Here is a 288,358-nt window from a genome sequence, read left to right as displayed (position 1 = left end):
TAGTCAAAGTTTAACTTGAGTATTTCTGATGATAAATACAGAAGACTATCATGCACAGATTGCTAGATTTGCAATTGACTGCGGTGCCAAAAACCTTTAATTAGTACGCTCAAATATACTATACTATTTATAAACAAACTGTAGATTATAATTTTCTAAAAATATATCTATCCAATTACTTTCATTTACCTTAGATTACGTCAACTGGTTCTACGTTGATTCAAACACAGTGACCTGGTTAATATCAAAGGTATAATCTTTGATCAACAGAGGCACTTATATATGTCAAAGATCTATCACCACGAGACCATACAACGTTATTAGAATTTTCGATTACACGTTCGTAAACATTGTAATTCTAGAAAACCATTTTCGCTTAAAATGTATCTACAATTTCATCAAATGGAACTTTCGTTCTTAGAGATTTTCAATTTCAGACCGAGTTTAATCGTTGGCGGCGTAGTGAAATGCAAATAACTGCATCTAATTAAAACCGAGCGAACTGGCTCCGTTAATACGAGCATTATTTACTTTAATGGTTGAGTGCTAATTCTATTGAGTTGCAGTGGAAAATCTTTCGAACCGCGTTACCGCGATATTATTCCAAGCGATGCTAAGGTTTGAGTAGTCGATTACCAATTAGTTCCAGGAATCGTGACGAAGTTAACTCGTGTCGGAAGACATTGTTTTATTTTTCGTGTAATTCATAAGCTGAATACTTATCTAGTAACTGCAGGCACATGATACATAACATCTTACTTCCCAAGGTTGGTGGCGCATTGGCGAAGTAAGGAATGGTTAATATTTCTCTCTCAGCTCAAATGTCCTAAAATCCACAACAGCGCGATTTTTAAGACACTTTCTGCCTCGCACAACCACTCTGTGGAACCAGCTTTCGCCGGCGGTTTTTCCGAACCGATACGACTTAGGAACCTTCAAGAAAAGAGCGTACTCTTTCCTGAAAGGCCGGCAACGCACCTGCAAGCCCCCCGGTGTTGCAGATGTCCATGGGCGGTGGTAGTCACTTTCCATCAGGTGAGCCTCCTGCTCGTTTGCCACCTCTAATATAAAAAAAAAAAAAAAAAATGTATATGGGCGGTGGTGACCACTGTACATCTGGTGGCCCATTTGCCAATCCGCCTACCTATATCAAATATATATATATATATCAAACATAGTCCCTCGCCGCGTCTGTCTGTATTACAAAAAACTACCGAATTGATTGTTATACGATTTTCATCAGGACAGACTGATGATGATGATTGTTTAGGATGTTGGAAAAATCATGCTGAATTAGAGATTAAATGGCGTGCGTAAATTGCGCGAGGCCTTAGAGTAATATATATTTTTCTGTACACCCTAAACGTTTATGCAGACCCTGATTCGACCTGTGGAATGAGTCGGGACAGGTGGTACAATACTAATTGTATTATACGACTTGTAACCAAAATCAAGATAGGATTACGTAATTATTTAAGATGTATTTTGTAATAGCTGAAACCGTGACATCACTCGAGTGGAATTAAGTTTGTAACGTAAACCGTCCAAGACCTTACATACATTGCTCCTTGCTATCCCTCATCTCCAACTAGGAGGTCCTTTAAGGGTTAAAAAGTAGCATATCTCCGTCCTTAGGGTTCAAGTTGCTTCGTACTTTTCATAATACTGGTTCAGTGATTTAACTGTAAAAGCGTAACAGACATACAGGGATATAGTTATTGTTGTTTTTTTAAGTTACTCAACATCCACGTGCTCATAGTTTCCCGTGATTTTTTTCAATTTTTAGTTTTATTTAGGTGTGGTGGTTTAGAAATTTTACTTATTTACTAAACATCAGCAGATACGAGTAGTAACTGGAATTGGATGTCGTCGTCTTTCTTGAAGGACGTGGCCAACACCTACGGTTTTTTTTTAATATTATATATTATTAATATATTTCTAGATGTGGGTTATATTTACTTTAATTTATTTTACTTTGTTCTATATACATTATCTTTCAACTTTTAGCAGACATAGATTTTAATAACATATAAATATCAGTAGAATTATAGATCGTATACTAGAAAGCTTTATGTACCTAAAGCGCTATGATACAGTTGCACATTACAACACTATAAACAGAAGTTCCCAGTTCCCAGGACATGGTACGTTACTGGTATGCCCCGAGCTTCCACAACACTTTAATTTAATTTCACTGTAAAATTATTTTAAGTGTGTTGTTTTATCTGTAGTGTTCGATTTTGAGTGTGTATATATTAAAACGAAATTAGTGCCTCTGTGTTATCACTATAGGCTGGGTCACATTGTTGAGACATCTCTATTTAAATTTCCAAATTACGACGCCATTTTTTGATTGGAATCAAGTTATTTTTCGAACTCTCCCTCTTTTTCTCTTTCTCTTTGTATTGTACATGGTTCTATATATTACAATTATTTAAACTTATTTTTTTAATTCGCAATTTTTTATAACAATTTCAAGGATGGGCTAATTTTACAAACCTATATTTTAAACGGTATTTAAAACGGGATATTTACCATGTTTTTATTTTTATTTGGTGGAGCTCGATATTTCGACATTATCTACGAATATCTTGTTCACTTGTTAAAAAACATGGTAAATATCCCGTTTTAAATACTGTTAGTAATAAAAATAACCATGTTAACTTAAAATCTTATATTTTAAACATTTCAATTCCATTAAAAATATACAAATACCACCTACTGTGGTATAAAAATGTACGTGAAAGTTACATTCAGTGTAAACATAACCTCTATTAATTTTATAACGTATAGTCATTATAAAACATGCATGAATTCCCATTTTGCGCTACTCAACAAAAACCTACAGACGCCGTGCAATCGACTTTCAACTGTAACACTTAAGTAATAGAGTTTCGATTGAAAATATTTAATAATTTACGAATCTATTTTAATTAAGCCGATGCCGCGTATTTCTTTACATGTAATAAATTACTAACCGTAAAATGTATGTGTCAATTAATATTTACACTTGGTCTTGTTTGACGTACACTCACAAGAGGCAGATGGAACGCTTGGAACATTAAAGTACTGCAACAAAAGCGAATACAAATACCAAGTGGAGCGAAATGACGCGTCTTTTTGTCAGTAGATACGTCAAAAGTGCTGTCACTTTATTAATAATTAATTATTCTATAGATTTCCCTCTTGTTTTATTAACGATCTCAGACCTCTTTATTATGACTTAAAGTAAATAACAGTAGTATTTATGAGTTACACGCAAACATACAGCATACTTTGAATAGTACAGTTGTATATGAAAATTGTCTTCATCCCAGTATTTTATGAACTATGTGTTTATCAATTAAATATATATCTGAAATTGAGTTTTGGACAAGCATTTGTTCATATACAATTTTGATGATGATAATTGGTTTTCGTGGAAAAAGCGTGGAGTTATTACTTGTAGACTCCCAGGCGGGATAAATTAAATATTTACGTATTTAATTGAATTTCACTAACATAACTTTGTATTTTAAATGTTGCGAAAGAGTAACTCCTGATTTTCTTGCCGGTTCTTCTCGGTAGAATGTGCATTCCGAACCGATGGCAGCTTAACTTGAAACAGTTTTGTAAAATGACTATTCAAAAGTGCTTGTAAAAGTCTACTTTAATAAAATATATTTAGATTTTGGTATAAATTGTATAAACAAATCCAATCTTTTTATTTATTATAATGGATAGGTAGACTAGCAAATGGGCTACCTTATGGCAAGTGGTCAACATCGCCCATACACATTGGTCCAGCTCATAACCTTACATCGCCAGTGCACCACCAAGTCTGGGAACTGAGAAGTCTATAAACGGATTAGAAAATAATAATTATGGTAGAATAGGTGATGAGTTCTTCTGTAGGTACCTCATCCAATGCTGGTTCTCGGTTCTCTACCTTCCATCCTCCAATGTATTTTCCGATACGAGGTCTCTACTCAAGGACTCGTCTACTTTCACGACCTCCGCTGCTTCGACATTTAAGTGGCTGTGGAAGCCATTTTTGCTAACTTTGCAAGCTATATAGTAAATCAATTTTTTTCGACTCCATATATTTATTAAGGTTAAAATTTGAAACGACTTAATATAAGTAATAAGTGTGTCGCTGAAGCAAAAATTTTCTAACACTAGGATGTTAAGTTTGTATTTTAATTATATTTCGGGGTATGCTGAATAAATTTAAAGACATTAACTTGGTAGAAGGGCTTTGTACACTTAATATTTTTGTGTTTTTGTTTGAAGTATTAGTGAGCCAGTGTAACTACTGGTACAAGGGACATATTAACATATATTACTTATTATTAGTTACCAAGGTTAAGGGCGCAATGACAATGCAAAGAATGGTTATTTATTTTACAGCTCAAATGTCTATGGAAAGTGGTGACCATCAGGATATTTTACTGCACCACCATATTGCCGTCTTCCATACACATTATTCTTCTAACCCAAAGGTTGTCTGGAAGAAATGGCTTATAAGCCATAAGACCGCCTTTCGCTTGGCCAATTTTGTTTTAAAGAAAATATACTTTGTATCTTTACTTATATTTGGTGTGCAATAAAGAGTTAAATAAATAAATAAATATTTTCCCGTGCAAAATAAACACATTTAGTGGATTAGTGTGATAGAATAATAACTAAATTAAGACAGTAGAGAGACCAAATAATGAAACATAATGAAAATTCACGGTTAGTTTAACTCACTTGAAAACGGACAAACTATCTTCGTCCCGGTGTACAGTGAAGAGATCCTCAAGGAACGCTCTTCAGCTGAAACAAATGTCAATATCGCTGTGATTTTGACGCAAATCTCTTGACGTTACTTATCATATCAAATCGACGGAAGTCAAAGTGCTTCGGAATATAAAAAAGTCATAGTTTTCCTTACAATACCCTTTGTGTGTCCCGATCTATTATTATTGTCAAGGCGAATGCTTTTCGGATGTTGTATATCTTAATTTCGTTTTTTTATTGAATCAGTTTGTCGATACATAGTCGTACAGGCTAAGATATTTGCTTCTAAATGTGTCGCGTGAATATACAGACGTGTGTTACGTGCGTGTGTGTTTACGTAAGATACGTTCTAAGTGCAAAATGTGTTTAATAAAAAAAAGTCTAGGAGAGGTTTATTAGTGATGCTTAACTAACAAAACAGCAATACGAATATACATAAAAATTATACTAGAATATTCAGTGCGTTTCGGAGGAAGTTTTAGTATATTATATATTTATACATAAATATATAAATTTTTTGTGTATATGTCACTGGAGTCCTAAAGGGCTGGACCGATTTTGAAATATTTTTGTAAGCTCTTGAGTGATAGTCAAAGTCAAAGTCAAAAATCTTTATTCAATATAGAAGTGTTTACACTTGCTTATTGATAGTCAAAAATCTACCACCGGTTCGGAATTTAACACCTCGGACCTGAGAAGAACCGGCGAAAGAAACTCAGCGGGATATTTTTTTTTTTTCCATTTTGCATGTACAATAATAATTATATTTTAGCTATTTGAAACAGCCTGGAGGCGATCATTTTATTCCCAAGGTGTGCAGTCAACTAAAAAGTCATTAGTATTGTAATATCCTTTAGCACACAAACGCTCTTTAACGATTTAGTATTAGTATTAATAATACTTGAGCCAGAGACTACCTCTGTTGTCTTAAAATTCAATTTAAATTACTTTTATCAGTGTTAATAAAAATTAAATTATTATTTTTATTATACATATGATCCTCGGTAACATTAGACATTTACCAATTTGTCTTCTGGATTTTATTGGTAGGTACATAGTACCCTCTGTCAACTTAAATCTATATATGAATTTATTAATGTCAAATAACATAAAATCATTGCTACAATGTCGGGTCAAATTGTATAAACATACATTTAAGTCATAAATATGTAAATTCTGTGCATCTGTTAAGGCATGTGAATATGGAAATGTACTAATTATAAATTTGCATTTCTTTTGATTTTGAATTTCACATAATAATTTTATATCCTTAATTAGATTATTTTTGTTCAGAGACAAGCTGTCTCCATGCATCAATCAATACAACTATATTATTGGAATCCAGATGCATAGAACTTATCTTATTCATTTGGTACTGATAGGTTGCCCCGGGTGAGCGTGTGTTGAATATATTTTTTATCTCACTTTTTAGTATTGAGCGAAAGCCCTGACCTAACTTGTCAGATACTACTATAATATTTTTAACATTTTTATTTATATTTATTTCTATACCCCAGTTTATTGTGGTCGTGGAACCCTGGTGAACATTGACTCAACTTGATAGGTTGAGACACTGTGTTAATATTAGTATTAGCAGAGGCCAACTCATTTTCTTGAGTATGCAAACAGTTAGACGTGGATTCCTTTAACAAGGATTCAAATTTTTCCAAGTTTGAGGCGCATAGCTTAAGAAGCTGCATGTATATATTCCTCTATTTGTTTTTGAACCAAAACATATTTTTTATTCACAAATTCTAAGGATCTCTGGAGGCTAGAAATTTCTAGTTGCAGATGTTCAATATTATTGTAAATATCAGATTGGTTCCAGGATTTTTTTACAAAATGAATTAAATTCTTATTTCACATACGAAGTCGGGACGAACAGCTAGTGTAGGATTGTATAAAAAAAATACACTTCATTTTGCAACGTGATACTAATAAAAGAGCGAACGAGGTCACGGGTTGAAGCGAGTTACTGAAATAAAATAGGCTTTGTATTGAGACTGTCTCATGTAACCAGAACGCAATTTCCCTTGAGGTGTATAAATATTTCTATAAAAACGTATATTTCAACGAGTATCTGATGTTATTGCGGTTACGGTTTTGATGATGAAATCACATTTAAAATACATTAAATTATATAAAATCAACTATATATTTTTTAAAACGTTAACAGATGAATAAGGTTTTATATATATCTGTAACATATAATGGAACATACAAATATACGTACAAGTGATGATCTTCTAACCGTTTTTGCTTACGGCAGCAATTGACAAACGAAGCTAGGGATCTATGTATGACGTAATATTATTGAGCACAATTCTGTGTGCAAACTCAAGTGTCCTCTTAGCACACAGCCATGTAGGCGGCAAATGTGAGACGAATGGAAAAAGTTCAGGAGCAGGACTTCACGAGAGTGCACAAACTACCAAGTCTCCGAGCTGCTCCTCAGAATATCTCGAGAGTCCCGACATTCATGTTATTGGATGGACCTGGGTTTAAATCTAAGGTTAAGCAGGAAACCAATGAGATATTTAGAATTGTCTACCATATAATCTAACTACTACATGACGAGGCACTCGAAATGCTCAACATACTCGCATAGAGACAGAATAGACAGAAAGAAAAGTTTATTCAGTACACGGCTCAAATGAAAAATAAGAAAGAACATAACGGACAAAAATATAAAATTAAATAAAGTATACACTTTTTTTTTTTTTTTTTTTTTTTTCTCGCTGGAAGAACGCGTTACGCGCTTCCCCCACGTGATGGAAGGTGGGGGGGTGTGTGGGACTCCCCGGAGCCCTGGACGCCGAGTGCGCCCAGGTACGCCGGGTTTACCCACTAAAAAACCAGCGGTACCCTCTCCGTCTTTCGGTGGGCGCCACGGGATCGCTTGCGCATGCTACCGTGACGCCCTGACGGTCGGCCCGCCTATGCGGGCCTCCAACACCTAGAGGGGGTTCTCGGGGTACTGAGACCCCCCCTAGTCCCCGCGACGCCTATTGAGGCGGGGGGAGAAGGTGCGCGTAGCGCTTAAATAAAGTATACACTACGCAACCTTAAAAAAAACAACTATGCAAAAAATAAAAAAGATATATGATAAATAATGAAAGCAATTGTGTCCTAAACAGTACTATTCAGCTTCCAAGTCGAGTTCCGAAACCCAACGCTGATTTTCATTGATATCCTATGTAGCAGTGACGGGTTCTGACAATCTATGTTAATATTTAATATAACTAAACGTAAAGTTATTATTATATATGACGGAGTAGCTTATCTCAGCTAGTTTTTAAAAAAAAACATGACGTCAACAAAGAATGTCAAGGTTTGGATCAATCCTCGAAGGTAGGAAATCAAACTCAGGAAATGTTTTTCTTTGATTTATTCCAAGCTGAGGAGATCCGATCGCTTCGACGGCTCAAACAAGTCTCCATACCGGCGGGCGCTCGGTCTTTTATAACAAAAATGAGTGTGGGAACTATTCACTCAATATAACAACTATTTATGGACGGTAAAATATTTCAGACTAATTAAACATCTCAAAATTCACTAAATATTATTAATTTAACAATCGAACAGTTTCGAATTATTAAAATAATTAAAATAAACATTTTCGGGCATGTGTGTCTCTTAAATACGTGGTTTCCCGCCGACATATACTAATAATAATATTTTAAATAAGCTAAGAATCTCAATCTCCGTGTCATTCTTTAACAATTAATATACATTTAATTACATTTACATAATATTATTATATCTTATTGCAATATGAAACAACGTCTGCACAAATTATTGTCCCGCTGTGTGACCATCTGAAGCAAGCTTATCCGCTGACTTAAGTTGATATTCCTAGGTATTCCAATAGATTAAATTTTTACGCTCTAGTAATTCGATCATTGTATTTCATAAAACTACCATCAAGTTTTCCATCTTCTTCGCAACTTTTAGCCGCTGTGATCTTTACATCATTTTAACAAATGTAGTTATGTAAAAACGGTTTCTATATCGAACGAATCGTTATTTTATAAAAGTAACCCATCGTTTTTGAGTAACAAGTCCATTCTATAAATGTTTAAAATTTCACAATGTAATTTACATTTTTTTTTGGGTTTCGCCTGTCTAAGTCACTTCTCTTGCATCTATATTGTCATTTTGAAAATGTCTTCTCTTATAATAAACTAAAAGCTTCGTTAATCAAAGCTGCTTTTTTATTTTATTACATCAATAAATTTTAACGTCACTCAAACGCGGCTTCGAAACTTGAGAGATGATTTGTAGGCTATTCTAACATTAGCCTTGGTTTGACTTTTACAATACAAATACAATTATCGCTCTGCTTTCAGTCACAGATTTCCATCAAGGGGATAATTTGTACATGGACCTTCTTAAAAAACAAAATGTTTTAATATCTATAGTTTTAGATGTAATATCTAACATCTATTACATATTTAATGTTTAGAAGCCTGGAGAAAATTCCTTGTTTCGAAAATGACGCAAAGCTGTTGGATTTGTTGAACTATAATTTGTCCCTCGAGGTTGTCTATAAGACTCTCTTGGGAATGTCTCGTGGCCGTTATCAGTCGGGAGAATATCATCACAAACGACTGAAATGGCGACAATTACGACGTACTAGTTCCCTAACGGGTTCGCATGAAATATGCATGTATGTTGAAAAGCTTACAACAAAGGGTTACCATAAAAAATATTTTTTTATTACATATCATTCCTTATTACTATGCAGTATCTGATTGTGTCAGTAAATAGGGTAAATTTCTGAGACATAATTTGAAGGAGCAACTAAAGAATAGTACTAATTTATGAAGTATAATATTAAAGTCAACAATCAAGGGTGCTTAGTGTTTGGTCATCATAATTTTAGACCTCTTTGAAGAATTAAAATGATAAAAGAGATATACGTACATAAAATCTTATTTTATATACAAAACCAGCATTCTGGTTTAGCACGGGTGGAATCTTCATAAAACTTACAAACTGACAAGGAAAAATATCATTTTTTTTTGTGCCAGGAACTTTTTCGGATAAACGCCAAAATAGTCTACAAAGTTTCATTATAATCGGATGAATGGTTTAAAAACGCATACGAGAACAAACATCAAATATTTTTTCTTATTTTGTAGATAAAATAAAAATATTTGCTTTGAATGTTTTTTAAAGATGTAATTCAAAAGTGTCATTAACAAATTGATACCTAGAAATTCCTGCAAGCAACACGTATATGACTTAAATAATACGTCGTGTGAACTAAATCGAGGTCAAAGAGACGAGTCACGAGGCTTGTGAAGTTCATCAGCCTTCATTAAGTGACCCTTTTCTATTGGGAATAATTGGAAAAGTTACGGGTAATGTTCTACAGCTGTGATATTTTAGGGTTGTGTAATGGCTCATTTGATCAGTTAATGCAATGTTCCTTTATAATCTTTTGTAATTATAAATTTAAATCTGGATATGAAATTGGTTTTTGCAAGTGAAGTAAGGTGAACATCTGAAAAAGTCCCACTGTTAGGTTAATATCTATTTTCCTTTTGGGGATAATGTTTTTGGAGCATATTCCATCATACTGCTCCGACATACACGTGTGGCAGGCTTTTATCCTTCCGATACACGTAAATTTAACGGGTAAATCTCAGTGGTGCTTACCCTGTTTTGACCCACAATCTTCGAATAATATTCACGTGTTATAACAGCGGGTCAATTGTTGCATATACAGTCTGACTTATATACTAATCAAAATTGTACAGGATTTGGTCAAGAAAATTTCTATTATATCAGTGGTATTTTTTTTCCGCAGCTTATAACTCTTGAATTCTTTTGGATCTTAATAGATATATTAGAATATTGTTTTTTTATTTCGCAGGTTACAGAAGGGGGAATAAATCTGGCAAAAATCGCCATGCCTAGATAAGGCTATATGCCTCCTTTGTCACGCGAGATTTCCTTCTCATTCTATATATATTTGTCTCTTTCTATTATATACGGTTTTGTATAATATTATTTTTTGTATTTTTTTAATTCATGAGATTTTTAATAATAATTTTATTTCTGGACAATCATAAATTCTAAAAGGTTGTTAATTTATTCCATTGTATCTGTTCTTAAATATAATATATTTGTTCTAATAGGGTGTTCCACGATACACCTCTTTTTTATTATTGGTCCTGAAAACACAGATACATATGAAATAATCTTTATAGCTGTATTGAGTGCACCTTACAATTCTATATCTTGTAAAATAACCTGAAATCAATTATGTGATCAGCATTAAACGAACTAGTTATATCTGCTAACAGAAGCTGATTGAAACTACGTTAGGAATTATTGTTAAGGTAACCTAGGGTATAAACACCAACGCCAGAAGCCAACAGCCAATAACGATGGCCAATATCTAATACGAAATGCCAATAGCATTAGCCAATATAATATAATATAATTGGTATTGACCAAGCTGAGATCTCAGAGACTGAAATACATAAATACATAATAAATATTGTTCTAAGATCTATTGGGAAATAGGTAATCACTCTATTGATAATATACTTGATTAATTAATAAGAATATGAGATGAATAAAAAATACATTAAGAAGGTCTCTTGCCACCGTCGATAATATTGTTCTTATTGAGCCCCGTGGAATTAGTCGTGATGATGATGATCAAGAGATTGATCGACTGACAAAGAACCCTGGGAACGAGTACAGCGTTGACACGCTGGTCTCGTCTCATATCAAAGAAAAAGAGCCGCAGCCGCCACGAAAAAAGGTGAAGCGAATCTATGATTCAAATATCTGTATCTTATTCCAAATTATGTCTTTGTATCCTTTGCAGTTGAAAAGCTTGGACCTTGGCCTTATTCTCTACTGGTGACAGGAGAGTTAGTTTTTTTATCAGAGGATCGGAATTGCGATTCAATGAGGAAATGCTGGATTCTTGCCAATATACAACGCGGTAATGATTTGTACAGTAACTATTTTTAATTCTCTACCATAAAATAGTATGATATTACGTCACTAAAACCCTCACAAAACGCGCATTTATGCATTTATGGCATAAATTTTATGTACATTAGCTTCGTTTTTTTTTTCTAGTTAGGCATTAAGAAAAGACTCCTCATTTATTTGTGTAGCTTTATATTTTGTGGAACAAGAAAATAGTACAGAAAATTGTAGTACAGGAGTTGTCTCATCGCTAATTAGCTGTTTTCGAGGTAACATAATTGAAGGAGATGTTTTAACACCAGAAAGATAGCAAAATACTCTTACCAAGAAAGAGGGCTAGGGGTCAAATAATAATGTATTTAATGTATGCAATGAGCATTTGATTGCAAGTTTGTTTGTGATCTTTAGAAAAGGCGGGATTATCATTCAAACATTAATTTGTTGCGTAATAATATAAATTTTAATAACTAGAACTTTTATATTAATTTATTTACGATTTTGACAAAGGTATATTTTTGATTGATTGCATTGTCCACATAATGGTTTTTTGCAAATATCACACATTTTATTGGATTTATTCTTACAATTAGAAGTAGAACAGTGGCGTTTTTTTCTAGTAGCTACGGCTGACTGCCTCGGTATTGCTGATTGTATTGAACCAATGGTAGAAGAGTCCTCCGACATATTGCTGAGTTCTAAAGCTAGCTGGAGTATAAAATCTCTTCTACGTACTTTGTTGTTTGTTACTTCTTGATACAAAATCCATGCATTTATAACAGCAAGGTCTAAAATATTATAAAAAACTTGTACTGGCCATCTTCTCGATGCTGCTTTGACGATCTTCTGGCCATTTGGTCAACAACATCAACACCATAATTAGTAGAGTTATAAAATGTAACGGTCACAGGTTTTTTCTTCATGGTACTTTCATCCACTTGAATATTATCTATATAATATGCAGTGTGCTGAGTAATAATACATTTTTTGATTTTTTCGCTTGATAAACGGTCAATGAACATTGGTCATCGTCTGTCTTCAAAACAATTGTTTCATATAAATTTAATTTTAGATTTTTGGCGTACGGAGGAATGTCACGTCTTCCTTTGTTTACTGTGCCTACTATTGTAGTTTGCTTGGAAAGTAAGTTTTTAGCCAGCGAAACAGATGTGAAGAAATTGTCAGTGGTGACATTTCTTCCTTTTTTGAGAAATGGTTCTACGAGTTTCATAACAACATGTTCACCGAGACTCTGACTTGCTAAACGAGTTTCATCTTTACCTAAATAAGGCGAAGCATTCAGTAGGTATTTGGAATGCTTGTCGACACACAACCAAAATTTGATTCCGAATTTATCTGGCTTATTAGACATGTACTGAATAAAGGCACATCTGACTTTAGTGGCAAATAATTGTTCGTCAACAGTCAGATTTTCACCTGGCATACAAGTAATACAGTTGTCTATAAAACGATTCCAAACCTCTGAAATGAGTGCAAACTTGTCAGTTTGCAATCTTGAAGATCTTTCAGATCGTAAATCGAATCTAATATATCTCATTATCTCTTTGAATCGATCCCTTGACATTGTTTTAGAAAAAAAAGCTATGCCCCAAGTTTTGTTTCACAAATCATTTACGGAAATATTTTATGCGTCATAGGCACCTCTAGCATATAAAATTGAGATGAATTTTTCGAGTTCTTCTAATGTAATCGACCAATTTGAATGACCAAGTACGCGCTGAGCTTCAGCATCGTGCACTTTTTTATATGACGCAGAATATTTTCATCCAATAAAAGTTTCCAGGCAGTAATAAACTTTTCGCCAATTTGCCTTCGTGCATACGGAGTCGGACCAGAGTGTTCAGTCAAAATATTGTGCTCGTCGACCTACTTGACCAAGCTCAGTTCCAGAGATTTTTTCCACAATGCACCTGACGACACCATACTGTTATCATCCGCATTATCCGTTGCTTGCATTTCGCGAATCCCACGCACTTGCCTCCTTCGTCCTCTTCCCCTAAATGAACGTTGACGTTGTACAGTAGCTGAAAAGACAACGACAAATATTTAAATGTAATTGTATAATATATCAAATCATCTACGTTGGTAATTCTAGTAATCGATAGTTGCAAATATTCTTATCGAATAAGTAAAGAAAAGAGATAATAATTACCTAGCGGCATGTTGTCATTTGAGTCGTCACTGCTTGAAGAACTCGTTTCGGATGGAATTATCTCTTCTTCTGAATCGCATTTACTTTCCAGATCTTCACCCTCACCGTCTGACTGATCCTCAGGCAATGATTGTAACGATTATAATATTTGATGGTCGCTCAGCCTAGACATTGTAAAATAACTAAATAGCACTGTTTGCTCCACGAAAGTAACAGTTGATATGATTCTATACAATTAGTTTCACATGTAACATCCACAGCTATAAACGAATAATGTAAATATTACGACCTACCTTCGAATGGATACTGTTTATCTTAATAAATGCCGCTTGGGTCAAATGAACCGGCGCCGTCTTTGTAGGTAAATGTTATGTTTATTTAATTCATATAACAATAACATCAACAGTACATTGAAATATAAATTTCTTTCATTAAAAGTCACGGGAGGACGTAGCACCAAAACTAATAGTTTCGAAATTATCGAACGATAAACTTCAAAATGGGTCAAAAGACCCCTGCCCGTCTTTCTAGTGTTAAAGAAAACGCTGGCGTAATTGACTTACATACAATTTATAAAGAAAAACTTATACAACATAAAATAAATATAAAAATATCTGTTGATAATAAACTAACATCATATTTAGTTTTGAAAGTAATTTTAAAAGTAAATCAACAGTCTGTACAAGTCCCACTGTTCGGTCTCACTTTGAGCAGAAGGTTTGAAGCTAATTCCACAAGCTATGTGGGTCGGTAGATACACATGTAGCCATCATGTGTGAATTAATAAATTAGACAAACGCAGGTTTCCTCATGAAGTTATCCTTCACCCCTGAATCATAAATAAAATTGAGTACATGGAATTTCAGTTCGGCTGGGTTTTAACCCTCAGCCATCGGTTAAGATACACGCGTTCTAACCACTGGGCCATCTCAATAAAAGTAATTTGGACGAACTCCATTTAGTTAAATTTTGAGTAATATTTTTTTAGATTAGTTCCTTTATTCCATGGTACTGCTGTAAATTTTATGTTACATCTACACAGACAACGATTTGTCCGTCAGTTATTCTGCAAACTCAACGATTCCAGTTTCGCATTCATTTTAAATAGTTGAAGTTTTTAAATTGCAATATATTTTTTAATTTTTCGTTTAATGTTGTTTTAGTTCACTTTTTGTATAACTTCCGAACCGATATGATTAAAACAGTATTCCCGTTGCTTTCAAATATTTATAATACTGTACTGAGTACTGTAACTAAGTATTTTCGCTTTTCCTAGGGAGGTTATTTACAATTTTTGCATAAATATATATTCAGTTTTTAATCTGTAGCATGACTTATTTTGTCATTATGTTTTAAAAGGGTTCTAAAGGCCGCTGTTTTTTATTAAAAAATACGTCACGGGACAGCCGGTAGAGATGAAACATCAAAATTAATGGTTATTGAAAGAATTTGTAATTAAAGGAGACCAATAAATAAAATCGTAGAGTAACTTCAATGTCGTTAATAAAATTAATGGCCATACCAACTAAGTACACGCGTCACATCACACAGAGCGACCGAGAAATGACGCCATATTAAGAGACGGTCATACCGTTTGCCGTTACGGCACACGGTCTTAAATAATATTCTATACGACAAATGATCAGAAAATATTATTCAAAATTTGTAGAAGATATAATAAGCACATATTACTTTTAAGAACAGAGCATATTCAATTAATTTCTTAAAGGCCGACAGCGTACCATCCGATGTCAAAAGTGTGGACTTTCACTGGTCCACATTCCACCAGGAGACCCTCCTGCTTGTTTGCCATCTATGCCGTATAAAATAAACGTTGGGTTAAGTTTTCCATTTATTCATGATGTATTTCAACGTTACTTAACGTTCTTGAATATTTCAAATTTATCAACAATATAAAAAAAAAACATCCAGTGGCCCCGCAAAATGCGAACACACCCTGTGCTGCGGGTATCGAAATATACCAGTTACTAATGAGTACCTCAATATCCAATAATAAAACTAAATAACAATAAATATTCTATAGTTTAAATAACTGTGTTTTAGATTATGATTTTTCAATTCGTTCTTAAATTAGCTTAGCTGTGAATTTCGGTACAAGTGGTATTAATGAAACTGCTCAACCACAGGCTTATTTCACACTCGTTACGTTCGGGGTTAACGCGTTTAATTTTCTGCATGATACATAACTGGATTAAATTATGGAGTTTTACATTTAAAATGTAAAACTTCTCCCGGACCGGCTCTTGACCGGTTTCCGACCCTTCAATGTTTGCTTTGACCTGCATGATTTAACTTTGTTCTTTGAAGGCGTCGGTCATGAAATTCTTGAATATCCTGTATATTTTGAATATTTTAAGTGGGTGTGGCTCTCCCAGGTGGCTCTTTCACTTGAAATTACAAGGATTAATAAAAAATGCTCAAAGGAGTCTTGCGGTTACTAAAAACCGAAGTAACGTGATTCGATTTTTGAAATTTATATTTTCGTGTCTGCATAGGCCTTGTTAATTTCGAACGAATAACACAATTTCGGTAGTAAGTAATAAATTCTGGTAATGTTTATTGTTTAAAGATTTCCAACAAAGTACGAGTACATTACATCGTGCAATAATATTTAAATATGCTTCTTCAATTGCAGGAGACCACTCCAAGAACCAATAAATTAAAACAAAATTAACTTGGGAACTACAAAAAAGTACTAACGTTATACACTATAAATATTAGTTATATCAATAAAAAACACAAACTACTATTCTATTTGGAAAAAAGTCGTATCTTAGTGTAACATTCGTTTGCTCGTCCAAACTACATTTTTAAATATAACACTAATGGTCTGGCTTATTCAGACAAATAAAGAAGAAAACAGAGTCATTGTTATATTTATTTATTAATTTAGTTTGGATGTATTCCTGTAAGCCAGTAATATATATTATATGCCAATTAAGCCAATTGCCAATTAAGGATAAGTGGGCGTATATTCAAACGATTATCTATAAATTCAGTAAGTTTTTAATTAAAAAAAACAGTTGCACAGATAAATTTACAATAGTCATCAATATAATTTCGTTAATATATCATATTCACAAACATACATAAATCGCTGAATCTACTATAAAAGAATAAAGATAATGTCGGAAATTAGCGATTTGTCGTATACGCGGTGCGCGGGAAATCTTGAATGTAACCGTTGATACGAGATGAGCGCTTAGAGCGCCTTTTCACTACCAAACACTCGTTTCCGACCAGTATAAATAAACAAGATGGCGCACCATGCAACGTAATATATAGACACTTCATAAATATTTTAAAATGATTTTCAGAACTGTAAATGACTTATCACTTGGTGGTAGTGCTTTGTACAAGTCCGCCTGGGTTGATACCACTCACTAACGCCAAATAGCAATACTCAGAATTATTTTGATCCAATTCCAAAAGGGTAACTGATCCTGTGTAACAGGTTCAAGGGACATATCATATCATCTTAGCAGTTCCAAAGGTTGGTGCATTGGCGATGTAAGAAGTGGTTAATATTTCTTACAGCGTATATCTATTGGCAGTGGTGATCAGATCAGGTGGCTCATTTATCCTTTACTAAATATATCATTTATCAATACTATAAAAAACTTGTCCGTCTCTTGAACAGTTAAATTTCGTAATTTTGAAGGCGCACTGATATAGAGGAGAATGTACCTATACAGTCAATTAGAATTAATTTATTAAATACATATGTAATCAAGTCTGACCAATGTTTGACCTTGTCATCAGTGATGTGTTAACAATCATGTAACCCAAGACATCGTGACCTCGTGTCTATATTTATTGATCTGGTAACTCAATATTATACGTATTATACGTACGTTGTAAGGATTTTTGTTTCTTGGTTTGTTTATGGAAAATCCCCTATTCAGATTTATATGGAACATCTACAATATTCCAGCTAATAGTTTTAGGTTAGACATATGTGTTATTGGATATTTTTTTTGGGAATATTTTAATATGCTTACGTTGTTGGAGAATAAATTGTCGGTCAACTAAACTGAATTTTAACAGATACAAAAAAAAATCGTGTTAGAGATTCGTTCAAGGTCATATGAATCTGTGTCAATTTACTAAATTGAATTTTAACAGGTACAAAAAAAAAACATGTTAGAGATTCGTTCAAGGTCATATGAATCTGTATCAATTTACAGTAACCACTTTTGTTTATAAACAAGTAATAGCAACTGTAAAACTGTTCTTTCTGTAAAAGTTTCTTGCCGCGTAAAATAATTTCGTTTCATAACATATCAATTTAAATGTAAATAAATAAAGTTGCATGATGTGTTACCAATTTTGAAAAAATCGGTTGGTGACTATTTATATGTCGGGAATCAGGATAAAATCTTCAATCTTCGCTTAAGATTCAATCTTATAACCACTGCATCAAGATCTTGCACTTGTGAGTTTATCGAAACGTATCCTCTCTTTTTATATACTAGAACTATCGACTGTTATACAATATTGCAAGACCTTGCATATGTATTTCTAGAGCTGAATTGTTTAGTTAACAGTACACGGTTGTAAATTCCGAGAACGTAGGTTCCGATTTGGGTCGGACCATTGGAGCTTTTTCTAAATAATTCTTAGTAGCAGTTCCAATATGACACTGATCGTGTCTCGGGAAACATATTAAGCCGTTAGCTCTGTACCCATTCTCTTCGTGATCGCGTCGGCTTAGAGGGAATACGGTGCACCTGTGTTTCTGTGAATACTTGCGAACTGTTATATTCCCTGCGTTGTTAGTTAGTGTCTGAGATTTGCGGCTCTGGTTGGGTAATCCGCTGAGACACTGTTATTTATATTGCTTATAAATTTATTGATAGCAGTTTAAAGTTAGTAATAATAGTTTGTATCCAATGTATCGAATACGAAACTCGAATAATATTCGTTGGAACAAAGAAAGTCCCACTGAGTTTCTTTCGCTGGTTATTTTAAGACATATCTTTCAGAACGAGTATAAATTTTTGCACAAGCAATGAGTGAGTGTTATATTCTATCAAAAATATGCATATACTAGTTTTGGCCCGCGGCTTCGCCAGTTTGTTATAAGTAGGGATGACGGTCGCAGGTATTAGCTATAAAGAACCTTTGCTCATGCCATGTTCCATCAAATACGGTTCAGTGACTTAGCCGTGAAAGCGTAAGAGATAGAGTTATATTTAGTCCATTGAAATGTTACATTGACTGAACATTTTTTAGAGGACGCTATTTTATTTGTGAGACATGTAGGGGGTGTCAATATCACCTTAACCCCAAGTTTGTGGATTTGCCGCCATTGTCCCCCGCCCGCCATCTTGAAAAAAGGGTTGGAAACATATTTTAACCATATCTCCGAAACTGTTCATTGTACGGAAAATTTGTGAAGACATAATTTGTAGTAAATCGTTGTGGCTACAATTATGTGACTTTTTACCATAAACTTAAAATTTAAAAAGTTATAAGCAAAAATGTGAGAAAATTTGCTTAAAAATTTTCTTTTTTGCTTAATAACTTTTTTCTGTTCATTTTAGCACAAAATTAGATTAAAACAAATTTATAGAGCATGTTTTTCTGAAAATTTTGTTCTTTAAATTTTTCATTTTGGTCAATTTTAAACGCTATTACAGCGCTCCAAAGTCGACCAGGTTCATCAATGCTCATAATAACTTAGCCAAAACATTATGTTTAACTTACTTTTATGATCTCTAGTTTTGAATTTTACAAGCATTCTTCGAGCATATTAAATTATATTACCTAGTTTTCAATCGACAGATGCAACTCTGTCGAAGTGCGGCCGATAAAAAGAGATTATTTTTATAATCCGATTAAAATACGTAAAATATTATTCGTCGTTGAGCACGAGATTAATAAGTACATGAAAACTCTTAAAAAAATCGTAACCTTCTGTCAGGTACTTGGGACTCTGGGGTGGGGTGTGGCATTCCCCATTGGGTTATGTGGGGTACTTACCCACGAAAACCACAGTGATGGCCGCCTTCGGTACGGATTCGAGAGATTACGGGTTCGTGTAAATATAACGAGTGCTGCGCTCGTAGATCAGTGGAAGTTTTCTGAGGGGGTGAAGATGATCGTCCCTCGCACTCTCCGCTAGTGCGAAGGAAGCACGTGGCCATAGCCGATGGCGTCCATATCGGGGCCGTCATGTTTCAATATTTGGGTCATCTCGGCGAATAAAGTTAAATATTTTTTAAATGGCACGGATTTTGCTAATAGCCTGTTAACTGTACAATATTAACATATCACGTATACAAATACACTAACGAACGTGTACACATAGAAAATTTAAATAATCATCATAAATGCCCATTGGTATATTTCAATTAATAATTATATATTGAAATTCATCCAATTAAAATTTTGTCTAAAATAATAAAAACCAGACGGCAAGACGTGACTTTATAAAAGTTATATTTATTTGACAACGACATCTCAAAACAAGTATTGTTTAAATCGAAGACACTATTGAATGTACGAAGTTCCGGCTGTATATCAAAGTTTTAGATTGGCTTTTTCACGCTTCAACAAGTCTAAGCGACCTGAGCTAAGTTTTGGAAAATACAAAGCGATAGACGTAGCCATCATATTGACAGTAACTCAACTTACCCTATAAAGTTAACAATGTGGAAATAAAGCTTTTACTCGCCCGTAATAGTATGCGTTTACTTAACGCGAAGGCTGGTCTGGGTTGTAATCATCTACTCATAATTTATTCTACAGCCAAACAGCAATTCTTAGTATTATTCTGTTCCGGTTCAAAGGGTGAGTCAGCCAGGGTAACTACGGGCGCCATGAGATAAAAAAGACATAGTTCCAAAGGCTGGTGGGAGATTGGCGATGTAAGGAATTGTTAAAACTTCTTAGGGCGTCTATGTCTTCGAACGATCGTGACCCCTTTATTTCAAAATCCAATTTAAAATTGTTTTACTACTCGTTTTGACATTATCAGTGCTCCGTCATAATCATTTCATTAGGAGGCATAATTAATAATTAGTTTGGTAGACCCTCTGCGTTTTGAGCAATACTTCCATTATTTGTTCCTGTGATTTCTGCAAACCAAGCCGTAAAGTTCTACTTTCAATATGACGATTTTTGGGAGTACATCCCACTTCGACCTTGAAATTTCCTCTCTACAAAAACATTGTAGAACGCTTTTGGGGTGCTTTTTATGAGTTTTGCGAAGTCTATGTACATGGCTTCTGTATCATCGTGACGGTGGCGAAGTCAGCGTATATCCTTCAGGGAATACCTGTTGATTCGTTTTAGAATAAAGATCATAACATAAATAATATACAATGTTTTTTGCTGGTTGATATTTTGTGACCATTTGTCGCTGGATCTAAGACTGGATCTAAGATCTGCTTCCCCTTTGCCTGTAAATACATTAGCTTTCCAATCAGACACATAGATCGAAGTATCACTCTCTGAAGAAATAGTAATTTTATATGGATCCGGTCAAATCCCATGTTGTGAGTCATAAGCACGTTCAAATATTAGTACTCTGTAGAAATTCAACATTTTATCCCAAAAGTTACTCGACGGACTTTGATCAACTTCTCGTGTACCAAATAAATAGTAAAAAGCCAATAGGTCACTTTTTGTTTGTAGTAGAATCTTATATTTTTATTAAAATAAGTCGTTTCTGTTGAATAGCATCTGTGTGTGTAACTTTCCAAATTAAAAAAAAAAAGTTTTGGGCTGCCTAGCGACAGTAACTCCTAGAAGAAGGTTAAGGCTTAATTGGAAGGGTAAATAGGATATACTAGCAAGTCTCCAAGAAAAAATGAGATCGCACTGCAACGAAGAAGGTCGGTAGGAGACCGCGTTGGTAGGAGAGGGAGTCTGCTTGTAGCACTAGGAGTTTAACCAACGTTGCTCTGGGTATATACCTAATAAAAAAAACTGGTCTGCGCGATTCAAATACGATATATATATTACTATTGTACACTAATAAATATTTTAAGATACTAATATGTTTCTACATAAGGACATTAAGTAAAATGTTCTGAATGATTATTTGGGCGATAATTTTTAACCGATCGAACATAGAATTGTCTCCAAATAATATTATATTTCTAATGAGATGAAAATTGGTCATCTGTCTAAAACCATCCCTTATTATGATATGGAAACTATTTCATGTTGTAGTAACTCGTTGTGTATGTGTAAATGAGCTTATCTATCTGTACACAATTTCATATTAAAGAGCCTTTCAAATCTCATGAATAGGACCATCACGCTTCTCTTAAGCCCTCTATGAAAAAGTTATATGCCGCGCCCTGAAACCGCAGCTGTGTTACCCAAGTTATGATATATTATATTTTTTATATAAAAAATAAACAACGTTGATACTTAAGTAGACCATGTGTGGTGTTTTGCCTTAAAAGTATTTAATTAATGGACAATAAATTAATTCAAAAGGCTTTTTCAAAAAATAATAATTAGGAAGTTCTTTATTGTAACGTGTGTTCGTTAGAAGTTAAGTGTATTGTTAGGCCTTCGTATCATTAACCTTGTTTTGGGTACCATTAACCTTGAGAGGTACATCGAAATGATGTCCTAGAAAATTTTAAAAAGGTCTATGTGTCTTTTGACATACACTCTAAATAACTATTTTTATCTCTTACAGATTAGGATATAGGTGATGATTTTTTTGAATATATTAGTTATTTTATGTATTCAAAATATATTAAAACTGCCTGAAAACTTTAAAAGATATCATCAATTTTAAATAAATTGCAACTAAAAAGGTCGTTCACTGCGATACGGGTCGGGTCGCATTTTTGTTGTAACAGTAAAATATTTGACAACGGCCGTTAAAATTTGAATCTATAAATCGTGCATACATTTGGATCTATATTTACCTCTAAGGTTTCGAACGATACTAGAACGAATTTCTATATTATTCATATTTCATATACTTTCATATCAATCTACATTCCGGTGGTGCTTTACTTAATATAGTTTGTTAAATGACGATACAAAAGTGCTTGTAGAAGCCTACTTGAATAAAGTATATTTTGAGTTGATTTGATTTGATAGACATCCTAATATTTTCTTGCTAAACGCACTTATTTTTCTCATTAATAAGCTGCATCCGTACGAAACTGGGGCGCGTTGCTAGTAATAATCGAAAAGAATAAACAATATATTTTGATTGAACAAAAGATTATTTTCAGCATTAATCACTACCAAAATAAACAACGTATACATTTTTCAGTCAATAAATACACTTTAAAATAAAATAACATCCTGTATTTAAATATTTTATCAGCTGCAGTTTTTATTTTTGTAATTCACGCTTGTCACGTCGATAGTCTTAATTTAAGGGGGGGGGGGGAAACTACTAAAAGAACTTAAAAAATAATGTTATAAACCTAGATCTTCTTCAAAATGCGCTTTATTTTTTATATAAGTTTTTTCACTTTAAAAATACGTCTCTTCATGTATTGTTATAGATTTTCTTATTTAATTTTATGATTTAATACTCGACAAAGAGATTGCCTCGTTGGTTTATTGGCTAGCTTATGAGGAGTGCTCTATCAGACCACGTGCGAAGCTCAGTTTGTTATGTTCTATATCAACACAATCTCGCAGCTTCTCTGATCGTGGTTTTTGAGATTCCTAACCAGGGGTCCAAGTACCTTTGTGAAGGTATCTCATGCAAGAAAAAAAGTTTATGAGGCGACAGTTCTTGAGAACCTGAATTCAAACTCCGGATATCAAAATAGTTATTGAGTTTTGCCGTTGAGACTTTCTCGGTTGCAGTGTTTGGAACTAAGCAGTGTTTACTTTTCCGCTTTGGCGAGTACTTAAAGTCACTTATTTTATAGCTAAGATAATCGGTTGTGGAACATATCCAACATTTAAGCTAGTAAAATCAATCACTGTACCACCTAGATGTCTGAAAATCCACACAGCGTTTGTCTGCCTCGCAGCGCCAGCGGTTTTTCTGAACCGATGCTGACTTAGGATCATTAAAAAAAGAGCCTATATATTTCTTAAAAGCCGACAACGCACTTGCAAGGCCCCCGGATATTGCAGATGTCCACGGGCGTCAGCTGTTCGTTTACCACCTATATCACAAAAAAATCAATCAATGCTTTATATCAGAGGTTTTAAGTGTAATTGAAATATAAAAAGCAAAGGAACGCGGAAAACGGTGAATATAAATTAAAAAAAAAACATAGATTCTAGTTGCAATAATTCTTCCGTAAAGATTAGCAGAAAAAGTTCGTCGTTCTGTCTCTGTCCTCAAGTTATAGGGCTTTTTTATCGTTTACCTGAATTACACTTTGGAGGATCCATTAGATAAAGTTAAGGAATAGGGTTAAGAAGTAAGAATAAGCTTATAACGCCAAGTTTGCGACTCCGCAAAGTCAATAAATTATTCTTGGGACAAGGGCTATATATATAGTAACAAAGTAACAAAAGCGAATAAAAATTAAATGCGAATGTGTGTAGAACATTTTGTTTATTATTTGATTAATATTATGTATATTCACAGTAGCATTGATCACTTTGATAAAATCACTTATAACCATTGTATGTGCACCAGAAGTAAGAATAAGCTTAGAACGCCAAGTTTCCGACTCCGCAAAGTCAATAAATCATTCTTGGGGCAAGGTATCCGCTTTTATAATAAAATTCCGCAGACATTTTTAACTTTGCCGTTTCATAGATTCAAGTCAATTGTAAAAAATACATTGGTAAATAAGACATATTATTCGATACAAGATTATATTGATGATAAAAAAGCGTGGAGTTAATGCTTGTTGACTTCCAGGCAGGAGACATAACATACATATATAATTGTATTTAACTAACATGACTGTATTTGTAGAAGTTCAAAAAGAGTAACTACTGAGTTTCTTGCCGGTTCTTCTCGGTAAAATCTACATTCCGAACCGGTGGTAGCTTTACTTTAAATAGTTTGTTGAATGACGATTCAAAAGTGCTTGTAAAAGCCTACTTGAGTAAAGTATATTTTGATTTTGTTATAAAATCAATAAGTAATTAATATTACGGGGAATTCGTATCCGCTTTTGCTCCATCTGCCTCGTTGTAATGTTACTTAGGGCAGTTCCAACATCAATTTATATATACGAGATATTATATGTTCTTTTTTCTTTTACTGCGTACGGACTGTAAACTTTACGTGCTCAGATACGGCATCAACGTCTTAATTCGTTCCCTTTGTGTTGTCTCTTAGAGTATTTCTTCAGAGGCATATTTTTCGTAATACGAGTGTGGTGTCGTAATATGTCTTGTGTTTTATGCGAGCAATACCATTAGTAGCATACGAATGTACTGCAATTGTGGAAACTACGAGTGATTTAGTTGGGAAAGTTCGGACTGGAGTTCATGTTCATTTCAAAATTGTTGATTATAATCCTATGTACTATTTAATTTCACCTACAATTTACAAGTCACCTTCACCTTCACTTTACCGCCGTCATAAATGTATTCTGTCAGACAATGAAATACTTTCTGATATTCGATATATTTTAATCAAAAATTGTCAAAAAACCCGCTGAGTTTCTTTCACCGGTTTTTCTCAGGTGAGGGTATTTTGTTTTCCGAACCGGTACCAGTGATAAATTCGACAATGAATGCTTCTTTATTTAATAAAATATTTTTATTTGGTTGATTTGAAAAAATATTTATATTTCTGCGATTAAATTCGTCAGGTTTTGAATCGATAATGATCACTTCCCAATACATAAAAAATATTAAAAATATTTGGCAATACAATAAAATTTTAATTCTACCTAAGACAGTCAAATGGGTCAAATGAAAATAGTCACAACTGCCCGTAAACTTTGGTGCTATAATATCCATTAAATATCCATAACATCATCAAAGCCAAGCCACCAATCTTGTGAACTATTCTTAGTTCATCAGCTATGCCTCGTGTACCTGTAGTTACCGTATACCTAAAACTTCAAACCGGAACACAACCATACTAACTGTTGCTGTTAGGTAGAGTATATAATATAACTTTAAAATATGACTCAACAATATAAACAGTATATACAGACAATAGCGCAACGGTTTACGGGCCTAGCGATGTAAAAATTCGTAGGATCGATCCTGACCCCTCGGGCTGTTGTCGTCCCCACTCCTAACACAAGTGATAAGCTTAAAAGGAGGGGTAAGCAGGAATATTAGTAATTACTTCATTTATTATAATATACTTATGGGGCATTGCTATTATACTTTTAAAAAATCCATTTTATAGATTGTATTATAATTGCTAGATCTTGTTGTTTATAAGTAAATATGGTCAATATTCAAGCGAGGTAGTTTTAAAAGGCCTTTTGTCATTTTAGTCTATTCGGTATGGAGCGATAAATAGTTCCATTTTGCTTACAGCTCAAGGCGATGCTTTGTGAATATTAAGGGTGTAATATTCGCTTGTTTCTTTCCGCTTATGTGTAGTTTACTTTTAGCATCTTGTGAAAGCGTGTGGTGTAATGTACTGGCCAAACCATTTTAAGACATGCTCTTATTTTGATATCATGCTTTAGATTTTTCTGTATTGAAAATGTCGTGTGAAAAATCTAATGGATTCAGTTTCACTTTTTGTGTTATGGGAGATGGTTGTGGGTAACTAGTTCGTTATATTAATTAACAAATCAACTGAACCTGCTATTTAATTTGCTTGAAATTTACAAAAAGTTTATATTATATAATTGTTTGCTAAACAAACCTTTATAACCAATTTAACTTCTTTCGAGAGTGACCTCGTAGTAAATTTCATCAAAATCTATTCAAAGGATTTATATATACAATCGAATGGAAACCAGCGTGCGGTATGCTGACCAGAACCATCTGAAGTGGATCAGCTTGATGGAGAAAGCTCCACATTGCTGTTCTTAACAGAAAAGGTGTTTTAAAAATGTATATTTACATGATCTTGTAAAGTATGTATTTTTATTTGTAGTCGAACGAATTAGAAATGTAGTTCTCTGTAAACTTGACATAATGATCGTTAAGTAAAAAGTAAGTTAATTAAGCCAGTAAATATCTCACTGCTTGGTAAACGGCTCTTCTTCTCTTCAAAAGAAGGCTTGGAGTTTTTTCTACGCGCTGCTACTGGACTGGTGGACGAATGTGAAAGAATTTATTCCAGAACATGCAACCTCCATGCGGTCAGCCTTTTTCATTATTATAATGTGTGTATAATATTAATAGACGTCGGCTGTTAAAACATTATTTATATTTTTTGGCTTAATATAAAAATTTACATTAATAAAATGTTTTTATTAACAATTTGGTAAAAAATTGATTAAAATGTTTAAGAGTTGAATGAAAAAAAAAAAAACATTTTCCGTTATATTTTTTTTAGAAAAACCAACAGTAAATACTACTATAAGTTTTTATTTACTAATAAGTGGTCGTTAACTTTGATTGTAAGCTGCTGTACATGACATTTTTCTTATAAAATTTGAATTGTCAAAATTCTCTGTAATTGTTTCTTGAATAAAATATACTTTAACTAGCTATCCGTCCCCGTGTCCCATTAGAGTTTAAAATAAGGATGTATAAAACGTTTATATTGAAACACAAACGTACGAATTAAATATCTGTTTTATTTTCGGCATGTAATTTCGTAGGCGTCCATACGTAGAACAACTGACGTAATCTTCATCAATCATTATATTTCAGACAATTTACGCAAAAACACAATTAATTATGGCCATATACCTTCCTTATGAATGACTCTGTCCATTGGTGAAAACCGTACAAAAAACCTGTTCGTTAGTTTTTGCGATAGCCTTTAAATAAACAGAGGGTCGCAGTGGAGTTTATTGAATACGTAGTGATCTTGCGAACAATTCAATCGCGTGTGACTTGGACCAAGACTAAAAGAGCCCACTGAGTGTATTCGGGGCCATATGCTCACTTTTTTTAGCATTGCTTCGGACAGTCGTCCTCATTCCCCACAACTGTATGTAGATTGTTCGTACATACAGTTTTGTTCTCGACGTAAAATGAGGTAAAATTAACATAATGTGATGTTTTATTTTCAAAACGAATTGGAAGGAATATTTGTTGTATAATATGAAATCGAATTATATTTCGGTATTCTATACCAATATTTATTTAAGTTACGCGCAACACACACTCCCGAATCGTTTTTGTGCGAAAATATTATATGAATAAAGGTATTCCGTAAGATGAAATTCGAAACTCACCGCAGAATACGATCGTGAAATGATAACATGTGATATGCAATAATGGCTAAAATCATTATAAAATATAGATAGGATACACGTATAACAATGGCGTATAATCGTTTTATCATGTACTCGGTGGTAAGCCTTTGTGCACGTCCATTCGGGTAGGTACCACTCATCAGATATTCTACCACCAAGAGAGACTAGAGGCACAAGGGACATAATATCTAAGTTTCCAAGTGGTGCATTTCTTACGCACGGATTTTTTTTCCTATGCTAATGTATTTGAGTAGTGCTGGCCACTTACCATCAGATGCCCTTTTGTCAGTCCACCTTTCTAAGCAAGGAAAAAAATATCTTGGGTCGTTTTTAAACATTTCACGAGTGAGGTACGAAGCGAATTACATAATCGCACTGCGGTTCAATGTTTGTAATGTGGATATTGTTTATAAATTCAATAGGAATAGTTATAAAATGAAATCAAATCCAAATATCCAAATCCGATATTGCTTATCACTATTGTATGGAAATCATACGGATTAAGTTTGAAGTAAAACTAAAACCGGTTCTGTGGGTAAATTCTTCAGATAAATGCCATGCAGGAATTGAGCAGTAAACAATTAAATTCTCAAATAACGGGCGTAGTTTTGATCATATATAAATGATTCTACTGCGTAATAAGCATTATTTCTTATTCATATTTTTCAGAGGAATGTTACATCCTGTAAATTTCTCGCAGCTCGGCTAAGACCTCCTCTCCTTTAAGGAAAAGGGTTGGAGCTAATTCCACCAGGATGCTCCTGTGGCAGAATTTCGATGCGATAAGACACATCCAGGACAAGATACAGGCACAGTTTAAATAGTTTGTTAAACGACGATTCAAAAGTGCTTGTAAAATCCTACTTGAATAAAGTATATTTTGATTTTGATTGTTTCCTTACAATGGTTGTTCTTCACTAAGCACGGGTTGAATTATAAACACATAAAAATTCAGTGGTGCTTGCCTAGATTGACGCAATCCACGCAAACCTCGGTTAAGATGCAGATGTTCCACTGGGCCAGCTCGGTTCTCTGTTATTCCAAACATCATATTAAAATGTATTTATGCAAAACGCTGAATCTTTTATAAGCCAATTTTGTTACAATATTAGCTTTTCCTTATTTAAAATAGGTAGGCAGTATGACACATTTGTCACACCTGAGACACCTGATGATAATGGTGGGCTGATGACCATGGCGGGCTCGTAGATATAGGCATTGTAAGAAATATTAACCATCATTTGCATCGTCAATGCGCAACTTATCTTGGGAACTAATATGTAATATCCCCTGTGCCTTTAACTGGGTCACTCACCTTTCAAATTGCAACTTAAAAATACTAAGTATGGCTATTTGCTTTTCTTGGTAATCTGGAAATTTTATCATACAAATTATACTTTAGTATTCGAAGTATTTTGTTTTCATTATTCATTAATAATTTGTTACTGTTTTTATATCTTTATATGTACAAGACCGCTTCGATATTTTAAAATACTAAAATATACCGGTGACTTTTGAAAGTTCTTAATTTACCTGCAAAGGTAACGGTCGATAAAAAACAGTGTTAGAAAGAGATAGCATAAATTATGTTTATATTTTAAAGCAATGACAAACATACCTCTTACTTAAACGCATAATCTTCTTACTTCCAGGTCAGAGCTTCTCAAACTACGAATCGCTTAACCCCTCGAGAATACGAAAAATGAAGTGAAACATCCAAATAAAATGATTAATTTAACGGCTTCCGTTAGAATTGTACAAAAGTTTTCAAATGAAAAAACTTTGAGAATTTGTGACTTTGGTCATTCAGGTTACATAATTATTATAAGCTAAGTTTTCCCATATTTTGTATTTATTTCCATATAAAATCGTTTCAAAGCATTAATTTCGAGAGAATGTTAATAAAAAGGTCCTATTATTATAAGTTTTTTGATAAATTAACACCAGAAAAGTTGTTTTAAAAAAATATATTTAACTGAAAAATTGCTCGTTCGTTTATATTGTATTTTCGATATTTATATTGTATTTGCAATGTATGCGCATTGCTTTATTTATTTATCCAAAATAAATATAAGGTTGTTATATTTTTCATCATTATCAGAAGACAATAATCCACTGATGGAAATTGACCTTTCTACTTCCAATCGAGTTCAGCCCCTTTCTCTCGGCCCACTGATTGGAGCCTTATACTGCTTTTGCCGATCGGTCGGTCTCAACTCCAGGAATTGTTTGCTCCAGTGCCCATCGGTCCTTCGACAACCGGGAACCAGCCCACTTCCACTTTAATCTGCTTATTATACAACCTTTGCTGGAAGGTCGCGTCGTTTGGAAGTACGCTGAGCGACTCTGAATTCTTGGACTACTTCCGCAATTAGTGTCCTCGTTTCGGCACTATATGCCGTGGCAGTTAAAATGCATTAGTTGAAAACTTTCAAATATTGCGTTATGGGCTAAGTAAGAAGTAAGACTTGACGAAGATTCCCAAATACTGCCCATCCGAAGCAAATTATTTTATCAGCTTCCTTGTCAATTGTAACTTGTAAGTTGTTACTGCCAATGTACGTATTTCTCCAAAAATAATTGTACCTAATTTATCAACAGCTCCGAGAGGTTTCCGTCTGTTGTATAATAGTGCCGGCACGACATGTTTGTTGAACATGACCTGGTCTTTTCCAAGTTAACACCCAGGTGGACAAATCGGGAAGACAAGAATGCGGCTGTAGTTTTTCAAGAGGGTTTTGTTAGCCTTTTTGAAGAACATTACCGCCTCAACTCTACTTTTGAATCGATTATCGTCAGTGGTTCTGTTGATTGCTGCTCCGATGATCCAATACCGCGGCTATTGGAGCATCAGAGACCGAGTCGCGTCAGCTTTTTAATAGTTTTGTTTAAGCCCAGTATTTAATAGTGTAACGGGTTGTTTGTTTATACTATTGGTTCCCATCATAGTGAATTAAAAAAAAGAGGAGGGGCTTATTCCATCACTATTTCTTCCTATGCAACACACATTGGAAGAAATCGTGGTGAAATGTTGAATAAAATATAAATAATTTTTTAAGTTTACATGAAACCACATCAAGCATGTTAAATATTGACTAAACTGGATTTAACCAAAATAAAATATTACATCGTGGTACTTAATTAATTAACATGGAAATTAGAAAAAAAGTAAATTATGGTTATATAACCATATAAATAACACGAGTAACGTGTTTGCAATGTTTGTACGTATATGTTATATTAGAGTCTGTGATCAGATAGCATATTATGAAAGGGGTCGGTAAAAGTAGCCAAGCGAGTTGTTTAGACGAAGTTGGCGATAGGGTACCGACCTCTGACACAATAAAAGGTTTCCCCTTTTTTAATTATAAGCTGTGAATAATCTGAAATATGCGGTCCGTAAAGTTTGAGTATCTGTGACTTTACTCTCAAAAAACGGTAGCATGATTCAACATATTGATATAGTTTGTTTTTCCGGCTAGATAAGTAGCACAAAAGAATGAATGTTGAATTATTTTTTGTGTTGTATCCTTCCGGTTTCAGCCATTGACCCAATTTAGTATTTTTTTTTTTATGATATCGGTAGGCGGACGAGCAAATATAAATATAACACAATGAGTTAGAAAATCTATCAACTTTCGCCTCGAAAGCCATTGTCCTGTAGTGCAATATCTATAAGACGTTGCATTTTATACAATTAATGTTTGATATGAATATGGTAGGCTCCTTAATATGACTATTTATAAAAAAAAAATGCGCGTCATTGATTAATACGTATGAGAGGTCTAGCACATGTATAAATAAATTACGACTTTGTTAGGACTTTTGTATCGTATTGTTTTTAAGTCAGTTTTATCGTCACCTAGACATTTAAAAAAAAAAACAGTTTTTATATGTTTGAAAGTTAAATTATTTGGACGAAAAACGGACTCTTTAAAACAATGCGATACAAAAGACCAAACAGCGTCACTCAGGTAAGCCTACGATATAGTTTAAAAAAAAACCTATTTCAATACAATAGGCAGTAAAAAAGTTGAGTGCGTTTTTCTGAAACCATACTAGCATTTTGAATGTGTCTGGAAAGGGTCTGAAGAGGTCTCTGGGGATACATGCTTGGTTGAATAGATTTAAATGCCTGCTTTGCAAATATAAACTCAGATACGTTAAAGTAAAGTATATTTTAACTTGGTCAATTTTGTATTCGTTAATTCAATATTGAAATATTCAGACAGTTGACCCTAAGCGTAAATTTATTTGTAACAAATATTTTTACGCGTATTGCGTGACAGTCAAACAAACAGCTTTACAGTATGAGCATATTTTTTTATATTAAAGATACCCGGACCTTGATTATATCCAGAATTTTTTATCCTTTAAGATACCTGCACTCACCTGCAAAAATATGTGATGCTACCGATATTTATATATAGATATTTCGCCATATGTGCCCTGTCACTTTCATAACGGTATGAATGACGGAATACGGATTCCGTCCTAGGTTTTACGGGGATGGATAGAGTTAACTCGCTACCCCTGTACTTCTCGCAAGAGAATATGGCAAGACGCTGTCCTGGCTGACGTCTTATACAGATAATGCGTGTCCACTTCCATGACATCAAATCAAAAATGATACATTTGCGATCTTGACTTAGACGATACCTATACAAATTTAATATTTCAGGCTTAGCTGAAAGAGATTTAATATGTTAATAATTACTGGTAGAAGTGGTCTGCTAGTAAAGTGCAGCTAATAAAACAGTTTTTGATATTTGACATTGTATAGACGTTTTGTTAGAGATATATCACTACATAGTATAAAACAAAGTCGTTTCCTGCTGACTGTCTGTCTCTATGTTACCTTTGATGTTTAAAACTACGCAATATATTTTGATAAGGTTTTTTTAATAGATAGAGTAATTCAAGAGGAAGGTTTATACATATGTATATAACAATAGAGAAACATTTAGAGGTTTCTAATGTGATGTCGTAAATAAACACATTTTTTGCACTTACATTGCAAACGCTGGCTTAACCCTACGAGATAGATCAAAATAATGGACTACAGTATTGTACACTTCAAAATGTCTAAAAATAAATTTCCGCTATGGCATATGTGAATGTTTTATAATTTTTTATCTTTTACTTTTTACGAGAAATAATGATTTATTAACGAATCGATTTTAAACGATACAGAATTAATCCTTATCCAATTAAGTACCTTAAATACATAGTTCGTTTCAAATACATCAATATGGTCGCGTATCAATTGTATATTTTTAGTATCAGCATTGAAACTGTGCGAAGCCGGGGTGGGTCGCTAGTAACTTATAAAATCAGTTATAGTACGAAATTAAACGATTAAATTTGAAACTAATACGTAACTTCATATTTATTGAAGTAGGCTCTTCAATATTTGGAATAGTCATTTAACGGTCTATTATAATGTTTTCAATTAAACATGAGTCACCCATTTTACTACCCATTTTAGACGGTAAACCTTTATGCTAGCTCTACATCAATGATTACCACGAAATCTAAATGTGTATTGCTGTATTGCGACGAGTCAGGCTAATTATAATCATGTAGCATTTAGATCGATTCGTTGATAAAGTATTAATGGCGTATATAGTGATCTATGGGGTAAGATGACTCCAATAATCGAAGCGTATTTGCTCGTCTACCGAAGCTTCAGAAAAAAATGTTGTTTAATTTGCTGTTTCTTTTCAGGTTTAACGTATTTTTTGATCAGATTATGTTTTGATAATTTGTTGTTTCATTTTTATGTCTATGTTGCTCTGTCTAATATCATAATAATTTTTTTATGTGAATTTTGAATTTTATGTATTTTTTTAATTTCTTTACTTAAGTATGAACCAAATAGATCTAGAGTTTTCTAGTTTTTATTCAACGAAGACGTTTTTTGTAAAAATTTTTTGGTTAACTGTAGTACTGCGATCGGCTTTTTATTTTCAGATCGACAATCGCAACTACAGCCAAGGAAGATCGATCTTACTGGTAGTTAGTCTATCGCTACATTGATTCGGAATTATCTAGAATTCTAGATCTAAACCTGTGGGTAGAGCGTCTATGAAGTATCTTTGTTGCAGCTATCTCTTTTGGTCGTGGCCACGACCAAGAGATAGCTGCAACAAATAGATAGTAGCTTTGTAGATAATTTGACATTAATACTATCTGCTTGTCACCGCCTAGTATTGAAAGGGCTTAAGAATTGTCTCAACTAAAATGCTTCTGATTTCATATGGGAATTTCTTACGTTAACAAAATAAACAGCTCATAATAGAACTCAAAGTTATAATATTCATCAAGTTTTTATATATATTTATTGTGCTGGACTTAACATTTTAAATATTTTGTTATTATTCTATTTATTTATCTGGGATACAATACTGTATTACTTTAAAAGCAATCGGTGACACGGATCCAAAAAGTTTCAAATAAAAATATATTTATTAAAACTATAGAGTCATGATCTTTCATATTACATCGAATATACAAGCTGCAGGTAAAAGTATAATGTTTAATGCAGATACTCTTAAAGCAAATATTATTTCTTAATCAGCATATATTGAAACAAAACTTTTCAATGTTGTTTAAACGCAATTAGCATATGCGGTCATGTACTAAATACATCTAAGGTTGTTTGAAACACTTCGCTCATTCCGTAACTTGTTTATTATAATAACCATAATCGACTATCGTTAGAACACAGCTGCGCTCATGTGCATATTATTTCTTATATTTATCAGTTCTTCTCGGTAGAATCTACTTTCCAAAACGGTCCCAGCTTTGCATTTATTTCAACACTGCAACGATTCAAAAGTACTTTATGACCCTATGTGAATAAATCGTAGTTTGAATTTTTTATTTATATTTTAATGGGTATTTACTACATTCGACTTTATTGGTGGTGGGACTTTGTGCAGGTCTAGTTAATCTATTAATATATCTTAAAGGTTAATCTATTGAAAACTTAAATTTGTTTTGTTGTTTTGAATGTTGAGTAAGCTAGTGTAATTACAAACCTGTGATTCGCTCATCTGCCTTTTGTTATATGGTCTGAGTTACAGATACGTATGTCTTATAGCGCTGTGTCTAATATAGTGTCAATAAATACCACCATATAGAAATACTATCCTCGTTTGTGTTCCTATTACCCAAAAGTTTACGAATTACTATTATTTTGCTTTGTATATGAATCTTGTGTAATTATTATAAACATTTATCGACTATATTTTTTCTAAAGAAAAAAATTTAGTGAGTGTCGTTGTTTTAAAATAATTCATGATATAACTTCTACCTGTAAAACTAATTCCATACGATGCGATTATATATTTATTTAGGTACAAAAAATCACTATGTGTTTACTTAAAATTTGACCTTGAAATATTACTCCCCTCACGCTCAAATTATTATTTTTAATTATTTAAAAAAAAAACATCTATATTTATCGCACTATAATTTAAATGTTACATCCAAAAGCTAGCGAAGTACCTGCAAAGGTCATTTACATAAATACCAAATACTTAAAGAACATACATACCTCGGATTTAGTTAACATTGATATAGAAGGCCCAAGCTATTCCTCGAATGACCCTTTAATCCCAAGGCGCTTGGTGTGAATAAATTTTCTACTGAGAATATGGAATCAGAGCCCTTACTGGAACTAGTTGATTTATTTAAAGCCGTTGAAACCCTTCCATTTTGATCAGGGTTTGAAGTTAGTATAATAGATGAGAGTTCCATGACGATGCTAAGGTAGACTTTAGTTATGGTTATAGATTATGATGGGATTTGCTTTTCAGATATTACGTCTGATATTTGTAAACATATAAGCAAAAATAATAAATACACACGTAATTTATTTAGCTTATTATTAATTAACCTCCTTGGGGTTATAAGATATATTTTCCTAAACGTTCAATTTCTTGCATTGTCGTCCTGACCGAATTCGGCAACGGTGGACAATCTTAAGGGAGACCAGCAAATTACGTAGGACATATTATTATAGTGCATAAGTATATATACTCACAGGTGTACTATATGTTCAATGACTCTCTGATGGGATGGCAAATCCAAAACGACCGGAAAGAGTTCAGGCTCAGGACTAACGACGGTACGTGCTCCACGAGTAACGAATCTAGAATCTAGAAATTGGACTTATGTACACTCCGTACATAATTCTAATTTCTAGACTAAGATGTCAGTAAGATCTTTCGATAGAAAAGCCGATATTTTTTATCGGCCCGACCTGGGTTATGACCAAGACCTCGGTATATGCTGTCTCATATCTAGGTACTAGAACGGCATTTTACATTGAAGTTTGATATCCTGAAGTAAGAGGTAATTTACGTTAGTATAGATTTCGATCTTGTTTGAGGATAGCACTCTATGCAAACCTGTCTGCCTGGGTAGCCACCATTAACCATTTATTCGGCAGCTAAAAAACAATGCTTTATAAGGCATTGTTTCAAATTAAATCCCTTGGTTGTTATCCCATCGACAGTATAAAAACTTTTTGAACTTCGCCAGTCGTTAAACGAATTTTGCCTAAGCCAACCAACCAACCAACAACAAGGGATATCCCTGTTCTTCCTATAAAGTGAATATGGGAATGGGTTCCCATATTCACTGGTATTCACCAAAAAGATTATTTTTTATTTCATTTCAATAAATGCAAATATCAAACGTCAATTGTGTGATTTTTAATTTTTGCAGTATCATTGAGTGAAGGGACCACTTAGCATCAGGTAGTCCATCAGCTCATCTGTCATCGAAAATACATTAAATAAATATGTAGAATTCATTTGTTTTAATGATTCCAGTGTCGATATGATCAATGATAATTAACGTCAATGATTTCACTTGTCAATAATGTTCGTGTATTGTATCGCGTCAACAATAGCTTTGTTTCTATTTTGTTATTCTTTGTATTGTATTGGATTGGATGAAGGTTTTTAGTGTCGGTCGCTTTTTTTTTTGCTTTTGTGTGAGATAATTGAGTTCAAATTAGTGTTGCTTTGTATAAATAAGGTTGAATTATCCCGATGAATGTCATACGATTTTCTAAGGACCTATTTCGGCTAAGTTGGATGTACTCAATGGAGTCTCTTAAACTCTTATCATTCAATTAGACGGGAAATCCAACAGGACCTATAAGGGTGCAGGCACGGTTTTACGGAAGTTTTCAAGGAACGAGATTGTAACTCTGACAATTTTCAGACTTCGGTCTGCTGCTATAAATACCTACCCGGCTTTCACGTCTACTCTCTTGGAATCTGCAAGAATTGCTATATTTTCTTAGATAAATTTCGTCATCTACTGGAATGGCTGTTTAAGTTATGAACAATAATAACGTAACGTTGATACTTAAACACTTATAAATCAAATTAAATTCTACCATGATGTATTATATTAGAATATAAATTCGCGTTACTGGTTCGTGGACTATGTACACCAAGATATAGTTCCATTGTATCTTTTCCGGCTTCGTTATCCTCTACTAGGATTGAACTAGAAGCGCATACTAGTAGAAATGTGATCGATCGTTTTACTTAAATATGAATTATTGTTTACGTAATTTTTAACGGTAAAATAATTCTGAAATAAACGCTCAAAACTATGGTAATGTTAAAAACTGTTTTATTTCATCACATACGTTTTAATTAAAACAATCCTATTAAACTTCTATTTGTCAATTATATACCAAACTGAATACAATATCATCACTTTAAATTCCTCTATTCACTATAACTATGAACAGATTAAGACAAGATTATATAAATGGTCCAACTTTTAAGCATAAGTGTATATTAATTGTAATCTAAGAACTTTAACAATGTATCTTCAAACTCTAAACCCAGGAGGAAAGCCATGAGTTATCACGGTCTTTTATCTTCTTCCAACAAATAAGACTTCATATAATACAATAAGTTTATATGTATTTATATATGTAAATCTGGTGTATTGTAAGGTGGTAGGGCATTGTACACGCCTGTACACACAATATGCAGTATTGTTGTATTGTGGTTTGGATTGTGATTGAGACAGTGCAAGTACAGGCACAAGGGACATAACATCTTAGTTTCCAATGTTGGTCGCGTATTGGCGATGTAAACAATGTTTGATATTTCTTATAACGCCACTATCTGGATTTCGATACTGTTTGACTTATCAATGTGCAATACCATGTTATGATATAGCTATTAGCACAGTTCTTGAATAATATACCTTTATGTATAATATAACTACTCCACGTAAGTATTTACATTCACTATAATATAACTTAAAAAGTTCCGATAGCAGTTAACGTTAAAAACGCAATATTTTCGCAAATATATAATGAGTATTAGATCATTAGATTATTCAAATTAACCTATGATATTGCACTTGTGTTATGGAAAATCAGAAGTAACGACGGTACCACAAACACCCAGACCCAAGGCAACATAGAAAACTAATGAACTTTTTCTACATCGACTCGGCCGGGAATCGAACCCGAGACCTCGGAGTGGCGTACCCATGAAAACCGGTGTACACACTACTCGACCACGGAGGTCGTCAACATGACGATGTCTGTAAGAATTTGTTAGTATTATGTAAGTATGTATGTTAATATAGTCACCCATTTTAAAGCTAGACAGGACGGCAATCGCGTTGAATCGAAGAGGCACACACACACACATCACATTGATAAGTTCCTAACTCCGAGCTAGAAAAGATAATTCCTTTCCAATAAAATCGAAAAACATTTATTTGCTGAATCTGGAATCACATAATCTACCAACGTATACAATAAACATTAGAACAACAAGGCAGTCAAGGATAAATATTTAACTATAACGACATTACGACACAATACATTTCAATACACACGGACGTTATTTCAATAACCATCAATTGTTTGGAAGCCCGCCAATTGAAAAGGTTTGCGCTATGTTATAAAATATTATTCAGTAATATTTTGAGGAATATGAAATAGTTGTAGCGACTGCAATACATGCACGGATATTGTTTGTGTGACGGAAAAATAAAGACCTATAGAATACAAGAGAATTTCAATTTTTCTTTCTGCTATTATAATAATTGTCTGAATAATAGATAGTTGAATTTCGGTAATGTAACCCAGTTTAACACAGACAAGCCATGTAAGAGACACAAGTGTATATGTTACAACCCGGTAGAAATAGATGGTTCTGATTGTAAATGTCACATTCCTCATCGAGGTAATTTAGGTCAACAGCATCAAATAAATAAAAAATAAAAACGATCAAATAAAATTATAGTTTCGATACTGATTGACTGATCACTATGAAGTGCCATGCAATGCCTTTTTGACATAGTTCTTGATTAATATAACACTTCTCCATTTAATTGCTTAAATTCACTTAAAATTTACTTTCCTATAACATTTAACGTTCCAAACGCCATTTTTTCGAAAATCTATAATGATACAATAAATTATTCAAACTAACCTACGATATTGCACCAATTCAGGTCAAATGTTGTTTATTGGGCATCTGTCCTCTTATGATTGGTATCGGCTACATGACAATGTCACATTGATAACTTCCTAACTCCGGGCGCTACCTTAGTTTGCCGTAAATCACGAGTGTATAATTTTCAAGATCAAGTGTAACACGAACTGACCAATTCCAAGTTGTCACTAACATTTGTTGGAGGTAGTGACATAACTTTGACATTGACAGACTACGGTGGCAGCCTAAGGTTTCGCTACTGAAAGATGCTTTTCGAAGTAGGCGATTCTAGAGTGAAAACCGCGGATGTGCAAGCCGTAGGGTGCCTTCCAGATAGGTGGACTTATAGAAGTTGGTAGGTATAAATAAATCGGATAAACATGGGGGAGGTGGAAAATCAAGATCTTCACCACGATGAGAGATGACTATATACAGCAGTGGACCGGGGTTCAAACTAACTAATATAACTGGCAATACCAGGTTTTTTGGAACAAAGTTCTTTCACGCGGCCTACAGTAGAGTGAACCGGCAGAAATCGTTATGAAGGAAAAAGCGTTATGTCATCTCCACGCGACCTTCCCTGTCTTTCTCATTATATCTGTCTCTTTCTATCTAAAATATATATACGGCTTAGTTTAACCATTTTTTTTATTGTTATAATTCATTTAATAATTTTTAAAAACAATTTTATTTCGTATTATTTAATTTTGATATTGAAACGCTGTTAATGTTTTTATGTTTGATGTTTAATACATAATCTATCTGTATCTGCACAAGGGACATAGGCATGGAAGGAATGGACAAAAATTTTTTTGTTAACGAGTACCTTACCCCAGAAAACAAGCAGCTACTTAGAGCAGCTAAAACTTTAGCTCATAAAAAAGCGTACAAGTTTGTCTGGGTCAGAAATTGTAGCATTTTTTTAAGGAAAAATGAAGAATCACCGGCGCTGAATATACGTTTCGAAAAAGACCTACAGAAGATAGAGTAATCTATGACAGGCTGTCATTGAAATATTGTATAATTATTGAGTTGTTTGAATACGCTTCAGGATTTTTGATGGACCTTATCTTTTTTTGTAAATATTCACAACATTCTCACTCAAAACACAAAAATTGAAATATTTCAAATTCCGGAAATGCACAAATAAACAAGATGCTATATGACACACACTTCAGCTTGTAATTCCAAATCGCATTTATCATACAGCAAACAATCATCACGTAAACATCGATCTGTCTTTAATAGATAAAATTTTACGCGTTGTGTCCTATTTTTTCTTTATACTTTTTAATAATATGAGTTGTGCATCGCGCACATCTTTATATATGGATTTGAACAATATTACGGTACTCACCATGCACATCTTCAGGTGCTAATCCTTTAAGTATATTATACCAAAACGTACGAGGTCTACGCACTAAGACAGACGAAATTAGACATAATATCTTAAGTCATAATTTTGACTTAATTTTGATAACAGAATCATGGCTTACAGATAGTATATACGACCGCGAAATCTGCGATAATAGGTATGATGTTCTACGATGCGACCGAAACCATGAAACATCCAAGAAAAAAAAGGGCGGAGGCGTACTTATTTGTGCCCTCAAAAAATTGCGAATCCAACATCGATGTGAATGGACTTGCCATGGTGCAGAATCCTTATGGGTGACTATACCTGCTGAATCTCTGAAATAAGAAAATAATATGTTCGTCATTGCAAAGTTATGTCGATCAGAAAAATTTAATCTGTCAAAAAGATCAAGCTATCTTGTACAGGGTTTCAAATTTTACGACGATTTCTTGTTAGTATCTCATTCTTTGGATGTAAAAGTCAGGTCTCATCTAAATTTCAGTCGAAGGCTTTTATTGCCTTTAATCCTCTGTTTAGAAAATACGTGACGACAATAAATTTGCGTGTCTCGTACAAACTTTGAAGACATATAATGAAAGTTATTTTTTATTCTGTTCTGGAAACCCATTTATTTTTATGGAGAAAGTGTTTTCAGGAATCCGTTATTATCATTAGGATTTTAGAGTAAGGTTTACTTACTTTGTATCAATATTAATACTAAGAATTTGTATGATAAGTCGAAATGTGTTACAAAAGCTATTTCATAACATTAAGAGTATCAAACCTATTCAAAGTCAAAGTCAAAAATCTTTATTCAATATAGAAGTGTTTACACTTGCTTATTGATAGACAAAAATCTACCACCGGTTCGGAATTTAACACCTCGGATCTGAGAAGAACCGGCGAAAGAAACTCAGCGGGATATTTTTTTTTTTTCCATTTTGCGTGTACAATAATAATTATATTTTAGCTATTTGAAACAGCCTGGAGGCGATCATTTCATTCCCAAGGTGTGCAGTCAACTAAAAAGTCATTAGTATTGTAATATCCTTTAGCACACAAACGCTCTTTAACGATTCTTTTGTATTTTATAATTGAATAATTTTGAACGTTTTCTGGGATCTTGTTGTAAAAACGTATACATTGCCCCAAAAAGAGTTATTAACCCTTTGTAATCGGGTACTTGGAGTAACAAGTTTATTCTTGTTCCTAGTGTTAATATAACGTACGTCACAATTTCTGGGAAAATCATTTATGTTTTTTTTTTGGCGTACATACATAACATAATCAAAAACAAATTGAGAAGCGAAAGTCATTACTTTAATTTCTTTAAATTTACCTCTTAACGAATCTTTTGGGCCCAGGTTATAAATTGCGCGAATACCCCTTTTCTGCAGTACAAAAATGGTAATAATGTCAGCTGCATTACCCCAGAGTAGGATGCCATACGACATTATACTGTGGAAATAACTGAAATACAGAAGGCGAGCCGTATCCACATCAGTCAAAAGTCTAATTTTTTTTACCGCATAGACTGCAGAGCTGAGTCTATTCGCCAATTTATTTATATGGGGGCCCCCATATAAATAAATTTGAGCTTAGAGTCTATTGTCATACCAAGGAACTCTGTTGATTCTAAAACATCTAAGGCTTCCCCGTTTAAAAGTACAGTCGTTTTGACACATCTTACATTGGGAGTAGTGAATTTAATACATTTTGTTTTTTTACTATTTAACATTAAATTATTAACACTAAACCAATGTACTATTTCAGAGAGGGCATTGTTCACATCGTCATATATTGAAATACGTCTTTTTATTTTCAAAATTAAAGAAGTATCATCAGCAAACAATACTATCTCGAGTTTATCACCTAGGAGATGTGGCAGGTCATTTATATAAACAAGGAAGAGAAATGGTCCAAGAATTGATCCTCGAGGGACCCCCACAGTAACTGGAGACCCGGGAGATCTCTTTCCATTTACATCAACCCTCTGAATCCGATTGCTCAGATACGAAATCAGAAGACTGAGTGCAGTGTCCCTAATTCCATATTGACGTAGCTTCCTGACCAAAGTTTCGTGTTGCACACAATCAAAGGCATTAGATAAATCACAAAATATCCCTAAGGCATCCTGTGACTCCTCCCAGGCCTTATAAATATTTTTAACGAGCTCAATACCAGCGTCAGTTGTCGAGCGACCTCTTGTAAATCCAAATTGTTTCTTGTGTAGCAACTTGTTATTGTTATAATGTACTAGCATTTGATTACAGATTCAGTACAATATCAAATTAACAAAATTATTAACACGTATATGGTTTCCGTCAAGAAGCCATATGTACTTAAATCTGCTGACTTCTTAAGTGGAACAATAATACTAAGCGGATTTCTTCACTTTGCTTTGTATAAGTAGGTCACAATATTATAGATATAATCTTTACCATCTGAAAACATTTCTATGCCGTGGTTAATGTAAAAATGGGGAGCTCATGAACCTGCTGCTGACTAAAAGCTTACTTTTAAGGCGAAGGCTCGGAAATATAATATAACCACGCTTCTCCACCATGTAGCGTATTCTTCGGAGATTATGCACAGAAAGTACATGATGTAATACCTCATGTTACCAACAGGTAACAAGGAACTGTAAGAATATCACCCCCACGTCATATGATATACCACATATTCGCATGAAATATTTTGCTTCTCATTTTTCATGAGTTTGACTGTGCTTCTAAGTGGAATTTCCGGTATCTAAGTTTCCTGAGCGATATAATTCGGATATCTTCAAGGCAAAAGTAAGTAATTATTTATAGATGAGCTCGTTTTATCTTAGGCTGCATCTGTATCATCAGTTACAAGTGTTCGAGAGTATGTCTATAAGTAAATACTTGTACAATATTTTTTCGCAGTTCGCAACTCGGTCTGAACGACAAATCCATCATCATCATTATTGCTTTACAAACCAAAGTAACTATAAAATTATAATTAATTTATTCTGCAAGAGCGCTTAAAAGTGGTGTCGTCAAATGACTTTAAAACCAAGTAATTTCAACGGCAAGCTATCACAAGTTCAGAATGAAAATTAAATCGATAAGACCCGGTAATAGGTTTGGCTGTCGGTTTCCCAGTCTTATTTTGGCACTTTGATCTCTCGTAGAATACAAATTTGCATTCAAAAGTTCAATTATAATTAAATTTAAATATCCAATTGAAATGAGTTGCTTAATGATGTGGAATTAAAGCGGATAATTAATGATAGCAATGAATGATATTTCAAGGGGACTGGGATGAGTTTATATTGTCTTATGAAATGGCGATATTGAAATTGAAAAGATTTTCTCAGATATAAGCCTGTGATTGAATTGCGATTGATAATAGATGATTTATTGGAGAACATGACATAGCATCAAATAAAAACAATCTCAGTCAGATACGTGGTAGGGTTTTAGCAAGTCTGTCTAGAAAGGCACCGCCCTCTATCTCATATATTCTCACAGCAATAATTTTATTCTTGTAGTTACTCACGGGGCATACCATCTTAGTTCCCAAGGTTGATGGTGCATTGGTGATATAAGGAATGGTTAATATTTCTTTAACCAATGTCTATAGGCAATAGTGATCACTTAGCATCAGGAGGTTCATTAGTCAGCCTACCTGTGACATATAAAAAAATATCTTCTGCTATTTATGCCTTCAAGGGGTCAGACTAAGCGAAACCTGTTTCTGAGAACATCAATTTATTTTATAAAGGGATAGTAACAATGGCTTTCAGAGATAATTAATAATTCCGGTACACAGATTTGGAAGTCTTAACTTTTCTTTTGGGTATGATCAAGCTTCAAATATTTGAAAATATCTCATTGTATAAAGTTCTTCAAATGTTTTTAGCGCGGTTGCATTGTTATGAAAATTATTATACAAATATAAAAGCTTACAACCAATTATTTTTAAGAAATATCGTTTATTAAGGGCCTATTACGAGGCAGGGCTGGCCCCAGGACTAACTTAATTGTATTTTTTAACATTCGTATATTATTTAAGTGGTGGAAAGGAGTACTGGTCTTCTTGGTAGAATTTACATTCCGAACCAGTGATAGCTTAACATTTGTAATAATATAATTGTGAAATAACGCCCATTTGAATATTTTTTATTTTATTTTGAGTAGTATTGCGAAAATAAAACCGCGTGATACTTTTTTATGTGACAGATCATACTTGTAATCATACGCGTTTTCCGGCGCAATTTGAAATTTACGCTGCAAAAAATAAACTTTAATTTAGCAGTGGAGTCTTAGTTGAATTGTTTATGTTGAAAATACTGATTGGTTTTTATGAAAATTTACAGGGTCAACATTTTGTTTCTAAGAGTAGCAAAATAGATTCATCTAATCAAGTAGTTTTTTTTTATTTGCCTCTTGACACCAGTTAAGTAGCTGGAAAAGTAAGCTAATAGCGCGTAAATAGTCCACTGCTGGGCTAAGGTTTTCTCACATTTTTGAGGACAACGTTTTGGTCTTGGACCTAGAAGATTGTCATCTGCAACGTGCAGATTTTCTCCCAACGTTTTCCTTCACTACCGAACACGAGATGACTTATAAACACAAATTAAGCGCATAAAAATTCAGCGGTGCTTGCCTGGGTTTCATTCAGAATCATCAATTAATATTCAAGTCTTCTAGCTACGGATTTGTGACTTTTCAGTTGTGATGGCTTGGTTAAATTAAATTCTTATAAAGTTTTTCAAATTTCCACCTGACACATATTCAGGGCTCAGTGATCATGTTTTCCTTCACCATTATGAGATTGTTGCTCGGATTCGAACCAGCATTCTTCGGCTAATCGCATGTATTAATACCTGAACTACCTCAATCCTAATTTTTAACAAAACTAAAACTAGTTTAAAAGTTCAAAATTAACATCAAGGTTCAGGAGTCGGAATGGTAATGTTATTTAATTTTAAAGGTACTTAACACTATAACAGCTTACTCAAACTATCTTACTAAGCTCAAAAGCTCTCGGAATGTAAGTTTCAATTTTAAGTAAGTAAAAGCACGGAAACACCTGTTATGCGTATTATGGAATAAGGGCTATCTTTCAATGTTATTTGTCGTGACCGCGTTTTAGATAAGTGGCTTAATATAAGTTAGCTTACTTGTGCGATAAATCAGTGCGGTTTCATTTAAAATAATAAAACGAAGATATGCAGGTAATTTACTTACGGGTTTATTTAAGGTGGGGTTTGTTCTATTTAATCTTCGTTTGTTGGCGTATTTTTGGGGTAGAGAGTGGTTAAAATATGTTACGTTGCCGGTAATGACGGTCCATTGGCTAGCTTGCTTTCGTAAGATAATTAAAAAAACAGCCTTTTTTGTCGTTAATTTTAACTACTAGTAATATTTTAGAGAAATGTAGAGGTTCCGTAAGTAGAAACTCAGTCACCACAGATAACGAACATGAAATGTCACAATGTGATATCCGACTATATAAATTATTAAATTTATAGGATTAAAGATTCGAGTATGGCGTCGTCAGTCAGTTGTCAACATTTCACGAGTGACGTATAAAGTGGATTCTTACAGAATCGGACCAGTGATCAATAAAAAGTAATATTTATTGATAGGTAAATCTGCTACAAAACTTGCGATTTTTTTCATAAAGTCGAAATTAGTTATCGCCTGCGGCTTCCCTCGTATTTTAGAAATCAGGTGTTAGGTATACACATAGCCTTTTATCTTCCTTGGGGTTCAAGTTAGCTCAATACCAAATTTCATTTAATTCAACTCAGTGTTTTGGCCGTGAAAGTGTAACAAACAGACAGACAATATTTCGTATTTATAATATAAATATAGATAATAAGTATATAGCTACATGGTATCTTTGACAATTATTCTTAATATTATTATTCATGTTACAGTTAAAATAGTGTTACTTTTGACATCCATGTCATGTTGCTTTTGTTTTACTGTTTGCCTGCAACTTGAAAGAGATCGCTTTTAGCGATTACGCAGTCTTGCACGCTTTCAACGAATTGATTATTCTGTACTATTACGATTTCTTTGTATAAACGAGTATGCAGTTATTTTAAAAAGAAAGAAATATCACACAGTTAGTTAGTATATCTTACAATGTCAAAGACATTGAGATGTTATATCCCTCGTGTCTACTTACACTGGCTCAACACTAAGAATTACTATTTGGCGCTAAAATATATGATACAAAGCCCTAACACCAAGTAATTCATATTTCCATATTACCGATTTTTATCCACGGTCATTCATCTTTTTCTCATGACCCTGATATGGTGTGACATGGTGTTTCGGTATAAACAAAATATATAATCATGGTCAAAATTCGAATAGCGACAGCGGATAATCTCAATGAATACCTATTAAGTAAATCCTTGTGCACAAACAGGTTCACTTCCTATTCCCTCATTCTTTTTCTTTCTCAGACAGAATTTTGGTGAGACCGAAAATAGATCGAGCACCGGACGAATACCTTACGTAGTTTTTGAGGTGGGGGAGCGTAGAACTATCAGCTATATATTTTCGGACTGCAGAGTATTGCTTGACGGACAACTTAAAACTTAAATTGGTCCCATTCTGAATGCGAGCATAAAACCTCATGATTTTCAAAGGACGCCTTCAAAACGTAGCCGGCGTCCAGGGGATAATGTGGATTGGGTTATTCTTATCCCCTAAAACAACTGTGTGCGCGGCATAGATCTGCACCTGAATCATATATTTTTTAATTATTTTATATGACTTTTCCATGGCATTTTCCGTGCGGGTGCTTCCATTCGGTAATTTTTTTAATTTTTATTTTTAAAGGAAGACGAAATTCATTACAATCTCAGTCATGACTTCCTCGCATTTGGTGGAATTCGCCTCAGGGCCGAAACCGCACAAATATAAACAGGCATAGAACAGAGTGAACGACCTTATAAAAAAAACTGGTGATTGTGTCTCCCTCATCTCATTCTATAACCAAAATGGGTATCAAGGGACTAATACTGCGAAAATAACTCCATGCACGCATATTTTTAAACGAATGTCACCAGACAATCTGCTCCAAATACAAACGTTAAATTTAAACATTTACTCGTCTCTCTGTGCGCTGTCAATTATTAAATGTTTTATATGTACATCCGTTTATTCCCTGAAGAAATGACGATGGAATTCTTTATTTATAGCGAAATTTGTGGTTACGACGGTTTTGTTTTGCGTTTGTAGATATTTAATAATGTTCGTGCAACCTTATATCCATTAGATCTCGTAAAAGCATAAATATTAAGTTATATTTTTAACCGTTGTAACTTTTTCACATATATTTTATATATATTAGTTATTTTGTGCATGTTTTTTATTACCAGGCTGCATCAGCATTTAAGTTTAAGGATTATTCTTTTATGATCGATATAGATATATGTATATGGATTTAGAAACCGGTTCGGACATAAACACCTCGGACTTAAGAAGAGCCGAGATCGCCCAGTGGTTAGAATGCGTGCATCTTAACCGATGATTTCGGGTTCAAACCCAGGCAGGCACCACTGAATTTTCATGTGCTTAATTTGTGTTTATAATTCATCTCGTGCTCGGCGGTGAAGTTCAACGAAATTCTGTCACACGTGTATTCACCAACCCGCATTGGAGCATCGTGGTGAAATATGCTCCAAACCTAAAGAAAATAGCGTACTCCTTACTTAAAGGCCGAAAATGCAGCGGGACTGGGAATATTTACAGGCTGCTTATGTAATTTGATATTACGAATCAACAAGTAACAAATACCTTGCCCTAAAAAGGATTTATTGATTTTGCGAGGGCGGGAACTTGGCGTTATAAGCCTACATCCTTACGTCTCGTGTTTAAACAATAATTATCACTGATTCTATCAAAGTGATCAATGTTACTGTTAATATACATAATATTGTTTTAATTATATTGTGACGCATCTGTAAGTATCTCTACTTTATTAAAAACATCCTGAAGGTAGTTTCTCATTGTACCTTAGATATAAATATGGCATTGCAAATTAACTGTACACGTTTTTAAAATTTACAATTATGTAGTATATTGTTTTTAGATATGTCATAAGGTTAAGCCAGCGTTAATCATGCGACGATATCAAAACTGTTTGGATGAAACATTGTCGTAGTTCAGCCATATACAAAACATATTTATCCTCTTTAGAAAACCGTATCGAAATCCGTTTACAAATTAGAAAAGTACAGATACAGACAGAGTTTTTTATTTATACAGTGTTTTAAACTTAGATTAAAATTATAATAATAAAATTACAATTATAATGGAAGCAGTAATATTTTTTGGCTTACAAGTAATTTAGAAATTGTTCAAAATGTCCGCCTTTATTGTCAATACACACGCACACCTTTATAAAGATCGTGAAGAAAGTGATTCGTCTAGACGTTTCACTTCAATAAAAGCGTTTAGTTTTTCTTATTTTAACATATTTTCTATATTATCTGGTTCACGAACATAAACCGTGATAGTATCGTTGCTCCAGTGGTAGTTTAACGTGGTCGGATGGAAAAATTGATGGGGTTTTCCCATTGAGAAAATTTTTAACAACTCGAAGACTGGAATTTGTCAGCGTTTACAATCCCGCGCCTTGGAAAGCACGTAAATCCGTTCTATGTCTGATCACATACAGATCGCGTCAGATTTGGCGGCCGATCATGATGGTCCACGAGTCAAGGAAAACAGTATTTATCCACTATTGGGCACTATAATATAGCTAATAATACATACACGTACATAAGAGTATCGTTGATACGTCACCGTCGATGCGTACATCACGAATATGACGATAACGACTGTTTTTTTTTCCCTCCAAAATTAATAAAATATCTAAAGAAACAAAATGTATAAAGGCATTGGCAAGATAAAAAAAATGAGTAAATCTAAATTTAAAATAGGTAGGCGGGCCGGCTAATGCACCACGTGATGTTAAGTGGTCACCACCGTAGACATAGGCTCAGTTAGAAATATTATTCATCCCCTATTACTACTTCGCCAATGCACCACCAAGCTTGGGGAACTAAGATATCCCTTGGGCCTGTAGTTATACTGGTTTACTCAACCTTCAAACCGGAATACGACAATACCAAGTTTTGCTGCTTGGTGGTGGAATATTTGATGAGTGGATGGTACCTACCCAGACGGGCTTGCACAAAGCTCTACCACCAACTTTTTTTGGGGTAAATTTTTTAACGTGTTTATTCAACATAAGCGTGTTTAGTAACAATGGAATATGACACATTTTTGTTGTTGATTTTATAATAGTTTTGTATTAATACCACATTCAACTTTAGCAAGTCACAAAGGTCGATAAATAAAATGATATAAAATTTAAGTGTCATCGTTTTAACAAATAATCAAGGATAAACTCGAAATAATACATAAATATGTTCCCCGAGCTGACGTTGGAGGTCGACTCTGAAAGACCAGCCATGCAAATGCAGGTGTGCTCCTTTCCACACTTTTACATTATCCAATTACACGGGAATCCAAGACGACAAGTGAGAGATTGCAGAATCTTTTAGGCTATAAGTCTTTTCCGAGGCTCGCGATACAACTAAGGATCCAGGATACAACTAAGAATTTCTTTACCGATTAACTATATATGGTCAGGATTTAATATGTAAACTCATGTCCTGTAACCATATATGCTAGACCAACTAACAAGTAACTGAAATCACACATATTTTACAATAAATACAAAAGATGAGAAATTTTAAAAGCAAAAAAGTCCAGTCTTGTCTCACTTGGTTTTCGACCGCGGCTTTTTTATATCATATAGTTAGACGGACGAACAATTAAGCTGCCTGATGGTAAGTGGTCACCATCGCCCATAGATATTAGCGCTGTTAAAAATATTAACCATTCCCTAGATCGCCAATGTGCACCAACATTGAGAACTAAGATATTATGTCCCTTGATCCTGTAGTTACACTGGCTCACTCACCCTTCAAACGGGGACACAATTAGTATTGCTGCTAGGCGGTAAAACATGATGAGAAGGTGGTACCAAAGAGTATTAAGCGTTAAGTTTTAGGTACTCTATATTTTTCTCAACCCACGTGTAGCAGAATATCACGTGTAGCGGAGTTAACACGTGAAAGCGTAACAAATATGCAAACTAATTTTCATATGTTTATACATACATTCGGTAGAAATAGACTATTAAAAGATTACAACCTCATTCTTTAAAATTACCTTTTGAACTGTAAATACGTACAAGGGCATAATGGAGAAAATATAATAAGGATAAAAATAGTTCTGATGCACGTCACGCTGTCGTGATACGAAGGCGTAAAATAGTTCAAACATGGCGGAAAATTTCAAACGGGCGTACCCACACTTATTTTATATGAAAGTTGGCAAAAGAAAAACAAATGAGGCCTACGGTAAAAAGGTTTTTCGTGCGGAATTTTCTTTCATAAAAACGATTTATTCGTGATACAATGCAGTTACGGTTGCTGAACGCAGGGTAATTTAATAAAATATATTTTTTGGAAATGAATCGTTATACAACATTTCTAGATTATAAAAGGATTATGTTTTAATTCTATCTGTATAATGTAACATATTAATAATATAGGGCAGATCTCAGATTTACTTGGTGGTAGGGCTTTGTGCAAGCCCGTCTGGGTAGGTACCATCAGATATTTTACCGCCAAATATCAGTACTCTATATTGTTGTCTCCCGGCTAGAAGGGTGAGTGAGCCAGTGTACTCACAGGCACAAGGGACATAACATCTTAGTTTCCAAGATTGGTGGCGCATAGGTGATGCAAGGAATGGTTAATATTTCTTACAGCGCCTTTGTCTATGGGCGGTGGTGACCACTTACCATCAGGTGGCTCATATGCTCGTCCGCCAACCTACCTATTACTGTGCAATATTCAATCAGCATGATGGTTTCAACATTAAAATTCTGAATAAGCATTTAATTTAATTGGTCTTTATGCAAGCTTTACTTGAAGATACATTAACAGTTTAACTTTGAAAGTTTACCTATTAATAACTTTTAATCGTATGTGTTAAACTCATCGCTACGACCACCGCGTATATAATTTAGAATTTATATTTAGAACATCATCATCCTCCTGCCCTTATCCCAATTTTACTTGGGATCGGCGCAGCATGTCTTCTTCTTCCATACTTCTCTGTCGGACGTCATCTCACAAGTAACATTCTTTCTAACCATATCGTCTTTCACACAATCCATCCATCGTTTCTTGGGTCGTCCCCTACCTCTATATCCATCCACATCCATTCTCAAAACCTTTCTCACAACATGGTTCTCATTCCTCCGCATAACATGCCCATACCAAGACAGCCGGTTTCCAGATAGCTTCTCGGTTACCGGTGCCACTTTCAAACTTCCTCTTATGTACTCATTCCTTACTCTATCCATTCGCGTAACACCACACATTCCTCTCAGCATTCTCATCTCCGCCACATGCAATTGTCTTTCAGTCATCCCTTTTATAGCCCAACACTCTGATCCATATAGAACAGCAGGTTTGACCATGGTCTTATATATCTTCCCTTTAAGTTTAAGGGGAATACGGGGGTCACAAATTGTTCCCGTAACCTGCCGCCATTTCATCCACCCTGTGTTAATCCTGTGCTTCACCGTTCGATCTATTTCGCCATCGCCATCGGCTCTAAGTCCTTACCTCTTCCTGCTAATTATGGACGCTCTAACGGCGGACATACAGGAGGAGGCACCCTGGTGCATGCTTTTTGCCGACGACATTGTACTGGTTGGTTAAGATGGACCTGAGATCCAGAGCACATTGGAAGATTGGCAACAGAAACTGGAGAATGTTGGCTTGAAAATCACTAGAACGAAGACTGAATACATGTTCTGCGATTTCGGCGGTCTCTCCGGTCCTGAAGCCATAGCGCTTGATGGCGTGGCCCTTCCAGTCTGCTCCGACTTCCGGTAACGCGGTTCACTCATTCAAGGCTATCGCTATCAGTCTATCATTCACTCTTTTTACATCCACCACACATTCTTTCAACGTACTATCTAAAACTATACCCACACCATTCCTCTTGCCATCACTTCCACAATAGAATAATTTATATCCTTCTCCTATTTCCCTAGCCCTTGCACCCTTCCACTTTGTCTCTTGCAGGCACGCTGCATTTATCGGTCGCCTTTTTAAAACATCTGCTAGCTCTCTTCCTCTTCCAGACATCGTTCCTACAGTCCAACTTGCACACATCAATCTTAACTGTCTCACACTTCGAGCTCGCTTCTTACGTCGCACCCGCCCGTTCCGGTGCGACAACCCTTGTCCATTTCCCACAGGAGCCGGGTGCTGCCCCTGCGCGTCGCCTGTGGGGTACGCCCTAGCCCTATCACTCGTATGGTTTTTACTGTCCATGATGCTAAGGGTTTTGGCTTAAATTTTACGGTCGGCCGCCTGCCTGACACCAACCCTCCTTGGGAATGCTGTCGTGGTGGTTTACCCGCCACCGTGCGGGTAGCCCAAAGTGCAGGTGATATGCATGGGCCTTAAATATTTATATATATTATATATTTAGAACCTTATCTTTATTTAAGTTAAGTTGATTATAAATTATGTTTCAATGTTATTTAATATCGTGATGTGATTTTCACTCTACCGTCTACCAACATTAATTATTATTTGAATTTTGTATAAATGGCGATGTATTTACAATGAACGATTATAATTATTGTTGAACTTGTTACAATTATTACTGAAATTGTTTATAAGAATACAATTATTTCGTTATCCTTGCCCAACTTCCGTTTCATATGTTAAAAACATTAGGTGCATAGATAATGAAAAATGTGGACTCTGTTTTTGTTGATTTCTATACAGGATAGGTATATAATTTTATTTGGAATAACTAGAGGATTTCTTGACTTGGAATTCCGTAGTTTTAGCTATAATTTAATCACCTAACATGCCGATTCTATAATGTTTATAATCATCTTCTCTGAAAACGAATGTTAACATTTTATGGTTGCTAGGGTTTATGTACAATGATGACGACTCCTGATCAGATAGCCCATTCTCCCGACTGCTTTTCTGTATGACACAAGAGTGATTTGATAGCAGTAATATAGCATATAAATTAAAATCTTTAAAGCTTAAGATTTCCTGAGAGTAATATTTCTTATTGTTGTGTTTTGGTTAAAAGGGTGTGCTGTTATTTATCGTATCACGTCATAAACTGAATAAAATTTATTGTGACATGGTTCTATCGTGAGTTTAAACTGATGTGTGCTAGTGACTATGAACCACGAGACGGACCAATTTACAGTTTGCCTACTTACATATTTTGAATAAAGAAGTTCACTGGTTTGTGAAACCATGTGTATTGCAAAACAGTACAAGTTTATTCCACAATATGAAAGTTGTGGTCCGTTGTCTCATCTCCCGAGGCAATATCTTGTCCAAGCCGAAGCTCCGTTCTCGTTGATTGTAGGATTACTGCTAAGGCCCCTTTTATAATATCATACCGTTGACAATGTTCTGGTTATGATTGACGGATGAATAAGATCGTTTTGCGTTTATACAAAGGTGATTAACATTATTGTTGTCGAAATTATTTTTGTAATGTTGTTAATTAACTGTTTATAATGTGAGTTTTGGAGTGGAAATCTCTTGATGAGGGTAGAATTTAATTTAAGTGAATGTTACGTTACCGTGAAGCTTATTGTCGCGAAATGGTTTCTCTTCCCAAACATTGGTAAAATATAATAATATTTATTAGCTACAGGTGATTCTTTGTTTTAAAATAGCACTGAGTATTATATACTTTCTATTTTGAATTCTAGAACTTTCGATAATATTATTTTATGAATTATATATATTTTTTAATATATAATTTACAATATAAAATTAAACACAACATTTGAACTAATAGAAGTAGTTGTATAGTTACTAATAGCAACTAGTGGAATAATAATAAATCCAAAATATAACTCCTACGGTGGTCACTTTCCATCAGGTGAAACTCGTGGCTCGTTGCCCCCTGTTACACCGAGATAATGCCCCTTATCTTGTACCAATATAAATATTTTATTAACAAAAATGTTTAATGCACGTCATAATATCACGACATTTCACGATCAAGTCCATATTAATACGTGAATAGCATACGCAATATCAATGGAATACCTCTCATCCATCTTACGCGGCAATATATCGTTCTGATGACTGAATGATCGATGTTCAGGCGTCGCTCGTTCGAATTTATTTATAAATAACTGGTTTTATCGGATTTGTGCCTGGTTTTAGTATAAAATAGTACCTTTGTCATACTCTGGCTCTCAAAAGACTATGCCGGGATATGTGAACGTCACGAGACACCCGGTAGATATGAAACATAAAATTTATGGGTTAATACCCATAATTTATAGTTAAAGAAATTCCATAAATATAAAGTAAATAAAATAAAATAACAAACGAATTGTATAGTATATACGCGCCACGCACGTCATTAACGCAATTTACCGTCACGACATACGCTCGGTAATTCGGCCTTCCCTCAAGGCGCGCCAATCAATGTTTCACGCCAAAAAATTACGTTGATCCGTAGTTTTGTTGCTGTTTTTTTATGTCTCATAAGTGACTGGACTGATAAAGGGGCTATCTGATGGTAAGTGGTCACCACTGCTCATAGACTTTGGTGCTGTAAGATATATTAGACATTTCTCATATCACCAATACGCCACCAAATTTGGGAGTAAGTACATAATAACTTAGCTAGGTATTTTGTAATTTCTCTGGCTCACTTAGCCTTCTAACCGGAATACAACAATTATAGGTATTAATGTTTGGCTGTAAAATAACTAATGAGTAGGTGGAACCTACCTAGACGGTAGTACCTAGGCGCTTCCACCAAGTGAACCCGAAATAAGTCCAAGCTAACGTACACACTTTTAGTTAGTAGTGTAGTTACGTTAAGTCCTACTACTGTTTAAAGGTCTAACCTCTTGATGAGAAGGTTTGGGACTTATTACACCTTGCTGTCCTAATCCCAGTTAGTGGATACACACTTTTGCGTTCTCATATAAAAATAATAGAAATATCCCGTTCATAAACGCTTGGATGAAATTGTTATTGTTATGTTACTAAACTATACGTTAGCGAGCAAAAATAATCCACTAATTAATTTAAACGGACGTTCAGTCTGTGGAGGTTTGATAATAAAAATAAAAATGGTTGAACATTTAAATATAGAATATTATAATTATTACATTACTAATGCTTAGTTAATTATAAAACCTGTGATGTGATTAGCAGCTCGCTTTCTTCTGTGACGATTTATAGTAAGCCAATGTAACTATAGACCCAAGGGATATTACATCTCAGTATCCCAAGGATGCCGGTGCATTGGCGATGCAAATTTTTAATATTTCTTATCCAATATGTATGGGCATTTGTACTACAGATGGCTCATATGCGCTTCCGCCTACATGTTTAATAAACCAATATACCAAGTATTCCCAAGGCTGGTGGCGCATTGGCGATGTCAGTTTGCAGTGGTTACCATTTACCATAAGTGCTCATCCTACTTATATTATAAAAAATGAAGTATTAAGCAATTAACATTTAAATATAGGTTATTACGATTATGCGGTAAAACGCTCACATACGACCATAAATACTTAACTTATGCAAACGAAGCTTGAAAAAGGAATTTTAAAACATTCCGCGATGTTTTAATATCGCTTCCGTTGCAGAGAACGAAATAATATCCAGCTCACGCCTAGGTATTACACGATGACCTAGTTAAACTCACGTAAAAAAATCTTACTGAGAATGAAAGTAAATTTTGAAGGTATTATATAATTTAGTTGCTATAATAGGTTGAGGTTTTAATAGCGACAGCGAGCGATATCTTTAAAGCGTTAAATTTATTAATTTATTTTTAATCACACTGTATATTAAAATGTTTTTTTTTTATTATTGTTTCAATTTACTGTTATTTTAGATATTTATTCATTAATTTTATAATACGTTTGGAATCTAATTTATATAAGTTTTTATGAATTCAGTAGAGTCGTTTACTTGGAGTAGAGCATTGAGCAAGTCCAGATATCATATAGTCTATCACCAACCAATAATACTCAGTATTGTGTTCCGGTTTGAACGGTGAGTGAGCTAGTTTAACTACAAGGAAAATAACATCTTTGTTCCCGAAATTAGTGGAGTATTGGCGATGTATTAAATGGTTTAATTTTTTTACAGCGCCAAGGCCTAGTGGCTTTCTTGACCGTTTATGATCAGGTGACAAATTGTCCGTCAATCTACCTATATCATAAAAAAAGACCAACTCTACCTTTAGTGCAAATGTATTTTGTTGTGTAAAAATTTAAGAATATAAATCCGTATATATTATAAGATTCAAGAAGCAACTGGTGGATTTAAGATTACAACGCTATCGAATCTGTTTCAGAACGACGATTTCGGTGAATTCAGCATAATAGTATTCCTACAGGGACTTATTCGCATCGCCTTTTTTCGAAGATATACTTTTATTGACTTCTTTTGTGTTAAAAAACTTGTTAGAGAGTTTCAATTATCAAAATATTATATAAATTTATCAAATGTAATCGCTAAATGATACATGAATATTAATTGATATAATGTAATATCAATTATCTTCGTAATAATTATATTAATAGCACTTGAACTTCAATTATAATTCTGTCACGTAATGTGACCGCCAACGACAAGTTGACTATAAAACCAATGATTATCTGTTTGCTTTTTTCAGTGAGTATTTATCAGTATGAGTATTGTTGTGTTCCCGTTTGGAGATTGAGCGAGTCAGTGTAAATACATACAGTTCCCAAAATTGGTGCGCATAAGCGATGTAAGGAATGGTTAATATTTCTTACAGCGCTAATGTCTATAGGCAATGGTGACGGTATTTACTCGTACGCCTAACTATATCATAAATAAAAAGTATAGTAAGTAAATAATAGGAATAAATAATATCCTATAACTATAACTCTTTTTCCTATTTTAACGCAAACCGCAGTTCTATAAAGATTTTAAATATCGTTCTACAAGTTTTACTGATGTTAAAAGTTTAACAAAAGTCATTAAAAATACTATATCTAAATATTACTTAATATAAATTCATTATAGATACTTAACAAGCACAAAATAGATTATACTTTATATCCATCGTTTATAGCTTCCATTCTAGCCGTATCCTTAAGTTGGATGAGCTCTGTTTTATCTTATTTATTTTTATGAGCCGTGTTGAAGGTTTCAGCTCTCGGGTCAGACCGGTGCTTTATGTACACTACAAACTTTATACTGAAAGATATTCAGTGGGTATCATTACTTGATGCAAATTAAAATAGTTCAAAGGTTTATGCTTTTTTAAGCGATACGCTTAAAACGTAATTACAGCATTAACGTAACTAGCTGACAAGTTAAATTAAATATTTAGCTTAGCGTTTGATTTAAAAAGGTTTGTTAATATTTGTATTTAATAACATGTGTATGATGTATAAATTTGTAGTATATTTTCTCATAACTATTTAAATAAGTTTTAATTTGTGAATGGGCTTTATGCAAGACTAGTACCCATACATAACATTTGCACGACCCAATTGCAATTGTAAGTAATGTTGTGTTCCGGCTTAAATGGTAAATAATGCAATGTTGTCTACAAAGGACATCTTAGATGGTTAATATTTCATACATTTCCGAAGTCTATGAGAGGTAACCACTTTCCATCAATTTACAGTCTGCCTACCTATTTTAATGATTATTAAAATATAAAGTGTTAACTCGATACCGCCAATAAAAAATATCTCGATATGAGATATTATTTATTGGCCTTTACTCTGTCGCTTGGAGTTAATACTGAGATTCAGCCAGGGAAAGGAAAACAGACACGCAAGTAATTGCCTTTAGTGCGTCATTTGTTAGGAATCCATGAATGATTTAAATATTACGCACTTACACGATTTTTTCTTGTTTTTATTTCTTTTAATGTTTGATAAATCTACCCCTTGGGTTACATTTTTACTTTAATTTTACTTACATTAAGTTTTAAACACAAAACAGCTATTTACTTTTAGGGACTAGACGCAATAGGTAATTAATTGTTATACGGCGTCCACTGTCCCAGAAAGTGTGAAGTATCTTCAAGTTGTATTGATTCAGGAGCCTCGTTTCCGTTAGAGCGGTATTTTTTGTTGTATAAGGTACTGATTAACGGCGATCCTAGCGTCAGTAGTCGTTAGGATTTTGGCGTTAACTTGTGACGTAACTAGGTTGGATTTAGAGTCATGTTGTCTTGATACCATCCATACTAAATATAATAATAATGGTTAGAGCAACTTAGCCCTGATTGTTTTTTTCGACGTAATCAAATCAAAATATACTTTATTCAAGTAGATTTTAAAAGCATATTTGAATCGTCATTTTACAGAATTGTTTTAAACGTAAGGCTACCAGTTAGAGAAGAATCAGCAAGACACTCAATAGTCATTTTTTTTCTAAAATTTGAAATACGAAGTTATGTATATTTGTATTCCTTATAATCGTATGGATTATTGAAGATATGTTTAGCCTTTTATATATTTTTATACACAGGACATATCTCTCGGTAACTTTTTTCAAATATACTCTGGCCATTAAAGTGTCCACGATATAATCCGACATTGAGTAGCTACGACGGATTTTTGTGAATTTTCCTCAAACGTACTATCCGAGGAAAACACAAGTTTTTATTTAAGCTTAAATAAACGTCCACTAAAGTAAATAGTATTTACTTAGTAGCAGATTTTAGCTGCGTTGCCAAACATTAAAAATTCAAAGTCATTATTGAAACAGTATAAGCAGCATAAGGTTTTATATTAGTTAAAAATATAGACATTTAACACACGAACACATGAAAATATATATTTTTTGGTATGTCAATATTTCGACAAATATAAGATATAATTGTGTAATAATTGAATAAAATAACACTTCGTTAGCAGATTGTACGAACAATCAGATCCGATTGGGAGATCTTCAGGATATTGAGGCTTATAAATATTTCATTTAGACACGTCGGCCAATAATCCGGTTTGTACGTGACAAATTTTGACGTGACATTAAATAATGATTGTCCTCCTGACTGAATTCCGTAACCACGGCAATTCTCAAAGGAGATTAGTGAACTGTACGGCATATATTATACTGGACAAGTGTGTGCGGAAAACAAAGGGCCACCCTATGCTTTCGGGACGGCAAAATCTACTCGAGCGTAAATATAATCAAATCAAATCAAATCAAATCAAATCAAATCAAAATATACTTTATTCAAGTAGGCTTTTACAAGAGCTTTTGAATCGTCATTTAACAAACTATTTAAAGTAAAGCTACCACCGGTTCGGAATGTAGATTCTACCGAGAAGAACCGGCAAGAAACTTAGTAGTTACTTTTTTTCAACATCTATAAATACAGTCATGTTAGTTAAATACAATTATATATGTATGTTATGTCTCCTGCCTGGAAGTCAACGAGCATTAACTCCAAGCTTTTTTATCATCTATATAATCTTGTATCGAATAACATGCCTTCTTTACCAAAGTATTTTTTACAAATGACTTGAATCTATGAAACGGCAAAGTTAAAAATGTCTGCGGAGTTTTATTATAGAAGCGGATACCTTGCCCCAAGAATGATTTATTGACTTTGCGGAGTCGGAAACTTGGCATTCTAAGCTTATCCTTACTTCTCGTGCACATACAATGATTATCACTGATCTTTATCAAAGTGATCAACGCTACTGTGAATATACATAATATTGTTGTAAATATACTGTGACGCAACAGTGAGTATTCCTACTTTGTTAAAAACATCCCGAAGACAGTCTCTAGCTCCAAGATTATAAATAGACCGGATTGCTCTCTTTTGTAAAATAAAAACAGATTCAATATCTGCAGCATTACCCCACAGTAATATGCCATATGACATAATACCGTGAAAATAACCAAAATACGCTAGACGAGCGGTATCAATATCAGTTAGTTGTCTAACTTTTCTAACCGCGTATGCTGCGGAGCTGAGTCTTCCTGTCAGGGATGATAAATGAGGACTCCACTGAAGTTTGGAATCCAATGCTATTCCCAAAAAAACCGTAGTATCGGCTACATCAAGACGGCCACCATTTAAAGATATATTATAATTTTGCTTTCTAACATTGGGTACCCTACCCAAACTACATATTTTGTTTTTTGAGTATTCAAAACTAAATTATTTACTGATATGAATATTTTATAAATAAATCGTAAATTCAAAATTGATTAGTGTTGTATTAAAGTAAATCTAGTCGGTCGCCCGCGATTCAAAAGATTTTTTAGAAATATCGAAACCTATGACAGGTTTTGTTTTGATTTAATTCAATTGTAAGCCACATCATCCAGATTTTGCGCCAAAATGATGAAACCTTATTTAATTTTTTTTCTTATACAGCCGTAACACCGCTCTCTAAACGGCCGGTATATTTTTTCCGCTCTCTAAAATTAATTCTTTGTTAAATTGTAACAATTTAGTTAATAGTAATTAAGAATCTTCTTTTCCTTTTCAAAATGAGATCATAAACGATTTTTTTATGTGCAGCTATCGTCCCATAATCAATAGGACAAACTTAGCTTACGTTATTAATATATAAGAAGATTATTTAAATCTGTATAACATCATGATCTGTATAATATAAGACCTGAATCAAGTGTTTGACTTTTAGTGTGGTGTGCCTATTTTCCTTTTCTTTGTAGCCAAAAATGTATTGCTATAGAGTATATCTTTCCACAATGCTTATCCTTATAATCTCATCGAATCTTCCTTGTAAAATGTAACCGACTTCCAATGATCCTCTAAATGCTATAATTCTTACAGACAATTAAGCGTAATTATCACCTTTTAAAAATTATGATCATAATATATGGTGAGTTTTGAATTTGTCTTATTCTGTGAGACTATGGAATATTGATTCAGTATTAAGGAATTTCAGGTCTAATATTATATATCTTCTGTAATATCGAAAGATCCATGAAGATATTGAAACGATGAATTAGGGAGGAACGGTTCGGTATTATATACGAATTTAATAAGACGTCATAAAGGCTGTCAAAGCGTGTATTATTTACAAAGCTTATACGCACTTCAGATAAAACATTGCGGTAAATGTGGTATTCATTTTTATAAAGGTTTTATAAAGGTTATCCTCGCTGTTTCTCTATTGATATTACTCAAAAATGCTTTCAAATAACCTACAGTAAATCTATTGAAAATTTTAAATAATGATAAAACCCAGTCATTAATATGGTGTTCTCCTGGTATATATTATATAACGGTTATTTGAAACGGAGATTCTGCGACTGTGAAGGAGAAAAAGAGATGAAGTCTCATCATCATCATCCTCCTGCCCTTATCCCAATTTTACTTGGGGTCGGCGCAGCATGTCTTCTTCTTCCATACTTCTCTGTCGGACGTCATCTCACAAGTAACATTCTTTCTAACCATACCGTCTTTCACACAATCCATCCATCGTTTCTTGGGTCGTCCCCTACCTCTATATCCATCCACATCCATTCTCAAAACCTTTCTCACAACATGGTCCTCATTCCTCCGCATAACATGCCCATACCAAGACAGCCGGTTTCCAGATAGCTTCTCGGTTACCGGTGCCACTTTCAAACTTCCTCTTATGTACTCATTCCTTACTCTATCCATTCGCGTAACACCACACATTCCTCTCAGCATTCTCATCTCCGCCACATGCAATTGTCTTTCAGTCATCCCTTTTATAGCCCAACACTCTGATCCATATAGAACAGCAGGTCTGACCATGGTCTTATAGATCTTCCCTTTAAGTTTAAGGGGAATACGGGGGTCACAAATTGTTCCCGTAACCTGCCGCCATTTCATCCACCCTGTGTTAATCCTGTGCTTCTCCGTTCGATTCGTTCTCTCATTATTTTTAAATGCGCAATTATACTTTTTTTATGAGATAGGTAGGTTGACGAGCAAATGGGGCACCTTGTGGTAAGTGAACACTGCATAGACAATGGCGCTTTAAGAAATAGCTATCCCTCACATCACCAATGCGGCACCAACCTTGGGCACTAAGATGTTATGTCCCTTGTGCCTGTTGTTCTGGCTCACTGATCCAAGACATCAGAACACAACAATACTGAGTATTGTTGTTTAACGGTAGAATATCTGATGAGTGGGTGGTACCTACTCAGATGGGCTTGCACAAAGCCTTACAAAGGCCTCTAAGTGTCCACGAATTTCATTTTATTTTACGAAGTTTTAGATTTATTTTCAATTGTAAAAATAGCTTGAATTTTCACGTGATAACTTGTGATCGTAAATATTACATTATTGTTATTTAGACATTTTTTTAAAGTTTTTCAATTATAATATTAAATTAAGTCCACCTGTCTTTTAACACCATTTTTATACTGATAAATAATCAATGAACACCGAACTCAATAAACTTATACTAACCTGATCCGATGATTGAACTCAGGAAATCGATGCAATGACTAAAATATTCCATTCTAGCTTAAGTTCAGTAACCAGCAAGTTCTGTACTTAAACGCATATTATTGTGAGCGTGTAAGTGTAATTACAAAAAACTTGAGACGAGGATTGCGTCTCAAGATTCCTTCAAAGTCGTCTCGAGATCTGTGGTCATGAAGGTTGTTATCTGTGTCTGCAGGTGGTTATAAAATACTTTTATATACATACATATAAAAGTAGAGTATACCTATATATATTATTTTATTTCATATTTACTCCAAGAGTTTGTTTACGTTACATTAATTTCTCATTTCAGTACAAGTATTAAGAAACTAGGACTAAAACAGGATAAAAAAATCGTGAAAAATAATAATAAAACATAAAATGAGATGTCTTATTGAAAGACAATGATGAAAAGAAATAATCTTGTTCTTCCTTAGGTCGGGACATTCGCTGTCGTACGATAACCTTACTAATCTTTCATGACAGTGAAATGTGTAGACAAACATAGAAGGCAAACATACAAACATTCGTATTCTATTATTAAGAACAAGCGTCCGTCGCGGTTTCGCTCGCTATTTAGCGGTTAGTCGTCAGGTGACAGGCATAACATTATCTGTTATAAGTTATGCACTCTCTTATTACATTTCCGTTCCGATGTTATTAATTTTGAAAAACCGGCCCAGTGCGAGTCGGACTCGTGCACGAAGGGTTCCGTACCATAGGTAAACAACTGTAGGTATACACATAATAATAATAAATAGGCAAAACATGGCGGTTTTATGGGAGACCCCTTTAAATATTTATTTTATCTTAATGTTATTATTTATTATTAAAGCAAAAATACAACTGAGTATTTTGTGAATATTTCAAGTGCCTACCTGTTGCCATTGTTGATATCGAGCGAAAAAGGTAAAAAAAATCGCGTTTGTTGTATGGGAGCACCTTAAATATTTATTTTATTTTATTTTTAGTATTTGTTGTTATAGCGGGAACAGAAATACATAATTTATGAAAGTTTCAACAGTCTAGCTATCGCGGTTCTTGAGATATAGCCTGGTGACGGTCAGACGGACGGAGAGACAGCGAAGTCTTAGTAATAGGGTCCCGTTTTTACTCTTTGGGCACGGAACCCTAAAAATCGACACATTCTATCCATCCATACTAAAATAAAACTATTTTATTAACTGCCAGAGCCTACATTATAGCCCGCCTGTCGTTCCTCCATTAGTTAAACTCGGTCATGGCGCGAAGACAATATTTGCGCCGTTCTTAATATTTATAATAAATTACTTACTAAATTTTAATGACGTCAATTTGATACATGGCCCAGGTGAAGTTGGAACTGGTTGCTATCTATACTAATATTATAAATACGAAAGTATCTCTGTCTGCTTATCTTTGGCTTTTTTACGGCCAAACCACTGTAACGAATTTGATGAAATTTGGTATGACGGAAGTGTCGCCTTCCTACTTTTTGTACTTAAACCTACCTTTTTTATGTATTTTTTTCTTTTTTTATGGTGTAGGTGGCAAACAAACAGGAGGCGTAAAAGAGTTTGGAAAAACCGGTGAAAGATGGTTCCAAAGAGTGTTTGTGAGTGAGGCAGATGTGAGTGAATGCCATAAAACTTGCGCTGTTGTGAATAATCGGACAACTAGTTAGTGCGGATGAAACCTCGAATTCTGACGCGATGTCCAAACGCGAAATTGAGCAGCCAGGATTAATCCGTACAGTTCCTCTTTTACCTTTCAATCAAAATCAAAATATACTTTATTCAAGTTGGCTTTTATAAGCACTTTTGAATCGTTATTTAAGTAAAGCTATCACCGGTTCGGAATGTAGATTCTACCGAGAAGAACCGGCAAGAAACTCAGTAGTTACTCTTTTTCAACATCTAAAAATAGTCATGTTAGTTAAATACAATTGTAAAGTATTCCGATATTAGCTGTGGCAGCAATAGGGATGTTCTCAAATCGTGGAGATATGACAAATTGTGACTTTTTATCGGTTAACGCGCTTGTGTCGTTTTGGAGTTGAATTGGACTAGGTTCAATCGGCCCCAGTCTGATACTTTGCTTAACAACGACTTCATTTCATCTATTATTTCGTGACGTTTTCCCTATTAGTTCGGCCAGTGAATAAGGTGTCGGTATGTAGATACGGTATTATCGGCTGCATAACAATAAATGCTGCTGATTTACAACAATTCGTGGATATGCAGAAGAAACAGAGTAGGTCATAGCACACATTCTTATGGAACACCAGAAATGACAAATTTTAAAGTCAGAGCATGCACTGTCGACAACAACGTTGATAATCTGCCAAATGGTGATCCAGTTACATAATTTTGAAAGAAACGCTTTGTGCCACACTCGATCGAAAGATTTCGCTATGTCCAAATTGGCTGTTGATGCCTCCATCTTGGACTCAACTACTTTTGCCCATCTGTGTCAGTGGTCGGCCATACGTGGTCGAAGCTGCTGGTAAAACACAGTTAGAAATAAACTTAAAATATGGCAGTATTTACCACTATAGAGCTGTGTTAAAAAAATCTCTCATAAAATATACTGCATACAAAAAACTCCATTTTTTAAATTAGTCATTCTTAAAAATGTCACGTTCGTTTAAAATTGTTCGAGATATAAAAAAAAAAACACTTTTGCGAAATATAAACGTCGACGAATAATAATAACAAATTCAATGATATTGATTTGTTTCTATTGTCATTAAAAGAAATAAAATCTAAAATTAATTATGAACTTAAATACAATTAACTTTATTTATTACTCATTTGATAGAAATTTGGTCGTGTTACGTATTAATTAATTTCATATTTATTTTGTTTTTAATTACCATTTTAGTCATTACTTTATTAATGATCTGCTTTATTACGAATTATGGTTTTTTTATTGGCGAAGACCTGATTAGTTTGTGATTTTATTCTTATTAAATTTTATATCTTGGTTATTATTTTAACTGTTTGTCTAAATAAATATAATTTAAGTAACCTCATATCGAAACAGTCCAATATTCATAGTGATAGGTAAGCAGACCGGAAAATTGGCCACCTGATGTTAAGCCACCGCCCATAGTCATTGGCGCTGTTAAAAATATTAACCATATTAACCTTACTACGTCAATGAGCTACTAACCTTGGGAGCTAAGATGTAATGTACCTTGTGCCTAATGTTACACTGACTCACTCACCCTTTAAACTGGAACACAACAATACCAAGTATAGCTGCATGGCGGCAGAATATCTGATGAGTTGGTGGTACCTACCCAGACGGGTTTTCACAAAACCCTGCGACCAATGTTACATAATTATTTAGCGGTCTTTTTTATCTGTAGGTAAGCCATTGTAATTTCTGGTCATATTACTCTGATCTCATGGTTGATAGTCTCTTTTACTTGTGACACGATTTCTATGGATTTGAGCACAGACCACGTATGAAATAAAAAAAAAAATCTTTAAAACCGATACGTGCTATACAATAGATCCTTTAAACTTTTGCTATAAGCCAGAGTATCCCAGTACACGCTCATCAAAATTCTCTATGTAGATTCTATCTGAGAACTTACACGGCATACAAAATGACCCCAAGAATCGACTATGTGACTAATGGGTACATTTTTCACGAAGATAGAATTCGTGGACCTCGAGATGTGTAAATTTGATTTATAGCGGACATTTTTTTATTTATCTTTTCATTTATATGATAAAATTGTGACAGGATCGTGTCTGTGTACAAGGTCTAAAAAAGGGTTGCGATAAATATTACTTTTGATATATTTTTTTGTAGTATAGGTGGTGGGCAAATGGCATATCTGATGGTAAGTGGCCACAACCGCTCATAGACATTAGCACTGTATGAAATATTAAAAATGCCATTCATCGCCAATGCGCCACCAACCTTGGTAACTAAGATGCTATGGCATCAACAAGAGCCATCTTGTGCCTGTAATTTTACTGTCTTACTTACCTTTCAAACTGGAACACAACAATACCCAGTATTTCTTATGTACCAGATGAGTATCAACCCTTATACAAGGCTTGTACAAAGCCCTTATAAAATATTTGTATCTAGACATTATGATGATACTTCTAGGACCAATTTTTACCACGACTCCATTCTTAAGTATTTGTGCAAGCACACGTGAATCCTCGATTCCCTTACTGTCATAACCCGATGGTACCACAAATTAAACACGACTAGAGTTCAGACACAAGACTGAAAAGGGAATGAAAACAGTTCCAAGGTTCAGACTCTGTAATGGTGAGTCGCAAGATTTATCTAGGTTATAATGACTAGCATTACGTGCTAGCTCCTAGGCCATCGAGGTAGTCGAAAACTAAAACTATAATAAGATCTTAATAAATTTCCATTCCAAAATTCGAAGTTGAGAAACACATTCATATAACACTTTTGGCAAGACGCACAAGGAATATTAATCAACGGTTGTTATTCACGAAAGAACCTTCTTGCAGGAAGTTAAAGTTTCCGACTTATGAATATCATCAAGAGACCATCGGTTCAGTTAGTTTGATATAGTTTTTAGTTTTAATGTAGGATTGTATCTATAGAAATATTTTTGAGTTATTTTAAGTTATCTAGTAAAAGTAAAGTTAATTTTTTGGAATAAAATAAAATAACTTATTTGGTGTCAATTTGCTATAAGATATAAAATATAAGTGAACATTAAAAATGTATATCAACTTGTAAAAATAATTTTGAATTTGTTAGACGACCTTCTTTTAGTTACCATTGTAAGCGCGTCAATAGTCTTCATGTTAATAATAATATATGTATATAAAAGCTCACCGCCATATATGTAAATAATGCTAGTTGTCGGCCGCGGCTTGGCTCGCGTTTTAGGTGTCAGTTGTCATGTGTTGGGCAAAAAAGTAGACTATGTCCTTCCTTGGAGTTCAAGTTTGCTTCATACCAAATTTCGTCAAATTCGGTTCATTGGTTTGGCCGTGAAAGAGCGACAGACAGACAGACAGAGTTACTTTCACATTTATAATATTTGTATAAATTATATTTATTTTTTATTTATATATTAGTAGCGTTTTATTTTAACGTTATAATATATATTTTAACTCGATATATTTTGGTTGAATTGAATACTAATCGTATTTTTGTACGAGATGTTTGACATGAAAATTATCTCCAGTCCAAACTGGTGTACTTTCAACTGGAGATATTGTTAGCTTCCACAAAGTCACTCGCTGTTTTCGCAATTGCAATACACATGCATGTTGCTAATGGCATTGCTCGCATAAAACACAGGGATGTTACGTCATAACACCTTTATTGCGTAAAATATGCCTCTGTAAGAAAAAATCTAAAAGGGAACGAATTAAGACGTTGATGCCGTATCAGCAAATTATTATCCGTACGCGTTAAAGAGTAAGTATATATTTATACCAATGGATATTGTAACGAGTATATCTGTTTAATTCGGTACTATTTGACCGATTGCTATGAAAGTTGGTCGGTAATAAATTTTATACGCAAGGTCTTTAAACTATCCACTACGTAATTACTCGCATATAGTATGGCGCAAGATCAACTTTACGATTCCAAGCGTTCACCATGACAAATAATTAATTAATTGGTATATAGAGGGTTATTGTTAATTCGACTTCCCGTTAGGAGGTGATAGGGGTGACTATTTGCGATAATTTTAACCCCATATGCATGATGCAAAAGTGAACCATTTTTGAGTTATCGCGTTTTTTAGATTTTTTCAAAATAAGTCAAAAATGCAAATTCAAAAATTTATTTAAAAAAGGAGTCCGGACTTAACGCTGGTTGATTTCTATATTTGGGGTCACATGAAATCCCTAGTTTATGACGTCTAGCCTGTGTCATCCGCGGAAGAAATCAAAATAAGAATTATGAACGCTTCAAATACAATGCGGAATAATTTGATTAGTTTGATAGTTAAGTCACAACTTAGAAAAAGAATGCCACTTTGCGTTCGCAATAGGGGAGTCACTTCGAGCAAGAACTAGGCTAAATTACAAAATATCTTAATTGTAACTTAGCTACTGAATTGTTTATGAATCTAAATTTTATTTTAAATTTGTATATAGTAAGTAAATTAAGTAAATAAGTAAGTTTTTTTACATTTGTTATTTTATTAAATCAATTTTGTGGGAATTTTAAAGAAATATAAATTCGAATACGAATTTTCACAAGCGTCCTTTCTGATCATTTTATTTCGGTTGCTTTGAAATAAATTCCTAGTTTTTATACATTTTCGGAAAGCTAAGTAAACGATTATGTTTTTAAAATAATCTGCAGAACAAGTTTCAGAATGACTTTTTTTGTTTTTCAGGCATAATTGATGGAAAAAAAAAACACATTGAAATAATATCGTTTTCCGTCTCGCATTTTTAAATTTGGACCGATAATTATTGTTTAAATATTGAAAAATATCCAGTGTTTAATCGTTTTTATAAATCAGAAGAAAAAAGTAGATTTTAATCGAAACTTTTTTTAAAATAAATTTTTGAAGTTGCATTTTTGACTTATTTTGAAAATATCTAAAAAACGCGATAACTCAAAAATGGTTCACTTTTGCATCATGCATACGGGAGTTAAAATTATCGCAAATAGTCACCCCTATCACCTCCTAACGGGAATACGTCGAATTACCACTAGCCCTGTATACACAGCTAGACCAATGAAGTCTTAGAATTAAAATTTTGTAATTGTTCAGAATTTCAGTATTTGTGAATTTTTGTTTAAGTTTCTGTATCTCAACAATTTGTATAAAAGTAAAAAAAACTAAAAAGTAAAGAATGTGTATCCATTTTCTATATTCAGCCGTATTATGTGAGAATAGTCATATCTGTTTATATCCTAATATAAGCAGAGATGTCTATTTTCAGATAATAATCTTCAAATAATTAGTAGCTCAATATTATCTTCGATTACGTCATACTTATTAATGATGTTTTATGAAAGCCTTCTTTATAATGGCCAATTTTTTCTCCTAAGGTTTCCTACGCTTACATTCAGCAATTTTTAGCATCTCGTTAGATGCCTTCTGTTCAAGGCTTTGTGTCAATATACTAACTTACTTACGTAACTAACGTACTTTTGACCTTGATACTAACTCCGTCGATTCTGCTATATTGATAAATTGAATGGTACCTAATTATGTAAAAGTTGATTTTTTAATCCAAAATCCTATTCCTACATAACTTTACGATTAATTAAAAGGATAAACAGACATTCGCTAAAACGGTATCTGTTTATTACTATGAAAAAAAACAGCAACTTGCACGATCTGCTGATCTAGACAACGTGCATTAACGATAACTTAACCACGATAGATAGGTTGCTTCGAGAGATAGCAGAGCTACAGCGTTGAGTGCTCTGAGGAATTATTCTCCCTAATTCATGTTTCCCTTTCCTTCACAAGTCTACAAGGTCTGGCTCTCGATAACACTACCTAACTGTGACATCAATTCCATCGCGGACGAACTAATTTCCCAATTATTGTCTTTGACGCACCGCCAAAATATTCTCTACAAGACACGTGTTCCCCTTCTTAAAACCTGGATTGAAAAACGATGCGTGAAGAGGGATCTTACGGGCCGGCGTGGCGAGGGCGAATGGTGCCGTTCATTCTCACTGACTGTTTCACTCCACTATCACTTACCAGCAGCTGGAGTGGAGTCATATTATGCCTACCCGGTTAATATAAAAAAGATAGCCCATTTGCCAATCTGCCTACTTATATGCCTTAATCGTTTCGAAATGATTCAATTCATCAATTGATCACGTAATGAATGGAATAAAGAGACTCTGATGAAATAAGTCCCAAATCTTCTCCTCAATGTGAGAGGAGGTCTTAACCTAGCACTGGAATATTTACAGATAAATATTAATTTTTTTACAAACGAAATCGACAATCGTGACCTTGTTAATCATTATTTGTGACTTTGTCCGCAGGCATTGCTATAAATTAAGTCAATTTCGAGCGGAAATTTCAGTCTCGTGTCTAGTTTTCATTTGCCATCTATAATATTCCCCTTATAATTTATCTTGGAAACTACAACTACCACGCAGTGATAATATTATATTTCATATTATTGGATTAATGGAGCTATTGCACAGGTCTGGCAAATATTTCTTTAAAATATTTTAAAATCAAAATAATAGTATTCATTCAAGTAGGCTCCTTTAAGAACTTTTAAATTGTTATGATACTGGCTTAAATTGAATGCAACTGAAGTAAATGAGAGATCCTGTCTACTGCTATAGTCCTTGTCTCCTTTGCTCTCGTCCTCGAGAGGAGTCTTGGGAAGAAAATTTGGAGCATGTTTCATCATGCTACTCCATTACGAGTGCAGATGTGTGTATTCTTCACGATATTTGGCTTCACTTCAAATGGTTTAAATGTTTATATAGCGCTAATTTCTATCAAAATGTAGCCTATTCACCTTCCGCCTAACGCCATAAAAAAGGCAAAGTAAGATCTTAGAATTAAATGAAATCAAAGAAGATCCTCAAACATTATTTGTACAATCAAGGAGGCTATTCCAAAAGGGTTTAATTAAATAAAAATCAAGTAGCTTTTTTTCTCTTAATCTGCTTTTTTCCTGTTTGAAATTCCCAAAAGTAAAATCAACTTTCAATTTCAACTGAAATGCTTTTATCTTTTATTTTAAATCCCAATTTATGTTGATTGCTGGAATTTATTAATAGTTCTCTCTTGCGATTTCTGTACCCTGATGAATTTACTGCAATGCATTCGGTGATGTTATCTTAATAATCTGAATCTAAAGTATGTATTCCAAGAATTGTGTCTGAGATGGTATTGTAGAGAGGACCGCTGAGTTTTCATGTAATTGACAGTAAAGAAAAACGATGTGATGAACTTTCTTTCTTGTGTCACCGAAGTCTTATGGAGCAGCGTGGTGGAATCATCTTCAAACTATTTTGAAGGATATGAGATCTTTATCTAGTAATGGGACACATTTTGTACATACATACATATATTTTTAATAATAAACACGCTTATACGTTCCCTGATGAGCTAAGTACAAGCGATAGTCACTCACCATTAGATGAGCCTCCTTCTAGTTAGCCTCATATGCCACAACAAAAAAATTAACTCGTCGATAACTTACCTAGTTTCAATAACAGTAGTGATTTCTCCTTTAAAATCAAATTTAAAAAATATATTTATTTGCATAAAACATTTAAGTATATATTAGCCTTCCGATTTCTGCTTTTTTACGAGCAGACGCTCGTAAAACATTCATTCTCTATCGCTGAGACTTGACGCTCTTGGTTCAAGTTTTCTTGACGAAGTTGAATAAATTTTTTAGTAATTAAAATCAATAGTAATCCCACCCGACAAATGTGCAAGAATGGTTCGTGTAAAATATAATAATCAAAAAGTATAAACTTGGAATGTTATACAAAATGGAATATCATTTAAAACAAAATTATCTAAATCAATTTTTATTAATGGTAACATTATACAAAAACGTTGATTTTCGGCAGGATTATATTCGTTGTAAATAAAATTGTTATTTTTCTTTCGACTGAAACGAATCCTGTCGAGTCTGAAACTGACAGCTAACTTCGGATTGTATTTGACCTCAAAATATCGAACTGATTAACTTTACATAAAACTACAAAGGTTTTATTCATTTTCGTTACGGTATCATTAAAGCGTTGGCAACTTAATGTATTTGTAAATTAATTATCTGTAGGTATGGGAATTGGGTATGTGGTGATTAATTTGTCTTTTTTTTTTAATTTAGAATATTTGTACTATGAACAAAATGTCTATAGAGCGGATCATTATTAAATATATTATATCAGCAAAAACCCACCTTACATTGACATGCCAGTACAAGTGTAAAGTCTTAGTTTTTAATATTAAACCGGTCTAATTATAGTTTAATTAAAAACATATTAATCTAAATTAACTTTGTTCAATTTATAAATAAACTTCAATTAGATAGAATAGAATTAGAGATACATTAAATATGTCATTGACCTTGCTCGATTGCGCGTTACAGACAAATATGCTGCGCGAAAATCTCACACTAACCTTATGACCTGTATTTGCGGAGAAAAATGTCACAGGTCTGTTTGTGATTTTTAAGTGGCAGAGGGTTGGAACGCGATTCGCAATCAATTACGTTAATAATATCTAATTGATGGTCTGCAAAAATAAGGCGAAGGTTCCCTTTAGTATTTTGTTACTTAATATTTTTTCGTAAATAAATAAATCTTGTGATAGATAGCTTGGGAAAAAAAAAGAAAAATCAGAGGGAAATAAATATGCGGAGGCATATTTTATGTATTTATTTCTATTACTAATAATTGCTTTTTTTTTTTTGAAGTAGAGCTAATGCTTTATCTAATTCAGGTTAGTCGAAACTGGATGTCATGTGATGTAGTTATTATTAACTTTTTCCGAGAAAAAGGAATAAATGTAACTCAAATGAAGCCGTTTTACGTGTTCGTGTGTGTGATAAGTCACTTTATACCTATTGACTCCCACCACATAAAGATCGAGATCGAGAGAAAGAAGTCAATTTCCAATTGAATATTGATGATTTAAAATTCAAGCATTAGAGGTATATTTTACTTGGTGGTAGGGCTTTATACGAGCCCGTCTGGATAGGTACCACCCATTCATCAGAAATTCTATCGCCAAACAGTAGTACTCAGTATTGTTGTGTTTCGGTTTGAAGGGAGACGGACAGTATAACTACAGCCACAAGGGACATAACATCTTAGTTCCCAATGGTTGGCGCATTGGTGATGTAATGAATGGTTAATATTTCTTACAGCGCCATTATTTATGGGCGGTGGTGACCACTTACCATTAGGTGGCAGGTTGTTATGAGTAAGTTGGATTTATGTTGATATTGTAGCACTAGAATTAGAATGGACAAAGAGAGTGACTCATATAACCTCCCCACTTCATGGGCAGGAAATGCATAAATGGGACTTCCAGCAATTGGCATTAAAAATATGTCATCATCATCATGTCAAAAAAACATTGATAAATATATATTAGGCATATTACTCAATACAAGATTATATTAATGATAAAATGTGTGGACTTAGCAATTTTAGATATTTAGGCAGGATATATAAAAAAATCGTTGTACTTTACTGACACACTCTGTAATTAAAATCGTGGAAAAGAGTAACTATTGAGTTCCGTGCCGGTTCTTCTCGGTAGAATCTACTTTCCAAACCGGTTGTTGCTTTAAATTTAATTCAACACATGACGATTCAAAAGTGCTTTCATGAGCCCACTTGAATAAAGGATATTTAGATTTTGAGTTAAGCAAAATCACATAAATAATTTCATACTGGTTTTTACAGTTTTTTATTTTATCTAATATTATAAATGTGAAAGGGTTTGTTTGTTTGTCTTTTATGTCTTATCTAAAATGAAAAGGATACAGAGTGCCAAAGACCTGACTTTCCACCCACACGTGGCCGCAGCCTATGACAAAGATTATTTGAAACATTGTATTTCATTTGGAATTTATTTAACAAATTTAATTTTGTTTCAGATTGGACGTTCGACACACGTGTTTGCATCTGACAAGGGTATGCGCAATGTATTTACCCTACTTCAACGCTCTTGAAATAAAGCACTACTAACCAAAATATATTCAAATATGGGCAGTTTTTTTGATTCCTGTAATAGGTATGAATGTTCAGTCAGAGTTGAATAGAGAATACGAGATTTTTAATTCAAATCAATCAATAGTCTTAATTCTCAGCTTACTCTACTAATATTATAATATTATTTTACAACCTGGAAATTTCGTTTCTTAAACTAAATCATAATAATGACACAAAAAACACATTACTTACATTGAAATTACATTAATAAATACAATAATCAACGTAATAACTAAACAAACCCTTATGTATATCGGCTGACCGACTTCGTTTACGGCGGCCTCAAGGGATTTCAGGGACAAGGGACGCACATCGGATTAGGATAACGTCGGAAAGGTTGAAGTGCTATGCAAAGCACGTGATCTTCGTCCGTCGACAATGTCGCACGCTGAGGACTTAAAAATCCAGTTTCGCTTCTCTGTTTGAACTTAAGACTGAAGTACACGAAAAGGGTCATATTGGGTTTTGTTGAATTTTTTGCTTATTTCTCATTTTATTGCTCATAAGTATGGATAATGAAAGTTCAGTACATTTTTATAAAAAAAAAAAAACAATAAATAAAAATAAATTGAATAACAAAGTATCAGAAAAATATGCAGTTACTTGATGTTATTTGAAACGGCGCAGTACCAACTGTTTTACGTGCTTGGAAAACAAACACGGCAGTATACAGACTCCCAGTGACTTTTATTGCCCTTAATGTGGTCTGTACCCAGAGCCTTGGGATCTGCGGCCTTATCTATACAGCCACTAGACCAAGGAGGCTGTCGATGAAAAGCCTGTTTTAGGTATAATATATATTTAAAGAAAAAAAAACATACATATATAACAACAAGAACTGCAGGTGGTCTATTAAATCTGATATACTTACTTGATATTGTTACTCGAAGGCAAGGTCACACACCAGCGTTGCAGAACTACCGATAGTTTGACTATCGATAGTTGACCTCGAAAACTATTTAGGATATCGATAGTATCGCTAGCTCTCTGTAAGCAATACTATCGATAGTATCGATAGTTTTGGACTATCGATAGTTTAGGTTAAAAGTAATGGGTTTTGCAATACTTTTGATAGTATTGACACGTGACAATACTATCAATAGACTATGAATACTATTGCTAACATCTTAACTATCGATAGTCTATCGATAGTGGACTATCGATATGCAACACTAGTCACAACTGCTCATAGGAGTTTTCACCTTAAAAAAATACCTATTACTTACATCGTTAATGTGGTTCAAAACAAAGAAACCAAGATGTCACTTGTGCCTCTAGCTGCACTGGCTCACTCACCCTTCAAGCCGGAATACAATAATAACAATTATTTGTGTTTATCTATAAAAGATGAATGCTCTTACTGACTTTTCACAGAGGCGTGACTTATCTCCGAATTCTCCACACAAACTCTTAGTATATCTCTTATAGTTTGCCTTTGAGGAAAGTTCAAGTTAAGTTATAAGTTAATCCATGGGTTAGAAGTTGGAATCTTTGTGTGAAGCGTAACTTAATAATTGTATTACATTAACTTATTATAAGTTACAGGCAAATGATCAATTAAAGAGGGTATTATTTAATCAAGGAGTTTATTACATTTGCCAATAGTTACTATAATACATAAACCATGATGGCCCAGTGGTATGAACTTGTGCATCGCGATTGAAGGTTGCGGGTTCAGACCCAGGTACGTAACATTGAGTTTTCACGGGCTCTATGTGTATTTTTAATTCATCATATCTGCGGTCAAGGAAAATATTGTGAATTGCACAGGCGTGGGATGAATTATTGGATGTAAATTTTTTAAAAGTTGAAAGTTATAGATCAATCAAAATATACCTTATTCAAATGGGCATAAGAACCATCGAAACAAAATTTTAAAAGGTTATATTAAATTCAATATTAGCTATTTACGACGTCGATGTACCACCGACCATGACGTTATGTCACTCATAATTCAAACCAATTCACAACAATTCTACGTATAGCTGTTAAAATATTTGGTGCCTATCCAGATCCAGCAAAAAGTCCATAAAAATTAACAAATACAATTTCCATTTTATGATATATCAAAACTTTGTTAACACGTTAAGGGGCTAGACAGAAACGAATCAAATTATAATAAACATATCCAAGGGCAAGTTTGTTTATCATAAATGTTGTACAGTTTGTCGCGTCATGTCTCATGAGAACATTACAGTTAGTAATTTTAACCACTTTGAGTAGAAGAGACATACGGCTCTTTGATGTCGGCGTCGTTATAACAAGATACCGTACTGTCTTTGTATTTACAAGATGTGTTGAAAGCATAACACTGAGAAGTATGACCCAGTGGTTTGAACGCGTGCATTTTAACCGATGATTTCGGGTTCAAACCCAGCCAGGCACACTGAATTTTCATGGGCTTCATTTGTATTTTTAATTCATCTCGTGCTCGGCGGTGAAGGAAAACATCGTAAGGAAACCTGCATGTGTCTAATTTCAACGAAATTCTGCCACATGTGTATTCCGACAACCCGCATTGGAGCAGCGTGGTGAAATATGCTCTAAAACTTGCTCCGTCTGAACCGGAAGTACCGTTTCCATAATTCTCTACCAGCACACGTGCTCCTCTCCTCTTTTAGGCATCTTGCCGGCCGACATGGCGAGGGCGACTAGTACAGTTCATTCTCTCTGACTGTACTGGCCGTCTTCGTGTTTGGACTTCACTGCCACTTACCACCAGTTGGAGTGGTATGACTCCAATTTGTATGAGCCAGAACCTCAAACGTCAAGGGATTCATTGGAAAGCATAAATTATTCTCTTTATTTAACTCAGTAAATACAATATATACCTTTTATAGATATTTTTTAAATTATCATTTACTGTTCGATGTGTGCGAATTTTTTAAGTTGCTTAGCTTAAGCTTTTGACGCAATAACTTTTTTTTTTTTCAATTAAACATGTAATTTTCGATTAATCTAACTTAAATCATATGAGCGCCTTGAACGTAAGTAATGACGTTTAAGTATTCTCTAATAAATCGCAAATCCGATCTCGAGACGAAGAATGACCCTCCTATCTCCAGTGGACGATCGCGATCAAATAATAAATCTCTTCTGATGTGTAATGAACTTTACAAATTTAACCGCAGTTAAAAAAAAAAAGATTTTGATTTGACTAATTTAAGTTTTTTTTTTTCATTAAAGACAGACTTGTTTAATAAGAATTACTAATTAAATAGTTGATTCATTTCTTTAGTCGACACACAAATATTTAAATTATGAAATTACAAACATGTATTTGATGTAACGCATACACAATAACAAAATGAATTACGCTTATCGTCTACTGTAAGCGTAATTCAGTTTATTTCCTACAAACATTGTATTAAATATTTGGTAATAAATTAGGTTACTATACTATGGATAGCTATTATTAAAAAATACTTTAAAATGAAATGGAACGAGAGAGGATTTTGAAAAACTGTTACAATAAAAGAGCGTGATCATTGTTTTAATGTTTTGCACTTAGCACGTTTGTCTTCTAGACCGATATTTCATTCAACATGAAAGTGGATTTTATAGCACTCCGTAGCTATACAAGACAAAGTAATAGATACCATAAACACGACTTTGATATACCAAAATCTTGATAAGGCGTCTGCTTCAGAGACAACGGCTTGAAGGAGAAATTTCCGTTCCTTGATAAATGTCAGGTTTGGGCAAATTTCGATTTAGTTTGAACTTTGAATTCGCTGATATTAATATTGGTATATCATGTACGTTTTGGGTTAGATTTAAGTCTTTAGATGGCGAGATGCAAATCCCTGTAAATGAGGATTATTTCTTTTCGTCTTTTCTATTGGTTTTAAAGTTATTTTAAGATTTAATTAAATTTAAATCAAATCTCATCGAATACTTCCAACGTCTTTATTGAATACTATAAACCCAAATTCGCTTTCACTCAAGAATAAAGTTGTTTTCGAACAGGGAAAAAACATTTAGAATTGGATCATTAGTTCGGGAGACAAACAAAATAAAATTACCTCTTTATAATATTGGTAAAAATAGTCGAATTACCCATTTGAACAGCCTGGCACGCCATCACGTAGATTTTGAAAATTAAAACTATATCAAGTATAAAATTTAACATATACGTGACTGGTAAAATATATAGATTTTCTAAATAACATCACACTTCTATTGGAATTATATGTTAATATGAAGGCGGTCTTCTCATATCTACATATATCATGAGGCAAAACGTTTGCAGTGAAAACGGTTTCAGTTTAGCCCTGTACGAACACATAACGCGACAAGAACGCGTGAGAAATGGCAAAAGCGAATTCATTCCCCATGGAATACCTAAAAGCGGCTTATTCTGATTTTCCACCTTTATTGAAACCGGTTAGCTCTGAAGTTAGAGTAACCCGTTTACACAATGTGACAGAAATTACGCTGGAAGGTAGCTGTATAGAGCTATTAAAGTGTCACGTCTAGCGCAGTACTGTGTTGCCTTTAAAATTGGCCATTCATTGCCGGGAGCTGTCTGACGAACGTGGAGGTAGAATTAGGCAAAAGAATTTGTGATTCAAAGTCCACATCTTGTTTTTTTGTTTACATGTTGTAAACAAAATGTAAATAAAACAAATACTCGTTACTTGTACATAATCTCTGTTCAATAAATATTATGTAAGAGCCGAGATGGCCCAGTGGTTAGAACGCGTGCATCTTAACCGATGATTTCGGGTTCAAACCCAGGCAGGCACCACTGAATTTACATGTGCTTAATTTGTTTATAATTCATCTCGTGCTCGGCAGTGAAGGAAAACATCGTGAGGAAACCTGCATGTGTCTAATTTCAACGAAATTCTGCCACATGTGTATTCCACTAACCCGCATTGGAGCAGCGTGGTGGAATATGCTCCATACCTTCTCCTCAACGGAAGAGGAGGCCTTAGCCCAGCAGTGGGAAATTTACAGGCTGATTATGTTATATGTAAATATTATGTACACGTTCATCGATATAATATTTTCTCATCGCGTCACAACATTGTTTAGCTATTCATCTGCTGAACAGCATTTGTACTCAGAGCCGTGCATTTATTATAATTATTATTTATTGATGGCATAGGTTGGCGGACGAGCATATGGACCACCTGATAGTAAGTGGTCACCACCCCCATAGACAATGGCGCTGTAAGAAATATTAATCATTCCTTACATCCTTGGGAACTAAGATGTTATATACCTTGTACCGCTCACCCTTCAAACCGAAACACAACAATAATAAGTACTTTTCATAACGGTAGTATATCTGATGAGTGGGTGGTACCTACCCAGACGGGCTTGCACAAAGCCCTACCACCGAGTACATTAATTGTATTCGCAAATAAAATAATAAACTAAATTTATTTCAGAAATTTTCATATTTATTTTGTGATAAAAATATCGAAAAGGTTACACGTGTAATTAGTTGTCACCGTGACCTGATCCGATTGCGTGATGAGCTGTCAGCGTAGCAATAATACAATTTCGTTGTGAAACTTTTATTACATGGCATTTTCCATTTAGACGCTGATACTGCTTTTGTAATTATGTATGTAAAGAAATAGTATCTTTTTTATGTATAAACTCAAGTTTGAATTTGAGGGCAAAGTTCGGTTATGCAAATTGATTAAAGAAAATCAGATGTATTAACTACTGAAATACTTAATATTCTTTCCGTTTCTTCTCAGTAGAGTCTATCATTTCGAACCGGTGACAACTTAAAATTAGATTTAATCAATTTATTTCAATTTAGCCGATTCAATTAAAATATGATTTTATTTAGATTTTTGTGATTTTGTTCTGAGTTTGCTACAAGCTTCAATTTTTTTTTTTTATCAAATCAAATCAATTTTATGCAAGTAAACTTCACAACGAAGTATTTTTGAACCGTCGATATTAAAAAACTACCACCGTTTCGGAAAGCAGCCTCCAGAGAGAAGAAACGGCAAGAAACTCGCATAGTTGCTCTTTTCAAATAAACAGATTTACAATGCTGTTTTTTTTACAAAAAATAAATCTTTAATAATACTCTTATATATAATACTCTTTTAATGAATAATAAGACTTATTTATTAATTTAGTCTTAATAAACTTTTTAAATTTCGTAAATGGTAAATTGTTTACATTTCCCGGTATCTTATTATATATGCGTATACCATTGCCCAAAAACGTTCTCTGTACCGTATGCAAACGGAAAGTAGGGGTTACAAGTTTATTCTTATTTCTTGTATTAATAGTATGTATATCAGCTTTTAGTCACCTTCACAACTATGGGGAAAAAAATTATATTATTATAAAACAAGAAAAATATTCAAAATAGCGCTATATATTACAAAGAGGATTACCCACAAAAAGTTTTAGAGAAGAAAAAACAGCTGCAACCAGAACTATTAAAATATAAAGCAGAAGGCAAAAAAGCAATAATTAAATACGATAAAATAATACTTTTAAACTATCATATCCCCAATAAAATCCCTAGTAGCAGACAACAAACAAAGAAACGCAACCTAGAAATTTCCCCAAAGCAAGACGGAACAACTGTCCAAAACCAAGCTTCAAAAAAGAATAAAATCACTGCCTTTATAAAACAAAGAAATGATTCTGAACATTTCACCAATACAAAAACTCCTACACCCAGCTCCTAGCAATTAAAGGGCCCTCTACCACTCAAATACTCAACACGGTTGGTTACCGCGGGGGAGAAGAAAGAAATAGATTCTTCTCTTGACCACAACCCTTCAAAACAACAACAAGACGCTTTAAAGAATAAGAAAAATGAAATTGATCTCCTCATCGGCACATACAATGTAAGAACTCTGGCAAGTACGGCAAAACTCATCGAACTTATGAACGCCCTCAACAATGTTAAATACGATATCATCGGATTGTCAGAAATGAGAAGAGTCGGATATGGCATAGACGAATACGACGATTTCATGTTATGTTACAACGGACAGACAAAGGGAAGATATGGAGTTGGCTTCATCATAAAAAAGTACCTGAAATCTTATATCAAAAGCTTCATAGGTTTGTCCGACCGAGTAGCACTGTTAGATATAGATATAAACGATACACCAATCACTATTATCCAAGTATACGCACCCACAGAAGAGTCTGAAGAAACAGAAATCAAATCATTTTACGATACTTTACATAGAGCTCATGAAAACTCAAGTAAAAATATAATAGTTATGGGCGACTTCAACGCAAAATTAGGACAAAGGGGTACCAAAGGAAACGAACTTCTTGGACTTTTCGGATTAGGAAAAAGAAGTCCTAGAAGACAATTGTTAATACAATACGCTCAAGAATACAATTTATCCATTATGAATATTTTTTATAAGAAAAAGTTTAGTCAAAAATGGACGTGGAAGTCACCAGATCAGAAAACCATGAATGAAATAGATTACATTCTTTCAAATTTTCCAAACAAATTCAAAGATGTACATGTTTTGAATCAGATCAAGTTCCCATCGGACCACAGAATGGTCAGATCAAAAATGTCTCTTAAACAAATGAAAAGAAGCCGAGTAAAGTACAAATGCCCTACATATACCCTAAAAAATCAAAACGAACAACAACTTAGAAGAAATAACTAGAAGGATAAACATGACATGGCAAAAATACTGGGTTAACAAAGAGATAATGAAAGGAGACATGCAGCTTTCTGTGAACAAGAAAGTAATAGACAGTAGCATTCTTCCCTGTCTAACATATGGCTCAAAAACCTGGACGTATACGAAACAGGCAAGGGAAAAAATTAGAATATGTCAAGCCGCCATGGAACGATCCATATTAGGTATACGAAAGAAAGATAAAATACGCCACACCAAGATAAGACAAAAAACAAAACAAATAGATTTCTTAATTCACTCCATGCAACTAAAATGGAAATGGGCAGGTCATATAGCCAGAACAACGGACACTCGATGGGTGAAGCGTGTCGTCGTCCTATGGAAAGGACCAAAGGGAAAAAGGAAAAAAAAAAGCCGCCCTTGTAGAAAATGGACCGACGACATCAAAGATACAGCAGGAGACAAATGGCAATCAAAGGCGGAAAATAGAAAACAATGGACAAAGTTGGAGGAGGTCTTCACCCGCAGGGGGTTTCTCATCTCATAAATGTAATAAAAATAAGAATATTATAATAAAAAAAAAAAAACAAAAATAATGTTAATTAAAAATATAACTTACATACAAATACTGTAAATATATATATATATATATATATATATATATATATATGTATATGTATATGTATATATATTACTGTAATTGAAAATGAGAAAATAAAAAGGCTTATTTATTATTGTATCAGCTTTTATGGAATACTTTTGTATATTCTTCTCTATAAACATTATATTATCATAAATATATTGTGAAGCAGCCGTTAATACACCTATTTCTTTAAATTTTTCGCGTAATGATGTCCTAGAGCTAATATTATAAATAGTTCGGATAGCTCTTTTCTGCAGATTAAATACTATTTCAATATCTGCTGCATTCAACATAACAACATTCCATATGACATGAGACTGTGAAAATTACTAAAATAAACTAGTCTAGCAGTACTTATGTCCGTGAGTTTTCTTATTGTTTTTATTGCATAAATGGCACTACTTAGTTTCCCTGCTAGGGCATACAAATGGTATCTTTCCTTATCTTTTCCCAGTATTGGAATACTGTTTCCGAAAGTTCATTAAAGAGCAAAGAGACTTTTATTATTCATCCTTGATTTTTATCGCTTTTAAAAATGTATTAATTAGTTAAACAAAAGAATCATCTCGATTTTTGAAGTATCCACTACCCTTTTCAACAATTTCTGTCCATAAATAACAGAAGGCTCCTCAACCACTTAGTGAATGAGTTACTTTTAATACTTACCCAAACTTTTTAAGAGCCCTTAATAAATTCATGAAACTGGAAAGTTCTCAAACGTTGGCCAATTTTGAATTTTTTAAGGCTAGCCGACTTCCAAGGTTAATGCCAACTTTGTAAATTTGAGGACCAACTTTTCAGAATTGATTCAATTGTTGGAATCTGATGTTTTTTGTTTGGAGTGAGTAATTTTACAAGCAAAGAAAAACAGATGCTAATGAAGTAAATTTTTGCTTTTGTTCAACATTTTTTACGGACTTCATTTTTATTCATATTTAACGTTTGATGTAAATCTACTAATGACCCCGGCTTATTTAGTAGAACACTCTGATTTTGATCGACGCTCAGACTTATAAATAAAAAAATACTGACGAGGGAATTCCTCTTGCAGTAAATGAATTAAATTATTGAGGGAACCGCTTGGTTGAGGAAGTTCAAAGGAACGGTTATCGATTTTGTTCCGTAACACTTTACGCAGAAGAAGCGTTACTTAATATAATAGTAATTGTTGCAATGTAAATTCACCCTCGCCATCGAGGGAGGTCTGAGCCCAGTTTTCCAGGGAAGTTCTGAAACATCACACCACTTTATTGTGAGTTCGCTGGCTGATGACGAACTGTTACTTACTTATTCCATATAGAAAGTTAAGTTTTTTCAACGCTAGATCTTCTTGTAAAATTTTCCTTTATTAAATTGAACTAATTAATTAATTTCTAGAAAATATTTGATAAGGAAAAAAGATGTTAGTTGCTGTTAGTAATTATCGTCACATTTATAAAACTCTTAAAAAAAAAAACTTTATTGTAATTCTTCTTCCTAACTTGTTAAATCCTACTCAGTCCCTGTAAGGGATTTTAGGCCTTAAATTATTTCAACATTAAGAATGTTATTCCTATCTATTTAAATGTTACCGAATTACATAACCTAAAATACGACTTACGTAATCAGAAACCAGGGCTTACCTCAAGGGATTAACAATTGTCATTGATTAAGTGCTTTGACGTTATAATCCTGAGATATTTCACTCAAAGGGCGTCTGAATAGAAACCAATTAGTAATTTATATTACCTACCAATTACTATACCACTCCTTGGTAGTGACGCAAAGCCAAGATAAGGTATCACTACAAAACTCCATTCGTTTTAAATATCAAATTACACTATTAAAATACGTCATCACAACTGGATATATTTATATATCCACGGCATGATACTAAGCATGATTATAGGTCTCAACGAACAATATTATTGCTTCGCCCTCGCCAAGAATAAGATATCCTAGTTTTGCTAAGTCATCGTTTCCATTCAAGAACAAATACTAATGCTTCGAACGTACGACCGTACTGGAAAATATTATAAGGAATTCTTTGAGATTAATCCTGCCTCTTGTGTTACTAATCTCAAAGTGATCGAGTATGGTAGAATGCCAAATGTTCTAAAAATGAGTGCAAGTAATTCCTCGCAATAGAACATTTACTAATAACGACGTCTAATTTCTAAAGATTAAATTTTATTTTATTTAAATCACAGTTCTATTGCATTTACAATGGATTGATAAAAGAAAACTAACTTTCCACTTACACAGATCGAAGTGCGAATTCCTAACATAAATTTAGACGACAATTAGCCCCAATTTATCTCCAGATCAAGTCGCCTTATATATTCGACCATTACAGCACCGAACAACTTTGTTCTTATCTAAATAATCACTATACATTCGAATGCTGTTCCAGCTTTGAAATACCAATGTTTTATACCCACAACAATGTCTCAGTAAAAGCTTTCACACCTTTGGATTTAACTTAATTATATTTGTAACATATTCATTAAATGAGGACTTCATTCTTCTTCGATTCATCTTTACTGATTTATTTTTTGCCACGGTTGTCTATCAAAATGACTAACCAACTTTTGGTAGACTGGTGCAGATGACTAAACTGGTGCTCATATGCAGTCTTATAATTTGTTGTTTTTTTTTATGGAATGATAGGCGAACTACATTTAGGCTCATCTGATGGAAAGTTACTACTACCACCCATGCACAGCAAAAAACCGTGGGTACGTGGCTGCGTGAGGCAGAGAATGACTGAAAAATCGCGTTGTTTTGGAATCCAAGAAAATTCTGGACAATCTTTTGGGCCGATGATTTCACGTGTTTCTCAAGACGTAGAAATAACCTAAGGTTGTCACTGACACTTTTTTTGATAAAAAACCTCATTTTTAATAAGGGACGTTCTGTACGTGAATAGGAACGGATCTTTTATATTTCTTACATACTCAATATCTCTGGGCAGGGCAGCCACTTACCAACAAGTGGCAACTTACCATCATAAAAAAAACATGCTGTGTTTATGTGAAACAATTATTGAAATGTATATGCATGAAAAACATAGAGTATTTATTTTAAATGATTAATATCGATGTCAATATTTTATTGTTATTTTTAATTGAAATTCTGTTTTAGAATTCGATGTGTTTTTCGTTCAAGATTAAAAAATGCAATCCTTTTAAAGCATTATTCAGTTGTGATGGTATTTTTATTGTTTCGGAGCGTTTAACATATTTGTACAAAGCGAGCAAGATAAATATTTTATTTACTATAAAAAGGTTACATAAATAAACACGAAAAACTATTTTATAATTAAACTGAATGTATCGTAAGTTTGTAAATAAACCGTTATTTTTTTACAAGCTACGTACTGATAGTATCAGTACTGTATTGTGGTATGGTTGAGTTCTATGCCACGCTAGAATAAGTCTATATGTTTTTTATGAAACATTACTCCGATCAAGTGATCTTTGATTTCAATCTCGGATTATTCTAGCAATGTAATTACTTTGCCATCGTTTTAATTACAGAGTATGTCAATGAAGTACAATTAAATTATAATAAATAGTTATTATCAGTTTATCTTACATAGAACATGCTATCGCAGACTCCTCTGTAGGATTGTTTAAGACCTGAGATTTAGAATATTGTTTTAATATATGCTAGTTTAACCAGCGATAGCCAGGACATACATCATCATAGTTCATACATTTCTTATAAATTATACATACAAACATTTCTTGTATATTCGTTCTTTTTATTTATGAAAACCGTATCATAAACCGCTTAGTAGTTTTAAGGAAGAAAACGGATATAAAGGCATAACATAAATTATATTCAAATATTCAAAATTATATTCTTATATTCAATTATCAAATATTCCATATTAATAATAGTACATTTATTATTATTATTTTGAAATACTAATAAAAACGATACGACTATTGTTTCAAAATGAAAAGTGTTTATAAAAATTCTCAGTAAACGTTAAAAGAATATAAACTCTGAAGATTCCTTGAAGAATAAATATTTATTACAACATTAAAACGTCTCAACGTCCATTATTTTCCAATTTGCGACAACCGACCGACGCTAGCCTTCACTTAATTTTGTTCTAGATAAAGGCATTGCAATTTATAAGTAACTTTTTGTTAAAGAATTTACTAGTAGCCTTGTATCTATTTTAAATTCAATACATTAAAACGTGTCTTTAGTATATTCAGTACTAGTTGCGCTTTTGTATATTTTATAATACTTACATTAAATTACATTAGCAGCCCGTAAATGTCCCACTGCTGGGCTAAGGCCTCCTCTCCCTTTGAGGAGAAGGTTTGAAGCATATTCCACCACGCTGTTCCAATGCGGATTGGTGGAATACATATGTGGCAGAATTTCCTCACGATGTTTTCCTTCACCGCCGAGCACGAGATGAATTATAAACACAAAAGCACATGAAAATTCAGTGGTGCCTGGCTGGTTTTGAACCCAAAATCATCGGTTAATTATTTATTATTATTATTTTATAATAAGTTAAATTTATTTTATACGTCACACTTGGAGTCACATGAAGGAAATTAAGACGAGTTTCATCTTAGACTCAAAAACTTTACGTAAGCCCGTTTTTTGCGTTTTAATCTAGTGTCGTAATATTTAATATTGTTGTGTTCCGGTTTAAAGAGTGAGTGTGCCGGTATTATTACAGGTATCCTACAAGGGACATACAGTCTTAGTTCCCCAGGGATAGGTGATGTTTTGTAAAGTGCCATTGTCTATAGCGGTGGTGACCACTTACCATCAAGCGACCAATTAACTCGTCCATTTACATATATATGCCAATAAGAGTGTAAATAGAAAAACAAACCGTAAACAATAAATCTAAATCTTTCGTTCATTATACAAACATTGCATTTTATGCCTGCATGTAATGTTGCATATCAATAGTCTATCGATAGTTAAGGTGTTAACTATAGTATCGATAGTATCGATAACTCCCCATGAGCAACACTATTGATAGTATCGATAATAACGATAGTTTTGTACTATCGAGAGCCAGGTATTTTTGAGTAGTATTACTTTCTCAAAATAAGTTATTTATTTAGCCAGGTCGTTACCTTATATTTTAATAAGTTTAATTAAATTTGCGCCAGTGAAGAGTATAAGAATTAATACATTTGGTACTTTTTTTTCGAATTAGGAAAAAAGTATTAAAGTATACCTTCAAGTTTATAAATTCTGTGTGAAGTGTAAAATTTACATAATTACATACGAACGTCGATGTCCAGAGACGCCTTTCAAAAAAATATCAATATTCAATGATAAATCAGAGCCTCTATTCAAGAAACATTGACGAGAACTTTCACTTTGTTCTCAAAATTCATTCACTGACTATCGATAGTCGAAAATTATCGATACTATCTTAGTATTGCCGTTGCCAATAGTATTGCTTGCAGAAATCTATCGATACTATCGATATTCGATAGTCAAATTATCGATAGTTCTGCAACACAGCCTGCATGTAATCATCCCAACGCTTAAGGTCTCATTTTAATTTAAAGGGAATGTTGATTAACCATGTTATTATCCGACAAAGTTAACATGCTTTTTAACCGACTTCAAAAAGGAGGAGTAAGGTGGAGTCTGTGTTTTTTTAGATGATGAAGAAAACAACCTATTGGTCTTGGGAACTCAATTATTACTTTTTTTTTCTTTTCCTGAATGTTGTAGTGCTCTTGGCCCTCCTGGCCTTTACAGCGTTACCGGACTTTGGGGCGAGTGCAAGACTCAGCCTTGAAATTGAACCCTTTCGAGCTCTAGAGTGACGTTCGTCTTGAGGATGTCTCCTATGAAATCGCACCTCGGCTCAGCACGTAGTCGGTGGGGTGAAATTATTACTTATAGTATTAATTTAAGACAATAATAGCGCGATTTAAAGTACTATTAACGCCATCTTTTGATAACAAAAAACACTAATTGTTCACGATGTCCATTACCGCTGAGAATGATGAATGATAATCAAGCCCCGAATACTTAACATTTTTATGGTAATACATAAAACTATTTCGTAGATATAAATAACAATCTTATATTTTCTAAAGTAGTATATGATTTTCGAAATCGAAAAGCCAACGGTGTAATTTGGCTTCAATAACGAATGAGCCAGTGTTGCGAGCCGAATCAAATACCGATTGGTTTCACCTCATTTCATTCGTTCAGATCTCGGTCAATTGAATGATCCGGCGTTTACGCTTGGGAGGCTGACGTGCAATTTTTACAACTAGGACATGTTACTCAGACGAGCGTTGGCAATAGTGGACAGCGTTTACAGATAACTTTAATAAATATATTTAAGCAGACTCTTACAAGTCACTTAATATATTTTTTTTTTTTGATGAAAATTGGCATGAAGCAAGTTTGAACTTTAAAATGGACATTGTTTATGCCTAACCTTTGACAATCAACTCCAAAACACACACGCCGCGACAACTAGTCCAAAAAATAAAAAAAAAATCCACGCTTGAATGTGACTTCTAATAATGTTAAATAATTATATGCTTTTATTTCTTAACTGTAAATTTATTTAATATTAAGGAACAATTGCGTTGTACGGGATATTATAAAAGTAATGACTTTTTCGATCAATACATCACTCGTGAATTGTTGACAGCGGACTTATGGTGACACGCCATTTTAACAATGTAGCATTTCACATTCTGATATTACACGCTCGTGTTGTGAGGTGAGTTTCGAGGTTCGTCAATACCTATACAGCTTAAAAAAATATAAGAATTCTTTCGCTGGTTCTTCTGATTCTTTCCGAACTGATGTTAGGTCTTTCACAATCTAAATATAACTGTAACGGTTCTATATATTCATAATTCTTTGGAAGAGTTTAGTGACATACACGTAGCGTATCACTAAACTGTTGCTAAACGGCTCTACCAATTTTAATGAAAATTGTTGTATATTTGACTAGGTGTTTTGTATGTACCATATTATAGGCGAACGGTCAAACTAGTCTAAGGGTAAGTGACCTCCGTTCATAGACATGGGCGCTGTAAGAAATTTCAACCATTCCTTACATAACCAATGCTTGTTGCACTGGTTTAGTTTCCAATGTTTTATTATTATTGTCAAATGTAAATGTAAGGATTATTATTATAGTGAATATAAATTCTAAACAAAATAGAAGCTTCTGGCTTACAGCCCTGATATATAATGTATACGAATAAATTACTACGGAATATTTATAAATATTTAAAGTTAATTGGTTAATTAATTATCCATAATGTGATTAATTAATAATATGAATGTGCGTTATAAATAATTTATGACATATTTATTAATATGGTTGGTCTTTTTTTCCAGTTGACTTTATAATAGTAGACGTTTTCAATTCATACTTGGTGTTAGAACTTCTTAAAGCCCTTCTATTTATGTACTACCCTACAGTGATATTTAGTATTGTTGTGTTTCGATTTGAACAGTGGTAAAATACATGGCATCTTAAGATATGTTAGAAATGACTAACATATCTTACAGCACAAATGTCTATGGTAGTGCGACTTACAAGTGTGTTATTAGCCTTATGTCAAACAATTTTATTTAAAAAATATATTTATATATATTTTATGTATGTTTTCGTATAATTTGTATTTCTTTTATATTGAATATTGTTAAGTTTCAATCAGTTTTTAATGTATCTCCTTCCCTTAATTAATCCGTTATGAAAATAGTTCCTTTGCTCCATATCCTCCTTATTTAGCGTCTGCACTGCAGGCTTGTTGATGTGTATGCGGCAAAATATGCTCCAAGACCCAAAGGTCTTAAGTACTGCATCTGAACTCGAAACCTCAATAACGTTATGGTACAAGGGCTTGATTTGTGAAAGTCACAGGTCAGATTCTGAATCAATATATGAATATGAATATTTGTTACATCAACTTTTGATGCTTAAGGTTTAGTTGTAGGAAAAAAAATAGAATTTGTTTGATAAATGCCTTGCTGGTGTCATTAAAAAATTCATATCAAGATAGTAAAGCTCAGTTCCTATCATCCACGTGAAACTCAGCGATACTCGGTCGTATTTCAACACATTATTTTTAGTTGAGGATATCATTTTTCATACACTAAGACATGATCTGCCCATACTTGGATTGTAACTTTTATGAAATAAATTAAAACATTACTTATTTATTTTTTAGTCTGACTTAAGTACTCGAAGGCGTTTAATGGGCGAATAGACGTTTTTCTGATAGATATTTGTGTTGATGTGGAAGTCATGTTGATTATTGTTATTATGGTTGCCACGGGCAACAACAATCCCTTGAATAGACTAACCAGAAATAATAATATTTCTTACACAAACATCTGAGTTTTAGTATCGATCATCATACAATATAAACAATATTAAAACCGACAAAATAAACAAAATCATATCTATAGAATAAATAGATATTTATTGAATACCTGGAGATCTAGTTTCCAATTGGTTGAAACTTGGAAATTTATAAATTATTCATTAAGGCTGTTACTCGAGGTTCCTGCGCGTGGACTGTAGTTCCAGAAATGAATGTAAACAGAAAAAGAAAAACATTGTTTATTGATCAATCTATTAACATGAATGAATGAAACAATAGCCAATTTAATTCGAAATTCGAATTTCATTGACATAACAGCTTTTTGCTATTAAATGTCCTCGTTTTCTGGAATAACGACCAAAAAAAAAAACAATTCTTATATCAAAAATCTGGGTTTTAGATGAAATGAGTTCTCCAATGGTTGCGCAGTGATTAATACACGTGAATCTTATCTAAAGATTCCGTGTTGAAACTCGGGTTAAATCACTAAATTATTATGAGAATTGTTTTGACATGTAATATTAGATTATTTTTTTAAGTCGAGAGAAAACTATTGAGTGTCCATTTCGATAAGATTCTGCCACATCTGTATCCACCAACCCACAGAGGGTGGAATAAGTTTCAACTATTCTCGTCAAATGTAGATGACCCCTTTTAGTTTTTTATTAAAATGTCTTCTAACGTAATATATGGGTTTTCTATAGACGCCTTACCTTAGTTTTTTAATTGCAGGTTAAAAAAACGAAATGCCGTTAATTTGCGATAAAACTTTCAGCAATTATGACATAGTTTATCTTAATAACGTAATGGTAAGGAACACAATTTTCTTGATATAAAACAGTTTACAGGCTTAATTATACAGAGCGTAATAATCATCAGAATCGACCTTAGAACTTTGGTTTTACTAAAAGTGGCATAGTTCGTTAAACGTTAAATAAACCTAAGTAAATGTCTGTTTTGTCCAAGCACATTGACTAAAAGATTCAATTCACAGTGCTTCATAGGACTGATGCCCTGAGTTCAATAATCGGGTAGATAAAAGTTTTGTGGACATATTTTCTTTTATGATATAGATATAGAAAAAGAGTTACTACTGAGTTTCTTGCCGGTTCTTCTCGATAGAATCTATATTCCGAACAGGTGGTAGCTTTATTAAAAATAGTTTGTTAAATGACGATTCAAAAGTGCTTGCAAAAGCCTACTTGAATAAAGTATATTTTGATTTTGATTTTAATCGGAAGGGAAAATGGGCTAATTGATACGACCACCCATAGACATTGGCGCCGGAAGAAATATTCACTATTTCTTACATTGCTAATTCTCCACCGACCTTGGGAGCTGAGATGTTATGTTATCTGTACCTGCGGTTATACTGGCTCACTCACGCTTCAAATCGGAACATATTAATACTAAATATCACACTATTTTGGGGAAGAATATCTGATGATTAGCTTTAACAAAATTACGAATCAAAGTCTGCTAATTAATTTATTCAAGATCTTATCATGTGTTAACTGGTTTGATTCGGTTTTGCACAGACCTTTAAATTAGTAACGTATTGGATTGGACTAATAAATACATTTTAATTAAACGTTGATGGAATTTCCGATATATTTTTTATTCTATGGCCTTAAAAAATAATAGGCTGGCCTGCCATTGGTCTGGTGTGACGTGTACGTTTTGTTCTAATTAGCCCGACCTCTAGGAGCCAATTAAATTCGTACGCAGGTGTGGCCGTGTATATATTATAATGTTATACAATTTTTATTTGCTTGAATACTTTTTACTTAAGAACTCTGTGTAAAATAATAAACAGTGGAATTTATATAAATTGTTTTTTTTTTTTTATATTAGTATGATAGCTTTCTTTCGGAACCGATACTAATATCATCTCTGAAGTGTGAAGTATAAGGATACCTGCGACTAAAGCAAAGACTCTGTGTCACTGTGCACAGCTAAGCAATTTAACGTAATTGAATACTGCATTTTATAGGCTGTGGTAATGTGTCACTGGTCATTCGAGTAGACGACCTCCGTGGTCGAATAGTGTGTACACCGGTTTTAATGGGTACGCCACTCTGAGGTCCCGGGTTCGATTCCCGGCCGAGTCGATGTAGAAAAAGTTCATTAGTTTTCTATGTTGTCTTGGGCCTGGGTGTATGTGGTACCGTCGTTACTTCTGATTTTCCATAACAGAAGTGCTTTAGCTACTTACATTGGAATCAGAGTTATGTATGTGATGTTGTCCAAAACATATTTATTTATTTATTCTTACCGGTGGCATTTTGTTACAAACGACTGTAATCTATTTTATATGTATAAATTGCGAGCAGATATAAAAACATAATTATGCTGAAAGTAATTACAATACTTTAAGTGGAATTTAAATGGGAATGTTATAATATTTACAACGCTCGTATTCTGATGCAAAGCAATTACGTATAATAATTACGTCGAGAGTAGATTATCAAAAATATTTTGACTAATATCTGAACCCAATCTCAATCGCTTCTTTACAATTCTTCCATACTTAATTAATAATTATTTTGTCCATGGTAAAGTTGTTTTAGTCCCATTGGCACAACTAAAAGCCATTTAACAAATAATTAAATTGCTGAAGTTTAAATTGTATATATCATCGTAACATTGTAAATGCCGTTAGATTATTATCTAACTCGCGAAATTATTAACCGTGGAAAGATTGTGAACTGTGATTCAACTTACAATAATACGTATAAAATTTTTGTCCTACTGTAAAAATCAAACACTGTAAAAATCGTTAGAATATTAAATATTACTCTGTTAAATGATTATTTAATAAACAAGTACGTGCTTTCCCAACTAAAGGTCGCTAGTCGGAATTCCTTAACAGTAAACGACGCCGATTAAAATGGTTCAACCAAATAAAAAAAACTTCTTAGGTTTTATATTAAAGTAACAGCCTGTATAGCTATTTCTGTGCTACAATTCTATTACACAACAGAAAAATATTCGAAACATCCCTCTTGCTATTACATTGCAATGGAATAAGCTTCTCAGAATTCCTTTCGATAAATAACGCCTCTTGATGTTTTCCTTCACCGCCGAACATGAATTGAATTTTTAATACCCTTTAAAGTGGTACTTGGTGGAATTTGATCGTTACAACATCCTGTTAAGAGGCGCATATCCGATTCAATGTATTGAAACTTGATGATATAAGTAGAAAAGCTAAGCACTAAGAAGTATAATTCACTTTTATTATGGTAAATGGAATATCAATGAGTTCAAACATGTTCACAGTTAAGGAGCAGAACTTGAAGCATAACACTGTCGTGTATATGCGCCCCTATGCTTTGGTGTTTAAACATGTGTGATATTAAAATTGACGCAAGCAAGTTCACTCAGATTTCCTTGACTCTCAAGCACAATTATATTTAGAAATTAAATTTTAACAAATGCAAGTAGGTAATCACTTCTATTAGTTTTTTACAAATCGCTTTTTTTTTTTTAATATTCTAATTTTGTATCATTGATTACTGATCCAATTGCATAGGTACGAACTCTCAAATCTTAACTCAAGATTGCAGTTTAAAGAAGAACAAGGACAATTGAATCTGCTCGCTGGTCAAGGAAAAACCAAGTGAAAACATGCTAAATATGTAACCATCGAGTTTCAATTGAACCGCGTGGTAAAATATGATCCAAAGTTATAAGATGCCTTAAACCAGCTGGTGCAAATTTACTGTATTTTTTTCTTATAATTTATTATTTATATTTCAAAATCAAAATAAAAAAAAAATCCTCATTCAAATAGGCTCATAAAAGCATTTGAATCGTCATGTAGAATTAATTGTAAAACTATCACTCGTTTAGAAAGTACAATTAAATGTATATTACATATCCTAACTAGAAGTTAACAAATACTAAATCCACGCTTTTTTGTTATGAATATTGTATTTGATTAAATATTGTAAAACTTTATAAAGTGAGCCGAGATGGCCCAGTGGTTAGAACGCGTGCATCTTAACCGATGATTTCGGGTTCAAACCCAGGCAGACCACTGAATTTACATGTGCTTAATTTGTTTATAATTCATCTCGTGCTCGGCGGTGAAGGAAAACATCATGAGGAAACCTGCATGTGTCTAATTTCAACGAAATTCTGCCACATGTGTATTCCACCAACCCGCATTGGAGCAGCGTGGTGGAATATGCTCCATACCTTCTCCTCAACGGGCCTTAGCCCAGCAGTGGGAAATTTACAGGCTGATTATGTATGTTTATGTTTATAAAGTATCACTTCATAAGTTCAGATAGGTAAAAATGTATCTAAAGTATTATACGGTCAGATTCAAAAATAGATCGATTATCTTCATCGTGTAACATTCTGTTTTGAAGATACCTACATTCTTTATTTTGATGGGTTATTAAAATTGTACTGCTATTACTTAGTATTCACAAACATGATACCACGACCTTGGCAGGCAATTTAAAATACATACAATATAATGTATAAAACTACCACCATTTATGTAGATTCTACCGAAAAGAACTGACAGGAATCTGAATATTACTCTTGTTCATCTATTTAAATCGATATGTTAATTTAAAAAAAAATGAAATTGAATTGAAAAATGGCGAACATAAGACGCCTTTTTATTATCTAGCTTATGTTTTACTGGCAATCTTAATTACGCAGGCGATTTCCGTCTCAAGCTGTGCAGAAAAATAAAACTCATTTGCTACACAATCTTTTAAATAACTTCTCACATTTCGTAGCAGACTTTAAGACACGATCAATCATCGAGTCGATTCGATATATATAAAGATTTATTTATTGATAATACAAAACTGTATACATATAATTGCAGGACATGGTTGTCCTAATTCGACATTACAGCACATTTAACAATATTTAAAATAAGTCTACGTTATATATGATAATTATAGTCCAAGTGGCTACAGTTGTGAGTTCACTCAGGCTGCAATAAAACAAATCTACCCTGTTGGCTATGACGTTGGGGGTACGCAACGTATATAATATAATATATAAGATAAAATATGTATAAAAAGTTTTCAATCCCATGCACATTTTCATTTTCTTAATTTTTCGAAAATTAAATAACTAAAAAAATATATTATTTTTATAAGTTTAATAAAGAGCAATGTGTACTGGTGATGTGTCCTTCGCTTAAATCTAAACGGCTACCTGACGGCATGTGGCCACCGACCATAGACTTTGGCACGGCAAGATATATTAACAATATCGCCGTAAATACGAAACAAACCTTGGGTATTAATGTGATAAGTAGGTACTTACCCAAATGGGCGCTAACAAAGCCCTGCTACCAAATCTATAAAAAAGGTTACCATTCTCATGTACCTACGTAGATTTATACGTAATGACAATAACTGTGTTCATCAATCGTAAAAGTTTAACAGGACGCATAAATAATTTAACATTATAAATTGTTTTCCGCTCCGCTCGTAACTCACACCGAACCCTGAGCACTAGTATTTGTAAAACGTCACATTCGAGCCGCAGTTCAGATTGACTTTCATGAACTTTTCCAGCGAGTGATATACGGATCATTTGATATCAGCTCAAGGTGCAAGTTTACATTTCAAAGTTTGCATCGAAACACTTTTCACGATATTTCAAGAAAAATCAACATCATTTTATCGTTGTAAGTTGATTGTTGATATGAATTATTTTAATCTGGTATTGAACGAAATATTATTCTTTACGAGACTAAATATGATAAAAAAAAAATTAGTAAGAAGGAAGAATAGAGCTTCTCGAAGGTTTTTCAGCTCTTTGCATTTTTATGCTCTATGATGATAGGAAACATTATCAGAAAACTTACTTCTTCTACCAAATTTTTATGCACGAATCCAGCTGTGTATTAGAATAAGCTGCTAATATTCTCTGTATCAAAATAAACTCCTTTGACGGCATTAAAAACATGATGATAACTTATGGATCGATTACATCAGACTTAAATAGCTGTACTATTCGTGGCATGTTGCATCACAGCGCGATAAGTACATTCCTACAAGAGATCGCTCTTATAGGCACCTGCAACGTGTATGGTAAAATATTCAAAACCGGATAATTTCGAGCCCGGCTCGCGCACTAAGGGTTCCGTATCACGATTCAAGGTCAACGGGAAGTACCCTAAGTAAGTAAGTTTTAATTACCTTCATAAATGTATGGGAAAAACGACTTAAACGGCCATAAATTATGATTGCGTAGACGTAGAGGTTTGATTTTTTCACGTCTTACTGCCAACTTGGTATTAATTTCAACTTTATACCTTTACGAGTTCCTGAGGAAAAGAATCTTGACCTAAATAAAGACAGGCGGACGCCGAAGACATCTTATAGCCTTTTTCCTGTCTCGGTACGAAACCCTGAAAATTCTATTGTATCGCAATACGATGTCGCCTGTCGATTTTTTACGATATCGTAACACGATACGACGTCGTGACGTGTCACGATGCGACTTATTTTCCCGGGTACGTGTTTCGGCCCTAAGAGACGAATATTTGCATAGTTTGTTCGCCTCAGCTTTTTTCGCAGCGGCTACGACTTTTAACAACGGCTACGACCTTGGGAATGAAATGATCGCCTCCAGACTGCTTCAAATAACTAAAATATAATTATCATTGTACATAATAATGGTTAAAAAATAAATAAATATATATCCCGCTGAGTTTCTTTCGCCGGTTCTTCTCAGGTCCGAGGTGCTAAATTCCGAACCGGTGGTAGATTTTTGACAATCAATAAGCAAGTGTAAACACTTCTATATTGAACAAAGATTTTTGACTTTTGACTTTGACTAACATTGTTTTCCCGATATGTAACAATGAAAAATGTGTCAACGTATGGCAACACAAGAGTCCCTCACCGTTCCCAGGGCTCCATACCAATTTATTTTTACTTAGAGCTAAATAAGTACTCAATTAATAATAACCAGCTTACACTATAAAGGAAATATTTTGATAAAACATTTTCATACACTTTATTCAATTTGTTCTTGGTAAATAATTTCATGAAGGAATATCTAGTTTAAATTAAAGCTCGCAATAACGCTCCAAGTTTAGACAACCACGTCGTATTATAGTTCGTATAAGATATTATTTTAAACTCTGTTCCAGATTCTAAGCTGATAGAACTAAATCTAAAATGTTATATAATAATTTAGTTAGACATTATATATATTAATGTTGAAATTAGATTCCTTCATCATAATCGGCTTGCTTCATTTCAAATTCCTCATTTAACAACTCATTCCATTTTTTAACCAATGTTTTTTTTTTAAATGGAGGTTCTTTTTTCATCTGCATTATAATTATTTATATTTAAAAATAATAATAATACTAGCTATGCCACAAATTACAAATTAATTAAGGAATTACTAATATTCCTATTCACCCCTCCTTTTAAGCTTATCACTTGTGTTAGGAGTGGGAACGACAATAGCCCAAGGGGTCAGGATGGATCCTGCGACTCTTTACATCGTTAGGCGGCCCATAAACCATTTATTTGTTTTATTTAAAATACTTTATTGCACAACACAGGAATACATAATATAAATACAAAACATTAAATAAATAGTGCGCAAAGGCGGTCTTATCGCTTATAGCGATCTCTCACAGACAACCTTTGGTGATGGAAGCTTGGAACGAAAACAGGTGAGTGCAGAAATAGATAAAGAGACGAGATAAAAACTATAATATAAAAATATTTATTCTAATGTATAATAATAAACCACACATATTACACACATAATAATATAGTATATGATTATAGACTATCAATATTATATAATAATAATAATAAAGCCCTCTTTATTTCCTTAACATACATAGAAAAGCAAAAAAAAATACATAAGAATACATACATTTCTTAGGCCTCCTCACTGTACTTAGTATTGACTAAGTATTGTTGTTTAGCGGTAGAATATCTGTTGTGTGGGATCTACCCAGACGGTTTGTAAGAGGCTTTTGTGAAAGACGTACCCCTAAGTACATATGTATGTGCCATAGCATTACATACCAAGTCCATATTACGAGTATATATATGTATGTTTGCGTATAGATAATGAATGAATTAAATAATTAATTACTGCTATTTATGAGTAGATTTTGATGACACTGATGACTTGATGATTGTTCAAGATGTTTTTTTTTTATTACTTTATTAATAACTAACGCTTATTGAGAGAATTGATGTTTTATGTCAATATAAAGAAAAAATAGAAATACATATATAGTATACTCAGATACTAATTTTCATTTATTTTAGTTAAATGCTGATTCCCTGCAAATACGTTCAGTATTTTTTGAAGACAGCTAAAAATTTAAAGACAAGAAGTCCGAGTGGTACGAAATAGTATGTATCTACAGTTTTTTATCATACATATTAACAAAAAAAATAAATGAGAAATGCGACGTATTGCCGAGGAATTGATATACGATATGAATATTTTCGAACATTCCATTTAGTTAAGCCTCAATATCTGCCAGCGAATTCAGATAACTTGTTTTTACCGTTTTAAATATTGAAATAAGCATATTTTTAATTATAAGCGGAACAGTTTGTTAAATATCTCCCCGGAAAATCGAAATTATGACGGAGTAATGCAAGCAGGAATCGCATACTATATTCGTAATTTCAATTTGTACATATTAACGGAAAATTATAAAATACGCCATTGTATACAATTTTTTAATATGCACTTTTCCTCGGAAAACTATTAATTGCCTTAATATCAATCAAAGGAAAATTATTATATTCTTCAAAATGGCGCCCAAGTCAAATAAATGAAAACGATTTTAGCATCATTATCAAATCAGCACTCGGAATACTATTAATAGGAAAATCATATATCTCACCAGAAATGTGTTTATTAGCCTATAAAATATAATTTAATACATATCCCAGAAGGCTCGGAAGGATGGGTTTCATCCAATTCTGACAACATAGATATTTATTTAAGTCCGTAATATTAATAATTGATATGTCAATAAACGTAATTATATTAATTGAAAACAAATCTAATTCATGGTGATTTCTTCGTATTATAATACTCGTGACATTCCGTAATTCCCAGTATCAAATTGAAATTTTCCAAGCGCATGATTTAGCCGTATTGATTAACACATTTACCTCTTCACTCTAAAATTCTAGAACTAAACTATTTTACGGCAATGTGTACAACGCTACCCACTTTATCTATTAAACTGGAATGAAGTTGTTTGAACATGATCGTGTAGTGTTCTGTACACAGCCGGCGAATTTAATATTAAATTTCTATAATAATGTACTTTATTTCACACGAAGAGAAAATGAGGATTGCTTAGTGGATGAAACATTTGAATCGTAACTTAAGATCGCAACGTCGAACCCGGATATATAAAATTGATATGATTTGCTTTTTTAGATTTCATTTTATAGACGATGAAGGAAAACAATTTTGAGAAACACACCGGAGCTGCGTGGAATAAGCTCAAAGCCTTATCCCCAATTGTAGAGGAGACCTTAACTCAATAGTGGGACTTTAACATGTTGATACTTAGAATATTTTTTAATAAATGTCGTAAAATATTATACACTGACCATCCTAGAGCACAGCCTTAAGACATCTATACATAAACGCGACATCAGAGTCGCCGAGGCTGTGCTCTCTCCGAATGAGCACGGGCCCGCTGGATTGCAGTAATAAGGATTAAAAAAAAAAAAGTCACCATATACAGTATTTTTATATATTATTTATTATGGTCTATTTATATATTATTTTAAATTAAAAAAAAAATGTCGGTGTGGGCCACGTCTTCCAAGAAGACGACAAGCTCGAAGTCCAGCGAAGATCTGCTGATGTTCAGTAAAAATATAAAATAACGCCAAAATTTATAAAAATAAAATGTAAAAAAAGGCACGGGCAACTGTGAGCCCGTGGATGTTGTAAAGTAAATAAAAAAATATATATATTATATACTAATATTTAATAATACTAGCTAGCAGTGCTGACTTTGGTCGGGTCGAATAAGGGTCTACATAGAAAATATAATTCTTATTGGCTTAAGCCTTGCACGTCAGTTGAGCTCGGAGTTGTCATTATTTTTCCGACAACATCAACAATGGTCGACATATTTCGCAATTTACACAAAACCTATAATGAATTATACACTAAAACTTTAATTTTGAATCGGTCAGTTTATAAGCGAGAACCGTATAAAGTCCTAGTGGCTATTAGGCCTATTCAGACAGACAAACAGATGTGGGAGGGGACTTTATATGTAGTGTTATTGTAACGATTCTGTAACCTTCGCTTACTATAATATTTAAATATTTTAAAAGATTTATATTCGTACTCCTTTTAAATAATTCCATTTAATTTCCTACAAAGCATTTTAAATATTGGAAACTCTACAAAGGGAAAAATAAGTTACATAAAATAACATAGAAAACATTTCCGTTTCGATCACACGAACCTAATTAGAAAGGGACAAAAGATGTAACAATATGGCCTTTACGCTACAATCTTTGCAGGCGCAAAAGAAGTAAATGAATCCCTAGACAATGTTGGTAATTTGCACCATATGCCGGGAAATAGTTCCAACAAGCTGTTTCATGTATGCAGCCTTACCCACACATGTGCAATTTACATGGTAATGTGTGTAGTATTGTTCCGTCTCTGATCAATGTTTGAATTGCGTTTATCTGTATCGTATTCAATGAGTTGAAACTGTGGGTAGAATTGTATATTATTATACTTTCTTAAATAGTATAGAGCCGAGATGGCCCAGTGGTTAGAACGCGTGCATCTTAACCGATGATTTCGGGTTCAAACCCAGGCAGGCACCACTGAATTTAAATGTGCTTAATTTGTTTATAATTCATCTCGTGCTCGGCGGTGAAGGAAAACATCGTGAGGAAACCTACATGTGTCTAATTTCAACGAAATTCTGCCACATGTGTATTCCACCAACCTGCATTGGAGCAGCGTGGTGGAATATGCTCCATACCTTCTCCTCAACGGGAGAGGAGGCCTTAGCCCAGCAGTGGGAAATTTACAGGCTGATTATGTTATGTTTATGTTAAATAGTATATGGAATTGTAATGATTTGAAAATGTTCCATTGTAATACAGCCTGGTATTAAAATTAAAAATAAGGTTCACTAAATGCAATGAAACGCAAAAAAAAAATGTAATTTATTGATTGGTAACTTGGTGAGTGATGCTGTATTCTGCGTTAACGGTTGCGAATTCGATGTCATAGTGTTTTTTTGAGTGAGCCTCATCTGATGGTACGTGTCTACCACCGTCCATTGACATCTGTAACTCGAAGCTTGCAAGGCCCTTTTATATTTACTTGAAGGTAGGATATCATAAACGAAGTCAGGAAAAATTGCTGCCGAAGTTAGTTCCACATAAGTGAGATAAAAAATGTTCCCATTTTGATTCATTATTGATAAGACTCTATTATTTTAAGTAGAACGAGTAACCCTCCAAATAATTTATAAATTGCTAAAATATTTGTTTGGTTTTATTATTTGTTGGTTGTGTTATAAAGTCTAATCAAATAAAAACTAAGCTCTAAAGCGGAGCAAGAGCGTGAGATAGCAATATAATAATATCTCATAATCAATCAACTTTCACAATAATGAAAGAAAAACGACCGCTTCTGAAGGCTTTTCGATGTCAAGATTAACGAATTAACGAATCATGACCGATCCAATCAATACTTGCCTTCAATAATTCTTGAATAGCAAGTAAGCTGTTATTAATTCAATTTTTGAAACTTGTTAATGTTTCTCGTTGACCGAAAAGTATTGTTTAATACTAGACTGTGGACTGTGTCGTGAAAAACTAGTTTTATAATGTTGTTCTGATTGATTTCGTTTATGAAGGCCAATTTCAAGGGAGACCTGTCAGTCAAATAGTTCATATTTTAGTGCAAAGTGTGTGCACAAACACAGATGTGCTCAGTATTACTCACTCATTATCCGATGGGATGCTGGAACCGACACGATTCGAAAGAGTTCAGGCGTAAGACCAACGGCTTTACATGATTTTCGAGGCAAGGAACACACTTCCGATCTGGGTAGTTACTGGGAATTTATCAAACAAAAAAAAACCCAATAATCTATGTTAGACACCACACTACAATAACGAATCAGATATTGGATATATAAGAACTGTATCGAAACCACTGTATCTTGAACGATTGTAGTTATATAAGTATTTATTGAAATAAAATAAAATATTTATTATATACTATAAATAGCAAGATATTTTCAATGCCTGGCATTTGTCATCTACTTATAACCCTGTTTTAAGTTAGAGCACTGCCTCTATAACATGTTTTGCGCATTTGCCAACCCTTGAGAATAGCTGCCAATGACGAAATCAGACGCGAAGATATAATCATCGGGGAAAAAAAATACAAAAAAGCACGCGAATTCAGACAGACATTTTATCCACTTCACATAACTTACATTTTTTTTTAAATTACATTAGCAGCCTGTGAATTTCTCACTGCTGGGCTAAGGCCTCCTCTCCCTTTGAGGAGAGGAGGAGGAAGGAGGAGAGGAGGAACATATTCCACCACGCTGCTCCAATGCGTGTTGGTGGAATACACATGTGGCAGAATTTCGTTGAAATTAAACACATGCAGTTTTCCTCACGATATTTTCCTTCACCGCCGAGCACGAGGTGAATTATAAACACAAATTAAGCACATGAAAATTCAGTGTTGCCTTCCTGGGTTCCAACCCGAAATCATCGATTAAGATGCACGCGGTTTAACCACTGGGCCATCTCGGCTCTAACATAACTTAATATATATGGGACGTCAAATCTGATATGTATGTAGAAAAAAATTGGCACAGGACTAATGGCTGCACTTCCAACTAATAAGAATTTATCGACGGACGAATCCAATCAGTTAAATGAATAATGTGTTTATTACTGAAGTCGGGATTGGTGTGGCTTGCCAGTATAGTAATTGGTGGTAGGGCTTTCTGCTAGGCCGTTTGGGTAGGTACCATCCACTTATCATATATTCAATCGCTTGTATTCCGGTTTGAAGAGTGAGTGAGCCAGTGTAACAACAGTTATAAGGGACATAATATATCTTCGCTGCCAATGCGAAATTGAAAAATAGAGTGATGAGTCAGTACTCTAGTTTAAAATTCTTAATTTGTATACAAATATTAATACAGAGAATGAAAGAGAGAAGAATGAGACAGAATATGATTTTTCTTCTAAATATTCATACTAAAACTTCAATAGTTTCAGAAATTCTGAACATCTTTGTGATTGACTTACGAAATAAATTTGCATATTTTGTAAATAAGTTACCGATATAGCAGGAACTTCAGACAAAACATTATATATTTATTTTACAGTTTTAAACGTATCAGCAATAAACTGTATACGAAAAATTATAATGAGAACTTAGTAATAGAGGCATGATTATTTGCGTGAAGAGATTGTGACTTTGGCGATGTAAGGAATGGCTATTTTCGTACAGCGCCATTCTCTATTGGCGAAGGTAACTTACCAAAAGGTAGCCCATTTACGCGTCATATTTCCGCCATATATTCCTATATCTTAATAAAATCGTAAAAATATCGTTGAGGATCTAACTAGCCCTTTCTAATGTCCTTTAAAATGTAATAATTTTGTTCTTTTTGATATCTGTATACAACAAAATATGGGTTTGATTAATTCCCTGAAATAAATGTTATTTACACGTAGTCATACAAAATCTTAATAAAAACATATTGTTAAAATCCAGATACATCCTCAGTCTAGACACGAATATGTATTCTGATTAACCTTTATCCATTAATATTGGTATTTTCAGGAGTATGAGATTACCTTTTTATTTTTTATAACAGGAAACCGGACGGAATAAAAACTTGGAGCTATTTTTAACTATTACATTTACATTTAAAAAAAAAAAGTATTACCTTTCGCCAGTTGTTTGGCCGTACTGGAGGGGGGGGGGGGTGTTAGGTTAGTCGTTACTTTATGTGTAAAAAAGTAACCTATGTTTTTCTTTAGGGTACAAGCTTGCTTTATATTAAAATTGTGATGAATTCGGTTAACTGGTTCAGCTGCATGACAGACGGAGACAGTTACGTTCGCATTTATAATATAAATATAGGTGATTACACAAGCTAGAGCGAGTCTCTTGGCACTAAGACTTATCTAATATAAGCTTAACTTTGCCAACAATAGCACTAAAGTGATTACAAGCGATTCACCAATGTAAAGTATTCTTTGGTACTAGCTTAATTGCTAATCCCGTAAGACATTTGACTGGAACTAACATTTTCTTACCTAATACTAATTTATACATTTGAAATAGGATCACAAAAAATAATTATGCTTCGTAATTTTCGTTGTTTTGGCAGCTTACGCCGCCCACGCTAAATATTTGACCTCTACACCCGGAGCAATAATTAAACTATTTTCTGACATATTATGCACAAATGCATATAATTAAAGAAGTATTTATTTTAAATCAAAATAATATTTTAAAAAAATGTTACTGCACAAATCATAACCGCGTGGAGAATGCTGCTGGCAAGAATGCTAGCAGTATTTCCTCATTGAATCACCAAGCAAAAGGGAAACCAGACCTGTCGTAAGAAAGACAATAAGTTATTATTAATAAGAAGTGTATATTAATCTTAGATAAATATCATCGTTTTTTTTTTTAATTAATATCCAATTTCAATATAATAATTTGTGATTCCGGCTAAAGAAAGCATACCGACGATAAATTAATTCATATTTATATTCGATGACACGACTTTCTAGTAGAAGCCACGGCGCGTCTGTATTGCTATTAATATATTTACCAAAAACGATAGCATTCTGCGAACATAAGTTTAGGTTTTAAAATATTAAACGATTGATTATATATATGGATGTTTAAAGTAATGTCCATTTTTCATTTTTACTGTAACATTATTCATGTGGGTTACAAAATATGTCACCTGAAGCTTTGCTTCACCAATTTAAGTTGCTCGAATATTCGTAATACCTAAGCGTGTCAAATTTTCGTGGATTATATTTTGTAATTATGAAAATATCTAGTAATGAGTATCCGGAAATTTTATCAAGGCTTTTAAAGTAAACGTCACACACAATACAATGTTGGTATATATACACGTGGTCCAAACTCAATCTCAAAACTTGAGAACCTTCAAGAAAAGAGCTTATATATATCTTAATTTATATTTACTTATATTTTCATAGGCGGTGGTAGTCGCTTTCCACCAGGAGAACCTCCTGCACGTTTGCAACCTACAGCATGAAAAAACTTGGTAGAATTTCATCCGATATATGCAGATTTCCTCGTATCGTATTATTATAATTATCAATTATCAATATCAAATTGCAGCAAAATGATTAAATATTTTTAATAACAAGTTGCAAATTAAAAATACGGATACAAATATTGAAATAAAACACCCTTTCCATTTAAGCAGCTTAGCTAGATTCAACAGATTAACGACCTCATAAAAAAAAAAACACTCAAACAAATACTTATAAAATATGAACCTCAAATTTTTGCTTTGAAATCACTTTAATAAATTTAATAATGAGAGGAATGATTTATTTTATAGAAGGTCAATTAGTTATCTTAAACCAAGATCGCGGGTTCAAACCCGGGTAAGCACTACGGAATTTTCATGTGCTTATTTATGTTTATTAACGAGAGGACGTTAGTAAACCTGAATATGTTGGCTAAAAATTGTGTCACCAACATGCATTAGTATCGTGGAATAAGCATCATACCGTCTTCTCAAAACTAGAGACTTTAGTTGAGCGTCGGGACATAAACAGTTGTTACTTTTCTATAATTTACTCTTATTTTATACCAGAAATTACAGACATTTTAAAACACAAATAATTATAATATACTTATAATACGACATTTACGCAATGTATATATATTTTTTATAAAATAGGTAAGGTAGTATAAAATAGGTAAGTGGGACAGTAAATAGGCTACCTGATGGTAAGTGGTCACCACCACCCATAGGTATTGGTGTTGCTAGATATTTACTATACCTTTTGCGAATGGGCTACCGACTTTGGGGACTGTAATTAGAATATTATATCATTTGTGAATGTAATTACACTCACTCTGACTCACTTACTCTTCAAAACTGGAGTATTGCTGTTGGATGGTAGAATATATGATGACTGGGTGGTAACTCTTCAAACTGGCATGCACAAAGCCCATCAATTAAACACCATCCTCTTTAAGACAGAAAATAATTTCAACTTCGATTGAATATTTCCAAATGAAATAAAAACATGACCTAAATAATGATGCAATTCCCACATATTCAATATCATATTAAACAGGTGTGTTTATCATATATTTTAATGCATATACATAATATATCGGTTTTATCAAGATCAACTGAACCGATTCAAATTTGCTACGGTATTTAGAGCGTCCCTTACTGAAGCGTAGCTGGATCGTAGATAGACGTAGAGGTTGCAGCTACACCATTTGTACATTACAAATAACCTGTGGTAGAATATATATTAAATACATTTAAATATATAAAATGATATGTTTGAGATGTCATTTTGGAATAGCTTCACCTGACTAGGTACATTTATAACAAATTATACAGCCAAATTGAAATACCTAGCATTACCGTATTTTGGTTTGTAGAGTAAATGGCCCGTGTGCTACAGGCACAAGGAACATAACATCATAGATATTAAATGCTTAATATCGGTGGTGACCACTTACCATCGAGTGCTCCATTTGCTAATATGTGTACCAACTACAACATTTTAATTAATACCAGCTATAGGAAAAGTAGAATTTTAAAGAAATATTGCACTTTATCGAATCATTATTTTTTTTAAAATAAAAGTAACTTCTTCATCTACAGATTTATTAATAAATATCTTATTTTTATTTTAGTACAGTCAGCATAAAACATACTAGTATAGATGAGACTGTTAATAAAATATATATATACATATATACCCCTTACCGGAAGTGGCGGAAACGATGGAGGCCTATGAAAGGTTTTGCTATTTGCGTTTAGTAAACATCTTTATCAATTATAAATTTCACTATTCTATAAAAAAATGGGTCTTCAATTTTTATTTTAGTATTGTAGATTTCAAAATGGTTTTTCTGATGGTAAGTGGTCACCTCCACTGATTCACTGGTATTGGTGCTATATAAGATGTACAACTACATCTTATCCTGCCACTGACCAAGAGCTTTAAGACAAAATAGACCTTTTGCCTGTAATTATTCTAACTCGCTCTTCAAATTGCTACATAACAAAACGTCCAGTTTATCTATTTGATGGTTGAATTATTACGATTTTATCTGCTCATTTTGTCAACTTCTAATTTACAGTAACATCCTGTATATGTCCGCATGCTGAAGTAATTCCTTCTCTCTTTTTTAACGATCCAAACCTCATCAATGATGGACTTTACAGTTCACCTAGTACGGATGGTAATATTCATCGAACTTGAGTTGCTTAACATTGTTATATATGTATATTAATTTCTAATAACTTATACATATATTTTTCTACTGTATAACTTGTATAATAATTCTAATATGTTATTTTTGTAAATATTAGTATTAAGCTAATTTATAAATGGATTAAAATAAATAAATACTTTTGATTGGTCCAATTTTCATAAGAACTATTCTGTTTCGTGATGATGTTTTCCACTGAGGATGAGATGAATTATAAATGCAAATTAAGCACATTAAATTGGTTGTTGTTTATTTGGTCGTAGGGCTTTGTGCCGTTTGGGAACCATCAAATACAGAGCAGTACTCCGTATTGTTGTTTTCCAGTTGGAAGGGTCAGTAAGCCAGTGTAACGACAGGCACAAAGGACGTAACATCTAATTTCCCAAGGTTGTTGGTGCATTGGCTTTGTAAGGATTGGTTAATATTTCTTTTTCCATTGTCTATGTACGATGGTGACCACTTACCGTCAAGTGGCCCATTCGCTCGTCCGCTTACCTATGTCATAAAAAAGTAAATGTCGCATATTGTATTTGGTGATGCATACATCTCTCGCTGCTGACGGTATCTGCTTTCGGTATTTTGTTTGCTTAAACCTGTATATGTATTTTTCTCTGTTGTTTTGAAATGTTTACTCAATTCGGTAGATAGATTATTTATATTGAACATTTTTATACAAATGAGAATAGTTAAATAAGCTTTGTGTATTTTTTTTATTTCGTGTTCCTTACATCACTGATATGTAAGATTTTAAATTAACATGGTTATTTTTATTACTAACGGTATTTAAAACGGGATATTTACCATGTTTTTTATTTTTATTTGGTGGAGCTCGATATTTCGACATTATCTACGAATGGCTTGTTCACGAGAACAACTTTTTACAAGCTCAATTTGAGACTGCCAGAAAAAATTAAAATAGAGTGACAAATATTTATATAATGTGTCAATGTTTTAATTTGTGCTAGCCCATCTGGGTAGGTACCACCCACTCATCAGATATTCTACCGCCAATCATCAGTACTCAATATTTTTGTGGTCCGGTTTGAAGGGACATAACAACAGTCCCCAAGGTTGGTAGCACATTGGCGATGTAAGGAATGGCTAATATTTCTTTCAGCGCCCATTGATCACACAGCGGTGACCACTGACAATCAGGCGTCCTCTTTGCACGTCCGCCTACCTACACCATAAAAAAAAAAAAAAACATGCTGCATTAGGAACAGTGACAAACATAATATACGTATACAGAACGTATCGTATCGTCAAGTGAAGCAAATAGCAGAAAGTATGTGTATTCACAAAGCCAATGTCTCTTCAAGGCAAGGTATGCGCATCGCTAATAAGGTTCCGCATATATATTATAGGATATTTACTTAATTAATAGAAAGGCTCAACGATTAAACGGGGATAATTACTAGCATTTATGCGACCTTTCCTCACGGTCATGATTTGTAGACTAGCCATTTTTATTTTTACTTGTATATAGTCCACTATGTAAATAAGTAATAATTATACGCATTATATGATTAAATGCGTGTAATATAATATAATATGATATTTTTATACCGTCTGTTTGTTCCTGAATAGTCTGATCAACCGATGGTTTTAGTTAGTCGAAACTCATATAAAGTTGTATGGAATCAGTTTCAGTTGTATAATATAATATTATGTATTACAGATCTGAGAGCCGAGATGGCCCAGTGGTTAGAACGCGTGCATCTTAACCGATGATTTCGGGTTCAAACCCAGGCAGGCACCACCGAATTTTGATGTGCCTAATTTGTGTTTATAATTCATCTCGTGCTCGGCGGTGAAGGAAAACATCGTGAGGAAACCTGCATGTGTCTAATTTCAACGAAATTCTGCCACATGTGTATTCCATCAACCCGCATTGGAGCAGTGTGGTGGAATATGCTCCATACCTTCTCCTCAACGGGAGAGGAGGCTTTAGCCCAGCAGTGGGAAATTTACAGGCTGATTATGTTAAGTATGTATGTTATTACAGATCTATACTCGTATTATGAATACGAAAGTAACTCTGTCTGCTTATTTGTTGCTCTTTCATGGCCAAACTACTGAATCGAATTTGATGAAATTTTGATATGAAGCAAGCTTGAAATCCGAGGCAGGGGTTGGCTTTTTTGTGCCAACACGTGACAACCAACTGCTAAAACGCAAGCGAAGTATGAAATAAATAGTAAATACACAATCACTTATGAATTAGATTATATAAATATCAAGTAAAATCAAATAAAAAAATCTTTCGTTCATTCCTTTTTTGGTTCAAATCGTAATTTTACATGTAATTTAATAAATATTTTAATACAAAAATTGTTTTTTTTTACTTTAAAAATCATGACTGCGTGGTATGGTTAGAAAAGATTAGTATGAACCTACATTATGTTACGAGTTGGGTCTGTGTATCTTAACCGAAGGTAATGAATTCTAATCCGGTTATGACCTTTAAGTTTTAAGTTATGACGATTTATTCATTAGGAAGCTCAGTGAGTTTTGTGGAATTTTTCACATCCTTACATACCTTTACAACAGTTATTTCTTTGGCAACCACGCAACCGTCACAAACATTGACAGTGAAAAATCAGGAACAATCAAAGTGAGCTCAGACCATACTCAATCATTATTTCAAGACGAATCAACACTTGACGCTTCTCTAACCAGCGTCGTATTAAGGACCCGTCGCTACAAAGCCGCCTCGACGACATATATAATGTTTTGCATGAAGTTTTGCCGCCAATATTTCCAAAGCGCTGCAAATCAGTGTCGCAGTAGACACTTTAATATTACTTTAACGGAATTTGTAATATTCGGTAGTATAAAATTTGGGTTCACATCTAAACTGGTACTGTATTTAAAGTAAAACTTTAATCACATATTTTATAGATTAAGCGTGTCTTTAAGAACTAACTTATATTAAAAACCATCGATTTCTTCCTATGGTCTATATTTAAGATAAATTAATCGATGCTGCAAGACAAACTATTACGAACAAGTGCGCGCAAACACTTTTGCATTTCTGACATAACGTGGAAGATTTCACGTGCAGCACCAACGGCTTGACATGCTTCTTAAGGGAATGTAATTTTTTTTTATTATAATGTAATAACATCCACGGACTCACAGTTGCCCATGCCTTTTTTACATTCTACTTTAAGACATTGGCGTTAGAATATAAATACAACATACTTCTATAGATATGTTTTCTTTAGCCTGACTCGAGATTTGCTTCCATAACACGGGATAGAGCCGAGATGGCCCAGTGGTTAGAACGCGTGCATCTTAACCGATGATTTCGGGTTCAAATCCAGGCAGGCACCACTGAATTTACATGTGCTTAATTTGTTTATAATTCATCTCGTGCTCGGCGGTGAAGGAAAACATCGTGAGGAAACCTGCATGTGTCTAATTTCAACGAAATTCTGCCACATGTGTATTCCACCAACCCGCATTGGAGCAGCGTGGTGGAATATGCTCCATACCTTCTCCTCAATGGGAGAGGAGGCCTTAGCTCAGCAGTGGGAAATTTACAGGCTGATTATGTTATGTTTATGTTAACACGGGATTGGAGACTTATAATATGATACTCAACGAGGCTGTCAAATTTATATTATTTACTACTTTTAATGTAAAACGAAAGCATGTTACTTGTACATAAAGATTTAGTTAATTATATGGCAATTCCGTGACAAGTTGGAATAAATAAATCCCGAACAAGCAATAAATAAAAATGAGACAGCATTACGGGTAACCCTGACTCGCAGTCAGGTCTAGCCGGCGTTTATGGATAATATTATAATATACTGCTATTGAGGAATTGATTTAAAGAAAAAAAAATGTATATTTTTATCGCACTAACTCTGATTATAAAACCAAAGGCAGATGGAGCGCACGGAATATTACAATGAAGTAACAATTACAAATATAGAGTCAAAAGCAAATGCAATTTTATTTTAGTGCGAAACGACGATTCTTTCTGTGAATGCTTCAATAATTCATCATTGAAGTGTCAGCACTTTGATGTCCTAAATAATTATGGTCAATGTCGCATACAACTGACATTACACGATCGTGCTCGGCGTTGAATGTTGAATTTGTTCTTACAGAATAGCTCTACATTATTTAAAAATATCTCGATATATATTTTAATAAATAAATAAATATTGGACAACATCACATACATTACTCTGATCCCAATGTAAGTAGCTGAAGCACTTGTGTTATGGAAATCAGAAGTAACGATGGTACCACAAACATCCAGACCCAAGACAACATAGAAAACTAATGAACTTTTTCTACATCAACTCGGTCGGGAATCGAAGCCGGGACCTCGGAGTTGCATACCCATGAAAACAGACTCGACCACAGAGGTTGTTTGTATAATTTATATTTGTTTATATATACCAAAGTAAAGAAAATGTATTGCAGCGCCATCTAGTCGATATTAACAACAAAATAGGTAGTATATACTGTTAGTATAAAAAAAATCTCCATTAAAAAAAAGACATAATACATTTTCTTACTCCTATTGTGAATGGTCAACCTGTGTCTAAGTCTATTAATCTGAAACAGATATACACGCACACAAAGAAACAAAATTAATATAAAACATATCAAAATGTATACTCGTCCCTTTAATAACTTTGAAGGTGAACGTATAAACAAATCTTCGGAATTAAATCCAGCGCTTAAAGCGCTGCGTTCCATTTCATTTTACATTCGATGTAACAAAACCACAACCTCTATTATTGTATTCCGGGTTGAAACCCGGCTTTCATTTATTTATAGCTAGCCGCTGTTTGCAGCTTCACTCGCTTCATACATTTTATATGTTTTTTCTTAAGCTAAAGTTACCCATAGTTCATTAGTGTACTATCAAAATGAAAATCAAAGTATTGTTTATTCCAGTATACTTTTGGTTATTTTTGATCATCATATGATAAGAAACAATTGAATGTATAACTATCAGATGTTCGGAATCGGAATTCTAAATACTGTTTTCTCGATAACTCAATCATATATATTTTAATTGTCAACTCTATACGTATAATTAAAGTTATATGTCCTGTATAGAAATCAACGAATTCAATAGAGAATCAACGGTATTTTTTTAATGGTTGTTCTAGTTCAAATCTAAGTGTTGTACTAGTTTGTTTGACGAGTAATTAAATAGGAGCTAGTGACAATGAGATGTCTTATTGTTTTATTATATAATATCTTAAGCGATGATTGTGGGACAGAGATAGAGCATGCACAAGTCTATTTTTGTGAGAGCACACGCAGGTTCTTACTCTATTCCTTCTTTATGATGAAGATGTGTGACAATCTGATACTATCAAAGAAAGATCTGGAGCAGTCGAGGACAGTTTTTTAAATAGACCTGATAAGAACTGATACATGATATCTGAATTGATATCTATTAAAATAAATTTCAATTAAAGAAAATCAATAAATAAACATAGACTTTATATAATAAATTAAATGTCATACGTACGTCAGCCTTTCACCAACTCGCATTTGGAGCAGCGTGGTGGAATATGCTCCAAACCCTCTCCTCAAAGGGAGAGGAGGCCTTAGCCCAGCAGTGGGAAATTTACAGGCTGTTAATGTTAACGTACCAATGACCAACGTTGCTACGCCACTTTGATCGTGAATCTTATAAGTTCTATGATTTTAAAAGTCAATGTCATACTGACATTTTAAACATACCTCTACTGAAGTACTTGATATATTTATATTTATTTCATTCAAATGCTTTTGTATTTCTTTTTGTTTAATTTCTGTGCCTTGCTTTTGAAAGAGACAGATGTCTTAGTGATAAGGCCGTCTTTTGTACATTCTGTAATCAAAGTTTCATTGCTGTACGATAAAGATTTTGTATTTATAAAACTCAAGATTGAGTTATTCATCGAGTTTCAAACTTGAACTCACAGAACACCAGTTACAATGAATTCCAACTAAGTTTAACTCCAAAAGTCACTTCAGTTCGTCATTATCATTAGTGCCAGCTGTTGAAAAAAAACCACTATAGTATAATTTGATCTTGGAAGTCGGAGAATTCTTACTTTTTATTATTTGAAGTCTGAAAATTTAATAAGCTGTCCACTTAAAACTTTTTTCTTTTAAATTGTAAATTGACCTAAAGCAATTAATTTCGTAATTATCTTTTATTTCGTGGATAATTTTAATTTAGCTTTGAGATATTATTGTTATACATTATTATGATATATTAGTATTATTTATTTATGTTATTATTTACTCGTATGTTATATAACTACTCGTCCGACTCTGGAATTGATATAGAGTTAAATAAAATACATTCATTTAAAAAATCTATCACCGGGAAAAATAAACGATTCGGGCCTGAGAAGAACCGGCGAAAGAAACTCAGCAGGATTATTTTATGATATATTTTAGAATAATAGGTTTCATACAATAATAAAAATGAAATAGACTGGAGACGATCATTTAATTCTCAAGGTGTGCAATCAACAAAAGCCATTACTTTTGTAAGGTCTTGAATAATAAATATATCAATAACAACATACATTTATGAATAATAATCTTTTTGTATTTATTTTTATTAAATTTCAATTTGTTATCCAATTTATTAATCATATAATTTATAAATAATTGAACGAGCTTGAATAATTGAGAAACCACGACCCTTGTTATTTAGTTCCGTGATATCAAGCGCCGTTCATTGAGCTCTTCTGATCTTTTCCACAATACAAAATCACTTTTAATCACGCTGTAGATCATTAAAAGCAATGTGCAAGAGTTGTATTAATGAAAATTCTTTTGTATTAAAAGAGTCTGCTTTGACATTGGAAATTCCATCAACTCTTTTCACCACTAATGTCACAAAGAACTGAATTCAGTACAAATCACTGAACGCTCTCACAAAACAATGGAATAATATTTTTATCGTAATAATATATTATAACACTTTTGAATTTATCTGGAATAAAAGGTAGGGTACGGTAGACCTTTCCAAGGATTTCTATGAAAAAAATGAGCCGATCCGATATTCTATATCTATGTGAATGAAAAATAAATTGAAAAATATTCATTATTAGTATATTTAGAGCTTATTCACTGGACAATCTCAGCACTCAGACAAGTCGAGCTTTAAAAATATATAATAAATATTTCATATTTAAGTCAAGAAAATAATTGTTTGTAATAAATTCTACAGATTAAATGGCAGTCCATATAACGTAGATGTATATTTTTAATATGCTGCGTTGCATTCTCCAGGATACCGGAAAATGGTATTTGGGAAGATCGTACGGTTGTTCGTACAATGAATTTTTACATTAAAAATCATTTAGCAAATTATTTGAGAATTTCAGCATCAGATTTTGTAGTTTAAGTTGAAAACTTTGCAAGAATTTTACAAGCATAAAGGCAATAACTCGATGGCATATGAGACGGCGCGCTTGCGATGCTAAACTCCTACATCCGATTCTCAGCCCTTGAATTTTGGGTAAAAAATATAAGTGCTCATAATTTTCGAAAACCGATATTGCTGTTATTTATTTTGACGCAAATTTCGTTTGCGTTACGATAATTGAAGGAACGTGCAACGGTCCTACAGGGAAGCTCGTGTCATTGTGTATCATGCTAGCCATTTATTTTTAAATTTACACAGAAATGGCGCAACACTTACTTACACACCTGCCACTTAGACCTTTTTTTAAATTGACGGCACTTAAAGGCCAGACGGCCAGAAATATAAACGCAAGTTTCCAACAACAATTATACAAAACTCAATTGAAATCCGTGTTGTTGTTGCTTATATACATATATATCAAAAAGCCTATTGCCCTATATTCTAGAGGATAATATATTTCTGTGCCAAATTTCATACAGATACGATAAACCGTTTTGACGTGAATGAGCAATAAACATCAATACACCCAAACTTCCGCTTTTATAATATAATTAAGATACATTTTAAAAATATTCCTGAATTTCTTACACCATTGGCTTCTTTCAAGGATTCAAAATTACTTTAAAAAAGTGTAGATCTATAATAATAGTTTGTTTTCATTTGTTTTGTCGCAACAAGCAATAATACTAAAACTAGAAAAGATCCACTTTTATGATTGTGTGATTACAGCCGGCATTTATTTTAGATGTTAACAGTAAACGATGAGACAAAGGCGAACTGAGCATGCACTCAGACGATACTCCACACATGTTGCCCTCTGGAGATTGGGAGGATTACTGTGGAAAGACGTTTTGTTAAAACTCATTTGAGGTTGGAATTACCAGTTCATTTGTTGGGAATGGGTTCTGAATTGTAAGAGCGTATAATTATTTCCTTTTATTATATTCTTTAAAAATCTATGTTTATAATTAATGTTGTGCTTAGGCGTGAAAAAACATAGCGAGGAAGGAGGTGTTGAATGAAAATCTAGCAACTTGATAAACTCAACTCCTAAGCCTATGGTACATTGATACAAAAATATTTCAACCATTCCTTTCATCACCAGTACACCACCAACATTAGGAAATAAGATATAATCCCTTGTGCCTGTAATTACAGTAGCTTACATTTCAAACTGGAACATTTTGATTGACATTGATAACTGGTTTAGTTAAACTAAGTATTGTTACTTGGCGGTATAATATATGGTGATACTTACTCCGTCGGGTTTGCAAAAAGTTCCACCAAGTCTTGGTAAAACCTGAAGCAGAAACGAGTAAAATGGTATTGTTACCGTCAAGTCAGAGCGTATTTATTTATTCATTTAGCATTTAATACGTGCGGGAAAAAAATCAAAAGATAAGATAAATAAAATCCTCTAATATATCTTACTAGGTTTTAAAGACACATTATTTCCATAAACAGTAGGACCCCAAGGTTCTTCTCTTTTTACAAATAAAAATTCGTGATGCTAATCCTTCAAATATATTTGAAATAAAATTAAATACATTACTCTTAAATTTAAAAAAAAAGCAAATAAAGTACAAAATTTAATGTCATTGCTGTTAATCTATGAGGAGTTCTTTCACCTGGAGCCAATTCTAGGTATAGGTAACCATAAAAATCCATTGTCATCAGAATTGAACCAGCATCTAAAATTTCAATTCCATGGGATTAGAGACAGGTTTTAATTCAGCTTCTAAGATTCGACCAAACTAAATACTGTGCAAGTTGAATAGGAGTTTGTAAAAAATATTTCAGATTTAATTTCCCCATGAATTCCCACTTTTTTTGGCATAACCCATACATGCTCTTTTCCCTTTTCTCTGAAATAGATAACACATTATCTAATAAAACACTCAAAAAGGACAATACATCGCTTGACAATACTAAAAGCTAAAATTCTCCATTTTATCTCAAGAGACTATTATTTTCTTAAATTCTATTTCACGGTTTTGATGTCTAATTCTATGTCTCTAGCCGTTCGCCTTTGTTCACACGAAGTACGATTATAATGGTATGACCAATTTAACTTGACTCCTATGATGTTTCAGAGATGCTTCGTTGGTGTAGTTCTTAGCTGATATCGTTACTAAGGTCTCAGGTTTAAAAAACGTATTTGATAACATGATAAAAGGTATTCGATAACAAATTCTTTAAGCAGCAGGGATTTATGAACTTAGGGCAATTAATTATGCAATCAAAATAAAAAAATTGATTTACGGCTTTGTTTCATCTCTGCGTAATGTTTGAGTTAATTTCAAATTTAATCAAGTGCTATGTGTATAAATATTTTTAATACTGTTTTAATATTTTTAGAAACATCGAACTCTAATGTTTTTGGTTTGTTAATAATGCCCATAAAATTTGCAAGCTCAAGGGTCGAAAACTAAGTCTCCAATTAAAGTAGTTTACTTAATTTAGTATTATCAATCATTTTGTGTATTGGTCAAGGTCTGTAAACATTTATAAACATAAAATTTGGCAACTTTTTCAGAGAAAACGTACCTCATGCCGAACCTTATTCGGCCACTTGTTCATAATTTTTTTTCCGTTTGTTTATAAGTGGTTCAAATAAAAAAACATTTTACAAGCGAAAATTAATCTGAATAAAGAACATTACAACGCAAGAAATAAAATACTTTCAAGAAGATAATCAAAAATCTCAAATGGCAAAACTCGTAAATGCTCAATCAAATAAAAAAACAAATGTAATCAAAAAGTATTGCTTCAAAACATTTTATATTATTCAATATTAATGTATGCAAGATTAAAATATTCGACTAATTTACTGTTGTTCTGCTTCCGTTCCTAATTACATGTAAACAATCCGAATTGAAATTTCTACGGAATAAATTAGGGACGATTACCGAATTTTCTGGCGACATTGGACAGGTAAATGAAACTGGAATTAATGTCGCAAATTTTAAACTTTTCTAATTTGTATTCTGTTTGTGTTTAGATTCTTTGCTTTTAAGGGATCCTACACTTTTGCCAAACTACTGATTGTACTTTTTATAAATAGATGAAATTCGAAAACTGTCATGGCCCAATTAATACAACATCCAAAGCTCGAGTATGTTTAGAAGATATTCACTGCGTCTAGAAAAGTAAATAGATTACTGGGATTAGTGCAAGTACTTCATTTATAATATAGCTTTTTGGTATATTATTATAATTTATAATTGGCCGGTAAATTTACAACGCTAATTTTAATGAAATAACGTATATACCCATATTTTTAATTTTCTTTTCTTTTATTTTTCTCTTTGATCTTCTAAAGGCTGTGCTGGATTTTAATTGAGAGCTATGATGTGTAGAGCAGTTAGTGGAGCCTTAAAATCATATGTTGAAAAGAAAACAGTTAAAACTCTTTTTTTATGACAATTTATTAACTAAACTTCGTAGAAGTAGATGGATTTTTATGACATGCTGAAATGGAAGTCCATTACGGTAGTTTCCGGCCAATTTTGAGCTAAAAATCGAAAAGTATCCGAGGCTTTTTAGCTGTCGATGTAATTCGGGTAGTTACACAATTTCATTCATAGATTTATTGTCGCCTTTTATGTGTTTAAAATATAATAGAGGCGTAACGAAAAAAAAAAAAATTCTTCCAAAAATGCCTGTATTAATAAGTAAAATAAACTATAATAATAAAATATTCTAATAAGTTTTTCATAAAACTAAGTGAATAATATTATTTAAAGTATAAACGTGGGATTTTGTTTCGTTCGTATCAAATATTTAAATTAAATCTTAATTTGGAATAAGCCTCATTATTCGATATTTGTTAAGGTTAAAGCGCCGCTTAAATGAAAACAAGAAGTGCGGATATTCCATTCTTACCAAGGCTCCATTGAGTGTATTAAAAAAAATAGATCATTGTCAGCATTTAAATTACACACAAAAATTACACTCGTACCACTCATAACATATTTTACCATCAAACAACAACAATTAATATTTTTGTGTTTTGTTTTGAAGGGACATTTAATAATATGACACTTAGTTCCCAAGGTTGAGGGCGCATTGGTAACGTAACGGATGGTTAATATTTTTTTATCCAATATCTATGCGCGCTGTCGAGAAAAAAAAAAAAAAAAATAAAATAACCGCAGTAATTCCTTCTGTTTGGAATTCGGCTGACAAAATACGTAAATGACGTACGTGAATCTCGTGCGCAACGGTGATACATCGCGAGGAAACCTGCATGTGTTTAATTTCAATGAAATTCTGAAACAAGATTATCAACCAACCCGCATTGAGGCAGCGTGGTAGAATAAGGTCCAAACCTTCTCCTCAGAAGGAGAGACCAGGCTGTTACTTACTAAATTCATATTAATAGCTTAAATCAAGGTTTTATGCCCTTAATACCTCACAAACTCATGTGATATCTCTAGCAAGTTTCTAGCTTCAGATAAATAGGCCTAAATATTTCTCATTAAATTACCTAATAATTTTTATACATCAAAGAAGATGTTATAATTATCTTTACGGATTTATTAAATTTGAAGCATTATATTAAGTTTTACCATAGAACAATAAATTTGCTAGAAAGCCTATAATTTACTCGTGGCAGGTCCTGGTAGGGCGCCAAAATAGTAAGACCCAAGATGTCTGGAAAGTCTTTAGGCGCATGACCAGTGGCTTAACGCGCTTTCTGCGGCACTAATTTTTGGTCTTTCCATAAACATTGAGATTTACATTAGCAGCCGGTAAATTTCCCACTGCTGGGCAAAGGCCTCCTTTCCCTTTGAGGAGAAGGTTTGGAGCATATTCCACCAGGCTGGTCCAATGCGGGTTGGTTGAATACACATGTGGCAGAATTTCGTTGAAATTAGACACATGCAGGTTTCCTCACGATGTTTTCCTTCACCGTCGAGCATGAGATGAATTATAAACACAAATTAAACACGTTAAAATTCAGCGGTGCCTGCCTGGGTTTGAACCCGAAATCATCGGTTAAGATGCACGCGTTCTGACCATTGGGCCATCTCGGCTCATTTACTGACTGGGATTTAAAGAAGAATAAATGAATGCTTACGACTTCTTACATGATTACACACCTTGGAAATGAGACGATCGCCTCTAGGTGGTTAAACAGTGGTTAAACATGAATAATTGCATTGTAAATAGAATTATCGTTTCAAAAATAGTTCTGGGTTGCTTTCGCCGGTTCTTCTGAGGTATTTCTGTTGAGAGGTTTTTTGAAATTCAATAAGTGAGTAACATGCGTCTATATTGTGAAAAGTGATTTTTGTCTTTGACTTTCGACGCGAAAATGTTACAATAACTTCCAAGCCTTTCGTACTTCTCGAACGAAGGAACACAATTACATATGTTTTCATTACGTATTCCATGTTTAATCGTATCGACGCTTTTGTACATTCACGCGCGTAATGAAGGAAATCAAAGGGGCTGAAGTCGTTCGCGTGAAATAAAGCAGAATTAAAAGTTGACGTCTGAGTTACCGAGTCTTTATTATTTTCGATGATACGCCATTTTGATACGTGTATTCTATACATTTTAAAAGAATTATATTCAAAGTCGCATACCATATTCTGACGTATCACGTTCGTGAGTGAGTTTCGAGTTTCTTCTTACAGAATATATTAAATGAAGTATTCTATGTTTAATTTCAATAATTGTATTAATTTATAACATAAATCCGTTTCATTAGAGTTATCCAAAACAATCAGCGCTAGCGTGTAAACCAGCGCTTTACAGACCGCAACGGATTGTTATCAACAAGACACAATGACGTCAGAAGTCAGATGTTACTAATATTCTGGGATAGTTGAACATCACTCATGCAAAATTCATCCATTAATCGTGACGTAATTTGGTTCCGTATTTTATGAAACAAAGCCAATTTTACTACGAAGTAGTTTATTATTTTGGGCGTACAGTATAATAATTTACTATGTTAAATTACTGCAAATATTCCACTACTGGGCACAGGTATTCTGCTCAATGAGATTTGGAGGGTATTACACAAGTACTTCGTAATCTGCTTTAGTATTTTTGTGTTATAAAAGGCATAGCATATAAGAAGTACCAAAAAATATACTTTTTACTTATTCGTCTTTTTAATATTCGTGTTAATCCAAGCACGAGTCACGTAACATCTTAGTTCCCATTGGTGTTTCAAGGGATGGATAATATTTCTCCCAGCGTCAATTAAGATTTAGTACTCATATTAATAGAGATTGAACGCGTACATCTTAATCGATGATTTAGGGTTCAAACTCAGGCAAGCACCACTGAATTGTCATGTGCTTAATTTGTGTTTATAATTCATCTCGTGCTCGGCAGTGAAGGAAAACATCCCGAAGAAACTTGCATGTGTCTGATTTCAATGAAATTCTGTCACATGTATATTCCACTAACCCGCATCAAAGGGAGAGGACGCCTTAGCCCAGCAGTGGGAAATTTACAGGCTGTTAATGTAATGTAATGTAAAAAAATCTCATATTCATAGATTGTCACTGATCAGAAACACTGCGGAATCTTTCACAAATAAGGCGTCCACAGCACTACTCCGAACAGTATACACTTAACCCTATTTAAGCTAAGGTGTCAAAAGACCTTCAGTCTAATTTATGACTTTTTTGTCTGAAGTACCAAATCAACATCAGAATCTCAAGGAGGTTTAGCTTCACGCAGAAGAGCGTCTTACGAGAGCTTAAAAATAAAAAAGAGTACCTATTCAGTACATATTTTCATATAACAAGTTTCAACCCGCGGCTTCGCCTGCGTGAAGGGGGAAATTGAGGATCATGTTAGAGATTTTAGAGTTTCATTCAGATCTGTTCAACCGTTTTGTCGTGATTAGAGTGACAACCATGTATTCATCCAAACTTTCGTATTTATTTATTTTTAAAAACTAAATACTTGTAAAAAACAATATATATAGATTATCTTTTGTATTATCAAACTAAATATTGAACATTTTTTTATATCAAACCAAAATCAACCCTATAACTAACCCACGAAGGTGTTAAAATCGTCAAACGTTCATAGTTTTATTTTTATTACGGTACCCTAAAAAAGAAATATTGATATTTTATAGCTAGATTCTATCTAGTTTTAATATGCACATAGCTTGTTACGTGGGGACGGGCGTGTGATACTTTTATCCAGGTCGTAGAATACCGTCGGGAATATTTAAATGGAACGCTATAAACGCGTACGCGTGTGAAACCATCGAATGTACGTTATGTGTGATATGCTCCTCTAATTAATAATGTGAAGTCGAATACTTTACGTGGAATTTTGACGTGACGTTGCGATTACTCAATTAGTCCTATTGACAATGTTACCTTTCAAACGTTCTATTTTCAAAAATATCTACGATTTCAGATATTTTAAATTGTATAGCAAGTATGTTTCTGTATGTGTGTGTGTTTGTTTACAAAGACAACCAATAGTGGAACTGGCCGTGCAACGTGTCTTGTAAGATCCGTTCAGACGAGGTATTTGAGTTTGAGTTTGAGTTTATATGATATGTTATATCGTTATTCAACTTTACACCTTATTTATTTCGATATAGAGTTCAATTTAAATTACACAGTATATTATTTGCTAAAATATTGTAAATATTCTATTTAAAAAGATTTCTGAACACGTATTGCGATGTAGACGCGCAATATTGATTAAACATTACGTTTTATACACGACTGCTTGCGAAAGACGATTCAAGGATTTTTTGGCGTCTCAACACTTACAATTTACTTTATAGGACTAGCAGACTATGAGCTATGTCCCGTAGTTTTACCCGCGCAAAATATAAAAAAAAAAATGTAAAATTAATAACATAGTTTTGACGTTAACTTTTTTTCATAATATATGTAGTCGGACAACAATTGGGCCACCTGATGGTACGTCCAGTCTGTAAGAAACAGCGCCATTGTCTGTGGGCAGTATATTAACTATTTATTAGCGCGATTCTGCCAATGTGCCACCAATCTTGGGAACTCAGATGTTATGATTCCATGAGTCTGTAGTTACAGTGGCTCGCTCACCCTTCAAACCGGAACACAACAATACTGAGTACTGCTGTTTGGCGGTATAATATTTGATGAGTGATTGGTACCTACCCAAGCCGGGATTACGTTACCACATCATCACTTTGGTTACAACTTACAATCAACTTATATAACCAACCACCACTAATATAACATAAAAAAAGATGTTACCTCATAATTTTGTCAATGCTTAAAGTTTTTCTCTTATCACTTTATATAATTGTTGAATCATAATTATTATTACGAAATAATTACACAAAGATAGCGGTAATTAAGGTTTTTATGAATTTAATCCTATTATTAATTTTTTATCACTGTGACACAGATAGTCAAATTTAAGTTCGGCATGACTTCTTCCAACTGGCTTATCCTCTCCACCAATATAAAACACCTGAAATCCGAACAAAGCGCCAACTAGCAGAACCCAACAACGTACAAACTCACGTGAAATGATCGGAGGAATTATGTATGTAACAAAAAATAATATGACACAGATTTATCGTAGTTCTAATAATCCTATTCGTCTTTGACAACAGATTTTTCAGAACGGAAATTTCAAAATGTTAATTCCTCATCCGTCTGAACGTAAAAACAATAGAAATCAGATATTAGATCAGCGCCAGAAAAGCCGTTCAAAGTAATCATATTACAGTTAGCATATTTAAATAACCCACGCCGTTAGCGCTCCCCTTCTGAATATATTAGACACCAGTAAATATATGATAATCATGTTCGGGTGGAATTGATCATTAGTTTAATTTAATGGCACGGAAAGAAACGATTCTAGGGAATGGAATTCGATTCCGCTTTGAAACGTTCTCTTATTTAGGAAAGGTGTTCATTTAATTGTTTTTAACCGACTTCGTAAAGAGCGTGGTTATGTCAAATGATTTCCATACAAACTAGAGTACACGATCTATTTTGTTGATTCTCTTACTAAGGTAATCTATTGTTTTAGGATGTTAGGTAGTAAGATAATATATATTATACAAAGACTTATATATGTATACGTGTAATATTGATTTTTATTTTTGATGATGTTAGATTAAAACTAGGTTTAAACTTCTCTTGAAGAGAGACTGTGAGTTTATTCTAGTCGCATTAGAGAGTTGATGGACATACTTACGTCTCATCCGACATACACAGTTTTTCTTGGGCACAAAATCATTTCAAACCCCATAAAATGCATTAAAATGAAGTGGTGAAGTGAAACCTGCATGTGTCTAATTTCAACGAAATTCTGCCACATGTGTATTCCACCAACCCGCATTGGAGCAGCGTGGTGGAATATGCTCCATACCTTCTCCTCAACGGGAGAGGAGGCCTTAACCCAGCAGTGGGAAATTTACAGGCTGATTAAGTTATGTTATGATTATGGTGCTAACAGGGCTCAAGGCGTCAATATCCGATTTCACGTATTCTAACTATTTGACCATAATACATACATACATAATACATACATACATACATAACCAACATAATGATTCATATAAAATAGGAATGCTCATTCTTGTAATGAAGAATAGGGTAACTAGACTGTCCTGAATACAGTCATACTTTTTATATTTTCCGATTGCAAAATTATATGAATATAAGCGGCGTTTTAACTTGCCTTTCATTTATCAGGTTCTAATTTTGAAAAAACAAAACAGCCGTTACGTCATTTTGATACGTGTATTCTGACGTTTCACGCTCGTGTTGCGGTGAGCTTCTTCTTACCTGTGTATATTATACGTGTAAAATAACTAGCATTCATAGCAATAATTTTATCAAATATAAATATCAATTAAAACAAACCAAAGTTCAACAACCCAATCAGCTAAAATGAAAAATCCCATTTGGATCGTTACCTATCCGTCTCTAATGGACGTAATTCAAACATACGTAGCAAGGCAAATACAATGGTCTAATGAAATCTACAATTACGGTCCTTTATCGAGTCCACACATTGTTCCAAGTCAATTACGTACAATCATCCATTGGGAAGTAAAAATATATACCCTTTCTACAGCGCTACGGTACGCCTACGAGTAGCGTTAGAAGAAAAATTTTACATTTATATATTTTTTTTTACATTTGTTGAACTAAGCGCTTTAACTTGCTTTATTTCATTATCTTTATAATACTGTGTCGTGGATTTTTCATAACTATATCGATTTCCACGGATCGACGTAATCGACAAACACTATCACAATAATAACTAATATGCTCAAAATATTTATTTCATATATAATATAATATAACTATGCACCGAAATCATTCAAAGATAGAATAAAAGTGCATACAATAAATCTTCAAATTAGGTAGAGAGATACCTAATATCTCTTATAATGTCTTTTATAACATTTTTTAACTGAATATTTTTTTTATGTTGACCGTACCTGAATGCGGTGCGGTTAAGCTTACCGATCTGCTTGCTTAAGCTATTGTTAATTTTCGGATTCTATCGTAGAAAGATACTATTTGAAAAGCGTTTAAGCTTATCGAATATTACATTTTTGAAACGAGATTTGTGGTAACATCTCTTTATATGTATAAATCTTTTGAACTGAACTCCTAAACGTTGTAATTTATTCTGATGAAGGTTTTTACATATATTTGAAAGGATTCGGGAATAGGTATGTGGTGTTGCATTCTTAAATGTAATTCTCATTTCACCCGGACGTTGTAGGGAAGCATTTTATAAATAGCTAACTAGCTGCTTGTCCCGACTTTGTTTGTCTATTTTACATATTACGCATAAATGATTTTTGCGAAACTTTACCCGTTTACGCATTGCATGCAAAGGAAAGCTCTCAAAAGGAATTATTTTCCTCCGTTTTGGGCACATTTTTCATCTATACTTCGCTCCTATTAGGTTTAGGATTGTGTGTAATATTTATATTAATCTTTTCTCGATAAATAGGCTACCTGAAACTTAAATATTCTGTCAAATGGAGCCTTAGTTCCTGATATTAGCGAGCTTAAACAGACAAACTTTTCAACTTTATAATTATTACATAGTATAAAACAAAGTCGCTTACCACTGTCTGTCCCTAGATCTTTAAAATCGAAAAATTGTACAATACATGCACGAATGAAACACTGATAATTTTAGTGGTTTCTAAAGTGATGTCGTAAATAAACACATTTATGGCACTTACGTTGCAAACACTGGCTGGCCTTACGAGTATGAATCAATATACTTTTTTTTATACAAATCGAATTATGTCAAATATAGAAAATGAAAGGTTTAACAAGTAACAGAATTATAAATATGTAAAAAAGTTTTATATTAAACAAACAGGAATAAAGTCAGACCAGAAATTCCAGCTTGTATAAAACGTAACACAAAGTTTTAATAAGAAAACTGTAATTAACGCCTATTTACGACTCAGTATTTAATACTTGCTACAAACTTAACGGAAACTTAGAAATTTGTTTAAATTACAAAGATTATTTAAATACAGTTTTTAATTAAATGATATAAGAATAATATATTTTAAAGATAAAAAAGAAATGGGTTTAACAAAATATGTCATATAACAAGATAGCAAAGTTATTTTAAACATTTATTAAAAAACATATTAATGACTCAAATCAATGAGAGCCGAGATGGCCCAGTGGTTAGAACGCGTGCATCTTAACCGATGATTTCAGGTTCAAACCCACGCAGGCACCACAGAATTTTCATGTGTTTAATTTGTGTTTATAATTCATCTCGTGCTCGGCGGTGAAGGAAAACATCGTGAGGAAATCTGCATGTGTCTAATTTCAACGAAATTCTGCCACATGTGTATTCAACCAAACCGCATTGGAGCGGCGTGGTGTTATATGCTCCAAAACCTTCTCCTCAAAGGGAGAGGAGGCCTTAGCCCAGCAGTGAAAGAAATTTACAGGCTGCTAATGTATGTATGTATGACTCAAATTAATTCCACGTACATCCACGCTCTAATAAGCATGTGCCAATTTTCAAAAAAGTTGAAAGGAAACCTAAGCAAGGTATTGCTTAGGATATTTATCCACCGTGAATTTCCTTTGTACGTGATTTTACGTGATACTTGTAATTTGTAGATGTAATTAATTTGCAATTATTTGGGATTTATAGTTATGTAATGTATGTTATTATTAACATTTTAAACTATCAATACGGAACCAACCCAAGAGTGTAAGATTATTATACCCTTCTACTTGTTTTTGTAGTTTTTGCTTAATACGTAAATACTAAAACAGCACCAGATTTTGATGAATTTAACTCACGATTGTCTGGTTAACAAATTAAATAGGTATCAGTAGTCCTTTTTTTTTGTTATATTTTTATGTGGATAATGCATACGTTTTAATTTATATATCATATTAAATCTATTTATACGTTTATTATTATACGTTAAATTTATCTGCCTTAAGGTCAAGAAGAGATTGCGCATTAGCCGTAAGTCCTTATTTAATGTTATATATTTTATCTGTTTAACTGTTGCTGTTTCTCTTGGTGTCCAATAAAGTAGTTTAATATTATCAAAAGAAAAATAGCTTATAGAATCTAAACAAGAAGGGAATTAACTTTTACTATGGTTTATTTTCACTATATCATAAATATGTATGAATTCATTAAAATTTCATTGATTTTTGTTGTTGTTTGATGTTCAAGTTTCTGTTAACATTCAAAACATTGGTAACTGTGATTGATTTCGATACTCAAACAAAGGCGAAATTGAAAAATGATATACATATATACCTAATATTGTTTCTGGTACTATATTTTCTTTTATTAATTATGTCTGGCAAACCTATTTGGATAATACAATACAAGAAATACTTTGTATCGCTTTGTTATAGTTTGAAGGTTCACACGGTACATAATGACTTAGTTACCATGTTCGGTGGTTTTTTTTATCAATTTGTCAGATATTTTTGTCATATGTATCAGAGAGTTGGGGTACCCTATTTAACTATTATACAGTAGACTCCCCGTAAACCGGTCCCGGGCTAATCCGGCACCCCCTGTAATCCGACATGTCTATTATTATTAAATATTTTTTTTGCATGATTTAGCAGTTAACGCGTTTTTGTTTTGATTCGGATTGCATTGTTTGAATTTGACTATATGTGATAGCTATCACTTTTTTATACTTTAGAGTATAACATATAGAGTCTTATCATTGGATTTGTAATTTGTCGGATTACAATGTACTTTTTTGTAAAAAAATCCGTACTATTGGGGGTCTTACTCTTAGGCAGTAGGGTATTCTATTCGATTGTCCGACACTGCCCGGCAAAACGTTTGTCGGATTACTGGGGGTCCACTGTATTATGTATTTTTTGTCAAATTTTTTGTTTAAATTTCAATAAAATTCTGCCACATGTGTACCAACCAGCACTGGAGAAGCGTCGAATAAGATCCAAAAGCTCCAACCTTCTCCTCAAAGGGAGAGGAGATCTTAGCACAGAAATAGTAAATATCAAGCTAAAAAGCTGTGAAAAAATTTGCGTATAAAATTGCTATTTTTTATATTTTATCACTGTAATAATATTAAAGGACGAATATATAACATACTACGCATACATAAGAGTAGGGATGGGGGAGATGTGACGTCTACGTTAGCGTTATATCGTTTGTCGTTACGTCGTGTAAGTATACTACCGAAGTGAACCCATGGATATTTGACATCAAAATATTATGACGTGAGTTACGGAACCCTAATCCCACGAATGTGCTGACGTACCAAATTGATGGAAGCCTCCCAGGCGACATCAATTTGACATTTCAACGCCCCAGTGTTTTAATTTCTGATTTTATTAATTGTAACATTATTTTAATCACTCTTTATTCCCACTTCGAGTAAAGCAGTCGTTAGTTATAAAACAATTATCGTATTAATATAATATTAATAAATAATTGATAATTTTTCGATCTCCCGACCGCTGCAAACGTAATTCTGGTATTTAGTTGAAGATTGTATTGCATGTTACTTTTAAAAATAGATCTTGATTGAAATGAGTATACCTCAAGTAAATGTAGACGTTTGAGATGTAATTCTGCTCTGTCATTGTGCTGATATTTATTGTATCACCAGTTGGTTCGCTTAGAGAGAAAGAAAGAAAAATGAAGAACGTTAAAATGAAATTAAATACAAGTTTTGTTTTGTTTTATTCTGACTATAAGTACATCAGCTGTTACTTAAATACTTTGACACACAAATAAACTTCTGTAATAATTTGTTTTAAAATTTTTAAAAAGAGGTGAGTCTTTGGATTCCGTTTTGGAACGAAGTTACTCTCACTTTGTATTATTTAACTAAATAACTTACTATAATATAAATCAACAATGTTTGAGAAGAAATAAAATGATAAGAAATAAAATTCTCTCATTGATTTAATGCTACAAATTGTATGATTACAAGTAGCGCACTGTAATGGTCAATTTTTTTTATATACACCGGGTAGGCTTATCTTTCCATTCCACCTGATGGTGAGTGGTAGTGGAGTCCGAGAGCGACGACAGCCAGTACAGTCAGGTAGAATGAAATGAATTATCCAGGACCCCGAGTTTCCGTGAGGCTGTTTTGATAACTCGATATAATACACTGGCTGTACGCTGGCTGACCTCAACTGTAGTAACAATCCAGGCGGATGATTAACACTCTACCACCAGATAAGCAGATGGTCGCTCAGATATCCCTTAGTCAATTATTTCTCAATGATGTAATGTTACAAGCTGTATGATTACGTAAAGCTTATGTCTATCCAACTGATGTAACGTTACAAACTCAGTTCATCGTACTAACTTATGTAATGCTTGAATCGGAACTGTCACAACTTATTTGAATGATGTATATGTTTATTTTCCTTGCCCTTGTTCGTACTATTCAAGTTTTCCATTACTTAAACTTTGGATTTTGTTGTAATTTCGGCGACATCTGAGTGAGATCGGATTATGTTTACAAATTAAAGAAACATTGCAACGCAAGTCGTGCGTTACGTTAATAGAATCAATTTATAGTAAGATACTAGTGACCCGACCCGGCTTCGCACGGGTGCAATGCTGATAGACTTTTTTAAGGTGTACAATGGTGCAGTACATTATTTTGATTTATCTCGTAAGGTTCAGCCAGCGTTTGCAATGGAAGCGCAACAAAATTATGTTTATTTACGACATCACATTAGAAACCTAAAAGATGCTAGAATTATTAAAAAAACCGCATCAAAATCCGTTGCGTAGTTTTAAATATCTAGGCATACATAAGAACAGACAGCGACTTTGTTTTATATTATATAGTGATGTATCCCTATTTTTATCTCGAAGATTAATATATCTAAGGAATAAATTAAAATAACAAGTCTTTCAAATACATATTCAACTCTGAACTCTTCACACGTACAAAAAAAAGAATTTATGTTTTTCGCGTTTCATTGTTCGTATTACGTCTTCACGGCTGACGTGCTCAATGACTGGTTTTTCTGCTTTCATCATTCGAAGGTTACAAAGGTTACAAAACATATCATACGCTATGTAAGTTTGTTTCTAAGAACATATAATATGACAGAAGTGGCATGTCTTAAAATAGCAATGCATTCTTATATTGACTTAACTATTATTATACTTTATGTTTGGATACTTATGATTGCCTTTTATTGAATTTATTAGATTGAGTTTCGATTCGCTATAAAGATTGCTTATTCGGGTTTTATAAGATCATAAAGGAACCCCAAAATTAGGTTGTAATTTTTTTTCTGACACAAATAGTAATAAATCATCCGCCTGCCCTTATCCCAATTTTACTTGGGGTCGGCGCAGCATGTCTTCTTCTTCCATACTTCTCTGTCGGACGTCATCTCACAAGTAACATTCTTTCTAACCATACCGTCTTTCACACAATCCATCCATCGTTTTTTGGGTCGTCCCCTACCTCTATATCCATCCACATCCATTCTCAAAACCTTTCTCACGACATGGTCCTCATTCCTCCGCATAACATGCCCGTACCACGACAGCCGGTTTTTCTTTAGTAATAAATATTGTTCCTTACTAAAATCATATTTTTTGGATAAAGATGCTTGGATTTAAGCTGGCGTCCCAACACAGGACTGATCAAGTTCAACTATGTTGAATACACATTGGTAATCAAGTTTGTTCTAAAAGTGCAACTATTCGAGTTTATCGCTGTTTTTTATCACTAGAAGCTTTGCGAAAAGGAGGTAGAGTTGAAATATTGACGATTTAAAAATGCTCTATTGTATACTTTAATTCAATAAAATGCATTTGGTTTGTATTTTAGTTTCAGATTAGTTACCGAGAATATTGTATTCGCTTTTGTTGCTTCACTATAATCTTCCGCGCACTCCATCTGCCTTTTGCTTTATAATATCAAATTCTAGTTAGTGCGGTGTACTATTTCTGGAGGTATAGCTGTTCTATGTCTCGTCTGGCGACTGGAGAGGCTGGGTTCGTGATTATGCTGTCATCCTTAATTCATATGCATTTATGCATATGTGGTAACATATAAGACATACTTTATATAAAATAGCGGAATAAAAATCTAGACATCAATATTTATATTTGTACCCACGCAGTTGTGTACTATAAAATGTTCCTTAAATGGGTCTCTTGAAAACGACCGTTGTGACCGTTATCAATTGATGACGTCACAAAATTCTTTAACTGTCACATTTTTTTGTCTGTATTTTGTAAAAAAATATAAAAACTATTTCTACTATACAAAATTTATATCATTCAATCAATGTATGCTTTATTCAAGTTGGTTGTATTTATATATATGTTTATGTACACTTTGAATCATGCTAATGAAGAGATGGCTGATATATTACTTATACTATTATTATAAATGCGAAAGTTTGTCTGTCTGTCTATTGTGCTTTCACGACTGTAATATATGTAGTTAAGTGAAGAGTTTACGTGTGTGCGTGTGGCTGCGTCCCCGCCGGTGCAACGCCTCGATTAAAGCAGTGTGTAACTAGCCTCGTGGTTTAACTGACGCAATCCTACTCCTTAACATATATAACAGTGGCGACGAGGATGGGATTCGAACCCACGCGTGCAAAGCACATTGGACCAAATCGAATTTGGTAAAATTTGGTATGAAGCAAACTTGAACTCAAAGGAACATCGGGTATTTTTTATGATATAGCTACGCGGAGCAAATGGGCCACCTGTTGGTAAGCGGTCACCACTCGCCATTAACAATGGTGCTATAAGAAATATTAACAATCCTTATACCGCCAATACGCCTCCAACCTTGGGAACTAAGATGCTATGCGCCTTGTGGCTGTAGTTACACTGGCTCACTCACCCTTCAAACCGGAACATAGCAATACTGCTGTTTGGCGGTAGAATATCTGATGATTGGGTAGTACCTACCCAGACAGCTTGCACAAAGCCATACCACCAAATAATACTACCACTTACAATTTTATTTAGTGGTCTATCGCGAGCGAAGCCGCGTGCGACAACTCAACCGCCACCCGGCCGTATCCCTTTTACCATTGTGTACAAAAGAAAAAAATAAAATATAAACGTACAACTACTGGAAAAGTAGATTCGATTAAGAACAATCAAAAAATGTTTCCGAATTTACCAAAATTGGAATCCTAACAGAGGAAATTAAAAAAATAATTGTACAAAAATCAAATACTAAGTTATAATGTCATAACTTAAGCCGTATTATGAGCTTAAAGACAACAACAAAGTTGCTATTAACCTTATTAAGTATTTTCCTCATATAAAAGCTGTATTTCTTTTCTCATTCGATAATTGCGGCAAGCGATTAAATTCCTAATCAAGATCTTATATAAAATTGTTTTAAACTAGACCAGATCTCATGAATTATCTAGTTCAGGAGCTAGGGCTATATTGTACAGGGCAAACTAGCTTTTCCTCTATAATATATATAAAAATAATAACAACCTGTAAATTTAACACTGCTTGGTTAAGGCATCCTCTCACTTTGACGTTAGGAGCATATTCAACCACGTTTCCAATTCGGGTTAGTGGGGGTTGAGGCTTTTCCTCTACCGTTATCTTAATAATACAATAAAAATAGCTCTTATAACCATCGAGGTACCTGCTCTTATTGAGACCCGTGAAATAAGTCGTTATTGCAAGGCACCTGATGGAGATTGGTTCTCTGGGAACAGGGCCAGTTCCTAGTTTGGGACGCACTGTTAACAAAATTGGTATCCTCTCGTACCAGGGAAACAAGAAGAGCTGGAGTCGCCACGGAATAATCTGAAGCGAATAAATGATTTGAATATTTGTGTCTTGCTCCAACTTATGCCATTGGCCTATTTGTATTTGAAACACTTGGACATTGAAGTAATAGTATTTTATATACCATTTCGGCTAAGTGGTTAGAACGCGTGCATCTTAACCGATGATTTCAGGTTGAAACCCAGACAGGCACCACTGAATTTTCATGAGCTTAATTTGTGTATATAATTCATCTCGTGCTTAGCGGTGAAGGAAAACATCGTGAGGAAACCTGCATGTGTCTAATTTCAACGAAATTCTGCCACATGTGTATTCCACCAACCCGAATTGGAGCAGCGTGGTGGAATATGTTCCAAACCTTCTCCTCACAGGGAGAGGAGGCCTTAGCCCAGCAGTGGGAAATTTACAGGCGGCTAATGTAATATACTAGGAGTGTCATTATGGCGAGTGTTAAGAAGGATCTTCTGAGATGACGTTGATAAATAAAATTAAAACGCATTTCAAATATTCTCTCTTTGAATATATAATTATGCACACGCTGTATATTAGTTGATTATTATTTCAGAGACATGATATTGCATCAAATTACGTGAGCTGGAATGGAATGCAGTGAATAAACATATTGTTGGAAACATCCCGAATTTAACGAGTGAAGTTGTACTCACGGCGGCTCGTTACTAATTTCATACTATTGAATATTTGTCAGGAGCGACGGGACGACGAGCGGCACTTTGAATTTACACGTGGTGCTGCTCGGACGTATTTTATTATTTATAATTTAAGCTTATTTTCGTGTTTTTGATTCGAATATATTCGTTAAATTGTACGTATGATGGTTTTAATTTAAATATAGATAATTATAACTGTTGATGATTGTAAGAGTAATTTTGTTTTTTTTTTTTTTTTTATATCTCCTCATTAAAGTAAAATCGTTTTATTTGATGACTAGTATCATATGAAATGGTAAATCACTAAGATAGCGATGACGTCAAATTAACACATTGGCAGATCAAAAATAAATTTCATCAACATAATAGAAACACTTTAAAGGTACAGTAAGGGTTTTAGTATTTTTTATAAATCAAAAATGTACCGGCTAAAATAGAGGTAATATATTGTTATTTATCTTCTAAATTACAAATTACAATTACAAACGATCTTAGTATAAGAATTTAAGAACGATCTTTAATAAATACAGAAAAAATCCAATTAATGTATTTATATAGATAAAGTTATTAAATAAAATTTATTCATTAACAAAGACGCGCCCCTCCACGTTTAATCAATATATTTTTAATAAAATCAACAAATAAAATATAATTCGTATTTTTACTAACTTTACTCTGAGATATCTTACGCACATTAAAATATCTTGTAAACACGAATATCACTCACTCGTACTATTTCACGTCTATAACAATGAAACGCCTTCGCCTCAATCTATAAACTACATGGAATTATTTAGTTCATAGAACGTGTTGTTCTTAACAGGTTCGGGATATTTGTTTATCAATAATTGTTATTAAAAAAATCATGCAGAGTAATAAATTGTGAGGAAACCTACACGTTACGGATGACATTCTGATACAAGTATAAATCAAAATCAAAATAAAACTATACTTTATTCAAGTAGGCTTTTACAAGCACTTTTGAATCATCATTTAAAAAACTATTTAAAGTCAAGCTAACACCGGTTCGGAATGTAGATTCTACCGAGAAGAACCGGCAAGAAACTCAGTAGTTACTCTTTTTCAACATCTAAAAATACAGTCATGTTAGTTAAATAAAATTATATATGTATGTTATGTCTCCTGCCTGGAAGTCAACAAGCATTAACTCCACGCTTTTTTTCATCAATATAATCTTGTATCGAATAATATGCCTTATTTACCAATGTATTTTTTACAATTGACTTGAATCTATGAAACGGCAAAGTTAAAAATGTCTGCGGAATTTTATTATAGAAGCGGATACCTTGCCCCAAGAATGATTTATTGACTTTGCGGAGTCGGAAACTTGGCGTTCTAAGCTTATCCTTACTTCTCGTGCACATACAATGATTATCACTGATTTTGTCAAAGTAATCAATGTTACTGTTAAAATACATAATATTGTTGTAAATATATTGTGACGCAACAGTGAGTATTCCTACTTTGTTAAAAACATCCCGAAGAGAGTCTCTAGCTCCAAGATTATGAATAGACCGGATTGCTCTCTTTTGTAAAATAAAAACAGATCCAATATCTGCAGCCTATGCAAATATGTCATATGGCATATTACTGTGAAGATAACTAAAATATATATTAACTCTCATCAAATATGAAGCAATATCGCTTTGAATTTATTTATTTGTTGGTAATCTAATAGCGTTATGGAAGGAATTCGTACAGACAGAGTAATATTACTAATTTTGAATTCATAAATATATATAAAAACGCTATACTTTCGTTTCTCTGATATAGCCCTACCGAAATTCGTTTAGGGCTACAGAATTGCACTCTAGGGGTCGAACGGAATTATGTTTCAAGTTCATTTGCGGTACTCAAGCCCTGATATATTGCGCTCCTGATATGATAAGATATGAAAATCATTGTTTAAAATTAATTGGATTCTGAGCTTAATTTAAAAGCAGTTCTGACTACGTTAATTTGATTTTTGTATAATTATCAGTTTAATATATTAACGGATTTAATTTATTATCTTAGTATAATGAAAACTAGATAATGGACGGTTTATGTTTGTATCATTATTGTAAGAGCCACACACACGCAAGCGAACACATTGATATAAAAACCTGAGTTTGCATGTCCAAACGCACGCGCTTTATTTGTTTTTATTTCATGCTCATTTCGTGATTTAAGGAAAGGCTACTTTTCTACGGAGTCAATGATGGCCTTGGTTACAATTTACCATCCCACTGGCCAGTTCGACTAACAACGTCATAAAAAATGAATAAATGATATTATATTCGTTATGTATTATGTATTAAATGATAGACACGATGAAATAAATTAATAAAGTTTGAGAATAATGAAATTTCACAAAAGAAAATAGTCAGTGAAAATCTCGTCTGTATTAAAATAAAAAATAATTTTAAATTATGTTTCATTGAATCGTGTGAAATAGAAAGGGACAGAGAGAAAGATACAGAGACGGAAACACCGCCTGGATGGGCCATAACGCACTTTTCTTACGTGACGATTTCTGCTAGTTCACTTTACTAAAAAGTTTGGTGGTAAAGGAAAAAATCGCGAGGAAACCTGTGTGTGTCGTATCAAAATATTCCATATCCGTGGAACGCTGAACAGCGCTTCTTTAGGACTCCATGTCCATATTGATTTATTGCCAGCGTTTACCATCACTACTGCGTATGAGATCCACTGAAAGCTATTATACAAATTTTAACTTATGTAAGGCGTGGACTTAAAATATGTCATGGATTTTTGATGAGTTCTAGTTCTTGGTGGTAGGGCTTTGTGCAAGCCCGTCTGGGTAGGTACCATCCATTCATCAGATATTCTACCGCCAAGCAGCAGTACTCAGTATGGTTGTGTTCCGGTTTGTAGGGTGAGTGAGTCAGTGTAACTGCAGGCACAAGGGACATAACATCTTGGTTTCCAAGGTTGGTGGCGCATTCGTGATGTAAGGAATGGTTAATATTTCTTACAGCGCCATTGTCTATGGGCGGTGACCACTTACCATCTGGTGGCCCATTTGCTCGGCTGCCTACCGATATCATAAAAAAAAGAGTTTTGGATCTGTTTTATTTCTCTTGGAACTTGCAGTGTTACCAGATATAAATCTATATAAAAAATAAAAAGCGTGGTGTTAGTGTTCGTTGAAATCCATAAAGGATAAATAATACTTGATTTATATTTAATTAACTTTCTAAATATAATAGACGCTTCGTTCTGTGATCCATTGACTACATATTAATTTTGTGTATTGAAATTTTATAATTAAGAAGGTTGTTCTAAGAAATATAACGCTCATACTACGTTACGTTATATATTCATTAAACATTTGAAACTTGACTTTTACTTTGATTTTTTCTTCCCAAAACAAATGAAAGAAGAACTAATTAAAAAATACAACCATAAAAAAAGTCAAAATATTATTATATTAAAGTAGGCTTTTAGAAGCACTTTTGAATCGTCATTTAACAAACTATATTGAGTGAAGCGGCCACCGGTTCGGAATGTAGATTCTACTGAGAAGAACCGGCAATAGTTACTCTTTTTCAATATTTAAAAATACAGTCATGTTAGTTAAATACAATTATGTATGTATTAACTTCACGCTTTTTTATCATCTGTATAATCTTGTATTGAATAATATGCCTTCTTTACGAATAGCCAATGACTATGAATTTTGCACTTTTTGTTTTAGTTTTTGATTGCGTTTGGGTTGATGTAAGGATACGAATGTTTTCTGTAATTTTTCACCGTTTATCCTTCCGACTTACCTTTTTTCGTTGTTCGGCGCGATCGTGGGGCCCTCCGTCCTGCGTCCGCTGACACCTCACACTTCCGGATCGGCTTCTCCGTTCCGGAGATATCCGTCTAAAACCGGAAATTTGTACCTCCCACCCACCTTGTTATATATATAAAACAGGGAGGCTAAAAATAGGACAAAAATTTTTTTTCGGCTAATTCGATAGTCCGGGCTCTGAGGATCACATATGATGCCTTAGAGCCACCCTGACTCACGTACTTCCTGAGGGAAGCCGCTTTGAGCACCCAGCTGCTTCAGCGGACTAAAGAATGGACACAGACATGAAAACGTCGGACGCCTCGGTCCGGTTAGACGACGACGTCGAATCTGACTCGGGCTCCGATACGGCGAGACCCGCTGCCGACTGCCGCGGCAAGAATAAGAAGAACGGGATCAGCCGCGCAAGGGCTGAGCTGAACGAAAAAGAGGAGGAAGCGAGGGAGCTCGCCTTCGAGATGTCGCTTCGCAGCCGGGCGTTTAAGAAGAATCCCCCGGTGGTGCAATCTCCTGAAGAGCCGACCCCTGCCGGCCCGGCCCGTCCCAACCCGGCGGATCTCAACGCCGATGAATTGCGCGCGGAGGCTGGTCGTAGTGCGACCTAAATTTAAAGAAGGCCAGCAAGACGGCCCCATCAGCGGCACAATAGCCAACCGCAGGCCCTTCATGTGCTCCGGTGCCAGTCCTTCAACTCCTCCTGCGCCTGGTCGGGGAAGTCTTTCCCCATCCAGGCGAGCATGTCCCTCCGCAGATGGCCCCCCGCTCCGTGATTCAAGACGCAGTGGCACCACCACTGATCACAAAGCGGGAGATGGAGATGGCCCTCGGCCGCTTGAGGGCCAAGAACACTGCGCCGGGTCCGGATGGGGTTCCAGGGCGTGTTCTGTGCGACGCCCTGGAATTCCTGGGAGCAAGGCTTCGGGAGCTGTTCGACAAATGTCTGTGCAGCGGGCAGTTTCCGAAGCCTTGGAAAGAAGGGAAATTGGTCCTGTTGCCGAAGGAAGGTCGGCCGTTGGCTTCTCCTTCGGCATACAGGTCAATAGTCCTGCTGAACGAGACAAGCAAACTCTTCGGGAAGGTCCTCGCAGTCCGTCTCATTCAGCACCTCGAGGAGGTCGGTCCGGGTCTCTCAGAGGCTCAGTACGGGTCCAGGGCGGGCCGGTCGACGGTCGACGCCCTGGACGCCCTGAAGACTCGGACGACGGAAGCGGTGGCCCGGAGGCAAGTCGTCCTGGCGGTGTCGCTCGACGTGGCGAACGCCTTCAGCAGTCTCCCTTTCGAGACTATACGGGAGGCACTCCGATACCATGGGGTGCCGACCTATCTCAGGAGGCTGCTGGAAGCGTACCTCCAGGACAGGGAGGTCCTCTAGGCGGGGGTCGATGGGAGGTTGGTCCGGCGTCGGGTAGGCTGCGGCGTTCCACAGGGGTCGGTTCTCGGCCCAATTCTGTGGAACGTCGGTTTCGACTGGCTCCTGCGAGCTCCCGTCCTTCCTGGGATGGGGGTGTTGTGTTACACTGACGACACCCTCATCACGACGACTGGACGGGACTTTCAACAAAAAAACAGCAATATTTAGAATTGTTGCTCTGGTTTGAAGAGACAGTGAGTTTGTTTGAGTCCCAAAGATTGGCGGTGCATAGGCGTTGTAAGGAATGGTTAATATTCAGCACAGCGCCATTGTATATCGGCGGTGGTGGCCGCTAATCACCAGCAGACCCATTTGCCTGCCTGTCTTTCAATGTCATAAAAAAGCAACATGTTAAATTGCATAAGAAAATGTAATAAACGCATAAAACAAATTGCATTCGCCTATATTAGGTTAGTTATTGATTTTATTTTTACTTTTTTATATCAAATAATAGTACGGGTGTTTGTTATTTCAAATGAGGCAATAACTGTGTAGGTTTTAATAGTTTTAATCGTTGTAATGTTTTTTTTGGTACGCCTCCAACACTATAGTTGGAACAAACAAAAGGAATGAACGCGAAAAAATATACTGAAAAACGAAAAGTAAAAATGAATATATGATTTTTTTATACTTTTATAGGGTTTTCAGAGGTTTTTTATACAATTTGAATGAAAAGTATGTATATATATATATATTTATGAATATTTTTACAAACATTATAACTAAAACTAATGACATTAACCTTGGGAACTATGGTGTTATGTCCTGGAGTTACACTGGCTCACTGACCTTTCATTCCGGAACCTTTATTATATGACGAGTGGATAGTAACTACTCCCCCTAAACATATTGTTTATTTGAATTAGGATTAATGTTGTGCCACAAATGAATTGAATTAAAATTATCGTAAAGATATATAAGTATATAGATTCCTATAGACTAGTTACCTGTTTGACTTTGTCCGGGTGATACATGAATTTTATTAACGTCCCGATTACTACTTATCAGATTAAAAACAAAGCATTAACTTTCTCAAATACACAAAAAAAAAACACTACAACTGTCCAACTGCTTAGGAAGAGTTCAGTTACAGACACACGTATAATATATTAAATAAATAAATAAATATTGGACAACATCACATACATTACTCTGATCCCAATGTAAGTAGCTAAAGCACTTGTGTTATGGACATATATATATGTAGTCATTTAGAAGGTTTTCGAATCGTATATACATATAGATCTGTTATATATTTAGTAGCATTCGTTTTGAAAGAGCCTGCGGGCGTAGACAAAGTAACACGATTTCGTTTGTAGAAAATGTATGGAAATCAAATACGAATCCGTTGTGTAACGTGATCAACAATGGGAGTTGAAAATGACGTCCAAAAACGACTCTTTTAATGAGGCAAATCTCATCAACGTTGTCTTCTGAAGGGCTTAAATAGACAAATTACAATTTCCTTATTCAAGTAGGCGTTTACGAGCACTTTTGAATCGTCATTTAACAAACTATATTAAAGTTAAGTTAAGTTAAAGTAAAGGTTAGAACACAAGAATCGTAACTAAAGATTGTGGGCTTAAAGGCATGCTTCTTGGAGAAATTTGACATAGGTGACGTAGGTAATTGGTATAAGCTTTCCTCTGTGACGCTAGAGAGGTTCAGAGAGTGTATGCGAGATCAGTCTCGCCCTCGAAACCTCTGTGATTCGTGTCAAGGACGGCCATCGCAACGATTTTAGATGGCAACGGTACTTTTATAATTGGCCGTAGTAGCACTATAATATTTTTTTCATTACATATATAATTGTGTATATTATTAAGAGCCGTGATGGCTCTGTGGTCAGAACGCGTGCCTTTTAACCGATCATTGCGGGTTCGAACCCAAGCAAGCACCACTTCATTTTTATGTGCTTAATTTGTGTTTATAATTCATCTCATGCTCGGCGGTGCAGAAAAACATCGTGAGGAAATCTACATGTCTAATTTCAACAAATTTCTGTTTATCCACCAAGCCGCTTTGGTGCAGCGTGGTGGAATAACCTCAAAACCTTCTTCTCAAAGGGAGATAGGGTCGTAGCCCAGCAGTGTCAAATTTACAGGATGTTACTTTACTGTATTATATAAATATGTATGTATCTATGTATATCTGTTTAGTATTTTGTATTCATAACGAAAGAGACTAGTGACGGAAGCAAGATTTACGAAAAATATTTTTCCTTTAAATATTATAAGTTTCCAAAGTTTCCGACATATTTTTTTCTCGAATAAATTTAAGCACGGTTTGTTACTTAAGCTCGCTTAAGTAAGTTTGTTCTTATCACAAGGACAATGAACTGTGAATTGTTATTTAGCGTGTTCGTAATAATTGTTAAGTTTCACAACAGTCAAACGCCTTTTCAAGCGCCATTTAAGTATTGCCAGAAGAATAAAATTGACATATTTTCTATACAAAAATTTACAAATTGTCGTACATTAACTAAATTATATCCAGGCCTTAATTGGATTTAAAAAAATGAACAAGTTGTTTTTTACAGGTTAACTTAAAACAATTTTCTCAACAGGAAATAACTTTGAGGCAAAAAAATGCGTTTAAATTATTACTGTCAACTTGATTCGGTTTCACGAAAGTTAAATTAAGACAGCTTGAGATTTTTTTCGATAAAAGTTCGCGGAAGATTTCAAGATCGTCCCTGGATACCACAAAACAACAAGAAAAAAACGTATGATAACGCAGATGATTTTTCGAATTTGATAAATTATAATTTGTCTTTCGGAAATCATTGCAATTATTCTGAATTTGATACACACCTACATACGAATTATATACATACGTGTGTGTATAATTTGTTATTGTGTTTGTAGGTGTAGGTTATTTGGTGATAAATAATCACGATAGAGTTTAGACGGGCATATTGACCACCCGATGGTGAGTTGTCACCACCGCCATAGACATTGGCGCTGTAAGAAATATTAACCATTCCTTAAATCACACCATGGCGTCACCAACCTTGAGATATAAGATGTTATATCCTTTATGCCTGTAGTTACACTGGCTTACCTTTCAAACCAGAACATAATTATACTAATTATTGCTGTTTAACGGTAGAATATCTGATGAGTAGGTGGAACCTACGCAGACGGGTTTACACAAAGCCTTCTCACCAATTTTTAATTTTGTGTTAAGTTAATTTAGTACACACTTTGATCGTACTTCCAATAATAATTAAAAAAAAACTGCAAACATATTTTATTGATATAAATCTGAGGGGCTTAATATGTATCTATTAAGTGCTTATAATTGAGATAAAAGTGTGGACGTATACAACACAGTGAGCAAATACTCTTTCACTATTTGATTGCAAATCCTCTATATTTCAAAAGCTTAGATTTTTATTTACTTTCATCATAATTCAATCAACACCAACAATAAATTCAGTACAATTACATACGTAACTTCAGCGGAGATAGCTTTGTTGTTAGAAGACAAGGCCTTCGACTCTTCTATAGGTAGGCGAACAAGCTAATGGGCCACCTGATGATGATGATGAAGAAATATTTACTTCTATTCTTCTATTTTCCTTACTACACCAATGTGCCAGCAACCTTGGGAACTAAAATGGTATGATACTCACCCTTCAACCCAGAACACAACAATACTGGGTACTGTTGATTGGCGGTAGAATATCTAATTAGTGGGTGGTACCTACTAAGCTCGTTCATACTCGTTGGTGAAGGAAAAGGTTGTTAGGAAACTAACAAATGCTGTAAAAAAAATTGCCATATGTAACCAATGCGGGTGGCATTCGAGAAGCGTGGATTGGTGGAATAATGTCCAAGCTATGTCCTCAAAAAAGGCCTTAAATCAGTTTTGATACATTTACATTATGTTACTTTAATATGGTATGGTGTTAAATAAATATGGACCTACCTAATTCCTAGATTAGGGGAATTTTTGTGTGGTATACGAAAAAATAGTCGTCCATACCTGGAATAGAAGCAACGCCATTCTATCATTACAATTTAATCACTTTGTCACCGCTTGTCTCAGTCAAAGGGTACCATTGATAATCAGCGTTGTCTCTAACATAACATAACATAACATAATCAGCCTGTAAATTTCCCACTGCTAGGCTAAGGCCTCCTCTCCCGTTGAGGAGAAGGTATGGAGCATATTCCACCACGCTGCTCCAATGCGGGTTGGTGGAATACACATGTGGCAGAATTTCGCTGAAATTAGACACATGCAGGTTTCCTCACGATGTTTTCCTTCACCGCCGAGCACGAAATGAATTATAAACAAATTAAGCACATGTAAATTCAGTGGTGCCTGCCTGGGTTTGAACCCGAAATCATCGGTTAAGATGCACGCGTTCTAACCACTCGGCCATCTCGGCTCTCTTGTCTCTGTCATCTTGTCTCTAAGCCAACGTAAAATCTGAATGGTTTACCTTCACAGTACACATCACAGTTACAGACATCGCAACGAAATAAGATTGCATTTAACACGTATAATATACCTACTTTTTTAAATTTTAATCAATAGGTTTTCCTTCTTTTTGTTTTCTTATACTTCAGGGTTTTTTTTTTCGTACTTATGTTAACTTTGTCTGCACTGATTGTTTTTCTTCTCTAATGAATCTAATGAAAATCTATTTATAATAAAATATACCCGTGCAGTCGAAACAAATCTATTTCAATTAAAAAATACCTTTTTTTATTCAAATTCAATCGACTATTATAAATATTTAACCCAAATAAATGCGGGATATCAATTAATTTAGACAATCTGACATTTCAAATACATTAAGCTTTCATTCGAACAGATATCAATTTTCGATTTTAGAAATCTCTATCGTTGTTAACGACATTGTGCTCTTATATGTTTTGGTTTGGAAAAAAATTAGTAGAATTAATGGACCACTACATATACTTGCAGGTCCTATTATGGACGTTGTGAGAAATAAATATATTTTATTTATAAAACTTGCTGTTTTCCTTGTGAACTCATTCGGAATGGTAAAAATAAAATGGCCTACATTGATCACCTATCAATCAGTCAAGCCAACATTTTAGTTCGTCACTATAGAGATTCTATATTGACTGCGATTGGCGATGTATTTAGTTTGGATCCATATTATTTATTTAATATTATAAATGCGAATGTAACTCTGTCTGTCTGTCTGTCTCGCTTTCACGCCAAAACTACTGGACCGATTTATACTAAATTTGGTACACAAATAGTCTAGAGCCTGAGAAAGGACATAGGCTACTTTTTATTTGGAAAAAGGTGCAGTAAAGGGTTGAAAAGGGGGATGAAAGGGGGGATAAAAGGTTATAAGCTGTTGAAAGTATTGTAATTTTTAGAACTAGAAGCATAAAACTTATATTTTAGTCTGTACACTTATAAACTAACATATCATGACACCCACTAAGGAGCGAATTTTGGAAATTCTACCCCTAAAGGGGTGAAATAAGGGTTGAACGTTTGTATGCAAGTCCGTAATTTTTTAAATTAAAAACCTGAAACTTTATGTTTGGGATACTGATTAAAAAGGAGTAGATATTTATTTATTCTACCGATTAAAAATGAGTTGATTCGCATTTAAGCGTTTCTGAATATTCTACCCTAAGGGCTGAAATACACACCAATGTGGTATACAAAGAGGTCTAACATTAACGTAATATTTTAAGTTAATTTGTAAATAAATTCATGTTCTACGCGAGCAAAGCCACGGGTAACAGCTAGTACATAATAATTGTTTACAATATAATGACGTCACTAAAGAACTCGATCATGTCATGAATGTTACAGTGAATTCAATGAGAAAATAAACCTATCCTCATTTCTTATTTAGCTACGCCACTGTTTACTAAGCGCTTGAAGCGAACCGTTAGGCCGTATGCATTTTAATTAAATCGTCGTAACTTTTTTCATAATCTAAAGAACTTCGATGCTCCGTGACTCTGTTTCGTATATTTTAATGATTTTCATGTAAAATCTTTGCCATCGTTATTTAGCACGGTTAATTTATGTATTTTATATTAGTTAAATGGTATATTTTCCAGTATTTAAACATTAACAAATAAAGCATATTATTCAAAATAAGCTTATCTTTTTATAGATTAGATAGAAGATAGATACATATGATTATCTATCTATCTTCTATTATCTATCTTCTTCTCCACCACCCACTCATGACCCACCCACTCATCAGACATACTAGCGCCAAATAACAGTACTCTGTATTTTTGTGTTCCGGTTAGAAGGGTGAGTGAGCCAGTGTAATCACAGGCACAAGAGACATAATATCTGAGTTCCCGAGGTTGGTGGCGCATAGGTGATGTAAGGAATGTTTAATATTTCTTACAGCGCCTTTGTCTATGGGCAGTGGTGACTACTTACCATCAGGTGGCCCATATGCTCGTCCACCAACGAATGCCATAAAAACAAACAAAAACAAAAAAAAATATAGGTGATAAAAAAGCGTAGAGCTAATACTTGTTGACTTTCAGGCAGGATATATTATACATATATACACTTGTAGTTAACTAATACAACTTTGTATTTTAAATATTGGAAAAGAGCAACTACTGAGTCCTTTGCCAGTTTTTCTCAGTATAATCTACATTTCGAACCCGTGGTAAAATACAACTATCTGAGCCTTGTATACAATTGCTGGGTAGCATTTGGATATATACGTCATATTTCTTAATCGTCGATCCCAAAATCTTTAATCACTGTGACCTCCCTGTAATGATTTACGATGCCTTAACGTGGACACTCACCGTAAGACTGGTCCACAAATTTAATGTCACTCAGCGAACAATAGAACGCGCGATGCTTTGAGTCTCTCTGGTAGATAGAATGCAAAATGAGGACATACGCTAGTAAACTAAAGTCACTGATATCGCGCGAAGAATTAGCTCGTTGATGTAGAAGTATTCTGGTCATGTCTCCATTTCGTCGTCTTGATTTCCGATGGAGCCAACACGTGCTAGAGTAGAGACCAGGCTTAGGAAAATACATATAGTGTAGAATGCTTAACTTTACTATATTGTGAACTAGTCTTGTATTTATGTCATCATCATCCCCCTGCCCTTATCCCAATTTACTTGGGGTCCGCGCAGCATGTCTTCTCCTTCCATACTACCCTTCGACGTCATCTCACAAGTAACATTATTTCCAGCCATATCAACTTTCACACAATCCGTCCATCTTTTCATTGGTCGTCCCCTTCCTCTATCCATCCACGTTCATGCTCAAGACCTTCCTCACAATATGTTCCTCATTCCTCCGCATAACATACGCCATACCATGATAGCTGCCTTCCACATAACTCGGCTATTGGTGCTACTTTCAAACTTTCATACGCGTTAAACCACACATTCCTCTCATCATTCTCATCTCCTCTACACGCATAATACATAATACCTTTTGTGGCCCAACACTCTGATACATACAGGACAGCAGGTCTGACCATGGTCTTATAAGTCCCTTTAGTTTAAGGGGAAAACTAAGTACTTGGTCTTGTATTTATGTAAAAATTATTATTCTCGTATTAAGTAAGTATTCAGTAAGAATAATATGTAACATCACAATCATCCCGGAAAATATCAACTACTTCTAAACCAAACAAAATAAGACTTAGTTTCTTATTAAAATATATAAATAAAATGGCCCCGTGGTTAGAACGTGAGCATCTTAACCGATGATTCAAACCCAGGCAAGCACCACTGAGTTTTCATGTGCTTATTTTGTGTTTATAATTCATCTCGTGCTCGGCGGTGAAGGAAAACATCGTGAGGAAACCTGCATGTGGCTAATTTCAACGTAATTCTGCCACATGTGTATTCAACAACCCGCATTGGAGCAGCGTGGTGGAATATGCTCCATGCCTTCTCCTCAGAGGAAGAGGAGGCCTTAGCCCAGCAGTGGGAAATTTACAGGCTGTTAATGTAATATAAATAAGAACAATGTTTTTATTATTTCTAAGCAAAGAAGGGATTTCCTCAAAAGAAAAACTGTGTCTTATTTCTTTGGCCCGACCTGGGATACTAAACTGAAATCCTGGGATCTGCTATTTTGCAAACTAGTCACTAGACCATCGATGATGGTATAGTAATATTTATTTATATTTTATATGAACAATTATTTACAACAAGTAACTGACTCCACACTTACCTACTTTGTATAAGCTCTAAATATTCAGCCGATAATCATAAAATTTTCCATTCATGTTGTTAGGGGTTCTGAAAATGACATAAAGGACAACCAGGCGAAGCCGTTGGCGGGAAATTGTATCCCGAACATTAATAAAATATAATTAGTGTTAAATTAAACGAAGCATTTCCAATTTCCTTTCGACATTGAATAAACTTAATAAGGTTTTGTAAGCAAGTTAAGTTGAAAGTCTCAAATTGGATAACGGATTTGAAAAATCATAAGTTATATAATGTTCGATTTTCAGAATGTTATTTCTCTTGAAAGTATCACGATTAATTTTATTAGAAGTTTAGAAATACAATAGACTAAGGTTGCGAAGTAAAAGTTTTTGGTGACTGTTATGAAACTGTGAGCTTGGGCGTAATTGGTTTTATTGTAGAAATATGAATGGATGAAAATAAATGGACCAGCTTAACATCGCTTCTTAAAAATAAATGGCTATCATGGGACGATCGGCATATTTGCATCAATGTTATGTCGGTTATTGAAATCATTTATAATTAAAGAAAAACAATACTTATTTGTAAAATAACCTTCATTAGTAAAATATTTTATTATTATATATATAAAATAATTGAGTATACGCGCCACGCACACTCAAGCAAATACAGCGGACGAAATACTGGACCGAATTCGAACGTAGCTATACGTCATTCAACGTACCTAAAATTAACATTTATATGTTTAATTATTGACATTTATTAATTTGACTGGAATTACGTAATAAAAGAACAAAAAAAAAACTATGCATTTTGAAGGAAGTCTAATTTTGTTTTGCTAATTTCTATTAACAGATTGCTTCAAATTTCACCTTCTAGCTCCAGTAGTGGAATTTAATTTAATTTAATTTAGTATCGGGGCTGTGCGCAAGCACGGCTGGGTAGGTCCACTCATCATATTATACTGTAGCGTCAACAGCAAAACTTAATATATTATTGCGTGTTCGGTTTGAAGGTAGTCAGTAGCTATAAACAATATCTTAGTCCGCAAAATTGGCGGCGTATTGGCAATATAAGGAATGGTTAATATTTCTTACAGTACCGATGGCTACGGACGGTAGTGACTTTTTACTATCAAGTGGATCAATTGTACGTTCGCCTACCAACAAAGATAATATATATTCTTAACCACTACTCTCCATATGAGGGCATGAGAGAGCGACATGTCCTTTTTCCTCACTGCATGTGTCGGACTTTAACATTAAGAAGGTCCAATAGGTTTTCCATATCAATAAAATATATCTTAAGAAAAAAATATTTAATACTATACCTTGAAATGATCCTTACATGTAAACTATACTTAATAACCTCCTTTGATGACCTCCGTAGTTGAGTAGTGTGTACCGGTTTTCATGGGTACGCCACTCCGAGGTCCCGGGTTCGACTCCCGGCCGAGTCGATGTAGAAAAAGTTCATTATTTTTCTATATTGTCTTGGGTCTGGGTGTATGTGGTACCGTCGTTACTCATGATTTTCCATAACACAAGTGCTTTAGCTACTTACATTGGGATCAGAGTAATGTATGTGATGTTGTCCAATATTGAAAAAAAAAAAAAAATTAAAATAACCCAAAGGGCATCAATTATTGTCTGAAAATTGTTAGTAGTATGAAATTCACATACAAATCTCTGGTCCCTATTTGATCCATTTAGATGTTAATTTATACATTTTTAGAATATTGATAGATGTAATTTTCTTGTATCTCATTTCATGTGCGAAAACGTCATTACATTTTCCAAACCGACGATTCCCTAAATAACGTCGACAAACATGAAAGATTAGAATAAACTCGATTCGGCCGATGTTCGAGTCATAAAGATAAACTTTCTTTCTACATTTTCCAGCTGCAATGGCCTTTGCGAACGTAACTCCGTCGACGTTTTGTTTTACATTTATAAACTAGATGGCGGTGTACGTAGTTGAATCGCGCTAACGTTTCACATTCGGGAAAAGCTAAAGGACCAAAGGTACTTTGTCTCTTCGTAAAAATGTGGTTCGATGACTATTTTAAAATTTTTTTGGCGCGGCACATAGAAATGCGCCGTATTATACTTCAACTGTAGTGTAGTCTTATGGAAATAATTAGTAGATACTTCATCATCATCATCAGCAGCCCATACTTGTCCACTGCTGGACATAGGCCTCTCCAATTGCACGCCACTGTGATCTATCTTCGGCGACTTATATCTACAGTAGATACTTATGACTCATAAAATAAATTCCAAATATCTGTATTATTTCATTAAAATGAAGGTCTAATGATATCAAAATTTTCCGCTTGATACTTAAAACTTGAGTACGTAATCTGGTTAATTTACTTCTTTTGTTTTCCTAACGATTTTCAGATCAGTATTCAGCATTATTAAAATTTAAAAATGCAAAGATTTATGCAAAATCATTAAAACTGATAAGTTTCATTTTCCCTTATATTCATATTTATTAGAGCCTTAAAGGCTTACGGGTACAAAACCAGGCAACTTGAATTTTTATGTGCTTAATTTGTGTTTATCCGTTTTTCCCCATCGTGAGGAAACCCACATGAAATTCTACCACAGCAACCCGCATTAGAGCAACCTTCTTCTCAAATGGAGGAAAGGCCTTAACCTTGTAGTGGGACATTTGTAGGCTGTTATAGTAGTAGTACTAAAATATTGTTGTTGTCGTAAAGTAGTAGTAACGCAAACACATGGACTCACATAAGTTGTCAAGGTTTGTTCTTTGGTGATGGAAATATGAATAGCTCACCTCGTACTGGTGAAGGTATAAATTGTAATCTTGTGGTATCTGGTGGTACAAAAAAGAAAAAAAAAAATTTTTACATACTTACTTTACATTAACAGCCTGTAAATTTCCCACTGCTGGGCGAAGGCCTCGTCTCCCTTTGACGAGAAGGTTTGGAGCATATTCCACCACGCTGCTCCAATGCGGGTTGGTGGATACACATGTGGCAGAATTTCGTTGAAATTAGACACATGCAAGTTTCCTCACGATGTGGAAAACATAATGAGGAAACCAGCATCACCGCCGAGCACGAGATGAATTATAAACACGAATTAAGCACATGAAAATTCAGTGGTGCTTGCCTGGGTTTGAACCCGCAATCATCGGTTAAGATGCACGCGTTCTAACCACTGGGCGATCTCGGCTCGTACAACAAAGAACTGCCCCATTATTAAAACAAATAAAATACACGTCGCCCACGAGATTGTCTTACTTCAAGTACTTATTACTGGTCCATTTATGTATTAGTATTTATTTTTATTCAGTTTTTATTTGAAACATAAAATGACAGAGCACACCTATTGCACCAAAATGCTATTGAATTAAATCCAAATATCACGATATTCAATGATTTACGAGAGACAGCGTAAGATTAAACTTGTAAGTGGGATTAGAACAGCGCTGGACAGCACTGTATCTGCTGTACCTATTTGTAAATATCCAAATTAATATTTAAAAACTTTTTTTATTTTTAGGATACGTTCGGGTAGGTTTGAATATTTTTCTGGTATATTTGAAAGACTTGGGATACGAAAATCCCAAGAGTATCTGACGAACCCATCTCAGCCTGGACATTGTTGGAATGGAGGAGACGCTATGCGAAGCACGTTCCGTTATCACGTTCGTCGATAAGATTTGCTCGATTGCACTTCGTTCTTTCCTTCTTAAAGTCAAGACGATTACGGTGGATAAAAAAAATTAAAACGGCACTGATATAAAATCATTTAAGACTACCACATATAAACAAGCATCGTGACATCGTAGCAATGCAACGTCGGGTCGTGAAATCAATCAATTTTACACTTTGTAAAAAATCACGTCGCGACGTCGTTTCGTGGCACCTTGCACGGTACATTTACTGCGGCAATTTACTCGGCAAAACACAACATAAATATCGTACCGTATGACGTAGCACGTTACGATATAGTGACGTGATTTTAACAATATTCACGTTGATTGTTTTCACGTTGATTTTCACAATTTCCACGAGTTTATGTATTAGCCCTTGTACATATTTCCTATCTCGATTTTGAATATCGAATTAGGTAAACGATCCGCTTTTACTCCGAAATTTAAAATAAAATTACGTCCTGTTAAAATAATAGTCCGTGTTAAATTTAACGAAACGTTTCCAATTTCCTTTAATATTGAATAAACTAAACAAAACAATGTTTTGTATACAATCCAAGTCGAAAGTTGCAAACTAAATAACGATATGAAAAATTATACGAAGGTCGTTTTACGGATTGTTATATCGATTGTAAAACAACGTTAGGAAGAGGCAAAACCAAATTTAAAGAAATCAAAGTTAATTAAATAATTCATAATTTGGGACAAGTCATAACGTCATTAAACATAAAGAAACATTCATTGCAGATAACTTTATAACTCAAAATGTTTTTGATAATTTGAAAAGCGTCATAAAACAAACAGTGACACTTTTGGAATCTGTTACCATTAATTAAATATTGTATGTATAAACGTTTGGTTTTGCCTCTTCCTATGTGCAAAACTGACGTTGTGTTTTGCTACAAGTCCAAGTTGAATGTGTACTACTTCACAGCTTGTGATTTCGCAAGAGATCACTGGCAATGTTTCGTTTGGAGTGAAATTGACGGACTTCCAGGAGCTAATGATATAGGTTCATGTACTATATTGTATTTGGAAAATAAATCGGAATCTATACATGATATACAAAACCTAGAAATAGTAGTTTATTCTGACAACTGTTTTGGTCAGCAGAAAAATCAATACATGTTTTTGATGTACGAGTATATGCATGCTGTCAGTAACATACATATTAAGAGTATATATATAACTCATTAGTTTTTAATAAATGGGTATCCTCAAAATTAAAACTATAATGACAACTCGGTCATAAAATAAGTTTAAAAATTCTTGAAGACCTCGCCGATCTATACCTGAACAATACATAACCCTTATAAAAACAGCGAGGAGAGAGATTTGGCCAGAGTCTGGTAGTAAAATGAATATTGTTAAAATTAAATATTGTTTGTATACACAAACAATATTTAATGAATGGTAACAGAAAACTGGCCTTAAACAAAAAAATACGTTTTATTACTTATGTCAATCCTAAGATTCCCGAAGCATGAGAGTCAAATAGAGATAAATGAGGACTCCACTGAAGTTTGGAATCCAATGCTATTCCCAAAAAAACCGTAGTATCGGCTACATCAAGACGGCCACCATTTAAAGATATATTATAATTTTGCTTTCTAACATTGGGTAGGGTAAAAAGTACACATTTTGTTTTTTGAGTATTGAAAACTAAACTGGACTTGAGTATTGAAAGTCAAAGGACTTAAATATAAGATTGTAATCCGATATAATTATCACCGTCTGTGCTCTCTTCATGTGCCGTCTTCATTTTTTTGCTGCGTTGTCACAGTTGTCAGCAAACAGTTCTTCGTGGACGCGTTATTGCAAACATATGGTATACGCTGTCATATGCTTGTAGCTTTTTCTCATAATCTGTCTCTTTTTGTCTCGTAATCTAATATCTGCGTCTTATATCTTGTCAGCTCGTTGAACCCCCGTTGCTGTATCCTCGGTCTCGTAAACTCGACTGCCTTGTTGGTTCCGAGGTTCTGGGCTCAATCTCAAGATTGGGCCGATAAAATTATTTTCAGTTTTATTTTTCGAAAAATTTACATTAGCACTCTCTTGCCTTGGAATTTATTTAAAGACGTTGGTGCTGAGCCTGAATTATTTTTATCGTGTTGGGTTTGTTGCCCCATCGGATTATCAGAGTGAGGGAATAGAGAGTGCACGCACACTAGCGCACTATTAATGTGTCCCGCGTAGCTGGTCTCCCCTGAAATTAGTCACAGTGTCCGAAATCTGTTGCAACGACATCGCTACTTTAATTGAGTATTAAATATTCATACACCACGACTTACACCATATCCATTGAACATCTGTACCTATGTAAACAAAAGATCTTGTAAGATTCTGAATAAGATATTTGGGAGAAGAATAAGCTTGAAAAGATTTGTGGGTTCCTATCATGCATTTTATAGGAAAACATAAACAAACAGAGGTATGTTTATGTTATCTACTTCAAGAACAGACAATAATAGGCGAATGGCCAGTGCGAAACTAATCTAAGAGGCGATATGTTACATTCAAAGGTTCCTGCGCATTTTATAAAAAATAAATATAGAAATAGTATAGAACTCTTGTTAACAAAATAACAAAGCTGTAAGCAGAACGATTAATTGGCTCCAATAGCTGGCCAATTTGTTTCGTTACGGACCAACATTTATTCAGCCTACCTGCGGTGTCCACAGAGGTACACGGTTTATTAACGCAAAACAAATTTGTTGAATAAATTGTATCTTGTTAACTACACAATTTGTTTTATGAGATATTTAATTAAAATCCATCAAGTATTTTAAGTAGCCGCGATAAATATACTTCAAAAATATGTGGCTGGCACGATTTTTGGTAATTTTAGATTTTAAGCAGTTACTTATATTAAATAAATATTTTATCACACACACGCGGAGAAGCAACGACGTGTAACATATTATGCCCCACGCACAAGGGGCTAGAGAGCAGCAATGGAGACGGTGCATAGCATACAAAACCGTTACGACATATAAGCCATCCTAACCCCCAGGCGCGAGAATAGTTGTTGCACATTAAAAAATAAATAATTTCATACCAAAAATATTCACTTTGAATTTTTAACAAAATCATATTTTTCTAATTAATGATTTTTATTTTATTTTGTTACAGGAATTATGAGGCTATTCTTCAATGACGTATAAAAAGGTAAGAAACTATAATATTAAAAAATATTACGTACAAAAAATATTAGTATATTTGAACAATGATTCTATACCGAAAAAAAATCCAAAAATCTACCACATTTCGTGCGTTTCATGAATATCATAAATGAATTACTAATATTCCTATTTACCCCTTCTTTTAAGCTTATCACACAAGTGATAAGCTTAGAAGTGGGGAGGACAATAGCTCAAGGGGTCAGGATCGATCCTGTGACTTTTTATATCGCTAAGTCCGTAAACCATTGCGCTATTGACGCTTAAATTAAAGTTATATCATTTATATTTATTATCTTTTATTTTCAGTGTTTCTATTTAAATTTTACTTCGAAGCAATAATATATAATAGAAAAAGTCGGATAACGCTTGAATGAACTTTTGTATTATATGTATTTTTTTAAATATTTTTACAATATTTAAAATAATTAAATTAAGACAATAATAAATTAATTAATTATTTTAAGACAATTTAAAATAATTAAAATAATATATTTGTCATTGCAAAGTTATGTCGATCAGAAAAAGTTTCATCAGTCAAAAAGATCAGTCACAAATTATTTTTTTAAGTTGGTCTTCGCTCAAACCGCAAACACGTGTGTCTGCCGTTATCCATCCGGACTCGACGTGACAAAACAGTCGTCGTGATTGGCCTATGCCACTGATTTTCGTTTTAGCAGATTTCAGCTGAGCAGGTTGTTCGGGTTAAAATCGATTGAGTTGTTAATAATACATTTTATAATAGGAGAACAACTTATATAATTTGCAACTAATTACATTTTGTGCGAGCTACCTATTAATGTCATTATTATTTTATTTTTTTTATTTAGTAACGAAGTAAAATGAATATTTTTTCAAAATATTTGCAAGGTGATGGTATCTTGATGTCATAGTCAAACACTATAGTTTTATGTTCCCAGAAATTATTGATAAGTTCACTAACGAAGGCGCGCTGCTCGCGTTAAAATATTTACGCTTTAATTATTATTTTTTTAATTTTACTCTTAGGCGTCTCACGCACACCAAGATACCTTGTAAGCACGACTGTCACACATACACCCTAATACTTATCGTTTCGACTCCGACTTTATTTAATAACGATAAACTCCCTTCTCATGGATCGCTGTGATATTCTAAACCAACTAAAGGTGAATATTTGAAGTCAGATACGATATCAATAGAACGCTCTCCAATTTCCCAACAGCCATAACATTACTAAACTACAGATCTTTTAGATATAATATAACCATTATCAGTATCGATAGGTAAACGAATAGTAAATAATTGTACGAAATAATATTATAAATAGAATAGAAACATTGTAATAAGAGCCCAGATGGTCCAGTGGTTAGAACGCGTGCATCTTAACCGATGATTTCGGGTTCAACCCCAGGCAGGCACCACTGAATTTTCATGTGCTTAATTTGTGTTTATAATTCATCTCGTGCTCGGCGGTGAAGGAAAACATCGTGAGGAAACCTGCATGTGCATGTTATTATATATTTTAAATCGAATTCACTAGTTATGGAGACAAATATCAAAAATTCTGTCCTCCCCACTGAAAAGTATGACGAAATCTCAACTAAACAAACTGCAACGAAATCCAATTTCATGACAGCGTTGTCTAGAAATTCTTCCTTTCACGCCGCATCCAAAAAAGGGCCGTCAAAACGCGAAAACGGGGAAAAATTCCGCGAAATATCAAAAAAATAACGTCGTATGTATGGAACTCTGTGAGATGACTATTGAATTACTGTCACGGGAAAATGATTCTTATGGTTCGGGTTATAAGGTATATATGGAAGAGTTATTTATTTGCTTAGATTGTGAATGAGTTCTCTTGAAATATTTCACGCTCTGTAGTTATTATAACATATGTATTTATTTTGAGGTCTCGCTTTTGTTCCTATACAAGTCTATACGTAGGAGTATCTTTGTGTATGAGGTAAGATTGTTCTAGAAGCTTAGAATATTATTGTTCCATGGAATAAAGTATACATATGTACATACGAATTATTTTATATTTGGTTAACGCGTTCTCTGATGTTAAGAACAATTATTCCACCACGCTCGCTGCTTAGATATTTGATAGAAATATATCTGGCATTATTCGACAATTCAGCTGTTATTCGGTATTTAAACCTGATCTCTAATAATAGTTCCGTATTTTTAATTGATATTGGGGAAGTTCTGAAAATTGTTCACTTGATGATCAGCTCGTTCAGGATCCTTTACATAAGACTAGTAAAGAACTCTTACTTCACTCAAAATGATATCCCCTTGGGTGGATACTCAAGGACACTAAAGTCGATGTCACTCGAGGCAAGGTAAACTAAACGTATAAATGTCATATGATTGATTAATTGTTATACAAATTAAAAAAAATGGCTTACCTGATATAGACAAAGATAAATCTATCTATTTGTCCATCAAGTGGTGCTAGCTCAAGTAATTATTTTCCAATGTTAAAAATATGATGAGTCAGTTCATTGAGTTCGATGAAATCTTGATTGAAAGTTTGTAGTTTGAATTGTAGTTTCTGCTTCAGCCCGTTAAAATAGTTCCAAGTTTCTTGATTTGAGTTAGTTTTAAGAAATTAATTTATTTTAGTTCAATATTATTTTAAATTAAGAAGCTATAACCTATAAATGTCTAACTACTGAATCGAAGCCTTCTCTTGTTTTTGAGGAGACGAGAACTTATTTCATCACGATGCTCTAACCTCGCTTTGGGTAAGTAGATACCGATACATTTCCTCACGATGTTTTCTTCCACCGCCGAGCAGATATAGCGTCACACGTCGATAGTAGTCGTTGAGGCTTTGAAAAGAAATTGGAGAAAGAAACTTACGTTGAAATTTATAATATTAGAGTGATAAATAAAATAAATAGAAAATAACAGCATCGGGCTTTGAAGTCAGAATATTGGAATCGATCATTGTGTTGAAGAGGGCTATTGTGAAAAATCACAGAACGATATTCGGCTGAGGGCGTTTCTGCATTGTTCAGTATCCATCGTCCCTTTTTGCACAATCACAATAATTTTATTCTGTACACATCCACGCGTAATCAGTGCGGAATAATCCGATATAATGGAGCCGCTATTTTGGTGGCAATCTTAGGCGTTGGGTAATATTGGGCATATATACGTGTTTATATGTGTATAAGTTTTCAATAGAAGATTTTAGATTCCTAACTAAGCACGGAATATTGAGACGGGGAACCAAGATTAAGGCAAGATAGATTTCATTTTTCAATATATATATATATATATTTAGAATATATTATGGTACAAGTTGACGGATGGGCAAATGGGCCATCCGATGGCAAGTGGTCACCACTGCCCATATAAATTGGTGCTGTAAGAAATATTAACTATTACTTACATAGCCAATGCACTACCAACCTCAATCTTAAACTGGCTCACTCAACCTTCAATTCGGAACACAAATACACTAAATATTGCTGTTGTTGGCGATTGAATATCTATTGAGTGGGTACCCAGACGGGCTTGTACAATGCCCAACCATTACTATATTGTGAATATTAAATTATGCTATCATATATAGAAATATAAGTCAAAACCTAACAATTACCAAAACGATCTCAACATGTCAAAGCAAATTGATTCACAAGCATTTCGTGTGATCATGTCAGTGGAAACGACCCTTAGATAAGCGTATTCACAAGTTTCAGCAATACATGAACCAGTATGTATCCGAGTTATGTAGCAAGTAAACACAAGGACAGAATAAACACTGGAAACCATACAAGGTATTCCTGCGTTGCTGTTGTATTGTTTGCGAAGTTTTCTTATTGGTTTATTAGAAACGTCTAGAAATGTAAAATAAAGAATACTGTTTGCATTTTAGAAAACTTGCAAGTTGTATTTCACTAGTTGTTTCGTGTGGCGTTCGTTTCGGTGCGATCAATTGGAAAATTGGAAAAATTTCTGAACCAAAAACACAATATGAAGAACAATTTATTTTTCAAACGTTAAATATGTATTTATAATTCAAAATAAGAAATATATTAATAAATAACTTTATTAATGTTTTTTTTACATACGATTCGAATTTATGAATTGGCAAAGCTAAAAATATCTGCGGAATTTTAATAAAGAAACGAATCCCTTGCCATACGTTATGTTAGGTAGGATTTGTTGACTTTGTATAGTCGGTAAGCTCCATGCTTTTCCACTAGAAAGAAAGCCTTAACAGTAGTGGAACATTTATGGGTTGTTGCTTTAATCAACAGTCAAGAAAAAATAGTTAAAGTCTTAATGTGTTTTCCACTATTTCAAGTAATATAATTATCCCATCAAAAACATAAATGTAAAAATGTGAGCCAAGTCCAATATTATGATATATACCTTGGTTGTTGACTTCAACGACAAAAGAAGTGAGATCTAAATGGGTGCCAAGTTCAATGGTCCTTCCTGAAATTTATTTATAACTACATAAAATATCATTTCTTCTAGCCTAATAGCCTAAGGTCTGTCTTGGCTAGTTCAATAATTTCCAGTCGAACACTATTATAGACAATATTATAACAAAAAAAAAAAATTACATACCTCGACTTTTAAACTGATACAAATTAGTCAATAGTAATTAAGATTGAAATATGCATTTTCACTAATTATCGAATGCGTTTTAATCATTGTAATTAATTTATTACATATGTGTCTTTTATGAAAGTTATTCATTCTTAGTTAAAATGTTGAGTCATCTTTATATTATTAAAATTGGTTCTGAAAGTGTTGCAACAATTTTGACCGTTTCCTATTATAAATTATAACTTTGCCGATTCATACATTCAAATCATTTGTTAAATAATTGGTCCGCCGTCTTGGCTATGCCGCCATGGTGGATTTAGAATTACGTCACATAGTTATCCATGTGATGTTATCTAAGTTGAACGTGTATAACAAAAACAGCTCAATCGGTTAATGATCTGCTGCTTTTAATTGCTTTTTCTGATTGAGTTGCAAGGTTTCAACCGAACATACTTACATTGCAATTTAAATAAAAGCTTGTGAAAAACTTTAATTTATTTTAATAAAGTATATTATATATAACTTTATTTAACTAACATAACTTTTTATTTTTAAATGTTGAGAAAGGGTAACTACTATGTTTTTTGTGGTTTGCTCGCAGTAGAATCTATATTCCGTAGGTAGTTTAACTTAATTCAGTTCTGTTAAATGACGATTCATAAGTGCTTTTTAAAACGTAGTTTAATAAATACATTTTGATTTGATTTGATAATAACATGAGTAAATAATTAAAATTAAATAACACTATCAGTGATGTATATAAAATTAAAATATTCAGGAGAACTTGGATACTTGTACCGAGTTAGTTCGTATTGCGGCTACACCTGCCATGAAAATTATCATGTCAATTATCGAAAATTTTAAGACAGAATCTACATTGGAACGAAAATGCGGGTAACGCAGTGTTTAATGGAATATTAAATTGAAACACAAATCAAGTTTATCCGGTCGTTGGATCACGAACAATAGAAATTAATTCAAACTAACTCCATATTATATATCTAAGTACTTCAATTGGAAGATAGTTATGCATTTTGCACAACGGCTTGAATACATTTCGATATTGCAACGGTTCGGGTAAAGATGCCGATGTCTGAGGTTAGATCGAATATATTGAAATATGTTAGATGAATGCTACGTAATGTAATTGAATTCAACTTACGTGTTTGGATGTTCCAATTTCGAAATGTTTGTTTCGTTCTATTTTGATTCATAAACAACGTGGTTATCTTAGTAAAAAGTTAATTTTTAATATGAAATATTTGTTTGCAATTTTTATATTAATGCCAGTTCAAAGTTGGATAAACTCTGGCCAAACATCTGCTTAATTTATATTTATAAGGTATTTTATACTTGGCTAAAGAAGTGAATAGAGGTAACCATTTATTCATGTAAAAACAACTTCATTCGGTTGTAGAGCTTTGTGCAAGTCCATCTGTGTAGGCAGAATACTTGATAAGTGGTTGGTCACTCATCAGGTATTTTGCCTCTAAACAGCAATACTTAGCCAAAGTCAAAAATCTTTGTTCAATATAGAAGTGCAGTTACACTTGCTTATTGATAGGCAAAAATCATTCATGTTAATTCATGTTACTTGTACAATAATAAACATATTTTTGTTATTTGAGTCAGCCTGGAGACGATCATCTCATTCCCAAGGTGTGCAGTCAACTAGAAAGTATTGTTGTGTTCCGGTTTGAAGGGTGAGTGAGCCAGTGTAACTAAAGGCACAAGGGACATAACATCTTAGTTGCCAAGGTCGATGCCGGATCGGCGATGAAAGGAATGGTTAATATTTCTTAGATCGCCAATTTCTATGGAAACTTAACATCATGTGGCCATTTGCCCGCTTACCTTACATAAAAGACATTAAGCCAATTTCTTAACAACATTACTTATGTTTAACACTGAAGGTTAAGTGCACGGAAAAAAGAGAGAAAACCATAGTCCGAAATTGGTGGATACCACTCAGAATAATATGTTGTAAAAATGTTACAAAGATATTTATGGATAAGTTATTACAACGACGTGGAATTCTGCATATACGTCAGATTGAGATATAACACATGATTTTTTTCTACCTAGCCAGACTGGCGATAGACCTTCCTAAACCTTATAGTTAAGGCTCCTTGTCTTCCCCTTTTCCTCAAGACTGCTTGAATCTACCATAATTTTAACGGTTTATAGGAAGACTGTACCAGTTTTATATGCCCTTGCAAAGTGTGCTTTCAGATTGAGACCTAAGTAGATCTCCGCCGAACTTAGAGTGGAACACAGGACAGGAGGGCCAAATGATGCATTTGTAAAAGCGGTCGAGCTCCTTTAAAAAAAAAATTAAATAACGTATTATTTAGTTATCGACTTTTTGACGCTGACCGTACCACCTCAACTGTATAATTGACAAAACAATTACACTCCAGCTTACTTGTCTAATTAACTACACAAAACAGTAACTTTAGTGAATACGTTACTAATCTATTTGATTTCATTTAGAGCTCTGTTTTAATTTGGTTGCATTTGTGTGTATCTCATAAATAATTCAATCACGATATAGCGGATGATTGTGGTCCAGAATTCAGGCTATTTTATGTTAACGTTTTCTTATATTTTATTCATCTATAAGGTTGATTTTGCCGTGTCGCGTTTATTAAGTTTTTCTCGGTAACTGAATTTTTCATATTTTCATATATCGTGACGAATTGCGATTATTCAATCCGTTACGAAATTTTAATTATAGATATTTCATAAATTTCATTATCACTTCTGTAATGTGTTTGTTATAAAAATACTAATACTGTTTATATAATACAGTGATAATGATCTTCTCCTTTAATAATAATAGATCCCATTCATAAAAATTTAAAATTGGAAAATTTATCAGTAATAGAACTACTAGCAGGCTGTTTATATATTTTCTCACTATTCTCCAAGGAAGGCCTTGACAATGTAAATGAGTCTATATGTATGTGTTTGTGTATATTATCAAGCCGTCACGGCAACAACAACGGTACAATATTTTAATACTACTATGACAGCCTTTAAATGTACCACTGCAGTTATAAGGCCTCCTCTCCTTTTGAGAAGATTTTCACCTAATTCAACCACGCTGCTCCAATGCACTGATGAATAAAAATTACACAGAATTTCATTGAAATTAGAACCATGCAGGATTCCTTACGATGTTTGCCTTCACCGAACACGAAAGGCATTTTTAAAACAAATTGGAGCACATGGAAATGCAATGGTGATTGCCTTGGTTTGAACCCGCAATCGTCGGTTAAGATGCACGCTTTCTAACCGCTAGGCCACCTGGTGAACATTACAGTGAATGCCTTGAATAACAACGTGTTTTTTTTATTTATACAGTTTTATTCTGACGCGGTCTTTCATCTCTTGTACCACAAGCAGTGCTTGTTTAATTTATGAGGGGCTGAATGGTATCTATTATCTTTGCTTTGTTAACTGGGCTAAAACCTTGTTCGTCTGCACTTTCACGAGATGCATCTTGAACGATGAATAACACGGGTCTTAGTTCAATTTATTTTGGTTGAATGATTATACTTAATGTTTTAGTTAATTTTAATAGATATATAAATATATTATTTTTTTATTTTAAGTGGTACCACCCAGCCCCCACTCATCATATATTCGATGAGTGGGTGTTATATATACTATAATATTATAATTTTGCTTCACATTGAGTAGGTTGTACATAGCAATAATAAATATGGAAATAAGTTATATCGACGCACAGACGGCTGATGGTAGAGTCTGCCAAAAATCTGTTTATCATAAATACGTACGTAAATAAATAAAGCAAAATTTCACATAAAGATGTGTGCGTGTACGTTTATTTGTGTGAGAATTTGGCCCTAATTAAAAATAAACTATTAATGGATTAATTGACCAAATTCAGTTTGCCTCCAAATCATTAATTTTTTTAAGCATTCAAATTCACAAATGTTATCCAACTATAGAAGTTCAATATTAATAATTAGATATTTAAAATTATCAACTACGTTTCTACCAAATCAAACTTTGTATAAATTTGTTGTCAACAGGCTTTTGAAACAAATGTTTTTGTAATTAACTTCAATTCATTTGATTCAAAGTTAATAATTTTGCAAATTCGCCTTTGTAGCAATTCTATAATATCATAACAATGGGACTTGTAATAAGTTATGATTCTTTAATATAATTGAATAGAAGTGACATTACGATGAAAAGAATATACTGCAAATAATAATTATGTAATAAGCACTTTATATATAATCTATGACAAAATATAACCATAACGCGTAACGGAAGCGCGTAGTTGGAGAGCGTAGCCGAAGCGTGTAGACAAAGCGCATAGCAGAAGCTCGTAGCAAAAGCGTGTAGCAAAAGCGCGTAGCAAAAGCGCGTAGCTGAAGAGCGTGGCCAAACCATGTAGCCGACGCGCTTCGTTAACCGGTTTTTCCAACGGAGCATGAATATTCTCTTCATAACAAATTAAAATATTCATTATCAGTAAAAGCCGCACCACTGACAATTGTAGTGATTAGTGCGCTAACCAGTCGTTATCCCACTGTTTTCGTGACAGTTCTGCTTTCAATAAAGCTAAACCGTGGACTTGACTTACATGGAGATCCAATACGAATATAATAACAAAATGTAAATGAAAACATTTTTTTCAATCATTTCACTATTTATTTGCCCGCAAATTTCATCTTGAACCTTTAGTCTCGATCGAGATCTATGAAGTTTCACATAAAAAAGGAACAAACTCGCTATACTACATCTCATTTACAACTGTCTGTATAGCTCTATTAAAACTGCCTTGTTTTAAATCAACAATAGAGACTAAAAATGAAAAATAAGGCATAAACAAACTCCGATAAAACACTGAAGCATAAGCAAGGTTTAGTGAACGAAGATAACGTTTTACTGGATGTGGTAATTTTTAAATTTATGAATATCCGTGTACCCAATAGAAATACTATTTAGAAACTTGGTGGTAGGGCTTTATGCAAGCCCGTCTGGGTAGGTACCACCCACTCATCAGATATTCTACCGCCAAATAACAGTACTTTGTATTATTGTGTTCCGGTTGGAAGAATGAGTGAGCCAGTGTAATCACAGGCACAAGGGACATAACATCTTAGTTCCCAAGGTTGGTGGCGCATAGGTGATGTAAGGAATGGTTAATATTTCTTACAGCGCCTTTGTCTATGGGCGGTGGTGACCACTTACCATCAGGTGGCCCATATGCTCGTCCGCCAACCAATGCCATAGAAAAAGCGACATTTAAAAAAAAAAAATTGTCTAGTTTCCAGTATCCTCGTGTTACCCCGTTCACCCAAGACTATTTATAGACACGGCATTTTTTTTTTAAATAAATAACACAAATAAAAAAAACCTGTACAAATCATGACCGCGTGATTGTTCGCAAGAACGCTCTCAGCATTTCCCTGTTAAATCGCATTTCCAGTTTTCTGACCGAAAATTGAACCAGCCGTCTTGTTGTCATGTCACTATGCTGTCAGTGTCAGATACAGGACCTGTGGTTATAAAAATGTTTATGCAATGTTGCTCCAAGAAAAAAATAAACTATAATCATTTTCTATATTTAAGATCGTATGCACTGAACCATAAAGAACCAATATTTAAATTTAGAATTTCATTATAAAATAAAATGAACGTTTTTACTGAACAAACAGGAATGAATTTAGTTTAATAAAAATCCAACGAACATGGTTGGCACTGTAGAAACCAGTAAAATGTTACTATTATAATATTTTGATTTGTTACTAACATATTAAATAGTTGTTAAATTTCATTTCCACCTTAGTAATGTAATTATTAATTCTTCATTGTGTTATCGTATATTTGGTGCGACATATACGATTTATATATTTTGTAACTCGGAGAATCAGCAAGCTGAAGTGGCAGTGGGCTGGCCATATTTGTCGGAGGACCGATGGCCGCTGGAATGGACGAGTCTTAGAGTGGAGACCGCGCCTCGGTAAGCGTAAAGTAGGGCGACCTCCGAGCCGCTGGTCCAACGACATTCGCAGGATCGCCGGTAGAAGCTGGATGAGGGAAGCAGAGGACCGAGCAAAGTGACGCGCTCTAGGGCCTCCCCTACCCTAACGACTTGGCTATGCCGTATGCCTATGTCCAGCAGTGGACAACAGTAGGCTGATCATTTGATGATACGATTTAATATGAATGTCTCGTTCTCACCTCACTTCATTTATTCGCTCATATTTGTCGTGTCATTGTTCATCGGAATAAAAATACATATCAAAGATACCCAGAAACCCTGAGAGCATGTCTGTGGAGAGATTTTCTTTTATCGCCCCGCTAGACGGACGGGTAGATGTGTGATTTCAAAATTGGCGTCGTATAAAATTTTAACCAGGTCACCGTCGACCTTGGGTAGTAGTTACACTGCCTCACTCAGCCTTCAAACCGGAACACGACCATGCTAAGCATTGTTTCATAGTTGTAGTATACATAATAGTGGTACCTACTCAGACAAGCTCTACCATCAAGTACATTAATACAACAATTAAAAAAACCTTAAGTTGTAGTCGTTTCTAGACTACTTTATTATCAACGTCAAATCCTCGGCCATATTTCATATCCGCGGTATTTGTAGTTGTACTTATTCGAGAGCCAGTTTCAATTATGTTTTTAATTAACTTAAAATGATTTTTGGTTTTAAAATATTATACGAATCTTTTCGTCGCTTATGTCAATATATTTTTTTTTAAATGATTTGATAATATCGCTAATATGTTGGTTTTATCGAATTAGATCATTTTACTGCGGTCGTTTTACATCATTTTTTTTTTAGATATAAATAGAAAAATATGTCGTTAAGGCATTTCTATGTATCAGTGATAAGATATCGTTTTAGAATTTATTAATGTGAAATTTAGCTTTTTTATTATCGGATTAGCAGACACACCCTCCCCCCCTGCTTTATTTAATCCCCAATTTCAATTTTATGCAGTTGTACTAAGTTATAAGAGTTATGTTGCACATAGTTACACAAAACCTACTTATTTATATAGGTTACGATACGATCCCGATTTCGATCCAACTTCGACTGTGATAAAGTGAAAATTTGTTGGTAGAATTGACGTGCCATCAAAAAAATATATAAGTTTCTTTTAACCCATATATATATGGGCAGATTTAAAGTTAAACCTGTAATTGTTTACGAGACCTGAACTTGTAACCGCTGAGGCGTCAAAGGCTTTCTGCCAATTAGACTGCGAGTGACTGCAAAAGCGAAAATTTGAATACGAAGCAAATAACCAATATGAAGTGAAAGTGGCATCTGAATTTGGCTCTCAACAAATATTCAAACCAATCGAGAACTTCGTGCTAGCCTTTAAAAATCATATTTTATATAAAGCCAGTGTACCTAGGCGTTAACAATTTAGATCTATGATAATAAGCGGCATATTTACGGTGTGAGGATAGGTGGTGGTAGGTACCACCCACTCATCAGATATTCTACCGCAAAACAGCAGTACTCAGTATTGTTGTATTCCGGTTTGAAGGGTGAGTGAGCCAGTGTAACTACAGGCATAAGGGACATAACATCTTAGTCCCCGAGGTTGGTGGCGCATTGGTGATGCAAGGAATGGTTAATATTACTTACAGCGCCATTGTCTATGAGTGGTAGTGACCACTTACCATCAGGTGGCCTATTCCACCTCGTCCACCTGCCGATATCATAAAATTAAAAAAAGGAATGACTTTCGATTGCCTCGTTGATTTAGTGTAGGGTGCAAACCCAAATGATAAGAAGTTATTGGGTTTACTCAGTGACTGCCTAGATTCTGGAAGCTCGTAAAGGCGTTGGTCCTGCATCTGAATTCTATCCAAGCACATAAACATAAATGGCTTTCAATTCTTAATCTACCACTGTATGGTATAAGATATACGGTGGTATACAATGGTAGGAGTAGATAACTGTCATGAACTTTGATATCGTTATTTTTCGTCATCTATTATTTCTAATTTATTTATTAAAAAAAAAAAATGTGTCAAACATAATATGTTGCATAAATGTTGAATATAAAATTTCAAAACCGTTTCGATTATAGTATATCTACCGTACATACTGCTCAGAATTTAACACATTATTTTTCGGTAGATTCTAATCTATCAAAGTAAACTTGAATGAGATTATCGAAATTCCAATCTAACCGAAATATTTTAAACTTTTATATATTTTATTGTAACAAATACCGTTCACAATGTTTGGTTAGTTCACAATATGGCGAGATAGATTATATTCGAATGGTATTTACGATTTTATTAGGATATATATAGTTTTGTTTTGACTACGTCTTGCTTTAGTATAGCTGGCTTTGAAAGATGGGACTACCCTTCTATTCAATATACATACTTCGAATATTTTTGAAGGATAAAATATAAAAAAAAAAATAAGCAGCCTAATAAAACATGGACAGATTAAATAGGTCTAAACTTTTTTTAAGTAGTTACCTACCTACCACCCCAACAATAATGTAACTTTGCATAAAATATTCGCTCTGAATGTCCATACTCCTGAAAATAAAGTAGTCTAGTCTAGCTATTAGTCAGTGCTATCTGCACGCCTCGCCTGGACACCGCAACAAGTTTTGATTTGTTGCTGCACTTTTGTTTTACGTGTAGCTTAGCACTCGTAGCTGTGCTGCGAAATTCGAAGGCCTTTGTTCACGAAATAGGCTAGAGCTTCGTCATTTACACGACTCTATCAGTTGTATATTTAAACTATTAAGTCCTATACGAGCCGACATGGCCCAATGGTACATCTTAACCGATGATTGCGGGTTTAAAACCAAGCACCGCTGAATTCGTGTTTCATATTCATCTCGTGCTCAGCGGTGAAGAAAAACATCGTGAGGAAACTTGCATGTTTCTAATTTCAACGAAATTTTGCTATATTTGAATCCACCAATCCGCATTGGAGCAGCGTGGTGGATTATTCTCCTAAATTTTTCCTCAAAGGAAGAGTAGGCCTTAGCCCAGCTGTGGGAAATTTACTGGCTGTTACTATTATACATATGTCCTATATTATATAAACAGTTTTTTTTTCAATAAAAGTTGAAATATTCTTAGTAGTTGCTGCTTAAAGACGAATTAGTAATATTCGCCTCGAATTAGACCTAAAGCTTGTGCCCAATGAGTACGATACTAGTCCCAAGGGGCCAGGATCGATGCTGCGACTTTTTACATTGCTAGGCGGCCTGTAAACCACTGCGTTATTAACAATTATTTTACCATTTTGTAAAGCTAGTAACTCTTGCCACAATTCCACGCGATCGTATTGTTTCTGTTTTGAAAGGCTTATGTTAATATATAGTAACGGGTACTGTTGGCTGAAGGGTTCTTCTCATTTTCAGGGGAAAGCTTGGAGTTTGTTCAACCACACTGCTTCAATGTGAATTGGTGGATACACAGTTAACACACGAGGGTTTTCTTATTCGTAGTGATTTAGATGTATGATTGTACGTATCTACCTCTGAATTTCCTTTCTTGGCGTATTGGAAAAATTTACTTGATTAGATTATTTTTTGGTCCACAAGTTCTATCGGAAAAGTTGTGCTGATATAACACGATCGCTCCCTGATTGACAGGCAAATAACGTAATAGTAATTGATGTTACATGCAAATAAAATTTGTAAGCGAAATCAATGTATTACAAAAGATTTAACGAGTTGAAAATCTTATATATATATAATATATATATATATATATTATAATTAGCGATTTTATGTTACACTGAAAATTTTATAAATTAAGACAACATAAAAAATTAATCCTTATAAATTTTTAGGCTAATGTTAAATTTAGCGTTTTAATAAAACTTCAAATATGTTTTTAAAATACAGCACTTGAAACAACTTTCTCTACCCTGAGGACGCAACTAAGCCTTTGAACAAGCGTCTAAGCCTCTTTGTACTTTGAAGGTAGATACGGGCTTGTTTGTATGAAACTGTTTGGTACCATCTACTGTTCTTGGTAAGTGTAATATCGTATACGAATTTTAAGGTATTATTAACATATGCAAAGCGTTTACTTAAATAAAGATTATTGCATAGTACATTAGTATATTAATACTTAGAAATTGAATAAAATCAAACAATAAATCAGTATATATATAAATATATTTTTACATTGAAAATAGGAAGATAGGCTTATATTATTAAAATTTTACTAAACAACGAAAATGATATGTGAGTACAGAAAATATTGGGCATTTTCATTACTTATTTATAACTTGCTTAGTTATTCATTGTTATGTATTTTTACTTCGTTTATGATAAGTTGATACCAATCAAATCTTCCAGATCACTATTAAATTAATTCCACCCATTTGACTAAGCTGACATTATTCACTAACTTTTGATGTCGATGCGTTATTGGCTTAAGTACAAAAATAAAAATAAAAAACCTTTGTCTATTTTTTACAAACATTATATAATTTGCAATGAATCAACATTAAAAAATGTAAAATCGGGTTTTTAGAAATACTTTTGACTCGTCTCTTTACCGAATTGTATCAGACGTGAAGCTACCTCCATTTCGGAATTTAGATTCCAGCAACAATAACCATCAAGACACGCAGTACTCGTTTCCAATATTTAAAACAAGTTTTTGTCAATCAAATCCAAATGCAATTATATAGTGTATTATCTGTATAATCTCATATTTTCGTACTCAACGTAATATGCTTTATTTATTCATCTTTATTTCAACAAATTTTAAGAATATCTGCGGAATTTTAGCATAGAAACGAATACAGCTCCAAGAAGGAGTTATTGACTTTGCGGAGTCGGTAACTTGTAGTTTAAAGATTATCCTTACTTCTCATGTTATGTAATGGTTATCACAGATCGCACGATTTATTAATGATTCACATGTAAGAACCACTTCCAAGTTGGTTCAGCGACGATTATAAAAGTTTGTTGATAGCTGATTCTACATCCAGGATCGACTCCAGACGAAGAAACTCCTCAACGCTTAACAGCATAGATACAATATATTGTAAATAAATGGTTTTTAAAGTTGCCTTTTTTCCTATTGATTTATTTGATATCGAATTGTATTTGCACATGTCAAATATTTTGCGTATATGGTGAGCAACTTTTAAAACTGATTTGTTTACCTCAGTAATGTACGACGTCTGAGTTTTAGGTTCTTATGCAAAGTCGTCTAACATAAGATGCTGGTGGAGTATTAATACATTTATGAGATGAAAAGATCTTTACATTTGAGGAATATATTATAATCTTAAAATAATAAATTAAGTAATTATAAAATAAGGTCAAGGTGCAATTTGTTAGAGAAGATTACGAGTTTGCAAGTATATTTAAGTGTATTATCTGGCTTATAATATAAGTGAGTTAGGCAACTCTAACTTTGAGAATTTCGATTATGTTTCAATACGTACACATCTAAAAAAACATACACATAATATAATACATTTAAATTTTATGTTAAAACATTTAAAAGTAACACTTATTACTCGATAGAAGATTTGTAAGTTAATGCAAGATTATGGAATTAGTTTCATGGATGTTGAATATTATTTTATATTATTTATAATATATACCTTTATTACATATACGAAACGAAATAACTTTGCCTGTTTGTTTGTTACAATTTCATAGATAAAACACTAAATCAATTTCAATGATATTTGGCGTGAAGCAAGCTCGAACGAAGCTCTTCAAGATAATATTGGGGATAAATAGATTAGACCTTTTCACCATAAAGTCTTAAGCGTCCGAAGCCGTGGGATTAGCTAGTTATATATGTGTAATTTATAGATGGAAAATTTATATATATTCATAGTAACATTGATAGCTTTGATAGAATCAGCGCAAGAGACGTAAGGATAAGCTTGTAAAGTTTCCGACTCCGCAAAGTCAATAAATCCTTCTTCTGGCAAGGTATCCGTTTCTATAATAAATCCCTCGATTATACAGGATTATATAGATGATACAAAGACGTGGAGCTAATACTTGTTAACTTCCAGGCAGGATATATTACGTACATATATAATTGTATTTGGCTAACATGACTTTGTATTTTAAACGGTGAAAAACAGTAACTACTGAGTCGCTTACCCGTTCTTCTCAGTAGAATCTACATTCCGAACCAGTGTTAGATTCACTTAATATAGTTTGTTAAATGACGATTCAAAAGTGCTCGTAAAAGCCTACTTGAATAAAGTTTTACAAGTATTTGTACTCGTAAGTAATAACGTTGTTTGAATTCATTGTATAAATTAAAATTGCATGATTTTTAATTTGTAACAAACAAATAGTTACATGGAAAATCAACTTTTAACTTATTCAAGAATAGTTTTAATATCGTTTACATTAACTAAACTGGGTATTCAAGTTATATAGTCAACAAAAGGAGAGAGATATATACTTACATATTATTTTAAGTCTTGAATTTGTACACCAACTTTAGAATAATAACATTTTGAATTCGTTATAATATAATCTATTTCTAATTGATTAATTGATATGTGTCTGTTTTATTTATAGACTAAACGGTCATTCATAAAATGACGGTAATAATCATTTTTTTATGATATAGTTAGGCGGAGGGAAAGAGCCTCCCGATTTGGCCTGACCAACATTGGCACTGTCGGAAATATCAATCAATACTTACACTGAAAATTTGCCACCGTAACTGAGCAGAGCCAACAACTGAGTGAACTGCACAAGTTCAATACAAAATATCAAAACAACTTTAAATTGAAGTATTAATATTAATATCTTGCATTTATATCTACATATATTATAATAATATATTATTTATTTATTATAATTAAACAATGAATAATAAAAATAATTAAAAATATAATTAAATGTCGCAACACGTCACGCGTGACAGTGCTCAGAAGTTTATCCCTTACCAAAAATCGCTCAACGCGGCAAAGGAAGTTTTTACTTTAAAACTGTGATTAATTGTGTCAGCACAAGGTCAGCAACCCACTCTTTAAATCTCAAAGTAAGATAGAATGGCAATAAAAGATAGTTCAGGTACGCGGAACTTCTTTACGCGTCAAGTATACAAGTATAAAACCCTTTTAATTATGTCTGCTGTGAATTTCTTAACATAAAAAACGAATCGCATTCCCTTAATTCGAAAGTCAAACCCGAAACTTCACATTTAGTAAGCTAACGACGGAACCTTAATTTAATTACGTCGGGATGTCACCGATAATTACGGATATTCTTTAAACTAATCCAAAATCGTGAGCTCCGTTAAGCTAGCCCGTTAAGTTAGGTACCACTTAATATAAATATTCTTCCACCAAGCAATAATATTTAATACAAAACCACCTAAGTTCCAATACATAGTGTGATTAAACCAGCGTGCCGCAATTATATGTAAGGGATGGTTAATATTTCTTGTCAATATCTATGACGGTGACCACTTACCACCAGGTGGCCCAATGTACCTTGTCCAAAACTACAGTTTTTAACATCATGTCCATACTAAATTGCTGCTGTGATTTTCTCGATATATAAACCTAATTTCTCTTAATCATCTTTCTCTTAATGCAGGAGTCAAACTCGCGATTTTCAGCAAGTAATTGACGACTAGATCAACGAAGCAGCTAAAATGTTCTTAATAATATTGTGTAGTCTTTTCATTTAAATTAAGTTTTATGTTTAATAAGGCACATTGTAGTGGAACGACTGAGGAACGTAAATTAAACGAACCTTCCGTTGCGAACAACTTGTACGGTATATTTTGAATCTTACGCCCAATACTATAAAGTCCATTTCCTTATGCCCGTTCAAGTGATTACATTTTTGTTTGTATGTAATCCAATTTGCTGGAAAGAATTTTTAAACAATGAATTTGTGGAATTGGTTGTTGTAATTATAATGTTTTTAATTCATTTGATGTCGCATCCAATTGTCATGGTCATAAATATTTTATGTATTTCGTCGAGAACTGTGAAGAATGTGGTCTAGATATGAGGACATTGCCATTTTATCCATAGTACGTAGATTTAAATGTGGTAAGTGCCATAGGATTTTCATGTGCTTAAAGACTAACTTGGTATCTTTAATAAGATTGTTTAAGTCAAATCTTGCAATGCTGAATTAGAACCACTCCTTGCGAATCAAATGATTTAGAAAACTATAAAGCATATTCATACGAACTTTTTTTTATAACTGGCAGTGTACCCGATGGGGTATTCAACAGAAATATTATTCTAAAACCAGCCGTTTCTTTTAAGGTATTAGAATTTTTAAAAAATTGTTGTCCATATTTATTGTTGTCCATATTTATTGTTGTCCATATTTATTGTTGTGCCATTTAACTTTTACTTTACCTCGGTTTCTGCACATCCTGTATGTGTGTTCGCTACCAAAATAATGTCTGCTATTAATGAAATATAATATAAAATTATAAAATATAACTATTTACGGGCAATTTAGATAATCAAATGATAAATAAACTGTTTCAGATAAGTTTATGAGATTTTCTTTCAAACTTCACAATTTCCTTCACACTATATATGTATAATAAACATATATACGTATCTTAATTAAAGATATATCTGCAAATAGAATTGTACAAATTAAACTAGAAACAACTGGGGGAGAGTTCAAAACATCTCAAGCAAAAAGAGAGGAAGCGGTCCCCTAAACTTTTTCAACAAATTTTGGCAACATATGCTAAAAATAGTCGATGTAAGCAGAGTTTCTTGGTCTTGGTCTCACTATGAATAAATCGAAAACAAAATAAATAACAAACAAAGAATAAATCTCCGCACATCTGCTCGTTAATTCTCCTCACATACATCGGGTTAGGCTCACCAGCTATAGATGTACCTGGGCCCCAAATTTCAAACCAATTGTTAGTGTATCGCAATCGAATCGAAATATAATCGTTGTGTAGACGTTTCCCTATACTACAAACGAAACGATCGGAATATAATCGGGAACGTTTCATTTATAATTTACGACAATTGACCCTCTGGACTTTTTCTCATTCATCTCTTACCGAGTTTCTTACCAGGAACATCTATAATACTTATCGAATAAGTTATTCAATATCGTCATCGATAAAATAAATAAATGATATGAAATATGTTAAATAACTACACATATTATTAAACAAAACAAAAAAAAAGAAACTATTTTACTCTTTAAAAATGTGAGCATCGATAGAAACTTTCATCCCAATTCCAACATTTTAGGTGATGGATTTTCAAAAGAATTGTAACAAATTTCTTGTACTCGTAAGCAGATGCACAAGCACCGATTTCCATGTTTCATGATTACATCAAGTACGATGAATTTTTATACACACTTTCATCCTACATTTAACACCCTTAGGATCATTTTGAAAATACCTTCCTCGATGCTCACCTGCGTTCCATGAGGAACATTTGGGCAAAATTTCATTCTATTATACTTAGGCTTATGCTTTACGTTGTATAAACATACATTTAGTCATTTTTGAACGTTATTAAATAGATTACTTTAATAGCTATGTATATATGTTGCTTCACAATTTTGAAGATTTGGAACTTCACAGTTGGAAGAAACATTTCTTTCTATGATATAAGTCTTAAGTCAAAACTTTAAATAACATAATTCGTTCATTACTAACAGTATTTAAAACGGGATATTTACCATGTTTTTTATTTTTATTTGGTGGAGCTCGATATTTCGACATTATTACGAATGTCTTGTTCACGAGAACTCTGAGTCTCTGAGTCTGAGTCATGGTAAATATCCCGCTTTAAATACTGTTAGTAATAAAAATAACCATGTTCATTTAAAATCTTATAATTCGTTCATATTTATTAATAAAAGGACTCTTTTTCTCTATCAATGTCTTAAAAAATTAGCATCATATTAGAAAATATTCTCAAAAAGCAATTTTATAACATCGTTACGATACAGCTAAGTTAGTAAATCTGTAAGAGATTTGCTGATGGAAACTTTTCCGTAACTTCTTTAGATCTAGTATTTTATGTTTTCTTAGACAAGTTCCGATGTAACAATCTGTTACAGTTTTACCCTATACATAACTATCAAAACTGTCAATTTTCTCTACACATCTATCATCTGTGAAATATCTGTGTATAGGATAGTACAGACAATCTTGATACATGACCTATTTATCCCTTACGCGGTGAATTTGTATCAGTTATACTATATTTTTTTTTATTCTAATATACATCTTACATATTGGTTGGGTTTTGTGCAAGCCGGTCTGGGTGGCCACCCATTCGTCATATTTTACCGCCAATTGGCAATACTTAGTATTGTTGTGTTCCGGTTTGAATGGTGAGTGAGTCAGTGTAAATACAACCAAAAGAGACATAACATCTTAGTTCCAAAAGTTGGTTACGTATTAGTAATGTATGGATGGTAAATATTTTTTACAGCGCCAATGCCTATGAGCAGCGGTGACCACTTACCATTATGCGGCCTATTTTTCCTTCCGACTAACATATAAAAATAAAATAGAAACAAAAAAAAAACAGATTTTTTTTTTCTTTTATCGCTTTTGCAGGGAACTGCATCGCTCCTCTAAATAAATATTCTGTTAATACCTTTTAAAAAAAATCTCGCAGTTTGCTCTGTTATTTTTTATGGTCAACGAATTAGTTCTTGTTTTCTCAAAACACTTGATTCGTAACTAATTAAAATAAAAAGAAACAAATAGATCCTTTTGATTCTTAATTTAAATTATAATCTCGACACATAGAAATATAGAGATATATTTTGACACAAATGATAGCGTGATTAAGGAAATCATAATACTTGTCATATTAATTTATATAGTAACATTAGTATTAGACTATCTATTTCTATATTATCTAAATATTTAAGTGAAATTTTGAAATAGACAACACGTCGCTTAAAAATGGACGTATGTAGTACTAGCTTTAATTTCCCTAATACTATTATTTTACTCTAAAACTTCAGTGACAGCGGACACGGCGTCGTGATTTTTGGACTGTTGAACGTTTTAAATAAAAAAGTAACAAATATTTTTTGTTAAGCACTTTGACAGACGTAAGCCGATTGTGAGCTCAGAAAGGGGAAATACGAACCTTTTTTTTTTTTATAAATATGAAATATTATTTACCCAAATGTTTGGTGTTATTCAGTGGCCGTACTTATTTATTGATAAGAAATTTATACAAAAAATGGACTGTGAAATTTGGTGTTTCTTTTAACAATTAATTTAATTAACCTTTAAGTACCGACGTACGGTCTCAGAGGCCCCAATAGGTACTCGACTTGCTAGTTTAGTCCTTTCTCTTCACAATACCGATCCCAGCTTTTCAGTAGCTACATGGTTAGTGCCCACATTGATGTCGGAAACGGCAATGTTGTCGCCGCGGATGTATTTGGTGAGTAATTACCCTTTGAAATTCGGACGCGGCCTCACAGGCCTCACGTCGTTACTTAGTTAAGTTTTTTGTTTTATTTATTGCTTGAGTAAACTGTTATTTTGAGAGATATTATGAACTATGGATACACCAAGGACTTCTGGCAGTAATACAGTACTTACAGGTTAACTCGGAAACAGTTTTTAATGCTAAGCTCTTCATCCTTATAAGCTACTATAGACAGCTCTATTACTTAAGAATATATATTTTTTTTGTTCGAGCTGTTTAATTTATATATAATTGATCCCGTTGCGCTAAAGCTTTGTACAGCCATTTTTGACTAGTTCTAGACCAAAGGTTCTAAAAGAGCACCATTGATGTACGATAAATGGCTCATCTGGTATCGACTAATAGGTACATCCCAAAAAAATTGCATTGGAACTGCTGGCTGTATTTTTTTTTTATGGTATAGATAGGTGGACGAGCAAATGGGCCACCTAATGATAAATGGTCACCACCGCCCATAGACAATGGCGCTGTAAGAAAAATTAACCATTCCTTTCATTACCAATGAGGCATCAACCTTGGGAACTAAGATGTCATGTTCCTTGTGCATGTAGTTACATTGGCTCACTCACTCTTCAAACCGGAACACAACAATACTGAGTACTACTGTTTGGCGGTATAATATCTGATGAGTGGGTGGTACCTACCCAGACGGGGTTGCACAAAGTCCTACCACCACATTATAGTTGAGATGTTAGCAAGATACGTATATAAATAATAGTAATCATTATGATGATGTTCTTTTTATGTAAGGCCTAACTAAGAAAACTAAACTAATATACATAAAACTTAACATAAAGACGCAGCGCGTTCCGGAGAAAGTTTAAGTATATTCGTTTATTTTTATTGTTTAAAGAGCGTTCACTTCGCAAACGCTTGCTGCGCTTAATATAGACGACTGACTTGACAAGCGTGAAACCCACCGACTACGCTCTGAGCCGAGGTGCAATCTCATAGGAGACACCCTCAGGACGAACGTCACTCTCGAGCCCAAAAGGGTTCACCATAAGGCAGAGTCTTAACACTCGCCCCAACGTTCGGTGACGCTTTAAAGGCCAGTAGGCCCAACAGCAATACTCAATCCAGATACAAAAAAGACGAGCGTGAATTTAATGTTCTCGTAATTATATATTTAGGTCACAGGAAAGGTCATGATTCTGTTTCGTCTGTGATGAATGTTTGCACAATTCCAATCAAGATATTCTCTTGTTTAGTTTCAATTACTAACACATCAGATATCTCGATTGGTTAAACAAATACGGGCTGCGTACACATTTGTGATTTTACTTGAATAAAGATATAATTCTTTCTATTTCTGGTATCTTACTATAATAACGTAATCCTTAATGTCACAATGCTATGGGCTTCCAATTCTCTGGAGGAACGGATTTGCAGCGTTCGCACAAAACGAAAACGAAATGCATTGTAAAATTTAATTTTTCAATTGCTTTTCTGTAGAATTTTATGAGTGAGTGGTACACAGTCGGGCTCGTACGAATTCCTTCCACACAGAAATGTCATACCCTTTAAGTAAGGATAGAATAAATTGTTATATATTATCGGATCGTGATGAAAAAGCGTGGAGCTGATACTTGTTGACTTCCAGGCAGGATATATTACATACATATGACGGAGTGGCTTATCCCAGCTTGTTTTTAAAATCATGACGTCAGCATTGCTGAAGTCACGAATTTCATGGTATAGATTTCTATCCATCTTCGAAGGAATGAAATTAAACGCAGGAAATATTCTTCTTTGATTTGTTCCAAGTTGAGGAGGATCGCTTCGACGGCTCGGACAAGCAAGCCGCAAGGCGTCGGCCTTTTATAACAAAAATGGGTGGGGGATCTATTCACTCAATATAACTCCTATTTATGGACGGTAAAATATTTCAAACTAATTTAACATGTCAGAATTCACTTAATATTATTAATTTAACAATCAAACAGTTTTCAATCATTAAAATTATTAAAATAATCATTTCCGTGCACGTGTTTTTTCTTAAATACGTGGTTTCCCGCCGACATATATAATAAAATTGTATTTAACTAACATGACTTTGTATTTTAAATGTTGAAAAAGAGTAACTACTAATTTTCTTACCGGTTCTTCTCGGTAGAATCTACATTCCGAACAGGTAGTAGCTTCACTTAATATAGTTTGTTAAATGACGATTCAAAAGTGCTTGTAAAATTCTACTTGAATAAAGTATAATTTGATTTTGATAGAATTATCAATATAAGTGCTTTGTAAATTGAAATCAAGCTGAACTATTTAATTCCAAATGACAGTAATGTCTGCCCGACATGTGGTGATTCAATTAGCGCACGATTTGAATCGAGTTTATTAAGCAAAAATATATTATATACGGACGAAAATAACAAATTTAAAACTCGAATAACATCGAGCAGACTCGTACATGAAATAAAAATTAAATCGTAACTTTAGTTTACAATTAAGTATTCAGTATGCACTAGCTAGCCTTTATAAATAGATTATATGTGTATATAATATACCTGCCTATATCAGGATTGGCGCACCTGATAAGTGATCCCCACCGCTCATAGACATTGGCGCTAGAACAAATATCAATCATGCCTAAAATCGCCAATGTGTCACCAACTTTGGGAGCCAAGATGTTAATTCCCTTGAGCCTGTAGTTAGTATGTTGTGCTCTTCAATCCTCGAATACCAATAGTATCTATTTTAGGGATCCAGATCCAATGAAATTCCTATTAGAACATTTAGGTTTCCAATCGTTAAAACACGGTGAGTTTTGACCAACAATGATTGATATTTGGAAGAAAAATGCTGGTGAAATGGACTATCCTAAACTTCACAACAGGCCATCGTGTACATTCGTGTGTACCGAATACCGATATCTATGCGACTACAGTGTTTTTGTTGTCCAATTATATCGAACTGTATGTTGCGCTAGGTCTCCCATATTTCGTTAATTGCTCTACAAGCTGCTGACAGGGTATCCTTATTGCGACATATTTACTATTTCGAGAACTGGGTCTGCAATTCTCTATATGTTTGAATTAATGTATAGATTAATTAGTTAAAGCGGATTAAATTACGAAGAGAAAGCTGGACTCGCCAAAATTTTGATGATAAAACCATTGAAATTTTGGCATTATAGATAACTTTATACTAGACAAATATTTTTTTACGATTTTTTTAATTCTTTATAATCCTTTGACTTAGGAAGGCATACTTATTACGTTATCGGCGTGTATCAGTACAAGCGAAATGCTCGTGCTTACAAGATTGGTGTTCGTGAGACGACTAAGATTAAAAACAGCAATAAATTAATAATTAGATTACATCTAAAACCAGATGGCAATAGTTTGATTTTAAGTTGATTCTATAAATCGGAAGCAAGCCCTAACGATTTTTAATGTAATTTTCATATAATTCTAGGAAGTAAAGGAAAATATCGTGAAATGACATGCAAGCGTCTGAGAATATTTTCCCAAGTATGTGTATGCATGTAAAGCCCTTTCAGCATCATCGTAATTGTCGGTCATCTTCGAGTAGGCGTGGATTATCGGGTATGGAGACGGTACCACAATTTAATTTACACAATCTTATAATAATTATAGCTAACTTTGAATCAGAACTTAACGTCCACCGAGCACGTGAATGCGTGCGCACTTTGCGACGAACCAAAACTCACTGTCGCTTTTCACCCCATGGCCGCCCCTCCAGTCCTCGGTGTTCGTTATGTATATTGATGTTTGACAGATCACGTGATAAGAGGCGGATGCGCCGACACATGTAAACGCAGTAGAGCCGTTTAAATAATCTCTAAACATTGCCCTAACAATAATAACATGAGGGTTGATCTTTGCCCAGCAGTGTGATTTTTGTTGTATTGATGTTACATTTTTTATTATTATTATGACCAGAATTCTATTTTGTGTGTGGTTTTGTCAAAACACTATTATTTGAGTAATCAATCAATGCGTTGTATAATGCGGATGTTGGGAACATATGAATCATTCTAGACGCCTGGGACGCAGCTAGATTACACCTAAGAGAACGAAAATTTGTGGAAGTGGCATCAGCGGGGATAAACTTGACTATAGCATATTCTAATCGAAGAAGGGTTAAAGTTAAATAAACCTTAGATTTACAAATTCCATGTGACTTTCTAATATCTCTTCTATATTATGCCCATTAATTTAAGCTAACCTTCTGTCCGGCAAAGGCGTCCCTTTTGAGGAGAAAATTTGAAGTTCTTAACCAACACGTGCAGGTTTCTTCACGATGTTTTCCTTCACCATCAATAACGAAATGATTTATACTATTTATACTGTATACTTGCCTCGGGGTTTCGCGTTAGCCAATCGAAGCCATGTCATTATATATTACAGTAGTAGAGTTCATAGTCATATCTCCTAGTCCTCCCAGTTCTTGATTATTATCTATTTATTTATGATACAATACTATTCCGCTTAACTTAGTCGTATAACTGTCTTATCAATGGAACTGTTAAGCGTTGAGGATAATTTTTTAGTCGAACATTTGAGTGTGATGTATCTAGAAAGATTGTTACTTTTTGTACGTAATATTACGCAAAAATGTATCATTTTAACCATGTAAAGTGTATTTTTCCTAGATTTTTCTACGAGTTTATATTGAAGGGCGAATACCCAAATATAATGAATACTTGTTTTGTTTTACACAGTATCCTTTGTGACCATATGTGGAACAGCTTACCAAAGTTTCCGATGACCAATGGCTTTGAAACGCATAAAGGACGTACAAAAAATAATTCTGATTTATTGAAAAAAAAAATTAAATAATATTTTTAATTAAACGTTGATATATTTAATGCGATGTTAAGTTTATAATTAAAGCGATGTTATAAATTGTCTACGTTGAAGTACAGAGCAATATCTAAATCAAAGAGTGTTCGATGGCATTTCTATAGTATCTTATATTCTAAGGCGTGAACTATAATTGATTGCCTGAAACTAGTGACGTGTAAATACATTGTCAATTACTATATTCTACATTGTATTGTATTTACGTCGACGTGTGAATTACTTCATTTAACTTAAATGATATTTTATGACACAATTAAGAACTATATCTGCAATTAATTTGGTTGAGACTATCTTATATCTAGTGGGTTACCCTGGCTTTACAGACTGCTAGGGGTAAAAGAAGGGTCTAATCTTTCATTTTAAATAGTTGATGTAAATAAATTTTAGATCACGTGCGGTATAAGAAATCTTTATTATTATTATTCGCGGTATTTACACGCGTGTCTATTTGAGTTGCTTTTATATTATTTAAATTTTAAATTTTCTATGAATTTAAGTAACAATCCGAGCGAAAAATCTGCGCTATAAGACATTACAGCCCTCACTTGATTTTTATTTCAGACATATTTATTTATTTGTATTGTTACGCATTCAATGTCTTAATAAATATAGGATCAAATTAAAATGTCTTAGAGTGTTTTGTTCATAAATAGGAATCGCATGTAAAAATTACGGTATTTATTTTGAAAATGTATACTGTAATTTTTTAAGCCATTTTAATTGTAATCATGATATCGGCGTCTTATATACCTATTTATAAGAGAGATACTATAACAAGAACACGATCGTTTCTGTTGGCTTGCGATAGTGCTAGATGCTATGTTAGTTTATATGAAGTTATTAACTAATAAAAACATTTAGAATAAATTGTTATATATTATCGGATCGTGATGAAAAGGCGTGGAGCTGATACTTGTTGACTTCCAGGCAGGATATATTACATACATATGACGGAGTGGCTTATCCCAGCTTGTTTTTAAAAACATGACGTCAGCATTGCTGAAGTCACGAATTTCATGGTTTAGATTTCTATCCATCTTCGAAGGAATGATATTAAACGCAGGAAATATTCTTCTTTGATTTGTTCCAAGTTGAGGAGGATCGCTTCGACGGCTCGGACAAGCAAGCCGCAAGGCGTCGGCCTTTTATAACAAAAATGGGTGGGGGATCTATTCACTCAATATAACTCCTATTTATGGACGGTAAAATATTTCAAACTAATTTAACATGTCAGAATTCACTTAATATTATTAATTTAACAATCAAACAGTTTTCAATCATTAAAATTATTAAAATAATCATTTCCGTGCACGTGTTTTTTCTTAAATACGTGGTTTCCCGCCGACATATATAATAAAATTGTATTTAACTAACATGACTTTGTATTTTAAATGTTGAAAAAGAGTAACTACTAATTTTCTTACCGGTTCTTCTCGGTAGAATCTACATTCCGAACAGGTAGTAGCTTCACTTAATATAGTTTGTTAAATGACGATTCAAAAGTGCTTGTAAAATTCTACTTGAATAAAGTATAATTTGATTTTGATAGAATTATCAATATAAGTGCTTTGTAAATTGAAATCAAGCTGAACTATTTAATTCCAAATGACAGTAATGTCTGCCCGACATGTGGTGATTCAATTAGCGCACGATTTGAATCGAGTTTATTAAGCAAAAATATATTATATACGGACGAAAATAACAAATTTAAAACTCGAATAACATCGAGCAGACTCGTACATGAAATAAAAATTAAATCGTAACTTTAGTTTACAATTAAGTATTCAGTATGCACTAGCTAGCCTTTATAAATAGATTATATGTGTATATAATATACCTGCCTATATCAGGATTGGCGCACCTGATAAGTGATCCCCACCGCTCATAGACATTGGCGCTAGAACAAATATCAATCATGCCTAAAATCGCCAATGTGTCACCAACTTTGGGAGCCAAGATGTTAATTCCCTTGAGCCTGTAGTTAGTATGTTGTGCTCTTCAATCCTCGAATACCAATAGTATCTATTTTAGGGATCCAGATCCAATGAAATTCCTATTAGAACATTTAGGTTTCCAATCGTTAAAACACGGTGAGTTTTGACCAACAATGATTGATATTTGGAAGAAAAATGCTGGTGAAATGGACTATCCTAAACTTCACAACAGGCCATCGTGTACATTCGTGTGTACCGAATACCGATATCTATGCGACTACAGTGTTTTTGTTGTCCAATTATATCGAACTGTATGTTGCGCTAGGTCTCCCATATTTCGTTAATTGCTCTACAAGCTGCTGACAGGGTATCCTTATTGCGACATATTTACTATTTCGAGAACTGGGTCTGCAATTCTCTATATGTTTGAATTAATGTATAGATTAATTAGTTAAAGCGGATTAAATTACGAAGAGAAAGCTGGACTCGCCAAAATTTTGATGATAAAACCATTGAAATTTTGGCATTATAGATAACTTTATACTAGACAAATATTTTTTTACGATTTTTTTAATTCTTTATAATCCTTTGACTTAGGAAGGCATACTTATTACGTTATCGGCGTGTATCAGTACAAGCGAAATGCTCGTGCTTACAAGATTGGTGTTCGTGAGACGACTAAGATTAAAAACAGCAATAAATTAATAATTAGATTACATCTAAAACCAGATGGCAATAGTTTGATTTTAAGTTGATTCTATAAATCGGAAGCAAGCCCTAACGATTTTTAATGTAATTTTCATATAATTCTAGGAAGTAAAGGAAAATATCGTGAAATGACATGCAAGCGTCTGAGAATATTTTCCCAAGTATGTGTATGCATGTAAAGCCCTTTCAGCATCATCGTAATTGTCGGTCATCTTCGAGTAGGCGTGGATTATCGGGTATGGAGACGGTACCACAATTTAATTTACACAATCTTATAATAATTATAGCTAACTTTGAATCAGAACTTAACGTCCACCGAGCACGTGAATGCGTGCGCACTTTGCGACGAACCAAAACTCACTGTCGCTTTTCACCCCATGGCCGCCCCTCCAGTCCTCGGTGTTCGTTATGTATATTGATGTTTGACAGATCACGTGATAAGAGGCGGATGCGCCGACACATGTAAACGCAGTAGAGCCGTTTAAATAATCTCTAAACATTGCCCTAACAATAATAACATGAGGGTTGATCTTTGCCCAGCAGTGTGATTTTTGTTGTATTGATGTTACATTTTTTATTATTATTATGACCAGAATTCTATTTTGTGTGTGGTTTTGTCAAAACACTATTATTTGAGTAATCAATCAATGCGTTGTATAATGCGGATGTTGGGAACATATGAATCATTCTAGACGCCTGGGACGCAGCTAGATTACACCTAAGAGAACGAAAATTTGTGGAAGTGGCATCAGCGGGGATAAACTTGACTATAGCATATTCTAATCGAAGAAGGGTTAAAGTTAAATAAACCTTAGATTTACAAATTCCATGTGACTTTCTAATATCTCTTCTATATTATGCCCATTAATTTAAGCTAACCTTCTGTCCGGCAAAGGCGTCCCTTTTGAGGAGAAAATTTGAAGTTCTTAACCAACACGTGCAGGTTTCTTCACGATGTTTTCCTTCACCATCAATAACGAAATGATTTATACTATTTATACTGTATACTTGCCTCGGGGTTTCGCGTTAGCCAATCGAAGCCATGTCATTATATATTACAGTAGTAGAGTTCATAGTCATATCTCCTAGTCCTCCCAGTTCTTGATTATTATCTATTTATTTATGATACAATACTATTCCGCTTAACTTAGTCGTATAACTGTCTTATCAATGGAACTGTTAAGCGTTGAGGATAATTTTTTAGTCGAACATTTGAGTGTGATGTATCTAGAAAGATTGTTACTTTTTGTACGTAATATTACGCAAAAATGTATCATTTTAACCATGTAAAGTGTATTTTTCCTAGATTTTTCTACGAGTTTATATTGAAGGGCGAATACCCAAATATAATGAATACTTGTTTTGTTTTACACAGTATCCTTTGTGACCATATGTGGAACAGCTTACCAAAGTTTCCGATGACCAATGGCTTTGAAACGCATAAAGGACGTACAAAAAATAATTCTGATTTATTGAAAAAAAAAATTAAATAATATTTTTAATTAAACGTTGATATATTTAATGCGATGTTAAGTTTATAATTAAAGCGATGTTATAAATTGTCTACGTTGAAGTACAGAGCAATATCTAAATCAAAGAGTGTTCGATGGCATTTCTATAGTATCTTATATTCTAAGGCGTGAACTATAATTGATTGCCTGAAACTAGTGACGTGTAAATACATTGTCAATTACTATATTCTACATTGTATTGTATTTACGTCGACGTGTGAATTACTTCATTTAACTTAAATGATATTTTATGACACAATTAAGAACTATATCTGCAATTAATTTGGTTGAGACTATCTTATATCTAGTGGGTTACCCTGGCTTTACAGACTGCTAGGGGTAAAAGAAGGGTCTAATCTTTCATTTTAAATAGTTGATGTAAATAAATTTTAGATCACGTGCGGTATAAGAAATCTTTATTATTATTATTCGCGGTATTTACACGCGTGTCTATTTGAGTTGCTTTTATATTATTTAAATTTTAAATTTTCTATGAATTTAAGTAACAATCCGAGCGAAAAATCTGCGCTATAAGACATTACAGCCCTCACTTGATTTTTATTTCAGACATATTTATTTATTTGTATTGTTACGCATTCAATGTCTTAATAAATATAGGATCAAATTAAAATGTCTTAGAGTGTTTTGTTCATAAATAGGAATCGCATGTAAAAATTACGGTATTTATTTTGAAAATGTATACTGTAATTTTTTAAGCCATTTTAATTGTAATCATGATATCGGCGTCTTATATACCTATTTATAAGAGAGATACTATAACAAGAACACGATCGTTTCTGTTGGCTTGCGATAGTGCTAGATGCTATGTTAGTTTATATGAAGTTATTAACTAATAAAAACATTTAGAATAAATTGTTATATATTATCGGATCGTGATGAAAAGGCGTGGAGCTGATACTTGTTGACTTCCAGGCAGGATATATTACATACATATGACGGAGTGGCTTATCCCAGCTTGTTTTTAAAAACATGACGTCAGCATTGCTGAAGTCACGAATTTCATGGTTTAGATTTCTATCCATCTTCGAAGGAATGATATTAAACGCAGGAAATATTCTTCTTTGATTTGTTCCAAGTTGAGGAGGATCGCTTCGACGGCTCGGACAAGCAAGCCGCAAGGCGTCGGCCTTTTATAACAAAAATGGGTGGGGGATCTATTCACTCAATATAACTCCTATTTATGGACGGTAAAATATTTCAAACTAATTTAACATGTCAGAATTCACTTAATATTATTAATTTAACAATCAAACAGTTTTCAATCATTAAAATTATTAAAATCATCATTTCCGTGCACGTGTTTTTTCTTAAATAAGTGGTTTTCCGCCGACATATATAATAAAATTGTATTCAACTAACATGACTTTATATTTTAAATGTTGAAAAAGAGTAACAACTAATTTTCTTACCGGTTCTTCTCGGTAGAATCTACATTCCGAACCGGTAGTAGCTTCACTTAATATAGTTTGTTAAATGACGATTCAAAAGTGCTTGTAAAATTCTACTTGAATAAAGTATAATTTGATTTTGATAGAATTATCAATATAAGTGCTTTGTAAATTGAAATCAAGCTGAACTATTTAATTCCAAATGACAGTAATGTCTGCCCGACATGTGGTGATTCAATTAGCGCACGATTAGAATCGAGTTTGATAAGCAAAAATATATTATATACGGACGAAAATAACAAATTTAAAACTCGAATAACATCGAGCAGACTCGTACATGAAATAAAAATTAAATCGTAGCTTTAGTTTACAATTAAGTATTCAGTATGCACTAGCTAGCCTTTATATATATATTTTATGTGTATATAATATACCTACCTATATCGGGATTGGCGAATAGAGCACCTGATAAGTGATCCCCACCGCTCATAGACATTGGCGCTGGAACAAATATCAATAATGCCTAACATCGCCAATGTGTCACCAACTTTGGGAGCCAAGATGTTAATTCCCTTGAGCCTGTAGTTAGTATGTTGTGCTCTTCAATCCTCGAATACCAATAGTATCTATTTTAGGGATTCAAATCCAATGAAATTCCTATTAGAACATTTAGGTTTCCAATCATTAAAACACGGTGAGTTTTGACCAACAATGATTGATATTTGGAAGAAAAAAGCTGGTGAAACGGACTATCCTAAACTTCACAACAGGCCCTCGTGTACATTCGTATGTACCGAATACCGATATCTATGCGACTACAGTGTTTTTGTTGTCCAATTATATCGAACTGTATGTCGCGCTAGGTCTCCCATATTTCGTTAATTGCTCTACAAGCTGCTGACAGGGTATCCTTATTGCGACATATTTACTATTTCGAGAACTGGGTCTGCAATTCTCTATATGTTTGAATTAATGTATAGATTAATTAGTTAGAGCGGATTAAATTACCAAGAGAAAGCTGGACTCGTCAAAATTTGGATGATAAAATCATTCAGATTTTGGCATTATATATAACTTTATACTAGACAAATATTTTTTTACGATTTTTTAAATTCTTTATAATCCTTTGACTTAGGAAGGCACACTTATTACGTTATCGGCATTTATCAGTACAAGTGAAATGCTCGTGCTTACAAGATTGGTGTTCGTGAGACGACTAAGATTAAAAACAGCAATAAATTAATAATTAGATTACATCTAAAACCAGATGGCAATAGTTTGATTTTAAGTTGATTCTATAAATCGGAAGCAAGCCCTAACGATTTTTAATGTAATTTTCATATAATTCTAGGAAGTAAAGGAAAATATCGTGAAATGACATGCAAGCGTCTGAGAATATTTTCCCAAGTATGTGTATGCATGTAAAGCCCTTTCAGCATCATCGTAATTGTCGGTCATCTTCGAGTAGGCGTGGATTATCGTGTATGGAGACAGTACCACAATTTAATTTACACAATCTTATAATAATTATAGCTAACTTTGAATCAGAACTTAACGTCCACCGAGCACGTGAATGCGTGCGCACTTTGCGACGAACCAAAACTCACTGTAGCTTTTCACCCCATGGCCGCCCCTCCAGTCCTCGGTGTTCGTTATGTATATTGATGTTTGACAGATCACGTGATAAGAGGCGGATGCGCCGACACATGTAAACGCAGTAGAGCCGTTTAAATAATCTCTAAACATTGCCCTAACAATAATAACATGAGGGTTGATCTTTGCCCAGCAGTGTGATTTTTGTTGTATTGATGTTACATTTTTTATTATTATTATTATGACCAGAATTGTATTTTGTGTGTGGTTTTGTCAAAACACTATTATTTGAGTAATCAATCAATGCGTTGTATAATGCGGATGTTGGGAACATATGAATCATTCTAGACGCCTGGGACGCAGCTAGATTACACCTAAGAGAACGAAAATTAGTGGAAGTGCCATCAGCGGGGATAAACTTGACTATAGCATATTCTAATCGAAGAAGGGTTAAAGTTAAATAAACCTTAGATTTACAAATTCCATGTGACTTTCTAATATCTCTTCTATATTATGCCCATTAATTTAAGCTAACCTTCTGTCCGGCAAAGGCGTCCCTTTTGAGGAGAAAATTTGAAGTTCTTAACCAACACGTGCAGGTTTCTTCACGATGTTTTCCTTCACCATCAATAACGAAATGATTTATACTATTTATACTGTATACTTGCCTCGGGGTTTCGCGTTAGCCAATCGAAGCCATGTCATTATATATTACAGTAGTAGAGTTCATAGTCATATCTCCTAGTCCTCCCAGTTCTTGATTATTATCTATTTATTTATGATACAATACTATTCCGCTTAACTTAGTCGTATAACTGTCTTATCAAAGGATCTGTTAAGCGCTGAGGCTAATTTTTTAGTTGAACATTTGAGTGTGATGTATCTGGAAAGATTTTTACTCTTTTGTACGTAATATTACGCAAAAATGTATCATTTTAACCATGCAAAGTGTACTTTTTCTAGATTTTTCTACGAGTTTATATTGAAGGGCGAATACCCAAATATAATGAATACTTGTTTTGTTTTACACAGTATCCTTTGTGACCATATGCGGAACAGCTTACCAAAGTTTCCGATGACCAATGGCTTTGAAACGCATAAAGGACGTACAAAAAATTATTCTGATTTATTGAAAAAAAAAATTAAATAATATTTTTAATGAAACGTTGATATATTTAATGCGATGTTAAGTTTATAATTAAAGCGACGTTATAAATTGTCTACGTTGAAGTACAGAGCAATATCTAAACCGAAGAGTGTTCGATGGCATTTCTATAGTGTCTTATATTCTAAGGCGTGAACTATAATTGATTGCCTGAAACTAGTGACGTGTAAATACATTGTCAATTACTATATTCTACATTGTATAGTATTTACGTCTACGTGTGAATTACTTCATTTAACTTAAATGATATTTTATGACACAATTAAGAACTATATCTGCAATTAATTTGGTTAAGACTATCTTATATCTAGTGGGTTACCCTGGCTTTACAGACTGCTAGGGGTAAAAGAAGGGTCTAATCTATCATTTTAAATAGTTGATGTAAATAAATCTTAGATCACGTACGTTGTAAGAAATCTTTATTATTATTATTCGCGATATTTATACGCGTGTCTCTTTGAGTTGCTTTTATATTATTTTAATTTAAAATTTTCTATGAATTTAAGTAACAATCCGAGCGAAAAATCTGCGCTATAAGACATAACAGCCCTCCCTTGATTTTTATTTCAGACATATTTATTTATTTGTATTGTTACGCATTCAATGTCTTAATAAATATAGGATCAAATTAAAATGTCTTAGAGTGTTTTGTTTATAAATAGGAATCGCTTGAAATAATTACGGTATTTATTTTGAAAATGTATACTGTAATTTTTTAAGCCATTTTAATTGTAATCATGATATCGGCGTCTTATATACCTATTTATAAGAGAGATACTATAACAAGAACACGATCGTTTCTGTTGGCTTGCGATAGTGCTAGATGCTATGTTAGTTTATATGAAGTTATTAACTAATAAAAACATTTAGAATAAATTAAATAAATTATTTAAGAACCTTGTCTAATTTCATTATGTAGCTTAGATAAAGTGAGCCGACAAACCATTAGAAGGGTCAAGCGAAAGCGGCTCAAATCATCTTCTTAATAGACTAAAATTAAAGCCTTTTTGTTCGTTATGCATTTCTAAAATATCCAACCGATTGTTATGGAACTTTGGTGAGATATTTAGCATACGTCAGCGAACAGCACTAGTCCAAATGTAGCATTTTATGTAGATGGCTTGTTAGCCGAGATAGCCCAGTGGTTAGAACGCGTGCATCTAAACCGATAATTTTGGGTTGGTCAGCGGAAACCCAGGCAAGAACCACTGAATTTTCATGTGCTTAATTTGAGTTTATAATTCATCTCGTGCTCGGCGATGAAGGTAAATCGTCGTCATCGTGAGGAAACCTGCATGGTGTCAACGAAATGCCACACGTGTATTCCATCAACCAGCGTGGTGAAATATGCTCCAAACCTTCTCCTCAAAGGGAGACTAGGCCTTAGCCCAACAGTGGGAAATTTACAGGCTGTTCATGTAAATGTAGAACCTTATTCCCGGCGACGTGCGACGCCGGATCGACTAGCTAGGTTATAATATGACTAATGATAATATGATACTTTTATGTCTTGATTTATGATAAGATGTAATAAAATGACTAGAAAATACCGTCAAATAGTTCCAACGGCTAAAGCCGTGTTTATCCATCAATCTGTTGTCGAGCAATCGATCAAAGTCAACTTACCCTATTATTTTTACATCAAAGGTTTATTTTTCGCGTTCGTACGTCGCTTGTGTTTGATTCAGCGGTGATTTTGTTTGTTAAGATAAATACTTCATTAATTCGTATTAAATGTATGGGGAATTTATATATTAATTATACTATATTACAAATTCGAAAGTAACTCTGTCTGTCTGTTACTCTTCCATGGCCAAACCACTGAACGGAATTTGATGAAATTTGGTAAGAACTTGCTCCTCACCAAATTTCATCTTGAACCCCAAGGCTATTTAATGCCTAGCACCTGATAACCAACCCCAAAAATGCGAGCGAAGCCGCGAGCGATAGTTCGCTTATAAGTTTGATAGTAGTTGTTACATTATAATCATATAATATAGTAAAATAACAGACTGCTAATGTCTAACTCATGGCAAAGGCCTCCTCTTTCTTTCGAGGTAAAGGTTTGGAGTTTATTCCACCACGGTGCTGCAATGCGCGTTGGTGGGTATATGTGGCAGATTCTAAGCCGCCACAGGTTTGATGGTTTCCCCACGATGTTTTCCTTCACTGTCGAGCTAGAGATGAAATATGACTGTATCACGGCGAGTGCTCTGAGGAATTATTATCTCTAATTCCTGCTTCCCCTTTCCTTCATAGATCATCTCAACTGTGACATCGACCCCATCGCGCACAAAGAAATTTGGCTCTTCTCTTTGTCGCATCGCCAAAAAATGGAACTCTTTACCAGCACATGTGTTCCCCTCCTCTTATAACCTGGGTGCCTTCAAACGAGGCGTGAAGAGGCATCTTGCGGGCCGGCATGGCGAGGGCGACTAGTGTAGCTCATTCTTGTTGACTGTAGTGGTCATCTTCGCGTTTGGACTCCACTTATACTTACCATCAGGTGGAGTGGAGTCATATGCCTACCCGGACAGTACACAAATAATTTGCTATCTGATGGTAAGTGGTTACCAACGCTCACAGACATTGGCACTGTAAGAAATACTAACCATTCCTTACATCGCCAATACGAGATTTCACCAAGATTTTACCCAGACGAGATTTCACCAAGATTTTTGATATATTATAATATTGAATATTGATTTCCACTATTATTTAAGTTTGTATTGTACGGTGAGTCTCATATTTAAAAAAATAATAAATACAAAAAAAATGTTTAAATGGTACAAACATTCTTTATAAATAAATAAATATTGGACAACATTACATACATTACTCTGATCCCAATGTAAGTAGCTAAAGCACTTTTGTTATGGAAAATCAGAAGTAACGACGGTACCACATACATCCAGACCCAAGACAACATAGAAAATTAATGAACTTTTTCTACATCGACTCGGCCGGGAATCGAACCCGGGACCTCGGAGTGGCGTACCCATGAAACCGGTGTACACACTACTCGACCACGGAGGTCGTCAAAATCAAAGTCTAAGAATCAAAATAAATTATTCTTATACGTTATTCGATAAAATTAAAATCAAATTACATTATTTATTCCGCTAAATGACATTAAGCATACCACAAAAATGTTTTCATTTGTATTCCGACATTCTCTACGAAATTATTTCGTCAATCTACAGAGGTAAAATACCTACTGTCTAATATTCTGCTACGTAATCTCATGTTGATAGCGTAGAGGTTAAAAAACGAGAATCTTAAGTGAATATTGCGGGTTCAGTACTTTAAACATTTTCTTATAATCTTTTCTTTTGGCTTACTTTCTATATAAGAGGTATTTGTTCATCAGTAAGACATTTCCGAGCTGGTATTTACCAACATTTAATTCCCTGGTCATTGATATTTTTCTACCTTACGTCGCTGTTCGTATGCAATCATAAAACGTATTTTTTCTTATTCTAGTATTTTAAGGGGCTTTTATAGGCAGCCTTTTATGTCGGCCCCATCGTTACACGCTAAATTTAATCAAAATTGGTTAAAAAATATGACTAAATCAGTTTGAGAAAATTACTAACAAATTCATAAATTATATTGCTGAAATACTCGTAGGGTTACTAAGAACAGAATTAAAAGCACCAATATTAAACAAATTTAAATTTAGTTCATATTTTAGTGTTTCTCAAACTGTGCTTACGGACACATGCCAATAACAAGTGTGAGACATCTTCTCAGTTGGGAGTGTCACTTTTCCTCATTACATGCTTAAATTTGCCTGGTGGAATGTGTTCAGATCTGAGTCTGAATGCATAAAGCGTCTTATACAGTGACTCGTACAGTCCGCAATTTTTTTTTGTTATACCGTTTCCGTAATAACATTTGCAAATGCTTTGCATCAAAAATATAATTTCGTCTGAAATTTATGTTTCCCGAAGAATTGCTGAAACGAAAAATTTTACAAAAATACTCTGTACGAATACCTCAAGAAGATTTACAGAGTTCGTATGTAGGGAACAAATCTTGTTGCCTTATAAATTTTCAATCATTTCGCTACGTTTCTACAGACGTGAGATGTATTGAGTGCAGTTTTCGAAAGAAGTACCTTTATATTGTGCTAATATTATTGCATTGTATATGTAACTTTAGTTCAATGTATGTTTGTATGTCAATTAAAGGCGCTTTTGGATTTTGATACGTTTTTTATGTTTCTAGCATGAGTTTCAAGCGTGATTGTCACCAGCCTGTAAAACCGAAAATCTTTAGAATTTTGTATATATATATATATATATATATATAAAAGCGAAATACCACTCACTGATTAATCACGAAATATACCTATTACACCTACAAACTTGAAATTTGGCAGATATTCATTACAGAGTGTAGAAATCCGCTAAGAACGGAACATAGGAAACTCTACCCCTAAGGGTGTAAAATGGAGGTTGGAAGTTTGAATGAAAGTCCTGTGTTTTTGAAGTAAGAGACTTGAAATTCTATACTCTATAGATGGTGTGGAGGTGTACTGATAATGTATCTTTAGAAATCATCTCCCTTTTGGGGTTAAAACAGGGGATGGTAATTTGTATGAAAGTCCAATGTTATCGAAGTTAAAGTAATTATGGCAGAAGGATTTTAAATGATATTTACGTATAAGAATTATTGAAAACAACTACTTACTATTACAATATTATGAATATAGTTAAATTGTTTCTAATAAATAAAATCTGAATCTATTGAACCGATTATCCGACAATAACATTTTGTTTTATTTCAGTAACAATCTTACAGTTACAAACTGAAATAAGATCATATCAATCCGCGAGCACAGATTATTATTAATAATTAATTACAATGCATCGTCTTAGAATTAATATTAGAGAAGAATCGCCAAGAAGGTCACTAATTGAACTAATAACAATAAAATATAGGTCAATGTGTGTTATCTATCCAAAAATCTTATCAGCAAGAAATAGCAGAGAGTTTCTCTAAGAAAGTATTTGTCCGATAATGTCTATTCACTTTCAAAGGCGAAAATGGGCTACCTTTCTATCATCAATGGAGACGTTGAGATGCTGTGACGTGTGTCAAGATTTTTTTACGTAGTTGCAAGAAATAAAATATCAAATAATACTACATTACAACACTTATGGATGGATAATCTGCCTGAATCTCTTAACTCACTGATCATAAAGATCCAAGCCTTCTTTTCGAAGGGAGAAGAGGTATTAGCCCATCAGTGGGCCATTTGCATTCTGTATTTTTTTTTACTTTACTTCACTTAGCAAAAATATACATATCTGATGAACATAGCAAGGATTTGGATACATTTTACCTTTTTTTTTTTTTTTTCAAAAATAATTCTTGCAAATTTTCTTATACCTGATATTTTGGTATATTATTCTGCTTAGACCAAATTTTCCTCAACCAATTTGTTTTATGTATATTAGTCCTTTTGTAAGTATGTCAATAATCCGAGATAAATTATAAGGACATGTTTCCAGGTACAGACAAACCATTCAATTGAATATTTCTCAAAAATATACATTTAGATCGAATAGTTCCCAATCTGACATTTAAATCGGATAGTTAGCCTAAATGAAATAAGTCACAAATATCGATTAAAGCGCTTTCAAATTGTAATCTTGCAAAATTTGGTGGGCAATTGCAAGCACTGATCGTTACCATAATTTATCGCTTAATACCAAAAAGTTTAACGCCGGAGCAGATTCTATCTCCTCGCTTGCCGAAGAATTCAAATCTATCTTGGTCTACTCGACGGATATTACGAGATAGTCCAGGGTTCAAGATCGCAACAAAACCAAAAGTTCCGCGAGCACGTTCCTCGCAGATATTGCGGCATAAATTCTGACGGAATACATTATTAAGGCGCTTTTACGTAGTGTTCGTGTTCCTCGTGTTTTATCATTGAAATGGTCTTCGTATGGAGTTAGTTGAAATTGATACGTTACGTATATTCAACCCTTTATATCTCGTTTAGGACAATTTTATTTTGTTATTTTTGTATTCATTTTATATTCTGTTTGGGTTGGTTGTGTCTAAGCAAATGTTTTTAGTGAACTTTACATAATTTTTGTCAAAATTGAATGGTTAAATTTATAATAAAAAAGGAGATACCAACAAATTGTATTGAAAGCATCGATGCGTCTAATGCTTGGATTTAAAACGAAGATGGACGATTTGACTTGGACAAATAGAAATTAGTTTTGATGTGTTTGTTAAAAATCATTGAAAGAAAATCAACCGAAGAAGTACCGTACCGTATATTTGTACCTCTTACGTATATCAGACAACTTCACTTCTTGCAAGTCCATCTGCGTAGGTACCACCCCACTCATTAACCACTCCACCGCCAAACAGCAAACTAATTTTTTTTTAATGATATCGGCAGGCGGACGAACAAATGCACCACCTGTAAATGGTCACCACCGCCCATAGACAACGGTATGGGCGGTGCTGACCACTTACTATCGGGTGACCTAATTGCTTTTCAGCCTGCCAATATTATTAAAAACAACAGGTGCGAAGCGATTTCACGTGGAAAGGGTTTTGTGAGAACAAGATCAAATAAGATTAACTCATCGAGACATATTCCTACGGTAAACAGCTAATAACATAATACCTTGCAGTTCTTTTTAATGTAAGGATTGTCGACAAGTTCATATATATAGATCATTTATAGGAAAAACAAACTGTGACTGAAAAATGTCACTAACGGAAAAATAAAACCAATTGTCGTTGAACTATTTTAAAAGTGTTGGACAGTTTCCGATTTCACAGTACATTAAGCTGGCGTTTCACTAAGATATATATTATATCCCGTGACATAAATTACATCTCACTAGTGATGTTCATACTAGATAATATATGTTTTTTGTCGGTAAATTATTAAAAAATATTAAAAATTAATTAAATAATAAAATTTAAATACATCTTTATTTATTAAGCATACAGAAACAGTCTCATTGCTTTAAGCGATTTCTTGCAACATACGAAAAAATTAGTAAGAAATCGGGTAATTCAAATGGTATAGTGGCCTAATATCTAGTGACTTAAATAAGATACATACTCGTAAGACGAAGACGAGTAACATCCCTTCAAGGATGTATTCCGAGTCAATGAAAATGACGTTTGGAATCTACAACTTCTAATGCAGACATATTAATATTACATATGAACACAATATATTTACTATAAAAAATAATAATAAAAACTTAAAACTTAAATTGTGATGCCTGTTAATATAAAAATTCAGGAACACTAAAATAACCCATAAAAATTAAATATATGATACGCCAAAGGCACGGATAACATATATCTGAAGATAGCCGTAAGTTAATTTAACAAATGTTATTTACATAAAAAATCGCTCGATCGATCGAAAGCAAATTGTTTGCAATATAAAATACGTTACTTTTAAATGGAAATAGTGTAAGTATTATTCAAATTACATTGAGAGATATTCATTAATAAACTCATATCTCAGTGTGAAAAGCCGGCTTAAGGCTAAAAGCAATTGAAGTGTGATTAAAGCGATAGCAGCAATCAAGCAATCCGTACCAATCGACCAAAAATAGGCACTCTCTAAAAGCCCGATAGCCGATAAGAACTAGCTTGAGCCGGTTTTGTCCGGTTCCATCTGGAGTATACTGGAATATTTTAGCCCCTTGGTTTGTGCCTTTGCCAGACAGTTGAGGCCGATTAAGGTTTCTATTTTAAGAGCACATAAATTCTTGAAGCTATTTTAAGTTAGTTGCGTGATTTCTTTTATTTTAATTTTTTTTTATTTAAGTTTAATTTGTTTAAAATCTGTAGCAAGAAATCATCGATATCTATTTACTGAGTTCTTAAATATATTTATTAAAATATTAGCTGAGATTTGTTTTTGTCAAAAGGCTTCGGAATGTAAAACCGATAACGGTGAACTTTTAAACGATTTATTTGGTTTATAAATTATTGGATAAATTTCGCGATTGTAGAAATAAAATGTGTAAACAAATTGGATGGTCGAAAAAGATCTTAAACGAACATGAATTGCGAATTCGGGAATTTAAGCTGAAAGTCTGTTGATTGGTATCGCTTCATTCGAATTTAACGAGGTACATTGAACACATTCGCTTTAAAAAAATCTCGCTTACAAATTAGAAAATTTTGAATGTGAATCAAAAACTAAATCTAAACATACTTTATTCAAGTAGGCTTTTAAACGCCAATAAATTAGACGGATATTTATCTTCTTAATAGACGAAAAAATCAGTTTTATTTTTCTCCTAAAGTATTATATGATTTAAATTGGTAACAGTTCATGTTTTGGCCAATTTATTTTGGAATCGCATACATTGCTCTAGGAAGTATATTTTGACTTTGAGAAGTCAGAAAGATAATAAAAATTCCTGTATAGTGTGTTATAAACCTTATATTTTTTATTAAGTTGTAACTATTTTACGGAAGGCAATGATTTCATAAAAACTTAATCGTTGGAAATATCTTTATTTTAAATAGTCCTTACAACGTTTAATAGAGACCCAATTAAAAAAAAAAGCCTTCTAATAAAGATTTTTTGCTCCATAATTTAATTTAATGTCGGCTAAGACTTCTTAGATTTTTTATTTTTTATTTGGTTAATCTGCATGTTATGTATTATATATATTTTTTAATTTTTGTGTGGAATTAAATAAAGCTGTAATAATAATAATAATAATATAAAATACTTCTTAGTACAAATTTCACAAACTTAAGATAATTCGATTTTTAAAAAAGCGCTTTAGATGTGCTCCGATACAATTTTTTTTATTTTTTAATATTTAGGTAAACGTTTTACTTCAAAAATATAAAAAGGCTGCAATACGATACGACTTTACGATTTGTAAATAATTTATCATTAAAGCAAAAGAAATATAAAATAAATTTTGATAATAATTATTATTTACGATATTTTGTCCGTATAAATAGTAGTGATGGCCTAAAAAATACAATCCGTGTATTTTAGAGATTATTGTCTTGTTTTATAGATTAATTTTTGTTATAATTCATCTAGTTATTGCTGGTACAGGAAATCACTATGTGGAAACATCTGTCTGCTGAAATTCTGACACATTAATTTACCGACGTGCCTTCTCAGAGCTTGAATTAACCGCCTCAAATAACAACCAGTTCCTTAAGAGACGTTTGCATAGTTTTTGTACCACCAACCAATGCTAACCAAGCTTAGTTGATAATATAGAGGACGCCTTTTGATGACCATATTAATATGCTTGTTGACTTCCAGGCAGGATATATAACATACATATATAATTATATTTAACTAACATGACTGTATTTTTAGATGCTGAAAAAGTTTTACTAACTACTGACTTTCTTGCCGGTTCTTCTCGGTAGAATCTACATTCCGAACCGGTGGTAGTTTACTTAATATAGTTTGTTAAATGACGATTCAAAAGTGCTTGTAAAAGCCTACTTGAATAAAGTATATATTGATTTTGATCATGATTTTAAATACGATATGTATGTGTTTTTCCATGTAAAAGCATCACGCAGCAATCCCGTGATGTTCAATATTATGAAAGTCATATTCATAAAACAAAACATTGTTAATGAACTCCATAATAAGGCCGCTTGATTGATGTATTGAAATATTTAAATGCATATTAAATATTTAATTAATCTCTATTTAAATATTTTAAAGTTTAAATACATCTATGGAAATAGTTACCAGTGTTCCGAACTGAACCTGGCAGGCTGTTCCTATCGTGACTAAACAACGCAGATTTGATTCGTTGGTATATATCGGAATTTCCCAGAGGATTTGAAGATCACTCCATCGATGTGATTCGAATTGTATCGGTTACCGTTCGAAATCTTGATGTTTCAATTGACCTACAATATCGAAATCTAAGTGTTGTGTTTTGGATATTTAGAAAGGATATGATTTATTTAATTAAACACCTGGATATTGAATCAAACTCGGCGATTCTAATATGATGAGGATCTTAGAATGATTTACTTGGTGGTAGGATTTTATGTAAGTCTGGGTAGGTTCCACCGACTTCTCGTATATTATATTGCCAAGCAGCAATACTTATTATGGCTATGTCCTGATTTGAATGATAAGTGAGACAGTGAAATACAGGCATTTCTTACAGTACATTGGTATTGCTAGAAATATTCTAGTAGTAGTATATTATAGGTAGTGGTGACAATTTACTACCAGCTGGCCTATATGCCAGTCCATGTATCTATGACATCATGTCTACCAACGTTGGTGGTGCATTGACTTTTGAATATTTCATTCGGCGTTAATGCGGCCAAATTGGTTGGCCCATATGTACACGATGTCATGAAAAAAACTTTTACCTGGTTTCAATTTTATATATGAATATAGATGAATAAATGACATGACATGACATGACATGAATCTAAGATAAGCATTCGCTGGCGGTTTTTCCGAACCGATACGATTTGGGATCCTTAAAAAAAAAGGCCGAGAGACAGGTGTAACTTTCTTAAAGGCCGGCAACGCATCTGCAAGTCTCCTGGTGTTGCAGATGTACAGCGCGGTAGTAGTCACTTTCCCTCATGATGTCATGACCGTTTACCACCTATACCATAATTTTTTTTATTATGGTAAGTAATTAACACTACCCTATATTATAAATATCTCAATGTTTGACAATGCCTCCTTCCGTTTGAGGCTAAGTGTCTATTTTATCGCAAGACTCAATGCAGATTGATAGATTCACAGTGGGAGATTTTCCTTTAATACTTGGATACTTTAATACCTCACGATGTTTTCCTTTACTTTTTTTATTTGATTATACAACTTAGTCTTATTGGTGTATGTTACGTGGATTTAATTGATTAACGCTTTGTTTGTGTGAGAGTTTGCATGTGTGAGTATGAGTTAATTAATTGTATACGAAGGTGTTTTTTTTTTTCATAAATGTATCTGTGTAAGTTATATTTGTATATAAGAAGCGTATCTGTGTTTAATGTTATTCCTATACAAATATATTCGTACGCGGTATTGAGTGTATCTATTTGCGTATCTTTCTTTTACGTGTTTCATAAATATTTAGTTATATGAGTCTGAAATAACTTTAAACAATTTATAACGTACGGCGGCTTTGCATTTAAAGAAAATAGACTGATTGTTTTGTAACAGTAAGTTACGTAAGTTAAAAGAAAAAATCTAGATTTTACGAGAATCAGAAAAAAGAACACAATTTTTTATTATATTCATAGATTTTTTATTTATTTATTTATTTCAGAAGATCTTTACTTATTGACACTGGTATGGCAAGAAGTAAAAAGTACTCCTTGTTGTGTATCTGACGACGCACCAAATACGCGAATCCGCTGTGCACGTTTAAAGACTAGACTGCGAGTGAGCGCGCGCACGACCGATTGCATTGCTGGCGGATCCGCGTGCGTGGTGATCCTCAACTCAGGATGCATCTTAAACCATCGAGACGCCGCCAACATGACACCTAATATTTTAGTTGCATGGCTCCTTCATACTTTTACACTTGTAAAATTTGATAATAATAATCTGAAAAAAGACGAGTCCAATATTGTCAAATTTAATTAAATCATCTTATATAACATATTTTGAACCAAACGTTAGCGCGATTTAGAACTATATGAAAATATGATATAAAGTTATTACCCCTTGTAACTTCTGATCGCTATCGATTTTCTGACCCCTTGTGAACTTAAAAAAATGCCAAGAGTGTGGTATTTGAAGTTCATACAATAATTCGCTTTCATGGTTTTTTTTTTATTTGAAGGTTATTCGTGAACATGTTGAAATGTTTGCATCTGAATTATAATATAAAACATAAGGTCTGGCTTAAGTGAAACCCTGTAAATGTCCCAGTGGGCTAAGAACTGCTCTTCCTTTGAGGAGTGGGTTTGGGGCTTATTTCACCACGCACCAATGCAGGTTGATGCAAACACGTGTGTAACAGTCACTGAAATTAGACGCAATATGTAGGTTTCCATACGATGTTTTCCTTCACCGCCAATGAGTACAATACAAGATGAATTATAGGCACAAATTATGCATATTGAAATCCATTGATGCTTGCATGGATTTGAACTCGCAATACACGGTTAAGATGCACACGTTCAAACCATCGGACCATCTCGGCTCGTGAATCTATGTATTATACAACTGAAAAACTACAAATCCAATATAAAACTTATACAATATGATGCAGCACTTTTCAAAAAAGGATTTTGTATATATATTTTGTTATTATTAAATATTAATTAAACAAATATAAAAATATTGTAATCCATAATACAATCGCCTATTCAAAATTTCATTAGAAACCGACTGGCCTGGCGTTATTGAATAAAATAATATTCAAACAAACAAACTTTTGCATTGAGTTAATTTGGATTTAGTTCATTTCGAAATGGAAAAAATAAAAATAATTGTTAACTTAAATTTTCAATCAAAAATTTTACAGGAAATTATGCATTGAACTCATTAGTATAGTGGTTTACTATGACCGCAGATCAGACGTTCTGGGTTTTAACCCCCGGTCGGGTTAAAAGAATGTACTGGGATTTCCTGGCGATAAAATTTTAGTTATCGATCAGAGTTAGGACGTTCTCAGTATTTGTACTCGTTCGTTCTTTTGTACTACTTACTCGTACCTCGGGAAGTACGTAGTACGATATTATTCTGTAATATAAGATTTTATAAATACACTTGAATTTGATTACTTTTAAATATAAAACAAAATCTGCATTTTCAAATATAATTTTAGTACCTATAGTACAGGCTCGGCCTAGTTTAGGTACTAGAGTAACGTGTATCACTTAAAAAAAAAAAAAAACAATTACAAATAAACACTGAAATTATTGATTATAACTATAAACAAATAAAATAATATTTGTAAAACAATATTAGTTCATAGTTTTAGTGGTTAATGTATTGGGCGCTTACAATCGACGCGACTACATACGCCATAATGACCCGTATTAGTTACACTTAACACTTCTTTTTCTATGATACACTGGCCGCTGTTGGATAGTTATAATATCTGGTCGATGCCGAGGGTAGCGAACAAAAACTTTGTTGTTAATTGTATTGTCACTGATTGTATTAACCGCACTGCATATTCTTTAAAATCTCTGATGTAGGTATACAAGTTTTGATTCTTGTTTATTTTATCAATAAATGATTTGAATTTGAATGATTTGAATTCAACGAATAACCATCTAACTTATACCTTATTCTAATCAAAGAATAGAATAAGATAAATCTTACCTTTACAAATTGCTAACAGCTTAATAGGGTAGGTACCACCTACTCATGTTATGCTTAAGTTCGAAGAGTTGACCAGTGGAACTAAAGGCACTAGGTAAATAAAATCTCAGTTCCCAAAGTTTTTGGTACATTAGTTATGTACGAAGTGGTGAAAATTTTAGACAGCGCCAATGTCTATAGGTAGTGATGACCTTTCATCATCAGGTGGCCTATTTGACGGGCGACAGACTACCGTACCCAGACTGTACAAAGCTCTACAACCAAGTAGATATTTAACATACCGTGAACAATTGGTGATGCTTTTCCAAATTGGAAACCGATACTGAATAGAAGACGAACGTGTAGTCAGAATATCTGATATAAATGAGCTATCATAGATATCACATAGTTATTCTTTAAAATAATTCCAATAAAAGCAAACTTCATTAAAGGAGGCTTGTACAAGCACTTTTTGAATCATCAATTAACAAGATTAAGCGAAATATAAATAAGGTTAGGTCACATTGTAGAAACACACGGAGTAATTTTCATGGCTTTAATAAGTACATAGACGTCAAATTTATATTAAGCCACATATGTTTTCGAATTATAATCAGGTGAGCGTTTATGTGAGATTACAAAATGTTAAAAAAACTGAACTCATATAAACGCCCTTTTTTATAGTGCAATAACATTTAGATTACTAAAAAGGATGAGGATTTATACATTTTTTTAAAATAATTATGTAGGTATTGTAAATTAAATTGCCAACAACAAAAAACCTACTCAGACTTTGGTACAAATCTTTTCTTATTGGCTTTATGTTCAGCAAGTTGTCGCCCGCGGATTCGCATTCATTGTAGGAGTTGGTCATCAGTTGTGAGGCATAACAAGTAATATATATCCTTCACTGGAGTACAAGAATGCTTCATACAAAATTTCATCAAATTTGGCTCAACGGTTTGTCCCTGACAGAGCAACACAGAGAGAGTTTCTTTCGCATCTATAATATCAGTACAGATAAACATGCGGGATGTTTATTTATCCACAAATACATGCAACTGTATATATTTGTTTCTTACGAATAAATTAACCTGTTTTTAAAATATATATTTATATCTCAAACAAATAACAATGTCATAATCGTATTTATTATTTAAAAAGCGTTCAAGAAATATTAGGTAAAAGTTATTAGTGGGTATTATACCTAGCTAATTAGGCGAAGTATTGTACCTACTATCATTCATTATTCTATCTCAATTATCGTTTTACGTTCCTAATATGAAGTACAAGAGTAATTACATGTATAACTTGAAACCACTAGAGTTCAATACGTTGAAAGCAAAAAAAAAAATCATCGTCGCAATAAAAACTATCCGATCTATCAAATTATCGCTCAACTGATCGTCGGATTCGTTTATCGATCAAGTGTTACGTTTAAACAAAGTTTATTTTGTCGTGTAATCAAATATCGTTTGTTAACGTTCGTGTTGATGGCTTATCGGAATATTTTAAATTATTTTTTATTCTTATTAAGAGCAATATCGTTTAAGTTTGTGTATATTACTTTTTCGTTATGTATAAAATAAGTCTTACTAAAATTGAAACACGTTTGTGACCATTTACTCATTCGAGTCAATAAAACTGAACAAATTTTGATAAAACTCTTCTTTTAGTTTAACAGAAAAGTTTGAAATATAGAAGGGGATAAATATATCTTTTAAATTATAATTTACATTTAGCAAAGGACTGGCTGACTGTGCTTAAATATTGGGCTAAGTCTATTTGATAATTTTTTGCCTCTAAATCAGCTTAGAAAATCGCCCACTGCTGATATTCGTGTCAGACTTGCATCCCATCATGCTATGAGAGTGAGTGAATCAGGAGTATTAATTTGATTCTGTAACAAACATACTCACTAACAAGTTTTATGCACCAAGAGTTTGTTGAACACAAATACTTCATTAAAACTTTATCTAAGATCCAAAATATGAAACTGAAGTTTTCATCATACGTCCCGACGTACTAGGTTATAAGGTTAGAAACGACGTAAGTTATCGTAAATGTATAATTTGTACAAACGTCTATGTTTAATTAATAGAATTACCTTTATTATAGTTTAGAATTTCACTGTTAGTAAAATAAAATTTTAACAGATAAGGAGACGTTATAGAAACTAATAATAAAAACTAAAAAGGGGTGATGAAAAACTCAGGAGATAGGAACACCTACTAGACAGAAGCGTATTTGACGAAGGATATATTCACAATAGTATCATCCCTCGCGAATGGCTTCAGAAATTAAGCCAGAGTACGTGAAGTCTACTTCCAACTAACGAGGCACTCATGAACCATTCCGGAGGTGATGATCACACGAATCAACTTCCATGCATTGGCAGAGATGATCTCTTCAAGCTTATAATATAACTTCGTCTAAATTTTTCGCAAATCCACCATCTCACAATAACTGTTGTGCACATACAGATCTGCAATGAATATAACGTACTATGTTAGTGAAGTTTACTGAGGCATATATCCAGTGAATTAATAAAGTTCCTAAATCTGTGCAGTCGTAGTGATCCCTAAGATCTAGCCCAAGACTTTACATGCACACAGGCAGAGAATAAATCCCAAGACACCAAGAGTACGGTGACGGAGAAGGATTCAAGATCCTCACTATGAACGAGGTACTGATACTATTTAACGGAGACGATCATCCTCATAAAATATGGGCCTTAAAAACTACAATTACACGGCAGTTTATCCGGCTATCCAAAAATTTTTGATTCTGGTCTATCAGAGTACCAGCCACTACCACAGGGTATATAAGATGCTACATCCTTAGATTTACCAATAGGTGCGCCATATGCTAGTCCGTCAAACTATTTTAAAAGAGAAACAAAAAATAATTCCTCACCAACACTATGAAGTACAATTCATAAGCCCATAAATAAAACACCAGATAAATAACAAGAACCAAATACAAGTGGCTTACAGGGTATTCTGACAAAAAGTACGAAGTGAATTCTCGTTGTAATTGAATAGCGAAAATCGACTCACTCCGGCTTGACCCAGATAGGAACAAACGTCAGTGTGAAACTCGGCTGGTGTAAGATTGATATTAAATATTGCCTCATATATATTTCTTTATATCGCTTCAACTTTATACGAAAGAGTTCTTAGTATTTTCATTGGCAGTAAGTCGTTTAATGTTTGTCTACAAAGAATTGATGTTATCAAATTAAATACTTCGTTTCATAATTTTTTTTATAAGTATCTTTTTTTATGATATACGTTGGCGGACGAGCAAATGGGCCACCTGATGATAAGCGGTCACCCCCGCCCATATACAATGGCGCTGTAAGAAATATTAACAATTTCTTACATCGACAATGTGCCACTAACCTTGGGAACTAAGATATTATGTCCCTTGTACCTGTACTTACACTGGCTCAGTCACCCTTCAAACCGGAACACAACAATACTGATTACTGCTGTTTGGCAATAGAATATCTAATGAGTGGGTGGTACCTACAAAGTCGGGCTTGTAAAAACCCTACCACTAAGTAAATCATGATGAAATTAATGAAACGATTATTACAAAGAAAGCAAAGGTTTCCTACCTAAAGATGTCGATGCTGAAATGTTTTAGGTTATATTTTGTATTATTAAACATTAAAAGATTGATGCTGTTAATAAGCAGCCAGTAGTGCCATTCGTTAGCGACTGTTCAAATCAAGACAAAACTAATTCTAGCTGAACAAACAGTTGCGGCTTTGGTTTCGATGTGGTTTGTTAGCGCTACGGCGACAACACGTGTACGAAGTTCTAATTTAGACGATCTTAAACTTAGCTGGTTTAAAAAGGTATTTTTATAATCATAAATTCCAGGAAAATTAGTTCAAATTTTCGGCTAAATGGTTCGTTCTTGAGAGTAATGTTTTATCAATAGACCGAAACAAAAATAAAAGTATTTTACTCTGAAAATGAAAAGAAGCTCCGAAAATGAAAACTTTATGGGATGATTATAATTAAATATTTCCCCGATTCGTTTTTTTATTTCATAAACTTAATTAAAAGAAACGCCATTAAAAAAATATTGTACCACAGCCTTTATAAATCGAGCGGCGCTAGGCGATTTGTAACAAGCAGTAATTAGCGAGTTTTTTAATCCTTTATACAAAAAACTTCAATTTTTTCCACTTTTGCCAGCGTTTTACGGTGAGTTGGCGTGTAATTTATTTTTATTAAACTAAAACCATTCTTAAATTATTTGAGCGAGGCTTTTTATAAAACATTTTCCACTTATATGCTCAAATGTAGTTGTCGTATTAGTTTTACTTGAGATTAAAATGGGAAGCGTCGGATTTAAATGAATTTATTCGTCTACACAGATACATGCATATGCCTGTCCGGGAGTTTTTAGTGAATTGTGTATTTGAAATAAATTTATCTTTTTTTAAATAATTTTTTCTTAACAGGCTTTTACGTGCATGTCTTTTTAAGTTCCATTTTATTTTTTATCTTTTTGGCTAACATTACAGGTTACTTTGCGTTTTTGGATAACATTTAAAACGAAAAAATTTCATCTCGTTTCTCTAGTGCCGAACTTGTATGGATACTAGTTTTCAACAGCAGTTTCGCCCGCGTGTTTGAGGGTTAGTCAATTTTATATATAAAAAGTTCCCTATCTATTGGGGTTTAAGATTGCTTCATACAAAAATGTCACTGAAGTCATTGTTTTAACCTTGAAAGCGTAACAGTTGGACAGAATACAGAATTACATTTGCATTAATGATATTAGCATAGATAGTAAGGTCCGAATTTGGGTTACAAGGACACGAACCAATAGAAGTTAAAAATTTGGAGATCGAAATGAATGTTAAAAATTCGGAGTTAGAAACTTGGCAAGGTAACATGCTCGTACCTCGCAAACAGGTAAAGCCGTTAATCCAACGCTGGATCTATCCAATCATATCGAATTACTGTCCCATCAAAGTATATGAGTGTGGGGGGACTGAAAATGCATCTGTGTGTGTGTTAAGAGCTATACCTAATATTACGACCAGGTAATCTACCTTGATAATTGCAGCCTTGGCTGAAGACGACCAGTAAGTCACAATCATCACTAATATACTAATATTGTTTAGATCGAAGTTCTTGTGTTTTTGTTTCGTACAAAATCTTACATACATTACATTTTAATTTAATTCAGTATAAAAGTTGATTATTATCAAAACAGATATTCCTAATGCACCTAATGTGACTTGTTATGTTTACATTTCTGGTTTTTCTTAAATTTTGAAGTGCAGTTAAAAATATATTATAATAATAAGATATTTATTTTGTATTTAAATTTTTTAAAAAATCGGCTACATCGTTTTAATATCAAATTCGTCTTAGCAATTAGCCGATTAACAAGAAAATTGCAAATAACAATAATATTATATCAATTAAATACAATTAAATTATGTACTAATATAGATCTATTTAATCAGCAACATTCGTACTTACAAGATTAAGGGTGAAGCTGGACCGGATTTAAAGGTCTGGAGGTCCTGCAGCCACATAGGAGGAGAGGCTCTGGGGCAACAGAGGAGTGAGGGCCCTAATTATTATTTTCCAAATTAGTTGAGGAACTCCATTTCTGTCAATACGGTTGCATTAAAATTGTTAACTCGTCGGAATCTCAATTGTGGGGGCCCCAAGCAGTGGGGGGAAGACAGCAAAAAAACTCAAATTAGAATATATTTTTATTATTTTATTAAATGATCTGATATGAAGTGTTTGCTCACATTGTGTTACGTATTCGATTGAAACTCTCTTCAAAATATACTATAATAGAGGTATTGTCATCCTCGATAATCCTTTGAATAATTTCATCATATTGAATTAGTTAAATAATAATTTTCGTAATACCACGCTTAGACAAAAGGTAGATATCCTTCAGCGACAGCGACAGCTTTGACATGAATTGAATGCAACGTAGCTAAACAGAATAAATCAGCTTGAATATAGGATACATTGCAGAATAACAGGTACTCTCGGTGAGGGGTTAGTAAAATTGTATCAAATCAAATCAAATCAAAATCAAAAAAGTCTTTATTCAATATAGAAGTGCTTACACTTGCTTATTGATTGTCAAAAATCTACCACCGGTTCGGAATTTAGCACCTCGGACCTGAGAAGAACCGGCGAAAGAAACTCAGCGGGATATATATATATATATATTTTTAACCATTATTATATACAATGATAATTATATTTTAGTTATTTGAAGCAGCCTGGAGGCGATCATTTCATTCCCAAGGTGTGCAGTCAAGTGTTCTCACGATCAGAAAATCAAAATTAAAATATTCTTTATTCAAGTCGGCTCATTAAGGCATCTTTAAATCGTCATGTTACAGGCTTGAATTATATGTACAGCTACCGGTTCGGAAATTATTATCGGATTGTATTCTTCCAAGAAAAATAGGCAAGACAGTCATTAATTACTGTTATCCACCATTTTAATTACAAAAGTATCAGTAAAATACAATTAAATTTTTATACATCTGTATGGAAATCAACAAATACTAAGTCCATGCTTTTATCAATAATCCGTCGCATCCGGTCAAGCGTACAGACACTCAACGTAACGAAAACCGTGCCTACGGTTGTGAACTTGACTTTAGTGTAGTTCGGTGCTACCTTCAACGCGCTTTCGACAGAGTCGTGAAGGTATCGCTCGGGTCTGGGCAGAACACTTACTGCATTAGACGAGTGAGGTCACAGAACTGTCCTACCGTTTCTGAAGTGCTGAGTGTTATCATTCTTATTTTGATTACTTTGTGTGTTAACCTAATAGTGTATGTTAAACTCATAGTTACGACCAACGCGTATATAAATTAGAATTTATATTTAGAACCTAATATTTATTTAAGTCTTTCATCTACCTTTTTATTTTACCTGATCATTTTTCATCTACCGTCTACCAACATTAATTATTATCTGAATTTTGTATAAATAGCGATGTATTTAAAATTAACTAATATCATTATTGTTGAACTTGAGCAGGGTGGTTACTCTGCCGGCTTAATAAATATTGTTTATAACAATACAACAATTCTTTCGCTGTCCTGGACCACCTTCCTATGTAATAAAGGCTTATTAAATATTAAATAAGTATTCTTGTATTATTTTCACGATTACCCACTGTACCCCCCACGACGGACAATAACAGTAACAATAAATCTGACGTCCCTACGACAAATATAATATTGTGTTAAGTAATGCCTTATTTGTCATTGTTTTATTGACATCAGCCTTAAATTATTTAATAGGGCATTTTAAAAATAACTGTGAAATCTTATTACTGAAACGAATATCGTAATCAAGAAGGATGTATTAACTTTAGATTAATATAATTGATAACAGTAAAATTTTTAACTAAAACAGTTTTCGTTTTATCGATAAATTCACTTATTTCGTTCAAAAAGTTTAAAGATTTATATTTGTATCAATAATACAATTTTTGACGTAAAACATTCAAACTATTGGAGTAACAATAAATAAATAAATAAATATTAATATTAAAAACAAGATACTTTCGTTGATAAAATATGTGTTTTCCTTATGATAATATGTATAGCAACGAAGTGTAGTATTGTATTATATATCATATTAATAATAATATCATATTAGTATATGCACTAAACATACACAAGGGAGTAGAGGACAGCGGTGGAGAAGGGCTCATGACGGCATAAGAGAGTCGGCTGATTCAAAGAATTTAAAAATGTCTCTGAATTATAATTATATTCGTCCGTATTGAAGGAAATGTGTTGTTGTTATACAATAATATTCCGCAGTTATTTTTAAGACAGCCTATTAAAAATATTTAAAGCTCAAGTTAAAAAACAACATTAATAAATAAGACATATTACTCAATATAAGATTATACAGATTAACATAAACAGCCTGTAAATTTCCCACTGCTGGGCTAAGGCCTCCTCTCCCTTTGAGGAGAAGGTATGGAGCATATTCCACCACGCTGCTCCAATGCGAGTTGGTGGAATACACATGTGGCAGAATTTCGTTGAAATTAGACACATGTAGGTTTCCTCACGATGTGTTCCTTCACCGCCGAGCACGAGATGAATTATAAACACAAATTAAGCACATGAAAATTCAGTGGTGCCTGCCTGGGTTTGAACCCGAAATCATCGGTTAAGATGCACGCGTTCTAACCACTGGGCCATCTCGACTCTACATACATAATGACAATGAATGTCCGCATGAACCATCACATATGACTTTTCACTTTTGTTAACCTCCCAACAATACGCAACGCTGAATTTTATTTTGGTATTACTTTTCAGCATTATAATTTTCTTTTGATGTAAAATTTAAGAAGTCGAATTGAACCTTTACGAATAACAAAATACTCGAAGGATAAATAATTATTTATACCCAAGCGAACATATCCGCGAAGTTATAATGGGCCGAAATAGACTCTACTTATAAAAATATTCTTACGCAAGATATAATGATACTAGGAACATGTTAGTATAAATTAAATACTTTTAAATATTATTATCATTTATTTTAAAATACTCGTTATTGGTGTATTTTGTTATATACTAGTTTCCTCTCGTGGTGTGGGGTAGCCGGGTATCTGTTGGTCATCTATTCTATCCCTAAAAAATTCAAAATTTCATTGAGTAGTTAATACTTTAAAAAATAACTATGAAATCAGCTTTCGTCGGCGATTTTTTCCTTGACCTTAAGAAAGAAGCCTACTCATTCCTTCAAGGCCGGCAACGCACCTCCACCCCAGGTGTTACCGATGTCCACGAGCGGTATTCGTCACTTCCCATCACGTGACCCGTGAACTCGCTTGTCAAATATGCCGGCAAAATTAAAAAATAAAACAGACAAATGCTTAAGACATATATATACTAATTTATAATATTATTTTGGATCTCTGTATAGAAATAAAGGAAGAAATAAATTCTCCTATCCGATCACCGTGTTATGATTAAATAAAATAAATAGTGACACCCAGTAAATTACCCAGTAATAGACAAAAACCTTCTTTCCAAAGAGATGGAATTGTCTTCCATGCCGCTGCTCCGCCTGATTGGTATATAAGCTTGTCAGTTTTTTCTGACAGATTTAGGTTTCTTCGTGATGTTCCCCTTCACCGCTGAGTTGGAGATGAATGAAAGATATAAATTTATCTGTTGAACGTCACATTCGATAGAAACTAATAAAATTCGGTCAATAGAAATAAATGTGTCAACTGTTATGACTTTGCAGGAAAAATTTCAAGTTCCATACTAAATAAATAAATTATTGCTGCTTTGATAATTTACTGTCGGAAAAATATTATATATATTTTTTACGTTAAAACTTTTTTTTTTAGATTTTTTTTGTTTGTACATATTATGCAAAGGTAGACATTTATTTGTTTATGTATTTATTTATTTATTTATTATATAAAACTGATATGGGTAACATTCAAAGTCAATACGTCTTTTGAAGGTGACGTCTATGTCTCGAGATTGTAAACTGCTGAAATATTGTAAACGGTGATTTAACTCAAACTAAAACGTCAAAAATTTCGATAGCTTATGATATTTCGGTTAGGTTAGAATAGAGTTTTTATAATTTAAATTTAATTATCTTCGGTAGATTATAATCAACGGAAAAGTAATGCATTAAATTGTAAGCAGTATGTTACGGTTCACAATCTTTCGACAGTTCACAATCACGCGGGATAGATTATAATCTAACGGTATTTACAATTTTACGGTGACATAAATATCCTGTTCAATTAAACTTGTCTTTGAAAGATTACATGTTTATTACTGAAAAAAAATAATTATTTAAATTTAGAACAAAATTTTAGAATTATAACCATATATATATTACTGAGCCGAGATGGCCCAGTGGTTAGAACGCGTGCATCTTAACCGATGATTTCGGGTTCAAACCCAGGCAGGCACCACTGAATTTTCATGTGCTTAATTTGTGTTTATAATACATCTCGTGCTCGGCGGTGAAGGAAAACATTGTGGAAACCTGCATGTATCTATATTCAACGAAATTCTGCCACATGTGTATTCCGCCAACCCACATTGGAGCAGCGTGGTGGAATATGCTCCAAACCTTCTCCTCAAAGGGAGAGGAGGCCTTTAGCCCAGCAGTGGGTAATTTACAGGCTGCTAATGTAAATATATATTATTTAAATATTGCAATCTTAACCAACGAAATTTCACTTCATAAATGTCAGAGTGAAATTGTTAACAGTTATTTTATCCAGCATTTATTTGGATGATATTAAATAATAAAGCGACAAGCGGAAACTGCCCTCCTGACGCCATTCAACTGCAAGACTGGAATTCTTCGCTCTATACTATATGTTACTGGCTAGAGAGCTAGTCCAATGACACGAAGCTGCGAAACGAGCGTTTTAATAAGCACGAGTTATATGAAATTTAAATAAAAAACATTCTTTGCTTAAAATACAGTGAACCTTAAGTTAAGTTTAAGAGGTCGCTGTGCTTGTAGTTACAGCAGCTCACTAATTTCCAAATTAAAAAGAATCAATACGAAATTTCACTATTACAGTTGCAAATAAGTGGGTACTTACCTGATCTGGTGGCGCAGTGGGTAGAACACGTGAATCTTAAGCGAAGATTACGGACTCACATAGACAATGGCACTGTAAGAAATATTAACCATTCCTTACATCGCCAATGCGCCAGGAACCTTGGGAACTAAGATCTTATATCCCTTGTACCTGTAGTTACACTGGCTCACTCACCATTCAAACCGGAACACAACAATACTGAGTACTGCTATTTAGCGGTAGAAGCGGATGAGTGGATGGTACCTATCCAGGCGGGCTTGCACAAAGCCCTACCACCAAGTAAAACCCAACAGAGGGATATGTATTTTGTATAACCTACCTTACATGATAAGGCTTTCAGAACGATTTTTGTGTAGAACATTTTAAAGAATGTTTTACGATGACCTCCGTGGTCGAGTAGTGTGTACAACGGTTTTCATGGGTACGCCACTGCGAGGTCCCGGGTTCGATTCTCGGCCGAGTCGATGTAGAAAAAGTTGGTTAATTTTCTATCTTGTCTTGGGTCTGGGTGTTTGTGGTACCGTCGTTACTTCTGATTTTCCATAACACAAGTGCATTAGCTACTTACATTGGGATCAGAGTTATGTATGTGATGTTGTCCAATATTTATTTATTTATTATTATTTACACAATACACAAATCAAATCAGTTACGTTTAGGTTTTTTGGAACGAATTTATTTTACGCGGCTTACAGTAGAGTGAACTCGCAGAAATCGTCAGTTAGGGGTAAAGCGTATTAAAACTTAATTATGTTTTGATTCACTCGGGATTATTAATAACGATTTTATTTCTTGTCATTTAAATATTCTCCATTATGTTAACTTATTTAAGTGTGTATATTATTAAATATGTCACATGTAGGGAATGTAATTTCGTTCCTACTAGGTGTCCCATGACATTTATTTGTATCTCTACGGGAATTTTGTCCGTACGTTTGGAGTTTCTTATGTTTAATTGTTTTTTTTTTGTACAATAGTGTACCAGCATATTTCACTTACCAGGCCATATCAAGTTATAAACATATATATATATATATATATATATATATACAATTTTGATCTATATATGGTATTCATATGTAAATAAATAAATACTTTTAGGATTATAAGAGTCAGTTTAAAACGCCGTGTTTTCGCTCCTTTGCATTGAATCAAAAATCAAAATCAAAATATACTTTATTCAAGTAGTCTTTACGAGCACTTATGACACGTAATTTTACCTAACTATATCAAAAGTAAAACTACCACCGGTTAGGAATGTAGATTCTACCTAGAAGAACCATACACATAAACACATGTAATTTTCAAAATAGTAAATCACACAGTAGTTAACTAATCACGTCCCTGTCGTGGCCGCACTTGTTTGTGCGGACTACGGATCAAATGTAATATGTTTACTCTGTGCCTATATTATAGAATAGCCTGGGTCTCGATCTGAACATTTTTACTGCTATCTTTCTAGACGACGGGAACACTTTTGTATTCACATATAAAGGTTAGACGATAGAAGCTTAGATGTAACAAAATTGGCTTTGTTATTGTTACTGCCGTATTTATTTCTGTAATATAAAATACATAACATAAAAATGCAAAAGTGTATATGGGGAAGTTTTATCCCTTTCGATATTTCCCTTTGAATAATTCTGATGATGATGTCATCTCTTCTTTCAAGAACACAACTAATCAAAATTCTTGAAGTTTAAGGAAGCATCGAATTTGGTAATATTGATAATATAATCAGGTCTACAATTTAATTGCAGCACCAGCCTATTAATTTCCCACGAGAGGAGAAGGTTAGGAGCTTATTCCACCACGCTGCTCCAATGCGGGTTGTATGAAATTGCATGCAGGTTTCCTCACGATGTTTTCCTTTACCGCCGAGCACGAGTTGAATTATAAACACAAATGAGGCTCATTAAAATTCATTAACTTAACCTAATCTAACCATTAGGCCAGCTCGGCTCAATATAATTAATTTGTAAGCAATTTAATCAGTGTTAATGTTCATAAACGCCATTGAAAACAAACACCACCTTGTGCGTTTGTGATTCGGTGTTTTTTATCCCATAGCTTCTCCCCTTTCCCTTTGACGCAAGATATACTAAACGCTTCAACCAATTTCGACGAATCCGAAGTCAAAGTCAAAATATTCTTTATTCAATTAGGCTCAAAAGCGCTTTTGAATCGTCATGTTACAGTATTGAATTAATGTAAAGCCACCGCCGGTTCGGAATGTAGATTCTGTCGAGAATAACCGGCAAGAAAATCAGTAGTTAAACTACCATTTTAATAACAGAGTATGTTAATGAAGTACAATTAAATTTATATTATATATTTTGAATAGTAAGCAATAAATACTAAGTCGACACTTTTTAGCCTTTAATATAATCTTGTATTGAATAATATATCTTATTTATTAATGTTGTTTTTTAACGTGAGCTTTAAATATTTTTAATAAGCTGTCTTAAAAATAACTGCGGAATATTATTGTATAACAACAACACATTTCCTTCAATACGGACGAATATAATTATAATGTTGTATAAACTTGATTACATATAGCTTGCCCGGTAATTTGTATCGTACTTTATAGCCAGTATGTCTGTTTGTATATAAATAATGGCTTAATGAAATTTATGTAAGGTTGAGTCATTATACTATTTAAATAATTATATAATGATTACGTGCTTAATAAGAATTAACTATTATCATCTTGCGTGACGAAATTGTATTAAAATATTTATAAATTGTGTTGTTCACACCCATCACATTTTTTGAGTAGAAATTGTTTGTGCTCAACGAATATAGAAGTCGTATACTGCGACGTATCCTTGCATCTGTAATGATCACAGCACGGTGTTTAACTTCATCCATGAGTTTCCTTACGATGTTAGCGTCCACTACGAATGAATTGAATCATAAACATAGATTAAATCCAGATTCAAACTCACCACTATATCCATTAGGCAACCTCGTATCGTATTCGATTAGTTTAGATTAATTTAGCCTGTCTATCAATTAAGCGGTCCATTTGCCAGTCTGCCTGCCTGATGTAAAAAAGAATGTTTGGATTTTCGTTGTTGTGAAACGTGTAAATAAAATAGTAGATTTTATTTTTCGAGCCGCATTTAAATAGATTCGCGAGAGTATTTTAATATCGTCAGGCTGAACGTCTCTCCGTCTGTCAGTAGTATTCAATTTTACTTTTTCCGCTGTAAACTTTAAATGGGTCTCTTGAAGATATTCAATTTAAATAATTTCGCATTGTTTTATCTATTTATGATAATATTGGTTATCTAGAAAGTTTGGTATTTTGAAATGTTTTTATTTAGTAGTTATGTCTTTGGAAGTATTCATTCGATGTGATTGAATCGTCATATCATATATCATACGAGTACAATGCTAGAAATCTTCGCTAACTTTAAAGGTTTCTGCAATGTTTGGACTCAATTTTATGAATAGATGTATATCATGCATGCAGACTTAAGACACTATCTTTCTTAAATATATGCTAGCTAAGGCCCGACTTCTGCTGATATTTATCCCACTTTCAAGGCTTGGTACACACTGCTCCAATGTGGATTGAAACGCCAACTGATCAGTGCTTACTTGGATTTTAACCCGAAATCATCGGTTAAGAATCACTTGTTCAAACCACCGGACCATCTCGTTAAAATAGTACGATACGACTTGCATTGCTTGTTAAATATTTTCCTTGCCCCAATGTCATGATCGGTTGAATAGTATAGAAGTTGAAGTGTTGCAGTAACTTTTTTCATGAAAAGAAAAAGTAATATACTATAACTTTAATAAAAAAATATCAAAGAGTATCTTTAGTATTTTAATTTCAAAAAGATTTTCGGTGCTCTTATGGTAAGGTGCTTATTTGTTCTATGAGCTCTGTGTGATTAGTGTAGGGATCTTCTGCTTTGATTCCGATTACGTGTACAAATCCCAGGGCAGACCAAAATTAATACGGTTTTTCTGTAAAATATTTTTCACAATCAGTAACAACTCTGAGTTTTAGGTTGAGAATGATTGTATTACCTAGAAAATCACGTAAGGCTTTCGGTAAACGTAAAACACTTGATTTCTTCGTACAAGTGAGTACAAGTATTTGCGCAAACACATAGGAACCATATTATTTCCTGCGCAATTAACTAGTTTTTAATATTGATTGTCCATCAATTCAGTTGGATTTTCAATGCCTATGTGAGATGCTAAAAAGAAGATTAAAAAATTAAATCTTTTATGCAGAATACACTAAAAATGATATTGGATTATGACGATCATACAAACCTCTGTAAAATAATTTTATTCGCGAAATAAATCATCGTGTATCTAACGTGGATGAAATTTCATGAAAAACAGCTTAGTCGAAGATCCGCAGTTTGTTTACGCCTGCCACTATATGTAAGGTAATAATGTGTTTTGTTTGAATAATCGTAAAAAAATAACTGTATAATAAAAATGAATTATCTGTCAAAGGAAAGACGATAATATCATCGCGAGCGCAGCCTTATTTTTAAAGAAAAAACAAAGTTAAATGCGAAACATGTAAGTTCTGTCTAATTTCTTTATAAATATAACAGATAAAATTAGAAAAATTAAAAAAAAAAAACGTCAAACAAAAACAACCGGTACGCAAAGACGGTTTAATCGTTTACAGCGATCTCTCTCAGACAAACCGCACTGCTGGCAACGCACCTGCAAGCCCCCCGGTGTTGCAGATGTCCATGGGCGGTGGTAGTCACTTTCCATCAGGTGAGCCTCCTGCTCGTTTGCCACCTATGATATAAAAAAAGTAAATGCAAATACGAGATAATAACTATAACATTAGAATATTTGTATTAAAATATAATAATGAACCACACACGACTACATCCCAATAATACACATATAATAATAATATATGTTATATAATTATAGACTATCAAACTGTATATACATAATTATAAACTACGTATTATTTCATATTAATATTTTAATTACTTGTGAAATTTTATGGTGGAGAGAAATTATGCATAACAGCCCTTCATTGGGATCGTAGTGATGCTCTACGGAACCACGCAACACCGTTGATTATGCGCCCGATCTCTTTACAGATCGCTAAGATTACGTCACATAGGATTATGGGAGTGACGTAACAGAATCTGTGTTTGCGCCAAAACTTGTGCACTATAATTTGTCTCGCGCAGTGAAATAGACTCTCTAGGGTATGAAATCACAATAAAAAATATCACGAACTAAAACCCTAACTCTATCTGTATAAAGTTAGGAACAGGGGTAGCTGACAAATTTGAACTCTCTTAAAGTACTAACTTTCTACTAATATATTTAAATTGAACTCAGTTATTCATTACAAACTCTGTCTGTGACATTGTTCGCGAGCTGTTTTATAATCGTCTGTAAATACTTTATTTTTATCTAAAACTAACAGCACGTCCAGACTTTGTTCGGGTAAAACTCATACAAATTTGTCCCTCTGATCATACATCCTAATATGGTTAAGCGGTGAAAATCTCTTAAACCTTTTTTTATAGGTAGGTGGACGAGCAATTGAGCCATCTGATGGTAAGTTGCACTGTAAGACATATTAACCATTTCTCACATCGCCAATGCACCACCAACCTTGAGAACTAAGATGTCTCCCACGTGCCTGTAGTTACACTAGCCTACTCGCCATTCAAACCGGAACACAACAATAATGTATACCTACCCAGATGGGCTTCCACAAAGCCCTCCCACCAAGGGTTTATCTATATAGGTGATAAATAAAATATAAAAAGTCACTCTTGAGTAGAATATCGATTCGTACCTGCTCAGATTCGTATTCGAAGTGTGGTATGCCTTCTTTAAAAAATACATTAAACTTAACTCTCGTTATAAGTTGGTTATAGTTTTATCTATAAAGATGTATATCGATTATCGGAGTTATTTTTCATAATTTATTTTCTTTAAAATAACCTAAGCTGGTTTTATTGTGTGTTATTAATTTTAAATCAGGTAACACCATTATAATTTAAATTTCGGGTATAATGAAGTTTTATTTTTTTGCAGCGATCGTATCAGATTTTAACACTCTTCGTAGGACAATAATACACTTCAACAAGAGGGTCGTTTCCCGGAATCGTCCGAAAATATTAAATTGTAGAATTTGTAACAATCCTTTCTTATGTTTGGTCGCTAAATAATAATACGAATCTAATTCATTTTTAGACGATTACACGACTTGAGATGATTATCTTTGACACTTAAGAGGACAGTCCTTGCGGAACGCCAAAATAGCGCTTACTATTTTCGAAATATCTTAAAACTGGAGCATTGATTATGGATAAAAAAATACATTCAGTATCTCAATAGATATATCTCAAGTTTCACCGCATGATATTTATAAAATTTGTATCAATAACCTGGTAAATTAATCGTCAACATCACTCCAAACACTGAAATCGACCTTTTCTATTAACATTTTTTAAGCTATTTAGCGGCTAGTTTATACATGTATTTTTGGTTAAATGGGGACACAAAAGTGTAAATAATAAGTTCACCGCGTTCAATTTCTATTATATCTCACAATATTATAGTAATTTTTATTTAAATATTGCTTACTTTTTGGCATTCGGCGTCCATACATTTTAGTATGGAGAAAATAATTTGACGGTTTTGACTTATTATTCGACATCGCTGTCAATAAATTTTCAGTCCCTCCCCAGAGCCCAAGGTGAGAGCACGTCAATTTTTATTTCGAGCCGACTCTTATAATTTCGCAAAACGTCTACGCACACATAGACAAGTTAGCATAAGGGTGGGGCGCGAGTGTCGTGGGACGCAATTGTTAATTTTTACTTTTCAAGAAACCAGATGAACTCAGTAAGTAAGTATTACTAACCGGTTATTATTTTCCTCATCTTTGCTTCTATCTATTTAATTTCTATCTAATTCAGAATTAAATGGGAAAACGTAAAGAAAATTATCGAACACATAAAAAAATAAAGGAATAATTAAAAAATAAACAGTATGTAACAATTAAAAAAAATATCTGTGAAAATTTTAATTGTCTAGATTCATGACATACAGCCTGGTGACCGACAGACGTACGGACAGACAGAGGGACGGACAGTGGAGTCTTAATAATAAGGTCGCGTTTTCACCCATAAGGTATGAAACCTTAGAAGCACTACTTACCAATTTTTTAAGTAAATTTTTTACCTTAGCTTAGTTCGTAATTGTAAGTAGAATTGTTATGTTTTTTACAAAATGGTGATGATTGATTAATATTAACATTGTTTAATTTGAGCTTCAATTGTTATATTTGTGAAACTAATTTAGATTTTGTATATGTATAGTTGTATTTTAATTTTGTGTAAAGGCATCGGGTGCATTGGGACAGTTAGACAGGGGGTATATTCGTACGTGTACGAATGTGCCCCCTTAAATTTCATTAACCACCAGTATATTAAAATTATTTTTTATGAAATAAAATGCATAAAAACATATCTTCCTATAACACCAGAAGCCGTAAGACAATAATAATAGTAATTCATAGAAAGCTGAAGGATCGTTGTATTATCAAAGACTGTACAACGATGCCATACAAAATTATTGTAAACATCTCATATATACTGATTGTAAAGTTTAGAATAATCAAAAAGTAAACGAAGGATGAACGATTTTATTTTTGTTATTTTTCTCAGGAAAGATTTATCGACCATTAGTCAAGTCACATATTATTAAGTTAGTTCTTTAATAAATAAATATTTTTGTAATAATTAATAAAAATTTAACGATTTTAATTGGCTTTTTAATTACCCTATATGAATCTACCCCATGGCGTACGAAAGTACCCCATTTATTTTACATTTACAACAGTGAGTATTCCTACTTTATTAAAAACATCCCGAAGAGAGTCTCTAGCTCCAAGATTATAAATAGACCGGTTTGCTCTCTTTTGTAAAATAAAAACAGATTCAATATCTGCAGCATTACCCCAAAGTAATATGCCATATGAAATAATACTGTGAAAATAACCAAAATATACAAGAGTAGCGGTACCAATATTAGTTAGTTGTCTAACTTTTCTAACCGCGTATGCTGCGGAGCTGAGTCTTCCTGTCAGGGACGATAAATGAGGACTCCACTGAAGTTTGGAATGCAATGCTATTCCCAAAAAAAACCGTAGTATTGGCTACATCAAGACGGCCACCATTTAAAGATATATTATAATTTTGCTTTCTAAAATTTGGTAGGGTAAAAACTACACATTTTGTTTTTTGAGTATTCAAAACTAAATTATTTACTGTAAACCAAACGTGTATCTGTGATAATGCACCGTTCACATCATCATAGTCAGTTTTTTCCTGTCTACCTTAAAAATCAGTGAAGTATCGTCAGCAAACAACATTATATCACAAATACCTTTAACATAGAAAGGAGGATCATTTATATATACTAGAAATAGAAAGGGACCCAAAATTGATCCTTGTGGAACACTCATTTTTAACGTAGATCCAGAAAACTTTATGCCATTAATGAAAACTAGCTGGACTCTTTGACTTAAATATGAAGCAATGAGATCAAGAGCTTTACCTTTAATACCGTAGTATTTGAGCTTATACAGAAGCGTCTCGTGTTCTACACAATCAAATGCTTTAGACAAATCACAAAATACTCCAATAGCATTCTGTGATTTTTATCAAGCATCGTAAATATGTTTAAGAAGTGCTATTCTCGCATCAGTTGTCGAGCGACCTCTTGTAAAACCGAATTGCTCACTATGAAAAATAGTATTTGTACCGAAATGGACTAGAAGTTATTTTTTTCGAATATTTTACTTAAAAATAGAGTATTGAAAAAAATTATGTTTAACTCCGTTATTTATATTTATAAAATTTAAGAAGTGATTATTTAATGTGTTTTTACTTTAATTTAATTCGGTATATCTACCAACCTTAAAATATCAAGAAAATAATTATTATTATTTAGTTAGACGAAAGCAGTTGAAACAATAAAAATCATAATGAATATTTGGCATCTTAATGCACTCTGACCGCACCCTATGCTAACAAATAATTTATAATTGCGTTTGCGAGTGACAACCGTATAGCTAATACATTACTCGTAATTAAATGTATTTTTATAAATCCTACGTTATGAACGCGCAATGAAAATTTAATTTATTCGTTACACCGAAAACAAGCAACTAATTATCTCCGGGGATGCGTACGATACACTGCACAATGCAACTGTATTATTGAAAAGTACCTATGTGTGTGTTCTAAAATTAATTCCCACGCTTACAAACTACGCTCTTAATAAGCAAGTGTAACGCTGCTTTAACGAATCAAGATATTGACTTTGAGGGGGGTGCGATGCGTGGGCGTTTTTTATTTCGGAAAGAAGAGGACGTGGGCGGCGGCGCGTCCCACGTCCTCTTCTTTTAGAAATTAAGAGTAAAAGTACGCATTTTGAACAATTGAATATTTAAATAAAATATGTTCTGTAATACGGAAAAAAATATAACAGATTTTTTTTTTCGCATTTTAAGTTACATACAACCATATTACATTTTCATGGAAAAAAGTCATCCATGATTTGTAGGATCCGATAATATCATGTGTAATATAGCCCCGGAATATGGTATAACAGCCCTGATCGTGCTGATTTTTTTTGAAGTTTCACACATCATTACATTACATTAACAGCCTGTAAATTTCCCACTGCTGGGCTAAGGCCTCCTCTCCCTTAGAGGTGAAGGTTTTGGAGCATATTCCACCACGCTGCTCCAATGCGGGTTGATGGAATCCACATGTAGCAGAATTTTATTGAAATTAGACACGTGCAGTTATCCGTTTTCCGAGCACGAGATGAATTATAAACACAAATTAAGCACATAAAAATTCAGTGGTGCTTGGCTGGGTTTGAACCCGAAATCATCGGTTAAGATGCACGCATTCTAACCAATGAACTATCTCGGCTCGTCCGTTTTGAAGTTATATAGCTAATTATACGTATATCTAAAGTGAAGATTATACTTTAAAGAGCCCTTTTCAACGTATACATTACACATATATAATAGCCAACAATATTTAAGAACGTGGATGAAAATCAACGAATACTAAATCCACATTTAATACAATGCCCAGTAAAATTAAGCTGTCATAAAAGTTTATAAACCGTGTTTGTATTATAATTTAAAATGACTTCATAATACGTCATATTGGAATGATAATCAAGTGCCCCCTGTTCAGAGAGATTCCTGTCATTGTCAGCAGACGTGATCAACGAACTGTGAAATTAATGTCTCCAAACCATTGCGATGTATGATCATAATAATATCATCCAATATATTGTATATGACTGTCAGTTGCAATCGTGATTTTAAATGAAAAATAATTTGTTTTATTTATACAACGTTGAGCAGGTGATAACAGGTGCGTTTGATAACAATTTTCGAGAACTGAAATGTTTTAAGTCAGTGCTTCCCAAAGTTAGTGGCAACTTACCTAACAAAATTTAGCAAATTTGAAAATACCGTTTCATTATATGATTAAAACGGTTTATAAATGAAAAAATATTTAGTTAACAGGTACTTTATCTATATATATATTTATATTATATACATTTTTATTTAATAATAGTTGTCACTCGCGGCCTCACTTGCGTGTTAGTGGTCGGTTTTAGGTATAAAAAAAATGTCCTAATTAAGGGATGGGTAACATTTCTAAAAGCGCTATTGTCTATGGGCGGTGGTGACCACTTAACATAAGGTGGTCTATGTGCCACACACACACATATTACATAAAAATAATAATAATATCGAATTCGATTCAGCGGTTTGGTTGTAAAAGAGCAACAAGTGCTGTTCTTTTACGAACATACATACATACATACAACATTGATTAATTAGATTGAAGAAAATTTAATAGTGCCTATTTTGATTTGAATCTCCAATTTTATTGTAAGATTCAGTGATTCTATTCACAGAGCTATCCCGGCTCAATGCTGAATATTAAAATTTAAAACGAGTTACATAAAGTAAGATGGAACAATTTTAAAAACCGCTTACAATTTTAAATGCTACTGTTTCTATCACTGGTTAAAATTAATTATACGTTCAGAATATTCACTTCATATTTAATGTCAGTTTTATTTTTAAGATGTTACGTTGTTTGAAATGAATTCTATGGTACATTTTAAACAATGAAATGATTCATTAAAATCAAGAAAATATTTACAGCAACGGCTGATTTAATTTAATCTTTCACATTTACTTGGCAGAGCTTTGTGCAAACCCGTCTGGGTAGGTACGAACCACTTATCAAGTTTTAAACCACTAAATAGCAATACTTAGTGTTGCTGTGTACCGGCTTGAAAGATGAGTGAGCCAGTGTAGCTACAGGCACCATGTAACTCTTAGTCTCCACCAGCACAACAGCGATATAATGAATGGCCAAGGTTTCTAATAGCGCCAATATATATGGGCTATGGTGCTGTGCCGGCGTTAGGGAGGGGCGAGATGAGGCGACGGCCCAGTGCGCCAACTTTGGGGAGCCGCCGAGATCTGAAGTCTTGTCTCCCATCCTACATACACTCCTCCAGTCCAGTCCATATACTCTATTACATATTTAGAGCCGGTCCTCTACTCACTGTAAATACGCTTGCTACGTACAAAGAAAAAGTCGTCCCATGTTTTCTGACGACCGTCCAACCCTGGTCATATAAAAGGGCGCCGAAAGTCCAACCCGGGGCGCCTAGACGGTTAAGGCCGGTCCTGCTATGGTGATCCCTTACCGTCAGACCCATTTGCTATCTTAAAAATCGAAACTGCTAAACAACTGAGTCATTAAAGTAAACTTTTATTCGCTTAGTATTTAACAGAATCGTTACAAGTTGTCAATGAACAATCCTTATAATTTCAAATTAAAATGCACCGCAGGGAATACAATTCTTTCATTTTCTATTCGCTCGGCTTACAAAGCGCTTCTCACTAAGTTTATTATGATCGAAGTAATTAATTTAAGACATTCTTAAATAAATAAACGAAATTTATAATTTAAACCTGCAATCTTTAATTCAGTTTTTGATTGTGCATCTAGTTTAAGTTTATTAAAATAGTGATGTTAACATAAGTATTTTCTTGTTGGGTTTTATTTGTTAGTTATGGTTCAGTGGAGTTATTTTGTAAAAGGAAACCCAAAAATTATGAATCTGCAGAATGTGATATGGGATATGGACTAAAGCCAAGAAGGCTTTTACAAGTACTTTTGAATTGTCGTTTTACAAACTATATTAAGTTAAGCTACCAGCAGTTCCGAATGTAGATTCTACCGACGATGTAATTACTCTTTTTCAACATTTAAAATATCAAGTTATGTTAGTTAAATTATATAAAATCAAAAATCTAAATCAAAATATACTTTATTCAAGTAAGCTTTTACAAGGACTTTTGAATCGTCGAATTTAACAGACTATATTAATCACCATATGTGTAAATCATACATCCTGCCTGGAAGTCAACAATTATCTACCTTGCCCCAAGAAGGATTTATTGACTTTACGGAGTCGGAAACTTGGCATTATAAGCTTATCTCTATAATATTACTGTGAATATACATAATATTGTTGTAAGATTAATTACAAAATTTATAGGATATACTTACTTACCAACAACCGACTTACAGTAATACGCCATTATTACTGTTGTAAGTCGGTTGTTAACATTTCACGAGTGAGATACGAAGTGAATTCTTACAGTATCGGACTACTGCCCTCAGAAAATTAAACTATATATTGGCGTGTTTTTATCACGACACGGTTTTTTTTAACCTAAAAATGTATATGAACACAATTATGTCTTGACATATATGCAAGAATAATACTTTTGTTAGGTCATTTGTATTGTATCTTTTAAAATAGAGGTGGTACAACACTGATAAAAGCAAAGTCCTGTAAATATCCCACTGCAGGGCTAAGGCCTCCTCTCCCTTTGAGGAGAAGGAGAGGAGAATTTGTAGCTTATTCTACCACGCTGCTCCAAAGTGGGTTGGTGGATACCGTTGCGGCTGAATATTATTTAAATTAGACACATGCAGGCTTCCTCGCAATGTTTTCCTTCACCGAAAAGCACGAGATAAATTACAAACGCAAATTAAGCATATTAAAATTCATGAAAATTGAAAATGAAACAGTTTTTGTAAGATTCAAGTATGATTATTATGTGTGTTTCTTTTATTTTATTGTTTTTATTTATTTATAGTACATTTTCGACGTAAAAAGCCTTAATACTTAAGAAGACATCAAACTACGATCCAAGGCGGAGCACTAACTAGAACACGAAAACGTATAGATAATATAAAAGAAAAAGCCTTAGTTGACTTTTATGACAGCGGGTCATCTTTGCAAGCTTCTGAAAAAGTAGAATATACTCTCCTTCAAACTGATGTAAACTTCAATAAGCAAATACACATATAGAAATTCCTACAAAATTTCAATTTTTTGAATGAATGTAAAATCATAGCAACTCAAAATTACAGAGGTCCAATGTACCGAAACGCTGTTCGGGAAGGCACTGGTCCCTCAGACACTGATCAGACTATTTTACAGGTCAGGATTCCAATTAATGTCTTAAACTGATTTAATGAAAAAAGTTTTTTTTTACTCTTGGTTCTTCAAGATATGCCTTAGTGTGACTGTTAATTTCCTATTGTACTTGATACATATAAATATTCATTGTGAACTCGTGCAAAAAAAATATGCAATAAATTTGCAACAGTGACGTAATGAAAATGCGCTTGAGTTAAATGCAATTCCATTCTTACTTCCATTTACATAGGTCAGGAAACTCGAAACGTCTCCTCGCTAAGTTTATTATGATCAGCAGAATGCAAAATAATTGATTTAAAGCGCCTCGTACATTCTAAATGAGAAATTCTCCGTTTCCTTACATTGTAATATAGAAACAGGTTTCTTTTATACAGACTTTTTTACAATTTACTTTAATTGTCAACTTGTATATGTGTCTGAGCCTGAAATTGACTTTGAAACACTATTGTGCTAATATAAAGTAAAATTTGGACACTGTAAATGTCTCTTAGATCGGCTAAGGTCAATTCTCCCTTTTCAGGAGGAGGTTTGGAGCTTATTCCACAAACACTATTTACTTGGTGGTAGGGCTTTGTGCAAGCCCATCTGGGTAGGTACCACCCACTCATCAGATATTCTACCGCCAAACCGCACGGTACCAGTATTGTTGTGTTTCGATTGAAAAGTGAGTGAGCCAGTGTAATGTGCACAGGCACATCTTAGTTCCCAAGGCTGGTGGCGCTTTGGCGATGTAAGGAGTGGTTAATATTTCTTACAGCGCCATTGTCTGTGGGTGATGGTGACCATTTACTACCAAATGGCCCATATGATAGTCCACCAACCGGTATCATATTAAAAAAATTAAAAAAATTGAAGGACATTCTTAAACTCAATCCCAAACACGAAAATAAACAAAAAAATATCGTTTCTAAAAATTGAGTTATTTGAATAAAAAAATAGCGTTAAATTTATACGATATTGCTTCCGGTTAGGAACACCAACTAAGTAGGTATGAACCGCTCATAAAATATTTTACCGCCAAATAGCAATTTCCTGTACAGCGTTACTCTAGTTTGAGCGGCGAGTTAGTCAACGTTAACGTGACACGCGGAAGGTATTTGGGGAGTTGAAAACAGTCAACTGTCAAACTGTATAAGTTACTAATATATTTCTTCACAGTACATTCCAAGGAGTTTTTAATGTCACTTAGGGTTTAATACCGGGACATGAATATTTGCAGCAACCTGACTTCCAAAACTAAAAGTTTTTAAACAAAACGATTTACATGTAGCTGGCAGTTAACAGTTGAAATGATACTATTGTAGTTTATACTTGTTCATTTGTTTTCGGAAATTCAATACGAATGGGAGTAGATTAATACAGCAATACATAAGACATACTAGAAGACGTATCAATTTGCTCAATACAAACATGTCGCTTATATTAATACTAAGTTTAATATAATATTTTGTGGGCAGCAAAGTCTATATAAGGCGGCGACTAGCTGCACGGAAGGCATTCGTTCGGAAGTCGTCGGCGTGTTGACTTTATTGTCAATCGTAACGATTGTTTTGATTGTACCTACACTGTTTTTGTTAGAGTTAAGCATCTATATGTAATAAAAATTTAAATAAGTCCGCTGAGTTTCTTTCGCCGGTTCTTCTCAGGTCAGGGTATTTTCTTTTCCGAAACGGTGGTAGTGTTTAATATGACAATCAATAAGTAAGTGTAATGCTTCTATACTGAATTAGGGCATTTGAGTTTGAGTTGAGTTTAAAAAAAAACCTCTGAGTGTGTAATAGACAATGCTTTTTTTAATGATTTCCGCCACTGATCTCTTACAATATATAATTACTGTAAGTCAAATCCCGCTGGTAATTTATAACTCTGTTAAATAACAATGAAAGCCACCGAATATTTCCTCAATCAATAATGATTGTTAATTAATATTTCAATAATGTTTCAAATCAACAAAACTTCCAAAGGCTTATTAATTAATTCGAAATTCTTCAATTTGATGATCTTTGCAAGTTTCGGGATTTCCGGTTTCGTCTGATGACCACTTTATTAAACTTGTAAACAGTTTATTTGTTTTGAAAGAACTTTTTGTTCATGTATAAATTGTACTTACCTTGAATTGTATCGTATAAACGAATACTCTTTAGCAATGTTGATTAACGTTGAAATTGAAAAGAAATTGGTGAGTGGATAATCAAAACCTTCGAAAATATGCTTCACCTGTTGACTAAATTGTCCTGACAGATTTCCCTACCCATAACAGGACTAACGGCTTTACGTGGCTACCGAGGCTTGGGAGTGTACACACTCCCAACTTCTAGATTCCGCGCTGTTCTGGGGCTTGAAGCTAGAACCTCAGGGTATGTGGCCTTATATCATAGAGGCAGATAACTATTAACACCCCAGCTAAAAGTGAAAACTTAACTTTGGGTCTAACGGGATGAAAATTTGTACAGAAATTACTTATCCATTTCTTAAATATTTTTTTCAAGAAGTTTTTTTTTTTTAAATGCATCTCATAGGCGAGTAAAAACCGATAGTTAGGCTTCTATTTATGATTAAAATATAGTCGGTAGAGTTTTTTTGATCATACGTAACTGATATTTGGATTGAAATTTCGTATGGAAGTTCGCCATTTTTTATGTCAGAAATATGGAAATCTGTTCCGATGGGATATCAAATTGCGGTCATGGCTAGTAACGTTATAAAAAACGCGGATAGGTGTAAGAACAAACTCGACTCTCACCGTAGAACACAAGCGCGGAATGTCAGAAAAAAAATATAATATTGTTATTTTTTTTAAGGAATTACTAATATTCCTATTTACCCCTCTAATTAAGCCTAAAGCTTGTGTTAGAAATGGGTATGAGAATTAGCCCAAGGGTTCAGGATCAAATCTGCGATTAATGTAGTTATAACATTTAAACAAACATCAAAAAGCTTATCATAAATCAGTTTTCACCATTAACGCGTGCGATACGAATTTATTTCTTAAGAAACTAAGCTATACGATAAGAATCTAAGCTATACGATTAGAAATTTTCAACCAATATAGATACATACTTCGTTTGTAATAAATAATGTGCAAAAATTTGCAAAAAAAACTAACTTATTTTCACTAACCAAAAGTAAAAATATCTATGGAAAAGCTCGAGTTAAATTAGGATGTAGTTTTCAATTCAATATGTCAAATATTCAAAAAAAAAATTAAAAAAAATAACCTCCTTAAATTGATAAGGTGGTATATTTATGGTGATGCCAGCCACTATATTAGGAAGCTTTATTGCAGCAAGAATAATACGCTGACAACATATACTTGAATAGTTTGACCACGCAAAAAAAACATCGATACAATGCCTAAGAGTTTCCAGTTCAAAATTCACTAAAAACCCAAAAACTGACATTTGAAAAATATGAATCTGTTCGAAAATAGCCTTTAAATTTTTTTTCATTTCCGACCTGGCAACTCTGGTCACAATACATATAATAATCGACACCATAATCAGTATATAGTTATAAAAACATGAAATATAACACCGGAAAATATATATTTTTTATATAGTCGTACTCTGATGTTTAATTAATTGAAATTTCATCAAAGTAATAATAATTAATTTATTATTAACTTACAATGTGAATTTAAAGCAAAGCAGAAGAAATATTACAAAAAATATCATTGATAACCAATAATCACTTTATAGCACAACTAAAATTGTACAATAGAGTTACACGAAGCTCTTCTTTTTAAAACGTACACAAAACCGAATATGTCACATGTGTGTTTCTTACTAGGTCAACGTAAACGTTTAGGTCAAGTGTTTTTATGCGTGTCACCGCTAATTTAACTGATGTCAAAACGGAGGCACATGTTTCTTGAGAAAGTATTCAGAATTGTATCAACAAAGGTACGTGTAACCCGCTTTAAACGAGGGAGAAGTGTAGAGCTTTGGGTAAACTCGTCTGGTTATTTAACAACATCTCATCAGATATTTGTATCAATGGTTAGTATTGTGGTGTTCCGGTTTGAAGGGTGATTGAGTAACAAACACTAAGGATAGTTCTCAAGGTCAGTGTCGCATTGGCGATGTAAGGATTGGTAAATATATCATTGTGTATGAGCGTTGGTGATCAATTACCATTAGGTGGCACCAAACTATGCCATAAATAAATGAGAATAGATCTAACACATATTACTTTTGTATATTATTAAGAGCATCACCAATGTGTGCTTTATATATATATATATATAATTTCTTAATAACGTCGCAATTGTTTAAAGTGAATTACCACCTACTTGCTGGTAGGGCTTTGTGCAAGCCCTGGGTAGGTACCATCCAAGTAGGTAGGTAGTTTCCAAGGTTGGTGGCGCATTGGCGAAGTAAGGGATGGTTAATATTTGTAACAGCCCCAATGTCTACGGACGGTTCGGTGGTGACCACTTAACATAATATGGGCCATTTGCCTGTTACATAAAAATAAGTTAAATTCTAGCAATTAAAATTTTAACCGATCTTCACCAACGAAGTAAGTTATTATCATAATAATTGCAACTTACCATAATCGCGGTCGTGTTATTCGCCCCCTCTTACTCGCTGTGCAAAATAATGAATTCGTCTACACCTCTTGCATTAAACATTAGCTTAATGATTATCAAGTTTTCTTGGTTTCCTCGAGATAAAAGCAAGGAAATAAGGCCGGGGTTCGAAAGCGAACTGCGCGAACATCGACTACATCCACTTTTAAGTTTTTGTTCACTTAGCTAACATTACAAAGACCGCTCTTTCAAAATGAATGCTTAAGTTTATTTCAACTGCTACCTTTGAGACGCGTTTTATTGTATTTTGTCTCTTCTTTGTTATAAGGATGATGGTAGGGAATTGTTTTCGTTTCATTTGTTCCATTGATATCTTATCTGTTTTCGTATTTATAATCAAATTCTAAATTTAAATAATCATGCCATCAACATTTGCCTAATTCGACAAATGTATTATTATTAGCATTAGCATTAGCAGCCTGTAAATTTCCCACTGCTGGGCTAAAGGCCTCCTCTCCCTTTGAGGAGAAGGTTTGAAGCATATTCCACCACGCTGCTCCAATGCAGGTTGGCGGAATACACATGTGGCTGAATTTCGTTGAAATTAGACACATGCAGGTTTCCTCACGATGTTTTCCTTCACCGCCGAGCACGAGATGAATTATAAACACAAATTAAGCACATGAAAATTCAGTGGTGCCTGCCTGGGTTTGAACCCGAAATCATCGGTTAAGATGCACGCGTTTTAACCACTGGGCCAACTCGGCTCGAACATTATTATATACTTTTTAATTATATGGCGAGGCTTTGTAATGATAGGACGCCAGTAATACGCGTAGCCATTGACACCATTATTTACTATAGGTTATCCCATGGTCTGTAATTAAGTCGACTCACTCACATTTCAAATTAATAAAAAGCAACAGTACTGTGATAGAATACTTAATGAACGATTGATACTTAGTGGCTTTGTGCAAGCCCCTCAGGGTAGATATCACCCACTCATCAGATATTCTACCGCCAAACAGCAATACTTAGTCTTGTTGTGTTCAGATTTGAAGGGTGAGAGAGCCAGTGTAACTACAGGTACGAGGGACATAATATCTCCCAAGGTTGGTGGCGCAATGGTATGATGTAAGGACTGGTTATTATATCTTACAGCGTCAATGTCTATGGGCGGTGGTGACCACGTACTATCAGGTGCCGGTGAGTGCCCTATTTACAGGGCCACCTATCAATTACATAAAAAAAAATGACTACCCAAACGGACTTGCTCAAAGCTCTGCAGCCAGGTGAATTCTATTATTACTACTTATTTAATACAATTTCCTGTATTGCTTGACATTTACGGTTACTGCCCCACCCCTTATTTTATAAGCGGGAAGTTATAAACCTAGGCAATCTTTCGTAATAAAGAAACCGTGAAACGCAAAATGAATAATTAAATTTGAAATATTAGTTTTAGGAAATAAACTTTTCACCTTTATAATTTGAATAATTTATTTAATAAAGAGAATTATTGTTCAGAAAGAATCTGAATAAAAAAATATCGATAGTCATCAAATGCATTGATAAACATATAGATCACTGAAAAATTTAATACTCTTACTTCCAACAATAAATACTGAAACGTTGTCGCTTTTGTGTGTTAAACTGGTTCACTCTTAAAACCAAAAGGTAATATAAGGTATTATTGTTTGACGCTAGAAGAACTGACGAAAAGGTGTATCAGAGTCAGTGGACAGACAAAGTTAATACTTTAAACCTAATTAAAATATAAAAGCCTATTAAAAAGGAAAACTGTTATGAAATCATATCTCGATTACTTTTTAAAAATCTTTGTAGACTTAAAATTTTTATCGTAAAATTCTGATTAGTAATACTTGGAGAGTTTTTATTCGTTTTTAGTGCTTCAATCAGGATTAATATAGCTTCTTTTACGACTGTGGCATTAAAAATTTCATTATTCTTGAATACTTCTATTCTTAAAAGTATTATTGAATTTTATTTTTTTTAAATAGTAAGCAACGTTACAGTAAAAATAGTATAAGTGTAGTTGGTGGTTACAACCCGTGAAAAAGACGACTATTTGATGATGATGTACTCCAGCCGATTTCGATCATGGCGCCCAATCAATCATGGAACACCAACCAAATATGAAGGACCTATTATATTGCACAAGAGCGTATTCATTCCTAAAAGGCCGGCAACGCACATGCAAGCCCCCCGCTGTTGCAGATGTCCATGGGCGGTGGTAATCACTTTCCATCAGGTTGGCCTCCTGCTCGTTTGACCCCTATAACATTAAAAAAAAAAGTTTTTGCAAGCACAGATGAACTCTGATGATGATGGGATGACAAAATCAGACACGCCCTGAAAGGGTTCAGGCATTGGACCAACAGCTTTACTTGCTTTCCGAGACACAGGAGTACATACACTTTCAACTTCCAGAAGTTTTCAACACAAAACCCCAATAACTCTTTATCGGCTCGACCTGGGGCTTGAACCTGAAAGAAAGATCTGTGGCTTTATATCAAGCCACTAGACCAACGAGGCAGTCACGAAAGTTAGCGCTTCAGTTTTGATGTGTATTGCCAAAACGTTATGCGCGGCGAAGGCTTTTTACTTGAATAAAAGCTATTTAATTTCAGCCTAAGAAAGTCCTGAGCCTGTTTTTTAAAAGCTATTAGAAGCTCTTTTGAATAAATCATCTTGTCGAAAAGGAAATTTAACAACCACTTTAAATGTATACTAATTAGCTATTAACGGCCCAAAATTTTAACATGGAAAAATACCAGCGATTGTTTTTACTGAACCATTTTACATTCAACCCCCTGGAATCCTGAATTTTAAGCTTCCTTCGTCTTTATAAATCACTAATTTTTATCACCTTGGAGTATCTCAATTGTTTGGTCTCCTAATTAATATCAAAGTGATAACATTGAAAGTGTCCAAAAAATGTTTCTTTATTTCTTGTGTTATTAATTGAGATTACATTATTAGGCCTTGTAATGGATCTTTGAGAATAAATTAACAATGCATTAGGTAGGAAAAGGGTGATGGGTTTCAGTGACTTACAACACTCTCATTATAACAAATATAAGTCATGAGCAAGTATCAAACTTCCCGTTGTTTAATTGCATTGTGTTGCTGATTAAAATCGAGATATTGCTGATTTTTCAGTCGTCTTCATGTTTTCATTGGTGCTGGAAGAAAATTGGTAACTTGCATTTGTTGAATGAAATTCTGCCACATGAACTCGTATATCAATTTATTAACTGACGGTGAAAGTGCGTGCTGAATTTATCTTCGAAAATATCTCTAACAGTAGAAAAGATTGTTCCTCGACAAACAAAAAACCAAACAAGCGATTTCCCAATTTCGCTATCAGAACCGATGTGAGCTCAAAAGCCGAGAGTTCAAAACTTTGGATCCGCAGCAATATCAGGGAATCACAGGGTTCGCACCTCATCCACTATTCGTTAGCTTATATGACACACTGCTATTTCAGATAAAAAGCGCATTCAAATTAAATGTAACATCGATATATCATTATAAAAAAGTATTTATTGGCTGACCTTATTGCTGACCCAACTCGTCAGCTAATATCAGTTCTTGAGATAATTTTATTCACCTAATATTATTAAGTCATTGTATTTGGTCAACGCAGTGGCGTAGCATGGGGCGGTCCGCACCGGGCGACACTTTGCCGGGGGCGGCGCTGCGGAGGTGGCAGTTAGAGAAAAAAAAGTTAATTTCTTTCAGTGTTTTTTTCGTCATTTTTTTTGTTGTTACCAAATACCAAATACCCAGGTACCTATGCAGATTCTATGCATGGGTGATGCAAGCGCAAGCTTTCTCAATAACTATTATTTAGGAAACTCATTTCGTTTCAATGTTATTTTAAATAAATAGCAAATATGTCTCCTTACGCATTCTTTGTACTTCACCGTAGTACGGTAATGAATGACCGTCGTGTCACAAGGCTTTGAGGATCACAGGATGAATTTGAGTAAAAAGCAAGATATAAAAACAAGCTTGCGGATTGTTGCCCCAATTTCACTTACACCAGCAAAACTACTGGATGTTACTGGAATATGTAACCTTGACCATGCTACCGACATTGACAAGGAGGAGTTTGAACTTGAGCGAGGGCGACTTCGAAGTTTTGTTATTGCTACTGGAGATCTTGATACATTTGGCAAAGCTAATGTAGGTTCACTTGAATTATTGGAGTACGTTGTCGAATCTAAGCTCGAAATCTCCGTGCCTAACATTTTCATAATGCTCAGAATATTTTTGACAACTGCTATAAGTAATGCTAGTTGTGAAAGGAGCTTTGCGAAACTGAAATTGATAAAGAATTACTTGCGATCTACGATGAGTAAGCTGAGATTAACTAATCTAGCTATATTGTCGATTGAACAAGACCTGACTGATGCAATCGATATTGAAAGTGTGATCAAAAACTTTGCTGAAAGGAAGACTAGAAAAGTTAAATTTTAACCTTTCAGTTCAGGAGTTGAGGTTGTAATGATACCCGTGCGCAAAAGAGCGTTCGTGAAGTAGGCGATTTCTCCATTATTGTATTACGTTTTCTCTGTATTTTTTCTAAGTGATATTCTACCTTCTACTCTATGTCAAAAAATGTTAATTTCACTTTTCATGTTAGTGTTATTCAATAAAAGTACTATTTTTACTATGCCCCAAATTTTTTATAATGGATTGCAAAAATAAGAGAGCGGCAAATTTCGAATCCGCACCGGGTGCTAGTGACCTATGCTACGCCACTGGGTCAACGGAGTTGTTAGTAACATAAATAATATAATGTAGACATTTAAGTTGTGTCTTATGTTCCTATTGGCTCTTAGCGAACCAGTTCAAACCAGAATGTGGGTAGATTTGCAAAAAAAATATTGGTGATTGACAGTGAGATTAATGGGAGTATTAAATAAATCTGTTATTTAATACTTATCAATTTTCACGTTCAGGGTTCATATCCGTCACTGAAATTCTAATCATTAAATCCTCGTACCGTCACTGCCACACCCGTATGTCACAATTACAAATGGTAGGCACTTCCTGACGACATATTTCACGGATGCTGCAGTTAAAACTTGGGTATACAAAATTTCGGGCGGCACGGGGTTTGCATAAAAGATTTTCAAGTGACTAGAGTGCTTTCAGAGCTTCATTCACTGCGTGCGTATGTTTTTAGAGCTACCATTTTGCTTATCAAGCATTCGGAAGAGGAATTTAATTAAATTATAATATAAAGACCTGATGTATTTACCTGACCTGATTTAAAGGTGCACAATTAATGGATCGGCATGATTTCGATTTTAAGTAGGAGTCTTTTGGTCTAAGTAGCTTTTAATATTTACGTCAATTTTATGTCTTCAAATGAAAACATGACGCATGATGTATACCATAGCGTTCATTTTGTTTTTTGGTTCGTAATTGTATGTTTCCTCAACTCTTCTGCTAAAACATATTGCTTTCCTATATATTATTTAACATTCCGATTGCGAAGTCATGACGAATAATACTATTTATTTAATAAATACTAAAGGAGCGAATATAGAATGTATATATTATTTATGGTATTCTCTGTTTTATTTAATTATATATATATATATATATATATATATATATTTTATTAATAATAATTATGTTATTTTTTATAGCATTGGTAATCGGATTGGCAAATGGGCAAAGTGCCCACTACCCATTGATTATTAGCACTGTGAGAAATGATAATCATTCCTCACATCGCACATGCGCCACCAACCTTGGGAACAAAATAATACTAAGTATTGCTTTTAGGAATTAGATAATTATGATGAGTAGATGGTACCTACCTAGACTGACTCGCACAAAGCCCTACCGCCGATTGAAATACCGTGAACCTTAAACTTTTGAGTTAATTTACTATAACATTACTCATTCTACTAGCAAACACGTAAAAAACTATCAGTACTTATATGAAATAGTAAATGTCCAATTATTGTACAAAAGCCTTTCTGCCATTAGAGAAATGTTTTGGAGCTTAACCCAACACAATGCTCGCTAATGTTATGATCGACATTGCTCGAATTTCACATCGTATGCAAATTTACTCGTTTATTTAATGTATATATTTATTCAAATGTTACGAAAATAAAATAACCTAACCTGTGATTCACGGATATGTTTATTTGTCAAATTTTGTAATCCTTTTCTAATTTTCTATTCAATAAAGTAACAGTCACGAACTCTCACATTTGGGATCCACGAGTACGTACCTGCAATTAATTTAACCGAAGAGTTATGGAAATTATTAAATTGTTTCAAGAAATATTTGGCTTTGAATAAAACATACTCGTATATTCAGTAGGCTTTACTAACTTGATCTTCATCATATATCTATTGTTTACTACTGTAAGTTCAAAATCTTACTAATATTTTAGATGTAAAAGTTTGGTTAGATGGGTGTTGTTCAATCCCGCCAAAATGGATGGACGGACCTGATTAAATTTGGCATAGAGATAGATTACAGTCTGGAATAGCGTTTAGAATACTTTTCATCCTTAACCCGCATACCAGGAAAACTTGTAGAAAATTGTTCTAAGTTATAGTTTAATGCTGTTTGCGGAACTTTTGCATTTAGATATGATACTGTGAAATAATCTAAATGATTTTAACTGAATTCGATTGCATATCGCCGATCCATTGTTTTAGTTTTACTAAAAATAAAGATATAATTTCAAAAATGTTGGAAGTCTTACATTCTGTAAATATCACACGGTGTTTAAGCCCCTATTAAGCCGACAGGATTAAATCTTATAACACCAGGATGCTTCATTAAGGCGGGAGTCTTAGAATTTCTTCAAGGAATTTCGTTCGCGACATTTTCGAGGTTGCTCTCTCAATGTTTTTATTAAGCTCACGTCATGAGGCGAAAACAAATTAAATACTCGATATAGCAATTCTTATCCGGATTGAATCCGAAATCATTTAGGATTTATGTAAATTTGTGCATATGTCTATCGACTTTAAAGTATTCGTATTTTTTTTTGTTGTTTTATTACGTTAAGTTGTTGTTACAATAATTAATTTAACTGAATCAAATTTTAGGAAAACATTTTTTAAATATTGAGCCGAGTTGGTTCAGTTAGAACGCGTGCATCTTAACCGATGATTTCGGGTTCAAACCCAAGCTGGCACCACTGAACTTTCATGTACTTAATTTGTGTTTATAATTCATCTCGGGCTCGGCGGTGAAGAAAAACATCATGAGGAAACCTACATGTGTCTAATTTCAACGAAATTCTGCCACATGTGTATTCCACCAACCCCCATTGGATTAGCATGGTGGAATATGCTCCAAACCTTCTCCTCAAAGGGATAGGAGGCCTTAGCCCAGCAGTGGGATATTTACAGGCTGCTAATGTAATGTAAAGCTTCTCGATTGTAAAAATTGTGCCTCAGATCTTAAAACTATCATCGACAAAACAACGGAATTAAGGGAATTATTGTCCAAAAAATTTTGTATTTGATTATATTGTTTATTTCAATACAGGATATTGCTCCAGTCTAGTTAGTTACTGACCAAAAAATGATTTTTTTTTCAACAATTGAAACACTTTTGGTATATGATCTATGTGGCCTACTTTAAGCGTATATATACTTCATACTACCAAAGTATTACTGTATGGAATAAAGAAGTAAAATTTTTCTTGTAACGTACTACAATTTCTAAAATAATCCGTTATATTTTATGATAATTACATAGTATCAATTGTATTGAGAAACAATAGTCAATATCTAGGTCAAAACTGTATAGAAATCCCTTTCAGAAATGTATTTACTAAAATGACTAGTATTACAATACACAATCAGTATTAATCACATTTTAAGAAAAGATTAATTAGGTCTTGGGTCTCAATTTCCATTCAACCGACGTAATGCGCTCAAGCCATTAAAATGTTCGAAACCTCTGTAATGCTTTACAAAATAAGCCGAACTTGTATCCGGCTCGAAGGACCGAAAATTAGATGTATATCAAAATAATTCTCTTCCTCTATTAATTTTATTCATATAAAATTTTACTAATAAATAAAATAGCACAATGGAGCTGTAACGTTGTCTATTTTCTATTTTTATGAACTAGTTTAAAATATTTTTACCTATACTGATTATAAAAGGCCAAAAATAAAAAAGACGACCAAGTGACTGGTCGTATATAGATCAGTGTAGGACAATGTATTTCATCAACTTAAACAAAATATCTCATACGCTGTTCCAACGTAGGTCAATGGATATGACAGAATTTCATCAGATGTATAATAACACATTCAATAAAACTCAGTGTCGGTAACGGTAAATTTGAACTCACAATGTTTGGTTAACATTCTCTGTTTACTGGATCATCTCGCATCTCAAATCAATTAAAACATTGTTTTTTTTATGTAACGGGTCGGTGGAATGGACTACCTGATAATAAGTGGACACCGTCCATAGACTTTGGTGCTGTTGGAAATATTAACCATCCCTTATGCGTCACCAACCCTGTGAACTACTAGCTCACTCACTCTTCAAGCCGGAACACAACAATATTGCTGTATCGCTGCTTGGTGGCAGAATATCTGATGAATGGGCAACCAGACACGCTTGCACAAAGCTCTACCACCAATTAAATCAAGACATAAGAAGCCGTCATTTTGTAAAAAGTATCAGTTGTCAGATGGAATTCTAAAATAAACTATTATTATAGACCAGCTATTGATTTATAGTTGTTCTAAAACTTTTTCATTTGTTACGCAGATTACCGAATCCTCAGCTTAAGGTCCAGGATCGAATGGCCCGTGACCCGTATCTGTAAGTTATCCCGGTTAAATAATAGCCTCGTTTGAAGCGGCCCTATGAACAAATAGCTCTCGGTAAAACTCAGACGGTGTTTAGATTACGGTCTACAAGGGCGTTACAAATAGGGTCAGAGGTCTATTTTTATGGTCTGTAAAAACGTGTTGTCTTTCTTTCAATCGCTTCAATTTTCGTTTACCTTGAAAAAATTGCCTGGGTTAAATTTTAATTTAAATGTGACGTTTTTTTATTTATCTAAAATAGGAATGTTGACTAGGAAATGGGTCCACTGTAAGTGGTTACCACGACCTATAGATATGAGCACTATAAGAAATATTAACTATCCCTTATATCCTCCACGTGCCATCAAATTTGAAAACTTAGATTTTACGTCCCTTGTGCCCGCAATTTTACTGACTTCTCTAAACCTGAACGTGACAATATTAAACATTTTTTAATTGGCGGTATTATTATGATGATTGGGTTGATCCCACAAATATGGCGTTGCACAAACCCCTACCATCTGCATTTTTATGAAGGTATCTTAACAATTTTGGTCACCTGATATAATTTTAGACCAAGCCAACTTCCGTCTTGTGTCGACCCCTGATCTAAAACGCTACAAAATATTTCTCTTTGGCAATAAAGCTCCGGGGAGCAATTAATTAAATACTTCTATAGTAGTTAATACAATTATTATAATAGTTTTTATTGATTCTTAGTAAAGCTCACTCCGAATGAATAAGTTGCTTGATGTACAATAAACCTTGAATTCTAAACATAGCCTATAGTCCGTTTGAGTCATTTTTGTTGATATAATTTGTATTTATTTATATATTTCGTACTTAATTACACATATACATGACCAAGCTTAGCAAATGCAAGAGATTGCATTTATAAGTGTGCAAAGAATATGATTTAATGATAAATCAGTTTATTCATAAATATACATAAAAAATGTCACAGGTTATACGATAGCATTACAGTTAGCGGCAAGGACAATGAAATCAATTAACAAAATTAAAGATTAATAACAAATAAAAATAAAATTGTCTAAGATTGCTTTGAAACATTTGTATTTTATTAGACCACAGTATATCTATATTTAATAACAGTCGCCTTGTTAATCCAACTTTCTTACTGTGAAACAATTCACAAAGTAATAAATTTAAACTAAGAATTTCATCTTGAGCTTTATAAAGTATGAACAGCTGACATAAGTTACAAAATTAAAACAAAAAAATTAACAATGTACCACGAAGCGAAATCAAAAACGGATTACAACTTCAAAAGGCTGTAGCGTAAAAAATTTAACAATAGAATATTGCGTTGCGCTTCGGATGGACAAAGCACATTGTGGTAACGGAATTAAACGTGCTGGAAATGACAGGGATTTCGTAGTCACGGTGGCGTGAGATTGCGGGAACGATAATTTCATACTTATTCATACATCAAACGAGCGATGACCGAATGATTTGAATGTTTCGTATTTCAATCGATCTGACAGAAGAGTTTGCAGGACTTTGGCCAAATTTGTTAGGTTTGTAATAGTTTAATTTTCATTTGCAAGATAATGTTAGTGACCTTGTCAATATCTATGTGAGTAGTTAACTCTGTTAAGTTAAACATTTATAAACAAAACTTAGAAAATAATAAATAAAAAATCACGTAAAATCAAAAATAAAAGTAGAATATTGAACAACGTTTCATATAATATATATTTAAATATAATCAAAATGTTTTTAACAATTTTTATACCATGATTTCTTCATATTAATCAAATTGCAGGACACAAGCGGAATGTCAGAAAGTGATCTTCGACATTCATTATAATAATTGCAACGTCTTTGCAATTTTCAATCACTCTCAAAAAAAACCAGCCAACCACATAAGACGTGTTATAGGACGCAAGTTTGTACGCAAATACAGATAGATGGACTCTCTATTTCGTAATATCTCATAATTCAATCGGGCGGCAAATCCGATACGACTGAAAAGAGATCTAGCGCATACACAACGGATTAACACTAGGCTCCAGTTAATTTGTAGCATGTGAGCTGTAAGTGAAAAGACTGCAAGTTCTAATTTAAAAAAAAAGTTATTTTTTGACTTGTATTATTGTTTCGTTTTTTCAAATAAAAAATGTTTCTTTTAATTTTAAACGATTCTCATGACTTACGCCATGTTTATCTTGAATTATGATTAAGTAAATAGATATTTTCACATATACTTTCCCTTAAATTAAAAAAGGAAGAGTCCGAAAAATTTCACGACGTTATAAACAGGAGCTATACTTCCTAACCTCCTACTTATAACACGGAATCAAATTACTAACAAGAAAAATCAGGTGCCCAGATTGGAACAAGCGATTATCAGTTAGGGTCAGAATAGTCAATTCTCTGGATGATCTTCACATTGCGCTTTTGATTTTTACGTAAATGTTAAATATTATTATAAAAATTAATGGTTCTTCCAGATTTTAAATATCTCTGTTTTTCTTTTAAATCAACACCGTTTCATCTCAGCACTGGTTTTAATTTTGCAGCACACTAACGTCACTGTGAGGCTTAGAGATCTGGGACGTTTTTTAAAACACTTTCCTGAATGTGAATACCTTCTGTTGATGATGGATATTTTGTTTGGAATTTAGATTCTGTGATGTGTCATATTATTTTTTTAGAGCAATTTATAGTTCATATTGCTATGGCCGACCGAAAATGTCGTATATAAAAATTGTGTTCCAATTTTAAATTGCAAAAAGTTTATACTGTTATTTTTACCACAAATATTAGTAAACATTTTACTCGGTGTTATTTTGTATAATCACATATTCTACTTTGAAGGGTGAGTGAGCCAGTGTCACGATTTTTACGATTCTACTGATGGGTCATACGATTATTATCTAAGATTGGCAATATATGGAATGGATAAAACATCTAACAGAGCAAATGTTTATGGACCAGTGTAATTATGCCTGAATTTGTTAATAATTATATAATATGGCGGACGAACAAATGTGTCACCTAATGATAAGTGGTCACCACTGCCCATACACACTGGTGCAAATTAAAACAATTCCTTACATGGACAATGCATCACCAACATTGGTCATGACGTATCTGTATCTTCACGTCATTTCAAATTTAATGATATTAAGCCTGTGAACCGAGATGGCCCAGTGGTTAGAACGCGTGCATCTTAACCGATGATTTCGGGTTCAAACCCAGGCAGGCACCACTGAATTTTCATGTGCTTAATTTGTGTTTATAATTCATTTCGTGCTCGCCGGTGAAGGAAAACATCGTGAGGAAACCTGCATGTGTCTAATTTCAACGAAATTCTGCCATATGTGTATTCCACCAAACCGCATTGGAGCAGCGTGGTGGAATATGCTCCAGAACCTTCTCCACCAAGGGAGATGAGGCCTTAGCCTAGCAGTGGGAAATTTACAGGCTGTTAATGTAAAATGTAATGTAAGCCTATGATCTACACTCAACTGGTGGGCTTTTTTGCTAACTTATCTGTTACAACCATTTACAAGAATACTTCATGGTTTGTTTTCGTTTCAAAGAGCGATTCAGGTGATAACACAAGGAACATCTCTACTTAATGTATATTCCATGTTGGTAGAAATTTAGTTTTAAGGAGTAATTTTACATTCACAGCCTGAGGAATAGTTATTATGGTTCCATACTTATAAAATTGTACATTTCATTTATAGGTTGGCGGTCGAGCAAATTGGCCACCTGATGATGTAAGTGGTCACCATCGCCCATAGACAATGGCGCTGTAAGAAATATTAACCAGTCCTTTCATCGTTAATGCGTCACCAACCTTGGAAACTAAGATGTTACGTCCCTTGTGCCTGTAGGTACACTGGCTCACTCACCCTTCAAACCGGAACACAACAATACACTCAGTACTGCTGTTTGGCGGTAGAACATCTGATGAGTGGGTGGTACCTACCCAAGCGGACTTGTACAAAGTCCTACCACCAAGTAGGTATTTTCATAAAAAATCATAAAATAAATAATATCGCGATGCCACTTCCATTTTTGTATCATCTACAATCTTTTAAAACTACCCCGTCCCATTTCAGTAGTGGTCGTAATTTCGCGGCACTCGGCGTCGTTGGATTTCCCAACTTTGTCTTTGATGGACATTGCGAATGTACGTAAAATGTTCTGTCATTCCGTTCTGTGTTACAGAACTTGTATCGACTATTTACTCAATTGCTGTTATATATAGCTATAAATGTACTGTTATAATTTATTAGTAGTAGTAATTATTATTTACTGGTTACCCAGTGGAATACCTCGATCACCACTACGCTATTTGTGTACCTTCCTATGTTTAAAATCACGACATCGACTAACTATTACTCACAAATAGAATATCATAAGGAACTCTTGTGCAAAATTAAAAACGAATGTTAATTTTAAATCTCAGTATAAAAGCTTATAAATATGGTAGGTTCACATTTTTTGAAGTATGAAAATAATTGTTGAGTCTCACGTTTTGAAAAGTAAATTATTAAAATCTGGTACTGGTTAAGTTTTTATTCAAACGAATTGTTTTGTTATTATTAAGTACATTTATTAGAGCCTAGAAACCAAAGGCGTCCATTAATGAAGGTGTGTTCCTTAATCACGCGGTGATCGTTAGTACAAAGATTAAGCCCAAGTGTTAACCTTCATATGGTTTACAACAAATATAATATAAATATTTAGGTAGTCTGGAAAATAGGAAACCTGCCTAAAGTCAACCTTCACCGAAAAACAATAATACTAAGTCTTGCGATAGAATATCCGAAGAGTGGGTGGGTATCTTCCCAGACTGACTTGCTCAAAGCCTCAACGTGAACTTATTTCACGGTGTTGAAATGCATATGAAACATTAATCGTGCATGCCCGTTGGTAAAGTAAAGCCTCGGTCGAATTTATCAAAACACTCAGTCGAATCGAATTTCCCATTTAATAAAAAAAAGCTGAAAAATAACCATTACCTATTCCGTAGAGAAACTCCGACCCGCTTCATAAATCACGCTCCTGACCCGGACTAGAACCCGCGCCGTAAATACGTCACCTGACAATTACTTGAGTTACTTAAACAAATCCTTTCCGTTCGCTTTCTGTAACTAAAATTTAAATTAAAGTCTATCTTGGGGACCATTTTGAATAATGTTACTTGTTTTTCGTTCAAACAAATTTGTTATTTTTTAATTGTTAAAAGCAATAAAAAATGTATTTTAGAATTGATTTATTAAACAAGAGTACGCCTTGTACAAAATAATGATATTTTATGCTGGTTTTATAAATATTTTATTGGTTGTTTTGTTTTTTTTTTGTGTATGTAGCCATTTTGATTGATATATTTTGTGTCAAACACGGAAAAATAAATCTATCTTCTATCAAATTCTTTTAATGTGTTTTGGAAAATAAGTTCGGAATTTCGAATTGTTATTTTATTGAAAACATTTAGTGGAAAAATGTTATTTTATTATTATATTTTTTATGAGAGAGATATTTTAGTGGAATTATATATATATATATATACACACATACTTACAAAAGGTTGTTCATCTCTAAAATAAATATATGTAACAGAAATATTTAAAAAATCACGTCAGTCACGACAATATAGTAAATTAAAAAAAAAATTCAGACGAATTGATAACCTCCTCCTTTTTGAAAATAAGGTGAATCTAGCGCGCATCTACTTATATTTATAATATTAAATACTAAAACCTTATTCGAAAAGCGCTCCATCTTCTGTTTTATTAGTTTAATTAGTTTTACATCACTAAAAAGCTTCTCCTCATTTGTAAAGATTATATTGGTTTTTCTATTAAATAAATATAAAAAGTTTTTTTTTTTTGTATAGCGTTCATGTTCATGAAGGATATCTTATTTAATTATTGTTTATTTACATAGTTATGTGGAACACTAATTAATCACATTTGTTGCTAAAAATGGCTACTTGTAAAAATTTAAAATAATAATGAAATATTTGTGACTAGTTCCCATCTGCATGTTCACCCACGTGTGAGGTACGGTATGTGTTTCTTTGGTGGCAGGGCTTTGTGCAAGCCTGTCTGGGTAGGTACCATCCACTCATCAGATATTCTACCGCCAAACAGCAATACTTAGTATCGTCGTATTCCGGTTTGAAGGGTGAGTGAGCCAGTATAACTACAGACACAAGGGTCATAACATCTTAGTTCCCAAGGTTGTCGACGCATTGGTGATGTAAGGAATGGTTATTATTACTTACAGCGTCAATTTGGCGGTGGTGATCACTTACCATCAAGTGGCCCATTTGCACGTCCTACATACAAGATAAAATAAAGTAACAGGTGTCATGTGTCCGTTTGTGTAGCCCTGGTAGGGTGTGTACAAACATCGTGATGATCGGTCGAGTAGTTTAAGTCAAATTACTTTCGCAATTATAACATAGAAGTTAGAATAAACTGCAACACCTTAATCTGTGAACATACATTATATTTTCATAAAATGCAGCTCGTATTATGTTCTTGACACTTACGTGATATATTAAGCTATAAAGTTTAACTTAACTCTTGAACTCAACCTCAGACTATTTCTTTAAAAACACTTTTAAGTATTCGGAGGATAAGTGGCTATAACCTTGTTATTTTATAAGCGAAATGAATATTTTATGGTGAAGTTATTCCACATCTGGGTTTATAGCTTGCATAAGCTATGACTTGCCTTACAACGAGATAGCTTTATGTCTTAGGTCAGTCAGTATCATACTTTACAGTTTATCCGATCAAAAAAAATTATGAATATAAACGTTTACAGGTATTTTTGAATATCCTAGTAATACTACTGGATTGGTATATGAATTATATGTTACCGAGAAGAAATGGAAACAAATTTAGTAGTTACTCTACTCTAAATTAAAAAAAAAAAAACAATTTGTGTGAATTTATATTTATTGTACCTATACAGTTTCTAAATGCCGTATATTCTATGAAATTACCTTCCCGTAGTGTCCAATTAGATTCTATTATTTGAAACTGCTAGTGTCAATGCTAAGTATTACAGACTATTAATCCAAATACATACTCGTACACACAAACATAACGTTCGCGCATCCGAATAGTTAAACATTTTAAATTTATCTTCGATTCATTCACGTACAAACATATTCTAAAACACAGAACTGAACTTGTAATAAACAGACTCGTAATTAATTTGAGTTAGAGAAATAGTTCACACTTGCTAGATTTAATTGAAATAACTAAAGGGATCTAGTTAGACTGAGTAGTACGATATGCATGGATAGTATAGCCCGCCTAGCATTATATAGCTAGCAAGATATCGTTGAGCCTACAACTCATTTGTTAACAAGAGACAGCAATGAATTAGACGAACGAATATACAGGGTTATTGGTAATTCGACGTATTCCCGTTAGGAGGTGATAGGGGTGACTATTTGCGATAATTTTAACCCCCATATGGATTATGCAAAAGTGAACCATTTTTGAGTTATCGCGTTTTTTAGATTTTTTCAAAACAAGTCAAAAATGCAACTTAAAAAAATTATTAAAAAAAAAGTATCTATGATTTATAAAAACGATTAAACACTGGATATTTTTCAATATTTAAACAATAATTATCGGTCCAAATTTAAAAATGCGAGACGGAAAACGATATTATTTCAATATTTTTAACCTATTATCTCCTAACGGGAATACGTCGAATTATCAATAACCCTGTACATAATTATGCTCGTCTCATTTTTACATCACGTTACTTAAGTTATTTAATCAACTTACTTTATTATATGTATATATATATATATATATATATATATATATATATATATATATATATATATATATATATATATATATATATATATATATACCGTCGGTTTACCTCGTCTTTTTCGTATCATACAGACGATAATCACTTGATTCAACATGAATCAGCAGGCCTACATAACTCAAAATCAATTGAAATAGTTTGAAGAGCAATCATAAACTAATATCTCGGATCGGAATAAATCATTGAATTCATTATCCGGATTCATCCGGATATTTACCGGTTTGACCCGGTTGATATTGAGGTTATACATCACTGACGACGTCCGGACGTAATATAGATGATAAACTCCCATCATCAGGGCGTAATGGAAATGTCTAATGCAATTTGAAATTTCCAAGAATAAGGAGAGAAAGGTTGTTTTATGGCCCCTACTTAAGTGTGCTTTCCCTTCTGGTGTGAGCTTTTAAAGTTCGTAATCAACCAAACCGTTGATATAATCGACCATTTGAATTTCGGTGATTTCAATTATTTTTTTTCTATATAGTACTAGTACAGCAATTTTTCCGCCTGATACGCACTCCGATTGTCGTAACTAAAGATGACCTATAAATGAACGGAAAATTAAATGAATATTTTCGATAAGTATTCCGGTAATTGCTTCTATCATATTCAGGCAACGCCATGACAGCGTTTTTACATGCTTTTATTTAACTTGATTTTTATTGAGTGTCAGTCAAAATCTCAGAAATATTATCAGTTTTACTTAATTGACCTAAAATATTTCGCATTTTTTATGTTTATAATTTATAATGCATGAAATGAATTCATAAATTCAAATCATTTGTAAAAATTAAATTTGTAAAGAATTCATATTATTAAATACAAGATTATATAGACGATAAAAAGGCGTGGAGCTAATACTTTTTGGTTTCTAGGCATATGACTTTGTATTTTAAATGTTAAAAAAGAGTAACTACTGAGTTTCTTGCTGGTTCTTCACGGTAGAATCTGCATTCCGAACCGGTGGTAGCAACACTTAATATAGTTTGTTAAATGACGATTCAAAAGTGCTTGTAAAAGCCTACTTAAATAAAGAACATTTTGATTACGACTAAAATAACTAATTTATCAAAACAAATTTACCATCGCTCATCGTGGTCTCGGGTTTGAAGTAATGACCTCTGTTTTCCCCATTTATTCCCTTGAAGAAAACCTTACGTAATCTAGTGTCTATATATAACTCATTCATTGAAAGCCAGAAACTTCGGCCAAAGTACTATTACGTCATTTCCACAAAAGAAAAACCGTACAAGGAACATAAAGATATTTCCAGCTGCCATATCACAGATTAGCAGAAAAAAAGGCAGTATATTCGTGGCTTACTTCTATAAATTAACCGCTACTACGTTCTTCGCAAGTTACCATAAGCGCAAGCGGGTTTGTAGGCAAGTAAATAAAATATTTGTTACTTAATCAAGTATTGCAGATTTTCTTATTAATGATATGTTATAAAATATACTAATAGAAATTACGACCACGATACTATATATAATTTAATAAGAGAAGTATTGGTCTTTTCTATTATTAATATTTTACTTGCTAGTAGAGATTTGTGCAAACCCGTCTGGCAAGGTTCTTATATTTTACTGCCAGAGAGCAATACTTAATATTATTGTGTTCCGGTTTAAAGCATAAAAAGAAGGAGACGATGTGCAAATGTTATTGCAGACATAAGGGTTATATCCCTTCATCATCATCATCAGCAGTGCCCAAGTTTGGTGACGCATTGGTTATGTATGAGATGCTGCCAATATCTATGGGCCGTGATGACTTACCAGTAAGAGATGGCAGCCTGCCTACCGATGCCATAAAAAACATTGAATTACCTTGGTAGAATTTCAGCTAGAACAGCTTTGAGGAACTTGGTGGTTTCTCATCAGACTATAAGAGGAAGAAAACAAACGTTTTGCGCACAATTTCCCCCTCATTATCTGCCTCAAAACTGTGCAGAGTCTCTCTGGAATTCTCAATAGTTGTCCATAGTTTTAAAGTTGGTAACGTTCTTCTCGTAAAGCGCGTAAAACTGTAGCTCGTATAACGCGAATGAACTAATTTAATATGCGAATGAGTGTAGCATACAGTAATAGTATATCTATTTAATACCAATTAACCACCGAAATATTCTTATGCCCAGCTCTTGTTCCCTCGCGGTTCGTTTTCAAGGTTAACTAGAATGAGAGATTTGTCATGTTTATTATAAACGCGGTCGCTTAAGCCTATCACAGTACCAACTCCCTAAAAACTCATATCGTCTTTTACCGCAATGAATGGATTAGCGCGATGTTTTGTGGAATCGTATTCATTTTATCGTTGCAAATGCGTGATAGCGGTCTGGAAATTACGCGAATTTACCGAGTACGCTCATTTCAGTCTAGGCAATTTAATTTGCTTAATGAATTTAGGTTCGAGGTATGGTTGATGAATGTGGTGCGAGTGAATGCCAATCAAATTGTGTTTTTTAATCTACTCCTGTCACGGTTGCTTTTTTAAAATATATTAAATTAAATTTGATTTTGTAATTTATTCGAAATTAGAACGAATAGAAGAGAATGGAATTGTTACGTTAAAAGAGTGATTTCACTTTCAACGCACTGTTCGAATCTCGAGGTCATTAGACGCCCCCATCAGCTCTGAAATGATTTTTTCAAACGACACCCCTATAACGGCCCGACGATTGTGACCATGTTTCTTGTATTATTAAATATATATACGAATATTATTTAAAATTATAAGTATTTGTAACAATTATATGATATTGCATGGCTTTTTTTAGAAATGCATGTATGAATATGTTTTTTAGGTATCAAAACAAAATATATTCGAGCCATGACTACGATATTGTATTGTATTATATATTAAGTCGATTTTATTCGATCGCCTGTTAATCGAAAGCAATTTCTACTAATTAAAGCAAAGCAATTTGCTTTAATTAGTATATAAGAGTTGAGATGGCCCAGTGGTTAGAACGCGTGCATTACCGATGATTTCGGGTTCAAACCCAGGCAGGCACCACTGAATTTTCATGTGCTCAATTTGCGTTTATAATTCATCACGCGCTCGGCGCTGAAGGAAAACATCGTGAGGAAACCTGCATGTGGCTAATTTCAACGTTATTCTGCCACATATGTATTCCACCGACCCGCATTGTAGCAGCGTGGTGGAATATGCTCCAAACCTTCTCCTCAAAGGGAGAGGAGGCCTTTAGCCCAGCAGTGGGAAATTTACAGGCTGCTAATGTATGTATGTAATTATATATAAGCTTTAAATAATATTAGACTTTTTATAAATATCTTATAAATATCTTATAAATATCTTATAAAACTATGTAAGCGTGCTATACGAGTGGAACATTATTCTAAGGGGCTATATTGATAAAAAAATATCATATGTAATGATGTTAGCTTAAGCGACGACTAGGGTTCACAATATTTAGTTAAAGTGTTAATAAATATAGAAAACCGTATACAGAATAATATTTCGTGTTCACAAAACGCCTTACAAAAATAAGGATTTTCGTTTCATTTATTAAAGCCAATGTAACGAAAATAAATCCATCGGTCAACTTTCCAGTGTAATTATAACAAAAAAAGGCTTTCCTAACTAAAAATAAAGTAATCCCTATAGTAAAAAACATTGGTAAAATATTCCACGCTCAACTAAAACATACACATTAAGAAGAATAATAATAATCGTAATGAAAATAACAAAAACAGTTCCTCAATAGAAGTTCAAATAATACCCAAATTAATATTTTCTTAATACTAAAATTACTTCTACACAAGTTTGTTTGTCATCGGCGAATTCATCAAAGATAAATTGAATTCAAAGGAAGAATCGTCAACAAAAGCGTTATGATAAATTAATACAACATTTTGTAAAATTAAACCATTCCGTTCAGATCACCAAAGAGGAATGACCTCCTGAAAATGATTCGCTTATCTTAAATATAACGCCCGAGTATTGTTTTAAAGAATTCATTCAGAAATTATCTTTGAATAAATTTGAATTTAATTTAATATCAATCTAGAACATTTGTGTAATTGATTTTAAGATTAATTTTTTTTTATTATTAAATAATGTAAATGAATCTCAGTAGAATCTACTTTCCAAACCGATGATCGCATTACTTCTAATTCAGTGCTGTAATATGACGATTCAAAAGTGATTTTTTGAGCGTACTTGAATAAAAATGTCCGAAAATCCACAACAGCGCGATTTTTAAGACATTTTCTGCCTCGCACAACCACTCTGTGGGACCAGCTTTCGCCGGCGGTTTTTCCGAACCGATACGACTTGGAAACCTTCAAGAAAAGAGCGTGCTACTTCCCGAAAGACCGCCAACGCACCTGCAAGCCCCCGGTTTTGCAGATGTCCATGGGCGGTGGTAGTCACTTTCCATCAGGTGAGCCTCCTGCTCGTTTGCCACCTATAACATAAAAAAAATATATATATTTGATTGAATATCAATAGCTTTCCCTACCAAGACACAACAGTGTTACACTTTGCTAATACTGGAAATACTTTATATTTGGTCTGAGATAAGTATTTGTATGAATATTCAATTAATTTCATAGCTTAGTATCTGATACGTCGCAATTGTCCGGAATGACCTATAATCCTGATAAGTGATCACTATAATGTGTTTACTGATAGTAATCCCGCATCAATCGGGTTATCGACATCTATTACAATATAAGCCCAAATGGTCTAAAGGTTAAAACGCGTACACGTTTACGGTTACCGCGGGTTCAAACCAAGGCAAGCACCACTGAATTTTTGTGTGATTAATTTGTGTTTATATCACGTGCTCGGAGGTGAATAGAAACATCGTGGGGAAATCTGAATGTATCTCTAATTGAATGAAATTCTGCCACATGTGTGTGTGTGTGTGTCTGCCGGCAATCCATATTAGAGCAAAACTTACTGGAATAAGCCCTAAACCAGTCCTCGAAGGAAGAGAAGTTCATTATCTCAGCAGTGAGCCATTTACGGACCGTTTATTTACTTTTATTTTTTAATAATCCATATGATTTCAGAATAATGACAATTATACACAATATCAAAAATGTTCAATTACTTAGGATAACTTTTCAGATAATCATAGTTATTTCGTACGAATAAACTAACAGCAGAAACCGTGAAACGTCAGATAGTGATATTTGACATTGAATGTAATTATCATAACACAAAGAATCAATTTGGCTTATTACCATAAATCGGTTTTGAACATTTCATTACTGAGTTATGAAGTGAGTTCTTACTAAGTTTATTTAATACATAAATTATTTATCATCATTCATCATTCCCTTGTCTTTAGCTCATCCGCTTAGCCTTTCTGTCATTACAGTTTTTTTCAATTATAATGGTTCTGCAAAGTATTCCTACTAACAATATAAATGCGAAATTGGTTTTTTTATTATATAGGTAAGCGGAGGAGCACACAGGTCACCTGATGATAAGTAGCCCATAGACAATGGCACTGTAAGAAATATTTGCCATTCAATACTCTGTCTGGTACGTCTAAAAGCTTAAACCACTGAAACGAATTAGATGAAATTTAGTTAGGAGATAAATTGAGTCACGACGAAAATCATCCCTTAAATGTTATAAAAAGGCGTTGGAAGTTTATATGGGGAATCAATTAATGTTTGTATGCGGTTAAAACGGGAGTTACAGATTTGTGGGCTATAAAGTTTCATAAATTTCAAGCGAGCAAATTTGCGGGTTCGCCTAATATATGTATTAATGTTTTTTTTTTTATGAAATAAGATGTAATAATCGAATGATAGTAATATTAGTTTCTGCCAATCTTAATACCAATTGCAAATACATAATATGACAGTGTACAATTATTTGCACCTGTGGTGCACTCTCTCTTCCCCGATCTCATAATCTAATTCGACAGCACCGCCTAGAAAGAGATTAGGTGCTAGACCAATAACGTGCTTCCAGAAGCAAGTCAACTTATAATTTACCAATTACTTACCGGCCTCGTTAAATACTATAACGTGCACACTTTATTTATAACGAGATGAAAACTCGGCTTCGCTCGGGTAAAATAAGTAAAACTAAACAAATATAAATAATTCAATATAATAACTACTATACCACTGTATGAAAATATTATTTGACAATTATTGATTGTATTTTCTTATAGGAATTTCCTTCAAATATGCTATTGTGTGGTTACCCTACACAGGCGAAATTGTGAAAAGAGACGCAAAGGGTAATGTCGTTTTACAGAGATCTGCTGATTTGTCATCACTCGAAGGGGATTTTCATGGTTGGTTTACTTTTGAAAATGCCTCCTTTATATTTGATTTTATGTAAAGATTTTAACATTTCTTTAGGCCTGTTTACTCGTATCGTTGAATTAAAATATTTTGTTCCATCAACATATTTTTTTGACATCAGCTTAATTACAACAATATTATATATACCCAGAAGCAGCGACAAATGTTTTATAAACACGTTAAAGAAAAAGGTTTCACCCTACCCAAAGTCATTTCATCCTTTGGGCGGGTGTTCGCTTAATAAAATTCCTAAATTAATTCGAAATTTACATCTTACGTTAAAAATGATTAATTTCGTATAGCTTAATGTGATAGACGATAAAAAGCATGGAGTTAGGTTTCCTTAATTTCTTATGAAATTTAATTGTCGGAAGAAAGTAAGTGCTCAGTTTCTTGCCGATTTCCGAATCGAATATAAGTTTAAAGATAATCTTTTTGTTTAATGAACATTCAAAAATGCTCCTTTATTATAATATATTTTCATTGGTGAAATTATTTAAGTATCTTAATATATACAAAACTATTAAATCACTGTATATTTATATAATATTTACTTCACATGATTATAAGTAGGATTTTAATTAATTGTATTTCAAATTACGAGTTATAATAAAAACAAATAGACCTGTTTTTTTCCAATTCACCTACTCCTAACTTTGATTTCTATATGTTTATTAATCTGGCTAAATGTTTCTGGTAATTTTAAAATACCATTGCCATACGCAAAAGTTTAATCTCCGTTAAAGCATCTGTCATCTCCGCTAAAGCATCTGCTCGAAACTCACGTATTATTTAATTAATAGTAATTCATCTATTTACATAAGAATTAAGGCTTAATAATATAAATGCCTTACTGTATACTAATAAAAATTACAAATAGTTATTGTACCATTGTTCATTTGTATCATGACCGCGTGGAATGGTCGCAAGATAAAGATTGCCAGCAGCATATCCCGGTTGAATCGTACTTCAGATCCTCTACGCAAAAATAAACCCCCCTATAATAATACAAATATATTGAATTCTTTAAACACCATCTGAAATTATATCACAGTGTTAAAAGTTTCGCACCAACCCGCTCAGTGGACTTCATGTTGAATAAAAGGCTTCGATGTGTTCCGAAGATCCCTGGTTATGACTGGGTTAGCACGAATGAATTGGATCTTTTTTAATTTATCTCAACATGAAAGTTAAATACAAAAAATAAATTAATCTGCATTCACAGAAATATAATATAAATCTCACGTTAAGAGATGGAACATTCTGTAAATAATTCTGTACCTATTATAAATCGTATAAGTATACAATCTGTAATAACCGCAGTGGCATAGAGTATCTTTATCAATTAAAGTCGTATATTCGTATCTTCTCGATAACAAGAGCCAAAGGTCTTTGCTTAATAGTGGGTCAATTTTTTTTCTGTCTTAGGTAAGGAAAACCTGATGGTAAGTGATCTTCTATAATCTCAGAGACGCTCACCCTTCAAACTGGAACACAATACCAAGCATTGCTGCCTAGCGGTAGATTATTAGTAAATGTGATCTCGACGGGTTTACACGAAATCCTACCAACGAACGAATACTATTGTGCCTTTCAGAAGTTTTTACTTTTTATTGTACTAGATAATATTAAAATTGAATACGTCTCTGTTCAATATCTGCAATATGAATGAGTAATAACTAAATTATTCAAAACGGCAGAGCTGATGCGAAACAATAGTAAATATCGTTTAAAAATTCACAAATAAAAAGATATATTTTATTCAAGTGGACTCTCGATAAAAATGTGTAAATTTATTTTACCGTTACGAAATTTAGATTCTAGAAAAATGAACCGGCAAGGATGTAGTCATAGTATATAGTCACTATTTTCCAATAATTCAATAGTATAGGCGCACATATTAGGTCAATTAAATTATATTAAGTTAAATATATTAACATTGATGTATGATTTTTACATTAAGGAAACAGAGATTCAATTCTCTGGTATAATCGTTCAAGAGTTCAAGTTCGTATTATATAATATATGACAATAGACCTTCAAAGGAACTAAGACTTTGTAGTGGTTACAATGGAACACATCGATGCTAAGTATTCTATTTGATGGTGGATTGAGTGATTAGTGGTGTCCGTAGGAGAAAGTGTATTCTGTCTAGCTTATAAGACCGCAGATCCCGATGTCCTAGATTTCAATTTCCAGACTCCGCAGAGACTACAAGTTAGTGCTTACACTTCAGTCCCTTGGAAACAGGATGTCTGCCGTAGTCGAATTTGTAAAAGATAATCGTCGACCTACCAGAACTGCAATTATCGATTTAGACATAACAGACGTTTGGTTTCCAATTCCATAAGCAGTAACAATTCAATAACAACATATTACGTACTAAATATAAAGAGAAGATTCCTTGAAGTTTCTTATTCTTCAACGTGTAGTCTACGTTCACTGGTACGGTGCACTGACCAATTTCAATAAGACCATAATCCTAGTACTACCCAGATCGTAGGAGGTGATTTATCTCAGATCAATCAATGTAAGCTGGATTGTCGACTTATAGTCTTTATGGCTTAAGGTTTAGGCCACAGCGCTTTTGCGAATGTTTTGGTTACACGTAACATCTTCGATCAAATCCTATAGAAGAACTAGTTTCAGGTGTGTATCAAAATATATCTGTCATGAGATATTAATATTCTGTAATTATTCAACGCTGGGTTAAGACGTTCACTCCTTTTTAAGATGGTTTGGAGATTATTGCACTGTGCTGCTGAGTGGAAACACACGTGGAAGATTTTTAATCGACTCATGCAATTCTCTTCACGACGTTTTCGTTACTTAAAATTCATTGGCCTTGATTATACTCGGTTTATTCTTGGTTAATTCACGTGCTTTAGCCAATTTACCATTTCAGCTAGATTTTTATTTACTACTTTTACTAGTAAAGCCAAAGAATTCATTTCGTTTAATTATTTAAGCACCAATAAGCAGATCACTGAAGTTTCAGTAACAAATTCACGATAAAAATATTACTTGAGTGAATACCTTCTGGCTATTTGTTTTTTATGATAAAGGATGGCGGACGGGCAAATGGGACACCTGATGGTAAGTGGTCACCATTACCAATATACAATGGCGCTGTAAGAAATATTAACCATTCCTTACATAGGCAATGCGCCATGAACCTTGGGAACTAAGATGTTATGTCCCTTTTGCCTGAAGTTACACTGGCTCACTCACCCTTCAAACCATAACACTACTGAGTACTTCCGTTTGACGGTAGAATATCAAATGAGTGGGCTTGCACAAAAACCAGAAACAAGAAAAACCGAAACTAATTGCGAATTGATCGATAGACTTGAGACAGATTCTCAGCAGACATACATTCAGACTTTCTCAAAATAATTTATTCCATTGAACACATTGATGACGATGATGAATTATAGGCACATGAAATTCAATCAGTGTCAGCAAGGCTTTGAACCCGCTATTTTTGATTAAGAGTTTTAAATGTTCGGCTTAGCCACTGGATCGTATCGACTCATATTAATATAACTTTAAGTAAGTATATATATAATAAAACTAACAGAGGTTTTATATTAAATAAAAGATCAATAAATTTAAAAGATCGAACCAAATTGAAACCAGACGAAAAAATAAATAAAGCGATATCATTATAACTTTTTAAATTCCATCGGATGCGTGCTCAGTTCGGATAAGCGTTTAAGGAAATATATTTTCATGAAAGAACTCTGGGTAGGATTTATATTAAAAGCGTTTTAAAACTTGTTAAAAGGCAAAATATTTTCAGTATAAATAATGATTCGGGTTAAGTATTACGGAATAACCGCTTTATGGTAATGACAGTAAATAATTATACACAAAAGTTAGTTATATTACAAAAGTGTTATTATTCTGTTATTGTACAAATGGATAATAGGACCAGCTGTTTTGACTCGCGAACAATTTTGTAATATAAATTGAATATAAAATCAAATGACCCAATATAAGAATATTATTTGATACGTGTCGGGACGGAAAAAATAATAATAAAACTTAACTAAAAAAAAATGGAAAATCTTTAAGTGCACGACTCATAACGCTCATTGGATCGAATAAAATTTTCTATGTATTGCCAAATTTGAATGTTAAACATTATAAATGTGTAATACAAGAATAATTACTAAATAGAGTTTATAAATTAAAAAAAAAAAAAAGTTAGTATATTTATTCGCGAAAAATAATATATACTTTATTCAATTAGGCTACTCAATTAGGCAAGCACTTTTGAATTGTCATTTTACATAGATATATTAAGTAAAGCTACCACCGGTTTGAAATACAAATTGTACCGAGAAGAACTGGAAAAAAACTCAGTAGTTACTCTTATACAACATTTGAAATAATTAATTTAAAATATTTAATTTTTAAATATCTTTACAATGATATGCATGCTAATATGTATCCCGAAATGAGCCAATTTTATTTTCCTATCGTAAGCCACTCTCTGGTGACTCACATCATATCTTGTATTAAACAAAATACTTAATTATTAAATAGGAAAAAGCCGACCTGCCTACTGCACGATGAAACACTAACAACGTAGTAGGCTTATTTAGCATATAATATATTTTACATTAATTTATAAAAGCCTCCACATAAATGTAAAACTATTACAGCTTAAGAGGTTTAAAGTAAAAGTAATGAAAATATTTAATAAAAACCGCTACGAGTTATTCTGTATTTCCATAAGCCTTTAATCTTAATGAGTATCTCGGTGGTTTAGTGGCCGAGTAGTTAAGTATTGGGTTTTTCTAGTAAGAAATTCCCAGTAACAGTCTGGAGTTAGGCAGAACTGCATTCCCTTGTCTCGTCGACGTCAGATGTCAGATTTTCGTTTGATTAGATTACGTTAATTAAGAAATAAATAGTTAAATATAATATTATTATTGAATACCTTATGTACAAACAGCTTATTTTAGAGATTACCAAATGGGGCTGAATTCATTTTTCAATTATTCCTCACGCAGGTGGAACGTTTTCCATCGCCAAGTATGACACACAGATATATCAAACGAAAACTCAATGGCGCTTTCCCAGAATTGGACCTGTAATATTTGTGTATACACAGATATGGTTTATCAACTTGCACTAGGCTAACGTGATAGTCTAAGTTCCAGATTTTACCCAGAAATTATTTATCATTTGTTTACTTTTTACTTCATCCCCTAAAAATTGACTAGTAATACTACGTCTAGTAATTATTAATCATCGATGTCTAAATGAAACTAACATGTTTAATTTATCAGCTAAATAAACCTTAAATTGAATTATCAATCTAAACGACATCATTAACAATGAACACTAACAGAAGGAAACAAAGCCATTCAACAGTCTCTTCACATTTGAAGATCATAAACAATTTGCAGATTCACGTGATTTATAAACAGTACCTTGTCCTATTTGTGCTTGAAATGTGGTTACAAGATGGCGTCATGAATAAGTCGAGCAGACAGCGAAACAAAGATAAATACGACAATGAATAAATCAAGTTGTTAACATTCCGTCCCAGTTCATGAGATTGAGGCTTTTCTGTTAAAAACACCTCGGTTTCGCGACACGTTTCGTCTAGTTAAATTGCGGTTAGAGTTTTTCTCATGTTAAAATTACGGTTGTAGATTTTGGGTTACAGACCACCTGATGCTCTCTGGTGACCAGTCTTAGACAGTGACAATCATAAACAGTTGTGTAGGGATTGCCTAATTGATGCCAATCATTCGTCTTCCGTCAAATGTCAATATTTTTTATTGTTATGTTTTTAAGTAAGCCAGTGTAATTGCAGACACAGGGGATATAATAATTTCTATAGTATATAATAGTTGTTGGTACATTGACGTTATAAGGAGGTAGCTATTTTTTTTTACATTGAATGAATTGATTAACTTAGATATTAACTTTGACGATTCATAAATATAAATCATTTGTTAAAAATACATCAATAAATATATTATTGATCACAAGATTATATAGATGATAAAAAAGGCTGGAGCTAATAATGTTGATTTCCAGGCTGATATATTATGGATATAACTTTATTTAACTAACACAATGTATCTCAAATGTTGGAAAAGAGTAACTACTGAGTTTTTTTCCAGTTCTTCTCAGTAGAATTAGTATTTCAAGGCGGTGGTAGCTTTACTTAGTTATGTAAAATGACAATTCAAAAGTGCTTGCAGTAGCCTAATTGAATAAAGTATATTTTGATTTTGATATGGCTTGAAAAATTAAAACACATTCATTACCCATTAGATTTAAGTTTTTTTTTATATAACAGGTATAATGCGACCTCATGATAAATGATCACCAACACTTTCAGACATTGCCAACATGTGTAACATTGGCAATGCAAGAACTACTAATCATCCCCTCGCCATAACATCTCTCAATATGCCAGTGACCTTGGAACCTAAAATACTATGTTCCTTGTACTTGTAGTTATACTGGCACACCGTTCAACCTAAACACTATGATATTAAGTAACGCTGTATCCATATTGGCAACAAAGTTATATAATAAATCAAAATCAGCCAGTATTTATACCAATATCATAAATCTCTGAAACATAGTCATCACATCTAATAATTATGTATTCTAATATATTTTCACACCTGGCATTTGAAACTAATACGAGAACAAAAATTCTGTTATGGAAAATATTAAGATGTAAGTAAGCGCGGCGTGCAGAAAGATTAATCTCTCTCAAATTCTCGTTAGGAATATATTTTAAAATTATGATTGGTATTTGATGCGGAAAATGTTCGAGATATTTATTGAATTTATATCGTAAGTCAAATATATTATTGCTGGCTATATTTTAGAATAATAAAAAAAAAAACAACAAAAATATTTTACTACATACAGATATACATTTGTTGAAATATGTACCAATTGTTTGAAAATTTGTATCCGTCAGTCTGTCAAGAAATTAAACAGAAATTAGCTGACCAATGTCTAAACATTACTTATAATTTATCTGTATATATATTTACATATATTGATATGTTTATGTCAATAACAGTTCGGGAGTTAAATTATAAATAGAATATTATGCAATTACTTAAAAGATATTTTTCCTTGTTTCAGAACACATATGCGTTCAGCGAAGATAATCAGTCAGGAATGCAAAAAATCGAAGAAATGACCAGCATCATAGCAAAATGGCTCACAAATGTTGGCAGGCATGGCTGACAATCGCAACAATATCTCTAGTAACGACTATCACCAAAGCCGACTTTACAACGGAATGCCAAAGACCTTGTGACTGCAGATGGCAATCCGGTAATAAGGCTGCAATTTGCTCCAACTCGAGCTTACGAGTCGTGCCAGCCAATCTCAGTAGTGATATACAAATACTCGATCTCTCCAACAACAATTTACTCCAGTTACACCAAGAAGCCTTCAAAAGGGTAGGCCTAAGTAATCTAAAAAAACTATTCCTAAGAGAGTGCAATATAGAAGTCGTACACAAAGCGGCATTTATGACTTTAGCTATCATGATAGAATTAGATTTATCTAAAAATAGAATAAGACATTTGCATCCAGACACTTTCAAAGGCACTGAGAAACTGAGGTTAATAAACTTGAATAACAACTTTATCGATAAGTTGGAGGACGGACTATTTCGCAATTTGAAGTTCCTTCAAAAAGTTGAGGTAAGCAATAACAGAATAGTCAGGATCGGAACGAAGGCATTCGTAAACGTACCGCAGTTAAAGATATTGAGAATCGATGGAAACAGTTTGAGCCACATGAAACCGGAAACTTTGATGGCGTTAAGAAACTTATCCGGATTGGATCTACACAACAATCCATGGAGATGCGATTGCAACTTACAAACATTCAGAGATTGGGTGATCAGCCACAACTTATACACGCCGCCGACGTCGTGTGCGGAGCCCGCCTCGATTCGATCGAAACTTTGGAACGAATTAGACTCTTCGAACTTCGCCTGCCGGCCTACTATATTGGAACCGCTGCCGGACGCTACTATTAAAAGTTATGAGGAGAACGTGACTCTAATTTGCAAAGTCGTCGGCAATCCCACGCCAGAAGTTGTATGGCGTTACAACGGCAAGACAATTGAGTTGCGATCGTTTGGAGAAATACGTTACACTGTTACGGAGAACACAATGGATTTGATCAGATGGGTAAATTTAACTATACTTCATTCACGTTATAGTGATAGAGGAAATTACACGTGCGTTGCCGAAAATCCTGGTGGAAAAGACGAGAAAACGTTGACACTGGTTTTATCGAAATATGGCGGAGCGGGTACTATAGCCGGCATGGACGCGGACACCTTCGCAATTTTAGTGGGTTGCTTAACATCTATTGTAATTATATTCGGGGCAATACTTGCTGTTTGCTATTTTACGACACAGAACAGTGAATTGAAAAGACTGATTAAAACCGATACTCGATCCTCGAATGGAGAAGCTTTAATCGAGGGTTCTGTTAATTCTGAAGTCGATAAAAGTTGTAAGACAGATGTTAATCCCGTTACAAAGCCGCCCAGAAAGTATGAACCCCCGTCCCTTGCCAACGCCGCAACAGAAATGTTGGAACTTAACAAGACTTTACTGGATAACGACTCTGTCTTGGGTAAGCACTTGAATAATTTAATATCTTGTTATTAATGTGACATAATACTTCGAAGCAAATTAAGACATTAATATCGTTGTTTTAATTTACTTTTACTAAACATTATCATGAAGTAATGTTACTTTGAGATTATGTCGCAAAACAAATATTATACATCATTTTATTTCCGTCGTCAACGTAATAATCTTTTCATATTTTTGCTCACCCTATTGGAAAAACGAACTCTTAAATATTTACCATTCAATTTCCTCGTTTATTTCCTTAACCCATAACTTTTTTATTTAATAAAGAAACGTATGGATCTTGTTAGTAAATATATTGTATTTAAAGTGATTCCTTTTTTTGATTCAAACTTTTTATTGAATCCTTTGGAATTGTACAAAAAATGTACCCTTTTTCTATAAAACATTTTTTCCTTATACGAAAGGATAACACATATTAAAAATACGAAACGTTTTGCTCTTGGATGGAGTAATATATTTGACGTATAAAATTTAGCTTTACAAGCTCTTATTTTATTTATTGATTCATTCATTCATCCATCTATTCATTCATTCATTTATTTATTTATATTTGCTATGCTTGTTTTGAATCTCCTCTTATCATAGGAAGCTAAAATTTTACATATTGGTATTATAATAAGCTTAAACAGATTCTACATCCAGGTTTAGCTTCACACGAATGAATATGTCACACAAAATAGATCGGCAAAGTGAACAAGTAATGAACAAGATATGTATGTATATACAAATTAACATGTACTAGAATTTTGTATATATATATGTAATATTTCTATAAAATTTCAAAACTATTTTCAATATCGCTTTTAGGTTTTACTATCAGTGGTGGCTTTTGTACGACGAAGTTCAAAAACATATTGTAAAACTACGAGTATCGTTTTGCCTAAACAAAGCAAATATAGACATATTGACGTCATTACTATTTTAAATTTGAGATTTAATAATGATTTTTTTTAAAGTCGTCGTATAAGTCTGCAAGAGTAAATCTCTCTCAATATTACATATCTAATGATATAAAATATTATTGAAGCCTCTGTATTTGAAAATTCAATATAAGCAAAGTTGAAGAGAACACATAGCCAAGGTGAATTTGCGTGTAAGTTTCAAAAGGGTTTCATTTCTATCAACGGTCACTTGGTTGCAAGCGTTTTTTATATATATATATATATATATTTAAATTAAATCATATTAAAGTTTATATTATGAATAAAAGAAACAGTATAATTACATGATTTTAACTATGAATATATTAACATGTTTATTCAAATTAGTCGTTCCATTCTATTTATTCAATAAACCTATTAAAATGTCGTTTCGTTGAGCAATAAATTACAATTTGGAATAAATAACGCGAACAGATAGGTCTGACACAGAAATAAGTAAATTAAACTTAAACTTGCCATTTTCTCTTTGAATAAAATAAACGCTTAACTATATTTTCTGCACGAAACAGTTCCTCATAAATTACTAGAACCGACAGCCGACTATTTTCATGAAACATTCTTTTAACTTTGTCATGCCTTGAACCATAAAAAATTAACGAGGTTACGGTCCTTTGTGCCAAGGCCCGATTGAACTTACAGAACAACAGAACCTGTGCCAAATTTTCAAAATATCAAAGAGTTAAAATTAGTTTTGTCGAAATTTCGCTCACTACACGGTCGAGATATTTCAAGTTGAAAGAGATTGTTTTCAATTTAAATCGAATAAAATTTATTGGGCTCGTAGCAATTGAACGTAATATTATCGTTATTTACAAAACGTTTTACTATTTCAAAAAATATAATTTTAACTCCTTGAGTATTCAAGAGGGATGTTCCTTTTAGTTTAATTTTTTCGATTTGAAAACATATACAATTTTATAATACTAAAAGAATTTCGCAAAATCCTCTCATTGATAGTACATTTCTTTGGACGTGATGAGAGTTCAATTTTAAATTTCGATTTTAAATTAAAAACGCAAAAACAAGTCTCAATATAACCATTATACGCTTCAAATTTAAATAAAGCAAACTTTCTTTTGCAGTATCAAATGAAGAACACAGTCGGCTGGAGATAGAACTACCTAAGATCTCCAAAGAAATCATTCTGGATCGATTATCTCAAGAACCTCAAGCGTATCCACCTGATCTTCTCTCCTTCCCACTGCGTGCACCTAATCAGGTATCACCTGCCAGCGGTATTTCATCAGGTCAAGAAAGACCTTCAATATCACAAGAGAGTCCAAAATCTCCAAATTACGGAGTTTCGTCCATAAACTCAGCACTATACAGCAGACTTCAGAACACAAGTTACCAAGAAATACCACTCGTTAGCACCAAAGGCTATGTGACATTACCCAGAAGACCGAGATTAAGCTATCCAGATTACACATTACGCCCGCAAGTATTTTCAACGTTGAACGGAGTCATACCTTACTATGACAATTTTAACATGAAACTCTTTGGGAACGGTGGAAACTATTACAGCCTTAATAAAAGCGAAATAGATTTGGGTCCAGTTAGTAAGACTGGGTTTCTAGATGTTTCGGATGATGTCGAACCAGCTCCATCACCTGCACCTGGTACCCCTCATGCTACCATACCACGGAACAGTTTAAGTTCTCCAAACATACACAACCAGCTGCTAATGCTGCAGGCTATGGCAAATGGCCACACAAAGAGGTCCTCAGAACATAGACCATTGAAAGTGACATTGACGGAGAGTGAAGGCCTATTAAGAAGTTCGAATCGAGATTTAAAAGTAGGTTATAGTGTCAACGTCGCCAGTACATTAGGTAAGCCTCGAACAATTACAAACACACCTCCAAAACCGAGGAAACGTCGGCAGAGTTCTGCAGACGTAAAAGAGACATTTTTGAACGCCATCGAGAATGCCACTCAAGTGTAACTTCAAGTGTTAAAGTTATAAAGTAGGTATTAAATGACGATGGAATTACTTGAATGTGAGTGAAATTTTTTACTCAGTGTTCTGAGTGCTGAATTTGTTGCCATTCGTTTAAAATATTTATCTGTTAGTAATTTTTTTTTAAATTTAATGTTATTTTTTAAATGTAATTAATTGTTACCTAAATTATAATATACAATTAAAATGTCACGGAATATTATTAACCTTTATATATGTAAATTAGGTTTAAGTTTTTATAAGTATTAGATTTTTCTGGATATTTTTGTTTTATTCCATTGCATATTAAAATGAATGTTCTGTGTTATAAGTTTTTAAATTAATTTATAGTTTATAATAATGTTCTTAATTATTTTATATAGTTTACTAAATGATAATTAAAAAATACTAATAATTGTTTTGGGTAGAAAACTAAAAAAAAATAATTGATTCAGGATTTTTGGGAAGCGATATATTATTAATAAGCCACGAAGCATATAATAATTCATTAGAAAATTATATCAAATCAAACGTACTTTTAATAGTTAATAATAAGAAAATTGTATAAATTATATTATTTAATAAATACAATATTATATTATGATTCCAATATTGGTGCTTATGAGAATAATAATTGCGTTATTTAAATAAATTTCCATCGCTTTCTTTAACGTCTCGTTACCGCCAAAATTAACTTTATATAAGGGCTTGGAAACACTTAGAGGGTTTTTTTTATTTATTTAAACATCATATTGTTGTACATAGACGTATATTTTATTATAAAATATATTAACATTTATTTTTTATGAACGTATTATTTGAATTGTATTTTTTTTTTTTTTTAATTAACGTTTTAACTTTTCAAATGCAATTAATCTTTTTATTTAATAATACACGGTGTAAATATTGTGAGATAGTGCTATAAAATTATTATCAATCAACTTAAAATATGAAAAAAGAAAGAAATCATATCGATTTTGATCTTACTGCGAGACTGGTGTCATAAAATATATATTTTTGTTTAATGTATCTTTCAACATACGTGTATCCAAGCCTTGTTAGAAGAAATATTACTATTTAAAATAGTTAATAATATAAAGGAAAATACTAAGTTCTACCGGTCTTAATAATCGCTTTATTGGCTAGTTGAAAAAAAAAAAGTTATGTTTACGATTGTATAAATGTAAATAGCAGATCGGGGTTTACATGAAACTAAAAAACAGTCTATAATAAAAAAGTACTGTATTTGTTAAAAATTAAGTATCGTAGAATAATGACGCTTCTGCGATTTTGAACTAACAGTCCAAGGAATTAAAGTTTGTAATGGATACTTGACTTATGACCTATTGAAATTGATCTATACATCTCTACATTGTATCTCTGTCATCGTCTGTAAACTCAGATAGTTTAAACTACGCAACGGAATTTAATTCGGTTTTCATCAATAAACAGAATGATTCAAGATGTTTATATGTATGTATAAATCATTTTTTAGTCGTGGAAAGCCGAGAATTTCAACTTGCCTAAGCGGAAAAGAGCAATAATTTTTGTTTTTATAATATTTATTAAATCTAAATTGATATATACACCCTTCTTGTATCCGCGTTGTAGTAGTAGTAGCATCCGCGAAGCTAAGACGGTTAGCTAGCTGAAAATAAACAACAAATTATCAGTGATGTAAAAATTCAAATTCATGACAGAGCATGATCACGAATTAACAACAAGTTACATGTGTCCGATATTGATAACAATAATTATAACATTAAAGTTAAAGGAAATAGGTATCAGATTCGCGTATCAGTTTAAGTCGGATCAGATCTTTCAACAGAAGCGTATTTATTCTACAAATGTAATGGTCTTGCTTTAAGTTTGTCATAGATTTGTTTTTGAAATAATAATAGTATTTCTTCTTTACTTAAAATTATAAACCAGTCGGATTAAGTATTTTACATTGTTAAACTGTCTCCAGAAACCATCGATCGATTAAATTAAACATGGCGACCATAGGCCCTTGTAACGCCATTTTTAATTTAAGTAAAGTTTTTGTTTCACGACTCGACTGTTTTAACGTTTTTAAGAAAACAATAAATACTTAAAAAGTTTTGTGACGATCATAGTTTAAACTTTTTTAATCATGGTATTAATATTATACACGACTGCCCAAGAAAGAGAAATAATATTTTCCGATTCAACAAATATATGTGTAATTATACATATATACCGTAACTTTTAACTGTCTGAACGAAATTGGATGTATCGTGTAGCGTTAAAATCTCTAGATCTTTATCAAGTAACAGAATACATTAACTAATTCGTTCAGGGCAGTCGTGATGTTTTTTTTACATAAACATACGTACATTTTTATATACACGTTAAACGTCGATCACAAATATGGAATTGGCTTTTTTTTTAAGTTTAATTAATGACTTAACCGATTGGTATCGTAATAATAAAACGGCACTAGTATAAATTAAACTATATTTAAAATATTATATACATCAAAGTATATAATATTACATATATTTTTGTATAATTATTTAAAATTATTGTTTCACGTCTTTATAGTTTTATGTAACCCTTAAGTATATAATAAGTGGTGTGATGTACATTGGTGTGTGTGCTGATGGACCAATGAATTGAGCGGAAAGATTATTGTAACAATAAATAAACAGTTTTAAATATATATGGTTTTATTTAACATTAATTAATTCTTATAAAAGGGTTAGTCATACTGTTTTGTCTGTTTTTGTTTCCTCTCAGGTCTGTATGTATAAATTACAAGGGATAAGCGTGTTTTTGTATTACCCTAATATTATTTTTGCTATATTAAATAAATTGACTTGGTAGTAGAGCCTTGCGCAAACCCTTCTGGGTAGTTCCACCAATTATTCTACTTAGTAATGAGATAATTAGAATTGCTTTTTAGGTTTGAAATTTAGTGTTTCGATTTGAAGGGCGAGTGAGACAGTGGAACTACATGCACAAGTGACATAAGATCTTTGTCCCCAAGGTTAGCGTGTATGTCTATGGATGACTACTTACTCCACATATGATTGAAAAAAAACATAGTGATTAAAATTAGTTTTTACGATTTACAAGTAAAATAAAAGACAGTACGTTAGAATTTTTTAATGACTAATGAATAATTAAGGAATTATTAATATTCCTATTCCTTTGAAGCTTATCACTTGTGTTAGGAGTGGGGATGACTATAGCCCAAGGGGTCAGGATCGATCCTGTGACTTTTATCGATAGGTGGCCCGTAAACTATTGACGACTTCCGTGGTCGAGTAGTGTCTACACCAGTTTTCATGGGTACGCCACTCTGAGGTCCCGGGTTGGATTCCCGACCGAGTCGATGTAGAAAAAGTTCATTAGTTTTCTATATTGTCTTAGTCTGGGTGTATGTGGTACCATCGTTACTTCTGATTTTCCATAACACAAGTGCTTTAGTTACTTAAATTGGGATCAGAGTAATGTATGTGATGTTGTTCAATATTAAATATTAATATTAAACTATTTCGCTATTTCGATATCTCTTATAAAACTAAGGTATATTATGAGAAGTGTCTTTGAATTATCCTTCACATTTATTTAAGACTTCAATGTATACCTGTTTCGTTGCTTTGTATAACAAGTTTCAAAATATCTTCAAGACATTTAAGATGTCACAATGTCTTGCATCGCGAAATAAGAGATATGTTTTTATGTGTAAAAAATATAAAATATATGTAAAATTATATAATTATGTATTTTATGTCAATTTTTTACATTACATTAACAGCCTGTAAATTTCCCACTGCTGGGCTAAGGCCTCCTCTCCCTTTGGGGATAGGGTTTTGGAGTATATTCCACCACGCTGCTCGAATGCGGGTTGGTGGAAAACACATGTGGCAGAATTTCGTTGAAATTAGACACATGCAGGTTTCCTCACGATGTTTTCCTTCAACGCCGATCACGAGATGAATTATAAACACAAATTAAGCACATGAAAATTCTGGTTTTGAATCCAAAATCATCGGATAAGATGCACGCGTTCTAACCACAGGGCAATGGCCCAATTTAAATTTTATTTAATGAAATATTAATTTCGATTATAAAACTCAAAATAGTTTCACCAAAGTTTTGTTCTTATGAAAATGGAGAATAAATATTTGTCAAGTAAATAAAAGGTAATTTGCAAGTATTCAAAATTATATCAGTTGTTAAAAAATGAATCTAAATAAAAAACATATCAGGTCTTGATATCGACTTTAGACAATCTCGTATTATATCTTTGTTCACTCAAGAAGACGCGCCTCTACGTTAAATTAATATCAGCGTCCATTACGGCTCATTTACACAAGACGAGTTTCTCGAACGCGAGTGGTGAAAAACCGTCAGCGATTATCCTGCGAGAACCCTCCATACTACTCCTACTTAACTAACTCCCTCTTCCATCATTTATATAATGATAAAAACTGGTAGCTTTAAAGTGATCAACCTCTTCAATTATTAAGACTACATGCATGTAGTACGACTTGTCAAAACAATTCTCGACTCAAATCTCTTTGTACTAATTTTGAATGAGATTCACCATTCGTGACTTATATTTTTGACGATGAACGTCTATAAGTAAAAAAAAAATATTAAAATATTAAATTTATGGGAAAGGATATTTCTACTTCTGGTTTTAGATAAGCTGGTATTTGACACCTTAGGTGCGTATATATTTTTTTAAATAAACAAAATGCTCTAGTGACGATCTGTATTATGTTCTAATCTCATATTTAAGCACAGATTGTTAGAAGCTCAAAGTGAATTTCTTTGCAAATCCATTTTCTGAGCCAACCCCTTAGCCCCCTTAGCCAGTCCTTCAGTTTCTTTTTTTTCGTATTTAAAATCTCATGTGGCAGAAGACCTACAATTACGAGTGCGCCTTGTTCCACCAAAGACATATTACTGTTACGAAAATCGTATGGCGAAATTCGTACGATATGTTTACATACGCAGTCACCGAAGAGAGATCTTTCGAGAGATGGAAGTCGCACCGTTATTTTATGCTAAACGGTAGATTATTACACGGCAAAAAAACTGCTGCTTGCGTGCGAAAATGTCTTCTTACGTATCTTCGGCTTTAGGATGAGTGACTCAGTAACAGTAAAAAAACTACAAGATAGTTCATAATATGATTATGTGTGGTTTAGTTGTACGTGTAGCTTAATGTTGAAGGGCTCGCCATCGTGACTTAATATTTCTGTACATATAAACAATAATCAACAATAAAATTGAGCTATTTTATTTTTAAACAATTTCCCTCCTTATAGTATTTTATCTGTATAATTATTAACGTTCGATTAAGATATCAGAATGATAGTACTACCTAAATAAATAATTATTACAATCAAATCATTCTATAAAAAGTTTTATAAATTTTTTTCCAAACGTAACAGCCCAATAATCTGTATTTCAAGTTACAGTATAACTCTAATTTAGGGTTTTAAATCCTGATAAGTAATCAAAAGTTGGCCTTAATAAAAAGCTAGAAAGAAATTCATTCTCCATAAACCTTGACGTAAATTAAAAAAAAAACGGTCACGGAATAAAAAAACAGCAGTTATTAGTAATTTCGTTCGACTAATTACAGAAATAATCGCAGCTAGGACGACCATAAAAGTATATTCATCCAAGGACATTAGTAATTAAATTATTATTATTAACGGAAAAGTCTAATGGTTAGATATGGTAAATTGAATTAAATTGACGTCGTAATTTTTTTAATTTACTAGAATACATTGGACTTAAGATTGCAGGTTCGAGCCCAGCCAGTACTAAATTTTCATGTGCTTAATTTTTGCTCATAATTCATCTAAACTGTCAAGGAAAACATCGTAAATGTATTCTTAATATGATGAGATACCTTCCAAAACAAAGCTACCACCAAGTAAAATTGAGTGTAATTCCACCAACTACCGGTCTGATACTGGTTTACCTGTCAGTTATACTTAATCACTTTACCCTCGGAAATTTAACCACAAAGCTCCAGATTTGCAGCCACAGTACTGGCCCATAAGATGGCCAGTATAATTTATTATATAGGTAAATAAATTGAAATTTAATTTAAACCAAATCTTATCCCTCTATTCATTAGAATTATTGTGCAGCTCAATACGTTGAAATGAGCGAAACGAAAATAGAAAAAATCAATTAGGAAAAAGACAAAGTTCTGAGAGTTTGACGTTTAATTTATATTGAAGTTCACGTCGTTTGAAATGGACGGATCTTTATTAAAATAATAAACAATGAACGAAAAAAAATATATAACTACGGACTTCATCGCGGGGCGACATATAGCACGGACAGCTCTATGGAAACACAATATAGTAATAAAGAAAAAAAAAATAAGCTCATCACTGTTATTTTGTTTTTTTTTTTGATTGTTTTGTATTTTTGTAGCATAAGAAACAAATTGACGTCAAATACATTTCTGATTTAACTACATTTATAGTATAAATATTTTTGTGATGTCAACTAATCAAAACAGTATAGGTAGTTATCTATTGATAATGCATTTTTTTATAAATAAGGTAGGCGTGTTAATGATACGGATGAATAGACTTTTGCACGGTATTGGAAATATAAACCATTCTCTATATCGTTAAAGCACCTTGAGGACTAAGATGATATGTCCGTTGTGCCTGAAGTAACAGTAGCTCACTCATAACATAACATAACATAACATACATAAACAGCCTGTAAATTTCCCACTGCTGGGCTAAGGCCTCCTCTCCCTTTGAGGAGAAGGTATGGAGCATATTCCACCACGCTGCTCCAATGCGGGTTGGTGGAATACACATGTGGCAGAATTTTCGTTGAAATTAGACACATGCAGGTTTCCTCACGATGTTTTCCTTCACTGCCGAGCACGAGATGAATTATAAACACAAATTAAGCACATGAAAATTCAGTGGTGCCTGCCTGGGTTTGAACCCGAAATCATCGGTTAAGATGCACGCGTTCTAACCACTGGGCCATCTCGGTAGCTCACTCATCCTTGACAATTTTTTTAATATTAATATCAGATGAGTGAGTTGTATACCGAAATCTATTCACACAAGGCCCTGTCACCAATTTACAATCAGCCCATCAGCTATAACTCACCTATGAAGGGTTCCGCAAGTAAAGTCAAGTAGCAGCAAGTAACAAGGTTTATGTTTATGAAATTAAATGTTTTTTTTTACATTTGAGTTGATTGAATTAAAGGTAAATTGCAGTTTCCAATTTATGACGTATTAATAAACCTACTTACTAGATCTCGTTCAAATCAATTTTGAGTGGAAGTTTGCATGGTAATGTATATCATATATTATTTTTAGGTTTATCATTCTTGTACTATAGAAGTTAAAGGGGGGGACACATTTTATCACTTTGAAAGTATCTCTAGCGCAAACTATTCAGTTTAGAAAAAAAATGATGTTAGAAACCTCATTATTATTTTTGAAGACCAATCCATAGATACTCCACACGTAAGGGTTCGATGAAAAAATAATTTTGAGTTTCAGTTCTAAATATGGGGAACCCCAAAATTTATTGTTTTTTTTTTTCTATTTTTGTGTGAAAATCTTAATGCGGTTCACAGAATATATCTACTTACCAAGTTTCAACAGTATAGTTCTTATAGTTTCGGAAAAAAGTGGCTGTAACATACGGACGGACAGACAGACAGACATGACGAATGTATAAAGGTTCCGTGTTTTGTCATTTGACTACGGAACCCTAAAAAACAGTAAATTACATAATATATAACATAAACACGTCATGTTAATGATGTAACCTAAATTCTATCATCCAAAACATTACCCATCTCTGATCTAATCTCGTTTTCACGCAGGAAAGTGGACGAAATGGTCCCAAACTCAATTATTGCTGACCCGAATGTGTATTGTTCAGGCGCTACCCTCAAAAAATCCTTTCTCATATAATTTGTTCAGGTAACAAGTATAAGTGCTTCTGTTTTTAAAGTGAACCTGTTACGTTTTGTTTTTTTTTTTGTTTTTTTTTTTAATAAGAAATGAAGGCTTGTTTTTTGTTTTTTGCGAAAGAAAAACATCGAGACGTTGAAAGATTTAATGGATACTAGTTGTCGCGCGTGGCTTCGCTCGCATTTTAGAGGTTGGTCGTCATGTGTTAGATACAAAAAGTAATTAATAAAAACAAAATTTAAAATTAAAATAAAACAAATTATTAAATTTTAAGGATCCAAGATTCGAGATAGCGTCCATACGCTATAGCCACCGTCAGTCGGTTGTCAACATTTCACGAGTGAGATCGAGTGAGATGTAAATGTGAATTCTTACAGAATCGGACTACTGATCAATAAAAAGTAATATTTATTGATAGGTAAATCTGCTACAACAGCTGCGATTTTTTTTTCATAAAAACGAAATTAGTTATCGCCTGCGGCTTCGCTCGTATTTTAGGTATCAGGTTTAACGTATACAAAAATAGCCTTTTATCTTCCTTGGAATTAAAGCCAAACCAAATTTCATCAAACTCGATTCAATAGTTTAGCCGTGAAAGCTAAAATTATAAAATTTAATTACGATGAACACGGAATGAGCTGAGGTCTAAGACATCTTCAAAATTATAATATTATCTTTTTGGATGTTTTTGATTTATCTGTGGAGTCATTGTTATTAATAGGTGCCAGGAGCAAGAGAAAATGCCACACCCACTCTGGCAAAAAGGAAAAGACATAATTTACAATTTGATTAATTATTGGAACCAAGTTCATTTAAGCGGTTTACAGTTAACTGACAAAATTTTTTACGTGAGAAAAAAGCGTTATGTCCCCTCCATACCTTTTCTTCTCCTTCTCTTTCTATTTCTCGCTGTCTCTGTCTAATATATAAAGTTTTATATAATATTAGTTATCGCCCGCGGCTTCGCTTTTGTTTTAGAGGTCAATCGTATCGTGTTAGGTATATAAATGTAGCAGATGATTGGATCACAAGCTTGCTTCATATGAAGTTTTATCAAATTCGGTTCAGTGGCTTGGCCTTAAAAGAGCAACAGACAGAGTTACTTCGCATTTATAATATTAGTATAGATTACGTATATATGTATTCAGCAATTAACACGAAGTGACCTAATGGTCTCCATTTTCTTTTTCATAAAACGGAAGGGTTACCTAAATGACACCGTCCCTAATTATGTGACTAAATTAAAAGTATATTACTTTATTCGAGCTTTTAGGAGCAATTTTAAATTTACATTTTACAGGATTATATCAAATTATACCTTCATTTATTATGGCTACCACCGAGAAATACTGGCAATAAACTGGCGATTACTCTTTTCCACGTTTTCTTATAATCTGTTTAATTGAGTTGAGTAATTAATATTATTTGTTAATGATAATGAACAAAAGATTATAATTTATTACTTTAATTGGCAAAGTTAAAAATCGTAGCTGTAGATAATATTATTTTTAAAATGAAGCTCTACAATTTTCGGAACGACTTCCTCACAAAGTCCTGGCAGTGCAGTCATCTCTGTTTTACACCACGCAGTTGGGGATCCAGGAGTCAATCTCACAGTGTAGGCCGCCGATTGACTCCTTCATACATTTGTCGGTCTCATATTTCCCTTTCAATTTTTCCGGTAGTTCTTTAAGATTCTGTCAATATTATATTGTTATTGTTTGTTACCGGTAATTTTAGGTAATTTAGGAAAAATGCTTAAAGTTGGTCGAAACTCTGAATAATATCGTCATATTTTTGAGATATCTTCTGTGTTGCTTTTTGTGTGTCTATCTTAAATTTGTAAATTTTTATTTTATTTTTGTGTGCCTGCGTTTTTATATTACCAGACAGCTTCTCGATTTAAATTTGAAGGGTTGTTTTCTAAAAAATTGAAAAAAAAAATTATTATTAAATTTAAAAAAAATTATAATAAATTGGTCTTCGTGCGATTTTGGATTTTTTTGGGTGGTCTGGATGGTCATCATTTTATATCATCACATATTATAGCCATCAACTATCAATACTTTGATATGCGTTGGTATGGCTTAAAGAACAAAGGTGATGGTCGCAGTAAATATTTTGTGCGATTCAGAAATACTTAATAACGAATACAGGTAGTTCAATCTTTTACTGATATCGTAAAAAAGTTTTGAATATTTTCAGCACGATATTTTATTTAAAGTTTGTAAATACAATACGAACGATATTTTTATTTGATTAAATATTGAAAAAAATATTTTCCAAAAAAAATCATGGAGTTTGACTATTGTTGTTAAGGTTAACTTTATTGGATGTGATTTAATCACACTTAAACGACTTAAGATAAACGTCCATCTGAAGATCCTGGGAAGTTCCATTCCATAAATAATCATAAGTGTTATCAATTTACACGAGCTTGGTCTTGGCTCAGTCCTTTTTAAATAATTTTCGCTACAAAGAAAGTTTTGATTCTGCTGCATAGATTTTTAATTGGATCAGAATTTCTAATATGTATAAACGCCAATACTAACGTTGGTGAACATTTTGATACTCTCGAGAGTGCGATGCACTGTCAGTATATGCCGAAGGTTTTCTGCAATGTATTGTCACTATCCAAAACATAGCACAATTCTTTGTCTGATTTCCTAGATTAAAATTACAAAAAATACCAGATACTTCAATCTTTTTAGATAAAATGTTTCAACAAAAGATAAATGTTATATCAATATCGAATCTGAAATCGAATATGATATAAATTTTATGTTTGTTAAATGTACCTACAAATATTTTCATGTATTGAATTTCGTTACAAATTTCACTAGACATTTTCGGATGATGTAAAACGTTTCCTGAATTCCTGACATGAATATTAACTTTGCTTCAAATATTTCGGTTTCCTACACGAAATGTGCATGGCTATTATATTCTAAGGGAGCAGATATGAATCTGTGTGAATATTTGAATTGAATGGAGCTTGTGAATATTAAACAAAGATCATAGGTTTAAGCCGGAGAGAATAATCGTATCAATTTTCGCTTTCATAATTTTTTATAAAGCAACCTCCGGACTAAGGATTTCTGTCTTTTAGAAAGAAAATGCTTAGAGCTTACCAGATTATCCACTGAGCTGTTCCAATGCGGTATGCTTGATACATATTTAGCTTAATTTCATCGAACACACACAGGTCTCTTACGATGACGCCGCCATTTTTTTGTAAATGCTTGTAATACCTGTATGCCATCATTCTGAATTCTCCTGGACTGAGCCCAGAGTGCATCTGCAAATCTACTATTGTGCAAAAATCGGTAAGTAGTAGAAAGACGTCTTTCAAACCACGCTCTATTAAATTAATATATACGTTCATAGTTAATTTGTGTTAAATCCTTTTAAAATCCTACGAGATAGATCAAAATAATGTACTACAGTATATTGTACACCTTAAAAAGGTCTACAAAAAAGTCCACGATGGTATATGTCTATCTCTTAGGGATAGCCCACAACAACCATTTTTTATGCTCTACATTTTACGAGAAATAACGACTTATATTCGAAGCGATTTTAAGCAATATAGCATTAATCCATATCCAATAAAGTACCTTAAATACACTGTGCATTTAATAAAGATTAATATAGCCTTTTACAGTATGTAATTTAAATGAATAATTTCGAAAATATTACAGATTTAAAATGCAGGGACATAGCGGTTTGTATTATCGAATAACAAAAAAGCTATTAACTTTGTAAATCAAAGTCAAAGTCAAAAATCTTTATTCAATATAGAAGTGTTTACAATTGCTTATTGATTGTCAAAAATCTACCACCGGTTCGGAATTTAGCACCTCGGACCTGAGAAGAACCGGCGAAAGAAACTCAGCGGGATATATATATATTTTTTTTTTAACCATTTTCCATGTGCAATGATAATTATATTTTAGTTATTTGAAACAGCCTGGAGGCGATCATTTCATTCCCAAGGTGATTCCCAGTAGTGATATTCTGTAGTATATTATCAGTATTGCACTCATGCGAAGCCGGGATGGGTCGCTAGTAATATATAAATTGATAATATTCACTTGAATAATTTACCATGTAAATAATATAGCCAAGGTCTCAGAGGTTAAATCACGTAAATCTTAAATGGCGATTTCAGTCCCATATGTTTCATTTGTGTTTATAATTTATTTCGTGTAAGTGTCAAAGGGAAATCTACCACATGATATTCAACATGGATGGCAGGCTTGTGTAGATAAACAAATAAATAAAATTAATTGATGTGAATAATTTTATATTTTTATTTAATATTATATTTATTTATTTATTTAAAATACTAGCTGTGCCCGCGACTTCGTGCGCGTTTTTTGAATTTAAGTTATTTGGATATTGTAGCGTGATTTTATTTTTATTCTATATATAATTCTAAAATAAAAGTAGCCTATGTTACTCCTTATTAAATCCGCTATCTGCCAGTGAAAGTCCCGTCGAAATCGGTTCAGCCGTTCCACAGATTAGCCGGAACAAACAGACAGACAGATAGACAGACAAAAATTGTAAAAAATGTTATTTGGGTATATGTACCGTGTATACATACATATGCATTTAGTAAAACGCGGTTATTTTAATATTACAAACAGACACTCCAATTTTATTATATGTATAGATAAATAAATTCTGTCTAATGAGAAATGACGTTATAAGTTAACAGTAAAAGTTTTAGTGTAAAAGTTTTTTTTTTTTCTTTTTAGCGCATTGAGATAAAAGCTTGTTTTTTTACTTAAAACGGTTTTTTTACTTTTAATTTGATCTTTAATAATATTATAAACGCGAAAATATCCTGTGTGTTACCTCTTCACTAACACCGCTGAAATAATTTAGATAAAATTTGGTTTGAAGATAGTTTGAGTCCATGGGAATGAAAATGGGCTACTTTTTTTAATTCACCTCGAGGGGGTACAATACGGGGTTATGGTTTGTATGCTATGAGTAAAGTTACGTCGATAAAGCCGCAGGTTCAGCTAGTTTTATTCAATCGCTTATCGGACGTGCATATCCTGTTAAGTCAACCTACATTGGCACTGCAAGAATTATTTCTTGCAGTGCCATTTCTTTCTGATAATGCGTCCCCAAGCTTGGGAACTAAGATATGTCCCCAGTGCTGGTACTTAAACTGGCTCACTCAAAAAAATTTCTAACCTATTAACTAATTTGATATAAAATTAGTACATTTTTTAATAAAGTATTCTTGATATGGAACTGGGTATATATTTCCGTTCGTTAATCCAGATTTCTATTGCGAAACACAATTAAAATAATTTAATATCTTTGTTATGAAATCTAGCGACAAAAATACGCATTAATTTTAAGAAACCACGTGTAATTAAATTAAACAGTGTTCTTTTAATAATACCTTTAAAATCGAGCGTGAAATATTTTCAAGAACGTAATATTTCTTCCGAAATACAAACAGGCGTCGTCAGTTCGAAAACGTTTCGTATCATAATTATGTTCTTGTGTTAATTTATTACAAGAAAATGAAATTCAAGCTTAAATTATTCATGCAAATAGACTAAATTTAAAGTGGGTGAGTAACTACGAAGCGCAACTTTTTATATGATTATATTAAATAGTAAAATCTCCTACAAAACGCGTTGCATCGTCTGGTACAAATTGAATGCACAATATTTTTTCAAAAGTGTCACCTGATGATCACTACCACTCAATGGTGCTGTAAGAACTTTCTATTTCTTATAGCCAACCTTGGTAACTAAGATGTTGTGTCTTGTACCTGTAATTACACTAGCTCACTCACCCTTTAAACCAGAACACAATAATACTGGGTACTGCTGTTTGATGAGTGGGTGGTACCTAACGGGCTAGCACAGTCCTAGCACCAAGTAAACCAAGTTTCTGGTATAGATTGGTATACAAGAGGAATGGTTTGTAATTATAAATGAACACACATGTTTACCGGATTCAAATCACTGAACAATCTTGGTTTACGTCTAGTCACGTCCTTAGCTACGAACTGGTTAGCATGGGATAATTCTGATTATCAAGTAATTGTATCACGTGTGTCCAATTATTTGAATAGTGAGCCGAGATGGCCCAGTGGTTAGAACGCGTGCATCTTAACCGATGATTTCGGGTTCAAACCCAGGCAAGCACCATTGAATTTCATGTGCTTAATTCGTGTTTATAATTCATCTCGTGCTCGGCGGTGAAGAAAAACATTGTGAGGAAACCTGCATGTGTCTAATTTCAACGAAATTCTGTCACATGTGTATTCTACCAACCCGCATTAGAGTAGCGTGGTGGAATATGCTCCAAAACCTTCTCCTCAAAGGGAAATGAGGCCTTAGCCCAGCAGTGGGAAATTTACAGGTTGCTAATGTAATGTAATGTTTCCAATTATAATACATGCATTGTATTTAGTTAATTGATCCTGAGCTGTATCTATGTATGACTTTTGATCTGAGTATTGAAGGTCAAGATTGCTTAATTGATAGATAAGGCTAATATTAGAGGTAGGTTCAGTTTACTTTTATTATTTTTGTGAATTTTGTTGAATTTTTTTTTATTGTTAAAGAGATTTTAATAAGAGCAAATTCATTCAGACAATGATTCATTGCTATTGTTTAATATTTTTTTATCAAATTTATTTAAACTAGTGGCGAAACTCAGCGTTCATTCAAAAGATTTTTTAGGAATTTCGAAACCTATGACGGGTTTTGTTTTGATTTCATTTCATTGTAAACTGCAAGTCATTCATCTTCATTTGGCGCCAAAATGATGAAACCTCTTTTAAATAAAATTTTAATATCAAATAGTATACATTAGTTCAGTTAGATTTGAAATTTTTCGAATTACAATTTACTTGAATTTCGTTTATGTTTTTCATTTTTTTTTTCTTATACAGCCGTAGTATACTGCTCTCTAACCGGCCAGTAGCTTTTATCCGCTCTCTAAAATTAATTATTTATTAAATCGTAACAATTTAGTAAACTTTAATCAAGAATCATTCTTTTTCAAAAGCTCTATAGTTACAGTACTACGGCTAGAGCTCTTCAAAATGAGACCATAACCAATTTTTTTCGTCCCATAATCACTGGGACAAAAATCGGTGTACGCTGTTAATGTATAAGATGTCCATTAACTTTAGAAGAAAAATGGCCAAATGATTACAGAATATGAACTATAATTGGACTTTATGGTGCTGAAGTGTTCCAACCCACATAAACATGATATAAGGAATAAAAAAATTATAATTGTACTTTAAATATAACTATAGAAAGGATTTTCTCATTTAGAACTAAATATATTTTATTAGTAGTTCTTTATTTTGGAAGAATTTCTGCCACATGTGTATCCACCAACCCCTATTGAAAGGAGGATTTTGCCCAGCATTGGAACATTTACAGGACGATGTATTGTAACTCTAAAAATTCTACGGACTTGATTGATTTTATAATATAAATTTATTGCATAGTTTTGCTTGGTAGGTTGCGTGCAAACCCATGTGGGTAGGGACACACTCATGACTTATTCTACCGCTAAATAGTATGACTGAATATTGTTATGTTCTGGCTTGATGCGTGAGTGAGCCAGTGTAATTACAGAGACAAGGGACCTAATTGCTTAGTGCCCAAGGTTGAGTTTCACATGATGGGGGTAAGAGATCATTCATATTGCGCCAATGTTTATGGGCGGTGGTGACCACATACCATTAGATGGCGCATTTACATACATTTTTATATAAAAAAAATTATAAGCTTAATATTTATCTGTAAATTAACGTATGGAACAATAATTGTGCAAAGGCGGCTTTATTGCTTTCATTAATCTCTTCCAGGCAACCTTTGATGAGAGGATTTTCGAACGAGTAAAGGCCGGGTGTAATTAAATTCCAACATAAACTATATATAATTTACATATCAACATATATAACACCCTATGTTGGCTGGAAGGAATGACTTGAATTTGTACCACAAATATTTCTTCATCTTGAATATACTTAAGAGCATCTATGGAAGATTAAATGAGTTCATGAGTTTTTATGAGTTTTTTTAAAGAGATTGACTGAGTCAAATTTTTATCAGTAAAAATTTCTCTACAAAACTTCAGTCTCGTAGTAATAGCATCTTTTGAAAAGAAAACCATGATGGGTATCAATAAAATTAAAAATCATTCATGATAATCCACTTTTTATTCACATTAACTAGCAGGAAATAAAAATAACAAATCGCATACTTGTAAACTAGAACCATAAATATTACGTAATGAAATTTAAAGCAAATTATTCTGTGAACATTAATATTAATAAAACTGCCCTTAGAACCCGAGGCTTATAATATAAAACAAACTTCGCTTTTCAAAACTTAGAAAACGTCGATGCACCAACTTTTGTTTTCAAGCAAAATTGCGGGAAAAACTTTTACTTCTGACAGCTAAGTGAGATGCTATTACGAAGTTAGTACTTGGTTTAACATATTATTTAAAGAGTAGAGCATGTACTGTGTTGGTTTGAGACAACGTTTTATGAACGGAAGCATATGAATATGGGTGTGGGAAGTTACTCCTGGTAACACACACACACACACACACACACATCAACAACAATAAAACAATAAAAATATATATAAATATATTCAGCAACAATAAAAAATTCTCCTGGTAACAGTAATATTTTATATACTATTCGCTGTCAATAGAGCAAGGGCCGCCTGTCGATGTAACAAGTCACGGGAACAATTCTGACCCATTGGACTATTGTCATCTCCACTCCTATCACAAGTGATAAGCTAATTAATTTGGGCCAAATTCTTTATTCAAAAAAAGTCCTACAATAAAGCGATTCTGTAAGAAGAAACTTGGAACTCATTGTAGAATACGAGCATTCATTATCAAATCAAATCAAATCAATTTAATTCAAGTAAACTTCACAACGAAGCGTTTTATCAAAATGTAATAAGCGACATCGACTTTAATAATAATTACAAGGATAAATTTATCAAAATTGCGTATGACCATATGGTCCAATGGTTGTCAATATTTCACATATGATACGCGAAGAGAATTCTTGCAGAATCGCAAAGCAGTAATGCTAAGTCAGAAATCACAATATTAAGAAACGTTACAATATCATTGGCCGGAAGTGAGATGAGTGGTTCTAAATGTGTTCGATAAAGAAAACCTACGTAATAATAAAAGTCTCTAGAGCATCTAATCATGAAGTTTTCATTGTACGATATATTGTGGGGTCCACTCTAATCGTAATAATTATAAGTGGTCATTTTGGTAGAATAAATATAAGATCAAGTATTTTAAATAGAAACAAATAATTTAAACTCGATAGTGGGCCTTCATCATTCGACGAGTGTTGACTCACTCAGGTCCAACGAGCTACAGGGTCCATAGTGAAGAATAATTTACCTTAACGTTAACCTTATTTTCAATGAGAATTAGGCAAAGATTGCTGTAGTCTATCTCACGAAAGGTAAGTCTCCAGGGAATTGTAGATTCCTTGTTGGGCATATTACACACGCAGGGCCACACATCAGGGTACATTTGTTGATTTCTGGCAATGTTATTTGTCGTGCATTTGTCTCTCTCTCTGAATCGTATATAATGTCCAGTGATGCCTATAATATTAAATGAATAAAAATATTGGTGTTGAATTTAAAAAGGCAATATAAATATTCTCAGTTCAAAAAAAAATCACAAACTTGCTGTTAGGTAGATTGACGCTTACTCTGACATATACTAGGACTTTGTTCTGACATGTACATGCTTGTATATTCCAGTTGCTACATTCTATTGAGTCTTATTAAAAGTTATAGATAATTTGAATTCGTGCTAATCTTTTTGCATATAATACTTAATTTCAATGGAAATTTATTGAGTCCAAAACTTTGATTACTTTTTTTTAAATAATCATTTATCAGCTTTTGTTCCCTTTCACTCCATTTAATGTAATTACAGCCTTTTCTGTATTGTTTTATTTATTCTAGTTATAATATCATAAATTGCAAGAGAAAATGATCCGACTCATACAGTTATATTGTGATGTTTCTTAACATCTTTGTTATATAACCATGTTCTCTCACTAAACAAACAATTGTTAATTGTTTGTTAAATGTTGAGATGTAGACATTTTGTGATCCCTTTTATAATATATTCAAACAATTCTATATATTCCAGAATTTTAAAGATTAATTCTGTAGTTCCTAAATAGATTTAAGCTTGTTTTGTTTACTTTTTTTTTTATAAATTTAATTTTTAATTTTACTAAATTTTATTTCATCCGTCCTTAGTACTATGTTTTAGTCAAATTAGTAAAAATATTTAAAATATTGTAAAGTAATTAGTGTAGATATAAGCGACTTGGTGTAAATACTGTAATGCTTACATTTTTCAAATAAAGATTATCATTATTGCTAAGTATGTGTGCACCGTCTATAGAAAAAAAAAATAAAAAGTATAATTATTGCAATTTGTTTGTTCGTAATGTGAGCAACGTCAATGTAATACTACATTACTTGAAATTTTATTAAGGTCACCTAAAAAACATAGCTCCGATAGCACGTTTTTACGATAACGTAATTGTGGTAACGTTTCAAGTTACTACAATTACGTTCAAACACTCAATAAGTTGTAATAAATTTTGAAAGTAAGTTTGAAAGTAGATTTATAATAGATCAATACTTTAGACATAGTCTTTTAAAATAGATGTGAAATTTGTAGATGTTAATACAACAACAAAACAATGATTGAGGGGTAACTACCCAGGCTTGTACAATGCCTCACCAGCAAGAAGGATAGACGATCACCGAGAAACCAGGCCTGGAAACGTGTTAAGCTAACTGCATAGCCAGGACTCTATACTTTGGATATTATTGTACATCTCCAGAATTGTTCTCGTCCATATCTGTCTAGTGAAAATTTTAAACATTAATTATAAGCATTAATACTGAGGAAAATATTAAATAATAATTAGATCGACAAAATATTTAAAATTTCATTTATATAAGAATTCTTAACATTAAGTTCTTAAATATAAACAAATATCTTAAATATATAAATAGTTACTGTATGAATCTTGACAGCTTGGAAAGGTGGCAAGCATGCTAGCGGCATTTCCCCGTTGAATCGCAATTCCCCTTCTCTGGGCAAAAAACGAATCAGCCTTTCCGCCAGTGGAGGCAATAAGGCGAGGTGTTATACTTTTAATGAAGCTTTTTGCAATACTACTTCAAGGTCCAAGTGTTTCTAACGACAAAATAGTAATGGACATTAGTTTATCTTCCTACTAATAGGTGTAGGGAGCAGAAGGAAACGCCACACCCACTCAGGCTAAAAGACATAATTTAAACAACATAACATTACCAGCCTGCAGATTTCCCACTGCTGGACTAAGGCCTCCTCTCCCTTGAGGAGAAGGTTTGGAGCATATTCCACCACGGTGCTCCAATGCTTGTTGGTGGAATAAAAATGTGGCAGAATTTCTTTGAAATTAGTCAAATGCAGGTTACCTCACGATGTTTTCCTTTAGCGCCGAGCACGAGATGAATTATAAACACAAATTAAGCCCATAAAAATTCAGTGGTATTTGCCTGGGCTTGAAACCGCAATCATCGGTTAAGATGCACGCGTTCTAACCACTGGGCCATCTCGGCTCATTAATTATTAGAACGAAGACCTTTTACGCGTCTAACGGTTGAGTGAACTGCCAGTAATCATTACTTAAGGAAAAAGAACATTTTTCCCCCATCAGGCCTCCCCTCCCTCTCTATCTCACTGTCTCTTTATATTATATACAGTTTTATAAAATATTAGTTGTCCCCCGCAGCTTTACTCCCGTTTTAGGGGCGGCCGTCCGTACATGGAAGATAGTCAAAAAAACTTTTTTAGTATCTTTCAAAAAAGGGTTTTTATGTATAGATAAAATATTTTTAATTCTCGTGACAATAATTATCAAGTTTTAAACAGTAATTTGCATAAGCGAGGATTTAAATAATCTCATTGACTCGAAAATGAATATTTAAACTGACTGATTTATAAGTTCGCAAATAATATTTCACATGAGTCATTGCGGATTATTCGCCTGCAAAAACAATAATCATGTAGGTATTTGGTTCCATAATTATTATCGCACAAATTAAGCTGTCTACATCTTAATAAATAATTATTATAATTATGTATTATATCGATAACCGAGATGGCCCAGTGGTTAGAACGCGTGCATCTTAACCGATGATTTCGGGTTCAAACCCAGGCAGGCACCACTGAATTTACATGTGCTTAATTTGTTTATAATTCATATCGTGCTCGGCGGTGAAGGAAAACATCGTGAGGAAACTTGCATGTGTCTAATTTCAACGAAATTCTGCCACATGTGTATTCCACCAACCCGCATTGGAGCAGCGTGGTGGAATATGCTCCATACCTTCTCCTCAACGGGAGAGGAGGCCTTAGCCCAGCAGTGGGAAATTTACAGGCTGATTATGTTATGTTTTATATCGATAACAAATCTATAATCTCACTAAGAACTAATGACGCAAAT

General features: G+C 33.5%; 2 protein-coding genes across 2 annotated transcripts; one reads left to right on the top strand and one right to left on the bottom strand.

Moving 5' to 3' along the window:
• Nucleotides 1-53,002: 53,002 nt before the first annotated feature.
• LOC113396446 (uncharacterized) lies at nt 53,003-53,440 on the bottom strand. The gene has a single exon (XM_026634383.2). The coding sequence runs from the start codon at nt 53,438-53,440 to the stop codon at nt 53,003-53,005; it is 438 nt and encodes a 145-aa protein (XP_026490168.2).
• A 21,688-nt stretch (nt 53,441-75,128) lies between these two features.
• LOC113396445 (uncharacterized) lies at nt 75,129-268,052 on the top strand. Its single transcript, XM_026634382.2, has 4 exons — nt 75,129-75,194; nt 155,982-156,017; nt 263,400-264,917; nt 266,964-268,052. The coding sequence occupies exons 3-4, from the start codon at nt 263,474-263,476 to the stop codon at nt 267,824-267,826; spliced, it is 2,307 nt and encodes a 768-aa protein (XP_026490167.2). The 5' UTR covers nt 75,129-75,194; nt 155,982-156,017; nt 263,400-263,473; the 3' UTR covers nt 267,827-268,052.
• Nucleotides 268,053-288,358: the final 20,306 nt, after the last annotated feature.

This window comes from Vanessa tameamea, chromosome 22 (genome assembly GCF_037043105.1).
Source record: "Vanessa tameamea isolate UH-Manoa-2023 chromosome 22, ilVanTame1 primary haplotype, whole genome shotgun sequence".
In the NCBI taxonomy this organism is placed as follows: Eukaryota; Metazoa; Arthropoda; class Insecta; order Lepidoptera; family Nymphalidae; genus Vanessa; species Vanessa tameamea.
Note: the sequence above shows the minus strand (reverse complement) of the source record. Positions and strands in the feature narration are given on the sequence as shown.

Excerpts from the sequence above, each read along its gene's own strand:
- LOC113396446 (XM_026634383.2), bottom strand. The coding sequence starts at position 53,440 with ATGGACAGTAAAAACCATACGAGTGATAGGGCTAGGGCGTACCCCACA.
- LOC113396445 (XM_026634382.2), top strand. The coding sequence starts at position 263,474 with ATGGCTCACAAATGTTGGCAGGCATGGCTGACAATCGCAACAATATCT. Across the intron at positions 264,918-266,963 it reads GGATAACGACTCTGTCTTGG|TATCAAATGAAGAACACAGT; the intron begins GTAAGCACTTGA and ends TTTCTTTTGCAG.